This window comes from Sturnira hondurensis, unplaced genomic scaffold (assembly GCF_014824575.4).
Source record: "Sturnira hondurensis isolate 20B ecotype Veracruz unplaced genomic scaffold, ASM1482457v3 Scaffold0021632, whole genome shotgun sequence".
Classification (NCBI taxonomy): domain Eukaryota; kingdom Metazoa; phylum Chordata; class Mammalia; order Chiroptera; family Phyllostomidae; genus Sturnira; species Sturnira hondurensis.
The window spans coordinates 1,524,171-1,799,600 of record NW_028094263.1 but is presented as its reverse complement, the minus strand read 5'-3'; the positions used below and the strand labels follow the sequence as shown (position 1 = coordinate 1,799,600).

At 55.9% G+C, this 275,430-nt stretch overlaps 9 protein-coding genes, 2 long non-coding RNA genes and 2 pseudogenes across 19 annotated transcripts; 6 read left to right on the top strand and 7 right to left on the bottom strand.

Moving 5' to 3' along the window:
* Positions 1–14,155: 14,155 nt before the first annotated feature.
* On the top strand, positions 14,156–47,789 carry LOC118977997 (40S ribosomal protein S3a-like; annotated as a pseudogene).
* Positions 47,790–66,245: 18,456 nt separating this feature from the next.
* Positions 66,246–71,731, top strand: DLX4 (distal-less homeobox 4). Of its 3 annotated transcripts, none has more exons than XM_037033525.1 (4): positions 66,246–66,739; positions 68,088–68,123; positions 70,147–70,343; positions 70,749–71,731. In XM_037033525.1, exons 1-4 carry the CDS (start codon positions 66,475–66,477, stop codon positions 70,989–70,991), a joined length of 741 nt encoding a protein of 246 aa, XP_036889420.1. In that variant the 5' UTR covers positions 66,246–66,474; the 3' UTR covers positions 70,992–71,731. The 3 variants fall into 3 exon arrangements, with proteins under 3 accessions (XP_036889420.1, XP_036889419.1, XP_036889421.1); XM_037033524.1 differs by having other exon boundaries at positions 68,088–68,135; XM_037033526.1 differs by lacking the exon at positions 68,088–68,123.
* A 13,299-nt stretch (positions 71,732–85,030) lies between these two features.
* On the bottom strand, positions 85,031–90,063 carry DLX3 (distal-less homeobox 3). The gene is made up of 3 exons (XM_037033530.1): positions 89,580–90,063; positions 88,347–88,537; positions 85,031–86,802 (listed from the first exon to the last, which is right to left on the bottom strand). The coding sequence occupies exons 1-3, from the start codon at positions 89,902–89,904 to the stop codon at positions 86,455–86,457; spliced, it is 864 nt and encodes a 287-aa protein (XP_036889425.1). The 5' UTR covers positions 89,905–90,063; the 3' UTR covers positions 85,031–86,454.
* An 18,211-nt stretch (positions 90,064–108,274) lies between these two features.
* Positions 108,275–119,632, top strand: LOC118977996 (transmembrane protein 230-like; annotated as a pseudogene).
* Positions 119,633–133,622: 13,990 nt separating this feature from the next.
* ITGA3 (integrin subunit alpha 3) lies at positions 133,623–163,893 on the top strand. Its single transcript, XM_037033189.1, has 26 exons — positions 133,623–134,292; positions 141,375–141,502; positions 141,821–141,900; positions 144,062–144,311; positions 145,603–145,689; positions 146,048–146,255; positions 146,713–146,909; positions 148,564–148,652; positions 148,789–148,925; positions 149,092–149,178; positions 150,297–150,364; positions 150,441–150,577; positions 151,150–151,299; positions 151,396–151,493; positions 151,842–151,989; positions 152,222–152,290; positions 152,875–152,954; positions 153,068–153,145; positions 153,892–153,994; positions 154,150–154,332; positions 154,518–154,640; positions 155,363–155,476; positions 156,710–156,808; positions 161,154–161,279; positions 161,664–161,805; positions 162,513–163,893. The coding sequence occupies exons 1-25, from the start codon at positions 134,087–134,089 to the stop codon at positions 161,772–161,774; spliced, it is 3,156 nt and encodes a 1,051-aa protein (XP_036889084.1). The 5' UTR covers positions 133,623–134,086; the 3' UTR covers positions 161,775–161,805; positions 162,513–163,893.
* Positions 163,894–168,577: 4,684 nt separating this feature from the next.
* PDK2 (pyruvate dehydrogenase kinase 2) lies at positions 168,578–185,543 on the top strand. The gene is made up of 11 exons (XM_037033398.1): positions 168,578–168,815; positions 170,623–170,764; positions 180,199–180,270; positions 180,589–180,773; positions 181,012–181,101; positions 181,266–181,343; positions 182,599–182,675; positions 182,778–182,876; positions 183,026–183,133; positions 183,750–183,863; positions 184,438–185,543. The coding sequence occupies exons 1-11, from the start codon at positions 168,698–168,700 to the stop codon at positions 184,576–184,578; spliced, it is 1,224 nt and encodes a 407-aa protein (XP_036889293.1). The 5' UTR covers positions 168,578–168,697; the 3' UTR covers positions 184,579–185,543.
* Positions 185,544–185,808: 265 nt separating this feature from the next.
* Positions 185,809–201,188, bottom strand: SAMD14 (sterile alpha motif domain containing 14). Of its 5 annotated transcripts, none has more exons than XM_037033393.1 (10): positions 200,846–201,188; positions 197,556–197,610; positions 191,671–191,837; positions 190,900–191,188; positions 190,055–190,142; positions 189,875–189,949; positions 189,607–189,766; positions 188,510–188,629; positions 188,268–188,423; positions 185,809–187,473 (listed from the first exon to the last, which is right to left on the bottom strand). In XM_037033393.1, exons 2-10 carry the CDS (start codon positions 197,596–197,598, stop codon positions 187,318–187,320), a joined length of 1,254 nt encoding a protein of 417 aa, XP_036889288.1. In that variant the 5' UTR covers positions 197,599–197,610; positions 200,846–201,188; the 3' UTR covers positions 185,809–187,317. The 5 variants fall into 5 exon arrangements, with proteins under 5 accessions (XP_036889288.1, XP_036889289.1, XP_036889291.1 ...); XM_037033394.1 differs by lacking the exon at positions 200,846–201,188 and adding an exon at positions 198,228–199,972; XM_037033396.1 differs by lacking the exon at positions 191,671–191,837.
* Positions 185,809–201,657, bottom strand: LOC118978116 (uncharacterized). Its single transcript, XR_005064652.1, has 3 exons — positions 201,647–201,657; positions 197,830–197,833; positions 185,809–187,038 (listed from the first exon to the last, which is right to left on the bottom strand). It is a non-coding gene; the product is annotated as an uncharacterized LOC118978116 (long non-coding RNA).
* A 2,776-nt stretch (positions 201,658–204,433) lies between these two features.
* PPP1R9B (protein phosphatase 1 regulatory subunit 9B) lies at positions 204,434–220,885 on the bottom strand. The gene is made up of 10 exons (XM_037033392.1): positions 219,008–220,885; positions 214,840–214,972; positions 213,466–213,586; positions 211,500–211,604; positions 210,309–210,444; positions 209,665–209,817; positions 209,503–209,556; positions 206,634–206,863; positions 206,223–206,319; positions 204,434–206,047 (listed from the first exon to the last, which is right to left on the bottom strand). The coding sequence occupies exons 1-10, from the start codon at positions 220,379–220,381 to the stop codon at positions 205,994–205,996; spliced, it is 2,457 nt and encodes an 818-aa protein (XP_036889287.1). The 5' UTR covers positions 220,382–220,885; the 3' UTR covers positions 204,434–205,993.
* Positions 220,886–233,163: 12,278 nt separating this feature from the next.
* On the top strand, positions 233,164–243,575 carry SGCA (sarcoglycan alpha). Of its 2 annotated transcripts, none has more exons than XM_037033401.1 (10): positions 233,164–233,391; positions 234,180–234,299; positions 234,403–234,557; positions 234,711–234,783; positions 235,107–235,305; positions 236,577–236,739; positions 237,523–237,731; positions 237,952–237,978; positions 242,910–243,102; positions 243,416–243,575. In XM_037033401.1, the coding sequence occupies exons 1-9, from the start codon at positions 233,355–233,357 to the stop codon at positions 243,088–243,090; spliced, it is 1,164 nt and encodes a 387-aa protein (XP_036889296.1). In that variant the 5' UTR covers positions 233,164–233,354; the 3' UTR covers positions 243,091–243,102; positions 243,416–243,575. The 2 variants fall into 2 exon arrangements, with proteins under 2 accessions (XP_036889296.1, XP_036889295.1); XM_037033400.1 differs by having other exon boundaries at positions 243,375–243,575.
* Positions 238,693–239,306, bottom strand: LOC118978118 (spermatid-specific linker histone H1-like protein). The gene has a single exon (XM_037033402.1). The coding sequence runs from the start codon at positions 239,237–239,239 to the stop codon at positions 238,697–238,699; it is 543 nt and encodes a 180-aa protein (XP_036889297.1). The 5' UTR covers positions 239,240–239,306; the 3' UTR covers positions 238,693–238,696.
* Positions 243,576–243,626: 51 nt separating the features above from the next.
* LOC118978119 (uncharacterized) lies at positions 243,627–247,914 on the bottom strand. Its single transcript, XR_005064653.1, has 3 exons — positions 247,335–247,914; positions 244,470–244,591; positions 243,627–243,934 (listed from the first exon to the last, which is right to left on the bottom strand). It is a non-coding gene; the product is annotated as an uncharacterized LOC118978119 (long non-coding RNA).
* A 3,174-nt stretch (positions 247,915–251,088) lies between these two features.
* Positions 251,089–268,253, bottom strand: COL1A1 (collagen type I alpha 1 chain). 2 transcript variants are annotated; one of them, XM_037033370.1, is made up of 51 exons: positions 268,034–268,253; positions 266,342–266,536; positions 266,175–266,209; positions 266,041–266,076; positions 265,853–265,954; positions 264,967–265,035; positions 264,673–264,717; positions 264,469–264,522; positions 264,261–264,314; positions 263,664–263,717; positions 263,493–263,546; positions 263,162–263,215; positions 263,030–263,074; positions 262,858–262,911; positions 262,698–262,742; positions 262,469–262,522; positions 262,132–262,230; positions 261,999–262,043; positions 261,802–261,900; positions 261,633–261,686; positions 261,361–261,468; positions 261,229–261,282; positions 260,882–260,980; positions 260,647–260,700; positions 260,451–260,549; positions 259,838–259,891; positions 259,619–259,672; positions 259,448–259,501; positions 259,285–259,338; positions 258,805–258,849; positions 258,614–258,712; positions 258,237–258,344; positions 257,724–257,831; positions 257,489–257,542; positions 257,218–257,271; positions 256,894–257,001; positions 256,752–256,805; positions 256,572–256,625; positions 256,270–256,431; positions 256,077–256,184; positions 255,805–255,912; positions 255,641–255,694; positions 255,427–255,534; positions 254,954–255,007; positions 254,731–254,838; positions 254,357–254,410; positions 253,924–254,031; positions 253,549–253,831; positions 253,228–253,418; positions 252,693–252,935; positions 251,089–252,573 (listed from the first exon to the last, which is right to left on the bottom strand). In XM_037033370.1, exons 1-51 carry the CDS (start codon positions 268,119–268,121, stop codon positions 252,427–252,429), a joined length of 4,377 nt encoding a protein of 1,458 aa, XP_036889265.1. In that variant the 5' UTR covers positions 268,122–268,253; the 3' UTR covers positions 251,089–252,426. The 2 variants fall into 2 exon arrangements, with proteins under 2 accessions (XP_036889265.1, XP_036889267.1); XM_037033372.1 differs by lacking the exons at positions 256,077–256,184; positions 256,270–256,431.
* Positions 268,254–275,430: the final 7,177 nt, after the last annotated feature.

The following is a 275,430-nucleotide window of genomic DNA, read 5'->3' as shown; positions in this document are numbered from 1 at the left end:
CTCCCCAGTGGCCGCTCTCCTTCCTAGCCCTGTGAATTTCTCTTCCTCTTGGAGGCCTGCCCTGAGGGCCGCACCTCTCCTCCTGGTGGCCCACGTTACTGCCCACCGTGATGGTTCCAGGGTGCCAGGTCCCAGGTTTGCGTTCTAACCTTGGGCCTGGAGCCACTTGACCTCTGAGAGGCTGTTTGCCCCGCTGTCAATAAATAGGGCTATTAACCCCACCTGCGGGTTAGGGCATTCGAGCAGCCTGGCCCAGTGTTTGGAGATCTTATGGTGTGGCCACTGAGGGCAGGGACTGTCGCCTGCCAGCTTGTGCCCACCCGGTCCTGTCCGGAGAGAGAGACAGTGGGACAGGGACGTCTGTGCTTCACAGGTGATGCTAGACACCAGAAGCAGGTGTTTCCCCTTCGGTCCTCACTGGCCAGGAAAAGAAAAGACAAGGTACAGGAAGGGAGTTCGGGGGCCTCTCTTAGCATGGAGGGTGGGGAGGTGGGGTGACATGTTCTCCTCCCCTTGATAGGACTCAAGATTGGGGGGCTGCCAGTGAGAGGCAGGGGGCCCCTCAGGAAGATTTCTTCTCGTCCTTCCTCTCTTTATTCAGGGCTCCTCCGGTGAAGAGGAGAATCGTTGTGGGGGGGGGTGGTCAGTCTCAGCCACTGCTGTCACTGATTAGCAGCTTTGGGGGGCATCCCCCTACAGGCCCAGAGGGCCATGGAAGTGCCACGTCACTGCATTCTTCCAAACAGCTCGCTCAGCGATGGGACAAAGGGCGCTTAAAGAAAACGGAGAGCTGGCGGCTGCCGAGGAGGCTGAACTGTTGGAGCAAATACGAGGGGGGGGGGGGTCAAGCACCTTCTAATCAAGAAGGATGGCAGAAACAGCGAGAGAAATGTGTATTGCATGAAGCAATAGATGTGCGATTTTGGCTGAATTTTGTTTTCCTCCTCATGAAATTCCAATCTGTTTCAGCCAGGCTCCTTGGTGTGTGCTGCAGAATAAAAGTTTCCATGTATTGTTGCTGAGCATGTGCCAACAGGGGCTTCAGCGTGTTTCGTTTCCACGTTTCCACTACTTATTTACTCAAGATTAGTTGAAGAAAGTATTTATGGAGCATCTACTATGTGCCAGGCGTTATTCTGTGCCAGACTGGGGCAATAATAATAATAATAATAATAAAGTCAGACAAAAATCTCTGCCCTCTTGGAGCTTACTTTCTGGTGAGGGAGGGAGAAAAAAATCAGGTGGGAAAATTGATACATAACGTCAGGTAAGTGATAGGCGCTCCGAAGAAAACTGGAGTGGAAGGGGCCGAGAGTGGGGCGGGATGGGCCTTCTGGAGGTGGGACCTTTGAGCAGAGCCCTGCGTGAAATGAGAGTCCGCCACCTGAGTTTTGGGGGAGGGCCTAGCAGTTGGAGCACGAGGCACAGCAAGTTCAATGGCCCTGACAATGGGCACTGGCTCTGCTCTTGCCAGGCTAGACAGCAAGAAAGCCGGTGCGTGGGAGCAGAAAGAGCTCCAGGGATCGGGGTGGCTGGAGGCTAGGTGTGGTGGGGGAAGCAGTAGGAGAGGAGTCTAGGAGGAAGGTACTGTTAGTCCAGGTTACATGGGTAAACTGGGGCATGGTTCAGTGATCAGTGCAGAGACTGGGGATGAACCGGGCCTCCAGTGTTTCAGCCTGAGTGCTTAATCGTGGTGCTCTTCTGCACCCACCTGTGGGCTTTGCTAGGCCCAGGGGCAGTGGCGGGGCTGGGTCACCTCGCCAGGCCTCTGTAGGCTCCGCTACTTTAAGCATATGTGGTGAAAAAAGAAAGGCCGACTTCCAGTACAATCCTCATGCCCGCATTTGAGTTAGGTGGGGCAGGAACCAGGCTTTACCTGCAGCCCTATCGCCTTGTGTAGAGGAGGGCATGCAACTGCTCAGTAAATGTTTGTGAAATGAATGAAGAATAGCAGTTTGAAGTAAGGGGGCCTACAGTTTCCATAAGCAGGCTAAGGGTCTTGCTGTGGGAGGGATCCTTAGAGACCTAATGTCCACCTATAGGTTTACAGATGAGGAAACTGAGGCACAGAGTGATGGAAGATGGAGAACGCTGCTGTGCGGGCAGGAGTCGGGGTGTGCCAGGTTCTGTTTTGGTGCTCTTGTCACTCAGCAGAATTGGAACTGCCAAAGGCTCTGCTTTGGATCGGCTGGAATTGGGAATGATGTACCCAGAGGGAAACCCCACTGGGGAGAAATCTGAGGAAAATGGGGCATATTTGGGAATGAGGGCTGGAGAAGTTGATCTCAGACCAAGTCAGGTTAGCAAGGGAAGGGAAGAAATGATGCTCTGGTCAGTCCCAAGGAACAGTGACCAGAATTTTCCCCAATATTTCCTGACACCTGTTTGTGCCCTGCACCCCCAACCTTCCCCTCCTCGCTGTTCTCTCTGCCGAAGCTTCTCCAAAAGAGGCACCGATGTGTCCCCGGCCACATAGGGTGTGCTAGGAGATACCCAAAGCCATTGCGTGTTTTTCTGACATCTATTCAGCCCAAAGATTTTTGGAGAAAAAAATAATTTAACTAGAATATGCTTTGGAGCTTGCTTTTTCCATTAAAGCGAACTTAAGCTAATGCGGAGTGAAGTGTGCGTGTCTGTGCAAGGTGAAACAGAAGCCTGAAACACAAGTGTTTATGAGCAAGCTGCTTTGAGTGGCGTCCCCCCACCCAGCTCCTGCTCTTACGGGTACCCCAGGGAGAACATGGAGAAATCCTGCTAGCCAAGAGGTACCCTGTTTCCTCTCCCACCGTTTGGGACAGGGCCCACTCGAAAACGGGGGCAGGTCAGCCATGGGGAGGAAGGACTGTCTAGAGAGGGCCAGGCAGAGACCACAGGCCCCATCCTCAGTGACAAGCTGGCGGAGCCCTTCCAGGACAGGAGCGAGGAGGTAGGGAGTGTCGGTTTCTAGGTAAAGGATTCCTGGCGGCAGAGGAAGGGAAGGGGATGAGTGTGTGTCCACAGGGCCTGGGTGGTGGCAGGTTTTAGCAAGAGGAGGCCTGAGCCACCGGCCCGGGCTGGTCCTGGCACTCAGCACTCCTCCCAAGGTCTGCTGTAGACTCAGTCTGCGTGGCACCGCCACCCGGGAGAGCTTGGCCCAGGTGCCAGCCAGAGGGTGGTGGGGGAGGAGGTCTGAGAAGGAAGTCACTGGTTACTGCAGGGCAGGGACACAGGAAGGGTCAGTCCTGGAGATGGGGTGGAGGGGAGGGCGGGGCGCACACCCTGGGGCCTGGGTGGGGGGCAGTGGGCTCTGAGGAACCTGTCTCAGTCTCTCCAGCCTTGGAGAGAGTATACCTGAGAGGAGTTTACTGAGCAAAGGACTTTCTGATCCCCTGGGTGGGAGGACTGGGCCTGTAAGGCAATAAGATTAGGGAATGAGGAAGGGCCAGGGACATCTCCTTCCTTGTCATTTGGAGACAGTGTGGTGTGGGCTGGAGGAAACGGTCCGGGGATGGACAAAATGGCTTTAGTCTAATGACACCAATGTCCCTGGACTCTTACCGAGTACCAGACACTGCTCCAAGATCTCCGCCTAGACTAACTCCATGGTCCTCACAACCACCCCATGGGGCAGGTGTTTTTATCGCTTCCCATTTGATGGACGAGGACACTGAGACACGGAGCAGTGAAGGCCCTGGTCTGTTCGAATTCCAGATGGTGTCTGGAAGCCTGTAAGGAGATCAGGCCAAAGACAAACGCGGAGAGCCCTTCAGAGTCATTCATTCAGTGGGTAGTGAGTCAGCCAGCTCTGTGTGCCAGGTGCCACTACACAGAAGGCTTATGTGACCCGCTCCCAGTGATCCTGTGCTGGGTTTCCCACCTTCCTGAGGAGGAAGCGGAGGCTCCCCGAGATTACCGAATAGCTCAATGTTACATAATGATAAATCTCGGTCACAGAACAAGTAGGCAGCAGGACTAGAATCCGAACCCGTCCGTGTGGCTCTTTGGGTCAGAGGCAGAGCTCTTGTTCTCGGGGGAAGGCAAGCCCCCAAATCAGCTGGGAGCTGTGCAAGGAAACGGAAGGTAAAGGGCGTAGCTGAAAGAAACAAGGTCCTGCCTTCCTCCCTATCTATGCTCAGCTCTCTGGAAGCCAGGTCTATAACCCTGTCAGGAGGAGGCGCTCTGCCTATTCAGGAAAAACTAAGGAGACAGGTGAGGTAGGGAGGAGCAGAAATTATTCAAAAACAAAATCTAGCTGTGGATGGAACAGGGTGGGTCTGTTCAGCACTTCGCTCCTTCCCCACCATGCCCTTTCTCTCCCAGGGTGCCTCTGAGTTTGCCTGCAGGGTTCGGCTGCCTCTGTGGTCTCTGTCCATCTGCTGAGCCTCCTGCTTCCAGCTCAGTCCTGCTCCTCCCTCCAGGAGCAGGAGCAGGCCATACCTGGTCCCACAGGTTATTGCACCAGGTGACTTCCCAGCCTAGGGAGAAACTGGTGGCCCATCTGCCCCTCAGGGCTGGCCCCACCCTCCCCGGTTTCCGGAAGTGGAATTCCCCCCTGGGGAGTAATACCGATTACAATGGATTGGACCACAGAAAGGTTTGGGGCTTGGGGTGAAAGCCGACCTGGGAAAGTTATTAAGGGCCACCCCCAGGGGCAGGAACAGCTCAGCTCCTCGGTGGTGGGGGCAAGAGTAGAAAGCAGGACATGATTAGAAGAGGTGTTCTCTCTCCCAGAGCTGGGCAGACTGGGGCACCTGGAAGTCCTTCACCTTCTCCCAGGCAGGAAGTAAGGGCCTGCCTTGGGCCCCAGGGTTAATAGCCCCCTTTCTGGCCCTCTTCCGGCCAGACGCCCCCTCTCCAAAAGTGACTACTCCGTGTGAAGCTACGGGGGATTTGGCACAACCCCCCTTCTAGACCCCAGGCCCCCAGAACTCCCTGCCTAAAGAGTGCCCAGCCTGTGTCGGGGCCTAACAGGTTTTCCCGTTTGCTGACTCGTCCCAGGTTGGACGCACTAAAACCTCTGGGGCCCAGGGTGGCTGTTGGGGTGCAGGGTGAGGTGGGCACCTGGGGGACGCTGGACTTTGGGTGGTGGGCCAGGACATCCAACCCCATGTGCACGTGCTCCCTTCCCCAGAACAGGACAGAAACGAGAGTGTTCCAGAGGTCAGGGCCCCCGTTCACCTCCTGCCCTACCTCCTGGACCCCTCAAGGGAGATGTCCATCTCCTTATCGCCTTTTGCTCTTTGCTGGAGAGAGAGCCACCCAAGGGAAGTGGAAGGTGAGGAAGTTCTCAAAATCCCCTGGCAGCCCCGCTGCTGTAGTCCCACCTTCAGTGCACGGGTTTGGGTGTTTTTGTTTGTTTTTTGGTACAAGGTAAGCATCCAGGGGTCAGTTTGGCCCCGTGCTGGGGCGAGGGGACAAGGGCCCTCTTTTGCCTCTCCTACCAGCATGCTCAGAGTTTGTGGCCCTAGTGGGACCTGCTGAACTCGGCTGCTTCTAACAGATAACATCTTGTCTTAAACGATCCCCTAGCTTCTTCCAAGACCCCTCCCTGAGCTTCTCACGAATGTCCCCAGTACCCTAGTTCCTGCCTATGCCCGCCATTGCCAAGGACGCAGATGTCCTAGACACCTTCTCTTCCTCACCCCCCTCCCCAGGGTCTTTAGAGTGCGTGGCCCTCGGTGCCCAGGGCTCAGGGGGCTGGCTGAGATGGAAGGGAGGCAAGCCCAAGGCAGCTCCTTTGCTCCTGCAGGGAGGGGTGTGAGTAAATCTGGCCTCACCCCTTCCCCCCCCGGCCTGCTGTCAGCTGGCCAGCCTCAGCCCTAGAGCAAAAGTGCTTCCATGCGGGAGGGGGGGAAGCCTGCTTGGTGAGAGAAAGATGAAGCTGGTCCCCCCGCGTGTCAGTGAACAAATTGGGCCAATTTGGTGTGATTAGTGAAGAATTCACATCTGGCCAGCAGAGTCCTCCCCCCAGCCCAGCCCAGCCTGGCTCCTGCTCCCCATTAGAAGCTATTTTCTCTGACGGCTCCATTTGTCTCTGTAGTGGGGGATTTGACAGCTCCCTGGCCAGCCTGGGGGGCCTGGCTCTGAGTGAGAGGCCCAAGGCCAGGCAGCCTGCCCACCCCCCTGACCTGATGCCATGAGGGTGCCCAGACACCTGTGTGCTCCCTCTCTCTGTGGGTGTGTGTGTGGGGGGGAGTGTGTCTCCACAGCGGGTGGGGCCTGGGGAGCAGCATCCTCTGCGCTTCCCCACCAGGTCCCCTTCAAACCCTGAGTTCTCGTCTTGCACCACGATGGCTGCACTTAGAGGGTAACAGAGGCTCGAGTGTGTGAGTGGTGGTGGGGGAGGCATGGGTCTGGTGTTTCCTAAAAGAAAACAGTTAGGCATGTGAAAGGGGGGGCCTGCTGCCACTTACTTCACCCCTTTGCTTCCCCTCCCAGAGATCCACTGCGGCAGCCACCCTAGGAATGCCTGTGGATGGCTGTTGCCAGCAGGAGGGCTCAGCCCCAGTAGCGGCTTCAAGGTAGTGAGTGCCACTGGGGAGTGTGTCCTTCAAAGCCTTGGGTCTTCCACCCCCAGGAGTGACCCCAGGTTGCCTGTGTCAAAGGCAATTTGGGGCTATTTACAGGAGCTTGACCTGGAGGTTCCCTGGGTGAATCTCTTCCCTAAGGAATCACCACCAGACGGCAACCTGGGGCTCGTCTCCTGGGAGGTTCTCCCCAGCTGCCCAAGAGCATCAGGGCTCTGCTGTTGCCTGAGGTGTGTGATGGGGTCCAGGACCTCAGCCCTTGGATGAGCATTCTCCAGGGAGAGGGGTGACTAGGGGAACGGGGCTGCTTTTCATTGTGATGTCATATAGTTTCGGGGGCAGGAAGTGGAAACTTCTCAGGCCTTCAGCATTTTCCCATGGCCATGTGGATACCTAAAGAAAAGTGGCAAAGAGAAGGGAATCAGACACCTGTGATCGTCCTCATCTCCCAACATGCCCTGAGAAAGGGCAACCCGCTGTCCCAGGTTGACCCAGAGTAAGAGGCCTGCAGAGCTGAGGGACTCCCAGTGCTGAAGCCAACATGGTCCTGGGCACACTGGGATGCCAGTCACCTGACCTAAATGTGAGCCCCAGAGACCAGGCGAAGGGGTGAGGGGAAACCAGTTCCTTGACGTCTGCTGCCTGATTCTTTATTTGATTTTACTTTGTTTTCTAATTTTAGCCTGATGGCACACTATCCTTTGTAGGTTCGTCAGCCTTCTTTTCAAGGCAATGCCAAGGATGGCCTGACTTGGAGGGCCAGTGGGGCAGGGAGAGTGGTAGCTTGGTTCTTTGTCTCATTCGTGCTGAGGACTGTGGGCTTCGGGTGTGGTCGCAGCAGCCCTGCTGGCTGGCTGGCTGGCTCTCAGGGGTGGGGTGGGGTGGGGGCACTGACTGTCCAGCACCCAATCTCTATTTAACACCTGAGCCTTCAGAATATGCCCTGTGTGTGGTGTCTGGAGTTATTAACCCATTTCAGAGATGGGAGAACTGAGACAGAGTCATCGCCCCCAGGCTTGAGTTAGTGGAGAGTAAGGCAGGGTCTCCTGGCTCTTACCACCGGCCCCCACTGCCTCACCCCATCTCCTGTTTGGGCAAAGATGGCTGTTTTCTGGAGGTCAGGGGTAAGGCCTCGGCCCCACGTTGGGGAGACTCTGCTGCTCCTCCCCCGAAAGTGGCCTGAACCCCACTCACCAGACAGTAATTACATAATTAACTAAGGATGGAGGAGCAGGAGGAGCAACACTCCCAAGGCAGAGAAGGGCTAGATATCAGACCAAACCTGCTCTCACTGGCGTCAAAGAAATGGAACCTCAAGAAGCCAAGGAGTAAAGGAGATGCGGCCTTGTGAAGGGATTGAGGGACAACAGGAGGCAGGGACAGTGGCAGGCAGAGCTTTGCTCCCACTGTCCCCCACAGTGGGCTGCTCTGGGGCTGGCCCCCCTCTGCCCCTGCCTTCACTGCCTCTCCTCCACAAGCCTGTTCCCACTCTATCTCTNTGCTCTCACTGGCGTCAAAGAAATGGAACCTCAAGAAGCCAAGGAGTAAAGGAGATGCGGCCTTGTGAAGGGATTGAGGGACAACAGGAGGCAGGGACAGTGGCAGGCAGAGCTTTGCTCCCACTGTCCCCCACGGTGGGCTGCTCTGGGGCTGGCCCCCCTCTGCCCCTGCCTTCACTGCCTCTCCTCCACAAGCCTGTTCCCACTCTATCTCTCCCCTCTCTCCTCCTCCACATACCTGACCAGGGCCCTTAGAACCCGAACAGAGAGCAGCAGGGAGCAAGAGCTTGCACTTTTTTTAAAAGATTTTATTTATTTATCTTTACAGGGGAAGGGAAGGAGAGAAGGAGAGAAATATCAAAGTATGGTTGCCTCTCATGAGTCCCCTGCTGGGAACTGGCCTGCAACACAGGCATGTGCCCTGACTGGGAATCGAACCCTGATACTCTGGTTCGCAGGCCCGCGCTCAATCCACTGAGCTACACCAAACCAGGGCGAGCTTGTGCTTTTAATTCGCTCCAAAGGAAGTCTGAAGGGGGACTGGAACTTTTTCAGGAGGATTCTCTGCTGGTTTCCTACGGGGTCTGATGACTCCGGGTCTATAGAGGCACTTGGGAGGCTGTGGAATTTAGAGACAGGCTGCCCAGCTCCCTTTTCTGTGCTGCCCTAAGCGGCCCCTTAGCAGAGGGCCCGGTGGACAGGCTGACGCTGGGGCATCCCCCAGGAGGCGATGCCTGGTACACTGGTTTTGGCTGAGCGGTGCTGGAGCTTGGGCAGAGCCCCTCTTTGGGAGCAGGCTCTTCTTTAGGACCAGCATCCCTCTAGGAAGCCCCTCTCTAGTCCTGTTGGCCTTTTCGGAGTGCTCCCAGGCTCAGGGGTGGAGGGAATGCAATCCCACGACTGTGTCAGAGAGCAGGACACGCCCCACAGTCCTGACACTCTCGGTCTCTATCTTGGGGAAGCCTAAGGTGGAGTGCTGGCCAGTGTACACCCTGTTTGAATTTGCTTCAAGCCAAAGGTGACTTCCTGTTTCCACCGCCAGGCTTCAGGAAAGATCAAAGGCAAGCACTGGTGAGTTCAGGGAAGAGGAATTGAGGAGGGCTGGTAATGGGAGGGTTGAAATTTACGTGGAGAGCTGCAGCAGGGGAGAACACAAGGGACAGAGGCAGAAGTCCCAGAACCCCAGCCTAGGACTGGCTGTGCCTATTCTGTCCTGACCCTTCCTCCAGGAAGCCCAGGTCACCTCTCCATCCCTGAATCCTGACCTGGTGACAGGGTGTATTTGTGCATCCTCTGTTTCCTGGTTCCTCTCTTAGCAGGGGTCTGGCTCCAGAGCAAGGGCCTCGGCCAAAGGAGAGGAGACTCGAGCGCCTGGCCACTCCCCTCCCGGCATACGCCCCAACCTGTGCGCGGGGCTGGGCGGGAGGACCCGGGACTCAGGCAGGCAGCAGCCGTCACTCACGCACTCACGCGGGAGGAATGCAGACGGCAGGGCTGCCCTGTGGTCACGTCTCCGCCCCACCGACGGAGGTAGGCGCCCAGGTACCCAGCCTGTGGGCCTTGGGAGCTCGCCAAGCTGCTGATGAAAGGCGCTGCAGATTAACCCTTTCTTGACCACACCCTTCGCTGCCGCCGCCGCCGCCGCTGCCGCAGCAGGCTGCTGGGTGGTCGTTGACTGAGAGGGGCCAGAGGTTGGAGAGGAGGCTGAGCCTGCAGGCTAATGAGTGGGCGGCCTCTAGCCTGGGGCAAGGCGGGCATCCTCCCCCCACCCCCACTGGCCTTAGCCCCTGCGATTCCAGGGCTGACACTTCGAAGGAACAGGACTCTCCATAACAGATGACACCACCTCCTCTCCCTGCGCCTCCCCCCCTCCCCCGCCCCCAGATTCTCCACTGAGTGCTAGTCACCTTCCCATTTTGATGGGTTCTCTTCTGGAAATTTCCTGGAGTTCAAGAGCACTGGACAGAGAGCCCAGAAGTTCATGTGTTCATCCAACACACACATAAAAGAGCTGAGAGGGTCAGCTCAGCCATCACACTCAGGGAAAGCAGGCTCCGAGTCCTGTTTTCTCCAGACTGAAAAAACAGCATCAGGATTTCAAAATGGGTGGTTACTTATTTGTTTCTGTTTTAGCAACAACCCACATTTCCCCCCCCCAAGGCCGAATCTCAGGCGGATGCCCAGTATACAAATCAAACAAAGTGGAGAGTTTCCGATTGGAATTGGGGGTGAGGTCCCCTTTCCCTCTGACCAACCTCATGCGGTGACCTAGGGAGGGTCCCAGGACACACAGTTTGGAGAGCTCTGAGATCTAGGGACCGTGTGAGATGTTTTTTTTTTTTTCTCTCTGACCCTTTCTCTTCCTTTGGTCCAGGTAATTCAAAGCAGCATCTCTGTTCAGTGGGGGCTTTGCCAGAAAGGTGTTTGCCTGTATGGCGGCCCCACTGCGGGGCTCTCTGCGATGCCTGGAGAGGCATGGGCTCCACTTCCAGGGTCTGGGGCTGTGTTGACCTCTTGATTACCTACGGTTCAGGATGTGTGTCCTGAGGAGGCCTGTGCTCCCTATCTGTACTCTGGAGCCAGTGTGTCCCCACTGACCCTGTGTGTCACTTGCCCTCCTCTCTTTTGGTTCTGCTAAGAGTTCCAAAGACCCCGGTGTGCAGAGGGTATCCCCCGGGTGGGTAGGCAGGGTGAGGAGGGCAAAGCGCTGGGACCTGCAGCTGCCTCTGAGTTCAGCTCTTTCCAGGCTCCTCACCCTGCTCCACTCCTGTCTGCCAGTGAATGCCCCAGAGATCGAAGCACTGTATTGGGCCTCACTGAACTGGGCCACCGTCTGGGAGGGCCCCCATGTCTCCCCCATCTTACCCAGCCTCCCTGGGGAGAGGTGGGGGCTCCAAGAGAGGCAGGAAGACAGAGGTCCAGTGAGAGGCAGTGCCAAGAGGGGGCAGGACGCCAGGAGGCCTGGCGCCCAACTCTACCCCCACCAGAGGTCTCCGTGAGCCTGCCCACCCCCGGTGGGGGGTAGGGGGGCAGCTGTGCCACCCTGAAGCTGGGCTTCTGAAGGGACAGACAACATAGGCTTTGGCTGTAGTAGGAGATTGGAGAGTGGACATCAGGAAGGACTCCATGCCTGACCTGGATGTCCAAATATAACCCATCTCCCTCGATAACTGGGGCCTCAGGCATGCCTTACCCTTGAAGGTGCCACCCTCTCCAAGACAGCATGACTGGACATCGGAAGTCATCCTTAATGTCCACTTCCTTCATCATCCAGCCAGTCACCATGCCCCACTCCTTCCGCAGCGTTAGCCTGCTTTCCTCTCCACTTTGCTTGCTCTGGACTCATTTAAAATTTTTTTACTGATTGATTTGAGAGACAGAGAGAGACACTCATTTGTGTTCCACGTATTCATGCAGTCATTGGTTGTTTCTTGTTTGTGCCCTGCTGGGGGAATATCAGGGACGACTCTCTAACCAACTAAGCTACCCAGCCAGGGCCAATTGAGGCCCTTTTTAACAAGTCCCTGAAACTATTGCAACAATGGCTGGTTCCCCTGGCTCCAGGGGAGCACACCCCTTACCCCCCCAACCCTCCTCCGCACCTCACTAAGCGGGATCTCAGAATACAGGTTGGAACATGCAACTCCCATGCTCAAAAACCTTTGATGGCTCCCCATTGCCAGCAGGATAAAGTCCCAGTGCTGCCTGCCGTTGACAGTCTGCCCTGATCTAGTGCCAACACACCTCGCCAGCCTGGGCCCCCAGTATGTACTCCGCCCCCTTCAACTCCAGCCCGTGGCTCGTTTCACCCTTGTCCTGCCATGCACTTTAATGGCCGACCACCTTGGCCCACAGACCAGCTCGTTCCTGGCACTTAGGGTGTTGTAGGGGAGAAGGATTAATCGTATAATCTCATAAATAAATATATTCTTGCAGGCTGTGATAAGTTCAGGGTGTCTTTAGGAACTCAAGGAGAAGTTATAATGGCGTGGGACAGATGCAGATTGGAGACTCAGAGAAGGCTTCCAGGAGAAGAGGCATTTTGGGGTGTTTTTGGTCACCCCTTTGATATTTAGTCAGGACGAATTTCCCTGTCTGCACACCCAGATTTTTTTGGTGTCTCTGCTAGCTTGTCATTCTCTCTTGAACTGGAATCCGTCTTGTGTGTTGTCGCCCCTAGACCCTGAGAACTGAGGGAGCACTGCTCCCTCACACTTAGAACACTACTGTGCTGCACACAGTAGGTCTGAAACACAGAAGGCCTTTAGTCAAAGTGCTTCTATTTTCGAGCTGAGGATGTGAAGACTTCTGCATTGAATGTGCCTTGAAGTAGACCTGAGAACAGGAGAAGCTCTCCGACAGGGATTCAGCGCGGTCTGGCACAACAGTGAGGGGTGGGAGAGATGGTCTTTCAGTCATTCCCTCTCTCCAAAGCCCTGTCCCCTCCCTGTCTAAACGACTCCAAGTCCTCCCAGTTCTGGCCTAGGAAACAGCATTCCATTCGGCTCAGCTCCTCTCCCACCTAATCCCCTAGCTCTCCAAACCCCAGTGATCCATATTTGGATACAGTGGGGAAGAAACGGAGGGGGCTCTCTTTCCTGCTGGAAGACTTGCTGTTGGCGGTGTCGGGAGCCATGGGTGTCATTAGCTCCAAATCTGATGTCTTCCAACGCCATCTCCTTATGTGACCAACCCCTGGGCAGTGCCCCCTGCAGGCTGCTCTGCTGGTCTCACTGCAGGTCTGGGAGAGGTCTCAGAAGGTGCTCTTCTGTCCCTCGGTAGCACCCCTGCCTCTAAATGCCAAGCAGTTCCTTCCCCCTCCAGCTCCTTGGGCGCAGAAGGAGAGAGGAACTAGGCTGCCTGGCTTTGAGGAGGGATGGGAGAAGGAGGGAGGTTGCTTTGGGAATGACCCTAATCTAGAACCCGCTTCTCCGCACATACTGCCTTTCCCCAGCCCCAGCCATTTCTAGATCCCAGGGCAGCAGGCAGTTTCCCAGGTTTTCCCGCCCCCTCTAGCTCCCCCCCGGGACTTTCCCATCAGTGGTGAATTTTGGATCTGCGCAAGGAGTGGGTTGAGGCTGTGAAACCCATGAAGGTGCCAGGCTCCCCCCTCGTGAATCCTCTGGTCTGATGGCGAGGGTCCCACCTCAGTCTCAGGGAGCTTCCCCATCTGGGGATGGAGACGCACCCTCTGCTGTGATGTGGCTCCCAGGGTGCTGAGGGTCCCAGGATGACACGGGGACACAGAGGCCTAGCCTGTCCATGTGGGCTGACAACTAAGGTGCCCCAGCAGGCTGCCCAGATGGGGCCGCTCCTGCAGTTCATTCCTTTCCTCCAAAGAGCTATGTCTGGTAGTCTCACTACAGTCTCACCACAGAGGCCAGGGGACCACTGATGTGGGCAGTACAGGTGGCAGGTGGGGAGGGCAGGGAGGAGGGATGTGCCCCAGGCCAGGATGAGCCCAGGATGCCACTGAACAGTCCCAGCAACTACCCCCCAGTGACCTCTTTACCCCACTGCCTGTCTGCCATAGTCCTGGACCCTATGCGAGGGATCACAGCCAGGTCCTGGGTTCAGGTAGCCATGCTAGGGAGGAGACCGGCCTCCATGCAGGAGGGGCAACTTGAGGGCTGTTAGTCACTGCCGGAACAGACATTTCAGAAACGCTGATCCTTGGCTGGCTTGTTTCAGCCTTACTGTTAAATATTGTGTTTCCCCCTTTTCACAGGTAGGAAAACCAAGGCTCGGGATGATGAAGTCATTGGTACAATTGACCATCAGACGCAGTGGATGGGGGATCCTGAGGGTCAGAGGAAGGGGTTGTCTTAAGGATCCACAGCTCCTTCGGGGCAGGGGCAGGGATTCAATCAAAGGGTCCTTCATAGCCCAAGAGGAAACTTCCCCTGCAGTGAGGACTGGACCTGAGCTTCAAGTGGAGACCAAGGGGCAGAAGGGACCACAGTGTACCAGGGACCCTGCACTGAACCACCTCTGCCCACCTCCTCTCACTGCCATTCCTGAAGCTGAGAGAGAAGGTGGGGAGATGGTAGCCCCTGATTATCACCAGAGAGCTTGCCCCGCCCCCCATGTGTGTGACTGCCCATGTGTACCATTGTCACAGACCCAGGGCAGCATCCCCGAGACCCCCCCATGTGCCTCATGGTCCTCTCCATGGTGATGCCTGAGAACATGGCCTGGGGCCCAGACCAGTGAGTCTGGGTACAGACTCCCCAGCTTTGCTTTCTGATCCCGCTGGCTGTTCCCTGCCTCCCTCTGCTCCCTCCCCACCAGCTTCCCTCCCAAACACTCAGTCATTCATTCCCCAGACCACCTACAAACCACCCATTTGCCTGGACCACACAGCTCCTCTGCCCAACTCAGCTCCTGGGGATAATGGCCGCTCCCCCACCCCCATCCTTCTAGGACCCACCCCCAAGCCTAATTACCACCTTGGCACCTCCGGGCCGGGTAGGGGGTTGGGGGTAGGGGGCGGGCAGCACTGACCTCCGTTTATGCTTCCCAATCTTTGGGGCACAGGAGGCCTGTTTTCCTCTAGACATTAAGGGGCAGAAGCAAATTAGAGACCCTCAACTGAGCCCCCTGTGGGCCCTCCCACTGCCCAGTGTCCGGGCCCAGGCAGGAAGGTGAGACAGTGGAGACAGACCCTATCTGTTCCTCTGTCTTCCTGGGCACAGTGAGAGGGTCTAGGAGGAGCAGACGCAGACTGTCCTCAGGACAGGGTTGGGGAAGACTCCCCAGAAGGAGCACTGGACCAGGAGTTGCGCTCTCCCCATCCCTCTGCCCATTTGAACCTCAGTCTTCTAGTGCATGAAGGAGAGGAGACAGCTGACCACTGTGGTCTCTAAGGGCTCTCCCAACCCAGGGCCTTGAACCCCAGGGCGGTGACTGTGCGGTGCAGACTGAGGTCTCTGCACTGCTGAGGGCCCCCCACCTTTCCAAGCAAGGAAGCAGGGAGAACTGACACAGATTCAGGAGTCTGATGGAGGAGGGCAGTGGTCAGGGCAGGGAGACAGAGCAGGGGCGGCCTGACACCCGTCTACACTGGGTGGGAGGCGGTATCCGTGCCACCATGCCAGGTAAGGAATGCAGGAGGCAGGAAATCCTCACAGGTTTCTGGAGCTGGTGTGCTCTGTTCCCCCGTCCTTCCCCCGAGTCGGCAAGGTGGTGGCAAGGGAGGGCCTCCCAGGAGTGGCTTGTGATCCTGAAGCCCCCCTCCCCCCGCCCCACGCCCACCCCGTCTGGGCGCCCACTGTGCCTTTCTTTCTGCAATGTCTACACTGACCCAAGTCCAAAGACAGCTCCATGAAGGCAGGGACCAGTCTAGGCCAGTGCCCAGTGTGGCCCCCAGAGGAGGCCCCCAATAGATTTGGGATGAAGGAGTGGGGTGGGAACAGCTGGGGGGAGATTAAGGCAAATCCAGATGTGGGAGCTTACCTGCGGCTCCTGGGTAGGGGTTGGCAGGGAGAGCGGTGGGCTGGGGTGGTGGTGATAGGTTCACCCTTACCAGGCCTAGGCCCTGGGGGCCAGGGCCACCAGGGCCGGGCCAGGGCGGATGAGGTGGTCTCTGTGGGGTCTCTCTAAGGATCTCTCCTTCCCCCATAATTATTTCTGATTAGCTTCACCACAACAGTCAGACTGGAGAGAGGGGGCTGTTCGGGACATGGTGGGGAGGGAACAAGGTGGAGCACAGCATTCAGGACAAGCCAGGCTCCCCAGCTGAGCTCCGTCCACACACACACACACACACACACACACACCCTGCTCTGGAAAATTCCAATGGAGCCCCATTTACACAGGCCCGAGAGCAGTGGCGCTTCAGGGAAAGCAGGCCCTGCAGACAACACACCCACATGCACTCACTGGAAACACCCTTTCCAAGATTCCTGGGAGGGAGGGTGGCAGGGGGTGCATAACTTTCGGACAGAGGGGAGCAGGGGATGGAATAAGTGCTTCAGGCCAGAGGAAGCGTTGGCAGGCATGCCCACCATCATAACTCAGGGTCCAACCTGGAGCGGTCCCAGCGGTCACTCATCCCCCGGAGCAATTCCGGGTGTGTAGGGGCCCTTTCCTGACTGTGCTAAGTGACAGGATCTGTGGATGGAGGAGCAGTGTCCGAGGCCCTCGCCAACGGGTTCCTCCTGTGACAATCCAGTGAGGGACTTCTCTGGAGGCCAGGAGGCTGGAGTCCCCTCTTCTCTAGGATGGGGGGAGTGAAGGGGAGCAGGACCCTCCTCCACTTCCTCAGCAGGCCAAGCAGGAGCCAAAGCTCAGGTCGCCCATATTCTTCCAGAGTCACTTTCCAAGGAGGTGGAGGGAGCGGGCAGCACAGGGAAAGCGTCCGCTCCTTTCCCGACGGTTCTGGGGTAGGGTGCTGGGAGCCAGGTGCTTGTGGACTGGAGGGCAGAGAAGAAAGGTGGGACAAGCCTGCTCCCTCTGGAGCCTCATCTTTGGGGAAACTATTATTCTGTAATCAGTAGTAATATTAGTTTATAATTAAAAAGACAAAAGAAACTTACCCTAGCTTTGAGCACCAGGCTTCCTTGCTCTACAGTGTTTCATTGGCTTTTATGGAGACCCCAACCTCTGCAGCCAGAGATCTCCCCAGCCTGATGCGGGAAGCGCTGCCCAGTCCCTCCCCTCGGGCCCCCTAGTCTGAACAGAGCCAACTCCTGCCCTTAGGGAGCCTCTAGTCTGATGTGGAGACACAGTCTTCAAACCGAACGGACGCTCCTGAACCGATCTCCTCGAGTTTCCCCGCTCTTCAAAAGGGAGCCAGGTTTTTAGAGAGGCTAGGGACCTCAGGGAAACAGCGGTTTGGGGAAGACACGCAGGCTTTCTGGGACAGTTGCTCCCTGGTGGCAGTGGGCTGCCTGGAAGAGGCAGGCCAGCCCGGCTGGGAGCGCAGGGGAGGCCGCCCCAGCGGCGCTCCCACGACCCGGGCAAGACCGTCTGGGCGCCGTCTCCGGTCTCGGGGCCTGCGGTCGGGGCACCGCGGGGCCGTGTTTGAGCCGGTCAGCTCCCCACGGAAATTACAGGGGCGCTCGGCGCTGCGGTCGCGCCCCCCGGGGCAGCACCCGCTGGTTGGAGGCGTTTAAATTGAAAGCAGCTTTGGGGAGAGGGGGCGGACGCGGGCCGCCCAGCGGTGGGAGGGGGCGCCGGGTACAGCGACCCCATTGTCTGCGCCCGCGGAGGGGTGGAACCTTGCGGTGAGCGTGGCGCCCCCTCCCCGCGCTGCGGCCCGGCGCACTCCCAGCCGGTTCCCACGCTGCCCACCGGCCGTGGCCCCCAGCTTCTTCTTCACCTGAGCCTCTCCCTTCCCCGCTCTGGTTGCGCACGCGCACGGAGACACCAGGAGGCCCTCCCAGACTGATGAGCCCTAAGAGTCTGATAACCCGACGTCAGGGAAGGTCAAGAAGGCTGGAGTGATTGAATCCCCTAATAGGCTCCGTGACCTTGGACACATCTCCTCCTTTACTCTGGGCCCTAGTGTCCTCTATAAAAATGTAGATACTTAAACCTCCCTGCCTACCCCTCTTAGTTATAGTAAAGATTATTCGTGCCAGTGTAAGGGAAAGTGTTATAAAAACCGTGAAGTGCTACAAACCCCTGGGGAAGAATATATGCCAACGGTAACTCCCTTAAGCCCCATTCCTCACCCTGTGGTTCCTTTGTACGCAGTGCAGGTGCTGGAAATCTAGCTCGCTGTGAATGGGGCAAGGGGCGGGGGAGGTGAGCAGGCAACAACCTAAAGCAGGGAAACCACAGTGAACTTCTTGGAGGGGGGAATATGGAACAGAGCTAGGAAGGAGGGGAGGAAGCCCTACTGGAGAAAGGAGCGAGATGGCCCTGCCTCTTGGGGAAAGACAAGGAGGAGAGGCTCTGTGAGGTGAGCGGGTCCTGCCTGGGGGCTGCGGCTGCAGCAGTGAGCTGGGGATAACTGGCCATGTGCCCAGTTGGTAGGTGGCATGTCTCCTGGGAAGGCAGATTGGTGGCAGAGCCCTGTGCAGCTCGGGGAGGTGGTTGGGGGTCATGCCTGTTACCCCTGGGGAGCATGGGGAGCCTGCTTCAACCCTTTCCTGGTTCTTTTCCCCCATGGCTTTGGGCACCCGGAGACAGACCCCTGGGCTCTGGGCACCAGGTGCAGGAGCTTGGCTTGTTGTTTCCTCTGCTCCCAGCAGCAGGAGGTTGTTTGTTAGGCCTAGTGCCCGGGGACATGCCCACTTGCTCCACACCTGGCAGAGCCGCGTGTTTCTGCTCTTCTTCCTGGAGGTCCCTAGTGGGCAGCCAGGCATGAGGGCAAAGCCCATGGCACCGGGTCTCTGGTATGGGCACCCAACACCTATATACTTGGGGGTCTGCCAGAGGGAAGAGGAACCTGTAAGGGCTCAGGGAAGGGGAGATGGAGGAGCAATCCCGAAAGGAAGGAAAGGGAGAGGGTGAGGCCCAGGAAGGGCCAAGGGCTTGGGCCAGGTGTTTGCACCAGAGGAGTGAGGCTGTCAGATAGAGTTCCTTCCTCACCCTGGCCAACCGGCTCTGGCCCGCCCCGCCCCCCAGGGCTCAGAGGCCTGCAGCAGAGAGGGCTTTGATCTGGCAAGTGGAATGAGATCCACAAGTGGGCTTTGGGGCACAGGCAAGGGGGCTGCTCATCGGGCTCTGCCCGTCCTCTGTCACCTTCTCCCCAGGGGCCCAAGCAGCTGCTGAGCCCACCCACCTAGGCGAACTCACGCATCCCTGGGCTGTGCCGTACAGCCGGACATGCAGGACAGGAGTGCCATGGGAAAAGAATGAAGGAGCTTAGGAAGGGGCAGTGACTGCCTAGAGTGACCTGACTGGTGAGGGCTGGGCCATCCCTAGCCAGAGAGTTGGGAAGCTCAAGGAATCCCCTGAACTCAGAGACCAAATGCAACCTCATCTGGATGTAGGATCCCAAATGCTTCCTAGACACCAAAACAGCATCAGCAGCCAAATATTAACAGTTTGTACTCCCCATTCGGACCTAGAGCAAGCCTTCTGAGGGTCTCTCCTTCCCCCTTACCTCCCCACCCCTCCAGCCCTCTCATCTTCATGCCCCTACTTCCTCAGAGCCCCAGGCTGACTTCTACACATACCGCACACTTCTTGGACCGTAAATGAGCCTTTCCCAAGCCCATCTCTTGCGGGCAGCCCACTAGATTGAGCAGGAATGGAGAAGTGAGGAGCCAGACACCCACAGGCCTTGGTCTCCAGACCCCACAATGGGCCAGGCCTGAAAGAGAAGGTGTCCAGCTTTACCCTTGCCCGCTCTGCCCAGCCCCAGGGTCCTCAGAGTCAGGGCTTTGAGCGGTAGAGAGAGGGGACAGAGGCTGAGGCCTCTTGAGGCCTGAGTTTCCAGCAAACAGCTCAGCATGGGATGGGGAGTGACTTCTGGTCCCAACACTTCCTTGGGGTCAGGGATGGAACTCTTAGGAGTGGAAGTGGGACAGGAAGAGGCTTAGTCTCTCATCTGGATCACCCCTGTCATCAAAATGCCCACGGGCAGCAACTATCCCAGAGGAGTCCTTGCTCTCAGGAACACAGAGGTCTGATGCTTCCAGAAAGGGCAGCTGGAGGAGGGGGGCAAGGAGGGGAACCAGAAGGGGAGAAGGTAAGTCACCCCAGATGACTCTTGAGGCTCCTTCCGAGCCAAGACTCTGTGGCCCTATGAGCCCGAGAATCCCGGAGCCCAAGCTGTTGTGGTCCTGAGACACCAGGGCTGTACCCATTGTCATCACAGTAATGGCTCCAGGCTCTGCTACCAAACTATCCACAAGCAATCTCGCTGGGACAGAGAGCCTGCTCCACTCTTCTCATCTTCAGAGCCTGCTGGCCACACTGCTTCATGGAGGCCTTCGTGCCCTCAACACTGCTCTCCATGGGGTACACAGTGCAGTAAACCACCAAGTCCAACATCAAGTCCTGACTAGTGCCTTTGGTGGAAAAGCCACAGGTGGCAGGGTAGATCCTAGCAAGAGAGAGATGACGACTGTCTTCTGGGTCCTAGAAAGCTTCCTGGAGGAGAAGAATGGGCAGGAGAAGGGAGAAGAGGGGGAGGAGAAGAAGAGGGTACTTCAAAAGGGTTAGGAGGCACGGTCATTTCGGTCATTCCACATAGTGGGCGCTCCGAGGGAAATGGCCTTGTTTGAGAATCGAGGAGCGGAGGGGCCAGAGAAGGCTGGAAGGAGGAAGGAAATTCTGGCTGTGTTCCCTTCCTCCACCAGCCGCGGGCCCAGAGTCTGAGGACTCAGACCCCAAGGGCCAAGGAGGGCTGTGCCCTGAAAGCCTCATGTTTCCCACCCCCAGCTGCTCAGCCCTCTGCTCCAGGCTGGAGGCCACTTTCAGCCACGCTTAGGCTGAATCCCTAGGGGAGGGGTCCCGCTGATCTCCCCCAGGGCTGATTAACAGCACACAGCTGGAGAGAGACATCTGCTCCTCCCCTAGGGGAGGCCTGACCTTGTTTCCCCAAAGGGATGGAGCCTGCAGACATCTTCCTCTAAGGAGACAGGGCTGCCTTTGCGGCATCCGAGGAGGCTGGACAGAGAGAATAGAGAAGGTAAACACTTACCTAGGGCTAGCCTTCTGGCTGGTGGGAACGTCTTTATTTTGCAGAAGGGAAACTGATCTGAGCAAGTGCAGACACTTGACCAAAGTCCCACGTGGGTAAAAGACTGCATGCCAGTTGGCCTGACCCCAAAGCCAGTTCTTTTCTGGCTTCGAGGAGGTCCGTGCCCTGCTGCTGTGTTCTGCCCCTATCTTTACTGCATCACCCCACCCCCACCCCCACCAACAGATCTGCCCCCAAAGGAGCTGCAGTGTTGCCTGGGTCTCTTCCTGGAGGCAGGGCAGATAGCAAGGTTGTCCCCAGTGCAGGGCCACTTCCCATTTCTTGTCGATACTGCAACTTTTCTGCTGGCTGGTGGTCACGGCTCACCTTCACTGAGGGCCTTCTGCGTGTCAGCCACCGGGCCAAGCATTTTACAGGTTCACAGGTTAATCCTCTCAACTGCTCTGGGAGGAGGTCCCATTACTCCTTCCATTTTACAAATAAAGAGAGAGGGGCTCAGAAAGCTGAAGGAACGCTCAAGATCGCACAACGGTGAGCAGCAGAGGCGAGGCTGACATCCAGAACCCTCTCGGGTAAGCACTCTGTACGTCTTGGTGATACAGTTGCTGGGGGCATGACTGCCCATCTCCCCTAACTGGGGTCAGCTGGATTGGAAGAGCAAACCCTCTTGTGCCTGCCCTTTCCACGGGCCTGGAGCTCTGCAGCGAAGAGAGAAGGCCGCCTCTCCCAGCCCAGGGTGCTGGCGCGCAGGACTGTACTCACTCTGGTCACAAATTGGGGATCAGCTCCCTCCAAGGTCAGAAAGAAATGACTTGTGAGCGTTTGGAAAGCAGATAAAGGTGCAGGCTCACATCCTGCTACTTATTTGCTGTAAGACCTTGGGCGAATTACCTACCTTCTCTGTGCCTCAGTTGTGTTGCCATCTGTGAAATGAGGAAATGAGAGTGGCAGGCTCTCGGGGATAATGAGAGGGTTGAGTTGGAGAGACTTAGCAGAGTGTGGAACAGCGCCTGGCACACGGGAAATTGATTGATTTATTATTAGCTGGAGAATCAGGAGGGGACTGTTTAAAAGGAGAGGGTGAGAAATATAGACAAAAAGGACGTGGTTGAGTTTGGGGAGGGGCATCTAGGTTACCCCTCCCCAAGGGAAGGGAAGGGAAGGAAAGGGCGGATGGTTTCCAGGTGACATTCCTCCCTTCCCACCCCCATCCCCAGGAGGATAAAAATTCCTCACAGGTTTCTGTGCTTTCATGTGGAGCCTGCCAAGCCCTGGCCAGCATTCCTTGGCTCCTCCTGCTGATTGGGGGGCCGGTGGAGGGGGTCATCAGCCCCTTTTACAGCTGTGTAAATTGTGAGGGTGGAGGCCAGTACCTGAGGTCCCAGCTGGGAGCTTCGTGAAGCCAGAGGCCCACCCCCCCAGTGGAGGGGCTTTGAGGCTGAGGACAAGGGGAGGAAGCCCATCTGGGTGGATGTTCAAGGGCACACCCTTAAACCAGTAGCTTCGATGTGCACTGATGCCTATGTTGGGGACCAGGAGGACCATGCCCATCCTGCTGCCATCCCTATCATGACAGCCCCTGCAGACAGTGTTCCACGTGGACACTGGGAGACATGCAGTTTTGTCCCAAGGGACACAGACCATGACCTGTCTCTGCAGCTCCCAAGCCACTAAGGGACAGGCAGGACAGAGAGAGACATCTATCCCAACTGATCAGAGCTAGGGAGCCAGGGGAAATGGTGGAGAATATTGCGTGGGTGGAGAATGAAGGGCAGGCTTCCTGGAGGAGAGGGTAGGAAAGATCAAGGCCTGGAAGGGGAGGACCAGGGTTAGAGCCGCAAGGCTGGGTGTACTTTCACATGGAGGCCTGTTCTTTTATCCTTGTGCGTACGTGTTCTTCTGCATCCATCTATCCATCCAGACATTGACCCACTTTATATTTGTCTGAACAGGACCTGCAAAAGCCCTTTCCCCATCAGCTGGAGCTACCCAACCTCAGGACGGGTTAAATGAGACGAAGTGAGCCTCACAGAAGTTTCACAAGCAGCTATGCAGGAAGGAGCCCTGAACAGGGTGGGAGCTCCTTTAAGTATCCGCCAAGGTGTCCTTCCTGCTCCGGAATGCTGGCAGGTCCTCTGCCTTTAGTTCTGCCCTCTGACAACCTGGAGCTTGTGGCCTCAAGCCAGCTGCTGTTCCCATTTCTCCCATTTGCCTCCCTGCCATCTCCAACTCGCCCCTCCTCCCTGCTGGAGCCTGGCCCCACCGAGACCCATATGGACTTGCACATCCTTCCTCCGCAGCCTCCCTGCTCCAGTCTGGCCTCTTTGTTACAGCCAGGGTTATCTCTGAAGGACTTTGCTATGAGTGTGGACATCCCTTGCTCAGAAACCTACCATGGCTCCCCATTGCCTATAGCAAGACAACCAATGGCCCTACTCCAAGTGGATCCCGGGCTTTCACTCACTTTTACACAAGACACTTGCCCCACCTGCAGTGCACTCCTGATCCCCTGCCGACAACTTGCTTGAAGTGCAACTACTGCTTCCGGTCCAGGCTCAGGAAGTGCCTCCCCGAGGAGGGCCCTGGCCGGTGCCCCCCGCCCAGGCTGGGACTGAGTTGCAGGGAAGGTTTCCAGGAGGGCAGGTCCACGTCTTTTCGTATTTGTATCCGCAGCACCCCGCAGGCTCTCCACAAATGTAACCCAACAGTCACGCGAGTCCACGAGTGACTGAATGCCTGTCCTTGAGCTTGGAGGACACTCATCTTCCCATCGCTGCTCGTCAGGACACTTCTCATCCGTTGAGGGCATCGCAGAGCCTCCCCATCTGGAATGCTGCCCCAGGGGCCCCCGCCTGGGATGCCCCACTCTTTTCTTTGCGTGACCCCCCCAGGGGGATTGTGCTCATCATCTTTGTGTCCAGTGAGGGCTCCTGTGAACAGAGTCCTCCTTCATGGTGTTGGTTTGTTATTCATGTTGACAGAAGCTTAATGCTCTAGAAATTGCCAACACCCTCTTCAAAATTACTTTGGCAGAGTTGCTGAGCGCCTGTGGCTACAGGGGCTGGGCCTCACCGTCCCAAGGGGAGGCGGCTATGAACAAGCCCACTGAGGTTAGGCCACTATGGCCTCTGCCCCCACTTCAGAGCTGAGTCACTGAGCCCAGCGAGGTTGAATGTCCTCGGGGTCACCCGGCCAGGAAGTGGAAGCCTGGGCTAGTCCTCAGACTATTCTTTTTTCCCTCGTGGCGGGGCAGGAGTCCTGTCACCCAGCCCAGGACCACCCAGCGCAGATGGGTGCTCAATAAAGGGAGACATCTGTGGTACAGAATTTCTTTTTAAAAATGACACCAAATATAGCTTCATATTCTGAGTTTTGTTGATTGAGAATCCAGTAGTGTCCCAACCAGGTGATGAGTCATTTCTGTTTCTGATGTGAGAAGACATTTCAAGGACAAGTCATTACTCCTGGGATGAAAGTGAAGTCGGCCTCTTTGGCTCTCCAGGCAGCTCCCTGGCCGCGGGCAGGAGCAGGCACCGAGGAAAGGCTGTGGAAAGGGGGCCAAGAAGAAAGTGGTGGGTCCACTTTCTAAGAAAGATCGGTGTGATGGGAAGGCACCAGCTACATCAGTATAAGGAATATTGGAAAAACATGAGTCATGAGAACGTAAGGAGCCAAAATCGCATCTGATGGTCTCAAGGATCATGTTGTTGAAGTGAGCCCGCTGGTCCGCAGAAATGATGAAGCTGCATTTAGAAAACTCAAGCTAATTACTGGGGATGGTCAGGGCAAAAGCTGCCTGACTAACTTCCACGGTGCGGACCTTACCCAGGACAGAATGTGCTCGTTTGTGGTGAAAAGTGGGCGGACCATGACCGAAGCTAATGTTGGTGCCAACACTCCCTGATGGGTATTTGCTTCGTCCGTTCTGTGTTGGTTGTATCAAAAAACACAACGATCAGATCTGAAAGACCTCCTATGCCGAGCATCAACAGGTCCGCCAAGTCCAGAAGATGATGGAAATCATGACCTGAGAGGTGCAGGCAAATGTCTGGAAAGAAGTAGCCAAGACATTGATTCCAGGTAGCATTGGAAGAGACGTAGACAAGACTTGCCAATTGATTTATCTGCTCCATGGTGTCTTCATCAGAAAAGTCCAAACACTGAAGAAGCCCAGGTCTGGATGGGGAACACTCACTGAGCTTCACGGTGACGGTCGCAGTTCTGGAAAAGCGACCGAAGAGGAGTCAGGTGCTAAAATTGAATGAGCTGATGGTTATGAGTCCAAGAATCTGTTTAAAATTCAGACATTTAATGGTGACAAATAAAAAATCCTCTTTATGATTAAAAAAAAAAAAGACAAAGTCAGGCCACTCTTGGTCTTCCCCCTGCCTCCTCTGTTGCGCCTCTTCTAAAGGAGAGGGTTAGGCCGCATCTCCGGGGGCCTTCTTCCCACCCTGGCAGCTCCTGTGATTGGTCGGTCAGAGGTTGAGGCCTGGGTACCCCGAGCTCCATCCAAACCGGAAAGTGAATCCCCTGCCCTACCGGGGAGTCTGGCTCCGTATCCCTGCTGTGGCCGCTGCCATCTGTCCCTTCTCTGGCCCCAGAGGGAACAAGTCTCCTCTGCCCCCTGGACCCCTTGCTCCATCCCTGGGGTCTTTCCTCTCTTGTTGTAGAATAGGCTCCCAGCCCCCACCAGGCTCACCTGCTTGGCTCCTTTCCCCGGGGGACACTGAGATGTTATCCCTGGGGTTATGGGTCTCAATTGGAGCATTGTTCCCACCCGGTCCAGAGCAGGATAAGGGAGGGACAGGGCAGACACTGGGAATGTCCAGGTGCTGCACAGGCCGGCTTTGTCCTCCTCCTCCTCCTTCTCCACTTCCCTCCCCGCCCCTCTACCTGTCCAGGCCCTCTCCCTCTCACCCCCACCTAGATCACTGACCCTCCCCTGGCCTCTCCCGGGCTCCTCCACAGCCAGGGGCAAGGCAGCTGTCACAGGGGTGGGGTTCGGGATGGCCTCCAGCAGTTCCGCAGGAGCTAGGTGTCCCCTCGGCATGACAGTGCTCCACAGAGCTGGGTCATTGCTCAGGTAGGCCCAGCCCTGCCTGCCCGACTTGTCCGGTGGTGGCACCCCTGTCCGGGAAGCACCCTGTCTGGCCCTGGCCCTAGACCTGCCCCCTCTTCTCCTGTGCCACCCAGATCCAGGCCAGCCTTAGCTGCCTCATGGGGACTTCTCCCAGGAGACAGAACAGGCTGAATACAAAAATTAGTTCCCAAGAGCTGACCCCAGAACCAGGGCTCCTGGAAGCTGTGTGGCCTTTGTGAGTTACTATGTCCCGAAGGCTCCACTGGGTTAATCTATAAAATGCCGCTGTTGCACCATCTTCTCTGAGCTTCCCTGGGCCTGTGTGGCTGCCTCCTGGGAAGTGGAGACACAGCTGGGGACTGACCTGCAGAGAAAAGAGCCCCCACCCCCAGACTTCTGCCTCTCCTTAACCTCCAGCCTGAGCTTTGTCCCCAAAGCGTGAGTGACAGCCAAAGAAAGCGCAAGGAAACCTGCACCAATGCAAGTGAAACTGATCCCCAGCTCCAGATCCAGTTTCTCCTCTCAGCAGCCCCCAGGCCCCCCTCACACCTGCTCTGGGCCCCTTTGTACGCCAGGCCAGGAGCGCTAGCTGTCTTTCATCCACCTCCTGCCCCATTCACGCCTTAAGCCTGGGGTACCGCCTCCCACCTCCTAGATGGGGCGTGATTGCTGTCGGTTGGCCAAGGGGGCGCCCAGGAGCCTGGCTTTCCTCCCCCCTTCTCTCACCTGGAGAGAGAAGTCACAGAGGAGGGAGATGGGGTGAAGAGGGTGAGGGCAGGAGGGAAGCAGCGTGTCCTAGTGGATGCAACAAAGAGGTTCAAGACTGGGGGGTTTGGTCAGAAGGGCTTCTTGGAGGAGGAGCAGTTTCTCACCTGGATTGAGGACACGTGGAAGCCCAGCAGTGCCTAAGAGCAGGTCCTCCACTTCAGGTCAGGGCTGATGGGAGCCGTCCACTGAGCTAGTAACTGATATTCATTGACGCTGATTCCATAGGAGGCGCCGTTTTAGGTGTCGGGAATATGGCTGCAGACAAAGCAAAGGCCCAGCTTTAATTCCCGGCCCAGGGTTTATATTCCTGAGTGAGGTTGAAGAGGACAGACACACACAGATGAGATGTTAGTTGGTTATCACCGTTTAAGAGAAAAACTAAAATGGATAAGGGAACAGGGAGTGACCAGGGGACAGTTTAGACGAGGAGCTCGGCAGGCCTCTCCGAGAAGGGGACATCTGAGAAAAGAGCTGGGTGGACAGCTGAGGGAACAGTAAGTGCAAAGGCCCTGAGGTGGAGACAGCGTGCCATATTGAGAAAATAGCAAAAAGTGGAGTGAATGGAGGGGAGGGTGGTAGGAGATGAGCCTAGAATCAGAACACATAGGGTTTTGCAGACAGTGGCAATGAATTTTATTGAGTGAGGTGGGGTAAGAAAGACAGCCAGGGTGCCTCTCCTTTGGGGCCCCTGGAAGGCCCTAGCAACCTCCTCCTCCTCACTGCCTCCCAGGCTTAGGAAGTGAAGAGCTAAACTTGGGCGTCAGACAAAGACCCGGTTGACTCATCCATTCACGCATCCATCTGTCCATCCATCCCACCATCTATCCATTTATTCGACAATATTTATTGCACACCTGCTCTGTGCTCAGTGCTGCCACTTACTAGCTGAGTGGCCTTGAGCAAATGGCTTATCTCCTGTAGCTGTAAAGTGGGATCAGCAATAATTCTTTCTGTTGCTTCAGAAATTTGTGAAGACTAAGCAGAAAAAAAAAGTGCCTAAATTCCTTCGCACAGCACCAGACACATAGTGAGCACTCGTACATGGTCACTACATGACTAGTTGCCAGCGTTCACACGCTCCCCCACACCAGCCTTCTCTGATCCACCGGAGGGAGTTGGACCGAATGCACCCTAGTCTGGGGAGCTCTCCCAGAGAGGGCGTCCCTGCTCTGTGTTCCCAGAGCTTCCCTGTGCGGGTTTCCCTTTGCAAACTGCCCCACCCCTGCTCCCTGCCCTCTGCCCTCTGCCCTCTGCTCCTGCCCCTGTGTGCTCAACCGAGCATCTGCTTAGGCCTCACATTCTAATTGGCCTCCTCAGTCGTCAGCCCACGTCTGCCTGCCGCACCTCGTGAGCCGCCCACTCACCCTCTCCAGAAAGGGGCTGCGCTGTCTTATGTTGGCCCAACGGGGGGCTCAAAGCCCAGAAACAGAAACTTAAGTTCTCCGGAGCAAAACCTGGAAAAAGCCCAGGCTTTGAAGCCCTTTGGAGTCAGACACATTGAGCAAACGCTGGCTCCAGCACATCCTTGCTGTTGAGCCCTGCAAGTCACTTCATGTCTCTGAGCCTCAGTTTCTTCACCTGCCCAAGGGAGCAACGGCACCTGCAGGTGGGTGGAGGGCTGTCGGGGGTCGGAGGCCCAACACGTGCAGCTCCTGCGTGAGGAGCGCCTTTCCCAAGTTCCTGTGAACAGTGGGAGAGTCGGGCTGCGCACACCCCCTCCTTGAAAAGGAGGTTCTGGGCCCAGGCCCGGGGAGTGAATCCCAGAAATCGCATTCGCGTGTGTGTGTGTGTGTGTGTGTACTTTTGTCTGGGGTGAGGATCTGTAGCTTGTATCAGGTTCTCCAGGGGGTCCTGAGCCAAAAAGATAAGGACGGGAGGATGACGTGGCCACAAACTTAAAAGGAATTGAAGGAGTCTAGAATTCCTTTGTTCGTTTTTTAAAAAATGCAACATTCGGCCCTGGCTGGTGTAGCTCAGTGGATTGAGCACGGGCCTGTGAAGCAAAGGGTTGCTGGTTCGATTCCCAGTCAGGGTACATGCTTGGGTTTCGGGACAGGTCCCTAGTAGGGGACACATGAGAGGCAACCATTGATGTTTCTCTCCCACTCTTTCTCCTTCCCTTCCCCTCTCTCTAAAAATAAATAAATACAATATTTTTAAAAATGCAACATTCGGTCAGCATGGTTTTGGTGACCTCTCTGTGCCAGGTCCTGTGGGGGAGTCAAAGATACATGTCAAGGTGCCCCCCTAGTGGTGGGGACTAACCCCCTGGGGACACTGTGCTTCTAGTACATGGAGCTCCTCACCGGGGTCACCTTCACTGACCCTTTCTGCTGCCCTGTGGGGGGCCGTTTAACAGATGGTAAACTGAGGCTCAGGGATGCTAAGCGACTGGTCCAAGGGCACACAACAGAGAAGCCAGGACCGCGAGCCCTGCACCCATGCCTTCCTCAGGCATGTCCACCAGCCCACCGGGAGTGGAAAGCTGCTTCCTCGGCACAGGGAGGCCTGCACGGGGCACATACAGGATTGTCCGTTTGCCTCCTCCTTCTCCTGGCCTCAGACGCTGGATGCAGCCCACCCACTGCCCTTGGCCATGGGACCTGTAGGGCCCCGGCCCAGCCATGGGCTCCCCTCCATAACTCCTATCACCCCTTGTGTTTCCCCGCCTCCCCACCTCCCATGGAGGGATGTAATCAGGACTTGCTGGAAGAGGCAGGCTGGCTTTGGAGCTGAAGGTTTTGAAGGAGGGGGGTGGCTTGTGTGTTAGATGCAACGGGTGGGGTTGTGAGAGGTGGGGGACACCTGCTGCGGGACCTTCCCTCCCCACACAGCTTCCCCTGCGCTTCTCCAACACCATCTTTTTGATGCTACTGAGGATAAGCAAGGCCTCAGCCCACGCGAAACTCTTTGCACACACCTCCAGCTCCAGGCGGTCCCCAAGACCTTGTCAGGGGCTGGCCTCCTGCCTAGGTCCCAGCCCTGGGCAGCAGGGAGCAGTGGGGGGCAGGAGGCCCAGCGTGCTCCAGTATTTATTTATTTATTTGAAGGCACAGCATTTACACAAACTGGCTAGTATTCCCCGGGGGCCTGGGGGAGGGAGACGCTGCTGCCTGGGCCTTTGATGTGTGAGAGAGGAGATGGTGAGATGGTGCTGGGAGTTGCTGCCACTGTGGGGTGTGTGGGGGGGGTGGGGGGATGGCTGGTGGCGGGGGAGGAACGCTGGTGACGTCACCCCAGGAGGCCAAGGATGGCAGGCACTGTGGCCCGGCGGCCTAAGGATGAGTAGAAGGGATTGGAAGGTGGGAAAGAGAGTGGAGGGCATTCCTGACCTGGACTCCTTGGTCCAAAGCCCGGCTGTGACTCCCCCCACAGGGCTACAGCCATTGCCTTGGGTGTAGGAGGTCAAACACCCTCCATAGGAGAAGGGGAGAAGGGAGGCAGGATGACGGAGGCCAGAGGCAGGAGCCGCCACAGCCCTGTAGGCAGCGGCCAGCCTCTGAACAACTCCATCAGTACCTCCCCCCAGCTACCCCACAGAGAGGCCTGGACGATGGTGACACAGCTCCTGAAAGGTCAACGTTCAGGGGTCAAGGGCATCGAAATATAGGCCAGAGAGTCCCACTCGGGACCATCAGGACTCACCAAGAAGGGCTCTGTGACTGGGTCCTCCTGTCTCTCCATATGTCTAGGGTGATCAAGGGGATGAGTGCTGAGTGACGAGGGGTGCTTACTTATGAGCAAATGAATGAATGGCTGGATGAATGAATGAAAATGATACAGATGCACAGACTGAAAGACAGGAACACACCTACACCTGTATTTACTTCTGAGTGTCTTCCACAGGCCAGGCACTGTTCTAGGGAAGAATGAGTGAGACCCAGGGCACCCAGGGTGACAGGGGCAGAGTGCAGGGTGAGGAGGGGAAGCCAGGGCTGGGGAGACAGTGAGCCATCCTTGTTAGCCCTGTCCTTGGAAATAATTTCAAACGTAGAAAAAGTTTCAGAACTAAGAATAGGGCAAAGAGCATACCTTTAATATATTTCACTTAGATTAACCTATTGTTAATTTTTCACCCCAGTTGCTTTATCATTCTCTCTGCTGTTTTTCCTGAACAATTTAAGGGTAAGGTGTGTATATCATAGCCCTTTACCCCGAAATAGTTCACGTATTTTCTGAGAATACAGATGTTCTCAGTCACCAATTTCATAGATTGGCATTGACACAATATTTTATTCAATCTTTTATTAATTCAATATTTTATTCAATTCAATATTTTATTCAATTCAGTCATAATGGACTATCCATATGTCCATTTTTCATTTTTTTTACAGATTTTATTTATTCATCTTTAGAGGGGAAGGGAAGGAGAGAGGGAGTCCATTTTTCAACTTCGATTACACTTAATTCTATTGACCCAATAATTTCCTTTCCAGGGCTTTTTTTCTTCCAGTTCACAGGAACCCAGGAGGTCACAGAGCTATGGGGAGGGAGACAAGCAGCGACGGATCCATCCAGAGACCGCAGGCCGCAAGCGTGAGCTACTGAGTGGGATGGAGGTGAGCCTGTGGGGTGTCCCGAGCAGGTCGGGATGTCCTGGTGCTGCACTCAGCAGACCTTGAGAGGGCAAGAGGGCAACCCAGCCCCAGATCCCTAGTTCTCCAAGGACAAGGTGTCCCCACCTTCTCAGGTGGGAAGCCCCATTTTGAAGGTATTTTGAGGCCAGATTCCCAGGTGTCAGGAGCTCTTGAGCAAGCTCCCAGTACCTGAAGAAGCTTCCTTTTGTCCTGCACACCTGGGGGCTGTGAACTCAGAAAAAAGAAAAACTCCCAATTTCAAGAACGTTCACAGAGGAGCACAGCCAGCATGCCATCCGTCTGGCCCGCCACCCTCCCCAGCACACTCACTCCAGCGGTGGAGACCAGTGGGCGGACCCACGTCAGTTCTTGCAAATGTTCCAGCCGGCAAGTCCCAGGCCCAGACAGGGCCAGGGGTGGCCAGTGGGAGAGTGGTGTCCCAACCCCAGGGAGCCTCTGGGATTTATGAGCCCCTAGGATTTATGGCGGGTGGAGTCTCTACCCACGGGCAGCTGAAATCCTCCTGTCCCTCTGAGCCTCTTCTGGAAAGTCCCCTCACCCCGTGATAATACTCTGGTCCCTTTCCCATACTTCTGATTTTGCTAGAGCTGGACTACCCAGGGCAGGGTCCCTACCTACCTTCTTCTCCACCATATCCCCATGCCTTGAACAGTTCCTGGTACCCAGTAGAGGTGTCAATAAATATTTTTATTTCTATCCAGGAGACCACATTAGCACTTGTGTTTTATGGTTCTAAGGCTCTGCCAGACAGATCATTGGTCCACTAATCCTGGGGACCTTAAGCTTTGCATGGCAGTGGGTGGGAGCGTGCTACTCCACCCATTGGCTGAATCCAACGACCCCTGTGCACCTCCTGGAAAATATAAAAGGACTCAGAGAGAGAAAGCATGGCGGGGCCGAGGGGTGTCTCAGGAAGAGCCGTGACCACCTGGTGTTTACCCACGCTGAAGGCCAATGGGTGGAGCCTGCAGCCAGAAGACTCTTGGTTTGACATCAAGAAGGCCTTCTTGGTATATTTTAGTGTATCTTGGATGGTATCATTGTCAATCTATCCAGAGACATGGGGATGTCAGAGATGACTTCTTGACCCTTCCAGATGGGGTCTGCACCCTCTGGGGGCCTTCCAAGCCCATCCATCGCTCTGCCCACCAGGCGTGGGAGGCTGGACTGCGGATGGTTGGCTTAAGACTGTATCCTCAGACTGCGCCAATGGGGCCAAAGGTGCCCCACACACTGCCTGGCCTGGGATGGAATCCAAACTTGGTCCCCAGGGTCCTCCCACCCCTGCTGGACAGCAGCCTCTCCCAGTGACTCAGCCCTGACGTCGTGGGGCAAGCGGAAAGGCAGAGGGTGTGGGAGGTGGTGTACCCTCCCTCCTGTCCTCACCTCCCTGGGCTCAGTCCCTATAACCTCCTTCTCTTCCACCATTCCTATCCTCTCTAAACTCTCCGTGAGTTGCCCATGAGCCCATGAGCCCAGAGCTGTTGCCCTTGCCCGTGGAGACACATCCTGTGTGTGCCTAGGCGTCAGCCAGACCATGGTGGGTGGCTTGTGGGATAGAAGAAGCACTGTGTGAGAGGGTCCTCGTCTGGATCCCACTCCCTCCCTCCTCACCAAGGCAGCCTCCCCCCTTAGGGAGTGGTGGGGCACCAGCTCCTTTCTTTGGTGGCTGGGCTCTTCTTGATTCACACCTGACCTCTCTGTGTCCCCAGGCCTTGGGTCTGTCTATCCACCTACTTTCTAGGGGATCCCTTATGGATGTGGTCTCAGTTTCTTTTCCCCAGATGGAAGAGGGTCTCTAAGACTCAAACTTTTCCCCTCGCAGGCCAGTGAACTTGGGCCTCCAAATCTGTCCTGCCTGCACCTGGCTCAGCAGGCCCCCTCCTCTGCCCCACTTCAAAGCTCGGAGCCAGCAGGAGCTAATTACATGCCCCCCACCCCCCTCACTCGTTAAGTGTCATTAGCCCCAGTTTACAGATGAGGAAACTGAGACTGGGGAGGTGGAGGACGTCACCCCCTTCATCCCCGCCCTGGCCCTTGAGCCAGGGCTGGCACAGGGTCTGGGGACCCTGCCAAGACTCCCTTTCCTTGGAGAAACCCGGCCCCCCAGTTTCCATTCCAGCTCCTGATTCCTGCCTCTCCCCAGTTCTTCTCTCCTTCCCCCAGAGCCAGCTATGGGTCCCGGCAGACCGCTGTGGAGCCCCTGGGATGGGGTGGGCAGGGAGCCTCTCCGAAATCGCACAGAGGCAAAATGTAAATGAGCCCCCCAATTACTACAGAGTCAGGGCGGTGGCACTTTAGGTAATAAGACTTGGGGAGTGGAGGGACCCCCACCCTCCTGCTCATCAGTTTGCCAGAGGCCTCCCCTGTGGGAAGAGGTCTTGGTGATGCTGTCATGCTGAGTGGAGCTGGGCTGGGTGGGGCTGGGTGGGATGAGGTGGGGCGGGGCTGGGGAGGGTGCTGACACGGGCAGCACTTGGGAGGGCACTGAGCAGATGCTGTCAGCCAGGAGGGCCCTGCCCTCTGGGACAAGAGAGAAACTGCATCTCAGCCCCTCCTGGGGCAGGCAGGGCCTCCCTCTGCAGTCTGGGAGCACGGCCAGCTCCGAGACCCTGTCTGACTCAGCCAACAGGGCTGTGAGATCAAGATGCCCCTCAACGAAGGGGGACAGGCCCTCATTTTTACAGACAGGGAGACGGAGGTCCAGTCGGGACTCACAGCACAGAGGGAAAAGCAGAGTGTGGAGAGTACAGTCAGTGGAACTGGGGCTCCCGAGGGAAAAGTAAAGGCTGGGAGTGGGCAGGGGATGAGACCCAAGGGGCCTGGGTGGGGAAATGCATTGCTCACAGCGGGGTGGCCTTCCCATGTCCTGAGATCTTATGGCAAATTTCTTTCATGGCTCCTATGCACAGATGTCTTGCCAGGTCCATGGCAGAAGGTAAATACTTATCTACTTGCTAGTTGAGTTTTTCGGTGCTAAGCACTTTGTGAATGTGCAAGGGTTTAAATTGCAGCAAGAGAGACGGAGGACCGACTATAGGAAGAACTTTGCACTTCAGTGGATGAGGGCGTCCAAGATAAGCGCCTGACACAGGAGCAGACTTTCGGCCCTGTCTGGGACCCTAGATCCTTCTCTGGGGTGGAAGGAGGCACCCACCCTACAGCCTTCCACCCTCCACCCAGTTCTCAGCTTGGGATGAAAATCCCGTGGACTTCTTCTTTCATCTTGGAAAGATCCCACATCCGGGAAAAATGGAGGTGACATCACTGCAGCTTTGGACCAGGTGTGCAGCTGGCTGCCCCTTGCTGAGCCTTCACCCCTGCAGCTGCAAGGGTCTCAGCTGAGGTCTGGTGGGGGAGCTCTGGGGAGAGGAGGAGTCAGGAAGCAGAGGGAAATGGAATCGAAGAGCCTGGGTCCCCGCTCCTCCCTGTCCCCACCCTGTCTCTTTCCAGCACTGGATGTATCTCTTCAGGGTCCTTTTGACCTGGTGACTCCTCATGAGTGGCCACAGCCAGATGAAGTGACTTGGAGAGCAGAGCAGGCAGGGGACCCGGCTGTTTGACTCAGTGGGGTTGTTGCCGCTCTACCCTGAGCCTTAGTCTCCTCTATTTTCAAACGAGAGGCTCAGGCTCTTTGACAGTGGGTTTCCCAGTGGTGAAGGGTTCCACATTGTCGCAACCTGCGTAGAAGGACAATCTGGGGACAGATCTAGGCCGACTTCCTGTGGGTAAATTGAGGGTGGGGTCCAGAATGTCGCTCCCTGCCAATATTCATGGCTGCAGACTCTGTGTCCTCTTTCCCTGGACAAGGCCTCCCCTTCCTCCCTCTTCAGCCTTCATCAGCAGACACCCAAGCTTTCCCTGGGACAGGACTCCTGTGCCTTGTATTCCTCTCAGTGGGCTACTGCCCACCTTCCCTTAGAGAATGTAAGATCTTTAAGTCAGGGGCTGGCTTCTCCAGGACTGACTGGCTGGCTCAAGCATGAACATGGCACCGTGGCAGAGGCTGAGTCCCATTCAGCTTGGGCTACTACAACTCTCCCGCTGTCTCCACCCTGGGGAGCACGACCCTGCGCCTCTGCCCCACTGCCAAAGCCCAGCTTCTTTCATTTGGCCTGGTGGACAGAACTCTGTCCCTGGTCTGGATGCCAACCTACACACTACAGACCTTTGGCGAAGTGTTTCTGCACCCTGGGCCTCGCTCATCTCCAGATCTTCTCCAAAATCCCTTCCAGTTTGGATGTTACATCAACTCTATGCTTAGAAACTTATTTGGCCCCACAAAGTATCCTATCTTTCTTTTGTTCACTTGCATTCTATTTGCATTAATCTGCATGGAGCGTCAAGAGTCTGTTTCTCTGCTGAGCTGCCTTTGCTCCCATTTCTGGTCTCATCTCTCCCCTAAATGACATGAACGAGGAGCAGGTGCCATGGACCATGTCTCGTCTCTATCACTTGGCGCAGGGCCTGTGATGTAGTATGTGCCCTGTAAACACTTGTTGAAACGAAATGGCTGAGAAGAGGTGCTGGGTGTGGGGAGGGGGGTGGTCAGCAAAATCAGGGAGGTAGGCGAGTCAATGTCTGCATTCATAGATCCACCGAGATGCTGAGACAGGGTCCCGGGGGGAGTGACAGCCACCCAAAGCCATTTGGCCAGTTGGTGGCAGAGCTCCAGCTTGATCCCTTGACTTCTAGGCTGATGCTAGAGAGGAGGAGGAGGACCTGGAGGGAGGAGGCTGGGTGGAGGGTGGATAGGGGGCTCTCCCTTCCTATGTTACCTCCCCTCAGACTGAAAGAGGAGCTGAGCTTGGTTCTCCAGCTACAAGGAGAGAGCTGCAGGGAGGGGCAGCCTCTCTGGACGGTGAGGGGGTCCCAGATTCTGGATGGGAAGGTCGCAGAGCAGCGTGCCCTGGTCCTGACCTTCCTTTGGGTTCCAAGGGGGCTTCTGGAGGGAGTGTAACCCTCTGCCCTGGAGCTCTCAGAGCATCAGAGGGAGCCTGGTGAAACCAGCCTGGTGTGGTGACAGTGGACCAGGCCCTGGGACTGCTCAGAATGTCCCCAGCCTTGTGACCCAAGAGGACAGAGAGGGACACACAGGGCTAGCCCACCTCCAGCAGCCCACCTCTATTCAGGCCATTCTTAACGCCTCACCCACCACCCACACACCCAGGGCAGGCACCCCTGGGAGGGGATTAGAGTATCCACTCCATCAGGGGCCCAAGGGGGAGAGCTGAGGGGCAGGGTCTGAAACTGGGGGTGTGGGTCTAGAAAGATATTGCGAAGCATTCTTTAGAGAGTGAGGCCAGGCCCAGCTTGCTTCTCCATCCTACACCTCCATACCGCCCCTTATTTCATTGGCTCTGCTTCTGGAGCTCAGAAGGTATTGGTGGGGAACCCCTAGGTCCAGGCCCCTCTCCTCATGCCCAGGACTCTATTGCTTTGACTGGACACCAGGGCCCTCTGGAGGGAGCCCCTGAGGGGAGACCCATCAATCCCCGAGCTCATGGAACATCCAGGGTTTGCATTGTGCTTGCAGGGACCCTCCAGGGTGATGGGGCTGACAGTCATCAATCTGATGGGGGAGGCAAGACACCCATGTACTCAGGGTATAGACGAGCGAAGCAAACATGGAAGGGCTGAGGTGCAGAGAAAAGGGTAAACAGAATCTGGCAGACTGTATCTTCTTTGGAAAGGAAGAACCTGAAACCTAAGGAGGGGAGGAGAAAGGGATGCTTCTCGGAGGCTTAGGGGAAGCCTAAGAGCTCCAGAGCTCCAGGGGGGTGACAACCCTGAGCTGAGGATGGGAGCTGAGGGAAGACAGAGAGCTGATGAGGGAGCATGGGAAGCCAGGAAGACGGTGCCTCGGTCCAGGCCTGAGGGGCTGACGGGGAGAGGGAGGATGCTGAATCCTCACAGGGCAGAGTGGAAGATGGAAGGGATGAGGGGGCCCAGAGGCAGGCCTGGCTCAGCGCCTGCCCGCACTCCCCAACCCCGTGCCCATCCTGGCCCACCCCGGCTCTGCCCAAGGCCAGCGTATCCTGGCCCCCAGCTCTCTCCCAGCAGAGCCAGCCCCAAGCCAGTGCCCGGGGAGCAGGGTGCCACAGCTGCTGTTCGGGTTCGGCGTGGAGCCTCGGTGGGGGTTAATGGGAGACTGCCAGGCGCCGCTTAATAGGATTTTAATTATACAGCTCCAGCAAGAATTTTTCCCCCCTGGGCTTGGGCCCTCACAGATACCTCCATCTCCACCTCAGCATCTTCCCAGCCCTGCAGCCTGCTCTCCCAGGCCCCCTCGCCTGCCCCCACCCACTGTGGGGGACTCTGGCCTATCTCCTGGGGGCCCGGGGAGGGCCTGGCATCTGCCCCCAGCAATCAGAGGGAGAACAACACCAGCTCTTGGGGAGAGCCCTGCTGCTGTAGGCAGCTCCTCTGAGGTCTGCATCCGGGGCTGTGCAAGGGCAGCCCTGACTTTGGTGCTGGGCAGGGAGGGCGTGCCCACCCTCCCACTCAGGATGGACTCCGTGCTCGTTTTTCCAGGGTGATCGTGCCCCATGCCAGGCCTGTTCACCATGAGTCTCTCATGTGACGCTTGCAACAGCTCCGGGAGGCAGGCAGGGCAGATAGAATGATAATGCCCATTTTATGGATGAGGAAACTGAGGCCCCAAGAGTTTAAGTGACTTGCTCAAGGACAGGATGAGTAAGGAGTCTGGACTCCAAACTAGACTCCAGGTCCTGACCATGACCCTGAACTCTATTCTCCTCTACATCTCACACCAACCAGAAGGAACAAGTATAGGCCCTCTGTTTTGAAAGCTCTCCTCCCTTCTCCCCTTGTCTATCTCCCACTTACCCCTCAGGCATGAGACGTTAGCTCCCTCTGAGTCTGGATTAGGGTCCCTGTCTTCATGCTCGCATAGCTCCCGCATTTTGCCACCAGAACCCCAACCCACTATATTGGATTGCCGCATTATCTGTCTGGCTTGCCATTAAGTGAGGGGTTCCCTGATCCGTGGAGACAAACCTTCTTAATGCCGCTGGTCATGCACCGAGAGCCTCCCCATCCAGCTGTTCTCTGGGAAGTGCCCAGAGCCCCTGACCTGGGGTTGCCTGCTCACCCCTCCCTAAGCCCCCCTGTCGAGCCAATGTTAGTCACCAGTGTGGCAGGGCCACCAAATGGACTTCACTAGTGGCAACCCTTTGTCTGAGCGAGGCATCTTCCTTTTGGTCTTTAGTATATTTTTAACACCTAGGTTTTTTGTTTTAGAATAATTTAGATGTACAGAAACGTGACAAAGATAGAATGGAGATGTCCCATACACCCCTCTCCCAGCTCCCTGCTTTGGTACTAACAGCCTATATCACCGAGGAAGCTTTGTCCCAGCGAAAAATCAAACCTCAGTATGTTACTCTTAACTAAGCCCGACACTGTGTTTGGATTTCACCATTTATATTATTTATTATTTAAAAAATTTTATGTATTAATTTGAGTGAGATGGAGAGAGAGAGAGGAAGAGAGAGAGAGAGAGACATTGATTTGTTGTTCCACTCATTCACGCATTTATTGATTCATTGTTGTATGTGCCCTCACTGGGGATCGAACCCACAACCTTGGCATGATGAGACGACCCTCTAATCAACTGAGCTACCTGGCCAGGGCACCATTTGTATTTTTTAATTCCATGAGTAATAGATGAATCCACTCTTGCATGAGTTTTCAACCACGTTAGAAAATAAATAGCAAAATAAGGATACTCTTTCACCCCCTCCCTCTACCCTAAGGGCAATTCTCCTGCCCCCTTAGGCACATACAACTTTTCCTGCCCCTGTTCACCAGACAGTGAGTCTTGGACTCTGGGGGTCAGCCCATCGCTTGCCCTCGTCCTCTGAGCCGTGTGACCACCCTCCCCTGCTCTCCTGCCCGACTCCCACCCATCTCTCTAGGCCCTGCACCAGCCATGCTTCCTCTGGGCAGCTTCAAGGTGCTCCCAGCCCCTCAGAGCGCCCCTTCCTCTCACTGTGCACTTGAAGTCTTTGTGTCCCTCCCCTTGGCTGCCAGCAGCAGGGGGTGATGACAGCGCTTACCTGGTGCTCCCTGGGCAGCTCCCGGAATGGAATGCAGGGGTTGCTTGATAATGAGGCTGTGAGTGACGAGTGAATCAGGCCTTCGTAATATCACAGGTTGCAGTCAGCCGTGGGCAGTGGTCCCCCATCCTGTGGTGGAGCAGGTAGGAAGATACAGAAGACCCAATGTCTGCCCTCATGGGTCCCCTGCAGCTGTTCAGGAAGTACCCGTACATCCTGGCCTGGCTCCTGGGTGACTGTGGCCCCCAGAGCTCCGGCCAGGCCCACCTGTCTGTGCCCAGCCGGTGCCCGAGGCTGGGGCCCGGGGCCCTGGACAAAACCTCTTCCCTGGCCCATCTGCCAGGTGTGGATTCTGTTCTCTCCTGCTGGAGGCAGGGGGATGGCTGAAGTGTGCCTTGACCTCAACTCACCCCTGCCAGCGGAGAAGGTTACATCTCAGCCTTTCTTCTCGTCCACACCTCGGGCCTCAGCGAGCCCTGGAGGGCAACTTGGCACTACAGCCTCAGCTTACCTGCCCCCATCAAAGCACCCTCCGCTTTCCTCCCAGTAGGCTGCTGCCACCCACCAGTGTCACAGAGAACTCATCTTGTCCCCACCTGTGCCGGTGGGCCTCCCCCACACCTTCCCCCAAGGCCCTGGGCAGGGGGCTGGGGCTGGAAGGGAGCCAATTCCCGTGGTGGCAACTGTCCACCTAAGGAGCTGGCCATCTGACCTGCTGCTGCTCAGTTCATTCCCTCCCCCGCCTCAGCACTGCGCTCATTTCTGCCAATCCCAGGAAAAGAAAACGCTGGTGAAGAAAATGGAGGCTTTATGCCCAGAATCTGATCCTTCGATTGTGGAGCCCCTTCCACTGCCCCTAACTGCCTGGGCCTTCAAGTCAGAGAAGATGGGCAGGAAAAGGGCTCTGGAGATGAGAGGGGCCCTGGGCACGAGGAGCAGTAGTGATGGTGATGGCAGGGAGATTGCCGGGGAGGAAAGGACAGTGGGGGTGTGGCTTGGGGGTGCACTCACGTTTAAGGGGACAGTGTTTGCAGCAGGGAGCCAGAACCCTGGGCAACCCAGGCCTCCAGCCCAGGAGAAATCGTGGGCAGCCCAGGGGGTGGGGGATTGCAGCATCAGCGGCCGGCTGCTGTGGCACGAGATGAAAGGCCTGGAGTGGGGCTGTTGGCAGACGGACAGGCGGGGTGGGTGGAGGCGTGGGGTGGGGGGGAGGGGAGATAACCATCTGCCTGGGCTGCCAGGTGTAGACATGGTGGAGTGTGTTGGACGCGGGTGGAGTTTTAGCCCTTGGGATCGGGGCCTGAAGTTGGAAAGGTTCCCTGTGAGGTCATCTAATCCAAGCTGATGCCTCCAAGCACTCGGTCCCAAACCAAGCAGGCCCTGCCTGGGGACGGCTCCCGGGGCTGCGAGCTGCTCCCTGGCCCCCAGCTGTCCCCCACCTCGCACCGGTCGCAAGTTCTTCTCCCTGAAGTCTGACTCGGGTCACTCTCTATCCTGAAGACACTGCCCTCTGTGGGGAGGGTGGGCCAGTGCTGGTTGCTGGTGAGTTGCTTGCTAATACTGGGGTACATCAAAGAGCTGGGGGCTGGATCTGTCTCAGTCACCTTTTGTCCTTGACTCTGAGTATCTCTGAGACTTTAGCTATATGACATTTTGTGATGTCCCCTCTCCCTACCTTGGAGAGAAGGCTCTAGAGACCATGGAGAAAAGAGGAAGGAACTTTTTGGTTTCCTAAACATCTCTCTTAAGTTCTCTTCACTGTTCTCTACCACACCTACTTCTCTGTCCAGGCTTCCATCTTTTCTTACCCGAAAATCACTTCAACAGTTCCCGCCCTCGTAAATCCTCCAAACTCCTCACTCCCCCTAATCCATGCCCCAGAGCTTCCACAGTGGTCTTGCTAACGTTAGAATCTACCCCCATCACGTGTCTGCTCAATATCCTTCACTGCAGTTCTGCCCTCGGAGCCAGCAAGAGGCCCCTGCTCCAGGCCCCTGAACACTCAGGTACACACAGACGCTGCCCTTGCCGGAGAACTCTGGATGCCTGGGCCACGTGGGACTGGTACTGAGTGCACAGCCCACAGCTTTAAATCTCTGCTCTTGTAATGAAACCGATTAGACCTGGATCAGGGAAACGCTTCTCACTCTAAGTTCTTGAAACAAAAAGCAACTCTGTGTGCCGACAGCGCATCCCTCTGCCAGTGACAGGGATGGATGTGGAACAGGCGCTTGGGTGATGTAAAAAATAAATGGATAGACTTGTAAATCCTTCCTTCCAGATAGCATATATGCAATAGGTTATTTTTTAAAAAAATTCAAGAATAGCCCTGGCGGGTGTAGCTCAGTAAATTGAACACGGGCCTGCGAACCACACGATCGTGGTTCGATTCCCAGTCAGGGCACATGCCTGGGTTGCAGGCCAGTTCCCAGCAGGGGTTGCACAAAAAGCAACCATACATTGATGTTTCTCTCCCTCTCTCCTTCCCTCCCCCTCTAAAGATAAATAAATAAAATATTTTTAAAAAATCAAGAATAATACAATGCATTCTTTTTTAAAAAAATATTTTACTTATTTAGTTTTAGAGAGAGGGGAAGGGAGGGAGAAAGAGGAAGAGAAACATTGATGTGAAAGAGAAACATCTATTGGTTGCCTCTTGCATGCACCTCAACCAGGAACCAAATCTGAAACCCAGGCATGTGCTCTGACTGGGGATTGAACCGGCGAACTTTCAGTTTATAGGACAGTGCCCAACCGACTGAGCCACACTGGTCAGGGCCACAGTGAATTCTTGCAGAATACGACCTCCTAGTACTATCAAGCTTCCACGTTCTTGCTTCTCTTTGAGATCCAGAAGTACATGCAAATTAACATATTCAAATAGATGCACACTGAAGGTAAGAAACACTTTATTCTACTACATAACTCATATAACTCTCAATTTTGTATAAATGTAGGTCCAGATGTAACAGACATGAAACTTGATAGTTTCGTGAAACAGATAGAATCTTTATATTGGCAATTACAAAGCATTCATTACATTTTATAAACATATCTCATCATATTTAATCATATTTACAAAATTTTAAATAAAAAATGTAGATTTACTCCAGTAATATTAATTTACTATTTTGATATTCTTAATTATTATTTGTATTTTGCCTTTTAATTATAATAGTTACATTAGAATATTTTAGTCATCTGAATAGCCATATAAAAACCACAGCTTTATGAAAATTTTTTATTTTGTTGTTATGAAGACTTATTGTCTAAGAAGTCACAGAGGACATATTTTATGTCACAATGTGGCATCTCATTTTGTGGGTCTCTGTACCCTTGTCCTGGACCCCACACATCTTCGGGGTGGCCAGCTTCATCACTCCGCGTTTCCCGCTGGGTTCCTCGGCAGGGCCCGCGGAAGCCCCCAAGGCCCGCGGAAGCCCCCACGGCCCAGCCGCTCTGCCTGCTACTCCGGCCCCGTCCGCTGGGTGTCTTCGTGCAGCCCTGGATGGTGGGGGTTCCCAGAACATTCTGTGTCTGCCCCGTGCCTGAGAAAAACTCTTTTTCCCTTGCCATCGTTTGATGGGCAAATCCCAACTCATACTTCTAGTCTCAGCCTGTGAGTGCCCTCCCCTGCCCCCAGCAGATGGGTGCTTGTCCGGATGCCCCACTCTGTCTGGAAGACGTCTGTGAAAGCAGAGCTTCAACCATAAGGTGAGGCTTATAGGCCGCCTCCCCCTCAGATCAGGATGTTCTTGTGGGCAGAGGCGGACAGGGGCTCCGGGAGGGGTCAGGGGCTCTGTGTGGTGACTGGAGATCAGTGCTATCCCTCAGGGCTGGGACCAGAGAGGTGCTGACACCTCTGAAGTCTGTGGGCCTTGGGCGCTAAAGAAACTGAACATCTTAGAGAAAACCAGCTGAGGCCTTGGTCTCTGCCTGGGTCTACACTGACTGAGTGGGCCCCCAGAGAGCCGAGGTCTGTCTGTGAGGAGGTTGGCAGGAACCCATTGGCCTCCCTTCGAGCTGCCCTGTAGCTCTGATGTGGGGAGGAAAAGGGGAGGCAGGATGCTGGCAGGAAGCCAGAGAGGGGCGGGGGCACATAGGGTGGAGATGGCAGGAAGGCAGCAGGGGCCAGTGGAGGAGGCCAACCAACCCCTTCATTATGGCCTCTGGTTCCCTGCAGGGGGGGTTCTCCGAGGGGCAGCTGGAATACGAGGGGAGCCCAGCCTTCTAACTCCTCAGAGGACTTCAAATATGTTGGAACCCCATGGTTTATTGAGCACCTATTATGTGCCAGGCACTATGCTGATGTGCTTCACCTCACTTTCCCTGCAGAAGCACAGCCTGCCCATCAGGCTGGCATTAGAGACCATCTAGTTCAATTCCCCCATTTGGCAGAAGGGGAAATTGAGGATCAGAGAGAGGGAGTGACTGGCCCCAAGGTGAGTGAGAGACAGAGCCTGCGCTGGTGTTTGCCTCTTCTGACTCCTCTTCCAGGGTGCTGTCTCCCCATCCCTGGGGCCTCCAGGATAAGGGTACTCTCTGCTGAGAGCCGGAGGGGCCCACGACGACGAGCACACACTCGAGTCCCCAGAATGGTAGCAGCCCAAGGGGAGAGTTTCCTCTGCACTGCTCGCCCCTGCATGCCATTATGCAGAGTGGTAAGGGGACTGGGAGGTGGCTCAGTTCAACCTCAGTTTCCCCTTTCCTTTCACAACCACCAGCTCCTCCTGACCCTCCCGGGACACCTGAGAAACCCTCCAGGACCCCTGCCCTCCTGTCCTACCCTCGCCTCAAGGCTGCAGCCTGGTCAGCAGATGGGCCGTTATGCGCTGGGGGTGTGTGCAGACCCACCAAGGAGATGCTGGGTTTCCTCCTCTCTCCCTCTGCCCTCTTGCCCATCCTGCCCGTGGTTGTCCCTTCAGGTGGCTCTGCATGTGCCATGAATGAATGGCCAGAAACTCTGCTGATGGCTCCTGTTCATTCGACCAACAGTCATGGACTTGAGCTCTGCTTATGTGCCTCACATCACACCGGGCACAGTGCAGACAGGTCCAGGCATGGACTCCACCCTCCTGGAGCTCACTGTCCAGTAGTGGTGATGGAGAGGAAATCTATTACCTCCATTCATTCAACAGATGATGACTCCTGGGTGCCAGATGCTATTCCAGGCACAGGGGATACAAAAATGAACAGAAAGTAGTTTAAGAAATAAACAAGTGATACAGCCTGTAGATGGGGGTGTGTGTCATGGAGAAAAATAGTGCAGGGAGGGGTTCAGGGAGTGGGAGCATGGCTGCAATTACGGCACAAAACTAATTGGTGCCATGACAGTTTGGGGTTCCTGGAGAGTAGAGAAGGGACTTCTGATTCCTGCTTCAGCTGTGCCTGTTGCCCTGGAGGGGGCTGGGAGCGGAACTGGGCATTGGAGTGCCCAGAGAGCGTGGCACGCCTGGCTGCTGTGGCTCAGCGGATGGAGCACCAGCCTGAGAACCAAAGGGTCCTGGTTCCATTCCCGATCGGGGCACATGCCTGGGTGGTGGGCCAGGTCCCCACTTGGGGGCATGCGAGAGGCAATCAATAGCACATAGCTGCTTCTCTCCCTCTCTTTCTCCCTTCCTTCCCATCTCTCTAAAAATCAATGAATAAAATCTAAAAAAAATAAAACAGCGTGGCATAGAGGGAGCACAGTGGGGCATCCTGGAATGATCTCTGTGAGACCACCTATGATCTCTGGTGACCACCTATGTATTCTCTGTGCATACCCAGCATGCATGGAGACAGGTCCGCACACACGGGCACATGCTCACCTGGACATGGACGTGCAAGTGAGTGCATGCCATCAAACGGACACCTGGTCACTGAGCACCTGTGCTACATCAAGCACCCCACCCCCAAGAGGCTCAGAGCCTCACGGCCAAGGATAGATGGCATGAAACGAGAGCCTGCGTGAAGGTGGAACCACGGGGCTAAGGATTACAGAGAACTTCCAGGAGGCAGTGGACGCTGAACCAGGCTGGGCTGCCTGCACTAGATTAAGCTCAAATAACTATAGCTTTTCTGTGTCGAAATGGAATGGGCTAGCTCCAAAGGTAATGAGTTCTCATGCCTGGAACCTCACAGGAATGCATGACAGCTTGAGAAGGGGGTTCCCAGTCTCTCCCGGGAGAGAGTACTGATGTCTCCTGAAGTCACCAGGGTCCTGTGAAGTGGGGAAAGCCGCTGAAGAACTGGAGGAAGGAACAGCAGGGTGAAGCACTTGGACTTGATCTTAGAGGGTGGTGGGGAGCGATGCAGGGCGTGGGAGCAGCAGAGAGGCCTGGGGAAAGCGGAGTCTCGGGAAGATGGATCAGACAGCAGCACTAGGCTGGATCAGAATGGAGTAAGGAGGGATGTGGAGGGGAGACCCACTGCTACCAGCCAAGCGCCCCTGTGAACACCTGCACACTGGGTGTGAGCGGAAACCGCCTGGGGCTATACAACCATCAGTTGTGAGAGCATTGAATGGTCCCAAGTCTTGAAGCAGGGGGCAACCTAGATGATCTCCCAGCCCCATTTCCCAAGTTGTAGGCACCTGTACAGGTATCCATGGCTGTGTGTGCACACTGGGGCACATATGAGTACATATGTAGTTCGGTGCTCTTTATTCATGGTGGGGCTCTGTACAGTTAGTGGGCACGCACCCTGCCCTGGCATTGGTGTTGGGGTGGCTTGGAGGGCCTCTGCCTGGGGGTGCAGCTGGGGAGCGAATGTAGAAGACAGGCACACCCCTGTGGGCACCTATGGGAAGGGGAGTTCAGGGAGCCTGCTGTCACAGGTGTGACACACAGGTGTGTGTGGGTGTGCACGTGTAGGAGGAAGGACTGAGGAGGTGTGAATGTATGAAGCTTTGTGAGTAAGTGTCGCTCGGGCGGGCTCAGGTAGAGGACTAGCCTGGTACGCGACTCCTGGAGAGTCTGACTCCGTCCGGGCTGGGGCCGCCTGCGTTGAACGATGCTGCAGCGCCAGAGGCTTTCCTGCCCACAGGCCCGTGACCCACCCTGCTCCCCGGCTTGGTACATAGTAACGTTTCCCTTCCAATGGGAGAGGAAGCCCAGGGTCCAAGAGCCTGGCTCGGGTCCCACCACCACCCACAGCAGAACCAGAGCCCGGGCTTCCTGACTCTGGGCCCCTCACTCTCGCCTCGGAGGCCGCCTCCCGCATCTGGAAAGGGGAGTCACGATTGTGGATTCAGCACTCCCTTTAAGCCTGTCCTCCCAGGCACCCACATGCCTCCAGGATCCCAGGCGAATGTACCTCCCTGAGCTCTCTGCCCCATCCCTGCCCTCACCCTCACCCCCTCCTGCCACCCCCAGGCTCCTTGGCTCCCCCTTCTCCCCGAAGATCCACATCCCCGAAACCACCTCATTCCAGCGTCCGCCCGGAACAGCATGCCTGTGTATTATCCATATGTTTTCACCCCCAGCTGGGTGCTCAGTTATTGTTCTGGCGCAGGAGGGCGAGGGGGCGGCTTGTGGGTGCAGCGACGCCGGGCTGTCTGCTCAGCTCTCTGCTTGTTATTACCTCTCCTCCAGGCTCCCATTAGCCAGCCTGCCCCAGAGGCCTGCGCAGGCTCCCTGCTCCTCGGCACCTTTGTTCCTTAATTATCACTGGGGAGCCCCGCTCACCTGCCTGCCACTTTCTAAGAAGCTGTCTGGCTCCCCTTCCCCACCCTGCACCCCCAGGACCTAAGCCCCTACACCCCTCGAGAGGGTGGGGGCTGTGTCTAGCAGCAGCTTGCCCCAGGCTACTCCCTGCTCCAGAGCCTCAGGCCTGGCCCCTGCCTGTGCCTCCCAGAGGCCCTTTCTTCTTGTCCCGGCCGCCTTCTCTTAGAACTCGGCCCAGGATGATGCTATCTTAGGTCTCGGGGCTGGAAGGGGCTTCACACTGTCCTGTGGTTCGACACCCAGCTCCCTACTCACTGCCTGGATTGGGCCACGGGCAGTAGGTGCTCAGTAAACAGTCAACAAGAGGTTGATTGACTTCTGTCTGAATGCCTCCGAGACGGGGAGCCCCCTCCCTCCCCAGGCAGCCAGTGCTAGACCTGGGGATCCCTAGGACTGTTATAGAACCACTCACCCTCCTCTCTCCCCAGGGTCCTTTAATTTTCCTAGCCTTAAATGTCCACCTTGCCGTGCGTGAGTCTGGGGCTCCGTCCTGGTTTTCCTGCTGGGGGCTCACTGAGGCCCACCTCATGCAGGAAACCTCCTAGCGTGAGGTTCTGTCCCATCCCTCATTCTCCTCTCGGGCTTGGGGACTCAGCCAACTCTAGCCCCTGGCCCTCCTCCTGTCTCAGGCCTCTGGCTGCAGTTCTTCGGCTGGAAGGCGATGTGGAGGAGGCCCTGGGGTGAGAACCCTCAGGCCAGACAAGCTCTGATGGCAGAGGACAAGGGCTCTGGCGGCTGCACCCATACTGGCTGGGGCTGCTCGAAGGCTCCCCCTCCCCTCCCTGCCTGCCCACAGGCTGCCCTGCCTCCTGGCCCTTACACAACTCCCTGCTTCCCTGCACTGTGGGTATCCGGTGTCTGAGGCTGAGCTTCTGGATGGATCCAGCAGCGAGCTGACCCATGGGGGCCTCAGGGGCACCCCCATGTCAGGACATCGGCTGCCCTAATGCTCCTCAGGCGCAGTGCTTCTCTCCAAGGGGATGGAAGGCAGTGGTCGCCAGAGCTTATTGCTGCGTTTGCATCGACCTCCGCACCCACAGCAGCGCGGAGGAAGGAGGCACGTGGGGCAGAGGAACCCTGGGTCTCAGAGCCTGGGCCCGGGCACATCCCCGCTGCTCTCCTTGGGGGCCGGTCCACTCAGTGTTCCCACTGGCTCCTATCCCTCCCCGATCCCTACCCCTTATCCACTCCCAGTCTGGGTCCAGTTTCCTTTTGATTTCCATCTTTGTATTCTTTTTTAATGAATATTTTGTTTATTTATATTTAGAGAGGAGAAGGGAGGTAGAAAAAGAGGGAGAGAAACATCGATGTGTAAGATGTTTCATTGATGTAAAACATTGATTGGTTGCTTCTTGTTTGCCCCCAACTGGGGACCTGGGCCCAAACCCTGGCACGTGCCCTGACATGGAATCGAACAGGCAACATTGTGGTTCACAGGCCAGCACTCAATCCTCTGAGCCACACCAGCCAGGGCCATGTTTGTGTTCTATAAGGATGTCTCAGTCTGGGGGCTCCTTGAGGGCAAGGTCGTGCTTCTCTGTCGATTTGGGCACACGCGAAGGGTGGATGTGGAGCCTAGCCAAGGCCCGGTCTTGGCTCTGAGCGTCTGGTGTCCCAGGAGTGCCACAGTGAGATCAGGAAGGCGCCTGGTGCATGTCAGAAGGCCCTCTGGACAAACACCAGCTGGGGGCGGAGGCCTCGGGTCAGGAGGCCACCTCCAGCCACCAGACCGTGAGCTCAGCTGGGCCGCCCTGTGCTGCTCTCCGGATCTGACTCAGTCCCTTCCCAACGCTCCTGGGCGTCCATCCCCCGGCTCAGCCCTCAGGAGGTCCACCATATTCCACAGGCCCCACCCAGAGAGAGGCCACCCCCCACCGCTCCCTGCTTGAACAGCCAGGGGCTCATGCAGGATTTAAGGGGTAAGCAGATGGCAAAGGTCTCCTGCTGGGCCACTTCCTCCCCTAGCCCCACCCCTTCCCTGCTCCTTCAGTTTCTCCAGGCCTGAGGTTTCTGTCCAGGTGTTGATGTGCATCTTGCTCAGGAACCCCTGACACAGATGTACCCCCACACTGGGCTAGGGACAAAGGGAAAGCCAAAGGGTAAACAGGGTGGTTCTTCTGTGACAGTCACCCTCTGGGGAGTCTCCCAAAGTCACCCCCAAAATCAGCACTCAGCCCCTCAGCCAAAGAGATCTTTCTTTTTTATTTTATTTTATTTTATTTTTTTAAAGATTTTATTTATTTATCTTTAGAGAGGAAGGGGAGGAGGGAAGGAGAGAAATACCAAGGTATGGTTGCCTCTCGTGAGTCCCCTGCTGGGAACTGGCCTGCAACCCAGGCATGTGCCCTGACTGGGAATCGAACCGCGATCGTGTGGTTCGCAGGCCCGTGCTCAATTCACTGAGCTACACCAGCCAGGGGGATCTTTCTTTATAAATGTGAATCAGAAGATGTCCTCCCTTGCTTCAAACCCTCCAAGAGGCTCTGATTTCACTCAAAAGAACCTGAAAACTCTACCAGCCCTACACCAGCTGGACCCTGTCCACCTCTGGAGCCTCATCTTCCCTTACGTTCTCCCTCATTTATTCCACTGAAGGATGACCAGCCTTTTTGCCGTTTCTCACGCACATCAGGCCTGTGCCACCCCAGGGCCTTTGCACTGGCCATTCCTTCCAACTAGAATGCTCTGCCCTACACTTTTCCTAGAGCTCTACCTAGAGCCCGTTCTAGATGGCCTGGTCTAAAATAGTGCCCCCATATCTTTCATCAGCTCTGTCCCTTGTCCCCACCACTGCATGCTTCCTCTCAGCACTATCACTACCCAAAATGAGTTTCTCTTTAATTGGTCAGTTATTGTCTATTTCCTCCACTGAAATATGAGGACATGGCTATATCCTCAGGGCCTAGCACAAGGCCTGGCTTAGTGGGTGCTCCAGAGATATTGAATAAATGAGTGACCTGGGGAGGGAGAGAGGCACACACAGAGAAACCAATGGCTGGTGGGCTGGTGAGAAGCAGGGGAGCAGCCCTTGTAGGGACACAGTGGAGGGAGCTGGTCCTTTGGCTCCTAGACCTCAAAGCACATGCCAGAGGCTGGGGGCAGAGGAAGAGGGAGGGAAAGTAGCAAGGGGCTGCCAGTCATGCCTTCCTAGGATACGCTGTCAGGCCCCGCTCTGAAGGCCAGTAGGGAGGTCAGGGAAGGAGGTACCCCAGTCCCCATTCTCTGGGCATCACCAGTTTGAAGGGGACAGGAAAGAGTGCCCAGAAAGTCCTCCAGATCTGGTCTCTCCAGAGCTCAGAGCGTGCGTTTCCAAAGCTGGGGCTGCTTCTGCTTGGCCGCTGTGTCAGGCTTGGTGTGCTCCAAACCCAAAGCCTTGTCCTTCCGGCTGGCGCTCCGGCTTCCCCAGTTTCGTCAACAGCCTCCTGCTCCTCCAGGGCAGGCGGCTTAAGTGCCGGAGTCACCTCTGAGTGCCCCTCTCACACTCAGACCCTCCAGACTTCTTCTCCCTCCCTGTGCAGTGTTGGGACACAAGTGGTCCTCCGTCTGGTCCCTGTCCTCTCTTTCCCATAAACAGCTGCTGAGGCAGCTTGGCCTCTGTTGGCCCCGATACCCTCAGCTCCTATAACCAACTCCACCAAGGGGCTAGCTGGGGAAGGGAGGGGAGGGAAAGAAGGGTCCTGCCTGAGTCTGACCCCATTTTCTTCGGGGGAAATCGGCTTGTGCTGGTAAGTACGTGGACTCTGGAGGAAGGCAGACTTTGATCACCTTACTTTCTGCTTGATTGTATGACCTTAGTGAAGTTACCTCACTTCTCCAAGCCTCAGTTTTCCCATCTGTCAGATGGAGATAACTATGCATACCACCAGGTTGCTTGGGGATTAAGCGGGAAAGCACACAGTAAACACTCAGCAAAATCCGAAGTACAGTGGATGCTTAGTAAATGGGAGGCCCATCCCTTCCCTAACTCCCCTGCTTGAGAACTTGCCGTGGTTCCCCCTTTCCTACCGTGTCTGACTTACGTTCCTCTACGTGGCTCTCAGCAGTCTCCAATGTCGGGCCTGACCTTCTCAAGACAGTCCTCACTCCCAAGACTTCCCATGCTCTTCCTCTACGCCTGTGTCCCCAGTGAGCCTACCCTGGCTGTTCTTCGGCTGTGCCCTCTGTCCACCCTGCTGTTCTTGTTCCCTCTGCCTATCCTACGTGTCCTGCAAGGCCTCCTTCTCCAGAAAGTCCCCCTGAACCGCTCCTGCCCTGACCATTCTGTCTCCTCCAAACCAGCTACTCACTTGTCCTGGCCTCATAGTTGTGCTATTGGAGTGAGGATATTCCATGTCCGTGGATGTCACCTGCCCACGCAGGCTGGCAGCTGTTCCCGGGTTGGCAGAGAACCCTTCCTGGACCTCCTCAGAGCTGCTACAGTGCTAAAAATATACCAAGTGCTCAGTAATATCAGACTTTTGATTTGTGACAAAGCCATAAATGAGGCAAATCAGTAGAAGGCAAAGTGGGGCTTTGGGAAGGATCCTGGGGATGGGCGAAGGTGTTGGGCCTCTCAACTGGGGCAGGGAGCAGGCTCGCTACTTTACATGTTATCTCTTCATTCTCACCATCCTGGGAGGGAGGACTAGCCCCACTTCACTGATGGAAAGACTGAGGTTCCCAAAGGTTTAGGGACTCGGCCAGGGTCACTTGGCTAGCAATTGGCAGGGGCAGGACTCGAGCGGAGGCTGAGAGGGTATGTGAGAGAGAGGAGGCCGGGATGAACATGCAGAGGGAAAGAATGGGCAGGTGGCCTGGAGGAGATGAGGGGCACATGGGAAGGCCCCGGCTCGCCCATCGGCAGAGGCGAACTGTCTGCCAGGCTAGAGAAGGGTACAGCAAGACCTTGCCAGGGACCTGGTTGCAGGTCCAGAATTGTCCTTGCCAGAAAAAGTCTCAGCATAGCCTCTGAGTCTACACCAGCTAATGTGCCAGCCTCCAGTTCTCAGCAATTAGGGACAGAGGGGCAGAAAAGACTGAGTCTCTGCCCCGTCCCTGCAGAGGCAGGGATGCCAGAGAGGCTGAGAGTGACGTCACTGCTAACCTCAGGTTTCTCATCCATCTTCCTCACAGCGCTTTCTTTAGTCACTTGTCTGTGGATCGCCCGGAGCCCTCACACCACAGTCCCCGCTGCGGCTGCCTCAGCTCTTGTCCCTGGTGTGGCCTCTGCAGAGCCTTACCCCCCACCCCCACCCCTGGCTCTCACCGGGGTGCCAGTCTCAACTTCTCCGGTCACCAGAAGTTGGCACAGAGACCCTCACCATTCCCCAGCCTCACACTGGCCAAGCCCTCCATGCGGGCAGCCAGGCCCAGCTGGAATAACATAGCTTCCCTCCCTCCCACGAGCCCTGGACTATTTACAGCTCACCAGAGCCTTCACACCCATGAGCTCACGGAACCGTCCCGACCCGCCTTGGAAACCTAGCGGGGCAGGCACCATTACCCCCATTTTGCAGATGGAGACACTGAGGCTAAATGCCTCAGCTGGTGAATTTCCCAAAGCCTGGCCTCCTGACTCCTTAGTCTGAGGCTCTTCTCAATTCTTCCAAGGGGCGGGGGGTGGTGGTGGTCCAAAACACCCCTGAATGTGAAGCGAGGGAGTTCCGGGCCAGGGCTAGGTAGGTGAAGGGGTAGACTGTAATGAGACAGACAGTCCCAGGCATTAGCAGAAGCCCCCAGGGCAGCAGGCCAGGAGGGCAGCAGTGGAGGGGCGTTTCATGGGTGGTAAGGGTCTGGAAGGGGTGTTTTTAGGGTGGACACGGGGGCAGGCAGGGCAGGCCGGCTGGGAGTGTGACTGGGTGTTAACTCTCCAGACTGTGACAGGGGAAACATGAGACCCCAGCCTCAGACCCCCCCTGCCCCTCCCCACCCCCCCGCCAACAACCAGCCTCCGTGGCTGCGTGCTGGCTGCAGTTGGAGGGATGCGAGGTAAACACCAGACTCTGTTTAGCGAACTTCCTAACCACTTCCTCTGCCACGTGGACAGAGTCCAGCCCAAGCCCTCCCTGGTCACTTCACGTCCTTCCCACCTGTCCGCCTATATTTGTTCCCACCTCCTATATTTGTTCCGTCCTTAAGTCCTCCTTGTTGTACACTCTGCCGGACGCACTCTCCCTCCCAGTCCACACCAAGTCCCCACAGGCCCTTCCAGAAACTTTCTTTGATTCCTCCTCAGTCTCGGGTTATGACTTTTCTCCCAGTCCAGGAGCCCTGGTTTGAACTCTCCGTGTTCTCTGCGTCAGAGCCTGGGTGCTGGAGGTCCTGACTCCCTCACCAAACGGGAGTCTGGGAAGGCAGGGCCTGTGCCTCCCAGGAACTTGCCCAGACTTCTTTTTTTTCCTTGTTCCACCTCCCTCAGCCTGGCAGCCTCTGCCCACAGGGGGCGCCCAAACAGTGTCCTTGGGTCCAGGCTTCCTCCCTACTGCGGAGCAGGCCCAGGTGTGAACTGCCTGCAGGGACATGGATCCCAGTGAGATGATCAAGTCCCCTCCAAAGCCCTGGCTCACTTTTCACCTGACCTTGTGACTAAAGAGAGGGAAGACTTTTCAGATGAAAAGAGAGGCTTCTCAGTCCGGGTGGCACGTGTGGGACTAGACAACAACCTCTAAAGAAGACTCCTGGGCCTTCCAGGCTCGGGGAGGGCGAAGGACTCGGGGTGTTCGCACAGCCCACAGTGAACCCAGATGTCTTCCCTGGCCCTGCCCTGAAGGCCCCGGGCTAGTGGGCAGAGGCCCCGACCAAGCAACCCCTGTGTCCTTCCTCAAGTCTCTTGGAAAGAGTGGTGAGTCAGTTGCGGCCATGAACTCATCCTAGGCAGTAAAAACAGAAAAATAAACAGGCCCCTCCTCCAGGCAGGAGGAGACGGTAAGGGTGAGGGGGAAATGGGCTTCCCCCGCTGGGCAGGAAGGACGGCCATCTTTTGAAGTCTTCAGGAGTGAGGCAGGCGTCCTCATGGCCCCTAGAAACTCAACCACATCAAAGCCACCTAAGACAGGTAGTTTGAGGGGCATGCTGTCTCACATACAGTCACAGTCACACACAGTGACACAACCGAGTCCCTGAGGGACACACCATGACACATACAGTTGAGGGCATGACACCGAGCTACACACACACCATGTGAAGCCAGGGAGCCATCAGGCCATCGCACGGATGCGCACACTCACGAAGCCAGGCTCGCAGGCGCACCCGGAGACAACGTCACAGAGCCCTGCCGCCCCACACATCCAAGACGGCAGTCTCCTCGCAAAGATGCACAGATCGCACGGAGCCACACACAGCCTCACTGATGCCACATGTACACACCCAACAGAATCCGTCTCTGAGAGCCATGCACAAGCGGTGCCCATTTCTACACACATAGTCACACAAACACACAGCCACACTCACAGTCACAAAGGCAGTACCCCTCTGTTATAAACACCATCACGGAGACCCATTCTGTGCATGGAACGCTGGGGCTAAGACCCGATGGGAGTTGGCCCCTGGGGTGGAAATGGGGAGGTGTCTCATTCCGGCTGCCGCCAGCTTAACTCCCTCCTTCTCTTGGCTGCACCCCCAGGGCCATTCTCTGCTCTGAACGCCCACTGTTTGGTGATGTTTGCCAGGCTTTGCTGAATCTCCACAGCCCTGCCACTGAAGGGAGGAGCATGTTGCCTCGGAGACGACAGAGTCCAATCAACATTAAGCATCATCCCTCTATTCAATATGCCCTCATTTTTGCCCCTGTGTGCCAGGGGCTGTGCTAGATGCCGATGAACAGAGAGATTATTCTAAATCAGACCAATTTTTTTTTCCACCAGCGCAACGCTATTTCCAAATGTGTGCCTGGGTAATCCTCTGTGGATCTAGCCCCAACCACCAACTTGTCCCCACACCTTGGCCTTGCGGAGGCTCCCCGGCAGGTGCAAGATTCTTCCGTCTCATTTTTCTTCCCAGTGGAAATTTTAGGAGGGTGAATGGTTCTCCTTCAGGAGTGACAGCACTCCTGAAGGAGGCTTGGGGACAGCTCGGGAGAGACTTCCAGGTGGACTTCCTTCCCCCTTCTCTGCGGGATGGAGCCTTGACAGGCAGCTGGGGTTGAAACCACCCTGCACTCGGGACCAGAGAGCCAAGCTTCCATCCGGCTCCAGCACGCCCTCTCGGGACAGTCACATTCCCTCTTGGGCCCAGCTTCTCCACAAGGTCAAGGGAACTGGGCCAAATAGATTTCGGCGGGGGGGTGGGGGTGGGGTTAATTAGTATGCAGATTTCCAGGCCCACTCCAGACCTACTTGATTCCAGAATTTGAGACCTGCTGGCTCTGGAGACCTCAGAGGCACTTTCCAGCTCTGAGGAGGACCAAGAAACGCTGAAGGGCAGCGGCGTGGGAGGCCAAGGGCTGCTCCGAGGGCTCAGCCCAGCCTGGGAGGCCTGGAATGCAGGAACCGAGGCCTGCCCCCACGAGGTGCCGCATCGTCTGGCTGGTTTAGAGGCTTGGGCTTGTGGTGAGGGCAGGTGATGGCCAAATCGGAGCTTTCAGGCCCGGTTCTTGGCTGAGGCTGGGCTTCCAGGATGGGCTGGGCTGTTTAGGGACACCTTTTCTCAGGCTAAGGATGCCCAGGTTCTGCAGGAACTGGGTCCCAACCCCAGGCCTGGGAGGCTTGCCTAAGAGGAGGGTGGGCAGGGCAAAATGGGAAAAGTCATGGACAGTTTTGGGTCCCCGGGGACTCCGGGGGTTCTTCTTTCTTTGAACCCAGTTTTCCTCCATTTCTGCTTCCTGCTTTCCACTTACCTCCTTTCCTGATGCTTAGGAATTGAGTCATTTGCTGTCTGAACTGGAGGGATATTCGTGGGCCTGAGTCCAACCACATACATCAGCAAAAAAGCTGCATTATTACCTTTCCATGTGCTCTGAATTTTGCTAGGCACACACAGTGGGTCATTTGATCCGCACAACAATTTTATGTCATAGGTACTATTAACCCCATTTTACAGAGGAGAAAAGTGAGGCTCTGGAGTTCTAAGCCACCTCTCCAAGCAGCAGAACTGGGGTTCAAACCTGCTGCCGCCCGCTCTGGAGCCCAGGCTCTCAACCACCAGCAGTGTCCCCGAACGCCTCCAGCAGTGGGAACTCTCAGAACCCCCGAAGTGAAGCTCAGAGAGAGGTAAGCCTGCCCTCCAGAATGCCTTAGCCCAACAGAGGAAGCAAGATGTGAAATAGCCACTCCATACGAGGCAAGAGCTGGTGTCCAAAACAGGGGAGGATGTGCCGCTTTTGGAAAGCTCCACCACACATGTCTTCCTCCCGTCAGCCCCAAACCTACATCTCTCTGACTTCCATTTGGTTCTCGGCATTCTGGCTTTGAACGTCTCACAGAATTAGTCTAAAGCAACTTCACACATTTGCAGGCAAGTCTCACGTTCCCACAATGAATTAAGGCCACTGGCCCCGTGGAAAACAGGTTTCTTGACTCCTGTCATCATACAGACACTTTATTCAGACTGCCTTCCCATACATGGCCAGAGACTGCCCCAGGTCCATGAAAGAGCCAGTTACGGTCAGCTCCATCTCTCTCTCCTCTGTGTCCCGCTCAAAGACAGTTGGGTTGCTCTGGAAAAACCCCAGAGCACTGCGGAGTCAGGAGGCGGGAGCTCCAATCCCAGCTCTGCCCTTCATGAGTTGTGCAATATTGATTGGGCGAGGCCCAGAGCCGTCTGACCATCGGTTTCTTCATCTGTCAAATGGGGACAGCAATACTTGCCCCACCTGACCGGGTGGTGAGGGCTAGCTGAGATCCTCAGTGTGAGAGTAGTCCGCATGCCGCTGAGAGGCCAGACCCTCACAAGCATCCCTGTACTTAGGAGGAGCTGACGGAGGCTTCAGGAGTAGCTGGAAGGCTACTCTGAAGGCTGCCCTGAGCATGTCGGTATGCAGGGCACGGGGAGGATGAGGACCTGAGCAAGGCAGGGTCTCTGCCCAGCAGGAGGTTTCTGTCCTGAGAGGGACACCTCCAGCTACCACCCAGTCCTCTTCCAGTAAAAGCTCTGGTACCCTCCAGGGAGATGGAGCGATGGGGACAGGCACATTCCTTGTGGGTAAGCCAAAAGAGCCTACAAAAAGAGAAAGGGAAGCTAACAGAAGTGAAACACCTACTTTGCCCTAGTCGCCGAATCTTCACAGCCTTCTGAGGTTGGGCTCATTATTACGCCCATTGCACAGATGAGGAAGCTCAGGCATGGGGACTTTTATTTGCCCACTTCAGTGAGGTGTGGAGGCAGGATTAGAACTCAGATCTACCTGGCCCCCCAGTTGGTGTGCTTCTGCTGGCACCCGGCTGCGCTGGGCGAAGGGCCAGGATCTAGGGAGACACTCCCGTTTATAGCCTCTCAGCGCTGAGGAGCAGCAGAAGGGCAGGGAGGGAGAAGGGACCCTGTGACAGGAGCATGCCTCCTGACTGCCACGTTATGGCCTCCTATATCACCCCTGCCCCTGGGACTTCTCCTCAATGTAAAGAGTGGGACACCATTTCACTCACCCGCATTCATTCGTTCAGGGCCTGGCCCTGTGCTGGGTACTCTGTGTGCTCACCCAGGCAGAAGACCCCACCCCTGCCCCCGTGCAGCGGACCCACGGAGAGTATCCGAGAGGGAGAATGCAGCGGAGTACACACTCCAGAGAAACCGGAGGGGTGGCTACAGTTCCACAGAGGGGTGTCAGGGGAGCGTGTCTTAGAATCAACGAACCATCCAGTTAGGGAAGCAGGAATCCTGTGTACAGCCTGGTTCTATTCACCTAAAGTTCTTGAACAGTGAAAGTAAGCAGGTGTAGGAGATGAACAATAAGGAAAAGCAGGGGAACGATTAACACAAGCTGAGGTGCTGAGGTGCTGAGGTGCAGGAGCCAGGTATGATCCCGCCTTGGGGCGGGGGTCCTGGGGGGCCAGCAGAGTCTTTTTCTTTTACCTGAGCATCTAGTTTATAAGTGTTTCTTAACTCTGGATTTATGCATTTTAACTTACTCTTCTTTATACATTTTCTGCCTACTTTTACTTATTTTATTATTTATTTACTTCCTTTTAGACAGAAGGGAAGGGAGGGAGAGAGGGAGAAAAACATCAGTGTAGGGTTGCCTCTCGTGGACGCCCTACTGGGGACCTGGCCTGGAACCCAGGCATGTGCCCTGACGGGGAATTGAACCAGTGACCCTTGGTTCACAGGCCCACACTCAACCCACTGAGCTACACCAGTCAGGGCCATTTCCTCCACAGGTTTAGTACATAGAAATTGCCAAATTCACTATTGGGTGGGACCTAGGCGGATCTCCCACAGTGCCCTGCACAGACAGTGCCCTGTACCCAGCAGGTGCTGAAAAGGAGAATATTGAATGCGGTGAATCTTGAAGAAGCTGGAAGTGGGGTGTGTGGTCCAACCAGATGGGAATGTGTGGCCTCAGGTTTAGAAACAAGAGGCCACTTATGTGATCAGCTTATTGAGGAGAGGATTAGAGTCCTCTTTCCCAAGACCATCTGGATACCTGAGGGTCAGTAATTCCCCAAATGAAGCCCCAGTTTCCAGAATACGTTTTCCCTTCCCTCAGCCCAGCACCAACCATAGGTCAGTACAAAGGGCACTGAGGCACAAGGCCTTGGTGGACAGCCAGCTCTGTGCACACAGCACTTCATGACATGGGTCTCAGTGTCTTCATCTGTGAAATGGAGCTAATAATGCACCTACTTCACAAGTTACTACGAGGCCCCAATTAAGTTGTATATGTGAAAAATGCTTTAGGGAATGACATGTATGTTGTATACTTCTGCATGTCATGTTACCTAGGTACTCTTTCTACTTCACCCCCCTCCCCAATCTGCTGTTGTTTTGCAGTAAGGGCTCAGAATAGAGCCTTACTCTGATTTAGAAAGTTCCCAAACCCTCAGGTCCTCTGGGCTTGTGATCTCCTAGGCCTGAACTTCAGGGTGATTCCAGGAGCAAGTTCCCCAAGTTGGAGGAAGCTCAGCTGGGGAGGTGGCATTCCAGGCGGCATGTCAGAGGGTGAGTCAGGGCTAGGGCAGCACTCCCCTGCTCCCCATCTCCTGGCTTTTGGCCCAGGGCCCAGGCTGGGTTCGTCTCATTTGCATATATCTGCATATATGCAAGTTTCACCTGTGCACTCTGGCAGGGACCCTGGGAAGACACCTGTGCAGGGGCACCCAAGGGAAACCAGAGTGGCTGGCTGCCTGCTGGAGCATCCAAGCCTAGAATCTTGGTCCGCCCGTCAAATGCCTGAACCAAACATATGGCTTCTTCCCCGGGCTCTTGTGGTTTCCCTGGCCAGGAACTTCAGACTCATTCTTGCCTCTACTCTTCTCCTGGACCGTCACCACGCCCAGTAGTTTGTCTCTGGGCCACCCTTTTCATGCTTCCTCTCCTTTCTATTGCCCCTGCCACCAACCTGCTGGGCCTTCCCTCCTCACTTCACACTTGACCTATCTGCAACAGACTCTGGCCTAGGCTCTCTGCCACCGGGCTTTGGCCTTCCTAGACCCCTGCAGGCCCAAGATGCTCCCGGGAAGTCTCTCAGCTCCCACCCTAGTCCTCCCACTGCCCCTGGGCCCCATCCTAGGTTTTTGGTTGGCGTCTGAGACCCTCCACAGTGTGGGACCTCCTGACTCTCGGTCTCAGCACTCTCCTCACTTTCTGACCTTCCTACCAGGCAGGGCACACACATTTTCTGTGCCTCAGTCCCCTCTTCTGTAAACAAGGGGTGATAGGACTCCCTTGCAGGGCTTTTTGACAATTCCAATGAGGAGATGCATATGAAGCACAGTACACAAGCCCACAGTGAATACTGGCCATTATTGATATTATTACTTCTCCTACCCCCATTCTACCGAGGGCATGCCTCTCCCGGGGTGCCCTCTCCCTCTTCAGCCCTCCTCTGCCCTTGTGCAGTGGTGCTTTGCCAGGTGAGACAACACTGTGGTAATTAAGAGGACAAGCTGACCGGGGTTCCAATTCTAGCTTTTAGGCACGTTGCTCAATCTTTTTATGCCTCTATTTCCTCACCTGTAAAGTGGGGATATATAGATACTTTACCTCTTAGAACTGGTGTGATAGTGAAATGATGCATGTAAGGGCTTAGCACAGTGCTCCAGAAGGTTCCTTAGAGATATGTATCTGCAGGAACAACTACATCTTCAGTACCTCCATCTGGATCCTTCTGTGCCTCAGACGGCCCCAGAACCACCACCTGGGCCCCCACCCTAACTGCACTTCCTGTGGGCGGCAACTGAGGTAGCCAGTGTCCCCGGGGGTTGGTTGGTGGTGGAGGCTGAGCTTCCTCTGTCCCACCAGTCCTGGCGCACATCCCACCCAGAATTTGGGCTGGGGTAGAATTTATCACACCCCCGCCCCCAGGCTGGGAACCACCGCTCTGCCACTATTGGGCCTAGACACTTACTCGCAGGCCAGCTCACAGGCGAGAGCCTTGCTCAGGGGAGGAGAGAGGCAAACTGGTTTGGGAAGATGGGAATGGGAGTAACTCAGCTCGGCTCAGCTCCCGTGGGAGGCCGTGACCGGCGTAACGCCCCCACGTCACCCCGCAAGGCACACTCTTCCCCCTGTGTCCCCTCCAATTCGGTGTCCTCCAGCCTTTTCCAGGCGGCCGTTGATGACTTTCTAGTGTGTGTGGTCCTCCTCCATCGGGAATCAGTGAGGGTGACTGATGACCGAGGACGGCTAGATGCAGGCAGAGGAGGTGGGCGAGCCACCTTCTGCTCCGCACACCGTCCGACCGCCACAGTGGCCGGGCCCCACCTCCCACCTCGGCGCCCCCCCCCCCCCCCCCCCGCAGCCGAGCTGGGTGGGAGAAGGTTCCCTACAGCCGGAGCCGGGCAGAGCGGGGTGGGACTGAGTCGCCGCTGCTCGCCCGTCCGCATCCGCCCTCCCCCCAACATCCATCCTGACGGCTTGGAGCCCGGCACGGCGGGGTCACAGAGGGAAAGGCTGCGGGCTCTATATATTTATTTATTTTTCCTGTACGTGTGATTATTTTTCTTGCTTTGGGGATAAGGGGTTATGGGTGCGGGTGTGTTTGCGGCGCCCACGTGCTCGGCTCGCTCTCCTCCTCCCCAAGGCGACATCCCCCTCATTCTCCCAGGCGCGGCCCCGCAGGGACAAAGCTGTGCCCTTTCCCCTGACCCCACAGCCCAGATCAGAATGCGGGGCCAGAACCACCTTTTTCTTATTAAAACAAACCAACACAGAACAAAAAAGCCCGGATCCCTGAAGGGTCGAGGATTCAGAAAGTGAAACCAATAAGCCGGCCCCACAGCCCTTCCGCGGACCGGGGGATCCCAGAGGGGCGGGTGTGAGTAAATGCGTGTGCGTACCTGTGCAGTGGGCGTGCGCTGCACGTCGTGTCTGGGCGACGCGGCTGTGGATGCGCTCCGGGTGTTGCGTAGTTGCCTGTGGAGTGTGCGCTGGCTGCTGGGTTATGAGCGTCTGCGTCTGAGTGTGGGTTTACGGTGTGCGTGTGTTCTGTACGAGGTCGCGTGTGCCCGCGCACACACCCGCTTCGTCGGTGCCCGCTAAATGAACGTCCTCACTCCCGCTACGTCCTACCCAAGGCTTCCACCCGGGACCGGGCGATGGAGACCTCGGCGGAACGCCCCAGTTTCGGTGCCAGGGTCTGCAAAACCTGGCGGAGCTGCCTTCGTTCGGGGCGCGCTGAGTTCGTTGCAGCCGGGTTGCCCTTCGGGCCTCCCGCCAGCGCTCGGCGTGCCCCCCACCCCCACCCCGTCCCAGGACTTCTGGCTCCGAGTCCTCGAAGTATGTCCTGCCGGGCTCAAGGCGCTACTCCTCCCCAGGCGCTCCGGGTCCATCGCCCGGACACCCTCCCAGAAGCCCCACTCCCTGCCAGGGAACCCCGCGCGCACATGCTCCCCCACCCCGGGCCTTTCCTGGCTCCCTCGTTCAGCGAGTCCAGCTCCCTCGAGCAGGGCAGCGCCTCCACCGCACCTTCGAAACCACCCCATTTTTGGTGAATCATTTTCTTTTGGGAGGGGGTATACTTGATCCAAGAGTGGTTCGTAGTTTTGTTTTGTCTCGACCGCGCTCGGTGATTTCGTGTGTGTTCGTACTTGAAACCTCCCGGTCAATCCCAAATTGAAGGCTTCCTAGCGTGGAGGCCGATATTTGGAAGAAAAGCAGAGATGACACAGGACGTGTTGCTGAAGGCGGTGCCCGAGACCCTCGTGGGGAGCCCTCCTGCCCAGCAGTGCCGGGATCTCGCCGTGGTGGTGACCCCAAGGACCCTCCCCTCTTCTTCCCCCGGAGACTCTCCAAGGTCCGGCGCCCGTGGCGGAGAGGGCTCTCGGGGGAACGCGGAGGTGAACGCCGCACCGAGGGAGCGCAGGCCGGCCTTGAGGCAACCTCAGTAACCAGCCCGCCGCCCCGTGTGCGCTCGTTAACTGCTCCATCGGAAAGCAGAAAAGGGACGCGATAATTCGAAACTTCAGGAAAAGCGAAATCGGAGAGTGGGGAAACGCGGGCCTCTGCCGACTGCCTGCCCCTTCCCCGGGCCTCGCCGAATGTGGGGGCTTGAACTACAGCGCACCCGGCCGGAGAGGAAAGAGGATTCCTTCCATTACACCCACAATCCGAATTGTTCACCAAGTTTCTCCAAACCGAGGTACTACGAAAGGCCCGCCAAATCGGGCTTAAATTCCACTGAGAACAGACAAAACTTAAGGTCAAATTTCGTTTGGCGACTGTGGGCGGGTGGAAGAAGAAAGGGCGCGGATAAGCCCGGCCTGGCCACGGAGCGCCGAGGGCGCGGGTCCTGGTAGAGTCTCTGTTCACCTGGGCGGACCCACACAGGCGGCGGTGTGGGTGGTGGGCATGTGTTACAGACCCCGGCGCCCGGCTCCAGCAGTAAACGCCGAGCCTTTGCTCAGGAGCGTGCGGCCCGCGCGGTGCCGGTATGGCGCCCAGGGGCGGTGAGGAGGACCCTGAGCACCCACGACGTGCTCAGGGTGTCCGGAAGGGACACTGATTCGGATGTAGTTCCCCGCTTCAAGGGGGAATTCGCATTTGGGGTGACTTGGAGCAAAACATACATCCCACCGCTGCGGGTGCTCAATCTGCCAAGGGGATTGTATTTGCCCGGTTATCTGCGAAGAACCCGCAAACCGCCGTGCACCACGCGGACCTCTCAGGTCCAGTCGCCGCTCGGAGGGACTCCCAAGACCGCCGAAGCGCGGCGTCCCCCTCTCAGGACTCTGCCGTCGTCTCCTGGGAACCCTCACTTCAGTGCTGGGGTTCTCCAGGCCAGGTTCTTTCGCTACCAGAGAGGACCTGCGGAAGACAGCTGGGAGAGCCACTCTGGCTTTGTGACAAGCTGGAGGCTGAGACAGTGGTAGTGATGAAAAAGAGTTCGTTTTGTTTTTCCTCCCTCCCCCTTCTTCTCAGTTTCATTATGTTTGGGGATTTTTTTGTTTTGTTTTGTTTTTGCAGTTCATTCTAAAGCAAATGACAAAAGCTTGGAGTTCTTAAGTGCAGCTCCTTCCTTTTATACCTTTTGGAGAAAATGAGTTTCAGAAATGACCCATTGGTCCAGCCTATCCCAGCCGGCAAACTGGAGATTGAGCTGGAATGGGAACCCAGGCCTCAGGCCTCTCAGGGGCCTCTCAGGTCAGCCCTCTCTCCCCTCTGATCCAACACATACTCACAGTCCTTCTTAGTCCCCAGCTCTATCCCTTCCACCTTTCCTGACCACCTCCCCTCCCACCCCCACCCCAGGTCCTTCTCCAGGATGGTGAGATGTGTCACCTGAGACAGGGGACTCCTCCCTGAGGAGGTTTCCCAATCAGGTACCCACCCCACCCCCAGCCCTGCACCCTCCAGCATTTGGGAAGAGGGAGCCCTGAAAAGGGAGGTGATGCTGGAGAGAGAGAGAGGTTTCCTCATTTGAAAACCAGGGATAACAACAGTACCGACTTCACAGGGTTTTTTGATAAAGATATACAAAGATTGGAAGTCCTGAGTGTTTCATAAATTCAAAAGGGCTGCAGGGGGTTCCCTACTACTGAGTAGGGGGTGAAGATCCTGCATAAGTTCAGTAAAGACCCCTGAGAATTTAAAGAGGCTCTCAATAGGGGTGTCCTGGCTTTGGAGGTGGCCCAGGACAGAGGCCTGCTGGAAGACCCACCCTGCCCTTTCCTGCTGGGTCCAGCAAGAAAAGACCCCGGATTCATAGCCCCAGGAGGAAGCGTGCTTCTATTCACCCTTTCCGTTCCACCTCAAAGGCACCTCCTTTGTGAAGCCTTCCCTGCCAGCCAGCCCTACTCCAAAGAGCATTCTCTTCCTTGGATGCACCCTGAGCCGCTGTCCTTGGAACCCGCATAGCTTCAGGCACCACTGTGTGGCTTCCTCCCTCCAGAGGACGATAATGGTGGCAGAAAGAAAGCTTTGAAAGAATAAATCCTTGTAAGTTCATAGACCCAATTATAAGGAGGTGGTAGAACAGCAGAGTTGGCTAAGAAAGGGGGAAAGGTTGTCCTGTGTGGAAATTGCATTTTTCAGTTGAGCAAACCTTGCACACCCTGTTGGATGGAAGGGGGTGGGTTCCCCAGCTGCCCACAGGAAGAGCTACCACACGGCTTCTTTTTCTGAAGCTCCAAGACTTCAGGGTGGACACCTTAAATCCAGGAGCCACAGATGTGTTTTCTTGGAAAAACTCCTCTCTATCCATCCTAACAGCGAGTCCAGACTGAAACCGACTTGCTTTCCCTGCCCCTCTCCAAGGACACGTGACCCAGGGGTTCAACCACCTGGGAACACTCCTTTGTTCTTTCTGTCTCTCCAAGGAGATCTGAGCCTGGCCACCCCCAGTGTCCTCCCTTACTCTTCTAAGCGTCCCTCTTTCTCTGACCACTGTACTCCCCTACCCAGTTCTAAGATTGCTGGCTTCACTCTGAGCCCTGAGAACGAGTGTATGTGAATATGCCTGCTGGAGTCACATGCTCAAGTGAGAGGCGTGTGTGCAGGTACGGTGAGGACCCGTGGCTTTGGTGATGCACCCGTCTGTCCTCTACTGTGAAGTAGCTTAGGTGCATGTGGACAGGGTGGGTGCATGTGCCTATGTGTTTATATGCTTGGACTTTCTGTGTTCTCAAGTGTATGTACCAGCAAGTCAACACGTACAGTCCTGCATCTGTTCAAGAGACAAATACAGTGGTTTTATTCGGTGATGTTACTATTCATCTTTGGGTATACATCACAGTCTATACTCTGTATTTGCAGATCCATAAGGGAAACAGACATCTGTTTTATTGGTACACGCGAGTGCACGTGTTGAATTTGGATGGAGTCTCTAAGAAGTTGTGTATTTGTGGTTATAGATGCTTGCACAGGTGGACAGCTGTCCACCAAGGTCTTGGGCACTAACGTTTAGAGGCGGGTCCTGCGCGGCCACCGAGCCGGGCCTTCTGTATTTCCTGCGCCCTCGGAGGAGCCAGCAAACTGGACTAGCCTCCCACTCCCGGACTTTGTTCCAGTTTGTGAACGGCTTCAGCCGGATGCAAGGCCAGAGGAAAGGCAGGACGTCACAGGGGCAGAAGCCCAGTCTGCGGATCCCTCCAGCGGCCTCGGGGGCCAGCAGGAGCTGCGGTGACAGGCCACTGCCGGAAGCGGAAGCCAGGATTGGGGTGGGGGAGAGGCGAGGCGCCGTCGCTGCGGTCGCGGCCGGCTCGGCCCCGGGCACCCCGCGGGGGCGTGCGCTCCGCGCGCGTGCGGGGCCGGGCTGGGCGCCAGCCGGTCCCTCCCCCGACCCGGCGTCTGTTTACCAACAAACTGCGGGCGCTCAGCAGCGACGCATTCCGACGCGTTGAATAAGCTGCCGGCGCTGGCGGTCTGGTCTCTACTCCCTTGCAGGTTCGTGACGGCGGAGTAGGAACCGCGGGTCAGATTCCGAGGGTGGGAGAGCATGCTGCAGGTTCCCTGCGCCCCCGCCGACGCAGCGCTCCGCCACTGAGCTGCTTCCCTTGCCCCTCGGGCATCACAGTCCCGCCAACACCCTCCGTTTCTGCCATCAAGACCGAGGAGTTCCCAGACTGCCCCAATCGCCCTGCAACCCCAGCACCCCTCTCGGAGAGGACCCCGAGAGAGCTGGGCCGAGAGCTTGAGCCCCGCCCCCGCCGCATCTCCCAGTTCTGCACTTTCCTACCTTGGGCTGCCCCGGTGGGGCGGGCCCTGGCTGCAGGCCTCCGTGAGGTTACTGCGTGCGGTGGCCAATCCCCGGCGCCTAAGTGGGCGGGGCACCCCCGTCGGGTCCCGGGAGCCATACCCAAAAGCTAGAAGAGGGAGCCCCCATGGATTTAGGGGGGAGGGGGAAAGCCATGGGGGCACCCCCCGGAACCCCTTTCCCGGGCGTGCTTTTCGCTGGAAAAGGCGCAGAGAGACACCCTCCCCGGGATCTTAAGTGTGGGGGAGGCTAGGTGGGGGAATCTTTCGGCCCCAGCGCCCGAGGCTTGGAAAAGAGAGAGTTGGCAGAGAGAGCGGACTACGTGCCGTGCCGGGCCATGGCCTAGGTCCTCCTGCCCGGCCCCGGCCGCAATGTCCTCTTTGCCGTGCCCCCTCCTTGGCAGGGACGCTTCCAAAGCCGTCTTCCCGGACATCGCCCCCGTCCCATCTGTAGTGGCTCCCTACCCTCTAGGCCTGTCCCCCGCAACCGCAGCCGCCTCCGATTTGCCCTACTCTGGGCAATACGGCCACCTCCTGCCCTATCCCTACACCGGGCCGGCGACGCCCTCAGACGCTTACCTACCTTGCCAGCAACCTACGGAGCCCTCTCAGCCCTCTCAGCAGGAGCGGGAAGCAGGTACGTACGGCCACCGCGGCTTTTCCCACCTCGGGGACTCATGCTCCTGTGCGCCCCTAAACTTCGCCCTCGCCTGGTTGGGCACAGCTAGCGGGATTCAGACCTTACTCAGATTCCACGGGATCTGGGGGTGGGGGGAGGGCAAATGGATGGGGCGGGAGACAGGGGGGAGGGGCGGGAGACAGGGGGGAGGGGCGGGGGCCAGTTCCTCTAGGTCTCGTTTGGAGACCGACCTGGTTTTGATTTTCGGTTGTGTGAAGCCGGGCAGCAAGGCTCCCTATCCAACCCCCTGGAGCACCAGGGTTGTGTCCCTACGGGTAACGGAAAACTGAAAGAACCCAGATGTGGATGTGGGTGCCTACCCCTTCCCCAGGATTCTCTCCGTCGTGCTCATCCCTTCCCCGTGGCGCCTCTCTCCGCTGCTTTCGTTTTGTCTCAGCAAACAGTGCTCAAGCCAGAGACTGAAAACTAGAAATCAGGTCCCAGGTGGAGGACAGCAGACACGGGGGCGGGGGGCGGAGGTTACTGGGGCCCCCTTCCCCTCTCCTCATCCCACCCCTACAGTGTCCAAAGTGGCTGCGACTGGAAGCTGGCTTGAGAGAATCCGGGGCTAGGACTTCATCATCTATTGTTCTAAGGATGTAGCCACCTGTGGGCCAATCGCATTGTGGACACCAACCATTCCTGTCATCTCTGCCCCTTGACTTTGGGGGACGTTAGGCCACAGTTCCCACTGCCTGGGGCCACACTGAGCTCCTGAGAAAGTGCCCACTGGAGGTCACCCAAGAAGCCAGGGAGCAAGCCTGTCCCCCTGGCTCTGGGCCTGCATGGGCAGAACCCACGCAGCACTCCACATATGCCACCTGTATTAGCTCCGGCTTAGAACGCAGGTCCCCTGCACTCCCTGCCCCCACCTAATGGCCCCTGAAGTTGTCTTTGGCAGTTTCCTCCAAGGTTGCACATCCACTGAGTGACTTCCCTGGGGTCAGTCCAGGACCAAGACATCTCCCTGCCTTCTGTCACTTGGCCGAGACTCAGGAGTTCATTCACATCTGAGTCAGGGGTGACCCTAGACATTTGGGAGCTCAGCCTCCTTGATGTCCAGGTGAGCACACTGAGGCCCAAAGAAGAAGTGTGCAGGGGCAAAGGAGACAGCCTGCTTTCCAGGCTCTGGGCCCTTGCAAACGGACTCTTCACCACATAAGGCCAGAAAAGAGGACGTTGAGGGAACTTCCTCAGAGCCCCTGCAGAGCTGCCTCCTGTGCCAGAACTGGGGCTGCCCCTCCCAGGCTGCCGAGCCTGTTGCTGGGGGAGGAACAGTCTTCTACACCTGATCTCATTTCTACAGACAGTTCCTGGGACCCTTCCGGTGCATGCCGACGTGGTACGTTTGCATGTGAGTGTGGGGCGAGGAGGGGCGGGGAGTAAGATAACCCTGTCCTTAAGGTAACTGGTGGAAATGGGGTGGTGCTTTCAGCCGTGCCCGCCACACTCCCTGCTTCCCTTTGCTTTGTTTAGGGATGAGAGAGTGGAGGGTTCCTTTTCTTTATGGAATTTCCCGGACGCTACGAAAACCACATACATCCTTAAACTAGATTGTTGCATTTTCCTACTGAAACTGGTGGCTTTGGCTTTCTCTGTTTAGATGGAATGGTTGGGGTGTGAGACAGGGCTTGGGGATCCTCCTTTTGCCCCTACTCCATGTCCCCCCACCCTCACCCCCCGCCTCAGGGGAAGGTTTGGTTCCAAGTAAGCTAACTATGGGCCATCACCCTGTTGAGCAGGCAGGGACCAGCGCCTTCGGGGAGGCCGTCCGGTTTCCTAGTGGGGACCCGAGGGCAGGGCAGATCCTGCCTGTGACTTGCTGCAGCTAGTGTGGAAAAAGGCAGCTGTCAGTGAAGGCTTTGGCAGGGGTCTGCTGGGAGAGTTAGAGCTCAGAACTGTGAAAGTCAGGAGCCCCGGCTGCCTCCCAGGCTCTCTCTGCGTCCGTCACCCTTCGAAATGACCGGTCCACACAGACAGAGAGACTCGGGTGGTTGCTCAGCCGCCAGCCCAAGGCTTGGAGCAGTAGTGTGGGAGCAGGGAAGGCTGGACAGGTGCGGGCGGAGCGGAAACCCAGGGTTTTTCTGGGAATTGGCTGAGGTGGGGGTCGAGGAGGGTGGATTTGAGAAGCCCTAAGCGCCTCTTGCCAGGAGGGTGAGTGATGCGGGGGAGGTCACCACCACTGCGGGCCAGGGAACCTGACATGTGGGATGAACCAGAGGGATGAAGGCCTAGGGGGACAAGGATGGACCCCAGCTATCTGGGCACTGGGGCCAAGCACCCTTTTTGCTAGGATGGCCAGCAGACCTGCATGGAATACAACAAACATGGCCCGAAGTTCAGAGGCATCTGCTCCACCCCAGCCCTACTGTCTGCATGGAATGGTCTCCTTGTCCCCATGCAGCAGCACAGGTTGAGGCTGCCCGGATGGGAAGTGGAGAAACTCTCACCCTCCTCCTTCTACGGCCGGTCAGCTGCCAGCCCGAGATTGCTTGGGAGGCTGAACCCAAGGGCAGGAGGTGACCAGATCTACCGCGCACCCCGGGAGTGGCCGGGAGGGCCTGCGTTGCTTTCAGCTGCTCGCTCTCAGTAACTGGGTCACCTTCCTTACCAGGCGAGAACCCGTTTGTGAGTTCGGCGGGGCGTCCCTGAAATCCTCGACTCCTAGCCAGCCGGCCAAGGGGGAGGGAAGAGATGGTTACTTTTCCTGCAGTGCGTTCCTCAGGAGGCGCGCGGCCCCTTCTTACAGCAGGGGAGGCATGGCCAACCCTGGGGGCACTTTCGACACTCAGATCCTGGGAGGGGTGTTCATCCTGGCGTTCAAGGCCAGCGAGGTGGAGCCCCTCCGACCCACACTCCTCTTCTGGCAGTGGGGAGGCTGCCACGCATACGCTGTTACGTGCCTAAAAGCCTTGCTTGTGTGTTCCCTCTGGCTGTAACACCCTCCCCCCCCCACCCCCGTCCGCTCCAGGTCTCGGCCCAGCCCACGACTGAGCCTCTCGGCCCCACCCCACCCTGTCCGGCCCCATCCCGAGCTGGCGCCACCGCACCCGGCTGAACTTTGACCTTCCGCCGCTTTTTGTTGCCTTTTTTTTTTTTTTTCACCTAGGGCTCTGGCCCTAGCAGCTTTCTTCCTAGGGTCACAGGGCCCATAGGAGTGGGAGCTCCCTGAGGGCAAGAACTGTGTCTTTTCCCACCTAGAGTACAGTGGACTTGAGGTTTGAAACGGCCCTGGAGCAGAAGGTAGAGAGTGTCGGCCTGGTCTTGGCGCTTTTTGCTAATCCGAGGCCAGCATGTAAATGAGATGCAGATGAGCCTATAAAATAGCAAGCCCCGACCACCTTCCATCCTATGCTGTCCCCCAGATGCAGAGAAGCCCTCGCTATCCCCGGAGCCCTCGGAGCGGCTTCCGCAGGCCCCGACCAAAAAGCTGCGCAAGCCTAGGACCATCTACTCGAGCCTGCAGCTGCAGCACCTAAACCAGCGTTTCCAGCACACGCAGTACCTGGCGCTGCCTGAGAGGGCCCAGTTGGCTGCACAGCTCGGCCTCACCCAGACCCAGGTGGGGCCAGTCCCGCTCCTCCTGCATGCTAACCGCTCCCCACCCCCCCCCCGCCCCCGCCGCCCTCCGAGGCCGGCCCCCAGATGGGAATGACAGCTGAGGCCTCCAGCCCGGTTGTCATAGTTCTTCAGGGTGTGCTCATTGCTGGCCCTCAGTAAGTTGGGAGAATGCATTTTTGAGAGGTGTTGTGGAGGGTAGGTTTAGGTAGAGGAGGGTACCCACACTGGGAGAGCTCCGAGGCGGGAACTCAGGGGCTTCCAGGGCTGTGGGGGACCTGAGCAAGGGCTCCTAACTTCCTCTCTTCTCCCAGGGCTGGCTCCTACTGCTGGGCTCCTTCACTTTGGCCACATCTTCCACACGTGCTCCACCTGATCTTCCTTTCTTTTTCCCCTTTTCTCTCCGAAGGTAAAGATCTGGTTTCAGAACAAACGTTCCAAATACAAGAAGCTCCTGAAGCAGAACTCTGGGGGGCAGGAAGGGGAGTTGCTTAGTAGGCCCCCCTCCCTGTCTCCCTGCTCCCCACCCCTGCCATCCCTCTGGGATCTGTCCAAGGCAGGGGCCCTGCCCACTGGGGGCTATGGCAACAGCTTTGGAGCCTGGTATCAGTATCACTCCCCAGACGTTCTGGTTCCACCTCAGATGATGTGAGCCTGGGCATGGGTAGGTCAGTCCCCCAACCCTCCTACAAAGCCCAGGACCCAGCCCACCTGCACCCCTTCTGGGCCTGGAGGAAACCAGCTCCAGATGAGTTTTCTCAGGATGATGGGGAGAAAAAGGGTAGTATGGAGCCCTGTCCCCTTTGCCCCATAACCCAGACAGCCTAATACAAAACTGTGTTGTTAGCTGCTGCCCCCCACCACTACCATGGATGGTACACCTTCCCTCCAGCTGGTCGAAGGCTCTGGAGAGAGTCATTGGCTGGAGTTTAGGCTGTTGCCAGGACCCCTGGTCTTGCCACCCCTTCCTCCAAAGGATAACAGTTCCATCATAGCCTGGGGCCCAAACCAGCAAGAAACACTGAATGTTTTTCCTCTGTGTGCCTTGGGCCTTGCCCAACCCATTTGCGAGGCAAGAACAGAAGTGAAGTATGTATCCAGTCTTCAAATGGACCACCATCAGGCCCCACCCACCAATTTTTCCTGGAGGTCAGTCCACCCCATAACTGATACACCTACTTACCCTCCTGTGAGGGAGGGGAATGCTGAAAATGTGGAGTTTGTAGACCTATGAGTAATTTATATTCTCTTCTTTAAAAAGCCCTCTTTTTCCCATCTACCATTTTGAGTAGGCAATGGATCCAATTATACTTATAATTCAATGGCTATTTATTAATCCCCCCAATACATAACAACCCACATATACATACTCTTGGGAAACACAGTAGGGTACATTTTGGGCAAAAAGGAGACAACTAGGCTCTCTAGATGAGTGTAAGTAGAGACACCCCAAATAAGTGGGGCGAGCCCAACAATTTGGCTTTTTACGGTTGTGTCTCTCTAAATGAAATACTCCCATATTTAACCAATCTGATTAGCATCCCCAAGCTCTTACCATCCCTCATGCTGTGAGCTTCCAGAGATTAAAGTTTGTACAAAAACCTGGGCCCTGGCTCGGAGGTGTGTTTGTTTCCTGATTTCTGGGGCTGGCCGCTCATGCCCCTTCTCCGCCATCTGACTCTTCCAGCCCTGAACTACAGGCGCTAGAGCCTAGAGTTGTGCCTTACCCACTAACTAGCTCTGTGGTTCTAGCTCTAGAATGTTTTAACAATGCCCGTATTTTCAAAGTGCTCTAGTGTGAAACCAGAAGATGCTAATGCTGGCAACGACTGAAGTCTGAATGGCCCTCACCAGCAAAGTCTCTCCTGGTCCAGTTCTGGAAGGAGTGGGGCACCACAGGGCCTCCGGCGCCCCACCTATAGCCCAGGGAGGGTGCCTGCTCACCTTGGGAGAGGATGTGCCCACTGAGCCAGCCCGGTCCGCCCCTGAGAGAAGTGTGTTTCTTGAGGAAGGAAAGGCCCCAGCCCACCTAGGGGAAGGGGTAGGATGAGGCAGAGGAGAAGAAAGCCCTGGAAGGAACTAGACTTCTCTGTCCAGCAAACATTTATAGAGCCTCTGCTCTGTTAGCTCTCCAGATACCAAGGTGACTTAGGCAGACCCTGCAGGCTAACAGGAGCCAGACGAGTGGTGAGCCACTGTGTGGTGCCAGACTCAGGGAAGTAGAGAGGGCAGTGCGGGCAGACTTAAGGGATTCCAAGTAGGCCTTAGGGCCCCCCACCCTACTGCTCACACAGTGCCCAGTCACAGGGGGGCTGAGGACAGAGGCAGACTATAATTCAGGGAATCCAACCCAGCTTGACTGGAGGGTTTAGGGGAGGGGCCTCCAAGTCCAGGTAAAAAGCTCCAAAGCCAGCTTTCCTCTTACTGCTTAAACCTGTTCCCAGGCACTCCTGGCCCACCCTGTCTGGATAGACCACTCAGGCCCCTGAGCCAACCCGGCTGGCACAGAAAGGGCCAGATTGGCGTTGTGTGGAGAGTAAGGGAGTATGCAATTCAGTGGAAGCCTCCCCCGCCCCTGCCAGCTCAGGAGAGGGCCTGCGATTAGTCCCTCCAAGACCCTGTTCTGGGTCAGCGGCCACCCCCACTTCTGTAAACACACATGGAGGGTTCTCCTGGGGAGGGCAGGTGGCACGGGGCCAGCCAAAGCCAAGATCCGGGAGCCGCGAAGAGTGCGGGAGCCAAGAGGAGAAACCTCCTCCCCTTCCCCTTCCTCTTCCTCCCCACCAAGGCCTTCCCCCACCCCTGGCTACCCTCTCTCTACTGGCTGTCAGTGGCCCCGGCCCCAGAACCCTCCTCTGGGTCTTCTGTGAGGCCACAGGCCCGCAGGGCTGCTGTTCCCTCCCACTCCAGGTTGCACACTCCTCCTCTTTCCACAGACCCGTGATAAGATCTACCACCCCATCTCGGAAAGCCTCCAAAGGCGAGATTAATTGGACAGCCCAACACGAGTCGCATGGTTAAAACAACAGCCCAGGTTGTAAAGTTAAGTAGCAGGAGTGTAATTGCTCTCCTAGCCAGAGGCCAGCTGAGCTGACAGCATCTCCCCCTTTTCTACCCCATCCATCCGCTGCTTCCAGGGGGAATGCGATTCCTTTTCTGCCTGGGAGCTGGTTCAGTTTCCTTGAGCTCCTGGGTGATGATGGGACTGGAGCCCCGGTGGAGCCAGAGCTGCATTCCCCTTCCCTCAAGCCATGTGAGCTGTAGAAGAGGAGCCTTTGGTTTCTTCCCAGGAGGACACCCCTCTGGGACAATTGGGGCAATAAGGGAGGGAGAACGAGAGTGGTTAAGAATGGGGGCTTTGGCCTCCAAAGAGTCCCAGCCTACGGTGTGACTTTTGCCAAGTGATTTCACCTCCTGAGCCTCATTTCTCTCCCCCTAAGATGGGACGACTAGTGGGACCTGCTTCACAGTGCATCTGTGATGATTAAATGAGATAGTACTGTAACGCTGTGTGCCTGGAATACAGTAAGCACTTAAATAGATGCCATTTATAGCTGCTGTGTGATTATCAGGGAGGAGGGGTCGCAGTGTGAGTCCATACTGCCACTGCCATGGATTCGCCTTTCCCCTCTGGCCTGTCTGCCTCCCGAGGGGAGGGAGGAGGGAGGAGGTTGGAGGCTGGAGAACTCCACACATCCCTGGTCCCCACCATTTGGGAGCAGGCCCCAGGCAAGGCCTTGAAGGCACTGGGCATGGAGAGTCATCTGAGACCGGAAAATGGAAACAGGGGGAGACCAGGGCACATTCTTGGGGTCTCAGCCGCAGGAAAGCTGACTCCGGGCTTCCCTTCCCTCTCCCCCTATGCTATTTTAAGACATGCCCCCCATTCTCTCCCCCAACAAAATGAGATTCAATTAATTCAATTAAAGCAATTTTGGGAGCAGCTCCTGAAGGCTTTCAATGTGAGATAATTACAAGTAATTTGCTGCTGCGAAGAGGAAAGGGCACCCGGGGTCTGGGGGGGAAAGGAGGTAGCCCCTCTGACCAAACGCACACAGATCTAGAGGGATTCCACACTGCAGTCTTAACTGCCTTCCCATTGGCCAAATTACTTGCAGGTGGGAAGAGGGAGATTGTGGTGGTGGGAGGGGGCTGGGAAGACACTGAGTGACAGACCGCCCCTCCCCCACCCCCCAATCCTCTGTGCACAGTGGGGGTGGGGAGCTGGTTGTTTCCCACAAAATGCCTGCACAGCCCTAGCAGCTGATTACTCAGCTCCAAACCTCACTGGAGCTTGGATGCCTGAACTTGCCTCTGGGATTGTATCCAGAGTCAATGGAATGTTATCCGGGTAGCTGAGGCCTGTGTAGACGGGGCCTCTCGGAGATCAAGGACTAACCCCGAAACTGGTAAGGGATGTGGGTCAGGAGGGGAAAGGCCAGAAGACGAAGACACTGACTTCCTGCTCTCACGGAGGCGGTGATACACCCGCTCTCTCCCCTCCCCGGATCTGGTGCTTTCTAGTTCTGCCTGGTGTCTAATCTCAACTCTTGCCATTATCCTGGTGGCAAATCTCCTCTCAGCTTTCTGTCCCCAGGGCCACTGAAGCCTCTTCTTCAGAAAAGTGTCCTGCAGGCGTTGCTAGCCACCAGCTCTCCTGGGGTAACCCTTTCCTTGCCAGGGCTCTTGTGACCTGGGAGGCGGTGAAGGGGGTGACTGATGATGCTGAGAGGGAACTCCAGGTAGAAGCTAGAAGACAGAGCCTCATATGGGTATGGGCATAGAGATGGGCATCAGGCCCCTGCAGAGACCCTCTGAACCCAGTCCCCAAAGTAGCTGGTTTTCAGGGGACTGGGGTCTCCCTTTACCTGTTCCAGGAGGTGAGTAATGTTTTAACAATTACGGTGGGAAAGAAAAGGTCACCAACCCCAAAGTATTTCTGTTTCTGTCTTCCCTCCTATCACTCTCCTTGCTTCTCCCATTCCAAGGAGAGGTGGAGAAGCCGGGTTCCTTCAGCTCTGGTCTCCCCGGCTCCAGTCCTGGCCCCTCTGAGTCGCATGCATGGCTGTTGGACCCGGGGGAGCCAGGGAAAGATTCTGTCAGCGAGTCCTTGGGCGACTGCTGTCTCTCCCCTCCCGCGATGACAAAACTGAGAGAGGGAAAAGTGGCCCCCTCTTCAGGCCTCTCCTTCCCCCATCCTGGCCAGCCCACACTGATTAAGGGAGGGATTAAAGACCCTTCCACCCCAAACCTCAAAGTACAAAGGCCCCAGGCAAATGCATGGAGGCAGGTGATAGATGCAGGGATCAGGCGCAGGGACACGGTAAATGCACACACAGGCAGGCAGATGCACGCTGACATCTATGGAGTGGGCATGACCACACACAGAGACATGGGTGAGCATGTGTTCATGAAGCCTTCCCGTGGTCACATATGGGACCATATGAAAGAAATACACACACAGGTTGTATGCTCACAGAGAGAAGCCCAACACAGAGGGATGGACCAAGAAGGAGATACACAGGAGCTTAGACATGTGCAGAGACAGGCTGAAACCACCCAGAAATGCACAGACCAGCCTCCCTCCGCATGAGCGTGTGTGGGCAGGGGGAGCAGTGGGTCTCTCTCCTCTGTCTCTAGCTCTCTTCCCACCCCTTCTCTTCTTGTTCCAGTCCCTTTCCTCGACCTCCAGCTCCTGTTTCCTGGGACTATATCCCCTGTGAGCAGTTGGGGAGGGAGACTGAATGGCCACAGAAACCAGATGATTTTATTATGACTTTTTTCTTCATTCCTGGAAGGCTTGCCTCCTTCTTTTCCTGAGTCCTAGCAAGAGATCCTATCCTGGCCCTCTCTGGAACATCTCATCGTGTCCAGAATGGCCATGGATTCCTTCTCCTCACAGGGACCCAGAGCCTCTCCCCTCAGATGTCCCCGCTGAACCCTCTATTGCCCTGCCCCAACCGGAGGGCAGGAGGGGGGCCTGGGATCACAGGGTGGTGGGAAAAGCACTGCTCTGCTACTGCTTACTGTGTGACCTTGGACCAGTTACATACCTTCTCTGATGTTCAGATCATTTCTTTTGCCAAATCCTCTGTGTATGTGTACGTGTGGGGGCTGATGTGTGTCCACCGCCACTTCCCACTTCAGGCTGGGGCTTTGCAAGGCAGAGCTTGTTTTTCACCAGGTTGGAAGCTCCCCGAATGCAGGGCTTTGCTTCCCCCATCAGATTGGCTGCATTCGCAGCTCTTGCCAACCCTACAGCTTGCTGGCTGTAAGGTACTCAGCCCCATCCTGGGTACTGTAAGGTACCCTTGCTGGCTGTAGGGTACTTGGCATCCTGGGGGACGGGTCTGGCCAGCCCAGAAAGGAGAAAGGAGTTGGCCCCAAGCTTCCTTCAGGCATCAAGCTCTCTAGTTCAGCTTCTCACAGTGCCAGGCTTTCAGCCTCTCTGGTCCAAAAATGGAGAGCTCACTTCATTTCCAGGGGAGGGGTGCCACTCTCTGTGGAACTTATTTGGAGTATATTCCCCTCAGCTTCGTCTCTGCCATCCCCATGCAGTTGAATTCTGGGTCAGAAAGAAGGAGAACCTTTTGGCCAGCGTGACCCTGTAGCCCCCTCTCTCTTACCCTCCCCCACTTCAAGCTGATGAAGAACACGCAGGGCAAGTGGGAGGCCGGAAATGGCTTCTGGGTTATTCCACTTAGGTCAGAGGCTCTGCTCAGGAATCCCCTTGACCCAGAAGTCCACCCCATGATCACCTTCGCTGTCTTGCTTTGCCTGACCCCACAGGACTTGTGCTCCTCCCTCAGACGGAAGGAGCCTGAGACCTCCCCTCTAGTTTGTGGGCTGCCCCCATCAGTGGCTCCTTCCTCTGTCTGATCACCCCTCCCCCAACCCTGGTGCTCCCACTCTCTGAGGGGTGAAGGGCCCCAGTGCGTGGGGTTGGGTAGAGGAGTAAAAACGGATGGGGTCATGTGACCCTGCCCAGGCCCCACCCCTCCCACCGTGCATGGAGCCTGCTGCAGCACCGTCCTCTCAGGCCGGACCCAGGAGCTGCTTTCTCAGTCTCCGCATGCCAAGGCCTGTTGAAAACTCCTCCTCCCAGCCCTGGAGCCACCACCGGGGATTCTTTGCTCCAACAGATCCTGGGGGAAGCCAGACGGAGCGGAGGCTCCTGACATGCCTCTGCTGGGCTCCTGTCACATTCCCCAAGCCCAGGGGAATCAGCTGGATGCAAACGAGGCAGGCTTCTTCCACCCCCTGTGACCTCCTCCTTAGGTCCTCCTACCTCTCCCTTTAAAACCTGCATCTGCGCTGGGACTCATCCCTGGCTTTGGATGCCTGCTGCTCCCAGCCCCTTGCCAGCCTCATCTGAACAACAAGAATTATTTTCCCTGGCCTCTTGAGAAATAAAATTCGTCTCTTCCCCCAGAGAGGCTTCATGGAGTCTCTGGAATGCAGATACTTAGCTAAAAGGCCTCGGGCAAGTCACTTTGTCTTTCCGGGTCTTGATTTTCTCACCTGTGCAGTGGGGAAGTGATAGATATATGTTGGAAGGCCATGGAGACCGGGGAAGTGCACTCTCGGTCCGTTCTGAAATATACCAGGTATGCGAGGAGATACGGTGACGTACTCCTTCACCTTGTCCACTGACAATTTGATGCTGAAAGTGCCCCTCTTCCCCCATCCCTCTCAATTCTCCTCTAACCCATCAGCTTACCGCATAATGGTGAAGAGTACAGTTCCATCCCCAGGAACCAAGATAATAAGGAGTCGAATGCCCGAGCTCAAGTCCAACTCTATGACCTTGGGCAAGTTTCCTAATCTTTCCGTCCCTTACCTAACTCACCTGGGAAATGAAGATAATGATAGCATAGGCTTCAGAGAGTTGTTGTGAGGACTGACGGAGTTAAAATACAAAAGGCACTACAATACAGAAAGGATTCAGCAAGGATCAGTTATTATTATTATTATTATTATTATTATTATCATCATCATTATAATATCCAATGACCAAGCAGGGGAAACGCTCTCTGTCCACGAGGGACCTGGCCCAGGTACCCCTGTTCCTCTGTTGCCCAGCACCTGAGAGCAGAGCCCTCGTCTGGCTGTCTTTCCCCAGACACCCGATGCCATGGGTGGTGGACGGGGCAGGAACCGCTCTGCGAAAAGGGAAAAAGTTCTGCAGGAGGCTGGCTACCGCATGAGGATGTCTGACTGTGCTTCCAGAACAGCCTTTTGGGCCCCCCCCCCCGCCCCGGTGAAAAGGTGTCTGAACAGGCGAGACCATCCGGCACCTGCCGGGGCCAGAGCTAATACAGAGGCAGCCCGGGTCCCCGACTTCTCTCCTGAAATGTTACCCCTCCTGTAACCCCTAGGCGAAACTCAGAGATAAAACAATTTCTTCTTTACTGATGTTTGATTGTCCACCCAGAAAACTCAAGAGACCCTGGGTGGGGAACAAAACTTCCAGGCTTAAGAAAACTTTGGTATAGAGGCTGGATACCAGAGAGGTATAAGACAGTAGCTATTCTTTAATCCAGCGATAAATACGAAAAAGTATTCCTATAATAAGGGAAACACAAAACAACGAAACGCTGTGTTAGGGAGGCAAAGCAGCTCATCAGCTGCGGAGCACTGACCTAGCCAGGCAATGGAGAGGCCTGACTGGAAGTGCCTGCGAATACTCTCGGCATAGGGTTTGGCACACAGTAGGTCCAGGTCCTGTCTTCTGACAGCCTGTTGTGTCCTCCTTGGTTGTGTAGAATTGGCCCAAATGTGGGTCTCCACCCCCTCAGTGAGCACCCTCCCTGCTCAGGTCTTGGGAGGATCGGAGTCTAAGCTCGGGAGCAATTTTCTCCTGCTTCGCTTCCTTCCCAGCTGGCCTCCTGCTCCCTCTGGCCTCGGCTTCCCCCACCCTCCCTTAGCCAAGGGCACGTCACCCCCTCTCCCTCACTGGTGATTTCTGAGCTCAGGGCAGGCCTTGCTGGCTCCAGGGGAGGGCGTGGGGCAGCACCACACGCGTCGCATGACGTGGCCAGGCACCCTCAGTGCGCAGGGAAGGGCACGCTGCCACGCTGCCAGGCCTGCCACCGCGGCTGCCTCTGCTCTGCTGCCGCAGGTTTGCCAGGTGCAAGGTGAACTGCCGGAGGTGGGGGGACATCCCCTTCCCCACCCCAGCTAATCCTCCAGGGTGTGGAGTCTCTCTTCCCTGCTTACTCAGCAGACATTTCCAATCCTGCTCCATTTGCCCCGGTGGGGGGGGGACAACCTAGGAATTTGGGCCTCCAGGCCCCACCTGTCAGCCGCATCCCCAGGTTTCCTTCCTTCCAGGGCGCCTATGCCCGGCCCCTGAGCCCTTCCTTCTCTCAGACAGCACACCTTGGGGCTCAACAGGCCAATCCCATACTGTACCCCTCAAACCTCCCGAAGTCACCAGCCAGTGAGCTGGGCCAGTTGAAGAACAGCCGTGTGGGGGACCCTCTCAGTAGCACCTGTCCAGACATAACCTGGTGTGAGCAGAGGAGAACTGGCCCTTCTTTGCTGTGTGACCTTGGGCAAGTCACGCAGTCTCTCTGTGCTGCTTCCCACTGCCTCCATGAGACAATGTGCAGGGAGGGCACAGTCACTGTTAGTTCCTGCCACTGCTCAGGAGCAGCAACTGTGTGCTGGGTGCCGCTCTTGTCCTCTCACTTAACCGCCAGCAGCAGAGAGAGAGGGAGCAGCTGTCTCCTGCCCCTCATCGGATGGGAGTGGGAGCCCATGCTGACAGAAGCTGTGTGTGGGGTCCCAAGGGCTCTCTGTCACTTCTCTCATTCATTCAGTCATTCAGTATTCACTGCTGCTCCAGCCNAAGTCACCAGCCAGTGAGCTGGGCCAGTTGAAGAACAGCCGTGTGGGGGACCCTCTCAGTAGCACCTGTCCAGACATAACCTGGTGTGAGCAGAGGAGAACTGGCCCTTCTTTGCTGTGTGACCTTGGGCAAGTCACGCAGTCTCTCTGTGCTGCTTCCCACTGCCTCCATGAGACAATGTGCAGGGAGGGCACAGTCACTGTTAGTTCCTGCCACTGCTCAGGAGCAGCAACTGTGTGCTGGGTGCCGCTCTTGTCCTCTCACTTAACCGCCAGCAGCAGAGAGAGAGGGAGCAGCTGTCTCCTGCCCCTCATCGGATGGGAGTGGGAGCCCATGCTGACAGAAGCTGTGTGTGGGGTCCCAAGGGCTCTCTGTCACTTCTCTCATTCACTCGGTCATTCAGTATTCACTGCTGCTCCAGCCTGTGTCAGGCTGGTGGGTGGGAAGGTGACCCTCACATGCCCAAGTCCCTGCCCTCATCCCTCCGGTTCAGGTTGTCCCTAGCTCTCTCCCCAGAGACCTTGGTATAAAGACACCCCCCCCCCTTGCCTTCCAGCCCCGCAAACCTCCCCAGGGTGAACAAAAATACTTCAGTGGCCCATGCCCAGTGCTGTGAGCAGGGAGACCCAGGCTCTGCCTCCACAATGCTGTGACTGGGGACCTATAAATAGTCACCTAGTTAGTAGTAACCAGCAGGGCAAGTGGCAAATGAAGATTGGGGAGGGGTGCACTGGGGATCCTGGCTGGAGGTCCTAAAGGTCCTCCTCTAAGAACTGGAGTGGCCTTCCCCACTCTCCCTCTGCCCCAAGCCTCCCCCCCCCCAACCTGAGCATGCCCTCCCCCAGCACTGTTTCCCAGGGCTGCCAGGAAACTCATCTCCAAGCACATTTTGGCTACTCAGTCTCCCAGTCTCAGGCTGCCCCGTGGTTGGTAAACAGCTTATTAAGTTGATTAACACTGCAATTAAAGCTGAAAAAACAGAGGCCAGGGTGCTGGGTGAAGGCTCTCCCCTCTCCTCCCCTATGACCTCCCCTTCTCTCCCTCCCCTCCTCTTTCATCTCCTCAGGGATTGGCTGATGCAGCTCAGCCTCACTTAGCCAACCAGAGCCCTCGCCTGGGGGGTGGGGGGCTGGGCCTCAGGGGTCTGTCTCAGCTGCAGGGAAACCCCTTCCCCCGGAAGATCTGCGGGCTCTGCTGCACTGGGGAGTTGAGTGGTGGTGATGGTGTGGGGCTGTGGCAGATGGTCTACGAAGGCTGAACTGGGGTGAGGTCTCTAAGATCTCCTGGTGCCTTAAAGGGAGGGGCCTCAGAGCCTGACACAGAGACCACCCTTCTCCTCCACTTCGTCCAGGGAGAGCGGCAGGGGCTGTCTCCTCCCCGACATGGGGCAAGTGATGCCAGGGACTCTGAGCCCAGCGCTCAGGGAAGGATTTAGGGATGCTGTGGACCCATGCCTTCCCTTCATGCCGGTCCAGGAGGCTGCCCTCTCAGGTTCTGCCCCAGCCTCCTGCCTCTCTACCCCTTGATTCCTGGAAGGGGAGTTATTCTGTATGTAGGGCCCCCAGGAATTAGGTCCCCAGACCTCCAACTCTGCCTGTTATGGCTGCCATCTTCTTTCAGGGCATAATTCAAATACCTCCTTTTCCATAAAGGCTTTCCAGGTTTCCTTCTTATTTGCCGCCAGCTGCCCCTGTCCTGTCCTCCCTGACTGTGTTGGGTTTGCCCAATGGGGAGTCTCTCCAGGGTGGCCCTGCCTGCCCCTGGCCCTGGAGCACCTAGGACAGGTCTGTGCCTTCCTTTCCCAGGCTTCAGTCGCCTGTGGCTCCAGCCCCTAGAACTGCCTGGCATATAGCTGGTGCTCAATAAATATTCGTTGATCATTGACTTACTCTCTTTTGGAGTTTTCCTAGAGATGGGTGAATCAACCAAGGTGGCAAGTGCAGCCAGGGCCCTGGGTCTGAATCAAGGGGTATGGGAGGGGAGGGTGGGGCAACAGGTGAGGGCAGGAGGTGAGGTGGGCAGTGAGCTCCATCTCCCTTGCCACCACTGTCAACAGCAACTTTCATTAGCTGAGCTGTACTCACCGTGTGCTGGGCATCTTGTTAAGCATTTTACTCGCATTATCCTATTTAATCCTCTCAACAACCCGGCCAGGTAGGTAGCATTATCCCTGTGTTACAGATGAGGAAACTGAGGCTTAGAAAGGTTAAGTGACTTGCCCAAGATCACACAGTCACTGCGGGGGGTGTAGGCAGGCTTGGGTCTGGGTCAGCTGACAGCAGCGTGCACATTCCTGACCACTGCATTAAGCTTTCCTAGGACCAGCCCAGGGGAAGAAAGCCCAGCCCCTCCCCCCTCCACTTCTCCCAGAGTTCTGCCCTGGGAGGAGGGCTGGCGGCTGGGGTGGGCGGAGCTTCGGTGGCTTCAGCTCACCGACTCTCTGCCCTGGGGCGTATCTTAGTAAACCAAGTAGCAGAAAAGCCCATTAAGAAGCCTTGGCTGGGTAGCTCAGTCGGTTAGAGCATCCTCCTGATACACCACGGCTGTGGGTTCGTTCTATCAGAGCACAGACATGAAGCAATCAAGGAACTCATAAATAAGTGGAACGACAGTTCGATGCTTCTCTCCCTCTCTCTCAAATCAATAAGTTAAAAGAAAATTAAAGCCCATTCAGAGAATCCATTTTTTCAAACAGACCTGGGTTCCAATCTCAATGTACTAGTTATATGACCTTGACCAAATCTCTTCTGAGCCTCAGTTTCCCGATCTGAAAAATGGGCACTAATCCACCCATTTCAGGGGTCCCACCCAGGTTGTTGGGGGGAGGCACATGCAAAGCACCTGGCACAGAATAGGAGTTTAGCAAATGCCAGCTGTTACTAAGGGTTGGAGAACAGTGACCCTCCAGGTGGACTGGGGTTTTCCGGCCCCCACTGTCCCCCAAAGGTCTCCACGAGGTAATGATAGGGGCAGTCAAGGAGCACCTGGCAGAGGTGGGCCCAGGTCCCCCACCCAAGCCCCTGTCCTTGTGTCTCACCAGCGCTGGTGAAGAGGTGACCTGACCAGCCTGGAGGTGAGGAGAGGAGGAAGGAGAGGTCAGGGGCGGGGCTGACCCCGAGGGAGGTCACCCGGGCAGTTAATCCAGCCTGACGGAGTAGGGATGAGCAGGGTGGCATTAGGGAGCTTACGACACCCTTTCATCCCGGAGCAGCCGCCCACCAGCCTGCCCGCCTAGCCTCCCTCCTTCCTTCCTCTCTCTTTCTGCCCTTTTTTTCCCCCTCTCCCTCCCTTTGCTGGCAGCCCAGCCCTAATAAAATGCAGTGTCTCCAGCAAGTCTGCCCGGCTGCCGCCTCGCTGCTCCTGCCTGCACGCAGCCCTCAAACCAAACTGCTCGGCTCAGCCCCGCCTGGCAGCTGCCACTTAACCCTTGCCAACCCGGCTGGCGTCCTCCCTTCCGTCTCCCTAGGGCATGTGGGGAGAGGCAGGCCTGCTTTCTGAGAGGAAGAAGGGGGAAGTGAGGGGGAGAGGGTCCCCACTGTTCCCGAGCCCCTGCCTGTGAACCCCTCAGCTGCATGTTTCTGATTGCTGGCTAACAAGGACCTTCAGTGAGACCAGCTCCTTCTGCCTTCTCAGGCTTACTCTGCTTTCTGCCTCACAGCAGCCCCAGAAGCCAGCAGGGTGGGGGCCGTTGTCCCCATTTGACAGATGAGGAAACCGAGGGCCTGACAGGCTGCGCTGGGTCACCTTGGCTGCCGGGTGGTGTTGCTGATTCTCCATCCAAGACTTTTTCCAGTGTAAGGAGCTGCCTCCACCACCCTGCGTGTGTGCAGGGGTGGGGTGACTGGGGCAATGTGTGACGGTGCCTCCCGGGGTGCTGTGGCTTTGGCTTTGTACTTGTGTGTGATGCAAAGGGGTCGCAGGTGTGTGTGTGTGTGTGTGTGTGTGGCTGCATACGTGCCTGAAGATGACACGTTTGCCTCAAATGTCAGTGCATGCATGTGGGATGATGTAGAGATATCATGTGTCTGGGTACATGTGTGTATATAAGAGAGAGAGGTAGCTTCACAAGCGTGTGCATAAATTCACATCGTCTCCCACCTGCACCAAGATGCGTCGCTCACACACACCTGCATTCGTTTGACCACCTCCAACTCTGTCTCCAAAGTTGTGGGATTGGGCAGCTAGAAGAGGCGGTGGCGGCAGCGAGAAGGCTCCGAGTCAGGGCCCAGCTCTCCCTGGGAAGCACGCCAGAGGCCCCACTTTGTTGCCTCCATCATCTAGCCGGGGTCCCACCGGCTCCAGGGCCCTGCCAGCTGTTGGAGCAGAGGCATTCCCCTTGCCTGAGGCCTACACCTCACCCCAAGCTGGAAAGGATAGACGGATAGACGGGAGGGTGAAGGGGGGGAGTGCCTGGGCGTGGAGGCAGGGGGTGTACATGCGTGTGTAAGCATGTCTGCATGTGAGCCCAAGATCAAAGAACAGCCCTGAGGTGACCCAGCGCCGGCAGTGGCAGAGGGCATCTGGCTGGCAGGGAACGCCAAGCCACCAAGCAGAGTGGAGTCAGGGCCAGAGGCCACCACCCACCAGACCTGCCCATGTTGGGGGCAGCCACTGGGTCATGAGCACCTGCCACCTGGGGCTGGGCCCAGCCCAGCCCTCAACGCCAGAGCTCCAGCAGGGCCCTTGGAGTTTCAGGGCCCTCTCTCCCCGCCCCCCAGCACCTTCCCCAGCCGCCAGGCCTCCTCCAAGAGCCCCGTCCGCCTCCAGCCTCCGGTTCAAAGAGCTCAGTAGTTATTTTCTTCATTTTTTATTAACATTATATATAAAGATGGGTCCAGTAAGAAAGCGGAAATGAGAAGGCTGGGAGGGAGTGGGAGCTGGCTCAGTTCCTGACCCCCTGGTTGGTACTCCTGGAGACCCACCAGGACTCTTCCCACATCTGTGCCTCCCACCGAACCCCAGTCCAGCCAGAGCCCACACCCCTGTTTCTCTCAGCGCGCAGCGCACAGGCGGGCACATCCAAGAGGAAAGGGCCACATAAATAGGAAACCACACAGGGAGGAGGCTGCTTCTTTCTGTTGCTCTTAAAAAAAAAACACACAGACCATATATATATTTATATATATAGCGCCACAGTCTTCTACCTCTCCTTTTCTCCAATGTTTGACCACATCGGGGGTGGAGGAAAGTTAGCCCTGAGGAGGTGTCTAGCCACCCCCGTCCCCCTGAAGGCACAGAGCTTCCACCCTCCCCTCTTGCCTGGTGCACCTCACGGGTGTCCGAGGCAATCGGTTGAGGGGGTGTTTTCCAATCGGTTTTCAAGGCCACCGGAAAGGGGGTACTCTGGGGTTTGTTTTGCCTGGTATGTCTTCTTGGAGATTTGGGGTTTGGTGCCAGAACTGCCAGCTTACTGGAGGAGAGGGAGAGGTGGGGTGGGGGAGATCGATCCTATTTGTCAACAATGCCCTTTGTTTTCCTATTTTTCAACAGCTTTCAAAACCAAAGTTGTGCAAAGTCCTGTACACGGAAGAAGAAATGGGTCCTTAAGAGAGACGTCTGAGACCACCCCACCCCTCCTCTCCGACCACAGCGGGGAGAGGACAGAGATGACTCCTCGAGTTCTTCCCTTTAAAGCCGCAAATATTAAAAGAGTTCCCCACTTTCTTTGGTTTAACCCTCAAATCTTAAATGAGGGCTAGAAGGGCAGGGCTGGGGCTGGTCGAGGTCCCCACCCTGAGTCCCAGTCATGATGTCCAAAGTCTTTTTGGCAGCAGGGATGCTCAGGAAGAGGGGAGCCACAGGTGGCTTAGGAGGAACCAGGCCTGGCAGGTCTCCGCATCCACAGGGCCTGGAGTCCAGACCAGACCTGCCCTGCAAACACTCCACTGGCCTCCGGTCCTCCAGGTGTCCAGTCTGGGAGACAAGTACTCAGTGTTAGAGGCTGGAAGGTGACGAGCCATTTAAAGCCAATCCAGGCTTCTGGAACAGAAGGGAAGCGGCTGTCCCAGCTGGAGTGGAGCGCCCCAACATCTGGAAGGGTGCCCCAGCATCCAGGCAGCAGGAGAGAGGTTCAGAGAACATCCTTGGTCCATGCAAATGTCACCTGGAGCTCTTGGGTCCCTGGAGGAAGGGACAAGGGGAGAGGAAAGGGGGCTTCCCTTTCCCCTGTGCTCTTCGATGATTCCTGAGTGTTGGCTAGGACAGAGATGCCTTCTGTCTGGCCCCGGGGATCCTTCGTGGGAGATTCAGGCCAGGGGGGTGCTCAGTACACAGCCCCGGGGTTGGGCGGGGGCCCCGGGGAGGCATGGTGCAGGGTGGCCGGCTGAGGTGGCTGCTGCTGTAAGTGGGGTCCACTCAGGTTCTGTGCATGGTACCAGGAGTTGGTGGGGTCGTCCAGATAGCTGGGGGAGGTACTGTATGGGAGCGGCGGGGGCAGCTGACTGCGCGCAGGGGCCGGAGTGGAGTGGGAGGAGGTGTCCCAGAGGGCGGGTGAGGGCGGCGAGTTGCAGGCCATGGAATCGCTGTTGTTGGGACTGTGTTCCAGGGGCACCTCCCCGTTCTTGTAGAGCTTCTTGAACTTGGAGCGGCGGTTCTGAAACCAGATTTTCACCTGCGCCCGGGGAGAAAGGGGGAGCTAGTTAATCTCTGGGAATGCTGAGTGAAACCCCCGTGGGGCATGCAGCCTAGAGAGGGCAAGGCCAGCCCCCCACGTCACATCACGTGTCAAGACACAGACGAAACCCCGGCATCCTGACTCCCAGGCCAGCATCTTTCTTCCGTCTGGGACAGAGCAAGGAACTTTCAGCTGCCTGGGTCCGCATTCCACTCTGCCATTTACTAAGTGTGCGACTTGGGAAGTTACTTACCTCTCTGGTTCTTTCCTTCCTCACCTGCAAAACGGGATGGTGGCAGCACTATTACTCACTTTATGGGGTCGTTATGCCGCTCAAAAAGTTAAGTCTGGTAAAAACTAAGAGCAGCCTGGTATGTAGTAAGCACCCAACAGAAGGCAGCCCAGGTGGGCGATGGGCAGTTTGTGGCCTTTTGCTCACATTAGAAACTCAGAGGCACACAGATACACAGATAAACACACACCCACACAAGCATCTCCATGTGCAGAATGTACCCACTCACTGCTCTACACACACACACCAGACTATAAAGATACACACACGCAGGCACTACTCCCAGATAAACACCCACAAGTGTGAGCACCCATGCTCACACACCCAGGCACCAAGGGACCTCCAGGGCTGTCTAATGAGGGTGACCTGGGGTCTCAGGAGCAGGTGAGCCTCGATTTCCCAGTCTCCCTGGGGTACCTCCCCCTCCCCCTGCTGCTCCCCACCCCATGACTGGTACAAACAATGAATCAGCTTCTCACCGGGTGACCCAGATTCCCGGCGGACCTGGCCCCACGCACGCAGCCGCAACCCAGGCCCGCCTGTCAACACCTGCAGGGAGCCAGGCAGCCACCACTCCTCCCCTGAGCAGTGACAGGCTGCTGGGGGCTTTAGGGACAGGCTGAGGTGAGTCCCTACCCACCTTGGGTGGGAATCTCTCCCCTCCACTCAGGGCCAAGGAAAGGGTGGAGCGCTGAGCTACTGAGCAGCAATGCAGCATTTTGAAGCCAGAACACGTTTTGAACACGAATTCACCCAGTTCCTCAGTGTGCAGTCATGTCCATGTGTCTCTCTATCCACAAACACAGTGACCCTTGAAAGGTCACACTCATGGGAACATTCTCACATGTACACAGATACATTCGCATGTGTGCAAATATTGTACACACATATGAGCGTGTATGTCCACTTCCGCACATGCATGCCTAGTCTGAGGGGAAGCCACATGTGTGGACTCCTTTCGAGTGAGTGACCAGTACTGCGGGGACTGGGGGTCTGAGCCAGAGGGAGGAGGACACCTCTCCTGCTGACAGACATATGCGGTTGCACAGGTTCACAAATATGCATGCCTGTACACGCGCTAGTGCAGAAACTTCTGACAGAAGTTGAGATTTGGGGGCCCCTCTACCCACAGGCATGGGTTTCAAGGGCCTACTGGGAATTTAAAAGGCCATTCAGGCTGGAGAGTGACTGGGGAGGCCCCGGGGTCCCGCGCGGCGCGCCCCCCCAAACTCGATCACCCCGAACTGACCTGTGTTTGCGTGAGGCCCAGCTGCGCCGCCAGCTCGGCGCGCTCGGGCAGTGCCAGGTACTGGGCCTTCTGGAAGCGGCGCTGCAGGGCGGCCAGCTGGTAGCTGGAGTAGATGGTGCGCGGCTTTCGGACCTTTTTGGGCTTCCCGTTCACCATCCGCACCTCGGCTTCCGGCTCCTCCTTCACCGAAACTGCGTGCAACACACCCGGCGCGGGGTGGCTCAGTCTCCGCCTGCGACCCCGGCGTCCTCCAGGGCCGTGCAGGACGCCCCACCCTCCTGCCCATTGACTCCCCCGGGATTTCCCGGCTGCGCGCCCCGCCGCCGCCGCCGCCGCAGCCGCCGGAGCCCGGGAGGGAGCGGCGGCCACAGACCGACGGGCGGCCGCCCACGACGCGGCGCTCCCAGCTCCGCGCCCGGCCCCGGAGCGCAGTCCCCGGCGCCAGCACCGCCCGGGCCAGGCCGGCCGAGGCTTCGCCCAGGACGCCTTCCCGGCTTGCCTTCCAGCTCGCAGCCCCTCGCTACCCGCACGCTGGCCAGACCCTTCTCTCCCCATCTTGCTGTCACTCCTTCCCTCTTTCCCGTTCCTTCTTTCTTCTTTTTAAAAAAACTTTTAGGTTAATTTTCAATTTTCATTAAGTTACAGCAAAGTACAGACTCCTTCCTCCCTCCTTTCTACTTCCTTCCTTCCTTCCTCCTTCGTTCCTTCTCTTTTTTTCCGCCCTTTTCTCCCTTCCTTTTTTCTGTCTTTTCCCTCACTTTGTCTTCACCCTTCTCTTTCGCAGCTCTTCCACTTCTCAGTCGCTGTTTCCTTGTTGTTCTGGGACCCCCCTCACCTTTCTCCCTCTCCCCAGCTCAAATCCAGAGGGTCCCTGGAGTTCCCAGTCCCCGATGCCCACCCACAAGCCCTCTGCAGCCAGATGGAGGACCTTCTGCTGAGATTCTCCGCGAAAGCACCTCAATTAGGAGGCTCCCTGACAACCCACGGCCCCCCTAACTCTCCCCGATCCTCACCGGAGACCGCAGCGCACAGCGAGCAACGCGGCGCCTGGTGGTCTCAGGACGGGAAGGTAGTCTGTGCCCGCCTGGGGCCCTGTAGCCCAGGTTCCCTAACTCCAGACAGTACGTGTCTTTTCCTCGACGCTCCCCTGGATTTCTGTTTCAAGCCCCCGCCTTTCTCTCCCAGGAGAGCCTTCCAGCGTCGCCCACTCTCCCGCGACCCCGCGGTCCTCACCTGGGTCCTGGGCGGGCAGCGGCTGCTCGCGGTAGGCTCCGTACTGGCGGTAGGAGGTTCCGTAGGTGTATTCCGACTTGGGCGAGTAGGCGCCCGTGCCCGCGAGCCCGTTGAGATTGAACTGGTGGTGGTAGGTGTAGGGGTTCACGGTCTGGCCGTAGGGCTGGCCCGAGTAGTAGTCGTGCTGCGGGGCGCTGTAGTAGCCCAGGTCAGTGACGGACGACTCGGGCAGGGTGGGCGAGTCCTTGGAGCCCGCATGGCAGCTGAGCGAGCTGGAGATGTCGGTGAGGATGCTGCTGAGCTTGCGATCGAAGGAGCCACTCATCCTGGCGGGAGCCGCGCCACCACCGGGCTGGCCTGGGCCGCGGGCTGGAGCGCGGAAGTGGCGGAGGGGCCGAGCGGGGCGTGTGCGTGAGTCCGCAGGGCGGGAGGAGGGTCCCGCAGCGTTTCGGGGGAGGGGAGGCCGAGGGGCGCGGAGACGAGCGCCGGCCTTCGGACGGTCGCTGCGCGCCTCTGGTCGCGTCCCAAGCCACAGTCAAATGCCGCCAGCTCCGCCCGGCCGGCCGGTTATAGACTCCGCGGAGTCGCGGAGGGAGGCTCCAGCGCTCTGATTGGCTGCAAGTCTTGCCTTCGAGGCAAAACACGCTCCGGCGTTCGCTCGCTCTCCGCTCTCCTCCATTCTTTGTTGTAACCAAAACACACACACACACAAGCACACGCACACACCTCTCGCTCCTTCTCTGGTGGCTTCCCCCGCCCCCCAGCCCCGAAAAACCCTGTCTCTGAAGGAAGGAGTAGGGTCGGGGGAGGTGATTGTATAGATCTTCCAGGATGTGTCAGTCCGTCTGCCTCCCTGGCTGGGGGGTGGAAGGTGGGCTCAGGTGCAAGGAGGAAGGAGGGGAATTTGCCGATTGGGTATTTTTGTGGAGGGAGGGGTTACAAGGGATGTGTGTAACTGTGTGTGCACGCGCAAAGTGCAAATGATAGGCACACGAACGTGCCCGAATGCGAAAGATCCAGGGCTCATGAAAAGATTTTAATTTCTTTTAAAAATCAAAAGAAAGGGGAAAATTTGGGTTGAAGAAAATGTTTGAATATATGCTATTAAAATATTGTCTTAACAACAATGCAGTAATACAATGTAATTTTAAAACATTTTCTCTTAACGGAGGAAGGGATCCATCAAGCCATTGTGCCTTGGGCTTACAAAAGTGGTAATCCAGCGCTCCTTTGGAGAGGACCTGGGAGGGGGGGGTGGCGTGTGTGGATTTAGGGGCTTATGGGGAGGTTGGGGGGTGCACAGTCTGTCTGTAGTGATGTAGAGCTATCTCTGAAACTATGTGTGCAGTTTCAGAGGTCACCCAGGAGCAGAGGATCTGGGGTCCGCGTGAAGTTGGGTGGAACACAGGCTGGCTTCTGTGTGTTTCAATGAATTTGGGGGCGATTCTGAGCATTTGTGACAGCGCTGGCCTCAGGTGTATGGGACGGGTGTACTTGGGGTGTGTGATGTGAGATTTCCTGTATTCTGCAGTATTCGAAGGTGTATATGAGTGCAAGAAAGTGTGAGAATGAGTGTGCGGTGTGTGTAAGCCCTGGGAAGCTGTGTCTGTGCGGTCGTATGCACAGGTGTATAAAACTCTCAGTCCCTTCCCAGGCCTCAGCGCCTGGTGACCCTGTCCCCACCTACCAAAGGCCCTGAAGAAGAGGCTCCCCTCCCTGGGGACTCCGGGCCAAGATCCTAATCTTGTTTGGCCCATAGGGCCAGGCGTTTAGATCATCCGAGTTATTCCCAACACCTAGCCCATTTCTCCATTCCACTCATCAGACTTTGGGAGGAGAAGGAGCTCCCCCCAAACTCAATTCCTAGCCACATGCTACCTTCACACAAGGCTGCCGTGTCCCCTTTTCCCTGCTTGACCTATCCTAGGACAAACAATGCCAGTGCGCCACCTTGTGGTCTCCTCTGGGCTCGACAGCCTTCCAGACTTCTCCAAGGCGCGGGGGGGTGGGGGGTGGAGGGGGTCTCCCTGGTAGACAGTCAGGCGGGCTCTGCGCTCTTCTCCAAAGTCAGACTCCGGGGGCAGCCTGCCAGGGGTTCCAAAGGCTTTGAGAGCTGCAGTTGGTGGAGACTGAGGGTCACCGTCTGTGTGCCGAGGGGCAGGAGTGCCCGCCAGGTCTGCGCGGCTCCGGGGAGGCCACGGCATGGGAAAGGTGGGGGCGGGGGCCAGGCGAAAGGAGTGCTATCTGTCTGTCTATCTCCGCGTCCCCCCAGCGCCTATCGTCCGCCGCTCCGAGCCCTTGGCGGGGCGAGTTGCCACCCGCTCTGGATGCCCTCTGTTCTGTTGCCAAGAGGGCGCCAAGAGAGCCCGCGGCGTCGGGGGCAGGAAGGGCACTGGGCAGGCCGGTTCCCCTCCCAAGATGGGAGCGGGGGAGGCGAGTAGGGCCTGTTTTGGAGCCCCAGCTCCCCACAGAGAAGGGGCAGCATCGGACAAGGCCTTTCTCTGGCGCTCATTCATTCTTTCTCTCAGCAGCCTTCTCAATTCGGAGATGGCAGAGGGTCTACTCCTGAGGTCCTCACCGACGCCGCACTTCTCCCTTTCGTTCCCACCCGTCTCTGTGGCTCTCGAGTGAAGTGAATGAATGAGCACTGGACTGGGCGTCCAGGAATCATGAAAAAATCATCATGTTGGTGGTGGGTTACATTAGAATAATTTCTATGCTCCATTTTGCTCTGAAAGTCTGAGTTCTAGACACGGACCAAAAACACAGCATTAGTGACTTAAGTGAGCAGTTAGTAACGGGAGGTTAACCTCGGGTCCCCCGTTGCACTGTGTGTTCTGCGACACGGGGGACTGTATCCTTCCAGTTCACTGCTACCATCGAGATAGGGCAGGCCCTGGCACACACCGCCTCAGTGCTAACTGGTGTTTGAAGAATGAATAAGTGAGACTCCCTAATGCCGGAGAGCAGCTGAATCATCTCAGCTGGGTTGGCTTTGCAGGGTCAGCAAAAGGGGAGGCATGGCGCAGGCACTGCTCTCCAGCGGCCCCACTTTGGGGTACGAGCAGGAGCAGATTCCCAGAGGAGGGCCACCACGGCCTGAAAGGGGCCTGTCAGGGCGCGGTACTGGAGCGCCAGCCGCTGGGCGGGCACATGGCAGCTCAGGGTGGCTGAGGTTGCTGGGGCCACCGCCACCCACCGCGCCTTGTCTGGGCCAACAAGATGAGCAGGTGTCGGCCTGACCGGAGTCCTGCCCCTGGTGGCGGGGTGATGCAGGGCAGTCTGCAAGGGCCTCTGGGAGGCTGGCAGAAGGAAGTAGGGGCAGTGTCCGTCAATGCCCCCGTAAGGGTCCTTTACCCACCCTCTGCCTGGCATAAGAAAAGGCACATTGTTGAAGTGAGCTGTTTCTTGGAGTCCGAGTATCATGCCACCCGGGCACGGCTGCGGTAACTGGGTTCACAGAATGTCAGGTCTAGGGAGAAAGTCAGGACAAGGATGGAATTAGAGGGTGAACCGGCCAGCCCTTGCTCTCTCTGTTTCCTGGGGATCTGGCGCCACCTAGTGGTCATTGTAAGGAGGCCAGAGTCCAGCCTCCCTAGATAGACCTGGGCAGGAGAGCACATGCAGGGGCCCTGCTATCCTACCCAGAAAGAATGTTATCTTCACTTATTTTAGGAGCCCTAGCAGCGCTCAAGATTCACTTGTAGTCAGTACCTCGCTTTACCCTGCAGCTGCTGCCTCTCCCTTCTCACTCATCCCTCATCCTTGTCCAGCCAGGAGCTCCTTCCTTGAGGCTTCTCGTTTGTAAGTCAACGAGTGTCCTCTGAGGCCCCTTCAAGCTCTGATGCTCTGTGATTTTAAATTCTAGGGCTTTTGGTGGGAGAAGGTACGGCCCAGGCCTCCAGCACTTTGCAGCCTGGACCTCCCTAATTCAACAAGTGTTTTCTGAGCTTCTGCTATGCTAACTGCTGAGGATGAGTGATGGACAGATTTGATGTCCCCTCTATGGAGTTTGAGGCCCCGTGGGGTATGGGCTGAGGGGGGTGGCAAGCACACACCGCTGTGAGAGCCCTTGATGCAGGCGGGGCGGGGGCGGGGCTGAAGAACATGTGGGGCTTGGTCAGGAAAAGCAGGGAGGAGCCGGAGGAGAGGGTTCCCAGCCACAGGGAAAGCCTGTGCAGAGGCTCCTGGGACGGCCCAGGACAGAGCATCGGGGGAAGGGCATGCAGGGGTAGAGCAGGAGTGGACCTGGGACCCACAAGCAGAAGAATGGACTTTATCTGGGGTGTGTGGGGAAAAGCCGAAAGCCTTCAACCAAGGGGGAGACATGACTGTTTTTTGATTCTTGAGGGGTCCCCCTAGCTGCTGCGTGGGGGTGAGTCAGAGCGGATGAATCTGGAGGCTGAGAAGCTGCTGCAGAGAAGGCCAGGCAGGAGGGGAGGTGGGGCTGGGTTGAGGAAGAGGCAGTGGAGGTGGAGAGAAGTGGGTGGGTCTGAGAGACGGAAGGAGGCCCGGTGATGGAGAGGGGGGCAGCTGGGAATAACCCCAACTTCTGACGTGGGCACCTGAGTGGGAAGTTGGGAACCTACCTGAGAGAGAACACTAGGCTGGGGTGGGGGTGCCTGATGGGGAAGAAGATGTATCTTTTATTTTTTTTTTGCTTTTCATTTGAATATGACACTGAGAAGTGCAGAAATCATACTCAGCGAGTTCGCACACACCAAGCCCAGCTGTGTAACTGGCTGCAGATCCTTCCCGGTCGGCACCGGATGTGGGTGCTCCATCCTGTGAATACATCACCACTTCTCAATCCGCTCTCCTGTCCATGGGCGTTGGGGTAGCTTTCTGTTTGGGGCTATTGCGAGTAGTGTTGCTGTGAGCATCCTTGGTGCACACACATACACGGCTGTTAGGTGTCTGAGGGTGTGATTGTGGGCCACGGGGCGTGCGTGTGTTCAGCTTTAGAAGGTGGTGCCGATTAATTCTCCAAAGTGGCTGTGTCATGAGCTCAGTGTCGATCATGTTTGAGTTTGCGCGTCTTTGGAACAACTAGGAGGAGCTGTCCAGCAGCAGCAGCTGGCTACGTGGACTGAAAAATCAATAAAAGAAGCTGGGGCTGGAGATGTAACTTGGGGATCATTAACTTCTTGTGGTAAGCAAAGCCACAGGCGTGGGTGAGATGGCCCAGGAGGGGAGGGAGAGAACAGGGGGCCAAGGAGGGTCCCAGGGCAGCACCTGTGAGACAGGAGAGGGAGCTGGGAGGGCATTGCAAGGAGGAGGAGGTCAAATCCTGGAGTGGATGTGTGGTCCAGACAGAATGAAGATGGCGATATGCTCACTGGACAGAACCTCAAGGAAGCATGTGGTGCTATCAGGAAGAGCGGGTCTCGTGGAGGGGAAGCTGAAAGCTGTTTACATGGCTGAGGGGCGAGTGGGAGGGGAGGGAATGGAGAGAACAAGTGCAGGCAAGGCAGCAGGGAGCAGAGAGGGCGGTGGCTGGAGGGCATTTGGCATCTCCAGAGGGGTGTGTGTGAGTGTGTTTTAAATGGGAGCAAGCCTGTTTAGATATCAGTTACAGCAGCCAGGAGAGAGAGGTTAATCAAGAGTGCCATCCCGGAGTAGGTGGGAGGGGAAGGAGCTGGAACTCCGCCTAAGAGGTTAGCCTTGCAACGGACTCTTTCTTCCGTTGACTCAGGACGGAAGATGAAACAATAAACGCTGGCTTTCCTTCTTTTTAAAAAATGTTTTATTTATTTACTTTTCAGAGAAGGGGGGAGGGAAGGAGAAGGAGAGAGAGGTAGAGAAACATCCATGTGCGAGAGATACGTCGATCAGTTGCCCCTCGCATGCCCCCAACTGGGCACCTGCCCTGCAACCCAGGCATGTGACTGGGAATTGAACTGGTGACCTTCCGGTTCACTCAATCTACTGATCCATACCAGCCAGGGCTAAATGTTGGCTTTCATTGAGCGTTCACTATGGGCCAGGCTCTATTCAAAACGTTCTACACATATGAACGAATTCCGTCCCAACACCACCCTAGGAGGTAAACATGCTCATTTCTGTCTTTTGACAAAGGGAGAAACTGAGGCACAGAGAAATTAAGTAAGTGCTAGGTTTAAGATCTGAACCCAAGCAGTCTGACTGTTACCCTCTATGAGGTGAGCAGGTTTGTTTGCAGGTTTGGGCGTCCGAAGATAATTTGATAGAGTTGGGTACTGGACACATGGCTGTTTGCTATGCCATTCGCTGGATATTTGAAACATTTCAGAGTAAACAGAATTGTTCAAGATGTTTGGGGGTTCCCGTATGGGTGTGTATGCAAAGGAGGTGTGACCCTAATAGCTGAGGAGAGGGGCGGTGGTGGGACCAGAGGTTTAAGGAGAATGGGGGGATTTCCAGCCAACATGCTGGCATAGCTAAACAGGGCTTGTCTCCCCACACCACATCAAAATTACAACTAAAATATAGAACAACCCTCACTCTGAACTGTCAGAAATCCAGTTGAATGGAAGTCTGACAACTACAAACTGAAAGAAACCACATCCACATCCATCCAGACTGGTAAGAGGAGCACAGATGAGGAGTGGGCTGGTCCCACATCCACATGTGGTGGATAAAATTTGGGAGGAGGAGTCCCAGCCCCACACCAGGACCCCCAGCCCAGGGTTCCAGTGCCGGGAAGATAAGTCCCCACAACTTCTGGCTGCAAAAAACCAGTGGGTATTGAGTTGGTGGAAAGAACTTCTGGAGTCCGAGCACTTCCCCTTAAAGAACCCACACGTGGATGTACTCAGACTCACTCCCTCTGAGTTTCAGCATTGGGGTAGCAGCTTGAAAGGCACCAGTGGCAAACAGGGGGAACTGGAGTGTCTGGCATTAAGGTCGGAGCAGGGGGACAGCTTTCTCCCAGACAGAAAGGCAGGCAGACGCCATTGTCCCTTTTCTGGGCCTTCTCCCCACATAGCCACAGATCTGGCAGGTGGGTGCCGTATCTTAGACTTCATCAACCTGGCTAACACTGTTTGTCCCACCTTGGAGATCTCCTGAGACTCTGTCCCACCCAAATTAAGAGCCCACCCAAACTGTTAACCATGACTTTTCCACATGAATGGCTGGTCTTGGCCCCTGCTTCACAACTTCCTAAATCCTCTCAAACAAGCAACACCTGGCCTCAGTGAGCCCCCAGTATCTGTACCACCTGCTAAGTGGCCCCAGGCACTGCATTAGTAGCAGCCAGCCTAGATTCACAGCTTGGCTTCACCGGGGAATCTCCAAGCCCAGCCCAAGTAGCAGCCAACTCAGATTGCTTTATAGTTCAGACATGGTGGCCCCCAGCAGAAGACAGGTGGGGGCTGACCTTGCCCTGCACCACCCGGGAAACCCCAGGGCCACTGCACAGAGTAGACAGCTACAGACCACATCGGAGCACCACCACCCTGCCCCTGTACAGCTGATCCTCCACAGAGGGTGGAGGTTGGTGGTCAGTGGTCACAGTCAGTCCTTGCAGCTGAATGACCTGGGTAAATACTTCCATTGATCTGCCATGGTAGTCAAGGCTCAAGTGTAAGAGGAGAGTGTACTCAGTCCACACGAAGGGCGCACCTTGAGTGCCCAGCTTGGGAGATATGGGAGGCTGTGCCACTGGACCCTACAGGACATCTACCACATTAGTCTACACTATCAAGACAGGGAGTCAAAGCAGCTCTACCTAATACATAGACACAAACACAGAGAGGCTGCCAAAATGAGGAGACAAAGAAGCATGGCCCAAATGAAAGAACAGATCAAAACTCCAGGAAAAAACTAAACAAAAGGGAGATAATTAATTTATCAGACACAGAGCGCAAAACACTGGTTATAAGGATGCTCAAGGAACTCAGTGAGTACCTCGAAAGCATAAAAAAGATTCAGTCAGAAGTGAAGGATACATTAACTAAAATAAAGATTAATTTAGCCCTGACTGGTGTGGCTCAGTGGATTGAGTGCCGGCTTGCAAACCAGAGGATCTCTGGTTCAATTTCCAGTCAGGGCGCATGCCTGGGTTGCAGGCCAGTCCCCAGCAGGGGATGCACAAGAGGGAACCATACATTGATATTTCTCTCCTTCTCCCCTTCCCTTCCCCTCTAAAGATAAATAAATAAAATCTTAAAAAAATAATTTACAGGGAAACAACAGTAGAATGGATGAAAACAAGAATCAAATCAATGATTTGAAACATAAAGGAACAAAAAACAGCCAATCAACAAGAAAAAGGAAGAATTTTAAAAAAGGAATAGAGAAAGCAGCTGGGACAACTTCAAGTGTCCCAACAACTTCAAGTTGGGACAACTTCAAGCGTTCCAACAATTGTATAATAGGGGTGCCAGAAGGAGAAGAGAAAGAGCAAGAAATCAGAACTCTATTTGAAAAAATAATGAAAGAAAACTGCCATAATTTGGCGAAGGAAATAGACATGTGAATCCAGGAAGCACAGAGAGTCCCAAATAAGATGGATACAAAGAGGCTCACTCCAAGACACGTCATAATTAAAATGACAGAGTTTAAAGATAAGGAGAGAATCTTAAAAACTGGAAGAGAAAAGCAGTTAGTTATCTACAGGGAAGTTCTCTTAAGACTGTCAGCTGATTTTTCAAAAGAAACTTTGCAGGCTAGAAGGGATTGTCAAGAAATATTCAGAGTCACAAAAAGCAGGGACCTATAGCCAAAATTGCTCTACCCAGCAAAGATATCATTTAGAATTGAAGGGCAGATAAAGAGCTTCCTAGGCAAGAAAAAAGCTAAAGAAGTTCATCATAACCAAACCATTGTTATAAAACATGTTAAAGGAACTTATTTAAGGAAAAAAAGATCAAAACTATGACCAATAAAATGGCAATAAATACATATCTATCAAAAAACTAAGCAAACAAGAAGAACAGGGGCAGAATCATGGATACAGAGAGCATTTTGATGGTTGCTATCGGGAGGGGGTTATGGGGGAATGACTGAAGAGGTGAGGGGATTAAGCAGTACAAATAGGTAGTCAGAGAACAGCCATGGGGATGTAAAATACAGTATAGGAAATGGAGTAGCCAAGGAACTTATGTGCATGACTCATGGACATGAACAATGGTGGGGGGATTGCCTGAAGGAGGGTGGGGTGCTGGGTGGAGGGGGACAAAGCGGGAAAATCAGGGCAAATGGAATAGCATAATCAATAAAATATAATGAAGAATATAATTTAAAAAATAAAAAGGGGAACACTTTTGCACTGTTGGTGGGAATGCACATTGGTGCAGCCCCTGTGGAAAACAGAATGGAAGTACCTCAGAATTAAAAGGGTACCTGCCTTTTGACCCAGTGATCCCACCTCTGAGAATATATCCAAAGGGACCCGAAACACTAATTCAGAAGAACATAAGCACCCTATGTTCATCGCAGCATTATTTACGATTGTCAAGATATGGAAGCAGCCCAAGTGTCCATCAGTAGATGAGTGGATAAAACAACTATGGGACATTTACACAGTGGAATACGGCTCAGCCATAACAAAGAAGAAAGTCTTACCCTTTGTGACAGTATGGATGGAACTGGAGAACATTAGGCCACATGAAATAAACAGTCAGACAAAGACAAATACCATATGATTTCCCTCATATGAGGACGCTAATGGACAAACTGAACTAACAAGCAAAATAGAGACCGACTCATAGATGGAGAGCAGGCTGACAGCTAAGTCATCTTGCTAGGTGACGGGGCAAGGGGGTGGAGGGACTGAGCAAAAAGAAAAAAGGACTCATGGACATGGACCACAGTGTGGCGACTGCGGAGGGTGTGGGGTATAAGGGGACTAAATGGTAATGGAAAATATACAATAAAAACTTTTAAAAATAAAAAAAACATAATGTTTGTCTTTTAAAAAAAGAAATACAAAGACAAATACCATATAACGTCACTTATATATGGAATGTAAAAGACAAAGCCCTGGCTGATGTAGCTCAGTGGATTGAACGTGGGCTGCCAACCAAAGGGTCACGGTTTGATTCCCAGTCAGGGCACATGTCTGGGTTGCAGGCCAGGTCCCAGGTGGGGGGCATGTGAGAGGCAACCACACATTGATGTTTCTTTCCCTTTCTCCTTTCCTTCCCTTCTCTCTAAAAATATATAAATAAAATCTTTAAAAAAATAGCCCAAATGAAAGAACAGATCAAAGCTCCAGAAAAAATACAACTAAGTGACAAAAAGATAGCTAACCTATCAGATGCACAGTTCAAAATACTGGTGATCAGAATACTCACAGAACTGGTCAATTTTGGTCGCAAATTAGATGAAAAAATGAAGTCAACACTAAGTGAAATGAAGGAAAATGCACAGGGAACCAAGAGTGATGGAAAGAAAACTGGGACTCAAATCAATGGAGTGGACCAGAAGGAAGAAAGAAACAATCAAACAAACAGAAAACAATGAAGAAACAAGAATTCAAAAAAAAATGAGGAGAGACTTAGGAACCTCCAGGACATCTTTAAACATTCCAACATCCGAATTATAGGGGTACCAGAAGGGGAAGAGGAACAGCCATGAGTGGAAAACTTATTTGAACAAATAATAAAGGAGAACTTCCCCAGTCTGGCAAAGGGAATAGACTTCCAGGAAATCCAGGAAGCTCAGAGAGTCCCAAAAAAGGTGGACCCAGGGAGGAACACACCAAGGCACATCATAATTACATTAGCCAAGATTAAAATGAGGGAGAGAATCCTAGAAGCAGCAAGAGATAAGGGGGCAGTCACCTACAAAGGAGTGCCCAAGAGACTGTCAGCTGATTTCTCAGAAGAAAACTTTCAGGCAAGAAGGGGCTGGAAAGAAGTATTCCAAGTCATGAAATTCAAAGACCTACATCCAAGATTGTTCTATCCAGCAAAACTTTCATTTAGAATGGAAGGACAGATAAAGTGCTTCTCAGATAAGGTAAAAGTCATCATCACCAAGCCTTATTATGTGAAACCTTATTATGTGAAATGTTAAAGGGACTTATCTAAGAAAAAGAAGATAAAAAATATGAACAGTAAAAGGACAGCAAGCTCAAAGTTATTAACAACCACACCTAAAACAAAAGCAAACCAAAAGGACAGCTAGATCAGGAGCAGAGCCATAGAAATGGAGATCACATGGAGGGTTAGCAACAGGGGAGTGGGAGGGGGAGAAGGGGGGAGAAGGTACAGAGAATAAGTACATAGATGGTAGGTAGAAAATAGATAGGGGGAGGGCAAGAGTAGTGTGGGAAATGTAGAAGCTAAAGAACTTGTAACACATGGACATAAACTAAAGGGGGGAAGCGGGGAGGGGGTGTGCAAGGTGAAGGGGAATGAAGGGGGGGAAATGGGACAACTCTAATAGCATAATCAATAAAATATATTTTAAAAATAATAAATAAATAATGGGGGGGGAAAACCCACTTTCCCTGAGAAAGAAGTTAAATTTCCAATGACATTCCAGTGTTTAAAGACGAAGGGCGTTTTAGACATTGACAGTGTATGTGAGGAAATTCCTAGATGCAAAAGGACCTGGCGGATGAGCAGCTGGTCTGTAGCTCCCGAGTGGCCAGACATTCGGAAGAAGAGCCGCAATGGCCACGAGGTCGAAGACCTGCTGTTGCCATAAGTGAGCTCCCAAGCGTTCGGTGCCCGGCTGCCTCGTGGAGAGGCCGTTCAGTCTGATGTCATTGCACTGGACCGGCACACGGAACCAGCATCACCTGGGCTTCATAAGAGCAGAGCTGTAGGTCACAGTGAATGCTAAGTTTGACAGTCTGCGTAAAAGGAAAGGAGGCTGCCCTAAGTAAAGGCTGGGGGCAGGGCTGAGAGCGTTATTGGGATAGAAAACGTGAGGAGTCAAACTATCCCGCCACGTCATGGGACAGAAAGAAATGGGTCATTGCTGTTTTGAAAAATTAAGTATGGGTACTATCTGTTTGATTTGTCCTATTACCTCTATATTCTCTCTAGAAATTTTTTTATTGATTGATTTTAGAGAGGCAGGGAGAAGGGGGAGAGAGAGAGAGAGAGAGAGAGATCGATTTATTGTTCCACTTATTTATTCATTCATTGGTTGCTTCTTGTATGTGTCCTGACTGGGAATCAAACCTGCCTGGGACTTTATGTTCTTTTTCTTAACAGTCTTACATTCATGTACCTTAAGAATACAAAATAATGTAGCTAACAGGATTTAAATATCCAATACAGAATTTTAAGGAGTTAAAATATGTTGAATCAATATGAAGTACATCTGAAACTGATAAAATATTGTATGGCAACACTAATTAGAGATAAATTTTAAAAGAGAGTTGAAATAGATTTTTAAAATTGTCTCAGAGGACAAAAAGAGATGTCACAATGATACAGTTATATCTTTCTCCCACATATATTTTTAATTACTCCTGCTACCCATTAGTACTAATTGCTTCTTTTAACTAATCCTATTGTCCTTTTGTTTAAATAGCAGCATTTAAGGACCAGAAAAACAATAGAGAATAGCATATAACTTCAAATAAGTACCTATTTTCATATTTTTGTGTTAAAGTCATAAAACAGCTACAGGTTATATATTATATTGTTTGTGTGTGCGTGTGTGTCTGCTACGGCTCTGTCCCAGACTGGCCTCTGAAAAGTTCACCGCAGTGGGGGAGGGGTTTTGCTGCCTAAAGAAATCCAGGCCCTAGCCCTGGCTGGCGTAGCTCAGTGGATTGAGCGCGGGCCTGCGAACCAGACGATCGTGGTTCGATTCCCAGTCAGGGCACATGCCTGGGTTGCAGGCCGGTTCCTTGCAGGCTAACTACCAGCAGGGGACGCACAAAAGGCAACCGTACATTGATGTTTCTCTCCCTCTCTCCTTCCCCTCCGAAGATAAATAAATAAAATCTTTAAGAAAAAAAAGAAATCCAGGCCCTGGATGTACTTCACAGAATTCAAATGATGTCACCATGTCCACCCCGCCTCTGTCAGCTTCCTGTGGCCCCCCCTCCCCGCCTGAGCTGACATGATCCTCTCCCAGCAGTCTTAGCTGGAAAACACTTCCCCAGACACAGGCCTGGATGTGAGTCTTAGCCGGTGCCCTTGGGTCACATGCTCACCCTTGAACGACTTGCTGTGTTTAAAGGGAATGGCTCAGCCCGGGTCCTGCACTCACCCCAGAGTGGAAGGGAGCGCTGGAGGGAGCCAGCTCCCTCAAACACACGTTGGGAGAGTGGAGAAGTGGATCCCTAAAGAGGGGCTTTTACCAGAAGAGGGAATAGACGCTGTGCAGGCAAAAGCGTTCTCAGCTGTCCATTACCCCTTCGGCGGGGAGCCAAAGTGCTTTCCGCTAAATTGTTTTTGGCCAGATCCCTGGAGCCAAGCAAACATGCATCCACTTTATCACTTCCCATATTATACGAGATGATCTATTAACATGTCTCACTTATCGTTGGACAGGGAGTTTCTCAAGGACGGAGACTGTGTCTGATTCCTGCTCCTTCCCAGCACTTGGACTCAGCCAGGGCATCCCAGGATGCCCTGCGACCCTGCTCCTGCCCTCAGTTCGCGTGCTCCCTGCACCCTTATGGCCTTTAGAGCTATAGTTCGGGCACAGGCCTTCCCCTGAGTCCAGAGCTGGCAGTCCTGGCGTTTTCTGGATGCTCCAACTCGGATGTCCCGCAGGCAGCTGAACCGCCGTCTGTTGGAAATCGAACTTGCTGTCTTCATCCCTAAACACTCTCTTTTGCTGCTCCTCCTCTTGGCCACAGCTCTGCCAGTTACTCAGTTTACTGCCCTCCCATGGACCACAATCAGTCAGTCCCCCAGTGTGACTGCTCCAGCCTCCCAAATACCCCTCCACCCCACTTCCTTCCCCACCTCACTGCCCTACCCCGCCCAGGCCTCAGCATCCCTCTCTGGGCCAGTTACTTCCTTGTTTTATTTAGAGCTGGTGGGCTCTTGGGTGTCCCCACCGGGCCCTGCTCTGTGTGGTGAATGGCAGGGTGTGGCTCCAGGCCCCTGGTAGCGCCTGGGGCTGTCCAGGCCCCTCAGAGAAGCCTGGAATCTGTCTTTCTTCCTCGTAGGAGGAAGAGGTCCAGTTTCCCCACATTAATTGAGAAGCAGATGGGAACGACCCATCCTGGCACAAACCAACCAACTTAATGTATTTGTTTGTAAGTGGGGGAAGAGGCAGGCAGACAGACGAACAGACAGACAGAATTCTTGCTAGGCCAGGCTGACCTCCTCTGTCCACCCCCCCCACCCCCGTCTGAGTGAGGGGAGGGGGTCTCATTCTCTTTCTGCCTCGAGGACAAGAAAGGACAGGACGAAAACATAAAGGGGACACCACAGGTGAGACTGAACAACGAGCAAAGTCGAGGGAGGAATCTCTTTCCTTGGAGGCTTTGAAAAGTGAAAGAAAACGGCCAGGAGTGTGCTGGGAAATAAGGCGGTGTGGGCTGGGGCAGGGAGGGGGCCGAGGGGGCCTGGGGTCAGTTTCCTCTCCTTCTCCTTCTAACATCCGATATTATTTTGCATTCGTGTCAGATGTACAATGTCGTGGTTCGACAATTACACACTTCACCAAGGGACTCCGCCTTGTTTCTAGTCCTGTGTTGTTTAGAAGGCTTTGGGGAACTTTCTCCAGATAAGGACTCAGACCATCAGCCTGGAAGGGTCCCCACCTGGCACCACACACGGTTACCACAAATGTCACTACTGTATTCCCTGTGCTGCACTTGACATCCCCATGCCTGCTCTGTAACTCCCCATCTCTGCTGCACCCCCCTTCACCAGCACCCCGACACCCATCCCCTCTGGCAACCAGCAGTCTGTCCTCTGTATCCATGAGTGTGTTTCTGGGGTTTTTTTTCGGTTATTTTGTTCTTTAGGTTCCACATATCAGCGAAATCCTATGGTATTTGTCTTCCTCTGTCCAACTTCCTTCACTTAGCATAATACCCTCTGGGTTCATCCCCGCTGCCACAAATGGTAAGATTTGTTTTCCTTTTTATCAAATGTAGCAGGCTAACCAAATTATCCAGGTTTCAGGTGCACAAGTCCACAACACATCGTGGGAACGCCGTGTGGCGTGCCCGCCACCCCGAGCCAAGTCTCCGCCCACCCCCATTTATTCCCCCACCCCCACCCCGCGAACCTCCTCGACCTCCCTCCCCCACTCCCCCACCCCATAATCACCACACTGTTGTTTGTGTCCGTGAGTTTCTCTCTTTTTGTCTTTTTTGTTCCATCCCTCACACCTCCCACCCAGCCCCCACCGCCAGCTGTCAGCCTGCTCTCCATCTACGGGTCTGTCTCTGTGTTGCTTGTTGGCTCATTCCGTTCATTAGATTCTACATATGAGTGAAATCATATGGTGCTTGTCTCTTTCTGACTGTCTTATTTCCCACTTAACATAACGCTCCAGGTCCATCCATGCTGTCGCAAAGGGTAGTATTTCATTCTTTTTTAGGGCCAAGTAACAGCCCATTGTATATATGTACTACTACTCTGTTCAGGTCAGTGTGAATGGTTGCGGTTCGGGGGGGTTAGCCCTGGGGAGAAGGGCGATGCTGGGCGCGGACCATGGGCTGCAGTTATCTCAATCGCCACCAGGTGGCAGGCCTGCCTATTTCTAACTGATGGGAACTCTGGCTGCTTGGGAACTCAGATTGGCTGATGAATTTGTTTATCCATCCATCATTTATTCATTCATGGTTTTTACTCCCGAAGCACTTTGGGCTCCTTATATGAGCCAGCAGGCATTGTGCTGGGTGTGAGGTAGAAACAAAAGTGGCCAATACGAGGCCTCTGTTCTACAGCCTTAGCACAGCTCCTCTCTACTCAGCAGCGGGTCATGTGCCCGGGGCAGGGTCCGAACAGCTGAATGGTGTCTCTGGGGCAGGCTGCTGCCTGGGTCCGTTCCCACTGCAACCGTGCGGGGTGGTGCCTCCGCCCGCTGTTCTGCATCGAGAGCCAACGGGCAGTGGGCCCTGGGCAAGGTTTGGGTCTCCTCCAACCGGCTCTCAGGGAGATAGGCAGCGGGTCACAGGTGTAGCCACAAGGTGATTACTGGGGCTGAGGTTTTCTCTTCCTCTGTCCTTCCTCCCAACAGGTCGACCCTCAAACCACCAGCACCCCCGCCCTCCTGTGCTCCTCCCACACTCCTTTCCCTTTGCTCTGTTCTGGCAAACTTCCTCAGAAATGTCCATTCAAGGAGAGGAAAGCGGGTACCTGGAGCAAGCCCAGGTCCCAGGGGCCTTGAGGCTGCACCCTTCCCACCTTTCTCAAGCCTTGTTCTCTCTCTCCTCCCCTTCCTCTCGGCTCCCAGCACCGGTGTTTCCTGCTGGAATCATCCATGCCTTGGCTATTTACTCCATCCCCTGAGGTACAGCCTCAGGAGGGCAGGAAGAGCCACCTCACTCACCATCAAAGCCTCAGGACCTGGCACGGTGCCTGGTATGTAGTAGGGCTCAGTAAGCATGGGCTGAAGCTCTCAGCGGAGTTGAGGAAACCCATGGAGCCTCAGGAAGGCGGGGTGGGCAGGGGTCAGCTTGGATGCTAAGGACACAACTGAGAGTGTCTGTGTGCCCACGTAACTGCCTTGGATGGAACTGGAGGACCCCACCTCCATGAGGACCCCAGGAGCCCTACTCTGCTTCTTAGGGACTGGAACTCCAGACCCAGCGGGGGTGGGACAGCACCCACTGGGGTCACTCTGGACAGGGCTTCAGATGGTTTCCTTGCCCAGCAGCCGTGGAGACCTGTCCTCTGGGAGAGTGCCAGCCATGGCTTTACCTCCCTCCACTCTCCCCTCTGCCCCAGCTGCCCTGGCAGTCAGGAACCCCTTCCTTTGCCCAGGCCCTGAGTCACAGTGCAGCTCAGCTGGAAAGCATCTGGCCATGCCCATGGCCCTGGCAGCTGGCCCGTTAGCCCTGCAAGCGGAGCACCCCACCCTCAGAACTTCTGTGAACTTCTCCTTTAGGATATGGCCTTTGAAAACTTCCTCACTGCCTCCCGAAATCCCCTCCAATAAGTGGGGGTGGAAAGCACCCCACCCAAAGTGCTCCGTGCCAGGTGGAATGGGAGTCCCAATCTTATCAGCTCATCACATTCCGCACATTCCCCGTGGGTGGGGGAGGGGCGGCTGGAGAGGAGAATGCTGCCCCTCTGGGATATTCTGTGTCTCCGTTTGCTTGTCTCTCCCCAGCCCTGAGCCAGGCCACAGGCTCAGGTCACTCCAGGGGCCTCCCAGGCCCTTGCACCTTGGACTCATGTCTAAATCCTCACTCTTTCTTTTTCTGGTCTGTTCTGTTCTTCTTCTCCCTCCATTTTCTCTTTCCCTTCGGAACCCTCTTCTCTCTGTCACCCTACAGTCTGAGGGTAGGAGTAGGGTCGGGGGTGGGGGTGGGGGGACCAGGCCAGGGTTGTCTGCCGGGACTTTGTCTGTATTCCAGGCATCCAAGAACTCTGGGTTTGGTCTGCCCCCAGTTCCACACCACTGCCAGGAATGTGGAACTGGGGGCAGGTGTGTGTCTTCAGTCTAAGAATCACCCTCTCTGGCCATTGGCTCTTCCCACTCAGCAGAGCCCTGAGGTCCTGATGTCCAAGTGCTTGGCCTCGAAGACCCTTCCAGGCTGATGGTCTGAGTCCTACCTGGAGAAAGTTCCCCAAAGTCTTCTAAACAACACAGGACTAGAAATAAGGGCCAGCGTTTCCATCTGCCCCCCACCTCCACGAGCCCTGAGCCCCCTGCCCCTCTGGCTGAAGGAGGAGCCGCTGGCTCACCTTCTTTACACAGAAACTGTGGGTCTTGGGCCCAGTGCTTGGACCAAGTTGCCCAGTTCCTGGAACTTACATGCACGTTAATTTTGCCCTCTGGCCATCTCCCAAATCCCAAAACCACAGAGCAGTGGCTGAAGAGGGCCTGGCTCTTCATTCTTATTCTGACTCTGTCACTAACTTGCTGTGTGACCTAAGATTATTCATTACCCTGATGTAAGTTTCAGTTTCCCTGAGGAGCGACAGAAATAGATTGCTGGCCTCATGTTCCAGAGCTGAAGGGACGTGCCCACTGGCGCCCTCTACTGGACTGACGTTTTGGCCAAGTTCTGATGGAGGATATGGAGCAGAGTCGTCATGGAGTTGTTCTCCCTTCAGAGACAAGTCTGTTCAGTTTTCTGAGTGAGGAGCAGGGCCCTCTCAGGGGGCCCCCTACCCCCTGCCCCTGCCCCGTGCTCCTCAGACCATTCTCTTAGAAAAGTGTGTCCGAAAAAGTGGTACTATGAAAAGGATCTCCAAACAGCGCATACACACAGAGTCAACATGAACCTTAGTAGTGAAACGCGGAAAGCTTTTCTGCTGAGATCAGAGACTAGACCGGGCTATCCCTATCACCACATCTGCGCGGCACTACCATGAAAGTCCCAGGCAGAGCAATAAGACAAGAAAAAAAAAAGGTAAGAGAATTCTACAGGAAGAAATAAAACTGTCAATATATAGATGGCATAACGGTACCCAGAGAGAATCCCCCAAACATAAAACTAGTAGAGTCAATAAGTGGATTTCTGGCGCTGGGCTGGCCTGGGTGGGGTGGGGTGGCAGCAGGTAGGTGAGTCAGGAGCATCTCTGTTTCCGACAGTGAGCAAGCTGTTGGCTCGCCGGGGACTTGGCAGGGTGCTCCAACTCTAGCTGTGTCAGCGCATTATGACGCCATCTCGTACCAACCTGGCCGATGGAACTCCCGTTAGGAAAGTGAAATACCCAAGGCTCTCCAGCGCTGATAATGGCTACATCGACCTTCAGTTTAAGAAAAGCCGTCCTCCTAAGGTCCCATATAAGGCCACTGTGCTTGGTACAGTGCTGTTTTTGATTGGTGCCTTTCGCATCACCTCAGGCCCCCTCCTGCTGGCAGGCTATATCAGCAGGGGCGGGGGGGGGGGGGGGGGCGGCCCCGCAGACTGCCATCCCCATCTTGATGATTGGCGTCCTGGTGTTCTTGCCAGGAGTCTACCACCTGCGCAGGCATCGCTGGCTGTGCCTCCAAAGGCTACTGGGGTTACTCCTACGACCACATTCCAGACTTTGATGACGCGCACCCGCTTCAGCCCCGAGCAGCAGAGACTGAGCTCAGTTTTAAGATATTGAGCAGAAACTCTGGCTCAGGGCTAAGGAATTCTGCGGTTTGCAGATGTTTAACAAAACAATGGCCAGGTTTTATGGGTCCATCCTGAAGATGTTAACAGCTTACAATTAGCTAAGTAGGGCATGCTCTGTTTTTCACCTCCTGGCCCAGGCAAAAAGCTGACAAGTTTTTCCGCATGAACCTGTATCGTAGAAGAATAGCAACGTTAATCGTATGGAAAAGCAGGGGTTACTCTGTAGGGGGGAGTGTTGCTGCCACCATTCTTTTTAGGATTGAACAATTTCTTTTTTAAATTAATTTATTATTCTTAGGGAGAGGGAAGGGAGAAAGAGAGGGAGAGAAACATCAATGTGTAGTTGCTTTTCGCACCCCCAACTGGAGACCTGGCCTGCAACCCAGGCATGTGCCCTGACTGGGAATTGAACCAGCAACCCTTTGGTGTGCAGACCAGCATTCAATCCACTGAGCCACACCAGCGGGGGCAGCATTTCTTTCAAATTGTCAGTTTGTTCTTGTGGCAAAGGGAAGAATGCAGTGTATCAGATTTCTTATTACTGAGTAATTTATTTTGAAAATATCTAAGTATCTTGTCCCCTCTGCTGTAACTTCATGTTCTAGTGGAAGACCTTGGCAAAATCAAATAGTGGTGTGGATGCATCTGTAATGTCTTCTACTTGCTTTCCTATTAGGAGCTGTCAGGAATTTTAAAGCCTCAGAGCATGTTTTGAAAATGTCAACACTTTCTCGGTTCATCACTCCTTGGGTCAGCTCTGATCTGGTTCACCAAGTAATTTGGGAAATTCTATTCATTATAGACTAAGGTGTTTTGTATATCACATTCTTAAGGACTGGATTTTGGGCTGTTTTCTAAGGGAAATGTAGGTAACTGGTTGTTATTTAGAGTTTACAGCCCTTTTGTTAGTGCCTTGTATTATGAAGTCATTCTGCTGAAGATCACAAGATTTGGCCTGGATCCCTAGAGAACTAGACTACCATGGTTTGTTTCTGTTGCCTAGCTTGCAAAAAGCAACTTATGTTAAAAAAATTAAGATATCAAAATCTAAAAAAAAAAAAGAATGGAGAAGTAAATTTAGTAAGGCCACTAAATACAAGGATACAGGATCAATATAAGAAATTTGCATCCTGGCTGGCATAGCTCAGTTGATTGAGGCGGACTGCAAACCGAAGGGTTGCAGGTTCGATTCCCAGTCAGGGCACATTCCTGGGTTGTGGGCCAAGTCCCCAGTGGGGGCCATGTAAGAAGCAACCACACATTGATGTTTCTCTCTCTCTCTCTCTCTTCCTCCCTTCTCCTCTAAAAAATAAATAAATCTTTAAAAAAAAAGAAATTTGCCCCTGCCTGTGTGGCTCGGCCAGTGTGGCTCAGTTGGTTGAGCATCATCTCTTGTCCTTTGAACCAAAAGCTCAGCAGGTTTAATCTCCCGATTCCCCAACATGCCTGAGTGGCAGGTTCAGTCCCCCAGGGCATGTACAGAAGTCAACCAACCCATGTTTTTCACCCTCTCTTTCTCCATCTTTCCCCCCCCTTCTAAAATAAAACATAAAATATTTTTGAAAAAGAAACCAAATGTTATTCAATATACTACCAATGCATACTTATGGAAAGGGATTACAAAGACAGTACCATTTACACACTATAAAAATATCATATACCTACCTACAAATAACTTAGACCAAAAAAAGGGCAAGATCATACAATACGCAGAAAACGACAAAACATTATTGAGAGATCATTTAAAATGCCTAAGTCATAAAGGGAATATACGATGTTCATGGATTGGAAGACTCAATGTTGTAAATGGGTCAATCCTTCCCAAATCAATCTATAGATTCAATGCAACCCCAGTCAGAATCCTGGCAGATTGTGTGTGTGTGTATACATGCACGTGTGTGCACTGACAAGCTGACACATTTACAAACGTGTCAACATTTGTAGTGACAATTTATAGATTCTAAAATTGATATGGAGATGCAAAAGACTAAGAATAGCCAAGGCACTCTTAAAGAAGAGCAGAGCTGGAGGATTTCTAGCATTAGGTATTAAGACAGTGTTGTATTAATACAAGGATAGGCCAACCAGTAGAACGAAATAGAAAGCCCTGAAACAGACCCACACATATATGGGCACTTGATTTCTGACACCGATGATACTGCCATGTATATTGGGAAAAGAATGTTTGTTTCAATAGACGATGATGGGTCAACTGGATATTCTTATGGAAAAAAGTTACCTTGCTCCCTACTTCATACCATGCCAAAAAAAATTTCAGATTAATAAAGATTTAAATAAAAATGATAAAACCGCTAGATGAAAAATATAGACGATCTTTATGGCTTTGACGTAAGCAAAGATTTCTTAAACAGAACACAAAAAAAATACTAAGCATAAGGGAAAAAATGTGATGAATTAGTCTTCATTAAAATGAAGAACTTCTGCTTTTCAAAAGTCATCACTAAGAAAGTAAAAGGGGAGGTTGACTTCCGGCCAAGATGAAGGTGTAGGTAGACACAATGTGCCTCCTCGCATAACCAAAAGAAGGACAAAAACAAATTTAAAAACAAAAAAACAACCAGAACTGCCAGAAAATTGAACTGTATGCAAGTCTGACAACCAAGGAGTTAAAGAAGAAACATCTACCCTGGCTGGCGTAGCTCAGTGGATTGAGCACGGGCCTGCGAACCAGAGGATCGCAGTTCGATTCCCAGTCAGGGCACATGCCTGGGTGGCAGGCCAGTTCCCGGCAGGGGACACATGATACATTGTGTGTCCTCGGCAGATGCAACCATACATTGATATTTCTCTCCCTTTCTCCTTCCCTTCCCCTCTAAAGATAAATAAATAAAATATTTTTTTAAAAAAGAAGAAACATCTGTCCAGACTGCTAGGAGGAGCAGAGATGGGCAGCTAGGGCCAGAGAGGCCATGCGGCAAGGCAGTGGACCGGGCAGGTAAGGTGGCAGCTGGCGGTCTCATATTCACCTACGGATAAGCCAGGGAGCGAGACAGATTGCACGGCCTAGAGTTCCAGCATGGGAAACTAAAGTCTCAAAAACTCTGGCTGTAAAAAACTGTGGGGGTTGCGGTGGTGGGAGAAACTCCCAGCCTCACAGGAGAGTTTGTTGGAGACCCCCCACAGGGTCCTAGAAGGTACACAAACCCACCCACTGGGGAATCAGCACCAAAAGGGCCCAACTCACTTGTGGGTAGCAGGGGGAGTGACTGAAAGTGGGGCAAGAGCCCAGTAAGTGTCAGTGTTCCCTTTTAGACCCCTCCCCCCCACAGCACCACAATGCAGCGATGTGGGTTGCCCGTCCCTGGTGAATATCGAAGGCTCTGCCCCTTACAACACAACAGGTGCCCCGAGACAAAAAAAAATATGGCCCAAAGGAAAGAACAGAATAAAACTCCAGAAAAAGAACTAAGTGACAAGGGGATAGATAATCTATCAGATGCAGAGTTCAAAACACTGGTAATCAGGATGCTCACAGAAATGATTGAGTATGGACACAAAATAGAGGAAGAAGTGAAGGCTGTGCAAATTGAAATAAAGAAAACTATACAGGGAACCAACAGTTCGAATCAATGATTTGAAACACAATGAAGATACAAGAATTCAAAAATAATGAGGAGAGGCTTAGGAGGCTCTGGGATGACTTTAAACGTTCCAACATCTGAATCATAGGGGTGCCAGAAGGAGAAGAGGAAGAGCAAGAAGTGGAAAACTTATTTGAAAAAATAATGAAGGAAAAATTCCCCAATCTCATGAAGGAAATAGATTTCTAGAAGTCCAGGAAGCTCAGAGAATCCCCAAAAATTGGATCCAAGGAGAAACACACCAAGACAATCATGATTACATTAGTCAAAATTAAAGATAAAGAGAGAATCTTAAAAGCAGCAAGAGAAAAGGAAATGGTTACCTACAAAGGAGTTCCCATAAGACTATCAGCTGATTTCTCAGAAGAAAACTTTCAGGCGAGAAGGGGCTGGAAAGAAGTATTCAAAGTCATGAAAAGCTAATATCCAAGATTGCTCTATCCAGCAAAGCTCTCATTTAGAATGGGAGGGCAAATAAAGTGCTTTCCAAATAAGGTCAAGTTAAAGAGTTGATCATCACCGAGTCCTTATTATATGAAATGTAAAAGGGACTTATCTAAGAAAAAGGTCAAAATTATGAACAGTAAAATGGCAACAAACTCACAACTATCAACAGCTGAACCTAAAAAACAAAAATGAAGACAAACTAAGCAAACGACTAGAACAGGAACAGAATCACAGAAATGGACATCACATGGAGAGTTATCAGTGGGGTGGGGGCAGGGGGGAAATGGGAGGAAAGGTACAGGGAACAAGAAGCATAAATGGGAGGTACAAAATAGACAAGGGGAGGTTAAGAATAGTATGGGAAATGGAGAAGCCACAGAACTTATATGTACAACCCATGGACATGAACTAAGGGGTTAAATGCTGGTGGGAGGAGTGGTGCAAGGGGGAAGGGGAGAAAGGGGAGAAAAAAAAGGGACAACTGTAATAGCATAATCAATAAAATATACTTTAAAAGATTTTTAAAAAACTAAACCAAAAAAAAAAGCAGGAAAAAGAAAGTGAAAGGTGCCCCCACCTGCTGTGGCTTCATTCATTGGCTGTTGTCTCTGCAAAGTGAAAGAATGTCCGTTCGATTCCTGGTCAGGGAACATATCTAGGTTGTGGGTTTGGGGACAAGAGGCAACCAATCGATGTTTCTTTCCCTCTCTTCGTTCCTCTCTTCCCCTCTCCCAAAGGAGTAAATAAATAAATGAATAAATATTTTTTTAAAAAAAAGCAAAAGGCAAGATACAGAGTTGGTGATATTAGAAATACAAAGAGGTTGTGTCTGGAATATATAAATAACCCTTACGGATCAATAGGAACACAATGGACCATCCAACAGAAAACAGGGGAGAGACCTGAACAGACATTTCACAAGTAAGGCTTTCCAAACAACCTGCCAACCTATGGGAAGGTATGTGATAGCATCAGTCGCCAAGGAAATGTAAAACCCGCGTGAGCTGAAATGAAAAAGACGGGCGCTACTCAATATCGGCCGGAGGGTGAAGCTCGTCCGGAGGGTGAAGCTTGTAGCGGTCTTGGACCCAGCTGGTGGGAGTGTAAGTTGGCGCGCAACCGACTGCGGAAAACTTGATGAGGACATCACCTACAGCTGAGCGTGTTCGGTAGCCGGGCCCCCAAAATTCTACGTCATCTGGGCGTGCAGCCAACAGGAAGGCAGACATTGCGCTCCAACGGCACGCACGACGACACTCGCCACAGCATTGTGGTCAGCAGCCCCTAACTGAAGGAAATCAGGTGTCCATCGTCAGTAGAACGGATAAGTAAGGGGAGGCCCAGTTGTGTGTCGATATGCTGTACGGCGTTAGGGAGCAGCGGGCAGCAGCTGCGGGCACAGCTCAGATGGATCTCGAAAGCCTCATGAGAATACGGAAGAACACATATTATATGACTCTGTGGATAGAAAGGTCAGAAACAGGCAAAACTACTGTATGGCAGGAGAAGTCAGAATGGTAGTTAACCTTCGGGGAAAGCAGAGATTGGGAGGAGGCCCGAGGGAGTTTGGGGGGCCCTGGAAATAGTCTGTTTTTCTATCTGGATCTGGTTATGCGAATGTGTGTGTTTTGTGAAAACCCATCCACTCCTCTGTCTGTACGTGACACTTCAATAAAACCTTCACAGCACAATAAAATAAAATAAAATAGTGGTCCAGAGAGACTCATTAACTTGCCTAGAGTCTGACACAGCTCTTAGGCGGTTAAGAGTCCCAGATTCTTGTTCCTGCTTTGTTCCTCACTCTGCAAAGCCCTTGGCAAGTCGTTTTCTCTTTGGGGGCTCAGTTTTCCCATCTAAGTGGAGTGGGCAGAATCAAAAAGCGCATTTGCTGTTGTAAGAGCTGGAGGCAGAATTCCTCCGAGGGAGTGAGCTCGGCCTGGGAAAATACTTTGCTGGGCTCTCTCCGGATTTGAAATGAAGAGAAGTGTGGCTCCGGCTAATAGCCTGGGAGGGCTCTGGGTTTCAGGAGAGAGTTCTTGACGGAAGATGTGGGGCGATGGGAAGTGGAGTGTGGAGAAGAGACAGAAAGAGAGACAGACAGATAGACAGAGAGAGAGAGAGGAGTGGCTGAGAATCTACAAGATGGTGGCAACCTGGCTGAGATGAAAGTGTGGCCCTGAGAGGACAGGGCGCTGCGGTTCTTGAAGATCAGTGGTATCTCATATTCAGTAGGCCTCCTCTCTCCTCCATCGCCCCCACCCCTCGGGAATGATCCTCTAACCTCACCACCTTGGGTGAACAGTATTTAGGGAGGAATTAAAGGGGGGGTTGCATTCCACACCTGGGCTGGCAAAGCACAGAGCCAACATCCCACAGGTGAGAGGCAGAGACTTGGAGAGCTCAGCCAAAGCCAAAATCAGAGGGAGAGGGGAGCACCCAGGGCCCTTAGGGTGGCAGGGGGAGGGGGCTCAAGCTTAAAACCACAATATGGTTTGGAGATGAGAGGGGAAGGGTAAGCCTGGAAGTTTGGAGAATTCATGGTTCTGGGTGACTGACCCTTGGATTTCATGTAAAGTGAGCCGAGCAGATTAGACCGAGTGGAGGGCCAGTCCCTGTCAGCGAACTTCCCCCAAGCTCCTTCCTGCGCTGGTGCAGGCTGCAGAAGCTCAGCCCCTCCCAGCCAGACGGACACAGACTTGTGGCCAAAGGCCAGTGTCATTGGAGGAGGCGACAGAGATTCACTTCACTGATATCCAAAGGCTGGAAGGAGAGACTGTTTCGGTGGTGGGTGACAGGGGCTATGAACGAATTCACAAGGAGAAGAAAGTGCAGAGAGCAGAGTTCTTTCATTTTTACCTTCCCCAGGGAGGGAAAGGGCTGCGTGTGGAGACCCACACCTGCACCAGCCCTGAGGGGTCAGGGCTTTGCATTTTCATCGGGTTATGGGGTGGAACAGGATGTCCCCATTAGGCTGCAGCTTGTTTCGATGCTGTCTTTGCGTGCAGGGTTCGGGGGTTGTTGCGGTCTGATGTGTCCTATTTCAGGGGTTCCCAGAGCCTCAGCACCTTCCGCGCACTTCCAGCCAATCTCTAGTCCTGACCATAAAGGCCCATAAAACAATTAGGATCAGTCACGCTTTGTGGGGTTCAGCCAGCTCTGGAAAAGAGGGCCCGAAAAGGGGGCTTATGGCCTCTTCTTCCCCGCTCTGGTTTTTGAGATGAATTTATTTTTAATGACCTAGACCTGTTCCGGTTCTGGGGAGCAGGGATGAAAGTCCTTTCTTCTAGAACTACTTCCTGTAGATTATGAACGTAGAGTTGTCCCTGCCTGTGGATCCAGGTACGTGTGGGTCATGAAGAGGGAGAGGGTGTTAAAGAGTCAGGCGAAGGGGCAGAAAAGCAACTTGAGTTTAACAGGCCACTGTTTTCTCTGCACTGGGAGGCAGGCCCAGTTGTTCCCAGGACCGAGCAGCACCCTGGTCTCCAGAGAGGGAACACAGAGTGTTTTACAGTCTGGGAGGGGGAGGGTCAGAAGGAAGCAAATTTGAAGGAGAGGCATGGTCAGGAGAAAGAGGCCTGGAATCCCTGGAATCCCTGCTGAAGGTCAGAATCGTGTCTGCTCTTGAGAACAAAACCTAAGTACGGGATCAAGACAGCGATGGTAAAGGTCAACGTGGAGGATAGCACTAGAGTGAAGACACCCGTTCCTGGGCCAGGCTTCCTGGTCACCCGGTTGGCGTGGAGGCCAGGCAGTGCTGCAAGAGAAAATCAAGTGCTTGGGCTTCAGGTTGGTAAGTCCCAGAGCCTTCAAGTTCTTAAGCAGACATCCGAATGGGAGTCCCTGGGCGGGGCCGACTGAGTGTTGCCCATGGTGGGAACCACAGAAAAGAGAAGAGGAGGACATCTTAGGCATGAGAACAACCAAGTGCAGGGGGAAAGGTTTGAGAAGGGCATCCCCAACTCGAATGACCTAGAGGTCTGCAGCCAGAGCTGAGCGTCTTCCAGCCTGAGGGCAGATGGAACATGAGGTTCTGCCACAGAGCCGGGTGTCCCTGGGCCCCAAGAGCAGACAGAGCCTGCAGGGAGATGGTTGGAGGTGTCCCTCCCAGCCAAAAGCCTATGAAAGTGATCGTCCCAGCTCCAGAGTTTACGACAAGACAAGGGGATAAGCCATCCATTCCTCTGATAGGATGTTTTCATCCTGAGATTCAGAGAGACTTACCGATCACTGGCTGTGAAGATGGGTGAGGAGGAGGCCATCCTGAGAGTCCGGAGAGATGGAGAAGGGTTAAAATCCTCTCTCCAAACCTCACAGAGACTGAGTTAGGGGGTGATGTCTTATTAAAAACCCCTTTCTCAAACCCCTCCCCAGGCCTGTCTTTTGGGGGAAGGATTCAAATCCCAAAGAAACAAGGAGTTAAATGCTGATTCCAGGAGAGAGTCAGCCCTGATGAGTTGGCAACAGTGACCTTGACCTTGGGGTCAGCTGGGGATGGGGAGCTGAAGGCCGGGGGTCCTCAGCTCCCCTACGGCGAGCGGGGGAGAAGGACATTTGCCCGTAGCATCTCATTTTCCTCTCACGAGTTGGAATTCCCAACCCTCTGCTGTCTTTCCTCCCCCCCAGGGGCCCAGTATGTCCAGAGGGGTTACATCAAGGGGGCCTCCCCTCTCACAGAGCTGTCAGCAGCACGCCCCCCGAGCATCAGTACGAAGACCGTGAGAGGCAATGTTTTACTCCATCTCACAGATGAGGCTCCAGAGGTTCCATCACGTAGTCCAGGTGCAGGCTGGGAGGCATGGTGGAGGAGGTAGGGGCTGCGGAGATGAGGCGGTGCCTGGGTGAGCTGGCAGGAGGGCGTGGAGCACGCTTTTCTCCCAGGGGTTAAGGAGGCTTCAGGTCGGTACGGGAGCGCGGGGCCCCAAGAGGTGGACCTGGACACCAAGCGAGAGGTTCCTCCTCATCAAGGCCCATCTCCAAAAGCCACCTCCTCCAGCAAGCCATCCCAGATGTCTTCCTCCAAGAGGCTGTCCCCTCCTTCATCCCCACCCCTCAACCTCCCAGAGCGTAGGCCACACCAGCCCCCACCTGGAGGGGGGACCTGTTCTGCCTTGTCTCCTCACTTAATACTGACCGACATCCAAGCTACAGAGGGGGGGGCCCTCGGGGTTTCCTCCGAGGGGCCCAGTGTAGGCTTACCCAGGAGAGGTGGTCACCGGCACTTGGTGAGTCAACCAGAGAGAGGTCTGCTCCTCCTGGAAGACTTCCTGAGGGGCTGGGGGCCTCTGAGTTCAGGAGAGGTGGGAGGAACTTCTAGAGGTTGGAGAAAAAGAAAGGAGAAAAGAGGGGGCTTAGCCCAGGCCACAGTGGCTCAGCTGAGTGTCATCCAGTAAACCAAAAGGTCTCGGGTTTGATTCCCTGTTGGGGAACATGCCTAGGTTGCAGGTTCATTCAGTTGCTGGCTGGTCAGGGCGCCTGAAGGAGGCAAATGATCGGTAGCTCCCTCTCTCTCTCCCTCTCTTCCCCTCTCTCTAAAATCAATAAGCAGGTCCTCAGGTGAGAATAAAAACATAGAAATAACTTTAAAAAATTTTTAAATAAAGGAAAAGAGGCCGCTTGGTGCTGGGAAGAAATGCTCTGCTCTCCCATGGGAGCCCCCCACACCCTGTTTCTAAGGTGGACCTGCCCTTGCTAGCCTGGCTGGGAGCCCCAAAAGGTGTGGAAGGACCAGCCCACTCTGCTGATCAGTTCCAGCCAGGGAAGCCCAGGTCCAGAGGGGTGAGGCCAGGATGGGGCAGAGGGTCCATCTTTTATTGGAGACCTTCACACCACCCTCCACCTCCACCCCGGGGGTCCGGAGTCTCTCCAGCCAACAGCCCCTCCTCCCACTGGCTGTGAGCAGAAAGCAGTCTCTGCCAGAGGCGGGTGGGGCAGCCTCCCTCCCAGTCCTCAGGGGCGTTTGTTGGGGAGTGTGGCCTTGGGAGAGAGGGGAACAGATGTTTACCTGGTTGGGAGAGGCTTGGCTGAAGTTCAAGCTTAGCTGCTTGAACCACACCAAGAGGGAGAGAAATGCAGTTTGTTCCTACGTTGCCTCCCCAAACCTTTCAGGGTGCGGGCGAGGACTGGAAGGGAGACAGAAGGCTGATGATCTGGGCTCTGGGTACTGCAGGAGGACCACAACCACTTCTCCTGGCCTAGACTCCCTCCTCCCACCAAACCCCTTCTAGGTGGGCAGCCCCTGGATTCCTTCCTGTCCTAGCCTGTCTGTTCAGAGATGAAAGATAAGGAGAGGACAGAGAGACAGAGGGGGGGGGCGCGGGGGGGGGCGCAAGGGCAGAGGCTCCAGAAGGGCCCTGGGAGCGGGGCAGGCTGCCTGTGTCCTGGTGCAGAGGGAGGGAGCCACACAAGGTGTCCCCCTGTACTTGGCCCAGACGGTATCTTAACTCTATACCCGAGGGCAGCCCTGGGTGTGTGCCTAAGAGCTACTGTGTGTGTGTGTGTGTGTGTGTGTGTGTGTGTGTGTGTGTGTGTGTGTGTGACGTGACGGTGTGCTCTGGGAGGTGGCTGCTTGTCAAGCCAGGGAGTGACAGGCCCAGGGAAGAACCCCCACCCCTGTCATGCTCCTTGATTATTTTTTCCTGTCGGCTCTGCCTCCAGGGACTGCTTCCCGCCCAGGATGTCAGGCAGGCCGCAGCTTGTCTGACCCAGCCTGGACCCAGGGCAGTCCAGCTCTTGGGGGGCTGGATAATCTGAACCAGGGGAGGAAAGAGGAGCCACTGCTCCCACCCCCATCCTGGGCGCCTGGGAGGGCTCCTCCCTGCCTCCAGTTTGTCAGCCTCTCCCCCCCAGAGCAGGCTTGAGCCTTTGGGATGCAGCCAGATTCCTGCCAGGCGGGTGGGCTGTGGGAGGGACCAGCAGGCAAGGCTACTGTTCTGCATCTCCCATCCCCCAGGGCAGGGAGAGCCAGGCTCCTGCCTCCTCCCACCTACCCTCCCTGTGTCCAGAGCCTGCTTGACTGAGTGAGACAAGAGTAATGGACGCAGCCAGGGCCTGACCCGAGGGCCTTGGCTGTAGGCCCAGCACTAGGAACACAGTCCGTAAATATTTGGGGAGTGAATGGTGCCCACCCCTCCACACACAGCCGACTCTTTCCTGTAGGCGCAGAAGGCTCGCAGGGGGTGGAGGGGGGAAGGAGGCCATGAGTCCATCCTTCTTCGCCACTGAGCTGGGATCAGCATCAAAGACCCTGGGTTGCAGCTTGCTGGGCCCTCAGCCAGGTCCGGCCACCGACCGGAACACCGTTTCTTCATTGCCCAGGGCAGTTCCGCTCCAGCCACCCCCCTACCTCGAGTGTCAGCTGCAGCCCGGGGACCCCAAGCCTTGTCTTTCGGGCACAGAACCCATCCTCAGGGAAGTTCTTTCTGCAACATAGCTTCTGTCCTGGCGGGATCTCTGTATTTGGCATTGGGACGGAAACAAACCCTATCTAGCTTTTGGAAAGTTAACAGTGGCCCTCACCGTGCTCTTCTGGGGCGCTGTCCAAGGCTGTCACGGGTTCTGAAAGGGCTCAGCTTGGAGGTTCACTTCCCTGGAGGGGTCTTAATCTTAACCTTCCCTGATTTTCCCACTCTCCTGCAAGCTCAGATTGAGGCAAGGGTGTCTTTTGAGGAAGTCTGAACAGCCCGCTCACCAGGAAGCTGGGAATCTGAGGGAACCACCAGCCGTCTGCTGCCCCCACTCCCAGGGCCTGGAGAGAGTCCATGGAGCTGGGAAGCCAGGGTTGGGGCTGGGAAGAAAGCAGGCAGCCGCTTTTCCGACCCTGTTCCCTGGTCTACAACCGGATATCCAATCTCTTTTCATGAGAGTCCCGTGGTTTGTTGTGTAATATCAGGGCAAGTTATTGCAATCCTCTGGGGCTCAGTTTCCTCATCTGTAAAGTGGGGATAATAATGGCACCTACTGCACAGGATTATTTGAAGGATCGGATGAGATGATGCACGCAGGGCACTTAGAATGGGAGAAAGCAGAGAATAAGTAAGTGCTCAATAAATGTTAGCCTTATGATGGAGGCTTTTAAGACTTAAAGGTCAAGTTGTCCAAGTTCTCTCGGTCCTGAACTCTGAGTGTGTTTCTCAATGCCTGGGGAAGGAAGGAATTGTGGGAAATAATGTGCTTTGGGACCAGAAAGATCCTGCTTCAACCTGCCTAGCCCTGATCAGGCCAACCTGCTCCAATCCTCTGTTACCCTGCCCACTGGGTTCTCATGGGCCCACCTCCCTTCCTCCAGCCTGGCCAGGCTGGTGCCCATCCCACTTCCAGGAAGAGGGATGTAAACACAGCTCACACAGCTCGGGTGGACGAGAGCCCCCCAGCATCCTCTCCTCTCCGGAAGCAGCGGGGTGGTCAGGGCTGGTGGTCAGGGAGAGAGGCTGGATGTTCCTGGGTCCTAGGTCATGGAGCCCAGAGATGGGGGGCAGCCTTTTAGAAGCTATGGAGGGAGTGGGCAGGGTGGTAACCCCAACGTTCATGCCCAGACCCCTGCCATCCTCGCCTGCATACCTAGTGTGTATGAAGCGATCTCACTATGGTTTTGGTTTGCATTTCCCTGATGACTAAAGATGTTGACCAACTTTTTAAGCACTTTTAAGTGCTATTGGCCATTTATATACCTTCTCTAGAGAAACATCTATTCAAATACTTTTTAACCACCTCGCTGAAATCGAGCCACTGGGTCATCTTCCCCCCTTCGTTCTTCCCACCGCAGCCCCTCTTCCCTCCGGGTGCCACTGTAGCCAGGCCCTTAAACCCCTGTTCAAGCTCCCAGTGACTCCCTACGGCTTGCAGCCGAACCTGACAAATTGGGCTCCATGGACAATGTTTTGTGAGAGGCTGGGAGAAATTCTCCTGAGGATGGTTCCATGGTCAAACAACATTCAAGATTTTTGGAAATACTGCATATTCTAATCCAATCCAGGAGTCCGGCAATGCGTGTTGGCCCAGAGAAGCCCCCCCCGCCCCCCCGCAAAACAATCCCCTCTATAACCCAGCACTTTCCAAGTGAATATGTTGATAAAGACATACCCCCTCCCCTTGTATCTGCTTTTTCACAGCTTTACTGAGATATAAATCACGTATCAATAATAGACTCATTTATGTGTACAATTCAGTGGTCTGCAGTATATTGGGAGTTAGGCAACCATTGCTGCAAGCAATTTTAGAACATTTTCATCACCCCCCACCCCAAACTCCACACGGGTGGGAAGTAGCTATCACTTCCCACCTGCACCCCCACCTGTCTCCCTTTCAGCCCTAGGCAACTACTAACCTGCTTTCTGTTTATATTTGTTTGTCCTGGACATTTCTCATCAGTGGAATCACACTATAGGCAGCCTTTTGTGAATGGCTTCTTTCACTCAGCAAAATGTGTTCATAGTTCATCCGTATCATAATGTGTATCAGAGTTTCATCCCTTGTTCATGGCCAAATAATAGTCCATTGTGGGAATCGACTACATTTTGTTCCTCCGCTCATCAGTTGGTGGACATTTGGGTTGGTTTTACTTTTGGACTACTGTGAAGAATGTTGCCATAAATATTCATGTGCAAGTGTCTGTGTGGACATGTTTTCATCCTTTTGGGTGTAGACCTGGGAGTGGAATTGCTGGGTCAAACAGTAACTCCGTGTTTAGCTATCTGAGGAAATTCCAGGCTATTTTTTTTTTAAGTCATTGCATCAATTTACATTCCCACCCGCAGTGAATGAGGGCTTCCGTTTCGCCCTGTCTTCACGTATCTGACTGCTTGGTTCTAGCCACCAAGCAGAACGGAACAATATGGCGGGTGTGAGGGGCATCTCACTGTGGTTTTGAGATTTGCACTGCCCTAAAGATCAGTGATGTCGAGCATTTTTTATGTGCTTTTTGGCCATTTGTATGTCTTCTTTGGAGAAATCTCTGTTCAGATCCTTGGCCCATTTTTAAACTGGGTTTTGTCTTTTTGTTAATGAGTTGTAAGAGTTCTTTGTGTATTTTAGACACAAATCCTGTATCAGAGGTACGATCTATAAATGTTTCACTCCTTTCTATGGGTTATCTTGGAGCTTTTTTGAAGGTGTCCTTTGAAGCACAATTTTTTTTAAGCACAATAATTTTAAATTTTGATGAAGTTCAGTGTCTTAATTCATTTGGGCTGCAATAAAAATTATAGCTTATAAACAAAAGAAATTTATATTTCACAGTTCTGGAGGCTGGAAGTGCAAGGTCAGGGCTGGGTGAGAGCCTTCTGGGCCTCAGACTTGAAATATATATATAATTGTTTATAATAATTGTTTATAACAATTATATAATTGTTTATATAATTGTTTATATATATAATTGTTTTGCTTAATCCTTTCACCTTTCAACCAGTCTCCCAATGCCCCTCCCCTCTGACAGCTGTCAGTCTGTTCCACGTACTCATGCCTCTGCTTCTATTTTGCTCGTTAGATTCCACAGTATTAATCTCAGTCCTGAGGGCCTTGCTCTCATGATCGAATAACCTCCCAAAGGCCCCATCCCTTAAAACCATTACCTTGGGGATTAGGGGCTAACCTTGGGGGTTAGCCCAACATGTGAATTTGGAGGGGACACAAACATTCAGACCATAGCATTCAGTTTCTCTATTTTTTTCTTTTGTTGCTTATGCTTTTGGTATCATGTCTATGAGTCCATTGCAAATCCCAAACCACAAAGATCTAGCCCTATTCCTGGCTGGGTAGCTCAGTTGGTTAGAACATCAGCCCCATACACCAAGGTTGTAGGTTCGATCCCCAGTCAGGGCACATATAAGAATTAAGCAATGAATGCATAAATACATGGAACAACAAATTGATGTTTCTCTTTCTCTCTCAAATCAATAAGTGAAAATTTAAAAAAATTAGCCCTATGTTTTCTTCTAAGAGTTTCACAGGTCCAGTTCTTGTATTTAGATCCATTTTGAGTTCAATCTTGTATATGATCTGAGGCAGAGAACCCAGTTTATTCTTCTGCATGTGGATAGGCAGTCCTCCCCACCCCTCCCTGGTATGTTTACAAAACCTCCAGTAGTATCTCATAGAACGCCCGCTGGAAAATGCCAACCAACAAGATCAGGCCCACGTTTTCAGTCTAGGCATGGCCTCTCAAGATCTGCCCCCAGCTCGCCTTCTCCCAGTTTCTCTGGACCGGCTTCTTGGTGTTCCGTGGACTTGCCTCGTTCCCGCGCTCTTTACCCCCACCCCTCCACACACCGCCCACCCTTGCTGGATGAAATCCACTATCCTCCAAGGAATACTCATAGTTTCCTACGTGTCGGACATTTTCATGAGCTCTGTATTTGTAGTATACTGACCCAGGTGGCATATATTCCTACTACCCCCATTTTACAGGTGAGGAAATTGAAGTTCAACACAGTTAAGTAGCTCACTCAAGGTCACACAGTTAGCAATGGAGGGAGCATTTGACGCCAGTGTGTCCCTGCTCTCAAAAAATCCCTACCCTGCTGTCAACATTTGCTTTTCACCACCACCCCGCTCACCACTTCATTGGTACCAAAATATATTTACTGAGCTCTACTGCGTGTTTCGCTGAAATAACAAGCTAGCAAGTGAGTAAAAGAATTAACAGAACTGCATTGTTGGGGCTGGAAAGGGCCCAAGTGGAGGCACATTCCAGGGTAACAGCTCGATCTGATGCAAGGGGAGGCTCTGTGGCGTCTCCAGGGTCGCAAGGTGGTGCAGGGACCAGGTCAGGGTCAGGTCTCTCCTCCTGCCTGGCGGTCCTGACACCCTGCCCTGCTGCATCTCCATTCAGCTCACGTTTATTAAGTCTCTTCTCTGTGCCCGGCCCCAATCTAAGCTCCTTCTGAGGCAAACAGAACAGGAACCCTGGAACCCTGCCCTGTCTCTCTCTTCAGGGACAGCAGACTTAAGCCTGGGGGGGGTCCTCCTGGCCTACACAACCTTCCTGATTTGTCCCCCATGCAGGGCCATCCTCTGTACTCCGGGGAGGTCACTGTCCCCTTGGAGGGAGCACTGGGAATGGGAGGCAGCCAGCAGCCAGCCAGGGGCACAGGGCGGGCCGGGAGGAAGGGCCCTGGGTAGGGTTCATTTCCTGGCACCCTTGTTTGCCGCGTGCCCCTGGCTTCTGGTGGCTGTTTCCGCCCCTCCCACAGCCTCCCTGGCTGAGTGGGCAGCTGGCCTAGGACTGGAATTCCCCACCATCCTCAGTTTTAGCTCCCTCTCAGCTGGGCCCTCTCCCTGGAGCCCAACAGACCTGGGTGAGAATCCTCTCCCCCCCAGCAGCTGTGTGACCTTGGGCATGTCTCTTTGACAGTGTGGGCCTTTCTTTCCTCTTTAGAAAAGTGGATAATAGACTGACCTCCCAGGCATAGCATGAAGAGTAAAGGACATAATTTACATAAAAGGCTTAGCACAATGAGACTCCCAGTATAAACCATTATCCCCTTTCTCAGCCTAGCTCTCCCCATTTTCCTCCTTCAGGAAGTCTTCCAGGATGCCCACTTTCCCCTGTCTCCCCATTCCTGTGTTATTCCTGTGATGGGGGTGAGATGATGGGATTCCCCAGGTGCTGACACCTCCCGTAGCTCTTGGGTGTCCATTTCCCTGACATAGACACGCCCATGTCCCATGGTGAATGGGACTGAAGGGGGCCCTCAGGGAGCCTCATTGGTTTTCCAATGGACCAGCTTCAATTTGATGCATAACACTGCCCTCCACTCCAAGCAGAGCACTGTCATGGGAGCTGTTGGCAGAGCGGAGACGGGGGGGTCTGGGCTTGCTCTTCCTGGAGAACAGGCCCATGAAAGCTGCCTCTGCAGCCACTGCCACCCGCCCTCCAATAAAAATAACGTTGATTGAGCCATCGCTACGTGGCGGACACTGTGCAGCTTCACCTTTACTCTCCACAATGACTCTATGATTAGGGTACCATATCCAAGGATATGTTCATTGATTCTAGAGAGAGAAGAAAGGGGGGAGAGAGGGGGAGAGAGTGGAACATCGATGTGAGAGAGATGCATCCATTGGTTTCCTCTCATACGTGCCCCGACTGGGCAGTGAGCCCACAACCTGGGTCTGTGCCCTGATCAGGAATCACACCCGTGATCTTGGGTGTACGGGGTGACGCTCCAGCCAGGTGAACCACCTGGCCAGGGCTAGGGTACAATTTTAACTCACTTTTAAGTATAAAGAAACAGAAGCACCGAGAGCTTGAGCAACTTTGCTGGAGCTAAAAAGTGGCCTCTGGCCAAATGGGACGAATGTTCTGTCAGAGGGAGACACGGGGTTATGTTGGAACAAAAAGCACCGGTTGAGACTCGGGCGCCTGGGAAGAGGGAAGGGGGGCTGTCAATGGACAGGAAGAAGCTGGGGCGCTGTTTGCAGGCAAAGGCCTCAAGAAAGGGGCCAGCAGACATCTGGGGGATGAGGCCCATCCTGTGGCTGTGGGGGGAGGATGCGGGTGTGGAGGGCAAGGACTGAAGGTAAGCAAGCAGTCATGGAGGACCTCAAGCCCTGCACTAAGGAGCTGGCCAAGGCATACAAGGTCGGGTTTTGGGTGGAGTCAGACCAGAGGCAGGTAGAAGAGTCTCCTGGGGCCAGGTGATGATCATCTCAGGGAAGAGAGGGAAGGGCACAGTGTGCAGCCGGTGCCTGCTGCTTCCTTATGCTTCCTTATACAGTCTCAGTTAACTTTCCAATAGTTCTCAGCGTTGGGCACCATTATCACTGCCTCGCAAATAAAGAAACTGGGCCTCAGATCTTACCAGAGGTGAGTCAGAGTCATTGAGGTGGGGGGACCCCACTGTCTGGAGTGAGGTCAGGGCCCAAGCTGTGTTTGCATGCTGGCACTGAAGGTGGACGTGCAGTGCTGTGAGGTCCTCTCAGTGGGTCTGTGGCTGCAGAGAGGAGGGTAGGCATGAGATGAGTGAAGTGGGGTCCCTGGGACTGTATCCAGGTCACAAAAAAACTAGGGCAACATTGGTGCTGGAAGGAAGGAAGGAAGGAAGGAAGGAGGGAGGGAAGGGCACAGCTGAGGGGCTGGAGCCCAGGTCCAGGTGGTGGGCAGCCCATGGGAGTTGGGGCCCCGAGGGCAATCTTGGGTGAGCCAGCTGTGGGTCCAGCTGGATCTGGAGTCAGGCTGGTATGTTCTGGTCAACATCAAAGCCAAGGCTGGTGCTCCCGCTGGTGGGTTTGGGGGGCACCACCTTGGGACTCCTCCTGGGCTCTGGCCTCCTTATCTATCGACACCCTTGTCCTGGGGCCTCAGGCAGTTTACCAGCCACACCTGCACCTCCACCCTGGAGGCCCTAGAGGTGCCAAGACTCACCAGCTGTCCTCGATGCTGACCTGTCCCCTGCATCCCACAGCCACCAGCTCCTGTCCCCACCCCTCTCCCACATACCTCTCAAGTCCATCTGTAGCTCTACCACAGGACAGACCTCCCTCCTGCTCATCTGCATCCCTGCATTAGTCCCCAGATGGGTCTCCTTGACTCCAACCAGAGAAAGCTTTTGAACCCACAAAGCCTATCTACTCACTCTTGGGTGTGAACCCATCAGTCCCCTCTTCCCAGGCCAGCAGGCTGAAGCCCTAACTCCTGGCCCTAGGGATTTCCTGAGCCGTTCTGCACAGCCAGCCGGCTGCTCTGGGATTGCTGCCCCACTGCCCTTGCATCTACCTCACTGCCCCCTTGTCCCCTCAGCGTATCTGGCCGTCCCCTCTCCCCCCAGAATTCCCTTCGCAGCAGCAGAGAGGTGCTGCACCCTCACTGCTTCACTGCCATGCCTGTCCTGGGCTGCCCAGAGCAGTTAGTTCTGCCACTGAATGAGTGGTGTGACACCTCCCAAACCCCCTGATTCCTTCCCTTAGAGGAACCCCTAATGTACAGGACAGGTTGGGGGGAGGGGACCCCCAGAGGGAACAGGCCAAGACCCTGGGGGTTCGTTTCGCAGGAAAGCGGAATGTCCTTCATGTCACACCTATCACGTTCACAGTGAACGGGGCAGGGCCAGAGGCCTGTCTGGACCCCTGCCCGCCCCACCCACCTGCACTAAATCATTCTTTGTCCAGCTCTTCCCTCAGCACCCTTTCCTTCCCTGCCCCCACCTCCACATCTGCCTGAGTCATTTATACCCCAGGGCCCTGGTTTCAACGGGTGATGCTGTTACAGTCTTCCCACCCCTGCCAGGTAGGGCTGCCTGCATTTCAATAGGAGCATTCTGGGGAGGAAGCCTTAAACTTTGGCGGGCTGGCCCACCGTGAGAATTTCTGTGATCCCCGGCAGGAAAGGAAGGGGTAACTACCACTGTCCCCTGGCCCCCGCCCCGGCCCAGATCAAATTCCACAAGGGTGCCCTGCTTGCTCATCAGAGAGTGGAGCTGGCACCTCCCCACTGGCCCTATAAACGGCTTCTCAGCTCACCAGCAGGTTTCTGGCTTTACTCCCCTCCTGCTGCTGCTCCCTCGGAGGGGACATCTGCAGTGAAGGGCTGGGGGTGGGGGGGCCAGGATGAGGGGCGAGGGTAGAGAGGAAGCTGCAACCTGTGTTACTCAGGGCCCTGGCCCGTCTGTCCGTCCGGAGCGGGTGGGGCGGAGGAAGTGAGTCAGTGGGCACAGCGATTCACGCCTTGGAACCCTGACTTTCCTTTTCAACCCACTGAGCCAAGACATTTGTCCCAACAGGATCCCATGTGGTGGGGGGATGGGAGCAATTCACAAGGCAGAGGTGGCCTCCCACTCACCCACCTCGTTCCCGTTTTTAGGAGCATAAAGGGTATGTGGCGAGCTGAATTCCGCTGGACGCATAGTGGTGCAGACCTACTGTGCAGGAGGGCATGTCATGGCTGCCAGAAATACAGGTGTAATCAACACTGAGCGTAACTACCGGGTCCCAGGTCTCTTTCTCAACATACCTGTAGCCTGCCATCTTTAGGCCCAATTTGCAGTGAGGAAACGGAGGCTAAGAGAGGTGAAGGGACTTGTCCAAGGTCACAGCCCTGCCAGTCTATAAGCACACTAAAATTTAGTCCAGGTTACAAGTCAGTGCAAGGCCTGGAATCTTCCGAAGGCACTCTGTGCAAGGGGCGGGGTGGGGAGTGCAGGTGATGTGGGGGTCAGGAGTGCAGGAGGAATATGAAAACTCACGGAAGTTGTCAAAGAAGTGGATATTTTCCAAGTACACAAGGGGGTAAAGAGCACTCCAGGCAGAGGGACCAGCATGTGCAAAGATCATGTGACATGACTGGCCCTGGTGCGTTGGTGGAATCCTGCTGGAGACGAAGTGCTGCTGTTGGAAAGGAAGCTGTGGGGCAAGGAGGAGATGCTGAACCTCTTCTGGACACTCAGAATCTGAGGAGCCTGAGGGTGGCCAGCCAAGGGGCTGGTGAAAGCTGAATCAAGGCTGGAGCCTGGCTCTGGCTCGGTAGCTCAGTTGATTAGATCATTGCCCCGATATGCCAAAGTCACAGGTTCGATCCTCGGTGAGGGCGCTTACAAGAATCAACCAATGAATGTATGAATTCACAATCGGAACAACTCAGCTATTGGCTGGCAGGGAAGTTTACTGATATTTGAGACCTGTACACCAGGTCCCTCTGGGGGGGGGGGGTCACTGCCTATTTACTCCCAGAACCCCTCTGTTCTTTCTCTCTCCCATCCCCCACATGCCCTACCACACCTGTACTTGAAGTCCAAGTCAAATCTGACCTGGGGCCTTCTTACCCACACTCTCTCCCTCCATCCCTTATCCAACTTATTACAGCAGCCCCTCCCTGCTGGCTGGGTCTCTCTTAGCAAAGCTAACTCCGTGCTGTAGTCAACATGTTCTTTCTAACACCATCCATTGCCCCACCAGCACCAGCCCTAAAATACAATGTAACGTGGGTTTAGCCTCTTTAAATTTCAGAGTTTTCAGGATGATACCCTGGCCTCTGGAACATGCTCTGGTTCATCTCTGACGTCCCTGGGGGTCCCCAGCTCCGTGCTGGTAGATAGTAGCTTGTCAGTGAGTGTTTGGGGTTGACAGCTTCTGAGCAGGGAAGTTGCCAGCACGCAGCACCTGCCCCACCCACCCTGGGCCTGTATCTGGGTCACTGGAAAGAGGAAATCTGATAAACCCATTCAAGCTTCACAGCTCCTCCTTATCTCCTCCGTTATTTGCATTTTCAATTCAAGTCAGAGATAGAGACCTGAGTCTTAGTTCAATAGAAGCTATTTGGTCCACTTAGTTCAACAAATACTAGGGGACTTGGGACACAAGGGATACCGTTAGAGAAATAATAAAACAATTTCTCCAGCCCTTTTCTTTCACTGATGAGAAAATCGAGGCATGGAGGAGGAAGGTAACCTGCCCGAGGTGGGAGGGCAGAAGGTAGCCCTCATTCGACCCCCGTGGCGCCGAAATTCCACGATCTGTTCACTAACTGCCTGTGTACATCACATCCACGCCCCGGCCTTCCCGTGAGACGTGAGTGAGCAAGTGGCGTGGTCTCAGCTCTGGGAGAGCGGGATGGGATGGTGTGGGGAGGCAGGCAGAGGCAGGCTGGCGTGGACACGGCAAACGCTGAAGAAAGAAAGGTGCCTTCCAGGGATTTTGATGTCCTTGTTGCAACTGGGAAACTTCACCCCCAACAAGGCCCCAGATCTCCTGCTTCCTTCTTTCCTGTGGCCCCCTCTTGCTGGTCCTTTCCTTCTCCCTTGTCCAGATACTCCTCCTCCAGGAAGCCTCCCTGACCCCACAGCAGAATCCACAGTTGTGTGTTGTCATGGTCACCTGTAGAGGTAGATAGACCCCATCCAAGATCTGGTCCAATGTCAAGACTGATGATGCCACATACATACCAAGAGTGTGTGACGAGTTTTATTTACATGACTGAGGTCTCTGGGGGAGCAGGGCCGGCCTCTCCTGTAGGTCTTAAATGGCTGGAGAGAGCCAAGAAAGGAGATCTGCCCAGGATTTTTATTGTGGTTAGAGAATGAGGTCAGGGTGAGCATTTGTGTGGGAAGGGCTTGCGTGGTTCAAACCTCCCATGGATACCAAAGGAGGGAGCACAGCACCCAGGCCTCATCAGCTTTGCCAGGCACAAGGGGAAGAGGGAAAGCCGTCAGCTTAAAAGCCGTCAGCAGTCAGACATCAAAAACTAGATTGAGACTCCTCATTACACGTTTTATTCATGTGCCTTTATTTCTCTCTCTCTCTCTCTCTCTCTTTCTGTTTACATTTCTAGGTGAGTCCCCTCTCCGTAGGGAAGAGTTGACAGGATGAAGCCACCGGGGGATGAGACAAGGAATGAGATTCAGGGTGATGCCACTGGAACCAGAGCATTTTAGGTGTTTGGCACGGACTCCCCAGCCCAGAGGCCTTTCCAGTCTCGAAGTCTCCCTCCGCCATCCCACCTCCCTCAGATCTGTCCCATGCTCCCCCGCATTCCTCAGCTCCGCGCCCCCACACCAGGCGCCCGAGCTCCGCTCCCACATTCCCCCTGGACACTCCCCTGGAGTGGAAAAACCATCCCTCATCCCTTTCCTGCTCCCGGCGCTGGGATCGGACATACTGGCCATTCCTGTTGGGGATGGCCGAAGAGATAAGGTTTGGCATGGAGCCTGCGGTGCCATCACAGGGCTCTCAAAGCTGTTTCAGGCAGGACCCTTGCCCACACTGAGTGTCCGTCCTGTCCCCTGAGCTCCTGGCCCTGGCTGGCTCCCTTTCTCCTGGGACAAGGTGGAGGACCCAGCAGCCAGCCAGAAGGAGAGCAAATTAGTTGTTCAACTTCCAGCCAAGTCAGCTTCCTGTTCCTTGACCCTCAATATCTCCTAACTCCTGGAGGGCCGGACACAGGTGGACCATGGAGAAAGGCTGGGTGCTTCTGGGGGTCATCGCTTGGGAACAAAAGTTCTCTTAAGGGCAGAAAAGGACCTCAAAACCGAGAACACTATTATCTCAGCTGCTTTAATTTAGGCATATCTGGCTGTTGGATCAACATCTGCCTGGAGTTTGTCTCTCGAAGACACAGCTGTGGGAAGTGGCTTCCCGTCCTTACTGCCTCCCATGAGCCTCGTGATCTTGTACATCCAGGTTCCCTCGTAAATCACATGAAGATGATAACCCTGACTTCACAGGGAGGCCGGGAAGATGAAACAAGAGTCTGCGTGTGAAATGAGTCATCGCATTGGGCCCTAGCCCTTCCCGAGCTCTGAATCTAATTTTGTACTCTTAATTCTTCATTCTTTTCTTTAAAGAGGGCTCCAAATTGTACAAGCCCTGAGTATTATACAAAAACGTTAATTATTAGCTTAAGTGCTTGAGAAAAGCTCCGGGGTCAGATGACACAGGATTAAAATCTGGGCTGGCCATGTGGCCTTCACCAAGTTGCTTAATCTCCCCGAGCCTCAGTGCGCTTCCCTGACAACAGCGATAACACCTACTCAGTGGTTGTGAGGATCTGATTTGGTAAAACAGCTGGCATAGTTCTGGCTGCATAAGGACACCACATGCGAGTGTCTCTCTTTTTTGATTTTTAAAATATTTCTTTAAAGATTTATTTACTTATTTTCAGAGAGAGGGGAAGAGAGGGAGGAAAACATTGACGTGTGAGAGAAACCTCAGTCAGTTGCCTCTTGCAACCTCCCAGATGGGGATGTGGCCCTGCAACCCAGTCATGTGTCCTCACAGGGAATTGAACCAGAGACCCTTCAGTCTGCTGGCCAGCGCTCAATCCACTGAGCCACACCAGCCAGGGCGTCATTTTTCTTATGATTACAAACTGTCAGAGATAGGGATACTAAACTGAATTTGAAGGGAGTGAGCGCGGAGGGCTGGACTCCTGGACCAAAATAAGAAAACTCCTTTAGTGTAGTGAAAAGAGTGCTCTCAGGGACATAGGTCTTCGTGTTGCAATAAAGGACATCTGAATTAGACCGCACAGTGACCGTTTCAAGTTCCCTTTCAGATGACTCTTCTGAGAATAACCTTTAGGCCCCGCCCATCTAACTCCAACTGGCACCACCCTCCACACACCTGTCGGTGCTGGCATCCCCGCCTAGTCTCCACTCAGTCTGAGCCCTGGTGGGAAAAGGGCAGCTTTGGGATTCTGCTGGGCTAGTTCCTGGAGGCAGGGGTGGTTGAGAAATGGCTGCAGTCTGGGTCCAGCTCCCTGGCCACGCAGGGCATTCTGAGGAGAAGGGATTCATTTCCACATTGATAGGCTTACAAGGAATGCCAGAAAGCGGGGTGCTTTGGGGGGAAACGCTGTCTTGTTGCTAAGACTAAGAATGCTTGGTTACTTACTACTGCTAAATATCAGTCTGGCTTTGCGGAGGGACCATTCCCAGCTGGGATCAGGGTGGATGGGGGCGGGTGGACAACAGAAAAAAAATCTCGACGAGGACGGAGAAAGAGCTGCGTGCTAGAAGGAATGCCCAGAGACCGCCAGCAGCCTCTCAGGGACTCACAGCACCGCAGAGACCAGTAGGACATTCCAGGCAGCGGTGCGCGGAGCTCAGTTCGCTCGCGCTCTCCGGCCAGGAGGGCAGAGGTGGCCGCGCTTTGAACAGCCTTTGCAGCAGCAGTAGCTGCCGCAGCAAACCGTCTGGACAAATACCAATCCCGGCCCCGCCCGTCCAATCCATCTTGTTCAAAAAATGCGACGCTTCTCAGGAGACGTAAGGGGCGGGGAGGGGAAACCCTAGCCTTTGGGGGCCCTGGACAGGTGTTTGGGGGAGAGGGCGGAGCCATTTCGGGGAGGATGAGGAGGGCGGGGCGGTGCTGCCCCTTTAAGAGGCGGTGGCGGAGCCGGGACCTTTTCTCTTTCCCCGGAAGGAGAGCGGAGCCGCGGCTGAGCGCGCAAGGTGGGGAGGTGCGGAGCTGGGCGTGGAAAGGCGGGGCGCGAGCGGGGGTACCCCTCCCTCCCGCCCTCCTTGCGGTCTACCGGTCTGCCTGCCCAGCCAGATCCGCCACCGAGCCAGGATCGAAGGCGCCTGTGCAGCCAAGGGGGCGCGGCCGCGACGGCTGTGGGGCAGGGTGTCCGGGGAGGGGGCGCGGTGACCCAACGCAGAGCTGGCGGGAGAATAGATCCGCGGATCTCGGAGGGGAATCTGAGCGCGCAGACCTTGAGCAGACGTGAAAGCAACCGGGGCTGGAAGCCAGAAACTATCAGCGTTACGGGGCTTAACGACGCGGCGGACCAGAGTGTTTCCAGTGGTGGCGAGAGCAGGTGAACAGGTCCTCACTCCAGCTGCACGTCCTCACTCTCTCTTGCCGCGGCTCTGCTCCTGCTCGCAGCCATGGGCCCCAGTCCCCGCCGCACCATCCGCGTCCTGCGGGCGCTGCTCTGCGCGCTCGCCTTGACGGTGGCCCCTGGCGGTCACTTCGCCTCCGCCTTCAACCTGGACACCCGATTCCTGGTGGTGAAGGAGGCCGGGAACCCGGGCAGCCTCTTCGGCTACTCGGTCGCCCTCCATCGGCAGACGGAGCAGAAGCTGCGCTACCTGTGAGTGAGGCTGGCGGGGGTGGGGTGACAGAGCGAGAGAGAGCGAGAGAGAGCGAGAGAGAGCGAGAGAGAGCGAGCGCGCTGGGTGCGGATCCGGAGGTGAGTCTCCGGCCGAGGGCTACTGTGAGCGAGGATTAAAGGGGCGGGAATATGAGCGCCCTCCTGTTGCCTACCTTTGGCGGGAAGTGGAGTGATTAGGTGTGGGCGGAGGGGGGGGGCGCAGTAATCATTGGCAAGTGCTGACCCAGCCAGAACCTGCCTAGACTCACCCCCTCTGGAGAGCAGCACTGGGGTCCCGCTTTCCCGAGCTGCCTTCCATTCTCTGAATTGAGTACCTCTTCTCTCCGGGGACGGGAGCTGGGGGAAACTGTAGGATAAACACATAGTGCCCCCCCCCCCTTACCCGTTTCCCGGGAAAAACCTATGGGTACATGCATTTAAGCTCTCTCCCTTTACACCTCGCATTTAGTCTGCGGCCACGTCAGCCACACCCTTTGCAGCGCCAGACTGGAGGGGTTCTCAGCCCTTGGTGGTTGGAGGGTGAGGTGATGAGTCTGGGTGTTTGGAGCTGTCCAGGGGCTCCCTCTGATCCCGGAGGCAGGAGAGTAGAAGAGAGAGGAGGGGCTGTTTTAAATCCTGCTCATCTCCTGCCCCTCCAACCCAGCAGTGACACCCTCCCACCAGATAGCTTTCCTGCATTCCACAGATTCATGTTGGATCTTCAACCCTGAGTGTGTTTGTTTGGTTTGAAGAGGGAAATGGTGTTTTTCTCTTTCTTCTCTTCCCCTTCCCCAACAGCTGCAAGAAGGAGGGGAAGAGCTAGGCATAGGGGAGTGAGGGGAAGGTTACTGCATCCAGCTGCTTGTGTCCCCCGCCCCCCACTGCCATCATGCACACTTACGCCCAGAGGGGTATGTCCAGGTGTCAGATGTTTCTCTGCAGTAGACTCATGAGATCAGCAGTTCGGGGAAAGGACAGCTGGGGGAGGTGAGGCTGTCCCTGGAGGGAAGGTAGTTAGGACAGGTCAAGCAGGCCCTATCACTTTGAGCTGAGTGACCTGCTAGCTGTCTGCCCCTAACTGGTGTCTGACCCCCTCGGAGCAAGAGGATACGGTCAAACGGTGTGTTGAAACCTCTTCCAACTCTGGCCGGAGCCTGCAGAAACTTGAGGAAGGTTGGAATGCCCAAAGTCCAAACTTGGCTCCTTCCCTGCTGGCCCAGCCCTGCCCACTCTACCTACCTGAACTTGGCCTCAATTCCGTCTAGCTTCTGCAGAGGCTAGGGCCACCACACCCTTCCCAGCCTGGCCCCACGAGCTTGACCAAGCCTCCATCTTTTGGAGGCTCTAAGTAACCATCAACACAAGTCCCTATGTTAGTGCTCTTTCTGCCCCCTTCCAGAAAAAGGTGCTCCATTCTAAGGCAACATCGTGTTAAGAGAAGACGAAGAAAGAAAGAGGAAGGTGGTGGGGGGTTGGTTTTGCTATGTGACCTTGAGCAAGGTACTTCTCTTCTCTGGGCTGGTTTTCCCCAAAAAGGGGTTGGACCTGAATCTGAGGCTCCTTTCTGTCTCAGTTGCCCTATAAGAGGCAACTTGGCATTGTGGAGCGAGAAGAAGCTTCAGTGTTCCTTTGCCAATTGTCACAATACCTGAGCCTTGATTTCCTCACATGCCAGGGCAAGGGGAACAACACGCCTTCTGCATGGGGCGATAGTGGGGCTTCAGTGTAATAATGTGTATAAAACGCTCTGCTTGTGCCAAGGCACATCGGAGGGCTCTTGTACCAAAGCCAGGACTTGGATATACCCTAACTACCCATGGGCCTCACCCAAGATGGCTGAGCAGAGAAGTCCTCCTTTTCTTCGTGGGCAGCTAGAGATGGCATTAGGCCTGATTAGAACCTAGAGGTTCTGCAACTGAGGAACCTCAGAGAGGCAGGCAGTTCTAGACAGACTTCTGGGTCACTCTCTCCGGTACCCTCAGTCTTTCTCCCAGGGGCGGTTCTAGACCTTGGCTCATCTCCTCATCTCACTGAATTCTGCTCCAGGGTCCTTTGGGAGAGCCAACTGGCCCAGCTGGGCTTAGCTGCAGCCAGCTGCATAGCCAGATGTGAACAGCTGCCTGAGCGCACAGCTCAGGGGAACCAGCAATTCAGGTCGCAGTCGGATACCTCTTAGCCTCAGAGTCCCTTTGGGAAAAAGGGCGAGGATTCATGGCCCTGAACAAACTCAGCCTGGGGTTCACAGGAGGTTTTCTGGAGGTGTAGGGACCCATGAAAATCACTTGTGTCTGTGCATGTTCCAGGGGCGGGAGCAAAGGGGAGCATAGCTTTCAACATGTTCTCAAAGAAGGCCTCATTCCAGAAATGCTTAAAAGCCCAGGTGTGGGCCTCCTTTGTTCCCCATCGCCCCCATCTCTGGACTGGGGTTCCCCACCCACGACATCAGAGGTTTACGCCACCCCAGGCTACAGTTTCTCTGTCTCTTGACATCAGGGATGGCGAGTAGGCAGGGGACCAAGGTGCACTGGGCTTCTCAGTGAGATGTACAAGGACCTCTCGGGAAGCAGAGGGACTGTTCCCCAGGGAGATAGCTACTCACTGACTCCCACGCCCCTAGGACCTGTTCTTTAGTCCCCCTGGGAATCCAGGTGCCCTGGTCTGGCCTCACCTTCGGGGTATGGGAGAAACCTCTGGGGCCCTCTCTCCCTTTCACCCTGGCCTGGCCATGAGGGTTTCTGGGAAGTCTGCAGTGGGGGTGGCTGGGGCTCCTGGAAGATGAGGTCATACCCAAGGGAGACAGGAACAAGGATTACCTGCTCTGCTCTCCTAAAACATCTTTCCCTGGGCGGACTAGCCACCTGGCAGCCTCTGGGGCTCGTGCCTGAGGAAATGGGCAGAGCGGCTGTGGCTGTAGGCAGAAGGCCTGCATTCACAGTGGCCTTTTCCTCTGACACTCGCCAATGAGCTCATCCAGGCCAAGGAGCTTTAAATTGGGTGGGAGGCAGGGGAAGCCTGATCTTGTAGGAAAAGAAAGGGGCTTGGTCACAGCTAAACAAAGGAGGAAGAGGGTGTCTATTGCAGCAAGAGGAATTGAGGTTAGATGACATGAAGAATGCCCTAAGGGATCAAATATGGAAAAAATACTAAGGAGCAAGGGAGAGGGAGAAGCAATGAGAAAAACAGCCTTGTTCTTTTTTATCTGAGGCTTCGGCCAAGGCCTCTTTCTCCTGTTCTCTCTCATTCTATCGCTTTCTCCAGCTTGTTGCTCTGACTCTAGGTCTGAGTCACCAGAGGGGAAAGGGGGCTGGGTGGGCAGCATGAGAAGTAGGGGGAGGGCTGTAGTTTCAGCTACCACAGGAGCAGCCTCTGGGGAGACGTCTAATTTGGGCAGCAGGGTTGGCACAGAGCTGGGATCCAGGCATCTGAGAAGTACCACCACCCCACCCCCCGGGCTCTGAGCTGGGGCAGCCCCTTCCCCAACCTGCTCCCTGTCCTGAGATGGAAGGGATCTCTGAAGAGTAAGGCACGGGGGCCCGTTGACTTGAGTGCTGGACCCTCTGGGCCTCTCCAGGTTAGCTGGGGCTACACCAGTGGCTCCCTGAGGTTAAGAGTCTGGGAGGTTAACTCTTACAGGCTGTTTCTCTGAGCATCACCCCACTCCTGTGCCCTCAGGGGGCCGCCTTCTCTTTGGGGTGAGCCAGTCTGCTGCCCTGACCCCCATGGGCCTCGTACCCCAACCCCTTCCCCTTCTACTGCTTTCTACTTGGCTGTTTTATTAGCCTTGAACTGAGTGATGGGGCCGGTGAGGAAGTGCCTTTCCAGACCCTGGAGTTCAGTGGGCCCCCCGAGAGGCCAGGAGGGGCTGTCTGGCTGGAGTCAAAGGGGAGGGTGAAGAGGCAGCTGGCTGTTTGAAAGCCCTTAAGATGTCGTTTTACCTATCCACCTACCTCCCACAGGGGCTCCCTGCCCACCTCCCCACCCCTGCAGCTCAACCTGATTCCAGGAGAGGTTTGGTCTGATCTTTCCTCCTGGCTCCAAGAGCTGGGCAAAGCCTCCCACCTAGCCTTCTTCCTTGGAGGCTGCTGGGAGGCTGGGCTCAGTCGTGGTCTAGAACAGATCAGCTTTTGGATTCTCGGATCTGGACCAGATCCGACAGTGCGCAGCCTCGTTTGCATATTAATTTTCATGTCCGTAAGGTCTCTCCCACCCTCTGGGTTCTCCCCACACCTGGCTGTGGCTGGAGGCAGCTGGACCTGACCCTCCGCACACCCATCTCCCCCCATCCCCTCCTAGCCCTCTGGCTGTAGATCCATTGGATCCTGGGCTGGGAGCCAGAGGGCCTTACAGGGCCTCTGAACAGGCCAAGTTGGAGCTAAAAATACTCTAGGGGGGTGGAGGGGGCTGCTCCCTGTGGAATCTCTGGGGAGGGAAGTGCTTAGGATGTGGGCCTGGGATTAGGGCACCGGCCCTGCCCACCGCCCATCAGTAGGCACAAGGCAGAGGCAGGGTGGGTTGTAGACGGTAAGGGGATTTATTTCAATCCAGCTGCCATTTGTGCCCAGCTCTGCCTGCTCGGTTCCCCAGGAGGCTAAGAGGAGGGGTCCCTCAGCCGACACCCTCGGACGTCTTGGGCAGGGGCAGTGGGAGCATTTCCATTTCATTGCACGCCCTGGGAAGCAGCCTGAGCGCCTCTTGCCCACTGAGGCCTGGACCCACCCCTTCACGGTCATTGTAGCAAGCCTCTAGCCTCTACTCCCAGCCAATTCAAAGCTCCCACCGTAGAATGCGCCCTGGAAAGCAGCCTGGGCGCCTCTTGCCCACTGAGGCCTTTCACGGTCATTGTAGCAAGCCTCTAGCCTCTACTTCCAGCCAACTCGAAGCTCCCACCGTAGAATGACTCTAGCTGCCAGGGCCCCACGCCCACCTTAGTGACTGCCTGGCTTCCTCTTCTTAGGCATTGGGAGTGCTACTGTGTCCCATCCTCTGCTCCGTCTAAATGACCAGAATAGTCTGCTGTTCACCCTCTGCTTCAGGCCTCCTAACCTGGGGGAGCAGGAATCCCTGAGTTCCCAGCGGGAGACCTAGGGCTGTGCTTAGGGCCGGTCCTGGTGTCTCAGGAATCAGAATGACAGTGTTCACGTTGACCATAGCTTTGTGGTCAGACAGCCCTTTCAGAGAAAGAACCCATGCCCACCCCCACCCCCCTCAACAGCCCTGGAGATCATAGGGACAGCCTCTAGTCCTCTGTTACAAATGAGGCACTCAGGGCTCGGGGAGGGAAAGGAAAGGGCCTCTTGAGGCAGAACAAACCTTACAACCAGGCCCTTAGGCTTCTAGGCTGAGGTATTTCTTTCCTAGGTCTTCCCTCTCTCACCTGTCAGGCTCCCCAGGGGTGGCTGCCCATGGGTGGTCAGGCAGCCACTCACCAGACAGCCTCCCGAGCCTCAAGGAGGGTGACCACCCGGGCCTGGCTGCCACACTGGCCCCCCTGCCAGCCTTTCTGCCTAGCAATGCCTAGCACTTCCCCAGGCCAGAGTGAGGTGTGAGCAGAGGTGTAAGGTACAGGCAGAGGTCCCACCCCCTTCCCTGCACCCCCAGGACGTGCATTCCTGACACCCAGTGGGCGGAGGCACCCAGGCCCTGGCATGCCTGGGCCCCTGCCCTGCCCACTCCCTGCAACCCTCACCCTCAGGTCCCAGGCAGGAGCGGCAGGCGGGGTACAGCTCGGCACTCCCAGACCTGGCAGGAGGCCTGGAGCCCGAGTTCTGAGCTGGGAGCCTCACGGTGATAGCGTTGCTGGGGCCAGATGGAGGGGTTCTTAGGAGGTGCCTGCCACCAGGAGGCTGGGCACTGCAGGATCAAGGAGGCGATCCTGGCAGAAGGTCCACAGGCTGCCAAGAGAGGACGTGATGCTGGGAGAGCAAGGAGTGGTAGACCTGGGTTCTCAAACTGGGTGTGCCTGCTAAAAATGCAGGTGCCAGAGCTCCACCCATTTTCGGTTCAGATGGCCCGTGGTGGGCGGAAGACTGTGCCCTTTTAACACGTATCCCGGGATTTCTGGTGCTGGTGGTCTGAGGACTCGCTAGAGGTATCATTCCAGGGCTGGTCCCCTTTCTGTCCTCTGGTCACCTCTCCGGTATGGGTTGGGTTGTCAGGACCCGAAGCAACCTTGTAGGAACTTGTAGCCAATGTCTCTAAAGGTGGACAGGCTGGGAACAGGTGATAGTCCTCACCCATCCCCACTCTCGCGCCCACCTTCTGAGAACACTGCCCTGGGGCCACATTGTCCAAAATGTCGAGCACCCAGTCCCACCCAATACCTGTGTGCCTGTCTTAAGGGGGAAGTGGGGGAGGGGGTAAACATCACCCAGATCACTCAGGGGTCCATGTCTCCTAGATCTGAGTCCTCAGATGGCTGAGAGTGGAAGGACCCAGGGTCCCAAGAACACACACCACTCTGCCCCACCCCTCGTATGTTGTCCCCTCGGGTCGCCTAGAAGTTGAACCCTGTGCCAGGATCCTTCCAGTCTTACTCTCTTTTAGTCTGCCTTCATCTCAGAGGCCGAAGCATTCCTTCCAAAACTCAGATCTGACCACGTCATGTCCTTGCATAGCGTCCCTCCACAGCTCCCCCGCGGCCCTTCCCAGCCTGCCCTCTTGTCCCACTCCATGTTCCTGGAGTCTCAGGGCCCTGCGGATCCCTCGTCACCCTGCTTACTCACGCCTTCTGGCCCTTGCACATGCCATCCATGTGCCTGAAGTGCCCTCCCTCCCCTTCTTCCCCGGGAGACCCTGGTCGTCAGGCTCAGGCCAGGTCCCTTCTCCCTGGCTGCTCCTCACGCAGAGTCTGGGCTGGTTGGTTCTCTGCTCCCCTCTCATGAGGCGCCGACAGCGGAGGGCTGCTTCCTTGCCGGCCTTCCCCCACCCAGGTGCCTTCAGAGAGCCAGGGCTAGAGTCTACTCACCTCCCAATCCCAGAGCCTGGCTCAGAGCAGGTGCTCAGCGAGTGCATGTTGAACAGCAAGTTGTTTGGAATGGGCTCCAGGAAGTCTTAGCCCTGCCCCCTACTTCCTTGCCCCCCAGGCTCCTGGTTGGTGCCCCCCGGGATCTCGCCGTGCCTGATGGCTATACCAACCGGACGGGTGCTGTGTACCTGTGCCCACTCACTGCCTCCAAGGACGACTGTGAGAGGATGGACATCACAGAGAAAAGTGAGGGGAAGGGGCTGGGGATCGCTGCTGGATTGGGAGCCTGGGGGGTGTGGGTAGTCGAGAGAAAAAGGACCTGGGGGAGATAAAAGGCCCACCTGGGCAGTTTTTAGTCACTTCTTGAACAAATGGGAAGAGGGGGTCCTAGAGGAGAGTGGGACCCTATGGGGTTTGTGGCGCTCAGACTATGGGGGGCTGGAGAAGAAGAGTGGGGATGGCTGCAGTGCTGGAGGGGAGGACCTGAGAGGGAACAGCCCCTGCCCTCTGGAGGCCCTAGGCACTGGGGTGATGGGGTGCCCTGGCTCATGATCCCTCCCACAGGTGACCCTGACCATCACATAATTGAGGACATGTGGCTTGGGGTGACTGTGGCCAGCCAGGGCCCTGCAGGCAGAGTCCTGGTAAGTGGGCACTCAAGTCATCTCCCCGCCCTGCTCCAGCCCTCTCCTTCATCTCCCTGGGGCTGAAGGAGAAGCAGAGGACAGGGGTTCCGTGGTACCCCTGCACGAGTTGGGGGTTTGCAAGCGTCCATTTCTGTGGCTATCTGTGTCCCTCAATCCTGTCTTTATGGTGGTGGGAGGGTGGGCCAGCACACTGCCAAGACCCAGCATGGCCTGGGTCGTGGCTGAATCACACTTCCTCCCTGCCCCACCCCTGCTACCCGTTGAGTTGCTCACCCTTCGTGGGAGGGAGCTGAGCTGAGGGGCAGGATCTGCAAGAGTAAAGGGCAGATGGGGCCCCGGGCGGTGTGGCCTGATTTCACCCCTCCCTGGGAGGCTGGCTGGCTGGAAGAGGCACAGTCCTCCTGACCCCAGCTCACTTAGATTTGATTTGAGGGCCACTTCGTGTCATCAGTTGTCACCTCCTGCCCACATTTTCCAGTGCTGGCCCCTGGGGCGGAGAGTCTCCATTTCTGAGTCTCAAGATAGAAAATTTTTTTAAAAATTGACATAAAATTTACATACAGCAAAATGTACAGATTTTAGGTTTCAATGAGTTTTGAAAAGTATACACCTGTGTAACCAAGATCCATGGAGAAAAAAGCATATTTACATCACTCTGGAGAGCACTCCCCCTTTCGATCAGCCCTCGCTCCTGCAGCCCGAGCCCAGCCCTCGCTGCTGTGCCGTCACATCTGAACACTTTTAAGTTCCGGGTTTGCATCGGTTCACTCAGATACCTTTTCAGGCCACAGTGATGGATGGTGTGCGTCCAGGACCCATCAAAGGCAGTTCTAGACCCTGGGGCTTTCAGCATTGTCAGCTCATTCCTTCAACAACTTTTTTTTAAGATTGATTGATTTATTTTTACAGAGGAAAGGAGAGAGGGAGAGAACCATCAATGTGTGGTTGCCTCTCGAGTGCCCCCTACTGGGGACCTGGCCCGCAACCCAGTCATGTGCCCCGACTGGGAATCAAAGTGGCAACCTTTCAGTTTTCAGGCTGGCACTCAGTCCACTGAGCCACACCAGCCAGGGCCCTTTAACAAGTTTTTAGTGAGCATCTACTGTGTGCTGTGCACCCTGCCAGCACTAGGAACTTAGTGGCGGCGGTTCAGGCTTGGCTGGTGGGAGTGAAGCTCACAGTTGGAAGGGGCAGAAGAAATGAGCCAGCAAGAACTGGGCCTGGTTCTTGATTTCTGCCTGGCCCTTGACTGTTTCCAAACACCCTATTCGGACTGATTTGCCCGAAAACTATTTGCCGAGCTCCTCCAGCATGCAGGGAAAAGTGCGCAATGGGCAGCCCAGCCCAGTGCTCACTGCTTAGACTTCAGAGCCAGGCGGCCTTGGCTTGAACATTCTCTGCCTCTTTCTAGACACGAGACCTTAGGCAGAGACTTATTCTCTGTGCCTCAGTCTCCCTGTTTAAAAGGGAGAAAGCTGTTGTTCCTACCCCACAGTGCTGTTAGGAGGCTTGACAAGGTTAATATGTGAAGAGCTGAGAGTTGTGCCTGGCGTGTAGTAAGCACTCAGTTTTAGCTGTTGTTTTTGTTAGCGGTCCTTTCATTCAGAGGGCAGGGTTAAGCCCTAGCTGGTGTGGCTCAGTGGGTTGAGCGCTGGCCTGCGAACTGAAAGGTTGCTGGTTCAATTCCTGGTCAGGGCATAGGCCTGGGTTGCTGACCAGGTCCTCAGAAGCAACTGATTTCTTTCCCTCTTTCCCCCTCTCTCTGAAAAATAAAATCTTAAAAAAAAAAAGAGGGCAAGGTTATGGGGAGATAGCAGAGAATCAAGTTCCTTAATTCGCTCAGTGTCCAGCTCCTTTTGGACCAGAGAGCCTGAGCCTGCGCTCCTCATCTGTTCCCATTTTGTTTTGCCAAGATTTCCGAGCCCCTCTCCAGTCCAGTAGCTTATGTCCTTCCAAAAGGTGTTTCCAACTCTCAGAGCAGATTTCTAAGTTCTGGAAAGGAGATGCAGGTCCAGGCATCGCTGGGGGAAGACAGAAAAGCTAGGAGGCGCCTTTCAGCGCCTCTCCCACAAAGCCAGAGGTGCCCAGGGCCCAGGAGACCGCTGGCCCTGGGTCCCTGCTGCGGGCTCAGGCTGCCTCTTGGGGGTGGGGCCCCCAGGTCTGCGCCCACCGCTACACCCAGGTGCTGTGGTCGGGGTTGGAGGACCAGCGGCGCATGGTGGGCAAGTGCTACGTGCGGGGCAACGACCTGGAGCTGGACGCCACCGACGACTGGCAGAGCTACCACAACGAGATGTGCAACAGCAACACGGACTACCTGGAGACCGGCATGTGCCAGCTGGGCACCAGTGGCGGCTTCACACAGAACACCGTGTACTTCGGTGCGCCTGGGGCCTACAACTGGAAAGGTGAGGACCGTGGGGGAAGAAGAGGAGCAGAGGCTGCCCACCCAGGTAGCCGTTGGAGCAGCTGGCCGAGACTGTCCACATCGGGAGGGCGGGGCAGGGCAGAAGCGACAGGACCCTCTTGCCCACGTCAGCGACCACCATGACTTCTGCTACGTGAAAGCACTTCATAGGTGCTGGAGGCTTTACACGTATATCATCTTATTAATCTTAAAATACTCTATGAGGCAGGTATCATTATACCCATTTTGCAGACAACTGAGCCTCAGAGAAGTGAAGTAAATTGCTCAAGCCAAGAGCAAGTTAATGAAACGTGAATTAGAATGCAAGTCCATCTGACACCAGTTTAACCACTAAAAACTGAGGTAGCGAGTCAAACACGCTCCTGGTGTCACTACTAAATGGTCCAGTGGGACGTGGCAAAATAAAGAGGAGAAGCGTCTGTTCTCCCACCCCTGCCTCCCCTCCCGTCTCCATTGTCCCATCTTCCAGTGTATATTGTGTCCTGTGCCTCATTCGGGACTTCTTTTAGAATACACAGGTACTTTTAAACACACACACACACACACACGCTGAACATGCTGTTCTACTTTCTCTTTTCAATACACCGTGAACGTTTTTTTTCCACGTCCATGCTTGTAGGGCAGTCCTTTGGGAGCTGCGAGGTGTTTCCTTGTATCGAGGCCCGTGCTTTTTGTAACAACCACAGCACTCGCCCCTCCATCTCTGCCTCTCTCCGCCACACAGGTTGTAACAACCGTGATACCTTAACTTCAGTCTGTTGTAGAATCAACAGGTAGAGGGAGCCCAGGGCCTCGCCCTCTTGACGAAGGTGTAATCACAGCTCTGCGCCCACTGGAGGCTGAGGCCTCTGCTCGCTGCAGTGTCCTGCCTTCCCATCCGGGTCCTTTAGAACCTTGGCGGAATGGCAGGTACTCTACAGCAGCCGCCCCGGGGAGAGGGGCCAGGAGGCAGCCCGACTGTGAGGCAGGTCCAGGGGGCAGGTCCAGGAGAAGTCTGGCCTCAGTGTGTAGAGTGCGGGAGGTGTCATCTCGCCGCCAGGAGCCTGGATGAGCAGATGCCCCATCCCTAAGCCTCACTTTTCTCATCCGCAAACTAAGGGCCATGATTCTACCTCACGAAATTGTTAAAGGGAAGAGGAAGCGATTTGCACATGACAAAGTGCTCACTAATATTTAAAAAGATCATGAATACCCTCTTCTGGGGAGGGGCCTGGACATGGTGGAGGAAAGGGGTGGCAACTTACACTCCCTCTCCCCAAATCCTTGTGAAGGAAACAGCTACATGATTCAGCGGAAGGACTGGGATTTATCTGAATACAGTTACAAGGACCTTGAGGACCAAGGAAACCGCTATATTGGTGAGTCCAGGTGTGGTGGCCCCATGGGTGGAAGAGGGGGGGTGTTGCTCAGTCCCTGGCATGCTGGCCCTCTCACCGTCGGTGCCTGGAGGGTAGTGAGGCCAGGGTGCAAGTGTCAATAGTGGTATTTAGTTCAGCTGGCACTTCATGAGCACCAAGATGGAAAGTCCCTGCTCTCATGGAGCTCACAGTCCAGTGTGCAGAGAGGACTGGTGACGAGCATCCAGAAGTCACTTTTTTGCCCAACTTAGAATAGAGGAGAAGAGGATAAGGGGCTGGTGCCCTCCGGAGTGGGTCCAGAGTAGAAAGCAACAACATCTACTGAGGCCTTGATTGACCACCTTCTCCCCCATCCTAGGCTACACGGTGCAGGTGGGAAGCGCCATCCTGCACCCTACGGACATCACCATTGTGACGGGTGCCCCGCGGCACCAGCATGTAGGTGCAGTCTTCTTGCTGAGCCAGGACGTAGGCGGAGACCTGCGGAGGAGGCAGGTGCTGGAGGGCACACAGGTGGGCGCCTATTTTGGCAGCGCCATTGCCCTGGCAGACCTGAACAATGATGGGTGAGAATCCAGGCACATTCTCTGGGGCCAGGGAGAATGGTGACGGGGGCAGGCTTGCCAAGGCAGCGCTATGGAGGCTTGCATTTGTGCATTTGTTTGCGTGCTATTGCAGGGATTTGCAAATCAGTCGTGCTGGTTGATTTGCCGTCGGACCCTGTGGGATTCTGGATATTTGCATGTCAGTTGCATGACACCTGCATCTCTGTCTTTGTCCTTCATTTCTATGGCCCAAGTGGATGTGGGGTGTTTGGGTGTGACCTGTACCTGCGTGGCTTCCCCCCTGTGTTTTCTATTAGATGGTCGTGCCGGCATTTCCTTGGCTTTCCCAGGACCGTGGCCAGAGGTGCCGTCTGTACAGTCATGAGCCCTGGCACACTGTGCCTGCTAAACAGGAGTTGCGCTGCCTGCTGCAAGCTCGGCTCATGCTCCCATTTCCCTCTCCTTCTCTCTTCTGCAGGTGGCAGGACCTCCTGGTGGGTGCCCCCTACTACTTTGAGCGGAAGAAGGAGGTGGGGGGCGCCATCTATGTCTTCATGAACCAGGCAGGCACCTCCTTTCCTGCCCACCCCAACCTCCTTCTTCACGGCCCCAGTCGCTCCGCCTTTGGCTTCTCTGTGGCCAGCATTGGTGACATCAACCAGGATGGATTCCAGGGTATGAGCTAGCACTCCCTCCCACACCCATCCCCCCACTGAGTGCCCACTGCATACCAGGCTTAACAGGGCTCCCAGAGGGGATGGAAGGGGGCCCAGGCCCTGAGGCAGGTGCTCACAGCACTCTAGAGAGAGGAGGATGCGTAGAGGGACCCCCGTGGCGAGGAGCAAACCTACTGCTGGGCATCAAAGGCTGGGCTGAGTGTGCACAATGGAAGCGAGCAGAAGGGGCACAATATGAAGGTGGGGTCCTTGCCGGGTGTGCCCGAATCTAGCGGGTGTGGGGTGTTCACTTCAGAGATGAGGCTAGAGAGGTAGTGTGGGGGTGGGGTGGATGTTTTGGAAAGCCAGGCAGGGGAACTGGGGCTTTCCATTTGGGTGATGGTAGAGGGGTGCCCAGAGAAGGTTTGGGGGCAAGGATATGATATGATAGCTTGGTAGCTTGGTGCCTCGTTACACTGAAAGATCATTCCGGAAAGAGTAGTGGGATGGATGGGGGAGCAAGGCTGGGGTGTTAACATCGAGGATGTAGTGCATCAGTGCGGGGAGGTACGAGCTGGGACGAGGTGGGAGCCCTGGGTATAGAGGAAACCATCAGAACTCTGCAGCACTTCGGGACCAATCAGACCTGGGTGTCAGGGAGAGGGACAGATCGAGGGGCTGGACCTGGTTGCCATTTGAGCGCCTGGCTTATGGGGAAGTCACTTCTCTGGCGTCCTCAGTTGCCCTGAAGGTAGCGGGAAACCAAAGGGAGGCAGTGGAGCCGCTAAAGAGTCAAAACAGGGGCAGAGTTCAGTTAATGAAGTGCCTTCTGACACAGCGTCGTCCAGTCTCCGCTCAGGACCGACTTACTCTTCCCGAACGTACTCTTCCAACAAGCTTGGCATTCTGGTTACTTTTAGGCCTCATCAGATCAAAAGCAGCCGACGGAGAGTTGAGTCAAGTTTAAGAAAGCTAAAACGTTTTGGATTTACGTGTGGAAGTAATGGTTAGAATTTTAGAAGTCTGGACATTTTAACAAGTGAAGTTCCCTATAGTGTCCCTATGGTGTTCTGATTAAAATCGCGGCCCCCCATGTCAGACAGCCAGGGGCTTCCATCGCCTGTCCTGTACTCACTAGCTGTGTGACTTCGGGATTTCCGAGTTCGTTTCCTCATTCATAAAGTGGGGACACCAGTGCTTACAACCAGCACTCTTGGGAGGATTAAATGAGAAGAGTACTTGACAACCACCTGGCAAAGTCACCAAGGGGGACGCCTGCTTTTGTGCCCCCGCTGGTATAGGGCACTAGGAGCGTCAGGTGTTTGGAGGGGATACTGGTCGGGGGGGGGGGGGTGGCAGGCGCTGTAATAAGGGAAAACGCACACCAGCCAGTGGTTAGGAACCTGGAGTGTGGGCTGCCTGAGACACTACCCTGCTGTGTGACTGGGTCACTTCCCTCTCCGAGACCTACTTTCCCACATACAAAAGGAGGCATTTGAGGACCCAATGGTCCCAGTTTTAATCTGAGCCATGAGCTCCGTTCCCTGATGGTGTGAGTACTGCCTGGCAGGGTGAAGTCAAGGGCATGCTGGGCTCTGTGGCTGGAGCACAGGGTTGGGGAGACAGGGGGCCCATGGTCCCCGTGGTGACCTCCTTCTGCCTCTCCTCCCCAGACGTCGCTGTGGGAGCCCCATTTGAGGGCTTGGGCACAGTGTACATCTACCACAGCAGCTCCAGGGGTCTCCTCCGACAGCCCCAGCAGGTATGAATGGACAGGGACTGGGGGCCTCCCCTCTTTTGGCTCACTCATCAGGGAACAGAGCCCCTCCTTCCCCATGGGCCTTCCTCCCCAGAGCTGCCCTAGAGCCTGTCTTCAGTGCTTCCCCCTGCCCCCCCAGGTAATCCACGGAGAGGACCTGAGACTGCCTGGCTTAGCCTCCTTTGGCTACTCCCTGAGCGGAAAGATGGATGTGGATGAGAACTTCTACCCAGACCTGCTAGTGGGGAGCCTGTCAGACCGCATCGTGCTGCTGCGGTGAGCCAAGGCGATGGTGAATAGGGACCATTCTCTCTTCCAGCCCTGCCTGCGTGGAGCCCCATCTCTGTCCACCTTCATCACCAGGTCCATGCAAGCTTGAGCCCTAGCCTTGCCTGGCCTGGGGTGGGCAGGAGATGCTGATATCTATGTGTCTTCTCTGCAGGGCCAGGCCTGTCATCAACATCCTGCACAGGACCTTGGAGGCCAGGCCATCTGTGCTGGACCCTGCGCTCTGCACGGCCACCTCCTGGTGAGACCCTCAGTCCTTCCTCTGCCCACCCATTCCTCCTTATGTATGGACAAGCCAGGAGGGGCCCTGGCTCCCAAACCTCTCTCCTGGCAACTCCTGGTATCCCACCGTGAGGGGGTTGGTTCTTGGGGTAAGCATTGTCCAGCCTACCCAACCTCATTAAAAAGCAAAATTCCTTACAGGAGGTAATGGATGAATGTGGGGAGGACATGGTGGTGAGCAGTGGGAGCTCTGGACCTCCTGCTTCAAATTGCAGCTATGCCCACTGTAGGGGTACAGGTGGGCTCTGGGGGGTGAGGTCCCAGGGGAGGAGGAACAAGGGAGACACTTAGGATGTAGGGAAGAAGAGAGCCACTTTAGCAAACGATTAATCTTTCTGAGTTTCAGATTCTTTTTTTAAAAAAATATTTTATTTATTTATTTTTAGAGAGAGAGGAAGAGAGGGAGAGAAACATCAATGTGTGGTTGCCTCTCATGCGCCCCCTACTGGGGACCTGGCCTGGAACCCAGGCCTGTGCCTTGACTGGGAATCCAACCGGTGACCCTTTGCTTCACAGGCCGGTACTCAATCCACTGAGCCGCACCAGTCAGGGCAGATACTATGCCTATAAAACAAAGTTAATAATAACCAGTTCGAAGGATTGTTTTGGTAATTAAGTGAGCTAATGTACAAAAAGCCCTTAGCATGGCACTCTGTATACTTTAAATGCTCAAAATACGTTAGTTGCTAAGGTGGTGACTCAGAGTCTTCGTGTGAATGAGGATGTTGGATCAGAAGGCGGAGGGAGGCAGAGCAGAGAGCGGTGGGGCCGCGAGAGGAGAGCTGGACTGGAGACTGGGCTGGGCCACAACTTCAGGCAGCTCCTTCTGCTCTCAGGGCCTTGGTTTCCCCACTGGTGACCTCTATCCCTACTTCCTATGGCTCTAATGGGAGTGGGGAGGGAAGAAGCCAGGGACACCCCAGACCAGTTCTGTGGACTCCCTAGTTTAGCCCCGGCCTTTCCCCTGAAGGTTCCTGTTTCCCCTTGCCCAGGAAAGGGGGTGAGTTAGGGCCTGGATATGTGGGTCCCACTGTGACCAGGGCCTACTGTATGTCCCCTGCCCCCCCACCCCAACAGTGTGCAGGTGGAGCTGTGCTTTGCTTACAAACAGAGCGCCGGGAACCCCAACTACAGGCGAAACATCAGTGAGTACCGGGGTGCAGGGTGAGGGGGGGCATGCTCACCTGCTCACTTGCTGACCACCCTGTCCTCCACCTGCAGCCCTGGCTTACACTCTGGAGGCCGACCGGGACCGCCGCCCACCCCGGCTTCGCTTTGTGCAGAGCCAGTCAGCTGTTTTCCACGGCTTCTTCTCCATGCCTGAGATGCACTGCCAGAAGCTAGAGCTGCTCCTGATGGTGAGCGAGCCGTCCCTTCAAGACATAGCCAGCACCACACCCCCAGGTCAAGGGCGAGGGACTGGAGTCTCCCCAGTGGCAGAGATGGGGGAGGGTGCCTGGAAGGCCATAGCTGTCGAGGGGGAACAGTGCACGGCATGCAGCATGTGGCAGAGGAGAGACCCTTGGAGTGGGGATGGGGCCAAAGGGCTCCTCGCCGCCCAGAAGAGTGAGGGTTGTGAGACTCAGCTCAGCTCCGGGGAAAAGGGCCCGTGAGTGGGGGGCAAGCCTAGCTGCTCTGTGGGACATCAGAGTGGAAAGGGAGGGTCAACCTGGGGATCCCTGGGATGAAGGGAGACTCAAACCTCTCCAGAAAGATCTCTGGGGAGGATGAGCTCCATCTCCTCATTTGTAGATCAAGGTGGTAGGAAGGGGGTTAATTTGTTATAGGACAAGAGGAGGTTCAGCTATAGTGGGGGGCTTTCAAGGTGGAGGGGGGCCTAAGCTTTTCCCTGGGGGCTCAGGATGGTGTGAGGTTTCAACTGGGCAGGGAGTGCAGGGCAGAGGTTGGTTCAACTTGCTGTCTTCCCCAGGACAACATCCGCGACAAACTCCATCCCATCGTTATCTCCATGAACTACTCTTTACCTCTGCATTTGCCGGAGCGCCCCCGGCTGGGGCCGCGGTCCCTGGACGCTTACCCTGTCCTCAACCAGGCACAGTCTCTGGAGAACCACACCGAGGTGGGTGGGGCCAGGACCAGCAGGGCCGGGCTGGAAGGCCTGTGGGAGGAGAAGGTGCTGTAGGTGGTGCGCTCCTCACACCTCTGCCCACCCCAGGTCCAGTTCCAGAAGGAGTGCGGGCAGGACAACAAGTGCGACAGCAACTTGCAGATGCAGGCGGCCTTCGTGTCGGAGCAGGGGCAGCAGATGAGCAGGTGCACTCTGGGCCGCACCGATTGGCCAAGGGTGGGACGGCCTTCATTGGCTAATGGGAATTGAGGGGCGGAGATCTGAGGGGTGGGGCTTCATTGGCCAGGGGCGGGGCCTCAGAAAGAGGCTAATCTAAGAGGTTGGGCTTTAATTGACTAGGTAGAATGTGTAAGGCTGACCTTCACTGACTACAAAAAGGTTTTTTTTTTTCACCTGTTGAGACTAGAGAGTGAGGCCTGGGTGTCCAGAGAAGGGGCTTTCCTGACCCAGTAGACTCGAGGGGTGGGACCTAACTGATCCCAGTGAGCCCGGGGTGGGGCTTTGGTCTCAGTCCTTGGCTCCTCTCTTTCCAGGCTCCAGTACAGTAAAGACCTGAGGAGACTGCTCCTGAGTATCAATGTGACCAACACCCCAAGCAGGGAGCGGGCTGGGGAAGATGCCCACGAGGCGCTGCTCACCCTGGCAGTTCCTCCGGCCCTGTTGCTGTCCTCAGTGCGCCCTGTGAGTGCCCAACCTGGGCTCCACTGCATATTTGCATCCTTGTATGCATATCATTTACCTGCAGTGTGTCTTCTCTTCTCTGGCCTGGGCCCCTCAGATGCCTACAGCATCTCTGTTGCTAGGGAAGTCCTGTTCTCAAGCCTCTGGGGCTTCAGACAGACCCTAAGCCAAAGGGAAGGGGAGGGTCAAGCTCTACTCTGACCACCCAGACCTGATCATCTTCTTTCCTCAGGCTGGAACTTGCCAAGCCAACGAGACCATCCTTTGTGAGCTAGGGAACCCCTTCAAACAGAACCAGAGGGTAAGCCCTGGCCACACCCACCCAGACTACTTATTCTTGCTTCTGCCTGCTTACTTCCTGGCTTTCCTTGAAACAAAGAGTCAGAGTGGGTGGTAGAGGAGGAGGAGGTAAACTAAGGGGCGGGGAGAGATCCAGAGAGTGAGAAAAATGCAGCCACTAGGAAGCGATACACGAAGTGAGAGGAGGTGGAGGTGAGGAACCAATTTTGCTGAGCACCTAGTATATGCCAGGCTCCAAGCCCAGCACTTTGCTTCTTCTGTATGATGTAATTCTCACAACCTTCTGAGGTGGTAGATGCTGTTTTGCAGAAAGGAAACACAGGCTTAGAAAGTTTTAGTAACTTGCTTAAGGTCACACATCTCAAAACTAGGAGAGATGTTATTGACAGAGAAGGGGGAGAGGGAAGCAAAGACGATACTGGGGAGGTAAAATAGTGGAGGTGGGTGGGGAGGTGGAGACCCCTCACGCAGAAGAGGAGGCCAGAGAACCAACCCTCTAGCATTGTATTCAGCACCCCCCCCCCCATGGCATCACCCCTGCCTGGCCCCAAACACCCCTCCCAACCTCACTGGCCCTCATGGCAGATGGAGCTGCTCATCGCCTTTGAGGTCATAGGGGTGACCCTGCACACAAGGGAACTCCAGGCGCAGCTGCAGCTCTCCACGTAAGTGACTTTGCAAAGCCAGTCTGTGTTGGGGCTAAGGTGTTCTGGGGCCTCCCCCAGTCCCAGCCTTAGCTGCCACATCTCCTTACCTACTCCCTGCACTTCCTTCCCAGGTCAAGTCACCAGGACAACCTGTGGCCCATGACCCTGACTCTGCTGGTGGACTACACGCTCCAAGCCTCTCTCAGCATGTGGGTACCCCCCTCCCCCCCGCCCCCGCCCCTTCAGTCTGTGCTTCCTGAGCTAGGGCCTCCCTGTCCTCAAGGTACCTCCCAAGCGTCTCTGACACACCTCTCTTGGCCTGGTATCCTTAGGCCTCCACTCCCCCTGGGTCATCCCTCCCCCGAACGACAACCATCGCTGTCGTGATTGTTCCCCCTGTAAGCTGGCAGCAGTGGAGGAATCGGTTGCTCTGGGGAATGAGGGGTTAGTGTGGATCTACTGTCTCTTGGCAGCTCATTGGGCTAAGGATTTTACATACATCCTCTCCTTGACTTTTTACAATAGTCCATGTTATATCATTATTAAATCACTTTTTTAAAGATTTTATTTATTTATTTTTAGAGGGGGGAAGGGAAGGAGAAAGAGAGGGAGAGAAACACCAATGTATGGTTGTTTCCCATGCGCCCCCTACTGGGGACCTGGCCTGCAACCCAGGCACCTGCCCCTATTTGGGAACTGAACTGGCAAGCAACCCTTTGGTTCACAGGTCCGCGCTCAATCCACTGAACTACGCTAGCCAGGGCTAAATCTATTTTACAGAGAGGAAGCTGAGGCTCAAAATAGATAAATAGCCTGCTTGGGGCCGCACAGCTCTGGCGGGACTGGGATTTATCTCAGGGCTGCCTGATGTCAGAGGTAGTTAACCAGCCGTGGTGCCCACCCCTTTGCCAGAGCCTTCCTGTTTCCTGTGACTCCCGAATCTTTGTTACTGTAGGGTGAGTCACCGGCTACAAAGCTACTTTGGGGGAACAGTGATGGGTGAGTCTGGCATGAAAACTGTGGAGGACGTGGGAAGCCCTCTCAAGTATGAGTTCCAGGTAAGGGGACCTCTGGAAGCCTGGGCCGGAGACTCCTGGGAAGGGTGGTAGGGCGTTCTTTCTGGGTCTGGGGCCTCGGGTTGTGAGGTTGGGGGTTGGTGAGATGGAGGTGGTTTCTATGAGACAGTAGCCTTGACAACCCCTTGTGCCCACAGGTGGGCCCAATGGGAGATGGGCTGGCATCCCTGGGGACCCTGGTCCTAGGGCTGGAGTGGCCCTATGAAGTCGCCAATGGCAAGTGGCTGCTGTACCCCACGGAGATCACCATCCAAGGCAATGGGTCCTGGCCCTGCCGGCCACCAGGAGACCTTATTAACCCTCTCAACCTCACTCTCTCTGTAAGGACACCACAGGATCTTTCATTTGTATCTCATTTGCATTGCATCTCATTTGCATGCTACAGGGCAGAAAGGCCAGTGTCTTCCATCCCTCCCCGCACATCCTTAGGGAGCCTGCCCTTTCTTTCTCTCCCCACCTCTGCTCTCGTTCCAGCCTCCAAGCAAAGCTCCTCTTCTCTCTTCAGGTCCCTGGGGACAGACGGTCATCTCCACAGCGCAGGCGGCGACAGCTGGACCCAGGGGGAGGCCAGGGCCCCCCACCTGTCACTCTGGCTGCTGCCAAAAAAGCCAAGTCTGAGACCCAGTTGGTGAGTGGCCAGGTTGAAGAGGATTATGTCCACACACTCAGGAGGCACACGAAGCAAGGGGGTTAGGGGCTACTCACCAGAAAACCCCAATCTGATGAGGGGGTGTGCTTCCTGCCCTGGGGAACCCCCAGTCAGAGTGGGCAGGCTCATCTCCTGCCCTCAGAGGGCACCTCCGTGCCCTTGCCCTTGCGAAGCAGCCAATACAGTGGACCAAAGGAAGAGACACAGGCTCTGCTCCCAACAGGAGCCCCAACCTGTTGGGGTGATACAGCTGTTCAAAGCCTTGGATATTAGGGCTGGGGAATAGGGGAGAGCAGGACAAGGCAAGACAGGAAGAGGCCTGGGAAGTAAGTTGAGGCCTAGTTGGGTGGAGAGGTAGCAGTCAGTCAGTGTCCTAGGTGGAAGGAGCTGGCATGAACATGGGCCCAGCAGGGGAGGGGGCTGGGAAGAGGATGTTGCAGATCGAGCCCCATTTCATGAGCAGGGGTCAGATTTTATGTTACACATGTCCCTGGCATCTGTATGTATTTGGCCCAAAGACTGTGCCTCACATGTATAAGTATGGGGCAGTGGGGGGAACATGTGGCTGAGCCGAAGGGATGAGGTCAGGCTCCCTGGAGTCAGCCATAGGTGAGACAAAGCCAGGGGAGGAATCTAAGGCAAGGGGTGAAGAATCTGGAGGCCCAGCCTGTCTTACATGCTGTGTTCCTTGCCTGCCTCAGAGCTGCGGCAGTGTCCACGCCCGCTGCGTGTGGCTGGAGTGCCCCATCCCCGATGCCCCCGTCATCACCAACGTGACCGTGCAGGCTCGAGTGTGGAACAGCACCTTCATTGAGGTCAGTGTCTGGGTCGGGAGGTCTCCACTGCCACCACCCAGGTGGAGAGAAGAACGGTGGCGAGAGGGTGAGGCCGGGGTCACAGCAAGGTCTCGTGTGTGTGTGTGTGTGTGTGTGTGTGTGTGTGTGTGTGGCAGCATTGTGTTTTATGTGTGAGAAGTTACACACCTGTCACTTGTGCTGTGTTAGTTTGTGTGCCTGTGTGCAGACATGACATGTTTGTCTCCAGCCAAAATGACCTTCTCCCATGTGTCTGTTGTTCTACATGTGTCCATGACTTTCCCACTTCCGTGCCTTTGACACACTGCTCCTTCCCCCTAGAATGCCAGATCCCCCTCTCTTATCTCTCCATGTAAAACTCCTATTCCATTTTTTTTAAAGATATTTGTTTATTTTTAGACAGAGGGGAAGGGAGGGAGAAAGAGAAGGAGAGAAACATCAGTGCATCAGTGTGTGGTTACCTCTCACACACTCCCAACTGGGGACCTGACCCACAACGCAGGCATGTGCCCTGACTAGGGACTGAGCCCGCAACACTTTGGTTTGCAGGCTAGCACTCAAACCACTGGTCCACACCAGCCGAGGCTCCTATTCAGCTTTAAATGTCCCCCTAAGGTGCTTTACCACCAGTGAGGTCTTTCCTAGCTGAAAATGATCTCTCCTCCTAGATTTTAAATCTTTTCAGCTTTGTGGGCCGTACAGTTGCTGTTGCAACTGCTCTGTTCTGCCATTGTAGCACAAAGCGGCCCTCGACCATAGTCAATGATTGGGCAAGGCTGTGTGCCCAAAATACTTTATTTGCAAAAGGAGGTGGACCCTGGCCTGGTATCTCAGTTGGTTAGAGCATTGTACCGACATGCCAAGGTTTCGGGTTCAGTCCCTCATGGAGCACATGTAAGTATCAACCAATGAATGTATACATAAGTGGAACAGTGAATCACTGTTTCTCTCTCTAATTAAATTTTTTTAAAAAGCAGGTGGTAGGCCAGATTTAGCCCACAAACCTGACCTAGACTGTGACCTTCGTTGTCTCTGTTGTCCTCAGCATGCAACACAGGATCCAATGTGCAAATGAATGAATGTTGTGCATTTGTGTGTGGGGAGGTCTGGCTGTCAAATCTTTGGGATGCTGCTTAAGGATGCGGTGTGGTGGGAGGGTACCCTAGGGATGGAAAGCTGAGGGTCAGGAGGGAGGCTCAGCTGCTTCTTTTGACCCACCCCTTTTCCCTGAAGGATTACAGAGACTTTGACCGAGTCAGGGTAGCCAGCTGGGCCACCCTGTTCCTCCAAACCAGCATCCCCACCATCAACATGGAGAACAAGACGGTGCCGGTGAGTGAGCGTGTTAACTGGCCAGGGCAAGGGAGCGCAGGCCACCTGTTCAGAGCACTTTCACACACTTCAGGTATGTGGTTCTCAGTCTCGGCAGCACATTGGACTCCTCTGGAGGATTCTGGTGTCTGGACCACAACCCTGAGCAGTGCAATCTGAGTCCGTGGAGCTGGGATCCAGTACCGTTGGCTTGTTCCAAAGTTTCCCTTACTCCGATTCTAATGGGCAGCCGTGGTTGAGAACCTCTGCTTGAGCCTATGTGGTCCACACGACATCTTCATGAAGATGTCCCGTCTCCAAGGCAACGTGAGAAAAAACTTCCCACACTTGATTCTGAGTTATATCTGGAAGAATAAATATGAAAAGGTTGCTAATGGGCGGATATGGGAGGGAGGTGGGGAGCATTGGGCGGGGGTGGGGTGGGTGGGCAGGGCTGGGAATATAAGACAGAAAACTGTACTTGAATGAGAATTAAATTTAAAAAAAGAAAAAAAAAGAAAAAGAAAAAGTTGCTAATAATTTGCTGTGAAAAGGATGTAAATGTAGATATATAGGTGATACATATAGAAGATGAATGGCAGGTTGGTTAAATATGTTATGGTACATTTCCTAAAATAAGGTACCAGAGGAAGGGCCAGAAAGATTGATGGAACAGCATATAAATTACTTTTATTATACAGATGGCATTTTTTTAAAAAATATTTATTTTTAGAGAGAGGGGAAGGGAGGGAGAAATACAGGGAGAGAAACATTGATGTGCAGTCGCCTCTCATACGTGCCCCCAACCCAGGACCTGGCCTGCAGCCAGGCATGTGCCCTGACTGAGAATAGGACCAGAGATCCTTTAGTTCACAGGCCAGCACTTAATCCACTGAGCCACACCAGCCAGGGCTACAGCTGGCATTTTTAATCAGCAGAGAAAGCTAGACTATCAAGTCGTGTTAGGGGAGCACATTTGGAAGGTAAAGACAAACCCCTGCCTCACACCATAAACAAAAGTACATTTGAATTAGATTAAATATTTAAAATAGGAAATAAAGCCTAATCTAGCAGAAGAAAATTCTGAAAACAATTTAATGATAATCTTTCATTATGTGGAGAGGGAGTTCTTTTACTAAACCCAGAAGTCCCAGAGGAAAAATGTGAAAAACGAGACTAGATGAAATTTTAGAGCGATACACAGACATACCTTGGAGATACTGCAGGTGCGGCCCCAGACCACCTCCATAAAGCAAACGAAGTGAGATAAATGAAGCACGNCCTGCCGCCACGGCCCTCACCGGTGCCGCAGTTGCTGCCGTCACCGGGCCCACGCGTTTCGTCCCACTGCATGCGAGTGTGCCACCGCCGTCAGCCCTCGCCCCCTGGGGCCTGCGTGGTTTGTCTCACTGTGCGCGAATATGCACTCGAGGTCTGCCCCGCACCCCAACTGGTTCCCGTCTGCCTGCGCACCTGGGTCGGGGGCCCTGTCCTGCCCGACCCTGCTCGCTGCTGGCTCCGCCCCTCTTACCGTCCCCGTTGAACGGTTAGATGTAGTCGGACTTCCGTATAATTCAATTTTCTGTCCTTTGGTTGTGTCTTTGTTTCTCCAAACCTTTGTTGTATTCAAACTTGGTTGTGGGAGAAGGCACAGTGTTTCCATCTATGCCTCCATCTTGGCGGAAGTCCACAGGCCAGCTCTTAATCCACTGAGCCACACCAGCCAGGGCTACAGCTGGCATTTTTAATCAGCAGAGAAAGCTAGACTATCAAGTCGTGTTAGGGGAGCACATTTGGAAGGTAAAGACAAACCCCTGCCTCACACCATAAACCAAAGTACATTTGAATTAGATTAAATATTTAAAATAGGAAATAAAGCCTAATCTATCAGAAGAAAATTCTGAAAACAATTTAATGATAATCTTTCATTATGTGGAGAGGGAGTTCTTTTACTAAACCCAGAAATCCCAGAGGAAAAATTTGAAAAACGAGACTAGATGAAATTTTAGAGCGATACACAGACATACCTTGGAGATACTGCAGGTGCGGCCCCAGACCACCTCCATAAAGCAAACGAAGTGAGATAAATGAAGCACGATAAAGTGAGCCACATGAATATTTTGGCTTCCCAGTGCAGGGCGAAGTTATGTTTACACCATTCTGCAATCCATTCAGGGTGCAGTAGCATTGGGTCTAAAAACACAGTGTACCTACCTTAACTAAAAACTACATTATTGCTAAACATACTGGCTGTCCTCTGAGCCTGTTGGAAAAATGGTGCTGAGGGACTTCTTGAGGATTGCCATATACCTTCAATTTGTAAAAACCTTAATAATAAATACCCGCAAAGTCCAATAACATGAAGCCCAAGCAAACGAAGCATGCCTGCGCAGCACAGAGGTAGTGAGGAGACTCACGGGCAAGTGATACACTGCTTTTGACAACATCTGCAGCCCCTATGACAAAGTGGTGGTATATATTTAACACATAAAGGGCAACATAAAAATGAACAGGCATTGCACACATTGCACAACACAAACGTCTAACTCGATAGTAGAGAAATAGAAATGACAGCAACAAGATGTTTTTATCCTGTTGGGCTGGCAGATCTGACAGAGGGTGACGCTGTCTGGTCCTGACGAGGCACAAAGAAATGCTTTTGATTGGAGTGTACATTGATGGATTCTTTTTGGAGACGCATTTGTTAATATCTGTTAAAATTTCGATGCCCATTTCCTTTAACCAGCACATGACAATGTATCTTAAGGAGCTAATAGGACAAGTATGTGAACATAAATATAAATATATGAGGATATTTATAGTGGCATAAAATTGGAAATAATATAAGTGTTTTTCGGTGGATTGGTTCAGTAGATTATGGTACGTATCTAAATGACTATACAGATATCAGAAGAGATTAGATTGATCTTTATTAATTGGCATCAAAAGATAATGATATTCAGCGAAAGTGGAAGCAGGTCACAGAACAGTGCATAGAGTACACATAGATCCCATTTATGTGGGAGAAAAAAGTATGTATTTAACATATGCATTAAAAATAGAGAGAGCCCTGGTGGTGTGGCTCAGTGGATTGATCTCGGGCCTGTGAACCAAAGGGTCGTTGGTTCGATTCCCAGTCAGGGCATGTGCCTGGGTTGCAGGCCAGGTCCCCAGTTGGGGGCATGTGAGAGGGAACCAATTGGTTCGATGTTTCTCTCCCTCTCTTTCTCCCTCCCTTCCCCTGTCTAAAAATAAAATAAATAAAATCTTTTAAAAAATATGGAGAGAGTCACTAATATGTTGAAGATAGTTATTTCTCAGGAATAAAATTACTAGCAATCTGATTTTCTTCATGCATCTGTATTTTAGCGCTGGCTAGTGTGGGTCAGTGGATTGAGTGCCAGCCTGCAAACCAAAGGGTCTATGATTCAATTCCAAAGGGCCTCTCACACCCCACCTATTGGGGACCTGGCCCACAACCCAGGCACGTGCCCTGACTGGGAACTGAACCAGTGACCCTTTGTTCGCAGGCCAGCGCTCAATCCATTTAGTCACACCAGCCAGGGCAAACTTCTGTATTTTACAAAATAGCAATCAAAATAATCTTAACAAAATGATCATGAATAGTCAGGAAAAACTTTCTATTTTTATATAAAGTACATCACAATACATGTAACATATAAACATATTTCATATATATATCTCCATTGTAGAGGAAGAAAAAAAAGTAGCACTATATACTATGCGTTTTTTATTTTCTTGTAAATATTAATGGACTGCTTGCTCTGCACCAGGCATTGCTCAAAGCAGTTTACTCATGTTAAATGTGTTTAATCCTCCCAGCAGCATGTTAGGTAGATATTATTATTCAAATCCCCCTTTTACAGATGAACAGAGAGGTTAAGCAGTTTACCAAGAAAACACAGCTAGTGAATAGCACAGCTGGGACTTGAACACAGATAGTCTGGCTCCAGAACACATGCTTTTGGCCACTCGGTTATATATTATGAAGCAGGCATTATGATGCCCTTATCAGACACCACGAAGTGGAGATTCAGAGAGGTGAAATTACTTGTTCAAGGTCACACAGCTGGTCAGGGGTGAAGCTGGTACCCAATCCTGGATGGTGGCTCACAAACCCAGGCTCCAGGCTGCCTCTCAGGTCTGAGGCTGCCCCTTCGGAGAAACAAGAGGATGGCTTAATCTACTGCTGTCCGGGGTCTGACAGGAGCTTTCCCCAGTCCCTGAGTACTGCCTGCTGGCAGCAGGTCAAATGGCAGTGTTGGGGACCAGTCTGGGAGGGGAAGGAAGAGCCTGGGGTCGACAGTGGCAGACACAGGGCTGAGCCCCTTCTCACCCACTCCAGTTCTCGGTGGACATTGACTCGGAGCTGGTGGAGGAGCTGCCGGCTGAGATCGAGCTGTGGCTGGTGCTTGTGTCTGTGGGGGCCGGGCTGCTGCTGCTGGGGATCATCATCCTCCTGCTGTGGAAGGTCAGGCCCCAGCTCCCCGCCCCGCCACTCCTGCTTTGGGACCTCCTGCCCGCAGCCCCTTAGCACCTCGCCCTTCATCCCAGTCCTCACATCCATCCCACCCCACCCTTCTCCCATGTCCTTCCACCTTCTCCCCAGCTTTCAGTCTCGCCCCCTGCCCATCCTCCCCTCACCCACTGGGACGCTTCCACCTGGGTTGATGGGGGACCTGCAAGCTGGCAAGGGGAACCCAGGAACTCTGGCTCCTGGCCACACCGCCCAGCTGGGGCTGGGACCCAGGCCTCCAGGCTCCCCAGCCCTCAGCCCCATTCCAAGAGTGTTGCTGGCAAGGACCCCCACAGCAGCGCCCCCTGATGGCCCCTCCCCACCTCCTCCCCTCCATAGTGCGGCTTCTTCAAGCGAGCCCGCACTCGCGCCCTGTATGAAGCTAAGAGGCAGAAGGCGGAGATGAAGAGCCAGCCGTCAGAGACAGAAAGGCTGACCGAAGACTACTGAGGGGGGCAGCCCCTGCCCCCACCCCACCTGGGTAACTTGGCCTCTGGGCCCACTTTCCGGAGCCCCCCAGCTGCCTGGGGCCTCTGACTGTCCTGTCTGCTCCTCCTCCGTTATGGAACCTCTCTGTACCTCGCTGTCCCCAGTACCACCCCAAAGAGCAGGCCGCTCTGTCTGTTTCCCCTTCGCACCCTAAGAGCTCGGGGTGTCTTCTCTGACCAGCCTCCCCACTGAGCTCCTCAAGGACTTAGGAGGTAGCCATAAAACCCTCTCCATGCTTTCTGGGAATTGGAAAAGTGTCAGGACCAAGGCTAGACCCCGTCTCTTTTGCCTTGTGAGCTATCAAGGCAAATTTCCAGAGTGCTTCTACACCCCCATTCCCACCTCCAGAGAAGGAGGGCACTCATAGAATTCTTCCTTCTGGGAACCTCCACCGGCGTGAAACTGACCCTCCCCACACTGGTCAGGATAGATCACCACCCATCCTAGCCATCCCATCAGCAACCGCAGCGGCTGCCCCCTACCTCCATCTACCTCTCCCTCTCCTCTCGGCCTTCCTCAACCCCTCCTTCCTCTGGGGACTGGGGTGCGGAACCTCACCCTCCCTGTCTCAGGCATGTGTCTGCACTAGGGGTCCTGGCTTTGAGGACATCTGGGAGGGGGAGGAAGGAGCTGCGCATATCCTCCCACTGGCTCCGGAGCTAGATGCTGATGCCTTTCCTCTTCTCCCCCCACCTCCAGTGTGACTTCTTTAAGCGGACCCGCTATTACCAGATCATGCCCAAGTACCATGCGGTGCGGATCCGGGAGGAGGAACGCTACCCACCTCCAGGGGGGACCCTGCCCCCCAAGAAGCACTGGGTGACCAGCTGGCAGACATGGGATCAATACTACTGATGTCCCCCCAGATCCCACCCCTGCACCCCCAGTGTCCCCTTCTTCTGTTTATCATAAGTTATGCCCCGACAGCCCACAGGGGCCACTGCCTATGGCTGGCGCCGGTAGGTTCCGGCATACACACCTCTTTGAGTACATGCACACGCCCCTTGGCCACAGGCTTCCCCTGCAGGAGAGCTGGGGCCGTGGCCCTCGCTATGCCGAGCACATTGCAGCCCTGTGTGCTGGACACGTGTGGACAAATGTGGGTCCCAGTCTTTGTGGACTGCACCTGTGCACCACAGATGGTGTGTGGACATGCGTGTTCCCACCGTCACCTATGCCAAAACCAAGCCAAAGGGCCTCTGCCAGAGCCAGGAGGAAAAGGCCTCCAAAGTGGTGACACCTCCCCCATTTACACTGGCCCCGTCTTGAGCCACAGTCACTGGATGGACTCTGCTCTCGGGATGAAACTACTGACACGGAAGAGCCCTCGGGCCTCCAGCTGCAGTTCCCGGCACCCGCGCCGGAGGCCAGGCGTAGGGGTCCGCCTGAGTTTGCCCAGGACCTGGCCTGCTCAGACTCGAGAGCGGAATGAACTACAAAGAAGGCCCCCAGGGTGACTTTGGGTCACGGATGGCTGTGAAGCCTCTGTCCTCAGCCACAGTGCGCACCAGTGGGGAATGCAGCCTAAAGGAACGAAGAGGGACAAACCGCAAGACAGCCGGGACATGCTGCCTGGGACCGCCCTAGGAGCACAGTGGAACCCTCAACAGAGGAGGGGACTGGTCCTGGGCCAAGGAGATGTTGGAAGGATACAGAGGAAATACCACTGCTCACCTAGCACTATCATCCCGGCCTCTGTAGGGCCTGGAGAGACCCCCAGGAGATCACAGAGGGAGCGACACTTGAATGTAGGACAGGGAGGGAGCCCTGTCCCTGCCCTGTTGGCCAAACTCCACTCTTTCCCCACCAACCATGGGTTAGAAGCCTGGAAGTGGGATTCTTGGCTGTCCTTGGCTTTCATCACCAACTAGCTCTGCCTTCTCCCCAATGGGCAGAGTCCAGAGGCCCATTCTAGAAGTTGAAGCTGGTTCCAGAAACCCTCTCCTGCCCGCTCGCTGCCTGCTGGCGGGCCTCCCATCCCTTCCATGGTACTGTAGCAGGGGGGCTCCCTCCCCCTCCTTGTGCCTTTGTATATAGGCTTCTCACATCAACCAATAAACAGCTCCCAGTTTGTACACACGGACTGCATCTGCCTCCACCCCTGCACCCCTCACCAACCTCATTCATTCTGACAGATAATGACATCGGCTGAGCCCCAGGTGGACAAAGCCTGATGCAGGGGGCTTAGAGGCTGGGACGGTGGAGATCTATGGAGGAGATACCGGCCCCTGCCCTTGGGGATGCCCCAGTCTAAGGGCTGGTCACAGGGAACTGAAATGCAGAACATAGGATGAGGGGAGAGGCCTCAGTAGACTGGATGGAATCAGAAGTGGCTTCTTGGTGGCCAGTGAGCTGGCTCTGGGGAAGGAGGAGGGGAGAGGGTGATATCAGGGTCAGGAAGAGGCAGGGAGCTGCTTGCTGTAGAATCAGAGTTCTGCACGGTGGTGCAGGAAGACTGGGTGCAGGGTGGGGAGCCAAGAGTCCCAGCCTGGTGGCTGAATTCTGGTAAGAACTGGCTTTTCTGCCTCATTTTCCACCACCCACCTGCACGTATCTTGGTGAGTAGATAGTTAATCATAAGGTGACTGAGTGACTCTAGCTGGAAGGTCCAAAAGGTCACAGTTCCATTCCCTAGCCTCCAGGCGGGAGTGCCTGGAACCTTAGTCCCTGGGAAACTCCTGCCAAGAAGCTTCAGTTCTGAGCCCACGGAGCCCCCCCACATCATTGGAGCAAGCCTCTCCATTTCCTCCTCTGTGCTAAGGTTGTTCCCTCCAGGCCTAGGGAATGGGGCAAGGCCACTGTTCCCATGACTTCATCCTAAATAGTAGCAGGTCCTTCTGTTAATTTTCCCCAAGGCTGTGACCTTTGGCAAGATTTTATTACCCAGAGATGTCTAGAGACAGGTCTTCAATTAAGCTCCTCCAAGAGAGCCCACAAACCAAGACCAGTCTCCCGGGAGCTGCTCCTGATGTCTGCCTGGGTATCTCCCAGACTGCCTTGACGTGGCAGCTGCCTGCACTCTGCCCCCTCCAAAGAGCCCACCTCACAGAGTCATGGGCCCAGCCGCCTACTCCTCTTGCTGTGCCTTGCTGTGCCTTGCTGTGCAGGGGTCTGCTCCTTCCCAGGTTGGCTAACAGTGGAACGCCCTGTTCCTCTAGGAAAGGAAAACCTCAGCCCCCACCCAGAGCTCTCAGAACCAGCGTCAGTCTGTTTTCCTGAGTCTGCTTTACTCGGTCAGCAACAACACTATATGTAGGTCATCAAAGTCCAGCTCTGGCTGCGCTGGCTCAGTCCAGTTCTTCCCAGCCACCTTCTCTTAAGAAAAAGGTGAGATCTATATACATCCCTCTGGACAGCCTCAGAGGCCCAGCCCCAGTCTCCTGTGAGCAGCTGTTTGGATGAGAACACTGTCACAAGCACACGTACACATACTCTCATGAAAATAACTACTCACTTTTGGATTTGGTGCCGCTAGGCTTTTATGAAAAAAAAAAAAAAAAAAAAAAAAAAGGCAGACACATAAGGACGCCCACTTCCTACAGCAGGACCCTCTGTGACGCCAAGCTGGTTGAGCTCCCTGGAGCTGCGACACCTCCCGGCTGTCCCAGAAGAGGGTCTCTGGCTCTCACATTGCCAAAAGGCCTGCGCTGAGACAAAGCTTCTGTCGGTCTGAGTCCCAACCCGTGTTGTACGCAGAGTTGGGAATTTGGGGTTGCGGAGTTGGCGCTGGCTACCTGGGCACCGCCTAACCTAGCTGGCCCATCCAGTACACCACACCATTCCCGATACCACCCTGCAGTGGTCTCCGCAGAAGGAGTTATAATCGAGGCGCAGGGCCACATCACGGAAGTCTACCTCTGAGGGGAGGATCACGGGAAACCTCTGTCCCTCTCCCACACCTGGCCTCTGAGATGACTGCCTTTTCCTTATCACTTTAGTTTTGACAGTGATAGTAAGAACTGCCATTTATTGGTTGTTTACTATGAGCCAGGCACAGGGCTGGGCTTTTTATATATAGTATCCCATCTACTCTTCTGGGCAACTTCAAGACTGTTGGTTCGGTCACCAACATCATCGATGACCGAATTGCTAGCTGGAGGCGTGTTTGGTGGTTCTTCCCATACCTCTGTGACATGTCTCCCTGGTGACCCCTTTTTTTTCACCTTCTTTGCCCTTCTCTGTGCTAGATGCAGTGCCTGGTGCTGGAGACAGCGCAGTGAAGAAGACAGCACAGCCCGGCCCTCCTGGAGCTCAAAGTCTAGTGGGGCAGAGTTAAAAGGGTGCCAAGTTCAAGAAGTCTAAGGAACCCTTGGAGGGAGCCCATAACCCAGGCCAGTAGGGTCAGGGACCTGAAGAATGGGAAGCTGAAGGTGAGAAAAAAAAGGATCCAGAAAGAAGAGACAGCATTTTGCAATAGCTCGGAGGTTGAAGGCTGACTCAAGGCAGTAGAGAAATACGGCCTGGAGTCGAGCTGGGGAATGCGGAGAAATGAAGCTGGAGAGTGAAGCCAAAGCAGATCACGTGAGAACTTGAAAGGCTCCAAGTAAAAAGTGGACAGTCGGAGAGAGGGTTGGGGGTGGTGGGCCGGAGAGGATGGGAGAGAGGAGTCATTGAAAGGCTGTCAGCAAGGGAAGTTAACAAGTTCCGATTTGCTGTTTACTGAACCTCATTCCCCTCATCCATAAAATGGAGCTACTAATAGCACAGTAAAGCTGTCTGGAGAATTAAATGAGAAATTCACCAGTGCCTGGCACATAGGTTATTATTCATTCAGTTAAAGTCTCTTCCATGTGAAGCCTTGAACATAGCTCAGTGTTGTCTATAATCACATTCTGTTATAACGATTCATCTAATTACTTACTTATGAAGCTATTTCCAAATGACAGGATCGAAGGAAGAGATCGTGTCCTAATCCTGTATGTGTTTCCTGCTCCCAGCACAAAGCCTAGCACGCATTAGCATCTTGGCAAGTGCCCGCCCCCCGGAGGACTCCACAGTGAAACAGCAAAACCAGCAAAAACAGCAAAAGGGCGNTGGTTCGGTCACCAACATCATCGATGACCGAATTGCTAGCTGGAGGCGTGTTTGGTGGTTCTTCCCATACCTCTGTGACATGTCTCCCTGGTGACCCCTTTTTTTTCACCTTCTTTGCCCTTCTCTGTGCTAGATGCAGTGCCTGGTGCTGGAGACAGCGCAGTGAAGAAGACAGCACAGCCCGGCCCTCCTGGAGCTCAAAGTCTAGTGGGGCAGAGTTAAAAGGGTGCCAAGTTCAAGAAGTCTAAGGAACCCTTGGAGGGAGCCCATAACCCAGGCCAGTAGGGTCAGGGACCTGAAGAATGGGAAGCTGAAGGTGAGAAAAAAAAGGATCCAGAAAGAAGAGACAGCACTTTGCAATAGCTCGGAGGTTGAAGGCTGACTCAAGGCAGTAGAGAAATACGGCCTGGAGTCGAGCTGGGGAATGCGGAGAAATGAAGCTGGAGAGTGAAGCCAAAGCAGATCACGTGAGAACTTGAAAGGCTCCAAGTAAAAAGTGGACAGTCGGAGAGAGGGTTGGGGGTGGTGGGCCGGAGAGGACGGGAGAGAGGAGTCATTGAAAGGCTGTCAGCAAGGGAAGTTAACAAGTTCCGATTTGCTGTTTACTGAACCTCATTCCCCTCATCCATAAAATGGAGCTACTAATAGCACAGTAAAGCTGTCTGGAGAATTAAATGAGAAATTTACCAGTGCCTGGCACATAGGTTATTATTCATTCAGTTAAAGTCTCTTCCATGTGAAGCCTTGAACATAGCTCAGTGTTGTCTATAATCACATTCTGTTATAAATGACAGGATCGAAGGAAGAGATCGTGTCCTAATCCTGTATGTGTTTCCTGCTCCCAGCACAAAGCCTAGCACGCATTAGCATCTTGGCAAGTGCCCGCCCCGCGGAGGACTCCACAGTGAAACAGCAAAAACAGCAAAAACAGCAAAAGGGCGAGTCAGAGGATGAGACATACCACGTTGGACCGCAAGAGGGCGCACTACGTTCCTACCAGAGAGCAGGTGTGGCTGGGGAAAGGGGGAGTCCCAGGCCCTCAGCTCAAATGCCCTCTTAGGACCTTTCTCCAAGGGAGCCCAGTGAGGATAAGGTTGCTTTCTCAGGTCAAATGAGCTAGGGAAAATAAAAGGTGTTTTGAAAACTGCACTCATAGCACTGATGGTAGAGGTTCGCTCCACCTTCCTTTGTGAGGGATCTTGTGGAATGAGTGGGCTGAGTCTATATGAGAGAGTTACATGGGCCTGCATCCTGATCCTGAAGTTAGAAACATTCATAGTCACTGTCATCGTACTGGGAACCCACTAAAGCAGAGCAGGTAGGGGACGGGGACAGGTGACACAGGACCCTCGAGGAGCACAGGGATTCTTTGAAAGCAACCAGGACAATTGAAGGGAAGGCAAGTGATGGAGATTCGGGGAGGGAGAGAGGAAAAGAAGAAGTGTAAAAGCAGGAGTAATAATAGGCTTCTGGAAAGGAGGGGTTAACTCGGTTGGACCCCAAGCTGGAGGTGAAGAGGGCGGAGTGAGCCGAGGGGGGCGGGGTTCTCCGCCCGGTCTCAGGAAAACAACAGGCCTCCTGGAGCCAACCCGGGTTAAGGAGGTGGGCCCGGGGAAGCCACGTGCCGGAGCAGGAGACGATAGGCTGTCCCAGAGTTGTTTGTGAGCGGCCATTGGCGGCGTCGGGGAGCCGCCTCCAGCCGATTGGCCAGGTCTTGGAGGACGGCCAGGGTCGGCAGGGGAGGAGGCGGTGATACCGCTAGGCCGGGCGAGGCTGGGCCGAGCCGAGCCGAGCGCCAGAGCCACCTGCGGGGGCACCGGAGCCCGAACTCGTGCCCCGGTTCCGCGGCCATGCGCTGGATCCGCGCGCTGTTGAAGAATGCGTCCCTGGCAGGGGCGCCCAAGTACATCGAGCATTTCAGCAAGTTCTCCCCCTCCCCGCTGTCCATGAAGCAGTTTCTGGACTTCGGTAAGGAGTGGGCAGGGGGCGGCTGGGCCCCGTGGGGACCTGAGTGGAGCGAATGTAGGGATCCCGGCCGGGAAGCATGAACGGGGAAGTCACAAGGAACGGTTGCTTGGAGGGGAACAGGCAGGAAAGGGTTAACGGGGAGGCAAGAATCCCCGGGCCTGAAACGTTTGGGGTACCCTGGCTGTAGAAACTCTCCACTTAACTATTAATGGGAAGTGAGGGGCATTGCATAGGAGCGTTCCGAGGTGTCTTCCTGGGCATCGTAAGGCGTCTTGGAGAGTGAGGGGCATCGAAGTGGTGTTTCTAAGGGCAGGAAGGGAGTAGGATGTGCCCAGGCATAACGGGTCCTGTGGGCTCTAAGAGTGAGAGACCGAGGAAGTAGGGGGATTGCTGGTGGGAGTAACAAAGCAGCTTTGGAGGTGCAGCCACCCGGAAGGAGACCTGGGCTGAGCCCCCAAGGGGTCAGTTGGGGAAAATGCACCCAGGAGAGAGGCCCTGACCAGGACACCCCCACCCATTGAAGGAGCCAGCCCCCAGCTGTCACAGTGGGCAAGGACACTTGAAGATCAAATTCCCTCAGTCCCGAATGCTTGTCCTCAGCTGGGCAGGGGCCCAGGGCATCATGAGATGGAGTCAGGTGGCTTGTACCCACCCTTGACTGCCCCTGGGTGGGTACAAGGATCACCCACCTTCAGCATCTTGGGGTGGCTCTGAGGCAGGAGCAAGGATGTGCCAGTGTGGTGACTGAAAGAGACATTGTGTGGGCCCTGTCTGTCCACATGCTATTTTCATAATGCCACCTGGGGATTAGGAGGGGATGCCCAGGACTCTCCAGAGTTGAGGAGACAGTGTCTGGCTCAGGTTACAGCTGCGTCACTGATGAGAGTGAAGGGAGGCAGCAGCCGGGACACAGAGTACCCATTTCCCTGCACTTGGCCTCCTGCCCTCTGCCCTCTTTGAGCTGCCCCCAGGTAGGAAAGCCTCTTGTGCCCACTCGCAGCTGCTGATTGGTCCAGATTGGATGGACCCCAATTACAGAAATGTCACTGCCGGGAGGGGCTCACAGTGCAGTTTGGTCCACTTACAGTACAGTGGGGGATACTGAGACCTTTAGAAGGATAGTGACATGTCCTGGGTGACAGAGTTGGAAGCAAAACCTGGACCAGAACCTAAGTGTCCTGGCCCTGGCCTGCGGCCTGACTCAATCCATCACCCTCTTCATCTTGAGGCCAGGCTGAGGTCCAAGGTATATGGGTTACCATCCTTTGGCCCTGTCTGTCTCACAGGTGGGAGGGTATTAATACAGGGCGGGCAGCTCTACCATGGACATCAAGACCAGCCTGGATAAAGATGGGCTGGGCCAGAGATGATGCTGAGAGCCTGCAGCTGCAGTGGTCCAGGGCTTAGCTCCCCTCAACCAGCACCCAGCTCTGGGGAGGGATGGATTTTCCAGGCTCCTCTCCGTTCCTGGATCAACTCCCCCAAAGGGGGTGTCTGCTAGGTGGGAAACAAAGAGAAGAAGTGAGGTGACTTAGGGGCTGGGAGTAGCCCTGCCCCCTAGGCCTGCAGGAAAGCAGGGTTCAGCTGGGAGTAAGGAGAGGGTGCAACTCCCCAAAGGGTTAGACTGGGTGATTGAGAGGTCAGAACACTGCAGGGCCTAGCTGCCTGCTCTGTGCCCTGGTCACTTCTCCGAACCCTCAGGAAATGAAGGATTTAATCAACCTGAACCCTGAGATGTCCTCTGGCTTTGATGGTTTGCAGCTACGTGGGCTCACCCCTCACCCTTCTCCCGCCTCCCCCCGACCAGGGTCCAGTAATGCCTGTGAGAAAACCTCATTCACCTTCCTCCGACAAGAGCTGCCGGTGCGCCTGGCCAACATCATGAAAGAGATCAACCTGCTTCCTGACCGGGTGCTGAGCACGCCCTCGGTGCAGCTGGTGCAGAGCTGGTGAGACCCCCTGGCTAGGTCCCCACACCTCCCACTCCATCGCCAGGTGCCCTGGGCTCAGAGATGGAGTCTCCGTGTTCCCAGCAGCCTTGACGGAGGCAGGGACAGAGGGGAGGCACAGCACTTGCTTGACTCGAAGTCACGCAAAATGCTAGGCCAGAGCAGGGACGAAGATCACGCTTAGCCCTGTGTCTGGGGGACGGGCCCACACTCACCACCCTCCTTTCTGTGGCAACCCCAGGTCCACCTAGAAAATCATTCTCACAGCCAAAACCCCAAAGCAGGCTCATGACACCATGTTCACCCTGGGCCCTGGGCCCAAAAACCCAGCTTCTGAAGGGTAGTATTTACTTGAGGCAACTTTGTAGGAAACAGAGAACCAGGAAGAAGCAAATCTTCAAATGTTACAATGTAACCTATGAGTCAGACTGTTTTTGGACCTCAGAAAGCACTCAGATAGACAGAGGACCCACGCCCGAAGAGTTTCCGAGGGCAAAGATCAGAAGTTTATTGCACACAGTGGCTGGAAAATTCTTTGTAAAGCTCACTCCAGAACTCTGTCCAGGGTTAAGTAACTGGATGACATGAACCCGTGCCAGTCATATGAAAAACAAACACGTTTGCTCTATAACCAGGCATGCTCGTGGCTAATCGTGGTCAGCCCTTAGTGGCACCTGTGCAGAAGTCGTTTCCTGGTTCTGGCTGTGGTGGGTGTGGCCTGGCTGGGCTTCCTTCTGGACTCAGGACACCTCACACCGCCTCTGAGCCCAAGGGTAGACTGGGGGAGCCCGTGATCTCGAGGGAGAGTAAGAGAAGGCGGATTAAGTGCTGCGTGGACGGTGGTAGGAGCGGCGAGCTGCCAAAGAGTTAGTTTTATTTAAATTAAGAATAAAAGTATTATTTAAAAGTAACATTGATTGGGGTTTTTCCTCCTCATTGAGGAAGCATAACACGTTCACTCTGACATTTGGAAAACAAAGAAAAGCAGATAGAAGGGAATGCCAGCCACTACCAGCCAAACACTGCTCCGTAAGGTCTGTTGGTGCCCTTCCAGCATTTTTCTATGCGCGGATCTGTACACGCACAGCTAATTAAATGAGGTATGGGAAGGAGAGCGTTTTGCGTGCAGTGGGTGTCAGTTGAAGCAGAAAGTTGTGGGGAAGCTGAAACGGATATGAAATGCGTGGGGGAGGCCATGTGTCCCTGGGCCTGACAGGGCGCCTCGGTGAGCCCAGACCGAGCAGGAAGGGAAGGGCATTTCAGGCCCAAGGCACTGCTTGTGCACAGGTGTGGAGGCAGGAAAGCGCCCAGCCAGGGCTTCGGAGAACTTGCTTTGTGGATGTGGTGCTGTAAGTGAAAGCTGTGGAGGTGGGGTGGGGGGCAGAGGTGATCTCCATGTGGCCCAACCCCGTCACCCCTTGCTGAGCCCTGTCCCTCACAGGTGCAAGGCCTCTGCACTGACCAGCTTTCCCCACCGTGGGGCGGTGTGGCAGTCGTGGGAAGGAGACAGAAGGTGCCCTCTGTTCTCCCTGCCCCTTCTCTGGCTTTGTCTGGCTGATTGACGTGGCTGCCTCTCCAGCTGGTCCCTGACTCCAGGACATGGCTTTTCAGGCTCCTCTTCGGACACAGTGTTCCTTGGGAGAACCAGGGGACTGTGGGGAGGGTGGGGCAGGGAGCTGCCGAACCACCCGTGATGTCCCTCAACCCCCACAAAGTCCCTTCCTGACAATGTTATGCATGTGGGTGCTCGGCCTGACTTCCTCCTGTCTCAGTAATGTTAGCCAGCAGCAGGAGGGAGTGAAGTTAGACAAGAGAGGACACTTCCCAGTGGGAGACTCCCCTAAGAGGAGAACAGGCGAAGGGATTGCTGGAGTGTCTGACCCACTGAAGAAACAGCAGCTGATGTTGTTTCCAGAATGGGCCTCAGCTGCAGCCAGAGAGACTGAGGTGTGAGGGAAGGAGGGACTGCCTGACAGGGATGAGGCGGCTGCCCTGAGAGAGTGCAGACCTCCTTCTCCAGGAGAACGCCGTGCTGGCTTGGGTGGTGCAGGCGGTAGAGGTGGGCAGAGTGTGCACGCGAGGAGGGGGATGACCTGCTCAGAGTCTGGTGACCAGGGAACAAAACCTCCCCTTTGGAGAACGGGGAAGTCCTATACGACTGCCCGTAGTGGTAGTTAATAGGCAGTATGGGGTAATAGCTGATGCATTTTCTGCTCAGCTGCAGAGGGGCGCTGGGCAGGAGCCAGGTGAGCAATTGGAGAATTCCTGGTTGTAAGTGACCCTGATAAGTTATCTCAACTGGACAAACTTGGTGTAAGAGACCCTCTTTTAGGAGTGACTGGAAGGTGGTGGAAAGCCCTGGGTGTGATGTCGGCATGTTTGACTTTGAGGCTTGGCTTTGCTGCTTGGACCCTGAATCCTTGGCCAACCGTGTGGCCTCTGTGAGCCTCGGTCTCCTCGTCTGTAAAATGGGGATCCAGGCTCTTTCCAAGGGCCAAATGCCACAGCTCGGTGTGAAAGTGTCGGGAGGTCTCTAAACACAAGTGATGTCCCCAGCGTCACTTCTGGGCCGAAGCACCTCCAGGCCAGAGATGATGTGGCCGAGCAGAAGTTCTCTTGGACGATGTAGTAATAACGATGGTGAAGACAGCACAAGCAAACGTGCCTGGAGGGCCTGCTGTGCCTCAGAAACTGTCCTGAGTGTGGCCACGTAGTAACTATTTCGCCTTCACAACAGCCTGATGGAGCAGGCCGCACTGTTATCCCTGTTTTATAGATGAGTGACCGAGGTTCGGAGAGATTCAGAGCCTTGTCTGAGATCACTCAGAGAGCCAGCGGGGGCTGGAATGCCAACCCAGGCTGTGCGACCGGAGGGCAAGGCAGAGCGGTGCCTGCTGGGGCAGTGGCCTGGAGTCAGAGGTCCCACGTCACAGGTCCGTGGGAAAGTAGGACTCACATTACAGAATTTCGTGTAATGGCTGGTGTCGCTGGGGCATGAAAAGGGTGACTTTGACTCCTCCTGGGAGCAAGAGACAGCTGAGGGAGGCCTGGACTCGGTGGGAAAGCGCTTCTCGAAGGGGGTTGGCTGAGGGAGAGTTGCGGAGTAGAACTTAGTGACCGCGAGTCACTCCTGTCACTAATAAGAGTGTTTGTAGGGGTCGCAGGGAGAGGGTGGGGGGCCATATCACACGGTCGGCACCTTCTTAGGAACCTTCTTCGCCTGCCAGCAAGATGTATGGACCCCAAGCCCCGGCGAGGGAGGACCCGCCCCACCCTGCAGGAATGAGACCTTGCCCTTAGGAATAATAACCACCATCAGCACACAGGCTCCCTGCGTCCAGAGCCTGCTCTGCCAGGCACAGAGCTGGGGTTTCAGCCAAACCCTCCCATTGGCTCCCTCAGCCGCTCCTTACATAATCGGAGTGGAGACTAGCAACGTGCATCGCCTCCGCCAAGTGCCGACTGCTGTGGACCCCATTTTACACGTGGGGACCCAAGTGGCTCAGTGGCCTCTTCAGGGCCCAGTCAGCTGTGGGACACAAGTGTGCCTGGCTCAGGGTCCCCTTCTTCCCTTCTACACCACCCTTCTACAGAGCGGCTTCCAGATACAGGACATATCTGTCACCTCTCCCCTTCTTTCGACGCCATCGCCTTGTCCACGTCCTTGTCCCAGTGGCCGTGGACACTAGTGTGTGGTGCACACACACTCACAGACACCTGTGAGCACACAGATTACGCACATGCCCCCGGTTACTCAGCGCTCCTTCCTGCTTTCATACAAACCTCTGCATACCCCCTCCCTGCACTGCATACTCATTCCAACATTCCTACACACACACATGCGCGCGCACGCGCACACACACCCATGCTCCCTCCTCTTCTGTCCCGGAATTCCACACCCCCCGCCTCCCCAGTGCAGGGCTCTGGACTGGCTCGAAAGCCTCAAAAGGCAGGGTTTAGGGGGTGGGGTGGGAGGAAGCTCCAGATCTCACCAAGGGAGCCTTGGGAGGCCTTGCTTACTGCGAGGTTGGCTGGCCCAGGCCTTCCCCACGCACGCATGCACGCATGGTGTCAGGGCCCCACTGCCTTGCTCTGCCTGCCCGGGGCGAGTAAACCTGAAGTGACTCATCTGTCACTGCACCACTGCTCTCAGGCCTCCCATGTCCAAGTGGTGCTGTTCTTTCTCTGGCCCTCAGCGGGCCATGTCGCCCTATCAGTATGGCTCCAGCCCCAGAGGCCCTCCCCTTACGACCAAGATCTAGCCCTTAGCCTTAGGTGTGCTAGGCCTATGGCGGGGCTTCAGGCCAGGACTGAAGGGGTCCCCTGGGAAAATCCTTCTCATCCTCTGCTCCCCCTTCCGAGAGGACACCTAGTACTACTCCCCTGCAGGAATGGCCATGTGAGGGAGGGAGGCCAGGATCCTAAACCCTGCTTCACAGCCCAGGAGCCTGAGGCGGAGGCTGGCACCTCTCCCCATACCTGCACTGGTAGGCACTGCCTGTTGCCAGTCAACCCTTGTGCCCTTTGCTGTACTTCCCTGGCCACGTGACCAGGCCCTGTTTCTGTCCTCTTGGGTTCATTAGGCAGACACAGAGGGGCGGTGCTGGCAGCTAGAGCAGTTACACACACACACCCTTGGGTGCTGGGACTTTGACCCCGCCCTGCTCCCTGCGGCTGGCCAGGCATCACCAAGCTGGTCAGGGCCTCCTAGCTCCCACCCCTCTCTCTCTTCCTGCCTTCTGGGTCTTGGGAAGGGGTTCCAGGACCCCCACTCCCCAGCTGGTCTGCTCCCCTTTCTCTCTCTACTTGCCCCCAGCATTGCACACCTGTAGGTCCTCTCCCCAAATCCCCTCTTCCTCCAAGAATCACGTGAGCACACGCTTTATCCTGGGCATGATTAGGGAACAAGACATCAGAGTCACACATGCCTGAGAGAGAGAATCCTCACTTTACAGGGTAACTTCCTCAGCTGTAAACTGGGGCTACCAGCAGTACCCATCTTACAGAGTAATGGTGAAGGTGGAAGTCGGGGAGCAGAGGCCATGGAGCAGAGCCCTGGCGCAAGGCTGGTGCCCAGTAAATGCCGCCTGCCCTGACATCAGCGTCACTGTTCGGACCAGCGCAGATGGCGAACAGCTGGCCATGTGGTTGTGGACTTGCCATCAGGCAGACCGGGGTTTGAATTCCAGCACAGCTGCTGACTGTGTGGCCTGGGGCCTATCACCTCCCCTCTCTGGGCTGGTTTCCTTATCTGCAGAAAGGGGGACATACTGCAGGTCCTTGAAAACCATTGCTTCATTCTATGTCGTTTCATTATGACATTGATGAGATGCTGTAGGAATGTAACTCTTGTGTACATCAGTTAGCCTGTGGTAAGTTGGTTTTGCTGTCACGTTTTGCTTAAAGCCACAGACAACGTAACCACGTTAAGTGAAGACGTACTGGGCCATACGCTCATCAAGACTACCCGGAGATGAGCGGCCCAGGGTAGATTCTGAGACAGGTGGGCACTAATGGACACTGTGTAAGTATTGGCTGTTAGTATTCTCCAGGGACACAAGGTGAGGTGCTAGGGGTGCTACTCCGTCCATGGGGCTGCAGGGAAGGTGGGGGGTGCCGAGGGGAACCCGGTCTCGCCTGCTCTCTGGGCTTCCCCCATCAGTGACAGTGCTGCCCCCGTCAGGCACAGGGCACACCAGGACGGGGACAGCGCCGTTCCTGACATCAGTGGCTGTCCAGAACATGATAGATCAAAACACGGTATGATTCACTGGTCACGACGGAGGCGGAGGTAGACACGTGCTTCGCCTCCTTGCACAACCATAGAAAGAATTACAGCTAGATCTCAAAACAAATAACACCCAAAGCCGTCAGAATATGGAGCTGTATGGAAGTCCAAACACAGCCAAGGATTTAAAGAAGACACATTCCCACCGATGGGTAGAAGGGGTGGAGTCACAGAGATGGGCAGAGAGGTGTGGAGGCTCTGTGTGGTATGGAGAGGCAGAGGCAGAATGGATGATCCCACGGTCACGCAGGGTGGGTGAATTATCAGGAGAGATACTTTGGGAACGAGCAATCCCAGCCCCAAGCTAGAAGGAACTGATGGATTTTCAGGAGACTCAGCTTCAAGGGCCCGCACAGGCTCGGAATATATGCAGACCCACCCACTGTGGGATTCACCACCAGGGCAACAGCTGGAAGGGTGCCGGCCGCATATGGAAAGTGGGCGACGTGACTAGAAACGGTGTGAGTGCTGGGCAAACCTCCAGAAGCCAGGCGGCTGCACTGCCCCCTCTCCAAGTCCTTCCCACACACACAGCCATGAGGTGGTGAAGCAGGTGTTGCTGCACCCTGGCAATTACCTAAGGCTCTGCCCCACACAATTTGCAGGTACCTTTTCTACAATAGGCCATACTACTGTGACCGGGAGTCAAAGCAGCTCTACCTAGTACATGGAAACAAACACAGGGAGGCTGCCAAATTGAGAACACAAAGACATATGGCCCAGATGAAAGAAGAGAACAAAGCCTCAGGAAAAAGAACTGAACAAAATGGAGGTAACCAACCTTCAGATGCAGAGTTCAAAACACTGGTGATCAGGATGCTCAAAGAACTCACTGAGTACAGCAACAACTAGAGGAAAAATGAAGGTTAAACTAGGTGAAATAAAGAAAAATCCACAGGGAACCATCAGTGGAGGGGAGGAAGCTGGGATTCAAATCAGTGATTTGGAACATGAGGAAGAAATAAGCATTCAACCAGAACAGCAAGGAGAAAAAAGATTTTTTTTTAAAAATTAGATTTAAAAAATTTTAAATTAATTTTAAAATTAATTTAGAAAAACCTTTTTAAAAAAAGTACTTATACTTTTTTATAAAGTACTTATAAAAAAGTATAAGTAACTTCTGGGACAATTTCCAAACATACCAACTTCTGAATCGTAGAGGTGCCAGAAGGAGAAGAGGAAGAGCAAGAAATTAAAAACTTATTTGAAAAAATAATGAAAGAAAACTTCCCTAATTTGGTGAATGAAATAAACATATAAGTCCAGAAGTTACAGAAAGTCCCAAACAAATTGGACCCAAAGAGGAACACACCAAGACATATCGTAATGAAAATGCCAAAGGTTAAAGATAAAGAGAGAATCTTGAGCGCAGCAAGAGGAAAGCAGAAAGTCCCCTACATAGGAGTTCCCATAAGACAATCAGCTGATTTCTTGAAAGAAACTTTGCAGGCAAGAAAGGACTGGCAAGAAGTATTCAAAGTGATGAAAAGCAAGGACCTACAACCTAGATTACTCTGTCCAGCAAAGCTGTCGTTTAGAATGGAAGGGCAGATAAAGTTCTTCCAGGACAAAGTATAGCTAGCTGAAGGAGTTCATCATCACCAAGACCTTATTATATGAAATGTTAAAGGGACTTATTTAAGAAAAAAAAGAAGATCAGCCCTGGCTGGTGTAGCTCAGTGGATTGAGGGGTTGCTGGTTCGATTCGCAGTCAGGCCACATGCCTGGGTTGTGGGCCAGGTCCCCAGTGGGGGCCACGTAAGAGGCAACCACACATTGATGTTTCCCTATCTCCCTCCCTCCCTTCTCTCTAAAAATAAATAAATAAATATTTAAAAATAAAAAAATCAAAACTGTGAACATTAAAATGGCAACAAATTCATGACTATTAGCAACTAAATCTAAAAAAACAAACAAACCAAGCAACCAGAACAGGAACAGAATCACAGAAATGGAGAGCATTTGGAGGGTTAACAGCTGGGTGGGGGGGGAAGGGGGAGAATGGGAGAAAAGGTGCAGGGATTAAGAAGCATAAATGGTAGATACAAAATAGAAACAGGATGTTGAGAACAGTATAGGAAATGGAGAAGCCAAAAAACTTATATGCATGACCCATGGACATGAACTAAGGGGGCGAGGATTGCTGGAGGGAAAGACAGGTACCAGGTGGAGGGAGGCAAAGGTTAAAAAGTTGGGACAACCGTAATAGCGTCATTGATAAACACATTAGAAAAGAATAAAGCATGGTATGATTCAGAGCCTATACCTAGTACAACCAGGAGGAGGGTGTCACATGCCACCTAGGAACTTGGGGGATGCACTCAGCTGTTGACAGTGTTTGAACCAGCCTTCATAACAAGAGCAGACTTTTTAGACGGTGTTCACTGTGTGCTGGGCACAGTGCTGCTGATCACATTCCATCCTCACCAGAAAGCAGGGAGAGCAGTAAGTCTAAAACCCTCTCTTTTCCTGATGAGGCAGCTCAGACCCAGAGAGGTTGCCTGACTTGCCCCGGGCCACACAGCTCAAGGTGGAAGAGCGAGGACTGGCACCCAGCAGAGCCAGCTCCAAAAGGAGCCCTCTCACCCTCTTCTCTCCTGTCTTAAGCCGAGAGAGGTAGAGCCTCTTCTAGAGAGACTGGTAAGCCCCAGGGGCCCTCCCTGCTCAGGGCGGCAGGCGGCCTCTCCTTCCTATTGTCTGGAAGTGTCTGCCCGAGGGGCTCAGCTCTCCCACCTTCTGCAGTAGGACAAGCTGCAAGCTGGGCATGTTAGCAGGGAAGAGGGGGTCTCCTGGCTCAGGGGGCCAGGGGACAATGGCTCCAGGTTGTTACCACCAGCTGCCATGGGTAGGCCTGACTCCCTTGCAGAACATAGCCTCCTGCTGTCCACGAGTCAGGGCTTTCCCAGCATTCCCTTTGGTTGGCCAGCTCTTTTCTAGACCCTGGGGAAACTGGCCTCCTGACCAGGCCTCCCGAAGGAGGGGTGCAAGGAGCATGCCTATTCCGGCTGGTAGAGTGAGCCCTCAGGCCTGTCGGAGCTGGGCCTGCCCACCCCACCCTGGGTCCATCCTGCCTACCATTTAATCCAGTGCCCTAGGCAGATGGCACAACTCCAGTGTCCAGCCCAAACCCGCCCTGTCCGGAGTCAGGGGTGTGGTCTGCCATCCTCATCCCTGAGCCTTCGCTCTCGGGGAGCCCCGGGCTGGCCATGCTGCCCCCTGTGCCCACGGCCTGCAGCAGCCTGTGGGACAGATAGTGAGATCTGTCTCCCTGATGGGGCTCAGGGAGATGGAATGACTCGCCTCAGCCTTCTGTCACTGCTGGCCCTCGGTCAAGTGTCCCCTGCCCCATCTGGGCCTGTCTGCTGCTCCCTGAGACCCCATGGAAGGGATGATCTGCAAGGCCCTTCTAAGACTCCCATTCTGGGGTTCCAAAGCAAGGAGATGAACACATTGGAGGCTTTCTTGCCTTCCTCTCTGTACCGTCAGGGAGACCCACATTCAGGTCACTGAGAGAGAGAGGATTTGTGATCAGTCGGTGCAGCTCTGGGTGGTGCCCACAGGAGGGCCACAGCCAGAGCAAGGGCAGCTGAGTCAGGTGGGCAGGGGGCCCACTCAGAGCTGAGGTGATGTCTCCCTCTGCCCCTAGGTACGTCCAGAGTCTCCTGGACATCATGGAGTTCTTGGACAAGGACCCAGAGGACCATCATACCCTGAACCAGTGAGTGAGGGCCCTGGCTGGGGACAGGAGGGCAGGTGCAAGCAAGTGGCATCTGCGATCACGGTCCCAGGGACACAAGTGTCAGTGGGATGAAAGAAATGACCCCTGCCCCCGGGGAGCCCCCAGGCTTTCAGGCAGGCAGTGGGAGAGTCAAGGTGGCCTTGGCGGGGAATGGGGTGGGAGCTTCATGATCGCCTTCGGGTTGGAAGGGTTGAGCGGGTGAAGACACTGTGTAGAGGGGGTCAGAAGTGGAAGAGAGTTTGAGGGGCGTCCCCAGGACTGGGCCTGGGTAGGGGCCAACATCTACGCTCCCCTTAGGTTCACTGAGGCCCTGGTTACCATCCGGAACCGCCACAATGACGTGGTGCCCACCATGGCGCAGGGCGTGCTGGAGTACAAGGAGGCCTACGGCGACGACCCCGTGTCCAACCAGAACATCCAGTACTTCCTGGACCGCTTCTACCTCAGCCGCATCTCCATCCGCATGCTCATCAACCAGCACAGTGAGTGGGCGGTCCTGCAAGTCTCCGCTTTCACTGTGGACAGAATGCAAAACCGTGTCCCCTCTTTACAGAGTGTTCCGTGTGGTGGTCTCAGAGCTCTCATTGGAGGGGTCAGGGTTTGAGCAGAGAGTGGGAGGGTGGGGGGTGCCACTCAGGGTCAGAGGCGTTGGAAATAGAGGTGGAGAGGCCCCGGGGTGGAGGGAGAGCCCTGGCCGCAGCACCCGCCTTCCCGCCGTAGCCCTGATCTTCGAAGGCAGCACCAACCCAGCCCACCCCAAGCACATCGGCAGCATTGACCCCAACTGCAACATCTCGGAGGTGGTGAAAGGTAAGCCGTCCCACGTGTGCCCGGCCGGAAGGTGGCCCATGCTTCAGCGGGTGGGGGCCTTGTCCCCATGGGCTTACCCTTGGTGATGCCTAGTGGTGCTGCCGAGAGGACTGCGTGCTGGGTGGGCCACCCCATTCCCTGAGTGGCCTCTCTCTCCTCCTTAGATGCCTATGACATGGCCAAGCTCCTGTGTGACAAGTATTACATGGCCTCACCTGACCTGGAGATCCAGGAGATCAGTGGTGAGCGGCGAGCAAGGCTGTGTGTGTGTGTGTGTGTGTGTGTGTCTGTCTGTCTGTCTGTCTGTCTGTCTGTCTGACACAGACAGTTGGGTTCCCTCCTATCCCAGGTGCACTTCCCTGTTGCACTGTTTCAAGGGACCAAAACTGAAGGGCAGAGTCAGGCCACTTTCTAGACTTGAACTTCTGAGAGGGTCGGGCTGAATTTTGTTTCTCTTTACATCCCCNCTGAGTGGCCTCTCTCTCCTCCTTAGATGCCTATGACATGGCCAAGCTCCTGTGTGACAAGTATTACATGGCCTCACCTGACCTGGAGATCCAGGAGATCAGTGGTGAGCGTCGAGCAAGGCTGTGTGTGTGTGTGTGTGTGTGTGTGTGTGTGTGTCTGTCTGTCTGTCTGTCTGTCTGACACAGACAGTCGGGTTCCCTCCTATCCCAGGTGCACTTCCCTGTTGCACTGTTTCAAGGGACCAAAACTGAAGGGCAGAGTCAGGCTACTTTCTAGACTTGAACTTCTGAGAGGGTCGGGCTGAATTTTGTTTCTCTTTACATCCCCACCGCCCAGCACAAGGCTTGAGACTCCTTCCCTCACTGACCTGTGGCATAGTTATTGGGCTCCTGCTGCCTACAAAGCTCTGTGCCAGACACCAGGAAGAAACAGTCCCTAACACGAAGGAACTCCAGGCTAGAGGGGTCCTGGGGAGCAGGAGCCTGGGGTCGGAATCCCCTGCACAGTACCCCTGCCCTCTCCCCCCCAGGGTGCAGAAGCTCTTCAGGGGATTCTAGTGTCCAGGTGAATGCTAGTAGGCTGGACAGAGTATAGATAGGTTCTTTTGGAATGTGTATAAATGGTGAATAGATGAGTAGATAAACAGTAGATGGATGGACGCATGGGTATGGACTCTGAATGAATGGATAGGTGGTAAGGGTAGATGTCTGAACAGATGCTCAGACTGAAGGACCATTGGATGGTTGAATGGACACTGGATAGGTAGATAGAGGAGTTAATGGATGTTGAATGGACATGATGGGTGGAAAGATGGATGCACAGATGGACATTGTGTAATGGGTAGATGGTTGATGGACCCTGAGTGAGTGCATAAGTGGGTGAGTGAATGCTGGGTGGACGGCTGAGCAGATGGATAGCTAGTAGATGGTGGCTGAGTGCTGGGTGCCAGGTGCTGCGTGAGTGAATGCTGATGGGTGGCCTCTTGGCCTCTTGACAATGTCCTGATCGTTGGTCTTGACTTCCTGGCAGCATCCAACTCCGAACAGCCAATTCACATGGTTTATGTCCCTTCCCACCTCTACCACATGCTTTTTGAACTCTTCAAGGTGAGGAGGCCGGGGGACGGGGCTTTGGGGAGGGGGCAGGGTAGGGTCGGGGCGGTCGGGGCTGGGCTTGTCTCACTCCTCTCGTACCCCTTCCCTCCCCAGAATGCCATGCGAGCGACTGTGGAAAGCCATGAGTCCAGCCTCGTTCTCCCACCCATCAAGGTCATGGTGGCCTTGGGCGAGGAGGATCTGTCCATCAAAGTATGTGGCCCTTGACTTCGGAAGCCAGAGAGCAGTGGCGGGGTGGGGGGCGGCCTTCCTTCCTGCCAGGAGATGGACTCAGGAGGACCCTGGGGGTGGGAAACCCAGGAGAAGGTCTGGAGAGCCCCTGACGCGTCCATCTCCCCCAGATGAGTGACCGTGGCGGGGGTGTCCCCTTGAGGAAGATCGAACAACTCTTCAGCTACATGTACTCCACAGCACCCACCCCCCAGCCTGGCACCGGGGGAACCCCGCTGGTGAGGTGGCTTCCTTCCCGCTCCCTTCCTGCCTCCTACAGGGTGCCCGCCTGTCTCTTCATTTCTTTTCAAATTGTCACTCTTCCCTGTCTCTTGCTTCCTATCTCTTGTGGTCTCTCCATTCTCATGTGGCTGTGCGATGTCGGTCCCCTCTCCCGGGCTGGGCCTCCCTGCTCCTCCTACCCTCTGCCCAGCCTTCCCCACCTGTCTTGGGGGTCTGTCCGTGACCTTGCCTTAGCTCTCCCCCTCTCCCCACAAAGTCACTGATCATTGTTCATTAACATTTCCCTGTCCATTCACCACGGAATAGAGCTGGGTCTGGGAGATGGTGACTCGGAGGAGCCTGTGACCTGCCTGGTTGCCCTCTCCCTGACCTGCTAACGCCCCCCACCCCCACTGTGCCTCCTCAGCTTGCCTCCCTCTCCACACTGACCTCCCTCCTCCCACGGCTCCTGCCTTGCCTCAGAGCCTTCCCTTCTTGTGCTCCCCCCCCCCCNCCCCCCCCCCCCCCCCCCCCCCCCCCGCCCTGTTCTGGGAATCCCCCTGCATTCCATCTGGTGTACCCATCACTGCAACACCAGCCTCCTCATCACACTCCCTTCCTGTCCCCCTGCAGGCTGGCTTCGGGTACGGGCTCCCCATCTCCCGCCTCTATGCCAAGTACTTCCAGGGGGACCTGCAGCTCTTCTCCATGGAGGGCTTTGGGACGGACGCTGTCATCTATCTCAAGGTGAGGGGCCTTGCCTGCGGCCGGCGGGGTTTGCTGACAGGTCAGGCAAGGTCAGCCTGCTGGCAGATTTCTTTTCCATCCCTGCGGCCCTTTCCCAATTCCAGACTGAGCCTCCGAGTAGAGCTATAGTCCCCAACCACCTTAGGGTACAGAGCGCTACAGGCGCTCCCGGCTTGTCAGGCAATGTCAAAGTTCACGGTCTATGACGAAGACCCCCGTTCTGGGAACCCAGAAGGAAGGGGGAACCGTAGAGAATTTGTCACACTGCTCAGGAGGAGATGGAGGCCCAGAGTTGGTGACCTTCAGGAACACGCCACCCAGCCTCCTCGCTCTCCCTCCTTGACCCTTTAAGTGAGCAGCCGCCGAGAGTGGGTGGGAGCAAGACTCAGAGGGACAGACCCTCTTGAGCGCCTTCCTGGGTCAGGGTTGGTAGTCTCAGCCAGGGTCTCGCCCTTGGTTGGGCTGCCCTAGAGGCCGTAGTCAGTGGCTGCCGCACCCCGTCCAGGGGCCAGGGTGGCATGCTGAGGGTGGGCAGCACAGGGCCGTGGGAGAGGCTGAGCCTGCTGCTCCCCAGGCCCTGTCCACGGACTCGGTGGAGCGCCTGCCTGTCTACAACAAGTCAGCCTGGCGCCACTACCAGACCATCCAGGAGGCGGGCGACTGGTGTGTGCCCAGCACGGAGCCCAAGAACACGTCCACGTACCGTGTCAGTTAGGAGTCGCCCCTCTCTTCGGCAGCGGCGAGGATGGACTGTTTGCCTTCTCTGGGACAGGCCACCACGGTTACCCTCCCCACCCCACCCCAGGTTGGGGACACTCCCCCTGGTGACCAGCTTCTGTCTCTATGGAAACCACTGCAGTGGCCAGTCCGTGGTGGCCCCTAAGTGCCAATCAGTGTCTCTGTGGAGATCCTTAGGTGGCCTCCCCAGTGCCCAGTCTCTGTGAGCAGTCCCCGAGGGTTGGGTGGTATCTCCACCCTGCGGGGGCGTCCCAAAGGTACGTGTCCATGGCAGTCCTCCTCTCTGAGACCAGTGCTGCCACTTTTCTGCCAGGGGTCCTGGGTCCCCTCACTGCCCTCCACAGCCTGGCCTTCCAAACAGATGCCCCTCCTTGCCTTACTCCCTTAGTGTGCCCAGGCACCCCAGCCCTGGTCCCGTGTCAGTGTTAGTTAGGGAGGCGCTCGGCCGGTGGGGAAAGGCATTGCACCCTTGGACCCCAGGCAGGGACCTGGTGCGCCGGCCTCTCCCTCCACTCTGAGCTTCAGGTCAAGATTAGGGAGGGAGTTCTTAGCAGGAGCTCACCCTTCCAGTGGAGGAACCTGGGAGGACCAGGAGGTATGCGCCCAGCCAGGCTGCTTGCAGCCCGGCAGGGGGCCCCAGCAGTGTTTCCGCAGCCCCCCAAGCCCTTCCACAAACGTCCTAACGTGCATATACCCACCTGCCCACCTCACATCCCCACCGTCCGCCTGAGCACCACACCCCAACTCCCACTGTGCCCGGACACATGCGTGCATGGGGTGGGAGGGCCCTCTCCCTAGAATGCTCTGTGTACATAGCTAGTTTTATAGCCCCCAGTGCCCCCATCCTTCCCCTCAGCACACAGGGGGTTGACGTTGTGTGCCCCTCCCAGTGGCTGTGATGGTGACAGTGACATCCACAGTAAAGAGGAGAGCCAATGAGCATTTGGCCTGGCTGCCTTCCTGGGGCAGGGGAACCCGCAACAAAAGACCAGCGTAAGCAGACCGTAGTCCCTGTGACCAGCATGTAACCCGTGCGCGCTCAGGACACCTGGAGCAGCTCAGGGCCCCACTAGGAGTACCAGGAGTGCGGTGGCAGCAGCAGCACAGCCGCCCATTCGGGACACCCGACAGCACAGTCACCCCGCCACACTCAGGGTGCAGCGTAGCCCCGACCCAGGCCAGCCCCTGCCTAGGACAGACAGACAGATCACTGGCACGTCGTAAGTGTTTATTGAAGTAAACTCAGTACTGCCTCCCCCCTTCACATGCACGTGGGCACCCACTGGCTCCCGGGAGTTTCAAGAACCTGGGTGCCCTCCAACCTTCCCTCCAGCCCCTCCACCGGGCCTGGGTCATGCCGGTGGCCCCATATCTCGGTTTCCCTCTATCTTAGTTCCCCTCGAAAGCCCCTCTCCCAGCCCAGAAGGCAAAGAAGAGGAAAGGGCTGGGTCTCAGGGACGGGTGGCCCTCAAGCCACAGGCCCTGGGCAGGAACCAGGGGAGTCAGCATGCACTGGGTCCGGTCTACTGCTCCGGGCCGATGGGAGGATATGGAGGGGGGCTTCTAATCAGAGGCCCCATTGGTAACTCTGGCCAACGCTCCAGAAGCTGGGCTAGCTGCTGGCCAGCACCATACCTGATTCGCCCTCCCTACAAGGACAGATGCCACCCACAGGCTGCTGGGATACACTCCATGCCCACAGGGGTGGGGGCTGGCCCCACCCCTCCTTGTAGTCAGAGCTTGCAAATTCCAGTTCTGGAGCTCACCGAGACCCCGCTGGGCGCAGGGCAGGTGGGGGAGGGCTGGCACACCTTTCCTGGATTTGCCTCTGCCTGACTCCCGTGAGGATTCCTCAGTTCAGTCCCACATAGGCATCGGTGCATTGGTAGGGGGTGCCTTCATCTCTACTAGCTCCTAAGTTCTGTGCCCAGAGAGGGCTCAGGTACCTTCTGAGGGCAGCAGGAGGAGAAGCGGACCTGCCTTAGTGGGCCAAGGCGCAGGCCTGATGGGGCTCCAGGAAGAGCAGACCTGTGGGGATGTCATCTCACTGTTGGGACCACAGGATAAGGGAGGGGAAAAGGAGGAGGGTTTCACTCTCCCTCCTGAAGTCCTACAAAGGCCGCGTGGGATAATCATGCTGCTTCCTCTGCTCCTGTTGAGGCAGACCGGGTGTCTACTCTGAGTGCAGCTTGCTGCCATGCCCACCAGCCTCCCTGGGAACAGAGCAGAGCTCTCCGCACACACAGCCACCTTGGAGAGCTGGAGAGGAACAGCTCCATCCACCCACTCCTGCTGAGATGCTCAGCCACCTCTCTGAGCCCTGGGTCCCTGGCCCCAGGTCAGGGCCTCTGGAAGGCAGACAGGCAGGCATCCCAGCTCACTGCCCGCCCCGCACCACCGTGACCCCAGGACAGAGCGTCAGAGACTGGCTTCAGCCCTAGCCTCTCTACCCTCTTCCCAAAATCTGCTACCTCCCCCAGGAACTCTGTGCCAAATGAGTCCCCGAAATCGATTTATTACTGGGCCCTCTTCCTGGGGTCTCCCTTTCTGGGGGATCTTGGTCCAGAGGGACAAGGTGAGAGAGGGCAAGTACCCCTGAGAGCGTAGGGCCAGGCCAGCCCAAGCTGGGCGCCCAGGCCCTGCTTCCCTGGGGAGGCCTGTGCCCGCTGAGCCGGAAGCTGCCTGTGCCTGGGCGCCGTGCCCGCCTCACTCTCCTCTAGCTCTTCTTGGCCTCCTGCTCCCTGCGCCGGAGCTTCTCGCGCTGCCGCGCAGCCTTCTCCTGGGCCTTGCGCTCCTTCTCAGCAGCTGCTGCCAGTTCCTTCACCTTCCGCTTCACCAGCGCCCGGTCATGCGAGCTGCTGAGCCCCAGGCTCTACGGGAGGGAACTGAGGGTGAGGGGAAGCACCCCAGAAGCACCTGGGTCCTTTGTGCCCCAGCTGTATCCTCTCTGGAGCTCTACCTGCCCTCTCCTCCCAGACTTGCCAATGGATCAGAACCCTCAGAGCAAGACTTTTGAATGGGAGGAGTTGGGGGAGGTAAGAGTGGAGAGTACCATCCCCCACTTCCCATGACCCTTGGCTCCCATTCCTGAACTCACTTCAGTTTGGGCATATCCAGCCAACCCCCGATGCCCAGGGATGGGGAGCAACTTGCCCAAAGTCACAGGGCTGGTCAGCTAGTGAGGCCCCTCCCCACTCCGGAGACTTCTGGGGGGGGAGGGGACTGTCCTCTCTACTCCTTCTGGCAGAGGGCGGAAACAGGCCAGAAACCTTCTAGCACAGAGGCCAGGAGCCCCTCCTGACCTCCCTCCACTGCCACCCACCTCCAAGACTGAGAATCAGATAAGGTGATCGGGGAGGGGGGGGGGCCTGCTTCCCGGGATCCCTCTCATGATGAGAGGGGTCATCAGAGTCAAGAGTCAGATTATACGAAGTCCTAGAGGTCAAGGTCTGGAGCTTGAAGGTCAAACTGAAGACTTGGGCTTGAGTTTTAAGTCAGACTGAGGACCCATGCCAGAGGATAAAGATTAGGCCAAGGACCTTGCCCAGAGGTCAGAGGTTAGGGGCAGTGGCCTCAGACGAGTGACAAGGTCAGGCTGAGGGGATCCCAATCCTTGAAGGCTGCCCCAGGCTCTGGCCTGGCTGGGGCGTTCTTACTCTGACCCACCTTCAGTTTGCTTCCATCCAGCTGCAGCAGCTGCGGCCCGTCCACCTGCCGCGCGGCAAACTCGGCGGCGTACTGCTCCAGGTTGAGGCTGTGCAGCCACTGGCCCACCTGCTGGCTGGTCCAGTGGTGGATGGTGGGGAGGGGCTCATCCAGGAACTGGGAAGGAAACCGAGGAGGGTGAGGGGGACGATGCAGCCTGTGGCCCGCACACCAGGCAGAGCCAGAGGCCAGAGCTTGCTCACCTCGTCCGAAGACTGGGACAGAGTGTGGTAGGGGTAGGAGCACTTGGCCTCCTGCCGGGGACCGCTCGGCATCTTGGGGCTGCTGCTGGGGGGTGTGGAGTCATCACTCAGGGTGGATTCCTAGACAGGAGGCAGTGCGTGCTGCTGAGGAGAAAGCTCGCCCCCAGCCTAAGGGGGGACCCCCAATCTGCCCACCCCCATCTGGATGGAGATGAGGTCCTAGATTAGGACCAGGAGTTGCTCAGTGCACCGTGTGCATGAGCCAGGAGCTGGGCGGGCACATATGACAGGGTGACTCCTGTAAACCATCAGGATCTGAGGCCTCTGGGAGAACAAGGGGCTAGAACTGAGCCAGGCACACCCGTTAGCAGGAAGGAAGGAGGTCTCAGACCAGGCGTCAGTTCCTACAGGGAGTCAGCCAGGCTTCCCCCAGGCTGAGTCAGATGAGTCTGCCTTACGCTTCCCCACCACGGCCTCTGGCGCCTTGGCTGTGAGTGCCCGCTCGGAGATCCCTGCCCTCAGTAGACTGGAGCTCTCTGAGGGCCTGGGCTGTGTCCATTCCCTCTGGTACCCCCAGGGCCCCACACAAGGGAAGGAAGAAAGGGAGGGCATGCTGGGAAGGAGGAAAGAAGGCAATCTCAGCTGAAAAGGGATCCCTTCTCCCCTGAATTCCTAGCATCCGGATCTCTGCCCCAGCTGCACATGGGAAACAGAACCAAAGGCCCAGCACTGGGCTGGGGGTCCATGTGTGTGTGGGGACAAGTCCCTTCTCAGACAGGAGCTAGAACTAAGACATGGGGCTAGAACTGAGCCAGGCAGAAAAGTTAGCAGGAATGCAGGAGACCTCGGGCCGGGTAAATGCTAGGGGAATTGCAGTGTCCAGTGATATGTGTTCAGTGGACAGAGCCATGAATGAGTCAACAAATTAACTACTCAGAATATGGACATGTGAACAAGTGAATGCACAAACTCAGAGATGGATCAGTGAATGAATCACTGAATGGCTCAGGGGACAGACTGTCGGAATGCCTGGGTGCCAGCCCTCATGTCACCTGAGCCTAAGGGCCACTACAGGGGCAAGAAGGCCATGGACTTACCTGAGAAGCTGACTTCTTAGGGCTGAAGCTCTCATGTTTAGGCGAACAGGCAGGGGGGGTGGTGCTGCCAGAGGATGCCGAGCCCTTGCCGCCGTCCGTGAACCAGGAAAAGGGCAGGAACGGGGAGCCCCCTGACCTGCCGGACCCCTCCATAGACTCCCTGTGGAGAGCACACCCTGCATGGGTGCGGGCACTGAGGGGAGGGCCAGGCCCGCGGGGACTCAAGGGCGGAAGCTGGGCTGAGGCGCTCGCTGCGTGCGCCTCTTACCTGCTGCCCATGGACAGGCGGTTGCTGCCCTTCTCCTTCCGGCTCTTACTAGTGGATGCTCGGCGTAAGGTGACCCTGTAGGGAGGGGATGGGGTAGTGGGACAGTGCTGCCCACTGTACTACCCTGTACGCCTCCCCCTACAGCTCCAAGCCTTTGGTTCTGGCCTCTCTGGCACTCACCCCAGGTCCAGGAACTTCCGGCGAGTCTTCTTATCCAGGCCAATGGTGGGGCTGGCAGGCTCAGGTGGGCTGGCATCTCGGCTGTCATCTTTTGGGGAAGAGGGAAGGAAATAGCCTGTGAAATAGCCTCCTTCAGTTGCCAGTGTGGGGTGGGAGAAATTCTCTTCCCTTAGAGTCATGCAACCTGGCTCTAGTGCCCTTCACCAGCTGTGTGACCTAGGGAAAGTCACCTAAACTCTCTGAGCTGCCTTCATCTCAAATACGGGGACAATGACATCTGCCTCTTTCACGGGACCTAATGGGATGTTGATGAAAGCCTTGAACAAACCATAAACCACTCTGAAAAAGTAGGGACCACTGCTATTGAGTGCTAATTTTATCTTGGCCAACCTCTAACCAGCCTTCCAATCTTTTGTCACATGTCACTTCCTCGGAGAAGCCTTCCAGGACGCTCTCAACTAGGTCTTTTCACTCTTATATGCGCTCCCACCACCGTGCTCTTTTCTCACGTAGCATTTATTACAGCTTGTAACTATACATTTAATTAAGGGATGATCTGATTGCTTCCTCCCCCCTCCACCCCCGTCCCCCACTGTAAGGAATTATTTCATTGTTTCTCCCGGGAACGACAAGCCCCCCGCGAATGAGAACTACATCTGTTTGCTCGCTTATGTGCCGAGTGCCAGCAGTGCCTGGCACATCGTAGGCGCTCAGTAGATGAATGAATGAAGCGCGGTGTTAACTCCCCTACAAGCCACCACGTTCTACTTGGTCCCGCCCTGCACTTCGGTGCCGCTGCAGTCCCCGCGCGCACCAGCAGGGGGCACCGGGCGGGCTGCGCTCACCTTCGCTGTGAGGCTCAGCACGCAGGTGGCGCCGCACAAAGCTGGGCGAGCTGTCGGAGGAGGGCGCGGAGCGAGGCGGTGAGCTGGAGGCGGCGGCCAGGCCCTCGTGCGAAGCGGCGTTGTGCAGGGGCCGGTAGCGGGTGAGTGGCGAGGGTGGTGGTTCATCTTCGTCCAGGCTGCGCCGCAGCCCCGGAGGCTCCAGGCAGAACGAGCCCACAGCCGGAGACCCCGGACTCGAGTGCAAAGGCGAGCGCAGCCGGTGCAGGGGGCTCCCGCAGCCGTCGGTCACCTGTGGGAGCGGGCAGCTGCTTACTGCCATTCCTCCTCCCCGCTTCCCGGAGGGGCTGGGAGCCCGGTTCACCCAGTAAACTGCAAGGGAGCCTCCGGAGGCATGGAGCCCAGACTCCCGGGTCTTTCTGGGAACTGGAGGGAGGGTTTCCCCATGTGGGGGAGAGTGTTGGCCGGGCAGTGAAAGGTGGGAAAACCGGGGGCTTTCTGCCACAGAGGCTGGGATTGAATCCCACCCCTTTTACTGCTTGGCTTTGTTTACAGAACCCCTAAGCCTCAGTTTTCTCATCTGTAAAATGGGGATGATAATCCCTTCCACGAGAGGATGAAATGAGCCAGAACTGAAGGCAGCTCCAGTTTGTGAGCATTATCATGTCAGAAGCTTGGGGGGTGGGGTGGTTTCCCTAGAAGAGCAGTTTGGAGGGACTCCCCAGGGGCAAGAAGAGTGCATGGGAAATGTGTGACTGTGTGGGTTGCCCCAACCTTGCCTCCAGGCCCGTCGGAGCCTTCGCCATCCTCCGCAGAGCTGGCACTGTCCCGAAGCCTGGAGCGGGAAGGCCGATGTCTACGGCCCTTGGCCAGCAGTTGGGCCCGGGCTTTGTGTAAACTGCTGTCCAGTCTGACGGTCTCTGGCACAGCCAAGTCCAGGTCTACGAACCGGGTGAAGGGGGCAGAGAACAGACACATGAGGTCAGCAAGCCCAGAGGCCCAGCAGCCACCTGCACTCACACCCCAGACAGTCCCCAAATGTTTCCGGGTGCCGGGCACTGGGAGTGCGGCTGAAATGGGAAGCAGGGTCTCTTGGTCTCCCGGGAGCCAGACATGTCAACACTTAGATACAGCAGTGCGATGGGGCCTCTCACAGGCCCGGAGGGGGACAGGCCCAGAGGGGGACAGGATCTAGAGGGCTAGATCCTGGATAAGGATATGGAGGAAGGGTGGGCAAACCCAAAGGATCATGCACAAACCCCTCTGCTCCTACCTAGTTTCCTAAGCCCTCACTGTGCACGGCGGGGGGGGGGGGGGTTCCAGGCAGAAAAGTTTCTTCCCAGACTTCAGCTTGGGTTAAGACCTTCCTTCCCCACCCCCTCCAGCGATCTCGGGACCCCCACCCCATCACCCATGCCCGTTCTGTGTTGCCTGCTCCTCCTCTGGTCCGCACATACCCCCTAAGCCACCCCAGTGGCTCTCCTGGTTTAACTACTATCCATGTCTATTTCCAGCCCTGACCCCTCCCTCCCCTGAATTCCAAGCCTGGCACCTCAACACCTGCCAGGGAACTTGTCATATCAAGGCACCCAGAGCCTAAAACTCAACCGATCAAAATGAACCCACCGCCTTGCCTCAAACGGACTTCTCTGTTCTCTGCTTCAGTGAAAGGCCCCATCCTCCACCCAGCCACCCCACCCAGTCACCCCATTCAGCCAGCTCTAAACTGCCCTGCCCCAGTAGCCCCAGACCTCGCTGGTCATTCGTGTGTCCAGCTGCCTACTTGACATCTCCACTTAGATGTCCAACCGGCGTCTTCAACGTGCATGCCAAAGCTGGACTCCCCACCCCCAGCTGCGCTCCCAGTCTGCCCAGCTCAGCAAATGGCAGCTTCATCCTTGCAGCTGCCCAGACCAAACCCCTGGAGTCACTGCTGGCTCCTCTTTTTCCCTTCCACCCGACAGACCGATCCATCCACAGTTCCTGTTAGCGCTACTTCTGAAATGTATCTAGATGTACTGAAATATTTATGGTGAGATGACAAGATGTTTTGGACTAGGTTCAAAATAATCCAGGGGAAAAGAGGTGAGCGTGCAAGGGAATGGAGATGGAAGGAGACTGTCCATGAGCTGACGACGGTTGAGGCTGAGTGATGAGGGCACGTGTATGATGAGGGGCAAGCACTGCTCTCCCCACTTTTGGATTCCCCACCAGAAAATACTGTTTGTAGATCTCTGTGTTACAGTCACACACGACTATGTGTGGGGAGGAAGAAGAGAGAGTGCCCAGGAGAGTAGGGGAGAAGGAGGAGAGGAGAGAAGCAAGGCGGGGAGAAGAGTGGAGAGGAGGGGAGGGGAGGGCACATGAGGAAGAACTCACAGCCTGTCCAGGTCACCGGCACCTCTTGCCTCGCAGCTGGTATTCCCTCCTCCTCCTCCTCCCATTTACAGTCTATTTTCAACACAATGGCCAGAGTGATTCTGATAAAACCTGTCAGCCGGGGTCACTCTGCAGTGCAGAACCCCCCAGTGACTTCCCTCTCACTCAGAGAACCCCAGTCTCCTGGTGGCCTCCAGACTGAGTCTGGGCCCTGTCGGCTGCCCTTCCAACGCCTCCCTCCACTCCAGCCACCCCGGCCTCCTGGCTCTTCCTCCTGGGAGCCTGACCTGCACCTCGGGGCCTTTGCACTTCCTCCCCGTCCGGCAAGACTCAAGCCACAGATTTCTGTGTGGTTCTCCTCCCACCTCCTTCAGGTCTTGGCTGAAATACGTTCACTGATGACTTTCCTGACCAGCCAACTTACAGTACTCCCAGAACCTCCACGCCTATTTTTCCTCTGTCAGTTATCATTCCTTAGCTCATTAGCTGTTCCACTTACTCAGTTTATTGTCTCTCTGCCACCCTTTAGAGTGTCAGCTCCACTAGGGCAGACGGTTCGAGTTTGTTCACTGCTCTAACACAGGCATAGGGTAGTGCCCGGTGCACAGTGGTTAGTAAACGTTATTTTAATGAAAGAACAGATGTGCCCCCTCACATCCCTGGAACCTGGCCTCTGCTCCCCAGTAGGACTGAATTGCCTCAGCTCGCGCCTTCACCAGCCGCCCACTCCCACCTCGCCCTCCCCCATCCCCACCGCCACAGAGCATGGCCTCAGCATCAGTCCATTCTTAGTTCTGGGCTCCCAGTGTGTGCCAGGGAGCCTCCCTACCCACTTTCCTCAAGCGAGAAGAAACTTCCTAAAGCACATTTCTGACCGGCTCATACTCTCCAGCTTTTAAACCACCCCCAGCAGAGGGTCAGGGGTCAGGGGTGGGGAGCAGTCCATCCCAATATCAAGTTGGAGCCCCTCAGCCCTCCATTCAAGCCCTGAGGGGCCCACACCCTCACGTGTTGCCCGAGTCCCCTCCTCTGGGCAACACACTCTTACGTCTGCACCTCCGTTAAGAGCAGAAGCCCTGGAGCCAGACGGCCTGGGCTGAATCCGCTGCTGCCACTTGCTGGCTGGGCGGCCCTGAACGAGTGACTTGCATTTAGCTAACAGCTTCCTTATCTGTAAAGTGGGGTCATAATGGCAGTATCGTCCTAAGGGGGTTGTTGCGAGCACTAAAAAAGATAATCTACAAAAAGTGCTTCGCAGTAATGCCGGTGACTTGGGAAGTGCGCCCAGGCACTGGCTGCTCGTGGCGATGGTGGAAATAGCAGGAAACTGCCTGTACCAATGCCCGGATACCCGCCTCTACCTTCGTTTCCTGCCTCTTCCCCCCGTGTCCCCGCGGCTCCCTCTGCTCCATCACTCTCCACCCCTCGTCTGGCCCTCAGCCCCAACATGTCACCTTGTCACCTGCCCCCACTCCGCACTGCCACACCTCTTCGGGCTTGCCCCTCTGATCTGGGGAATGAGTGTCCCATGCCAGTCTGCACAGCAGAGGGTGACACCCTCGACTGTCCACCGTGTACCCTGAGAGCCTGGCACGGGGCCCAGCAGAGGGTGGGTGCTCAGCAGGTGCTTGGCAAAGTGAAGCAGAGCCGCACTTTCGTGGACTCCAGACACGCACGCGTGCCTGGTGAGGGTCATGAGGGGCCCGTGCCTGTGTCCCGTCCCATGCCACATTCCTGTCCTCGGGGCAGCACTCCTCCCATCTGATACTTTGCTTGCTTAGTCACAACTGCTGTGGTACTGCCCCCTGCTGGCCCCTGTGCTAGAATTCAAGCTCCATGAGGGCAGTGACTTTGCCTGGCTCGTTCCAAGCTATCTCCCCAGGGCCTAGAACAGAGGGGTGCACGTCAGAAGCTCCGATGTTTGTTGAACAGATGAAGACAGGGAGTGACTAGGGGGAGCTGCTGTTTCAGATGAGGTAGTCAGGCTGAGGTTTGGGTGACAAGAAGGAGCCAAGGATGTAGACAGAACAAGAGGGGACCGTGTGGTCATGGGCTGGGAGTGTGGAGGGTCAGCAGGGACCAGTGCAGCCAGCAAGGAGAGGGGGCCGGCCTGGCTGAAGGGGAGGGCGGCCAGACAGGCAGTTGTCCAGGGGAAGCTGGCAGTGGCGTGGAGAGGGGAGTGGTCCTGTCAAAGGCCTGCTCTCTTGGACTCCCAGTTTGATACCACTGCTGTGGCCCCCTCAGCCACCCCTGCTTCCTTCCCTTCTGCTGTTTCCAGGCCTTGGGGCCGAGCCTGGGAGGGGAGCCTTCTGTCCCCTGACACAGAATCTCCAGGCACTGCCTGGAAGCAGCGAGGAGGGAGGACTGAGGGCTGACGACAGAACAACAGCTATCACTTCTTCAGCTGTCACTGTGCCAGGCACCAGTTTTCACAAGTGCCAGCTCACGCAAACCTGCCCACAGCCCTGTGAGGAGGAGACCCTGGGACTCCCCGGGCGGCCTTGACGTGGCTGGTGGAGACTGGGCCAGGGTTGCAGGCAGCCTGGCTGCAGAGGCTCAGCTTGGAACTACCAAGCCCCCTCCACCTCCTCTGAGTCCCAGGTAGGGGTGACCGCTGAGAAATCCTCATTTTACAGGTGTGGAAACTGAGGCTGGGAGAGGAAGGGTTTGACCCAGGGTGCAGAGGTCACCGAGGCAGTGCTCTCGCCGCTCTGGGGGAGGTGCTAGGACTAAGCTGGTGCCTGGCCACCCTCAGTTACATGGTGGCTGCACTGCGGGAGTCTCTCTACTCTTGCCTTCCCACAATAAAATATCGCTCCTATGTGTCTGTGTTACACAGACTCACACATGTGCATACGTATGGGGCGAAGGAGGAGGGCCAGGGAGAAGGGCCTTGTTCTCCTGACTCTGGGCCACATCGGGACCCTGGTCATCTTACCTTGGAGCATCTAGGGAGCAAGGTGGGGCCAGTCTCTCTCCAGTCCCTTGGTCTGCCAGGTCCCCCTCACCTACTTCCGTCCTTCCCTGCGGACCTCTCCTTCCCACTCCCACCGGGAGTTACTCTGTCCCAGAGCAGCGGGAAATCTTGAATACTTAATTGCCTCTCTCATCGGGAAGCAGGCAGGGCTGGCGCTACCTCAGCAGGTCAGGGAGAAGGAAAACAGGAAGGGTTGGGTTAGGAGGAGCGGGGAATGGAGGCCGAAAAGCCCCACGAAGTGGAGCTCATTTCTGTCAGGCCAGAGGTCAGGCTGGACCTGAGTGGAGATAGAGCGGCTCAGAGCCTGAGAGGCCCAGGGGCGGTTCAAGACTGGGGGAGTCCCAGGGGCCAGCCCTGCACTCCACAGGCCCCAGGGAGGGGGAGTGGAAAGCAGTGATCCCCAGGAGCCGGGAGGCAGCAGTTCCTAGCATTACCAGAGCATGCGGTGGTGCCAGGGGAGAATGAGGTGAGCAGGGGAGGGGGAGGAGGAAAGGGGAAGAAAAGTGGGAGTGAATAGGGAAGGAGAAGCTGGGAGGCCCTGTGACTTCTACATCTAGGAGCCCCTCAAGGTCATGCACACACATGTAAGTTCTGAAAGCTGCACACACGTTACAGGCTTTAGGCGCTTCTTCCTGTCTCCTCCAGGTCCCTCCATGTTGCTTTGCTCACTGACTCCTCCACCAAATCCAGCTGGGAAACAGCCTCTCTACCCCACTGCATGCTGGGAACTGTGCCCGGCCTGGAGTTTTTTCCCTAATCCACGGTGAAGGCAGGTGTGTGCCTGCACCTCTGTGTGTGCTAAGGCTGAGTGCGTGTTATGTATTTGATTTCTGTGCGTGTCCATGCCAAGGCAGGGGTTCTTATTTATGCAACTTAAAAGTAACTGTCGCGTGTGCTGGGGGACACAGGTGGACAGCACAGAGGCTGAGCACAGAGGCTGAGCACAGGGAGTCGGGCAGTCTGGAGTCCCAGCTCCGCCTCTCACTCGCCGTGTGGTCTTTGAATCAAGTCACGCCAGCACCCAGTGCCCTCAGCTCCTCGCCTATGAAGCGAGCACGCTTCTTCGCACAGCTGTGGGGACTTGGTGAGACCGTGCCTGTGAGGTGGGGCTGCAGCCTAGTACCTGGCACGAGACGAGGGCCTAATATAATAAATGGGGATTCTTCCTAACATTGCTGCTGTTGTCACTGTCCTGTCAGTCAGACAGTTGTGACAAAGAATCAGGCTGTAAGACCCCAACACACACACTGAAGTCCCCAAGGGACTCCTGCCTCCCCCACCTGCGGCACCAAATAGAACTTACCAAAAACCTCATCGGCGGGTTCTCGGAGCTTTGAAGAAGCCATGACTCAAGAGAGCTGGGAAGGATAAGGTGGAGAGAAAGAGAAAGAGAGAGCGAGTGAGAGGTTCAGGTGGGTGGGGGCCAGGAGCGGGGCCTGGCCTCTAGCCCCGCACCTTCCCTCAGAACTCTTCCTGGGGCCCTGGGAGAGGCAGTCTCTGAACTGTGCCCAGATCGAGGTGGCTACCGCAGGAGGGGATGCACAGGGCAGGGGCAGAGGCAGGTCCAGGGTGTAGACCAGGCTGAGTCCTGCAGCCTTGTCCCATCTGACGTGCTGTGTGCCTCCACGCGGGTCACTGACCTGTCCCCATCACTCTCCTGGGCCTTTTGGTTCCGGAAGAACTTTTAATCACGGTAAATTGTCCCAAAGAAAAAGTGGGAGAATTCTTGGAATTTAGTAAATCCAATCCTCTTGTTTTACAAATAAAGAAACATGGGAATGACTGGCTCAAGATCACATAACAAGTTAATGGCCATATCAGGACCAGGACTCAGGTTCTTACATCCATCCATCTACTTGGGCATTCATCCATCTATCCATCTTTGCATCCATCAGTTCATACCATCCACCCACCCATCTCTTGGTCCATCACCCACTCCTGCTCCCCCCCCCATGCCCATCACTGGTGTGCTCACCATTTGCCTTCCTGAGCACCGAGCTGTTCAGGAAGCTGGCGCCATCAGCAACGGAGACACTGTTCCTGGCAAACTCACTGTTCTAGACACACTCACACTCACAGATGCCGGAGGGTATGCGGTGTGCTCACAGCACAACAGTGGACAGCCAAATCCTTGTGATGCATCAAAGATGTTCTCGGAAGAAGTGTGGGTGGGTAGGAGGGTTGGTTTTGTGTTTTTGGTGGGAAGCAAGAAGGAGGGCAGGTGGGGAAGCGGGGTGCATGCAGCTGAAACAGTTGGGGGCAGGCTTCCTAGCAGATATAGGGTTGTACCAGCCAAAACCAAGGCCTGGTTGTCAGAGGGTCGGGGGACACCTGGTGAAGAGAGAGTGAGGAAGCTCAGGGGCAGGGACACACTGCATTGCTGGGACACGATCTTCTGTTAGTCCTGCCACTCAAGTCTGCAGGCAAAGGGCAGGGCACTGGGCTGAACCATGCAATTGCCTGGCCATGTAGGAAAGCCACGTGCCTGCTGGGGTCTTTTCCAACCCCCCTATTATTACACAGGCATCATTTCACTGGTTCTAAGGATTCTCAGTATCCCCACTTTACAGAAGGAACCAAGATGCAAGAGACAAGTGGCAGACCTCAATGGTGACCCCGGTCTCCTGCCCTGAGGGGAGGAAGGGAGAGGGCAAGGAGCTGGTAGGTGATGGCTAGACCTGGGAGAAGCAGGCTGCAAGGATGCTTAGGGCTGAAAACAGGAAATGAGGTGTCAGAAGGGCCCAGAGATGAGGGAAGGCTCTTCAAGAAGCCTGCTGCCATGTTTTAACTCTGGGTGTGAGTAGCAAAGAAGTTTTAGGGTCTCTCTTCCTGTCCTGCAGGGCCAGATGGGAAAGGAGCCTGCCCCTAAGAATAAACCAAATTGCCTCATTCAATCTCAAAGGCTTCATCTGACCAGGACACAGCTGCCGCCACCTCCAGAAAGCTGTCCTAGATAGCCCTCCTGCTCTCATTTGTCTCCATAATTTCTAAACCCACCCTTCCCCAGCCACTGGGAAATGAGGGATTTTTCGTGCTTTATCAATTCCCTAACTGGGTCAGGTCTCTCCCACAGCAATGGGAGCTCCCTGAGGAGGGGAAGGGCAGTGTCCCCACCAGATTGGGGACTCTCTGAAGATAAGGGTGGAGGCTCCCTGAGGGCAGCTGTGGTGTCTCCTCTCTTAAGCAACTTGGAGAACCTGCGTGTCCTTTACTCAAGGTCCCGTCCAGGGTGGAGACCCTCTTGTGAAAGGGGAGTCCTCTTTCAGGTGCCCTCTGGGCTGGGCTGGGGCCTCCAGCTCACACCTGAGCCTAGTCCACTCTGATTCAGCACAAACTGCTTTCTTTCCCTCCCTGCAACAAGTACCTGCCTGGGGTGTGTGGGGGACCCTCCTTACTCACTCTGGGAAGCAGGACTTCCAGGAGATCCCCAGACCCCTCCCACCAAACCCCCTTATTCCCAAACTGAGCCATCACACTCCTGCACACACACCTATGCACACACGCACATTCAACCAGGTAGCTGCCATGGGGTGGAAGTGAACCTGTCCCTCTGCACAAAGTCTGGACTCAGATTCTACTGGGCTACTCCTTCCAATTCTACCAGTGACCTTTGACCCTTCTCTAGGAGAAAGGGAGACAGGGGAGCCTGAAGCTTCCTGGAACCCAGGGGAAGGAGAGAGAAAGGGGCACAGCCCTGGAGAGAGAATGGGTAGTAGAAACAGAGACAGACAGGTTTGGGGGGGGAGGTGTCAATTCACAATTCACAGAGAAAAGGAAGAAAGGGCACGCAAGAAATGAGACGGGGAGTGGGGCCTGGGAAAACGGAGTGGAGAGGGCCACCGGCAGCGCTGAGTGAGGCCCGAGGGAGGGCGCGAAGAGAGAGAGAGAGAGAGAGAGAGAGAGAGAGAGAGAGAGAGAGATTGCTGCCTGGAGAGGGGCGGCCCCCAGAGAGGCAGACTAGAGGGAAGGAGCTCTGAGAGAGCAGAAAGGGACCAAGAGAGAAGCGACGCTGGGAAAGGCTGGGAAAGAATGGCCGAGAGCGGAGGCTGGGGGGGAGGCGGCGGCTGTGCAGCTACAGAAAGCGGAGCCCCTCTCCCATAGGCCCAGGCTGGGTCGGGGCTTCCGGCCAGCGTCGGTTTCCCCGCCCCCACCTCACCCTTCGGCCCAGCGCCGCCCGACCTGGGGTGGGGGTGGAGAGCAGGGCACCGACTGCACTCTCAGGGCCCCCGGGCCGCCACCCCCCACACCATCAGAGCTTCACGGCCAGTTTCTTTCCAATCCATCAGTCCAACTCCAAGCTGGGCAAGAAAGAGTTAAGCCCTCTCCCCCTTCCTCCCACACCAGTTTTTTAAATTAATTTATCCGGGTGGCGGGCGGGAGGGAAAGGATTAGGGACACAAATCCTATCTCCGCCCCCTCCCCTGACTGCCCAGCACCCTAGCTCCCCGCAGCCCCCTAAGGGATGGGGGGAGAAAGGCCCTGGTCGCTTCACTCCGTTCACCCTGACTCGGGGTCCCAGAGCGAGCCCGAGTAAGCAAGCTCCCGGCTCCGCTTCCCCGTCACCTCGGGGTCCTTGAGGTCCCGGCCCCTCACCTCCAGCATCAGTCATCTTCAGCGTCCGGCACCTAAGGAAGCCCTCGGGCCCATGGTGCTCCGGGCGGGGGCCGGGCGGGAGAGGGGCGGGGGCCGTCACCCCGGCCGCGGGGGACTCCGGGCTGGCTCCATCCGCTCCATCCTGGGACTGGGGTGGGGGTGGGCGAGGAGGGTCCGGGAGCTGGAGGGAGGGGGACGTTGGGTGGGAGAGATGGAGGTTTGTAGGAAGCAGGAGGCGCGGGTGGGGCTGGACCAGAAGACCTGAGGGGAGGATGCTCCGTGCGTGTGCGTGAGTGTTGTGTGCGTGTGTTGTGTGCGCGCGTGTGTGTGAGAGAGGGAGAGAGGAGAGGGAGGGGAGGGAGAGCGCGCGCCACCTCCCCGCCCCGCCCCCTAGGCCCCGCCGGACGCGGGTCCCCGCCCCGCAGGCCGCGGTGCGTCGTGTCCCTCCGGCGGGGGTCCTCGGGGGTCCCCCGGAACGGGCGGAACAGGCGATGCGGGGGCGCGTGGCAGGGAGGCCGGGAGCCCGGAGACAAAGAGAGGGAGGAGGGGGAGCGCAGGGGGCGAGCGGAGGGGCGGGAGAGGCCCGCGTTGCGGCCGGGCAAGGGGATTCCGAGTTGTTGCTACTTCTCAGCCCGCGGGAGTTGGGGCCGGGGGAGCGGCCCCTCCCTGGAACCCGCGGGGCTTCCACCTCTTCTGCCAGGCCCGTGAGGGCTCCTGGTTCAACCACGCAACAGACATTCACCGAGCGGTGGTTTGCACTGAGACCCGAGGGGGGTTCCCCCAGCGGGGAACAGAACCCACTGGGTCTGGGCCATCGGGGCTCCCGGAGTCGTCACAGAGTCATCACGGGGAAAGACGGGGGGTGGGGGGGCAGGTCCTCACAAGCTTGGGGGCTACGAGGCCTAGTTCACCGAGGAAACCTCAGCGCTGGGGGAGCGCACGGGATGGGGTGCGGTGGGGGCAGGGGGGGCACTGGGCCTGACCAGGGGGCAGGGAGTGGGGGGGCGGTGGTCCGGAAGGATATTCCTGGAGGAGATGATGTGGGGCTACACCTGCAGGCCAGCGCAGGGTGGAAGTGCAAGTGGGGCGTGGGGGGTAGGGGGAGACACGATGCGTGAGACCGCAGAGGTGGGGGTGAAGGGGTGGACAGAGGGCTTGCGCTTTATCCTCAGCCTTAGGGAAAAAAGTAACAGAGGGAGGGGCTCAGACTTGCGTTTCGGCAGGGACGCTGGGCTCCTCTGTGGAGACGGGACCGGAGAGGGTAGCCCGAAGGCAAGGGCATCCCTCATGAGGCTGTTGAGGGAGGATGACGGTGCCATTCAGGATGCAGAAGTGAAGAGACGGACAGCACCTGGGGACTGGCTGGCCACTGAGGGAGGAGGAGGGGTCTGGGACGACCGCGGGGCTGGCCCTGGCGTGGAACCGACAGGGGTGAGGGGATGAGAGGGATGAGGTCAGACTTGGACCTGGTGAGCTGGAGGTGGAGGCGGGCCAGCTGGGAGAATGTAAAATCAACAACTAGCTACCCTACTGTGATGGCTTGGGGGGTGCTCGCCAGCACTTTCCTCAGATTAAAGATGACACAGGTGTTCCTATCACCCCCGCGTGGAAGGGGGAAACAGAGACTTAGTAGTGGTGAGGCTGGACTGGGGTTCGCAGCTCGGGGAGAAGGGTGTGGCCCATAGGAAGAGTCCCCCAGCAGCCAGTGTCTCTGTGGTCTCGGGTCTCCGAGGGGCTGTGAGAGATGGCACGCTGAACCAGGGTGGTCTTGGGACTATAAGGACAGAATTAGTAACTTTAGGGGCTGAAGGTGTCTAAGGAGATCTGTGGGAGCTTGTGTGTGTTGGGGGGGGGGCTAGTCTCTGGGGATCTTCAGAATCTGCGGGCAGCCTTGGGGTGCTGGTTAGATTGTGGAGATCTGGGGAGGGGGTGGTGACTCTGGTGACAGCCTACAGAGCTATGCCTGGGCTCTTGTAGAGGGCGTGGCTTGCGGGGATCTGGTGAGATCTGGGTGCTAGGCTGGAGTGGGGAGATCGATTATACCGGCCCTGTGGGGAGCCGGGAGATGATGAGTATGTAATGTCAGTACCGGGGTGGGGCAGGTTGTGTGGGAAGGGGTCTTCCAGGCCGCCGGACCTGGGAGGACCCCCTATTCCTAGTAACGCCTGAGCTCTGGGAGCTAAGAAAACCCTTATCTGATTTCCCTCCCCTATGGCAAGTGTTGGATTGTGGCAAACCTGCCCTATCTCCTAAGAACTAGGAAAGTGGCAGGGTGGGCAGGTGACAGTGCCCATAGCTGCTTGACACACAGCCCTGAGCATGGACATATCTCATGAGCAAGTGACATCTGAGGCCTGAGAAACTCAGCAAAGTCACACACAGCACCCTTGGCCACACACCACACATAGGTTCAGACATTGGTTGGGGGGCTCCTTGGCCCACCTTTTAGAACACAGAACACACAGGCCCTCTCCTAATACACAGGACAGGGCAGGGCAGCAGGATCTCAGCGTTATCCCAGATCCTAGCAGGATGCTCAGCCCCAGTTAGACCAGCAGGCCTCACCACTACCCCCAGATCTGCCCCCCCACCCAGGGAGGTCCAGCCACTTCACATCTTGAGACTTCTTGGTTTCCTGAGCAGGGTCCCAGTGGCCTCTAATTCTGGAGCCAACAACACCTGCAACCTTGTGGTTTGGTGGCCTCTGATCCTGGGATTCAGTCACCTGAATCTGTCTTCCCAGAAGTGTTCCGAGGATGATCCACTTGGAGAAGATACCTTGAGAGGTGTGGTCATCCACCTCAGGTTCCCAGGTGCCCTCTGGTGGGTGACAGGACTGGGTGGGTCCTATGGCCCTGAGGTGCCGAACTGGGATGTTTGAGAGGACGCTATGGGAAACCAGAATTTGGTGACATGAGGGAGACGTGTGTGACAGGGCTATCCACAATGGTGCTTCAGGAGCTGTCACTGGGAGTTACGGTGGAGGCCACTCATCTCGGGTGTTGTTAGGGACCCACCAAGGTGGCCCTGAAGGGTCCTGATGTTGGGACTTCCATCAGGGCAAAGGGGAACATGAGTATGTCCTTGGGGGTCAGGCCACTGAACACAAGTGCCTTAGGCTTTAGTTCACACACGTGTGCACACCGGCGTGCAAAGGAGAGGCTTGTGCTGGGAATGGCCATGCTTGCCCTCGCTCTCACCTCTTTGGGGCTTCACCAAGGCTTGTCCCCCAGCTGCCACCTCCTAGAAACCTTAGGTTCTTCAGGCTGGGCTTCCCCAACAGGTTAGAGGATTTCTCCATGGACGGACTTGGGGTTCATCTTACCACATCCAGCCCATCCTGGAATCCCATCAGAGGCCTTGTACAAGGAGGAAGGCAGCGCACCTAAGGAACTCGCTAGAAACCCCAGCGTTGCCCAGTTGGAATGGATAAAGCATGGGTGCTGATGGAGACAATGGTAGTAGAGGGTGTGTGCGGGAACCAGGATCTGAGAATCACTGAAGGTGGGAGGGGACCACTGGGCACAGACAGGCACCGGCCCCTCCCTCCCCCCCACCTCCCGGGAATCAAGAAACCAGGCAGCAAGGCTCTGGGGGCTGCTTTTATGGGGACGACCTGACAGAGGGCATGGTCCGTACAAAACCGGGAACAATACATACATATATATATATTATATACAGAGACGCAGTCCTGCGGAGGGTGGGACAGGGATAGCCACCAGCCCGAGAAACGGGGAGCGCCCGCGGCCCCACCCACCCGGCCCCGCCCCCTCCATCTGCCTGGGCGTAGAAGTGCACGGGGCGGGCGAGGCACCGAGACAGCCAGCTCTTTCAGGGGGTAGGGAGAGGGCTGGGGACGGGAAGGGGAGAGGGAAGAAATACTGATCGGTGGCATGGTCTATTTATAGGGGACGAGGAGGAGCGAAACGGATGGGACAGGGGTTGTCTACTTAAAAAATGAACAAAAACCCAGGCTGGGGCGAGGGCATCGGAAAGGGGCAAAACTAGAGACGGATTCTGAAAGGGGAGGGGACCTGGGCAGGGGTCTCACCTCCCTTGGTCCAAGCCCCAATTTGGGGTTAAAGTGAGGAAACGAGTCAATTCCACTTCGAAAGCAGGCTGTCAGCAGGGCAGCCCTGGTCTCCAAAAAGTTTAGTAGTAAAATGTTGCCCTCCAGTCAGCACGTCGGAAGGGTGTGGTTGTGGGTGGGGTGAGGCTGAACCTCAGTGGTGTTAGTACAAGGCTTTCCCGTGTGGCCTGAGGCAAGGCAGGGCAGGGCTGGGCAGGGCCAGTCCTGGCTCTAAGTAAGAAATGCTCCTTTGCCTAAGACCAGGTTCTCTGCAGCCAGGCCCTCTAAGCTGACCACCTCTCCTCCCTGGCATTCCCAGGCTTAGCCAGGAAACTGGATGCCAGAGAGGCCACAGAACAGTTCCAGGAAGAGGTTATGGCTATTTGGCACCAGGGAAGGGCAAGGGGGAGGCACAAGGAGAAACTGAGGGCTGCCGCCCCGCTTTTTCTACTTACTCCCCTTTCCCCGAAGGATGTATGAGAAATCAGTGCAGGGCCGGGCCCAGCCTCCAGGCTCTGGGGTGAACTCCACCCCTCCTGGGAGGGGAGACAGGGATGGGAGGAGGTGTGGAGGCAACCCCTCCCAGCAGGAGGATCAGAATGAAACAGAGACAGCACAATGAGGGGGAGCAAGAAGGGCCAGGAAGGTAGAATCTCAAGTCAAGGAGCCCTGTGGGCAGGGAGCAGCCTCCAGGTGGTGAAATGCTGGGAGAGCCCCCAGCCCCATTCCAGTCCAGAGACAAAGGCTGGAGGTTGTAAAGTCTGGCAGTTTGGTCTGCAGGTCCTTGTGTCTGTCCATCCACCACCCAGGCCAGCCCTTGGCATCCCTCGACCTCTGTGCCTCAGCCCCATAGGGTAAGAAGGAGGCCATCCTCCCAGCCACCTGTCTGCCTGGGGCCACCATAATGGGGCCTGTGATACGGGCCCTCTGGTCCCTGAAGCTGGGGGAGGTGGGGCAGAGGGGTGGGGGAGTTGGGGCACCTGTCCCCAGGCTGGTTAGGGGTGGGGTGGAATATTGAGGGCGGGGTGGGAGGACAATGGGAGGGGATTAATTATTGTCTGGTCAAGGAAAGATTCCTGTTAAGTAGAATTGGAATTCCTCAGTGTTTGCAGGTTTCCTTCCAGTTCTGAGATCTAGAAAACAAAGGGGAGAGGGGGTCAGGCCTAGGCGCTAGGCTTGGGCCCTGCCCCTTCTGTCCCATAAGGCCCTGAGCTCTTGGCCAGCAGCATGACCCCCCTGCTACCCTCCAGGACCCAGAGTGGGCGGCGCTTCCCCCACAGCCCTGCCCTCAGGCATCCCTGGGCCCACCTTGTCCAGGAGCTTGTCCATCTCCTCCTTCCTTGCCAGCTCTGACTCCTCCAGAACCCGGCGCTGTGCAGTCTCCTTTTTCAGGAACTCAATCTCCCTGGTGACCAGTAGGGGACAGACGACAGAGGGTGGGTAAGGGGGTGTGGCCTGGCCTCCATCCAGGAAGTATCAGGGTCCTCACCTCTAACTGGACAGCCCTGTCCTCTCCCTGTTCCCAGGTCAGGGGTGCCCAGGTGTTCCCAATGCCCCTGGGGCCTGGTCATGCTGGGCCCAGGTACCTCCACCACGGGGCTCTCCAGCCTCTGTGTTTTCACCTCCCTGCTCTGCTGGGGGTGGGGAGGGACTGCCACCACAGGCCCCTCAGCCTCCCTGGGTCCAGCCCCACCAGCCCCCAACCCCATGGCCACATACTTCTGCTGGTAGTCCTTGATGAGGCGCTTGGCCTTGCTGTACTTGCGCTCCAGGGCCTGGTACTGGGCCTGCGTCTCCCGCAGGTGCTCATCCACAGCTTGGCACAGGCTCTGGGCCTCACCCCAGTAGCCCTCCAGCTTCTCCATGCGTTCCTTGTTCTCCTCCACACTCTGCTCCAGCTGGGCCTTCTCCACCCGCCACCGGCCCTTCTCCTGCTCCAGGCTCTGCAGCTGAGAGAGGAGGAGGGGCCCCCAGTTGGTGGGGGCCCCCGGGGAGCCTAGGTGTACCCTCATCCTGCACTGGTGCCAGAGCCTCTGGATGTTTCCCCAGACACGGAACCCACTGCTCCCCAACTACTCACTCCTACTTGGCTGAGCCTGAGGCCTGAAACCGGAGAGGGAAGAGGTGGGACCTCAGCTTCACAGCTCCCAGCCCACGTCCCTGACACTGCAGCGCACTCCCGGGAGGTAGGAGGCCTGGGTTAGTCGCTGACTGGCTCTGTGACTTGGGGGCAAGGCAACTTCTGTTCAGTCTCGGTTCTCCAATCTGTAGAACAGGTGTGACTCCTGCCTTGCCAGGCTTACAAGGGCCTCAGTGAGGAGGCAGATGTGAAAGAGCTGGGCAGGTGAAGGTCACCACGCCCTCCGTCCCCTCCCTGCACCTCTGGCCCTACCGACCAGTCCCTGCTTCCGCAGCGTCTCCAATAATCAGCCTGGCTCCTCTCCCAGCTCCCTGGCTACCCCAGTGCCGCTGCAACAGCTCAGTCCTGGAGGCCTGTTCTCTCTCTCACCTCCCACACCCCATTGTGCAGTTAGAGCCCTGAGTCCTGAGCTCCAGCCCAACATCACTTCCAACTCCTCATGAGTCCCGTGCCCCGACCCCAACCCCACCCACAGAAGCCCATTCCCCCTTTCCTGTCCAGCCCACCTCTGCTCAAAGGTGCCATCATCTCACCTCCGTCCCTCAAGCCCCTACCCTCCAACCCTGTTGGCTGCAAACGCCACTCGCTCCCTAAACTCCAGCCACACAAGCTTTCCTACAGACCCTCAGGCTGCCAGGTTTCCTCCTGGCACATAGCGTTTGCCCATGTTTCCCCCCCCGCCTGGAGTGCTCCCATCCCCCCTCCCTCTTGCCTCATCATTTCCCACCAACTCACCCTTGGGTGGTCTGCTCAGTCTCACTTCCCCGGAGAAGCCTCCAGTGAGTACCTCCAACCACACAGTCCCCCGCCCCCTGCCCCCACCCCCAGCAGGACCAGGAGCTCCAGGAGCTCAGTAACCCAGTCCTCTCCTACACAGCCTCATGTCAGTCTGTAACGACACAGCCGTCAGCGTGCAGACGCTCAGCTGCGTGAGGGCAAGCATCTGCTTTTGCCCGTCATCTAGAAGGCACCCGACAGGTGTTTACTGATGGAAACAGGGACAGACCTTTGACACCCTGTCCCCTTCACGCTCTGCATCCACCCAGGACCCTGGCCAGTCATCGCTACCTCAGCCATGAAGCTCCAACCCACCCTTCCCTTCCGTACTCTCTGCCATACTCTGGGCAGCCCTGGCTCACACATGCCTCCAAGTTTCCTGGCCTCCAAGTCCTTCCCACCTAGTTTCATGACCTCTCACTTCCAAGGCAGTGACGTTCCCCCTTATGGCCCTCAGATGGCCACAGGTCCAAGGCTAGAGTCCTTAGGAGGAAGCCAGGACACCGCAGCGACAGCCCACCCTGGCAACCCAGTTCTGCTCCCACCTCTCCCCCAGCGGAAGGGCTGCACCAGCCCACGGGCCTCCTCCGAAGGCAGCCTCCAAGCTCGAGCTTGTCTCCTTCCAGCGATGCCTTTCCTCTGCCTCAGTCATCTAAACCCTGCCCCGCCCCCAAGGCTTAGCCCTGTGTTCCCCTCTCCCCATGCACAGTGGGTGTAAGCCTGCATGTGGGCATGCACACACACGTGTACCTGGTCCACTGTGTTCACATGGCTCTGCGCACCCCTGCCTCTCCCCACCACCCTGGAAGCCCCACAGGAGCTCGGCCTCCTAATGTCCAGGCCCAGCAGTGGCCCAACACAGATTTTTAATACGAATCCTGTGCATCTCCATGCTGACAGGTGTTAGCTTCCAACGCGCTTGTGTGGGTGGGTGTGCATGGTGCATGTGTGTGATTGTGCATGTTGTGTGTGTGTCACCATCTGGGAGCATCAGCGTCTCTGTGAGAAGGCACACGTCCTGTGACAATCTTCCTGCACGATGGCCATACCTTGTGCCTCTTACATCAGAGCAGAGCGTCTACACATCCAGGCCGATGCGCCTGGGTGTGAGGTCGTGTGAGGTCATGTGAAGCAAGGGTCTGCCATCTCCGTGTCCTGCCTGTGTAGAGCGGGTGCCTGTCTGCAGATGGCTCAGGGCGTGCTATGTGCCAGGGGCCCAGGCTGGTGTGTGCCTGTGTGTGTCTCTGGGCAGTCTGCATGTACCCTGGCCCTATAGGTAGAAAAAACGTGTGGACCAACACAAACATGAAGACATCTAGTGTGTAAGTTCACACGCTTCAGTATAATACTGTAGCCAACTGCACAACCTTTGATTGAGCACCTGTGATGTATCAGATGCTGTACTAAGGACTCCCCATGTATTATCTCATTTAATCGTCATAACCATCCCATGGTGTTGGCGGTATTATTACCCCATTTTATAGGTGAGGGGACTGAGACACAGAGCAGCAAGTGACTAGTAGGGCCGATGGACCCAGAGCTCAAGCTCCTATTGCTGCCCCCCCGCCTCAGAATAGCTTGCCCTGTAGTGCTTGTGGGGGGCAGGGATGGCAGGCACGTGTCAGTGTGTGCAGGTGTGAGGGCAGGGGTCATCCCTCCACACCCCCTCACCTTCCTCTTCAGCTGCTGGATCTCCGCCTCTGTCACAGCATGCTTGATCTGGAGCTGCGGGGACAGGGGCAGGTGCTCAGCGCTCACTGGGGTAGGTGGCGCCGTAGAAGGGGTGCTGGCCTACCTTTACCCTCCACCACCCTGGGGACCCTCTCCTCCCACCTCCTTGAACTTGTGCACCAGCTTCTCGGGCTCCATGTCGACAGGGGACAAGGCATCCTCATTCTCCGCCAACTCAAACACCTCGATGGCCATCTCGCCACCTGGGAACGTGGGGCTCAGCTCCTCATCCTCGTCAGTGGCATACTCTCCCGTCTGCGAAGGAGAGAGGAGGCCGTGCACCCTGCCTGTCCCAGCCTCCCTCGGCCTGACGACCAGGGCCTAGGCTGGCAGCATTCTGCCCACGTCATCCTGGGAGCTACTTAGTGGGGGTCTCAAGCCTCCCCCGTCAGACTGGGGGCCATACCAGGAGCCTGTGTCTGAAGGCATGGGTAATTCCCCCCTAAGACTGAGACCCCTGAAGAAACGGCCTATGCCTTCCCCTCAGAGTGTGGGCTCTTTGAAGAACTGTACTTCCATTGTAGGACAAGGAAGGCTCTTTGAAAAAAGAGGGTGTGCCTCCTCTACTACACTGGAGAGAAGGGACTACATCACCTCTCTGAGACCAGGGGCTCCCCTAGGATAGGGAGTGGTGCTCTGGGCTTCCTCACAAGGCCTGGGGAAGGGGTAGAGGCAGAAGATGGCTGTAAACCTCCATGCAGCCACCAGGGGGCGATGAGGCTGGCAGCCAGGATAGGACTCCCTACCTCCTCATCATCCTCCCCATACTGGGCGTATCTCTGCTCCATCATCTCCCGCTGCCATCGCTCCTGTTCCAGGGTCTGCTGTATCAGCTGAGCCACCTCGCTCTGCTCGCCAGGTCGCTCCCGGCCAATCATAAACCTGTGGGGGCACCAGTGTCATCCCCTTTGCTTCTGTCCTCAGCCGGGTTCTGCCACCATCCTCCGGGCTGGGGCTCCTCTCTCCACACCCAGGCCCTCCCAGGGGAGGTGAAATGAGAGGGCTGAGTCCAGAGGCTGCAGAATGTTAATAATAAATGGAGGAGCTGGGGGCCCTTATTGGGTTTCCTTCCCAGGAGAGGCAAAGGCCCACTAGCCCTCCTGGCCAGTTTTGGGGGAGGGGCGATGTCAGCTCAAATTCCGTCTGGGCTGTAGGGGCCATGAGTTCAGGAGCTACCAGCGCAGGGGTTCTGACCCCACCATGTGGGAGGAGACGAGGCAGGGGGTGCAAAGCTGACCGCCCCCTGACAGAGGGCAGAGGCTGTAGAGGGGTGTCTTGTATAGGCTCCAAGGCCCTGAGCTCCAGGAAGGGGCGGGATGATGGTGACCAGAGATTAGGATGGAAAGGAAATAGTGGAACTTCCAGGCACCAGCCCCTCCTCTCCGTGGCCACCCACATCCTGTTTCCCTCCACCACCCTTTCCTGGGGGCAGTGCCCCTCTTGCCGGGGGGCAGGGAATGGTCCCTAAATGTTTTTCCAGAGACGGACATGGGGAGCTTCTAACACAACCCCCTTAATTGACAGGCCTGGGGAGGAAAGTGCTCCCAGGATTACACGGGGTAGACGAGGAGGAAGGGGTGAAATGCCCAGGGGAGGGACCCCCGTTTGCATGGCATTCTTCCTGTCCATCTCGGTTCTTCAATGAATGGGTCAGGACAGGCAGGGGGAAGAATGAGCCCAGGAGGCCAGTTCGGAGGTGCAGTGGACAGCAGGCCTTGGTGGCCACAGCGATCAAGGGCTCAGGATGGGAAGGCAGGCTTGAGGCAGGGGATGTGGGCCCAGCAATTCCTTCGGGCAGGGAGGCAGTGGGGCCTCCTCTATAGGTTGGACCACCCAGAAACTTAACTGTGCTTGTTGGGCAAGTAGGCAGAGTGGACGGAGGAGGGCTGAGCCTCCTGCTGCTCCCACAGCCACCCACCCCGTGCTTCCGGCCTCACCGCACGCGGCCCTTGGTGTTCCGGAGCACGGAGGCCGCGAAGCTCTGGGTCACTCCCACCAGACTGGTTCCATCTACCTCCACCAGGAGGTCGTTCACCTGGATCCTAGGGGAGGTGACATGGTTAGGAGGGTCAGGAGGGGAGCTGTGCTGTTAGGGTAGAGGGGCCCCCTTCCCATCAGAAACTCAAGGCTCAGTCCTCACAGGGACCTGGTACTTTGTCTACCTGCACAAAATGTATGAGGCCTGAGGATCAGGCACCAGCCAGACTCACCTGTGGGCAGTGAGACCTGGGTAAGCAAAGCACACCTAGGTGTCCAGGACCAGGAGTAGCGGCAAGCTCCTTTCCCGTGACAATCACACTCTCGTCCCCCCCTCCATCACACCTGACAGAGCAGTGACGGCCACAGAGCTCATTGCCACCATGCACACCCGCAAGAGCCCATAGCCCTCTTACACACACACATCTGCTCAGACCTGAGTCTAAAGATTTCCTTCCTTGAAAACGTACACAACACACTCGTGTTCACATTCTGTCCCACAGGGTCGCCTCGCCCTGACACAGGTGCACAGCCCCCAGTGCGCTCCAGCTGTGGTGCTGGAAGCCCTTGTTCTCCACACAAGGAGGAGAGGGATGGGGGTGGCCCAGCCTGGCCTGCTGGGGGGCGGGGAGGAGAGAAGGGACCCCTGACCCCTCTCCCTCCTCCACTCCCGCCTACCCTGGAGCTCCAGGCCTTCTCTCAGGGCTCCCATGTGGAAACGGAGGAAACAGCTTACTGTAAACACTTCGTCGCCATATGCCCCATGAGTGAGCGTGAGCTCGTGGACACACTCTGTACTTGCACACACAGTCCCCAAACTGCCAATCAGAGGGCCGGGGGAAAGGCTCTGGAAAGCCCAAATGAGGTGGGGGTAAGGGGAAGAGCAGGGGCCCTCACCTTCCTTTTCACTGTCCCTGCCCCATGCTTCTGCACGAGGCAACCCCACCTCCAGCAACATGACCCCAAAGTCACCCGGCCCCCACAGGGATACTCCCTCACCTCTGTCACATGGAAGGGCCTGGGTTGGAGGTGCCATCACAAGGCCCCCGATGTCGACCTCTAACTTTTAACAACCGTGAGGTGCCCTAAAGCCCTTCCCACTTCCCTGGTGCAATACACACACAGAGGGGTCCCCAGGCTTTCCAGGATGCCAGCAGGGTCCCCAGAACCTTATAGCCCAGACACCCCCCTCCACCTCCTATGCCAAAACACAGGCGCACATCACACATGCAAGCAGCAGTTTCCTCTCCAGGCACACGCCCGCCAGTCTTTCTAGCCAGGCCGTACCCTGGGGTCCCCTTGCTCTCCAGGCTCCAGCCATAACTGCCTGCAACCTCCTGCACATAATACTCCTTTAGGCTAGCTAACTTCTGTTCTCCTTCAGGTCTCAGCTCCTATGTCACTTCCTCCAAGAAGCCTTCCCTGATACCCAGAGAAGTCAAGCCCTCCTTTTTATGCCTTCATGGCACCCTGTATTTTTCCTCCATTTCCCCGTTTTCTGGGTGTCCACTTGAATGTCTGTCTCACCACACGACATGCTTCACAAGGGCAAGGTCCTCATTGCTGGTTCCCCAGGGCCTGGCACCAGCCCCAGGGCACAGTCAGAGACTGGATGTTTGCCGAATTCGGGGAAGAATGCTCAGATGCACTCCACCAAGCCCAGCGCCTCCACGCTCATGCTCTCGCGACCATAGCCCAACACACACCCCAAACCCCAAAACAGCCCCCATCTCCAGCCCCCCAAGAACGCCAGCACCGTGAGACTGGGGCTTCCACCTGGGCCATTCACTGCTGCAGCCTCAGGCCAAGGCCAGCACCGGGCACAGGACCCCTCCACGAACATCCGAGCCCCGCACAGGGAGTGGCTCGTCCTGGACCAGCGGCCCACCCTACAGATGGCAGCTGCCGGGAAAGGGAGAGGCGTACCTGCCGTCCCGATGGGCTGCGCCGCCCTCAGTGACGGTCTTGACGAAGATGCCCAGCTTCTCCAGGCCCATGTCTGCCCCGGCCCCCATGCCGATGATGCTGATGCCCAGGCCCTCAGAGTCTGTGGAGCAGAGCGGGGTGAGAAGGTGGGGGGGGGGCATGGAGAAGGGAGGGACAAGGAACTCTAGCTCCGGGCTTGTAGGAGACAGAGTGAGAGAGATCCCCTGACCCTCAACCCTCACTCTGGGACGTGGCCCCAACCTCAGGAACAGTTCCCCATGCTCTCGAGTGTCCTGACACTGCGTCAGGGTGCGGTTTTGTCTACCCCCTCTGCCAAGTCAGCTAGGATGCTCTTGGGTCCCTCTCACCCTTTGTCCACCCAGAGAACTGACGGGCAGCAGGGCCTGCCGAGGGAGGGAGACCGACATGGGAGGGCCAGAGACTGCCCTGTGCATGTGTGCAGCTGAGTATGTGGAGGAGGGGGTGGGGCGGGGGTGGCGGCAGGCTCTCCTCTTCTCCAAGCTCTCAACCACACTCACAGCCTCGGGGGGGGGGGGGGCGGGGGGGAAGCTTCTGCTCTTCTCACCTTCAAGGCCCACTCCCCTCTCCACAGCCGCCCCAACCCTGGTCCCATGGGCTGCTGACATCCAAACTCATGATCTTCGCCCCCAGACAGGCTCTTCCCATCTGCCACTCCCTCACGGGGCCTGGGAGTCACCTAGATTCCTCTCTCCCCCACGCAGCCTTTGCCCAAGCCAAGTCACCGCCAGATCCTCCCATTCTGCCTCTCCAGGGCCTCACAGGTCTGCTCGCTTCCCGCACACACGGCCATCATCTCGTCCACACCACAGTGCTCTCGGCACCTTTCTCCCACATCACAGTCTGGAATGGTCTTTCTAGAATACCTCTCCCACACCTCGCAAAGGCTTCCAGTCCATCTTGGAAAAAAGCACCCTTTTGGGTCTCCGAGGCCTTGTTTGCATTCCCTTCCTCCCCCCTCTCCACTATCCAAACCCAGCCAGCCTGTCCTCTCTTTCCTGCAGACTCCCCTGAACACCTCCTCTTCAGAGCTCAACTTGAGCATCCCTTCCTTGGGGAACCCCCCCTCCCCGAGTTGGGTCAGGTCTCCCGACTGCTGTCACTGTGGTCCCTTCATGCCTCCCCAGGACCCGTTACAGCACAGAAGGCCGCATAGTCGCACATGACTGTTGCACCCATGTCTGCCGCCCCTACAGGACGCCCCTCATGTCTGGCCAACACACAGCCCAGGAGAGACCACGGTGCCTCGGGAACCTGGCGACTGTGGGAGCACAGAGGCCCGAGGCAGCAGCTGGAACGAGAGGGAAACCTGTGGGGTCCGGCCCAGCCTCTCACCCTTCTCCAGCTCCACGGGGAACAGCTCCAGCCTCTCCACCCGCTTCTCCAGTTCGTACTCTGCAGAGGCCGCCATGGGATCCACATCCTCATTTCGACGATCGTAGTCCTCATTGGAGTAGGTGCTGAACACCTGGGGAAGGGTCACTGGTCAGAGGGGGAGGGTGGGATGGGCCTGGGGAGGCCAAGAGGGCAGGTCGTGCTGCCTGCCGATACTCCCCTGCTACCACAGGCTGCCTCCACCCCCGGACGGGTGGAGGTACGGCCTCCCCCAGCCCCACCATAGCTCCAGCTGGGAGTGAAGGTCCTTCTAGTCCTGGTGCCCACGGGGCAAGACAGAAAGAGATGCGGCCTTGTCCAATCCGGTTATTCTCTTCTGCAGCCCAGACGGTATGAGCAGGCCCACAGGAGGGGGGCAGGAAGGGCTGTGCTGGAGGAAGTGTCAGACTCAGGGACCCAGGTCTCCAGGTCAGAGAAAGACACATGGACAGGGGCAAACAGGAAGTGAGAGATGAGGCCCTGGCCAGGCAGCTCGGTTGGTTAGAGCGCCATCCAGATACACCCAGGTTGCAAGCTTGACCTCTGGTCAGGGCACATGCAAGAATCAACCAATGAATGCATACATAAGGGAACAACAAATCAATGTCTCTCTCTCTAAAATCAATACATTAAAAAAAAAAAAGACAGTGAGAGATGAGGGAAGACCAGGCCAAGGCGAGGGTGGACAAAGACAGAGACGGACACAGACGGCAGAAGAGTGGAAGGGACAGGCTGAGCAGGAGGAGAGGGAAGAGGAGGAGGGGAGAAAGAACAGAGATGCTGAGGATGCCAGATGGGAGGGAGGAGGGAGCGGGTGTGAGACACAGGGAGGGGGCGGGGAGCAGGAGAGACAGGGATGGGGAGGCAGAAGGGCACCCAGGACCCAGCTGACATGACCCTGAAGTTGAGGCCAGAGTTGGGGAGGCAGGAAGAACCACCTCCACCCTCACGGAGAAAGAGCAGGCCTTCCCCTGAGGTGCCCCTCAGTGGCAGGAGCGGGAGAGAACCCCATGGCCTTGCTGGCCCTGCAGGGCCTCGGTCTCCCTCCAGGCCTGGCTCAGCCCTCAGAGGTTGGCCCCTACCCCCAAGTGCACTGGGTTCTGGTGAAACAAGGACATGCGGGAGGTGGCAGCCTCTCTGACACTGTCCACAGGAAACCCAGCCTTCATGGTGGCCCCAAGGCCAGCTCTCCCTAGTTGTCCCCTGCCGTGCCCCTGTGCTGTCACCCGCTTCCCATGTCTCTCAGCAAAAAGGGGCTTCCCCAACCCAACCCTCCTCCTCCAAAGAACAGAAAAGACAGAGCAGGGCTCTGTGGGAGTGCCTGATTCTGGGCCCGGGGAAGGGGGCCCCCAGTGGGAGGTTAATGAGCACTATTTGGGGTGCCATGCTTCATCGCCTGCAGGATGACAGTCAGCTAAGTGGGGGTGAGGAGCAACTCTGTCAGGCGGCTGGACCCGAGGCCTGAGGAGCTGCAGTGGGCACTGTCTGCACCGAGGCCCCTACTGGGGCCCCCTCTAGTCCCAGGTCCATGGCAGGCAGCAGTACTCCTATGTCCCAGCTTCAGTGTGGACTCCTCTGTGTCCTTTCCCCGCACCCTGGAGGCTCCCTCCCAGGAGATGTTCACAGGCCTAGGGGTGCAGCTGGGGGTGGGGGTTATGTGGCCACTAAACTCACTCTCCTCCATTTCACAGCTTCAGAATGACTCAAGCTCAGACCCTGAAAGCTCATCACCAGCTGTGCAGTGGCAGCTGGACAGCCCTCCTGACACCTGGCCCTGGGGGAGGGCTGCCCGTGTGACACAGTGCAAGATGCCAGGCCCTTGGCCCTGGGGTAGCCAGTGGGAGGGCAGGATGAGACTGCGTCCAGCTAGGCCCTGGCAGTTGGGTGACCTATGACTTTGTCCCCATTGCACATGTGCCCCAGGCCCTAGGACAAGAGCTGGTGTGAGCCTGGATGTCCGCTGGTGTCCGCCTCAGTCTCTGTGGTGGCCTGGGTCACCCTCCTCCACAACACACGTGTACACGTGTGCACATACAAACACACAGTGACCTCTAAAACACCCCCCCAGCCTGTCCTGGGTTTTGCCCTCATCCTTTTTTAAATCCTGTTGCTTCGCAGGAAACCCAGGCCTCAGGCTGAGGCCCAGGCTGTGGGCCTCACATTGCCCATACCGCCGTTCACATTGCCCACCATGATGCACCCGGCCTATCAGAGGGCCCTGAGCCCAGTCCCCTGCCCCCACACCCCATATGACAATCTGGAATTGGGCTCTCTGTCCTCAGAAGCCTCCATAAAGGCAATAACTGGGTCATCAGCAGGACACATGGCCCAGGACTTAGTATCTGTGCAGGGTGGGGGCAGGGAGCGGGAAAAGTGGGGATTGCTGCTGGGGCTGGAGAGGAAGAACTCCCAGCAAGGTCAAAAGTCAGACACAATAGGGTGGCACCACTTGCCACTGCTCCCACACTCGGGCCAGTGACAGTCACCGGGGAGTCGGGAGCACTGCTCCAAATCGTGTACTATTTTTACCCAAAAATCAGGGTAAGGTGTCAAATATAGACAGTCAGAGGCCCAGGACTGACGGACCAAATGCCACCTCTGCGGGGGTCAGGGGGCTCAGAGAACTAGTGGTGGAGTTGGTGACAGGGTCCCCACTTCCTCAGGGTCCTACCCCCTTCCTTAGGTCCCAGAAACCACCATAATCCTCCATTCCCTCCAGGATCTGGTGGCCTCAGGGGGAGGGAAGGGCTGAGAAAGGACTTGTAGGGTCCTATAGGGGAAGAGGCTGGCCAGGACTCTTGCCTAGAGGGGCAGGTTACAACACTCTGGCCAGTGAGTGGAAGCTGGGACAGCTTCAGTGTCAGGAGCAGTTATGGAAACTGCGAGCAAACAGCTGAGGGTTTGACCAAGGAGGGTGAAGGCAGGATTCAGGCCCAGGCAAGTCCAGGGGCCTGCAGACCTGGCCACTGAACCAGGGGAGGTAACAACAAGCCATCTGGGCTGAGTGTGCCAGTCAAAAATGGGAGGTTGAAAGGAAGTAGGGGGTCAGGCCTGGGGTTCTTCAGTCTCCCCAGGGGATGCCTCCACCCCTCCCCCCACCCAGCACTGTCCTGAGGAACTCCGGGCACCTGCACGCTCTACAAAGCAATCACCAAGTGTGGTGGTGGGGACAGAAGAGAGCAAACTGAGACTTCCCAAAAGGGGGCAGCCTCCATCCCTGTCCAGAGAATGTGACAAGGGCACTCGGGCCTGCCCAGGCCATGGAGTCTGTCCTAGTGAGCAGACGAGAGCAAAGGCATGCAGGCTGGGGCCAGGTTCCCTGGGGGTTCCCAGCCCCACCCTCTCCTCCCTGACCTGCCCAAGGCTTGGCCCCCTGGAGGGCCACACAGAGTGCCTACTCCCCCTAGAACCCAACACTTCCCCTCCTTCGACCCACACAGACCCCAAGAAATGCCGCAGTCCTGGCCTTCCCCCACCCCCAGTCACAAGGCCCCAGGCCAGCTCATCTTCAAAGAACTGCTTCCCTGTTTCACTTCTGCAAAGTTGGAGTAGGGGCTACAGGCAGGATGGCGGAAGGACTACCTGAACCTCGGTTTCGGGAAGTTCCTGGCTCCTCCCTCCCACATCCTTTACAAGCCTTATCCAGGGAGTCACAGGGAACGATCCCGGGCTCCCCACCGCCCTCCCGCCCGGAGCGGGGTCAAGACCATTGTGGAGAGCTCTCCACACGCATACGGACGACACACAGGGACACACGCACACGCACACCTTCCCACCGCCCAAGCCTCTGCCTCTGGCACCTCTGGAGGAAGAATGTCTGGGAGAGAAAGGGAAAGCAGGTGTCTCAGGACCCTAGGGGGCGGGCAGGGCTTGTGCGGCGTGAGCGCTGGGCGGGGCTGCAGGCAGCCGAGCCTAAGGGCAGGTCCGAGCAGGCCGCCCCCGTGTCGGGCATGAAAATTATCCCTTTCTGACAAACAGCTGGAGCTCCCCCACGCCCCCCTCGGGGTGGTAACTCGTGGGAAGGGGGCTGAGTGGCAGAGGCTGACTCAGCCTGCCGAACGCCGCCGGCGAGGTGGGGGTGGCAGCGCGCGCTGGGCGGGGGCGGCGCGGGGGCGGGGGGCTCACTCACTTGGATCGGCGCCGTGCTGAAATGGATCTTCCGGCTCGGGGCCGGGTCCTCTTCTTCGGACAGCCCCGGGATCTCCACGCAGCCCGACTCGGGCTCATAGGGAGGCTCCGCATCCTCGTCGTCGTCGTCCTCGTCCTCCTCCAGGGCGCTGCCCCCAGAGTCCTCCCCCAGCCCACTGTAGGCGCTCACGTCCACCAAGTCTGCCTCCGAGAAGTCCTCCTTCTTGGACTCATCCGCCTCCTCCCGGGCCACATCCGGGGCCCGGCCATTGCCCACCCCTCTTTCAGGCGCCGCCACGGTCGCCGCCTCTTTCTCGGGGGCCGCTTGGGCCTTCTGCTCCTCGAGCGCGGGGCTGGCTGTGGTTGCCAAGGCGCTGCCATTCTCCAGGGCCGCGTGGACCGTCACCTCCGCCTGGATCACTTCCCCGGGCGCCGCCTCGGCCTCCGACTCCCCGCTCTCCTCCACCTCCACCGGCTTAATCTTGCGCACCTCCCGGGGCTTGGGGGGCGGCCGAGTGGGAGCCACTCGGTGCTGCGGGGGCTGCTGCCCTCCGGGGCCGCGCTCTTTCTCGGCCGGACCATCCCCCGACGGGGCGGGCGGTGGAGGAGGCGGCTGGAACACCCGGGACCGCTTACTGACCAGCTTCGAGTTGACCTGGGGAGCCCCGGGCGCCACGGCCCTGGGGAGCCCGGGCCCGCGGTGGAGGCCGGGTCTCGAGTCGGCCTTCTCAAAGACGGCGCTGAGCTGGCTGACCGTCGGCGACACGGCGTCGGCGTCCAGCTTGTCCAGAGCCTCGGTGCTCCCGTTGAAGCGCACCACGACGTCCAGCTTCCGGTCCTGCAGGCCCGCGCGCTCCTGCCTCAGCAGCCGCCGCGCCGCCGCCTCCTTGTCGCCGCCCGCGGCCGCCGGGACGCTCCGCTCGAACAGCTTCCGCGTCTCCTGCAGCCGGGACGGCGGGTGCGGCGGCGGCGCGGGCTGCGCGGAGGGCGCGGGCTTGGAGTCGAAGCGGCTCACGCGCTCGGACACGCTGGTGCCCAGCTTGAGCAGGGCGCTGTGGTCCACGTTCTCGTTCAGGCTGCTGGCCCGGGGCAGCGACAGGCGCACGCCGCGCTCGGACGCCCGCGGGGCCTCGGTGGGGCCCGCGCCGCCGCCCGCCTCGCCTGGCGGCCCGGCCGGGGTGCCCATCTGCAGGAACATACTTTTGATGCGGTGGACGTTGGAGCCATATTTCTTGTGGTGGGCTGCCTTGGGTGCATCGTCGGGCCCGGGCGCGTCGGGCGGCTTGAGCGCCTGGATGCCCGCCTCGTAGGCGCTGCGGTGCGGCGAGGCGCTCCGGAGGGGACCCCCGGGCCCCCGCGGCTCCGTCTTCATCATGGTGGGGGGAGCCGGGTTCGCATGCCCCCGCTGCCCGCTCCCCCCCTCCGACAGGCGGCCGGCCAAGTCGGGACCACCGCCCCCTCCCCCCGAGAAAAGAAACCCCGAAAGGCCTTTTATAGGCTCCCCCCCAAAGCGAGCTGCCAAAGACAGTTAAGGCCGCTTAAAAAAAAAAAAGGTAAAAACCCTCCGAGCGCCCTGTGTGGGTCGCCTCCCCCAATCAAGCTGCCAAAGACAGCCAGCGCCTCTTCCGAAGCCCCAGCCGCCTGGCCCGGTCGCCCCCAACCCAACGAGAAAAGCGGCGGCGGGGCCGGTGGCACCGCGCGCCCTGCCCGCGAAGCAGCGGCAGAGGCGCCGGCTCACATCGTCCGCGGCGGTGTCAGCGGGGCTGGCAGCGCGGGCGCCCCCCACCCCGGCCGGGGACCTTGGCTCTCGGGGGGCCCGGCACCCCGGCACCCATGGCTGCTCGGCCGTCCCGGGCCGTTCCGCCGCCGCTCCACCCTCCCTCCCTCCCTCCCCCCCGCGCCCCGAGCCTCGGTCTTTTCTCTGGCTCTGCCCGAGCGGCGGCAGCCGGAGACCGAGCGGCTGCCCTTCTCGCCGCCGCCGCTGGGGAACTGGCACCTCTGGGTCCTAGAGGGATCGGATTTCCGGGGCCGGCGTTCGTGAGCCCTCCCCTTCCCCTCCACCCGACCGTACCCCCTCCCGGTCTCTCGCTCGTCGCTCGCCGACAGCCTTCCGCTGACCCCAGACCCTGGCCAGTCCTTTTCAGCGCATCCATCCCCACCTCTGACTGTGGCTCTTCGCAGACCACATAACCGCACCCCTACTGTATATTGAGGAGGGGCAGTCCAACCGAGGGGTCTCAGTGCCGCCCCCCTTTCACCCCAAAAGTGAAGGCAGATTAGTGGGGAGGGGCAAAGGATTATTTCCTTGAAGGTCTTAGAGTCCCTAGCATGGTTCAAAGCCATCAGCGTCAAAATCGCTCCAGGATTTTAAATTTAAAAAAAAAATTCTGTTATGTGGGCCCTCCCCAAACTTTGGGAAGCAGCATCTCAGGGGTCTGGCCCAGGAATCTGCACTTTAGCAGTTTCCCACAGGGAACCTTTTGCACCCACCCTCTAAGGTGTGAAACCTTGGCGCCCCCCTCCCCCCAGCGTTGCTGGCCTTGTGGTGGAGGAGGAAGGGGCCTGGAGGACGAAATGGTCCTGGTCTCCCGAGCTGCCCTTTTTCCCTTCGGGAGTCTGAAGGGGGTGTACTGCCAACTTGCCGGCTTTGCACCTGGGCTAACGGGGAGGGGGCAGATCCCTGACTTCATGCCCCTCCTAGCATCTTGCCTCTCGAACAGGAGGAAGGAATTTTGGAGGCCTGGGGCCAAAGTTTTACCAGGGAGAGCTCGAGGTTAGGTCTCTGATGGAAAGGATCCTGGCCACTCTGCAAGTGTGGGGCGGGGGGCGGGGGCAGGGTGGCAGTGACCTACACATCCTCTGTCTTGGGAACCCAGAAAGCTGTTTTGAGGCTCCCCCAGCCCCACGTGCACAGGGGCCTGGGACTCTCCCCAGCCCCCTCCAGGGAGTGGAAGTCCGCCCTCTGACCACGCGTGACAGGTCCAAATGCACTGCTTCACTCCACACATCCTAGAAAATGGTGAACATTGTGGACCCTAGGACCCAGAGAATAACTCAGGCACAAAGCCTCCCCCCACCCCACTCCCAGCTGCTTCCTGCATTTTAGGCCTTCCTGCGGCCTCTGCCTCCTCCCCCGCCCTCTTCCCTTCCATCCTCTTCCTCTTCTTCCCGATCTCCCAGTCTCTCCACCCCTTGCCTAGAAGGGCTGTCAAAGAGAGTCCTCCCACCCCTCCACTGTAGGAGTGTGTGTGGGTTTTGTGGGATATAAACCAGTCGGCACGTGTAAAAGAGCGTGGGGGATGGTGTGGGAAGCCGCCTGGGAACCCTGAATATTGGGACAGGGAGGGGCCGGGAATCACAGGACTGAATCTTGAGGCTGACGAGCCTGAGGCTAAGTGAGAGGGAAGATTTGGGTTCTGAGCTGGCGCTGGAAACGAACCCAGAGGCTTTCCAAGGCCACCTGCTTCTTCGCCCAGCTGCTCAAGAAACTTCCCCCTCCCTATTTTACCCTCTGGCCTTGGGGAGATTGAAGGAGGAAGCCAGCTTCAATCTCCCCCTCCCTCCTAATCTGTCTTGAAAGACTGCTTTCAGGAACAAATTTTGGGACTTGTGATTCCAAGCTCAAGTCTGGGGCTTGACTGGTCCCCCACAGTCCCCAACCCAACTATGAATGTGGGTGAGATGGAAATCTCACCTCGCTGGGGATTGGGGGTTTGGGCCCAGTGTCCTCAGAAGCTCTGTGTGTATTGGAGGAGGGTGCAGGGCCTTGGGTGTTCTGCCCAGAATCTCCCACACCCTCCCGTGAGTCATCTTAACTGGTCCCAGTCCAAGGGGTCTGTGCCCACGCTTCTGGCCAGGTGGGAAAGACGGTTCCTGAGGGTGGGGGGAGGAGCTGAGCACCAGCTCTCAGGCCCAGGGACCCTAGGATCCTCAACAACATCTTCAGCAGCACCTCGGATCAAACTAGAATCCTTTGGATGTGTGGGTCTCCTTTGCCCTGAGACTTCCAAAAGTGAAGCCCCTTTAAGGGCTCTGGGATACGGGAGGGTGGAGCCAGCTCAGAACTTGGATGGCTGGGGCCAATGAGTGGGATTATTTTTTTCATGGGCTCCTGGTTAGCTCAATGACACTCCCAGCCAAAATTCCTGAAGAAGCTTTTATGGAGCAATAAGTGCTTTACCGTCACTTCTTCCCTGGAGTCAGGCACCAAGCCGGCTGGCCTGGGAGATGGGTGGGGGATGGCATTGTCTCCATCACCTCCTGGCCTGCCTTAAGCAGCACATCACCTCCCACACATGTGATGAGGGGGAGGACTATTATTTTAGGGAGGATTACCATCCAAATTGGATGGTTTAAATCTAATTTTTACTCCTCAAGCTGTGATCCTCACCTGATTCCTCTAGTTGAGTACCCCAGGGTAATTTAACTATCCTTTTCCATTGTCCTTTGTGGAGGAGGCATTGATGGCCAAATTGCCTTGTGGTCTTTGAATGAAATTCCTTCCTTATCTTTGCCCTGGCGTGGAGACTGGAGTGGTTCCCCAAGCTGACCCAGGAGCTAGGCTGTCAGAGTTCAAATCCTGGTTTCACCGTTTACTAGCTGTGTGACCTTGGGCAAGTCACTTAGCCTCTCTGTGCTCTGAGAAGATACACTGAGCTGAAAGTGACTAGAACACAGATGACCACCTGTGTGGGGAAGGAGATGCCTTTCATAGTCCTTGCTAAAAAGCCTGGAGCCTTAAATAAGGACAGGTCGTCTACCCCCCCCCCCTTGATAAAGCCCCTTCCTAGTTTCCCACCTACCCCCAAATCTGATGAGGACCCTTTGACCTGTTCCTTGAGGCTTGCTCGTTTTAAACACTAGGCATTACTGTAAAGACGGGTGATGATGCCAGGGAGAGATCTGATTTGTGTTAAGTCCCAAATGCTCAGCACCCCGGGCTCAGGCCCCAGCTGGATGCCAAGGCCAGCTTCTCCTCCGAGCCCTGGGGCCTTTGAGAGTCAGCCTCAGAAAGTGATGGTTCCCTTCCCCAGTCACTCTCCTGTGTCTGTCCTACTCTGCTAGGGACTTGAAAACTAGAAAGGTGTGTCTAGTGCATGCATTATATACCGAACTCGAATCCCAGAAGTCAGTGTTGGAGAGCCTTTAGTGGCCCTTGGCTGACCCCTTCCCAGGGAGCATGAGGAAGGCTGAGATGTGGAGAGAAAAGTGACTGACCCAGGTTTGGAGGAAAGAGCCCAGGCAAGGGTTCAGAGGGCTGAACTGAGTCCCAGCTCCACCCATTTGCTGGGTGACCTGGGACTAGTCATTTCTGTTCTCAAAGCCCCTATTTCCTCAAAAGGCCTAATCTGGATGTCAGTGTGTGTCTCCCGATCGTGGGCGAAGCTGGGCCTTCCCCTCTCGCTGTGGAGCAGAGCAGAACAAGGGCTTTGAAGCCAGATCATCTTAATTAGAATCCCCAACCTGCCACTTCCCAGTTGAAGGACTTCAAACTCCCCACTTTCAAATTGAGATGATATACTGACCTCATGGGGTTATGAGGATGAAGTGAGTTCAAAGTGCATAAGGTATTTAGGAAAGCTCCTGGCACAAAGCGGGGACTTGGTGTTGGCTGTCATTGATTGCACATGTATCTGAACATGTATGAGTGTGTGCACACATGTGCTCACGTATGGGGCGGAGTGGCTGGAAGTGGATCAGAGTGTGTCTCTTCTGTGTCTTCCTTGGGCCTCGTTTCCTTTTAAGCCACAGGTGGCAAACACAAGTCCCCTGGATCAAATCCGGCCCAGCACCTTGTTTTTACCAGGCAGCAGTGCCGAGCTCCTTGCTCCTAGTTAAGGGGTAGTTACATTTATACAGTCCTAAAGTTACATTCGGCACTTTGAAGGCAACTGCGAGACTGGCCCCCGGTGAAAATGAGTTTGACACTCCCATTTCAAGATCTGTTATAGGAGATTTTGCAACATAAGCACCCCCTGCCTGCAGCACTTCCAAGTCTTTTGGAATCATCTTTTGGAGTGAGGGTGACCTCCTTCTCTACCTTCCAAAGGGTTTGACATTCCTGCTTCTTGGTTCCTCAGTGCTCCATTGCGCCTGCAGGGAGAGGGATCCCTCAGGGTTGTCCCACAGCTGGGAGACTGCCTTGCTCCCTAGGACCCTCCTCCATCCTGCCCCACCCCCTTCCTTCCACTCACCCTCCACACTTCAGTGCCACTAGGAAAGTTGCGATGCCTCTTGGAGATCTAGGAAGGAGACCAGGAAGGAGGAGTGTGTGTGTGTGTTGGGGGGCAAGGGAGGGGTGGGGCGGAGGAAAGATTTCTCTAAATCATCAGTTGCCTTAAAAGAAAGCCTATATTTAGCCAGACTTAGAAGGCCTGCAAATATGTATTTTGCAACCCAGACAGTCAGAGCTGTGGAAGCTCCAGAGATATGCAGGGAGGTCAAAGGAAAAAACCAACCGGAAAGATTGGGCAATACATTTTGTGTTCAGCAGATTTGAAGAATTCTTCCTACTGCTTGCTCCTGCCGTCAATAACACACATTCCTTGAGTTTTGATGGTGGCCTCTCTTTTTCATCTGCTCTCTGGGTCTCTGGCAGTGGGTGCAGAGGAGGAAGCTGGCTCTCAAAGTCACCTTCCTCCGCCAGCCTTCGCCTCACTGCCCTGGGTCAAGGGAAAGAGCATCCTGCCCCTGCCCCTGCCAGCTCCCCTCCTGCCAGGCTCTGCCGGGCGGGGGGTGGCACCTGGCACGGGGGTAGCCTCCGAAAGTCCAGCTCTCCGGTCTCTCATACTCACCTCCTTGCACTTCACGTGGTCTTGGGGATGAGGGATGGGAGGACAAATCCTGCCACCTCAGGGCAGTGTTTCTTCTCAGAACTCTCAAGAAAAATTATTCATCCTTTTTTTTTTTTTGCTTTTAATTTGGAAAGTTTCTTTAAAACGAAGAAAATTCGTTTCGGAACTGAAAAGTTCCGAGAATCACATCACAAATCGAATTTACAAATCCAGCATTGTGTCACTTTTGCTTCGGGGTCTTTCATATAAAAGAAACAGAACGTGAGAGTTTGAGCTGAAGACCCCCCTCTCTCCCCAGCCCCGCGGCCTGCCCTGCCCACTTCCACAAATTGGGAATGCATCCGTTACAGCCCATGCTTGCAAAAGTATTATTATTCGTGGTAAAATATACATAACATGGCATTTACCGTTTTCACTTAAAGTGTATGGTTCAGTGGCATGAAGCACATTCACATGGTTGTGCAACCGCCTACCGCCTCCAGAACGGTTTCCATCTTCCCAGATGAAACTCCGTGTCCATTAAATGGTAACTCTCTGTCTCCCCCTCCGAGCTCCTGCCAACCACCGTCCTGCTTCCTGTCCCTGTGAACTGGACTGCTCTAGGCACCCCACGTAAGTGGAACCACAGTATTTGTCCTTTTGCATTTGACTTATTTCGCTTAGCATAGTGCCTCCTAGGTTGCATCTAGGTTGTAGCACGTGTCTGAATTTCCTTCCTCCTTATGTCTAGCTACAATGTCGTGTTTTCCCCACATAAGTAAGTATCCAGAAAGCAACACATTGTTATGTTTTCTGTATTATTACGATGTCCTCGTAGATAACAACCATCGTACTGTGTGTATGCTGTGTGTGTCATTTGCGGGTTTCTTTTCCCACTTGACACTTTTTTCGAAGTGTAGCCACGCGGATATGTGTCTTTGGTTCCTTCATTTCAACTCGTGTGTTTTATTTCATCATGCGAATACACCACACTTTGTCACTTCCTCCACTGTACTTGTCCGAACCATCTTTAGAATATATATATCTAGGAGCAGAAAGCCAGGGCTGTAGGGTGGGCACGCATTCAACTTGACTGTGAAATTGCTGTCCACAGCGACCGAACCGATTTATATTCTCACCACTAGCGTTTGTCCAAGACGTCTGTCTGACTAGATTCTGGCCAACATCTGCTCTTGTTAGACTTTATTTTTGCCAGTCTGATGGGCGTGAAGTGGCATCTCATTTGCATCTGCATTTCTTGCCTATGAGGTCAAGCATCTTATGCTTGTGGGCCATCTGGGTTTCCTTGGGGCAAATTGCTCATGTCCGTATCCTTGGGTATCTCTGCAGCCTTTGCTACCAGAAAGCCCGACTAGATGTGATTTAAGCCAAAAAGGAATTTTACTATCTCATGTCACAAGAACCTCTAGGGTCAGTTTGTTCAGAGGCTCATGGACCAGGTTCTTTCCATCCTCCTATCATACCCTCCTCATTTGTGGGCTAGCCTCTTAGATGGGCCCCTCCATGGTCTGGGATGGCAGGCTCAGCTCCCTGTGTCTCGTGAGGACAGCAATGTCCAGAGGCAGAAGACTGGACATTGGAACATAGTGAATGGTTCCCTAGTGCCTCTTCCCAAAGGCCCCACAGGAGACCTCCCTTCCAGTCTTCATGAACACAGTTGCACGCATGTCCACACCTAAACCGATCATTAATCAGAGGAACTGAATCATCGTGCTATTTAAACCAATCACTGTCTACCTGATGGGGATGGGACAGGCCCACCCTCCAGCAAAACCTAGACCCCTGACTCCCACCACACTGGGGTTTTATCAGGGAGGAAGAGAAGAAAGAATGCCATTGGGTGGCACCCAAAAGGTCTGCGCTTCCCTTATTGATTTGCAGGAGGTCTTTGTATCCTGGACACTAACCGTTACTTGTTTTGTGTGCCGCCAATATTACCGCCCAGGCTGTCGCTGTCTTTTAACTTTGTTTATCATGGCATTTTCATAGCAGAAAGTTTGTTTTTATTTTTATTTTTGGTACTGTCATAACATTGATCAGTTTTTTTGTGAATTATGTTTTCTTTTGTCTAAGAAATCTTTTCTTAGCCTGAAATCTCTTACATTTTTTTTCTAATTGTTTTAAAGTTTTATTTCTTTGCTTGTAGGTCTTTCATCCCTCTGGAATGAATCTTTCTGGATGGTGAGGATTTTTCCTATGAAAAGCCAAGTGTCACTCACTTTCTTACTGAATAGCTTATTCCTTCTCACTGAACTGCAGTACCACTGCTCTCATAAATCAAATCCCCACACACACTTGGAACTGTTTCTGGGCACTCTGTTCTATTGCTCTCTTTGTCTAGCCCCGCACGGGTTAGACATTGTTTTAATTACTATCACTTTCAAATACATCTTGGTCTCCGATAGGGACTTACTCCTTTTCAGGACTGTCTAGTCTCATCCTGGTCCTTTGCTTATCCAGAGAAATTTTAGACTCAGTTGGCTCCGCTCTCTGAAAAAGTCCTCTAGGGCTGTTTAGCAGATTTGCGTTAAATCAGGAGATTAATATGGAGAAATTGTCTTTACAACGTGGAGGCTTCTCATCCCTCAAGTTAAGACATCTCTCCAACTCTCAATTTATTCCTTTTATAACCTGTAGTTTTTCTTCACAGATATCTTTAAATGTCTTTTCCAAGACATTTCTGGGTTCTGTACAATTTTGATTTTATTGTGAATGTCTTTTTGAAGAGACATTGGAGTTTCAAATAAATTATTGCTCACGTATATAAACACTGTTGAATTTTGTGTCTTATTGGATGTTAATCTTTGTCCAGCAGCCTTGCTGATCTCTCTTAATAACTCAACAACATGCCTGCAGAATCTTACATTTTCTATATAAATAATCACACCATCTGCAAAAATATGTCAGAGATTTTCTTTCTTTTACTTTCCTAATCCTTCTATTACTGAGTGGTGGCTTCTAATCTGACTTTTCCCTGCTCTCAGGCTGTACCAGTGGGCTGGCCCTGGGCAGATCGCCTTGCACTCTCCGTTATAAATAAGTAAGAGGCCCCTTACTTTCTCCAGAGCTTGACGGTCCACAAAGCACTTTTGCTTCCGTTATTTCATCGACCCTTATTGGTCCCTTTTTACAGAGAGAAAGTGTCGGTGGAAAGGGGCTCTGGGCTTTCGGCCCACAGCCCTGGTTGTGCAGGATACTGGCCTGTAGGGCCTCGGGCGGTCCCTCCCCTCCTCTGAGAGTTAACGGGTTTGGCCAGGGAGGGTCTCGGCGGTCTCAGACTCACGACGGGCCACGTCGGGCGGCCACCGGGCTCAAAGAACACCTTTGAGGGCTGAAGTTCACCAATATGAAAGGAGGAGACTGGATACACTTTGGTCCGCAGGCAGGTGCGCCCAAATGCCGTGGGTGGGCGGGGGGTGGCTGGGGAAACGCAGAGATGCCCTTGGAAGTCCGAGGGTTGCCACAAATGATGGGGAGGGTGGGGAAGGGGGCATCGTGTCCAGCCTCCTGACTCCACGCGGGCCCTCTTCCCCGTTTGGAAGAACATCCTCTGGACCCGGAAGGGGAGGAAGAGGTACAGCTGGAGGCGTGGGTCCCCTCCTCCGTCACTCCCTCTAGTCGCCGCGTTCTGACGCGCATCCCCCACCCGGGGCCGGGCGCTCGGCAACCACCCAGTCTCTCCCCTCCCTGCCCGCTCGCCAGCCCCGAGATCCGTCCTCGAGTCGCGCAGGCGCAAGTCCGGCCTGGAGCCGGCGGATGCGCCCTCTCGTGGCGAGCTGGCAAATTGCACCCCTTTGTTGTTTCGCTGGGAGCGGCGAAGAGGCTGGCTGAGAAGGATGTGGGTGGAGTCTGGGAAGCAGCTGCGACTATCAGATCACAATGACGGGAATCTCTTCCCTTTGTCCCTCATGACAACATATAATCCCCCGTTTTAGACACAGACGAAGAAAACATGGCCCTCAGAGAGCAAGAGACATGTTCGTAGAGACGGAAGTGGGATGTGACAAAACCGGGGAGAAGATGCCTTCGTTCATTCAATCACCATTCATGCAGCAAATATTCACCGGGATGGGGAGAGGGGGGTACGAGGGACCAGAGAGAACCACTGAGACACTGGGGGGCCAAGATCCAGCAGCAATCTGGGGAAACAGGTGCAGGTGGCAAAGTAGCTGGGACAGGGACTCAGCTAGCTGAGGGCAGGACGAGCTTATGGGGACAAGGCTGAGAGAGAGGTGGAGACCTGACCCTCCAGTACCCGGGACCGATGCTGCAACTGGTGAGGACCAAATCGGCATCTGAAGACGGGACACCTTAGCACCAAGGGAGACACTAGTCACAACGGATTGAAGCAATCAAATACTTTTAAACCCATACATTCATAATTATACTACTAATTTTAAAAAGCTAATTGGTCATAGTTGAGAGGATGCCAGGGAAACAACTCATTATTTGGAAATTGGTGGACACAGGAAGAGAGTCAAGCATTTATCCTGTCTTTCCTATATGAGCTGCGTGTCATTTCCACAACCAACTAGTAAGTGAGGGACAGTTTTTCCCATCTGGAATTGTTCCAGCTAATAAAGGAAAGAGTGATTGAATTTAAATATCACCATTTTGTTTAAAAAAATGAGAAGGTGGATGAGGCACCGAGATCAATGGCTGCTGTGCTTCTGGGTGGGAGACACCGTCTCACCAAAGGAAAGGGAACCTACACCTGACGGGGACTCTTGACCCAATTACAGTTTATGAAAAGTAACAATGTGCAGGAAATACAATTTACAAGAAGTACAGAGGTCAGAGGAACATGTGAAAGATGCCATCAGCAAAACTCAGACTGTGGAAAATTACACAACAAATAACCTGGTTCCCTCAAGGAAAGAGAGAGAGAGGAGAAGAGAGAGATGGAGCAGGAATCCATAAAGAGATTTAAAAAGTCCTGTCAATTAGTCATAGTGCGTGCACTTTGTTTAAATCCTGATCCAAATACATCATAAAAAAAAAGACATGATAAATTGGGCATTTCAACTCTATAGATCCGATATTAAGGAATGATTAACTTTGAGGTCTACTCATGTGACCAGATATAATAATTGTGATTGTGTTAAAAATTACTCTCTTCCAAAGATACATACCGATATATCGACAGAGGCGATTAAACGGGAGGGGGGAATCGGGAGGGGTGTAGGTGAAACCAGATGGGCTGAGAATTGACTGTTGAAGCCGGGTGATGGCTCTATGGGGGGCTCATTATATGACTCTATGTATCTGTTTAATTTAAACATTTCTAAAATATGTTGATAGACGTAGTGACTCTTCTCCCTTCCTGCAGGCCCCGATGAAGAGAAGGGGCTGAGTGTCACAGCTGCAGACTGCTGTGAGGAGGAGTGGTCCCCTCCTGGGCCAGGGGAGACTTTCAGGGGACGTCCAGCTGGGCCCCGACACCGTCCCTGGTTCCCTGGTCTTGGGGACGGGGAGAAGCATCAGTAAGGAAGGCTGGCTTCTCCGGGCCAGGTGGCACTGAGTTCAGGCACTGCCACCTTAAGACAACTGAGGGTATGAGTGGGTGACTCCAAAAATAGCACAAGAGGCAGCAGGGGGAGGGAGGGAGTCACATGGTGCTGCTGAGGGGCTGGGGCCTGGGCAGCTGGCCCGGCTCTGGCACCTCCGCCTGGTCCCCGGTGCCCTCGGACTCTCCCTCTGCCTCCAGAATGCTCTGCCTCTTGCCCTGCACTCTGAGCGGGCAGAGAGGTGCCGAGGTGACTCTGGGTCAAACATCTTCCTGCTGGAGAGCCCGAGTGGACGCTGACTCTGGAGTTTGCTGGCTCTCCAGAGACCGGCGGGACAGTCCGATGAAGAGAGAGCAAAGGAAAAGGACTAAGTCACCTGCTCACCAGGCACCTGAGTCTGCAGGCCACCCCCCCCCCCCCCCCCCCCCCGCCTCTTCAGGCCCTACCCAGGGCAGAGCCTAGTATCCTTGCCCAGGCCTTCGGTCATGGGGGTGAGGTGGTGATGCCCTTTTCCCAAGGTCAGCAGGGATGCTCCAATAGGCACCAAGAAATTGGGAACCTTGGCATCTGTGAGCCTTTGCCTCCTTCTGAGGGCAGCTGGGGGGTCGTTCCTCACCTACTCTGAGTGGGGAGCCCCCAGAAGGAAGGCACGCCCCCCTTCACACCCACACTGGGGTCTTTCAGCAGATGCAGAAAGAAAGGGAAGAAGTGCCATAGACTGAGTCAGTCCTGGGCTGAGCACTTTACACGCACTCAGCTGGTGGGCAGTGTGGCCTTGGGGAAGTTATACACTCCTTGTGCCTCAGTTTTCTCATCTGTCAATGGGGGCAATAACAACTCCTACTACTCGTGGAGCTGCTATGAGGTGGAGTGAGTTACTCCACGTAAATATATGTCAAGCCAGCAGCACGTAGCAGGCAGGGGTTGGCTGTCACTGTCCACCAGCACGCAAGCCCCACACGGCCAGGGTCTGCTCACCTCTGCCTCCTTGGGCACCTGCTCCATAGTAGGTGCTCTGTGAACTCGTGCTGAATTCGTGATTGTGTGGATTCTTCCGAAGGACACCGAGAGTCAAGCACTATTCATGCCGGTTTGTCGGTTTGTCATTGTGGAAACAATGTCCAGGGAGAGTGACCTCTTTCAAGGCCCCGTCTCCAGGAAGCAGCCAAGGTGATTCACGTCCAGGCCCCCGGGGCCTCTCAGCCTGGGTCCCGCTCCCCTGCCTCTTTCTGGTTGGTCCTGTCTAGGCACCTCTCTCTTCTCAGACCTGGGGGACACGTCAGAGGTGCTTGGACTGGGGCTGAGAGCCGGGTGGGCAGGCACCCACCTCGCGTGCTGTGGAGGAAGCTGTCACCAGGTCCCTGGCACCTGCTAGTTGCCAGGACCTGGACCAGGATCCAAAGAAAATAAGATCCTATTTCACCCCAAAAAGCTGTGTGGTTGGACTGTCCCAGGGGTTAAGGGGCCCTCTGGCTGGGCCTAGGGGAGAACGGAAAGGTTCAGAGAGGAGAGGATGCTGGTGCCGAGTCCTCAAAGGTGAGTGGAGGTGTGCCTGATGGACGAGGGCAGGAAGGGAACCCAGCAGAGTCCACAGCATGGGCAAAGTGTGCAGACCAAGGGCAGCGTCTCCGGTTGGAGGGTGGTGGAGTGAGGCTGGGCAGAAGCCTGGGGTGGGGTGGGCCGTGGGTTGTGGGGAGTAGAGGAGGGGATTCTAGACAGGATGGCCAGGGACAGGAAGGGCCTGAAGGCCACCAGTGACTAGGGAACTCTGGGCAAGGGGAGCCATCAAGGTTTTAAGGTGGGGCTGTGGGTAGGAAAAACTCTCAGCACCGGGAGGGGTGATTCAGGGAGCCTGTCACGCCAGGAGGGTGTCCACCCTAGATTCAGCTCTGCATGGGGGGGGGGGCGGGGAGGGCTCCGCTGGCTAAACCACGGCCCAGCTGCTCTGCTCTGGGACACCTCCCGGCCCTCCCCTGGCCCTGGTCCAGGCTGCTGTCTCCGTCACTCACAGGGTGCCTGTCTCCGGCACTCCGGCACTCCGGCAGCCATGCCCGCAGCGCCCATCTGGACTCCTCTCCTTGTGGGCAAGTTGGGGCCTCCTTCAGGGAGAGGCCCAGGGTGACGGGGTGGGATTTAGTCGTGATGACAGGGAAACAGGGAAGTTCCTTGGAGGAGGCTTCTCGGGGTGAGGCAAGGGTCAGGAGGACTGTGAGGGGGAGGGTGCTGGTAGGAGGCCCAGGGAACTGGAGCTAGGAGCTGGGATGTGGGGGCTGGCAGCTCCGAGGGGTCAGCCTGGGAGCAGGAGAGTTGTGGGCCCTTTAACCTACCGCCTGGCCAGCTTCCCTCGTGGTGCAGGCTAAATTTGGCCCTGGGAGGGTGTGGGGCCTGGTGAACACCTTTCCCTCAGCTCCTATCTGCCTCCAGTGGGGGCCTGCTCCCCTGTATGTGAAGGAAGGGGAGTGAGGGTCCAAGAATGACTGCCCTCCTCCCCCGAAGGCCCCTTCCCTTTCCTGTACCCCCAGACTCTCAGACACTCACCATGGGGCTCTTTTCCCAGTGCCCTAACCACACACACACACACACACACACACCACCCCCAGCCACACATCCGTCTCCGTTCACTGTGACCCCCAACAGGCGCCTCAGATTAGAATCGGGGGGTCCATGAATTCGAATCACACTGAGCTCTGGTCTCATCACTGGTTAAGTGTGTGGCACCTCCAGGGCCCTACACTGTCCTTTCCCGGGAGCCAGCAAAGGAGCCCTCTCTTCTTACACGCTTCTGGTCCCTTAGGGGTGCCAGGGTCATAGTGGGGAAGGGGAGCCTCAGGCTGAGGCCGAGACCAGTTGGGGGGCTGTGGGGTCCCCACAGGTCTCCTGTCAGGGCTGGGGGGCGCCAAGGCCCAGCAAACCACCCTACACCCAGTTGTGGGCCGTATCTTCGTGCACACCCTGGACCACGGGACCTTCTTCCACCTTCCCGAGCACGGTGGTGAGTGGGGCCTTGTGGGCACTGGGGTGGGTTGGGCATGCCTGGCTCGTGGCTGGTGAAGGCTCACGTCATGTCTCCAATGCCCTCTCCTCCCTTCCACCAGCTGTCCCACCCACTGTCTCTGTCACCTACCACGCCCACCTCCAGGGTCACCCAGACCTGCCACGGTGGCTTCGCTATACGCAGCGCAGCCCCCGCCACCCTGGCTTCCTCTACGGTAGCCCCACCCCAGAAGATCGAGGACACCAGGTCATTGAGGTATCAGCAGGGACCCCAGAGGACTGTGTCACATGTGGTGGTTCATTGGTGTTCATTCACATTATTTACATGCTTCTAACTTGGGAGTGGCTCAGCCCTGTCCTGCCAGGCCCTCTAACCCCACCCCTTGGGCCTCTTCCCCGTCCCCTGCAGGTTGTAGCCTACAACAGGGACAGCTTTGACACCACCCAGCAGAGGCTGGTGCTGTTGATTGGGGACCCAGAAGGTACTACCTACCCTGCCCCACCCACACCCCACCAGCAACAATCTTCAAGCATCTCCCCTGGAGGGGGTGTGTGGAAGGGAATCCTTGGAGAGGAGTGGGGAGCAGGGCATCTTGGAAAGCCTCTGGAGTTATAATCTTTCTTGGCTGCTCTGCTGTCAGCCTGTGGGTGCTGGGGAAGGGCGTTTGGGGTCTGTAGTCCATGGGGTGTCAGGGAGGAAGGAAGGAGTCTGAGGGGACATAGGGAGGAGCTTGGGTGCGGGGAGACTTGGGAAAGATCTACGCAGGGCTGGGTGCAGCCTGAGGTGTAGACCTGACACTTCCAGGCCCCCCGCTGCCGTACCAGGCTGAGTTCTTGGTGCGCAGCCATGACGTGGAGGAGGTGCTGCCCTCGACGCCTGCCAGCCGCTTCCTCACAGTTTTGGGGGGGCTCTGGGAGCCAGGAGAGCTCCAGCTGCTCAACATCACCTCTGCCTTGGACCGTGGGGGTCGTGTTCCCCTTCCCATCGAGGGACGCAAGGAAGGGTAGGCATGCAACCTAGGAGGGCTTCCTGAAGAAGGAGGCAGTTTGCCTTCTGTCTGGGTGCTAGGCATAGAACATGGATCCCCTGAATTTCCAGGTGGGGCTTTACCCACCTTCGAGCCCCCTCGCCATGGTTCTATGTACTTTCCCGTAAACATCTTTGCCGAAAGCATTTCGGCCACGAGCATTTTCACTGCAAACATTTTCTCTGCATGACTAATTGGCCACGAGGCAATTTTGCTGTAAAAGATATAAGAACAAAAAATAAAAGAAGGACGTTAAAAAAGACTTGATGAAACATGAAAAATTAATAATAAAATAAGACTTCATTTCAAAAAATGAAAATGCATTGTTTTGGGGGTCTTTCTTGCATAGTATCATACATTTTTTATTGTGGGTTACTCTCATTTGGCATTGCATTTTTTTCTGTTCTGCTAAAACTTCTTCCTTAATTAAGAGAGGCCTCAGCCCTGGCTGGTGTAGCACAGTGGATTGAGCACAAGCCTGCAAACCAAAGGGTCCCCAGTTCGATTCCCTGTCAGGGCACATGCCTGGATTGTGGGCCAGGTCCCCAGTAAAGGACGTGTGAGAGGCAACCACACATTGATGTTTCTTTCTCTTCTTTTTCCTTCCCTTCCCCTCTAAAAATAAATAAAATCTTTTAAAGAGAGAGAGAGAGAGTCATCAGTTTCCAACTAAAGAATCGATCATGCTCTCGAAGACTTGTGAGCTATCAGTGCCTCTTTCATACCTGCATAGCTGGGTAAACTGGTTTTGAGAGGTACCCACCGAAGGATTTGCAAACTGGGATGTGTTCACTTCCTAGCAGAGGACGCAATCTGGCTTTATGCGAGCCTTTGCAGCCTGGCTCCACGGGTGGTTGTGATTGCCCACTGTCTTCAGACCACCACATCTGCGTGGCACAGTGGGGAGGACTAGGATGTACATCCCGATGGGAGCTCTGGGAGAACTTTGTCAACGGAGAAATGAAACCAAAATGACAAACTGCACTGAGTCTGCTGGAGTAATCCAAACTGCCCAACCGTCCGCTTGCCTTAGTCAATTAGTTCGCAGAGAATATGCTCGTGACAGAGATGCTTCCTAGGAAACTTTCGGACATGCCTCCCTAGGCCCATCTACACCTCCCGGTTCCACTGCACTGTCCACCCCCTCATCTCCCTCTTTCCCTTCCTGCGCCCAAGCCCGGGTTACTCTGAACTCCACCTTCCTGCGCCCTCCCCATTTGCTAACAGCGGCTTCTCTCTGGGCCCAGGGTATACATCAAGGTGGGCTCTGCCTCTCCATTTTCCACCTGCCTGAAGATGGTGGCGTCTCCCGACAGCCATGCTCGCTGTGCCCAGGGCCAGCCTCCACTTCTGTCCTGCTACGACACCTTGGCCTCTCATTTCCGAGTTGACTGGTGCAATGTGTCCCTGGTGAGGAGAGACCGTGGCTCTGGGTGGGGATTCCACATGGCTCCCTTCACCGTCTGATCCCTCCCCCTTCCAATCTCTGATTATTCTTCCCTCACTTCCACCATCTACCACAAGAGGGCGACAGAGTCCACAACCCAGGGCTCTCTGGCTCCGGAAGTCCCATAATAATCACTCCCACAAAGCGGTTGCAAAACCCTTACCCGACCAAAGGCCTCCGTGTGGGACGGCTCTGCCTGCTTCCTTCTAGGGGTCACTGAGCAAATCTGCCTGCGGCCCACGTTATAAATCAGAGACGCTCACCACTGCTCTTTGGTTGTTGAGCGGAGGTATCTGAGGTCCCCAGGGCTCTGTCTTCCTGGGAACTGACGAATAGCGCAGCCAGGGGCTGGTAACCAGCAACATGCTGGAGCGCTGGCTAGGGGCTGGGCTCTAGCACCCCAGCCCTTTTATTCTTACAAGCACCGCAGGAGACAGGCACCAGTAGCGTTCCAACTGCCCGGGTTAGGACGCTGAGGCATCTAGGGGTAAGCACTTATCTGAGTTGGGATTCTACCCCAGATGGCCGGGAGCTGTGCTCCCGCCTCTGAAAATCTCTCTCCTGGCTCCCAGTCCAGTGCTCGTTTTGCTGGGTCACCTGAGCTGGGAGAGGCAGGCAGGAAACCTGTCCCATGGGGCAGTAGGTAGTGGCACCCCGAATCTCTGCCCTGTCCCCGCCCCCGGCTGGGGGGGGGGTCTGTGTGTCCAGTCAGCTGCTCCTGGGTCAGCCCTGGGCTCTCTGAGCAGGTGGATAAGTCGGTGCCAGAGCCTGCAGATGAGGTGCCCACCCCGGGCGATGGGATCCTGGAACGTGACCCCTTCTTCTGCCCACCCACTGAGGCCACAGCCAGAGACTTCCTGACAGACGCCCTGGTCACCCTCCTGGTCCCTCTTCTGGTGGCCCTACTGCTCACCCTGCTGCTGGCCTATGTCATGTGCTGCCGACGGGAGGGACGGTGAGTGCCGGAGACAGAGGGTAGGGAGAGCACCGAGGCTGGTGCTCAGTCGTGGAGTCCTGGTGGCACTTGTGGGGACCCAGACTGCCCAGGGAGTGGGGTACTCAACCAGAAAAGGAGGGGGGTCCTTTCTAGGTGACTCGGGGCTAGGGTCCTGCCAGGCACCAGGAGGGGTTGTGGAGGGCAACTGTTGTTCATCCCTTTCCCTGCTTTTCCACAGGCTGAAGAGAGACCTGGCCACCTCTGAGTGAGTAAAGGGGGAAGCTGGGGACTGGGTGGGAGCCTCTGCCCCCACGGGGGGGGCACCCTCGAGCCTCCATAAGCAGCACAGACAGACCAGATTATTTGGAAGAGATGGGGGCCACCCTTGGCCTCTGAAATCCAGTCCTGGGCTGGCTGGATGCTGGGTTGGTCTTCTTATCCTGGCTTGGTCTTCCCATGTTTTCAGTTTCCATGGAAGAGTCTAACAGGGCATGGGGCAGGGGAGGGGACCTGGTCAGACTTGGGGGGACTCCTGCCACCCTGGGGAAGAAGGTTGGAGAAGCAGCTTGAGGGACTTTCAGCACACTCATATTCACACTCACATTCACACTCACACCCACTTGGCTGTGGGTTCAACGCTTGGGCTCCAGCCTGGGTTCTGCCACGCACTTACTCTGACCCTTTCTGGCCTCAGTTGCTTTGCCTGTGGTGTGGTGAGACCAGCTCATGCCTCTGGCTGTTTCCTATTCACGAAGCCCTTCCCAAATCCATCTTGCCCTTAGTTTGCCCAGGTTTCCTATACCCATGGCCTCACTCCCCCCCGCGCCCCCCCGCCCCGTGCCCCAGCACTCTTCCTTCCCCACTCCCCGGAACCCCAAAGACTCCAGGAGGCAGGAGTTAAAGAAGTTAGGCTCCTTTTATTGCCACTGCTCTGAGCCTGCGGTGGGCTTGGCCCCTCTGCGCGTTTCTCTGGGCCCGCCTCATTAATGGCGGCCACATTTGGCCACCCTGTGAGCCCTCTTGATTAGCCGCCTGCGTCCCTGTTTGGAGCTCAGTAGCAGCCTTCGCTGCCCAGAGCGTCGCTGCCCAGAGCGGCGCTGCCCAGACCGGCGCTGCTTCTGCTGCCCCGGTCTTTTGGCCTCGAGCTTGACCTTGGAGGCCTGCTTCTTGTTCATGCGGAAGGAGCCTGAGGTCCCCTTGCTGGTCACCCGCTTGAGTATACCCTTGTCCACCAGCCTCTTGAGCACTTTCTTGAAGCGCCAGGCGTTGCGGGTCATGTTGTAGCCCCTGGTGATGAGAGCCTTCCTCAGGGTGGCCAGCGACACACGGCTGCGTCCCGCCTTGTCCGCCATTACCTCCAGGATCACCCTGCATATGCTGGGCTTTCTGCAGGCTTTGGGGCAGGCGAGGCGCCCGCTCTGGCTCTTGCTAGGGACTCCCGACACGCTGGCCTGTGGGCCTGCGTTGAGGGCACTTTTCGAGGCTGAGGGCGCAGAGGAGGGTGGCATCAGAGTGTCTTTCTGCATCTCTTCCTCAGGCGGCGGAAGGGGACTGGGGGCCAGGACCTCCAGGGTGGCGGTTGGGTATCTGCAATAGCGGTTGCGTCCCAGTTTGCGTTGCCCTCAGAGGCTTCCTCCCAGGGCTGCGGCTCAAGCCTTCCTCTGAGTGGCCAGGAGGAGGGCCAAGGGTGAGCACCCACAGCCGGCCTCAGCAGCCTTGTGCCTCCGGAGCAGGGGGTGGGAGGCTTATCTCTGTGGTGACCTCAGGGGGACATTATGAGGCTACCAGAATCCTGTGAGGGTCACAATGGCCCCGCTGTTCCCTCCTGGGGGGGGGAGGACAGGAGATGCCAGGTGCCCTGGGTGGAGGGCTGTGGACCCCCCCCCCCCGCCTGTGCGCATGTATGTGCACAGTTTTAGGGTGTTCAGAGACCCCAGTTTTAAACCCATTATTTCCAGCCACTCTCTTGCCCCACTGCGTTGAGAAATACAAACATTTTATTTTTTATTTTATTTTTAAAATAGTTTATTTATTTATTTTTTAGGGAGAAGGGAAGGGAAGGAGAAAGAGTGGGAGACAAACATCAATGTGTGGTTGCCTCTCATGTGTCCCCCACTGGGGACCTGGCCTGCAACCCAGGCATGTGCCCTGACTGGGAATCAAACCGGCGATCCTTTGCCGCACAGGCCTGCGCTCAATCCACTGAGCTACACCAGCCAGGGCGAGAAATACAAACATTTTTAGTTTGGAATTATATGGACATTTGTGGGTTTTTATGGGAAATAAAGTTCCAGAGTGAGTTGATCTGAAAATCAATTAAATCTATTGATCTACCTCGGTTGATTTAATTCCTTAATCAACTTTCTGTACAAAAGAATGAACAGGTTATTTTTTCTGCTTTCATTTTTAATTGATAGAATTTTTTTCTCCCATGGCGATCAGTGATTTTTCTATGTCAATTTTACAAGGGAGATTCTGATCCTCGATTTTTTTTTTTTTTTGCCAAATTTCATTGATCACATCTTCTGCCACTGTGATCATGGGTGTTCTCTTCTGACCAGTTACTTCCATCACATTCAGCTTTTCTGGGTCAGTGTTTTAAAAATTAATGTTTTAATTTTTAAGTTATTTGCCCATTTGAGAGAGAGAGGGACATCGACTTGTCGGACTTGCTGTCCCACCTGTTCACGCATTCATCGGTCGGTTCTGGTACATGCCCTGCCTGGGGATTGAACCCGCAACCTCGGCCCATGGGGACAACGCTCCAACCAACTGAACTCCCTGGCCGGGGCCTGGGTCAGTTTTGTGGCCCTGATGGCATCCAGATCTGTTTCTTCCTCGGATTTCAAATCGATAACCAATTTTACCTCGTGCAATCTTAGCCCTTGTTGGTATGGATTTTCTGGTTTATTTCTACGAAATCGTTTTTTTTTTTCTTGAACAATGACTATCATTTTCTGAGTTATCCACAAAGTGTAATTCTGCTGCTTGCTTTTCATCCATGTCAGATGTCCTGGTTGGAAAGTCCTGAGGTCTCGGCAGCCCTCTGCTGCGGCCCATGGGGCATAGCGGGGCGGAGTGGGGCAAGGCGAGGCTCGAGGTGTGCGGGCAGTGTGCTGGGGGTGGCCGTGTGTGTGTGTGTGTGTGTGTGTGTGTGTGCGCGCGCGCATGTAGGAAGTCTGCCCCTTTGTTTCTTCTGCCCAAATGCTGATGCAGGAGGACTGTGGGGAAAGGCACCTCAGCTCTGGCTTCTGGAAAAACATCCCCAGAACGTTTTTCCACCTGTGCGTGTTGCCAAAGTAATGAGACCCAGATGTGGGGCTGGGCGTGGGGAGGCGGCCATTCACTGCAGCCCTTCCCCCACCGGGGCATTGCCTGCCTGGCTGCCTCCAGCCCTCAGCATCCATGAATGTCTTGCTCCCTTCCCCGCCCCCCCACCCCCGTCCCCCCAAGCCTTCCCTTGCCTGGGAATGGAAAATTGTGTTTTGAATGACTCCACTTGCCAAATTCCAGACTCAAGAGCTCATTTGGACCCTCCCCTAGCCCTACAGAGTGACTCCGCCTCCTCCCTCCGCCAGACAGGACTGTGCCTTCCTCCTTCCAGGAGTGTGGCTCTTCAGCAGGAAGCTGGAAAGTCCTTCCTGGAATCTAACCTGTCAGGCTCTAACCTGGAGTCTGTGTCCACTCACTCAGGCTTGGACATGAGAGGGCATCCCTTGTCCTCCCTGGTGGGTCAGTCATTCAGTAGCAGGCAGGACTGCTTCTGCCTTGCCTGGGGCCCCACCCCTTTAAGAAAACGAAAACTTATTGCCTGTAATGAAGAGCTCAGGCTGCCTGTCTGTCTGTCCTGGCAATGAGGTAGTCAAGGAAAATCTCTCCAGGCTGGGGCCCACAAATGAGGGTGGGTTTGTGTAGAAGGGATTGGAATCATTCCTCCACTGAAGGCCAAGTGTATCAGGCCTGCTTGCACTGGAGGGCAAGTGGGTTTGCCTTGATAAAATAACGCCAATGATCATGGTAGCAATCAAAGATTTCCTGTAATAATAGCCACCACCTGATGCATGCTGAAAACAGGAGACATTCTGTTTTCCTGTGTTAACTCATTTAATTGCATTACAGTTGTGGAAACTGGCACAGAGAGGTTAGCTAACTTGCACAAGGTCACACAGCCAGTAAGCAGTGGAACTCACGTTCAAACCCAAAGCAAGTCTTTATGCTTGACCATGGTGCCACCCTGCTTGTCAGAATGAAGGAAAGCTTGCCCCAGACAGCAGGAAGTGAGCCCGTGAGAGCGTCAAGCCTGTCAGCCAGTGACAATGAGGCTGAGTCTTCTGAGAAGAAATTGGGCCCAGGGCTCAGGGAGGACTTTCCAAGGGGTGTGGCCATCAGCCCTCTCAGGCCTGTGGGGGAGTGGGTGGAGCTTGGCTCAGGCCTCAAGAAGCCTTGGTTTGAAACAAGGACAGGGAGACAAGACTCAGTGTCTGGAGCTGGTCAGTGCTGGGGGCTGACCTGGGAGAGGCCCGAGGAGCCAAAAGGACATGGTCAAGGCTTGGCAGGACTTGGGGGGCCAGCTTGGACAGAAGCTAGGAGGTGGGGAAAGGTGGAGGGTGTAGGTTCAGTCTGTAGGTGCAGACTCAGGCAGGGGTGGGGGAGGGCCGGAGGACTGGATGTTGAGTGGTGGAAGAGAGAATTAGGCGAGGGAGCTGCATGCTGGAAGGGACCTCGAGCATCGTCAGAATATGAAGACAGAAAAATAGGGCTCAGTGCATGCCGGCCCTGGGGGAACGCAGATCCACCTTGGGCACCCATGTCTCTGTGTCCTGGGAGCTCTGACCACACGCCAGGCAGCTTCCCAAACACTCACTGAGTCCCACAACCAGACCTGGGGAGGGGGTGGGGGGGCTGTATTGTTAGACCCATTTTACAGGTGAGGAAACTGAGATACAGAGCAGTGAAGTGTCTTGTGAAGGATGCATAGCTTTGAATGCAGGCTGCTACATCCAGAGCCCGTACCATGGCCACCAGCACTGAGCTGGCACCATAGAACTTCCTGTTTGTCCCCTGTACCACATGCATCGCTCTCTCCCCACGGAGCGTGTAGGGAGGCTGTAGGGGGCTCCGAGGCAGGGCCAGGCTGGGCCCCAAGTTCAGGGGCTGATCCCCAGAGCCAACGAGCTGCCGGTCCTGCGCCCACAGCATCCAGATGGTGCACCACTGCAGCATCCGCGGGAACACGGAGGAGCTGCGCCAGATGGCGGCCAGCCGAGACGTGCCCAGGCCCCTCTCTACCCTGCCCATGTTCAACGTGCGCACGGGCGAGCGGCTGCCTCCCCGTGTGGACAGCGCCCAGGTGCCCCTCATCCTGGCTCAGCACTGAGGGCCTGCCCAGGTGAGTGCAGCGGGTCAGCGGCAGCCTTATTTCTGGGAACAAGGTGGCCTCTGCCTCAAGGCTGGGGCAAGCGGTGGGAGGTGTGGGAGGTCCGGGGCGGGCACTCAGGCCTCCCGCCCCACCGAGGCAGCAGCGAGGGGCTGCTCAGCAGCACCAGGACTGTGCTCCACAATGCCATGTCCTGGGGGCCAGTGTCAGGGTGGGCAAGGCAGGAGAACCAGGGCCTGGGCCTCACAGCTCCCGCTTTGAGGAGCTCTCCCCTCTTGTTCCAGCTCCAGCTTTGGCCTCATCCTCCCTTCTCCTCCGTCTGCACAGCACCCATGGCCCAGGGCGGCATCCTTCCTCCTGATTCTGGCGCCTGGCCCGATGCACTCCGTGCTTGGAACAAGGAGAGACATGGGAGTGTGTGTGGGGGGGCGGGTAAGGGTGTCTGGGCCCAGGATCCCCAGAATAAATACCTGCAGCTCTGCTCATCTGCTGCCGCTGCGGTTTCTCCTCAGCAGCCTCCCCTCAGCCCTTACTGCCATTCCCCTCTCTTTCCCTGGGAGCCCCCGGAGGGAGCCAGGGGCTGCCAGCCTGCCCTCTGGACTCGGCATGTGGCTGTTTTCTCCGATTCTCTGGCTCTGGTCTTAATCCTCACAGAACTTCACAATGAGGGATTACTGGGTCGTTTATAGACAAGGAGGCCCAGGGAGAGTGAGTGACTTACCCAAGGTCATGGAACAAGCAAGCACCAGAGCTTGGATTCAAACCGGGTGTGTCTGTCCTTCCCCGGAGGGAGGGCTGAGAGGTGCCGGAAGCAGGGGATCCAGGCTCTCACCTGTCCGGATCCCTGGAGGGAGAGCCCTTGGTAAGTCCTGTAGGGAAAGAACCCTGTAGGGAAAGAGGTGTCGGGATGCAGGACCCTGGCTGCCCAGACTCAGTGTCCCCTGCCTGGGGAGCTTCATGATGCATGATGCAAGCCCAGGGGCTTGGCGTGGTCCCCGCGTGCACCCTGGGGGGTTCAGCTGGCCAGGAGGGAACCTTGTTTTCCCAGGTGGCTACAACCAAAACAGGCTGCCGCCCCGGCCACCAGCCGCAACTGTGGCCGCTGCCTTGGAAGGACACACCCGAGAGGGCTCAGAGAAAGGGTGTGGCCCAGGCTCAAGAGAACCCAAACTAGGGCAGGACGTCAGCCCGGTGCCCCTTGCCTCCAAATCCCCCTTTTAGTTCTGTGTGCCGCTCTGGTGGATCCGGGGGTCCACCACTGCTCTGGAGCCGACTCTCGATCATTCCTCTCCACCCGCTCTCTGCCCACCCTCCACCCTCCCCCCTCCCCCCAGGGGTGGTGAGCAGGGCCATGGAGATGCACCAGGAGTTCCTCTCACCTGGGACTGGCCCAGGCTTGGGTTGGTGGGCTGGATGGCTCATGTGGGGCAGTCTGAAATCTAACGGAGGTGGCCCCCAGCTCAGGATTCCTGAGGAGGGTTGCATCTCTGTATGCTGCATCCTGGTGTTCAGAAATGTATAGACAGGGGGTTGCAACAGCCCCATAACTGTCCTTGGACCCCCTCTCCTTTCTCTCCCCAGAATCTCTATCTTCAGAATATGTCCCAAATCCATCCCCCGCCAGGCCTCCACTCTAACCATCCCAGTCCCACACCAGGGTCTCACTCCTGAACCCCACACAACAGCCCCCTGCCTTGTCCTCCCCACCTCCTAGGAAGGTCTCCTCTCCAACAGCAGCTGGACCCGTCCTCTAAAAGAGAAAATCACGGGGTCTTACCTTGTGCTCTCAACTCTGACCTGGTGCACAGGCCTGTTCACCTCCCTGACCTCAGCACCCCACTGTCCCTCCACTCTCCAGCTCCAGCCGCACTGACCTGCCTGCGAACACACACGTTTCAGGCCTTGGCCTCTGCTCTGCCCGCTGGCAGGAACCCAGGTCCCCTCCAGCCCATGCAATGCACGACCTCCTCATTGCAAATTCAGATTCTCAGAGAGGCCGTGCCCCCACCTCAGAGGGCCCCCGCTAGCCCAGCCTCGGGGTGCCAAGCATTCCTCACTCTCTGAGAAGGTCTGTTCTGTTTGGTGCCTTGTGGGGGTCTTAAGCACCAGGAGGGCAGGATTCTGTGTGCCCCCTAGGGGCGCAGTGTCTGCACCCAGCAGGCACTCTGGAAAGATGCTCTGAAGGAAGGAGGTCTGGGTTGCTCAGAGCTCGGTTGCCCCTCACTGGACAAAGAGGGTGAGCAAAGCCATTGCTAATGCTTCCATCACTACGGTCTGTGGGACGCCTCCCCTGCCCTGCCCCACTGGGCACCCATGCCCAGTAGTTAGTTAATCCCATAGGCATCGGCAGAGGCTGGCAGTGGCTCAGTGAGTGGGCACTGAGGGGGCTCCACAGACATTTGTTGCAGAAACCGGTCTTTGGGTGTCCGCCCCCAAGCACATGGGTTCTCTGGCAAGCAGGTGCCTCTGACTTCTCATTTGCAATTTCCTCCTTTCTCTGGGGGCCTCTCCTCTGGCCGAAAACCAGGAGGTGCACAGAACCTGATCAGATTGGACTCTCGAGCAGCCGGCCTGCAGTCTGGGGCAGAGGCTCCTCCTTGAATTCTGCCCCCTTGAATAGGGGCCAGCCCTCTGTGCTCCCACCTTGGTTGGGCCTCTGCCTTCTCCCTGTGCCAGCCAGGTCTGGAAGAGTTCAAGGCCAGCCCCTCGCTTCCCTCTGCTTCCCTGCTCTGCCTTGGGATCTTGGCAGCGCCTTCCCCTGCCCCCCCTCCTTCTCCAGCTCCACACAGCACACGGAAGCCTGGCTGCCGGTCTGGGAGGAAGTGGCCCAGACAAGTAGCAGGGAGGATGGTGTGACTGCAGAGGACACAAGCTGTGCTGGTCACACATGCAGCCATGCACGCACACACGCCCGCATGCATGCCCAGCCACCCTGGGCAGCATGGGGCAGGGCATGGGCACTCAGCACCTCTCTCCCCTCTGAAGGGTAAGATTCCACTGGCAACCACCCCCCGCCCCTCCCCCCATACAGCCAAGGACAAAAAGCCACAGAGTGCCCCCCACCTCCACCCTGAGGCTGAACCTCCCCCCATGCTTGACCTTACACCTTGCTCCACCCTCAGCACCTCACAATCCCTCAGCCGGCACCACCCATGTGGCTTGGTGAACAGCCTCCATCTTCACCCTGAATGGCCCCCAAGCTCAGCCTGACTCTAGACGTCCTCTCACCACCTCTCAGTCAGCAAGGAGGATCCCTGCCAGCTGTGGGGACATGGGGCACCGCCTGCATTCAGTCCCAGCCCTCTCCTGCGTGATTCTCCTTGATTTGTGAAGCGCGCGTGCGCACACGCTGCCCTTCATGGAGGAGAGCGTCCTTGCTGTAGCTGCTAGGGGTGGGGGTCCGACCGAGCAGGGCTCAAACTCCAGCCCAACTCACAGACATTCATGGGACCCGCCTCGGGCCCTCGTGAGAATTTGTGAGGGCCTGGGGAGTGCCTGGCATGGGATGGCTTCCAAGCTCGGAAACATGATTATGTACAAGGGCTCCCACAATCACCCCCAAACCAGGGGCCCGTGGGACTTCCCTGCCCCCTGAGATCCAGGTTAAATGGGTTCATGTTCTGTTCCATGCCCTGTGAAGAGTCCAAGCTCTCCCTGTGAGCCTGGGGCGGAGCTGAAACCCGCAGGCTCCTGGGCACGGATCTGCTGCCCAGTGCCACGCCATCTGCCGTGGCGGTGGCTGCTGGCCGCCTCTGGCCGCCGAGCACCGCACACGTGATCAGCCCAAACCGAGAAGGGCTGCCAGTGCCGTGAGAATGATAATCTTGGGGGATAGATTGGGTTAAATAGAATAAATTATTACAATTAATTTCACCTGTTTCCTTTCATAATTTTATTATGGCTCCTGGAAAATTAAAATTTCTCATGTGGCTTGTGTTATATTCTTATTGGGCAGCGTGGGTTTCGTGGCTCTCCCTTTATCTCCGCTCCAGATTCCCCCAAATCCAGAACTCAGCTCCCTCCCCTGTTCCTCCAGGCCGCCGTGCCTGTGTCAGTTTTGCCGAAGACTTGAGGACCAGGATGGGGTTCCCCACAGCAGTGAAGTCACCTAATTCTTGATTATGTGGCCTCCTTGTTCTAAAATGTGTTTGGGGGCAACAAAAACATCCCATCCTCCTCTTCCTCCTACTGCCTCAGGCGGAGAAAACTCCACTTTCTCCAGCGCCTGTGGACCCCAAACTCACCTCCGCCTGGGCCTTGCCGGGTGCCTCCCCTGCAAAGTCCTGAAGTCTCTGCGTGTAAGGTTCAATTACCCTCCTTGACAATGGCCAGCCTTCTTCCAGGGTCTTGCCTCCCTGTGGGTCTCAGGACATCGCTCTGCTTTACTTGGCATCCTTGGGGCACACCCCAGGAAGGGGACCCGGGGACACAGAGACACAGCCGCTCCCCAGCACTTGCCCCGGGGCCCGCAGAACAGTGGTCTTCCTCTACACCCAGCCTCTCCTAACTTTCCCCACATTCTCTCCCTTTTCCACCTGCCCCCATTCAGTCATCCTCATCACCCGGCCAGACCCTCCTGTGCCCCCTGCTGTACCTGCGCACACCTGTCCTAAATGCTAGACCCCTGTGTCCTCAGTTCACACAGGGTCTCTTCTGCCGCTGTGTGCATGGGGAAGCTGTCCCCACCTATGCAGACCCCTCACTCATTCCCAACACACATGCAGGGCCTCTGTGAACAGAGGCTCATCTGCTCACAGGCGGGTGGGCACCCAGAGAGAGAGAGACACATCCCCATCCACACGGGCACATGGGGCAGGTTGGACTTCTCACAGGCTCCCTTCCCTCGCCCTGCAGGGGGGTCCTGGCCCCTGCAAGCGTCTCACCCCAAGTGCCTGCACTCCAGCCAGGAAACCCCCTCCCAAGCCCTCTTCTCCCAGACCTCACCCAGCTCCGCCCAGGAGAGTCCCAAAGGCACCCGGGAAGCTGAGGGTTAAGGAGACGGGGGGGGGGGGGGGGGGGGGGGGGGGGGGGGGGGGGGAGAAGGAAGGAAAATCCATCATATTTCTGTCTTAGAAAATCCTGCCAGGAGGTAGGCTCACCTCACAAAAGGGACCCAGGGTTTTGCAAGAGCAGGAAAAAAAATTAAAAATCCAAACAAAGCCTTTTTTTCCTTCCTAGAATTTCCCATCTGCATCTGGCTGAAGAGTCATCCACAGGATCGTGGCCCATCTCCGCACAGAGCAGCGAAGGGGAGCCCCTCTGAGCAGCGCTGGGAACGGGCTCGGGGGGCGCAGTGCCACCATGAAGGGGCAGCAGGGTCTGGGGGAGCAGGCCGGCGCCGCTGTATTTAGGGCAGCTGTGATGTCAGCGGAAAGGAGGGCTTCAGCTAGGAATGCGGCACAATGGCCCCTTTGTCCCCTTCCTCTCGCACGCTGCACACACGCTGCCCTCGCACCACGTGGTACAGGCACTGCCACCGCCACAGCCCTGGCCTTGGGCGTCGCCCCTGGTAGGGACATGCATGGGCCCGCTCGTGCACCCGTGGGCAGGTTGGCATTCACACACGTGTCGTGAGAGGCGCATTCACTCCTCCGCCCAGGGCTGCACTGTTTCCACGGTAGCCGCTGGCCACAGGTAGCTCTTAAAATGAATTACAGGGAAATGTAATTTAAAACCGAGTCCCTCGGTCGTATTATCCACCAGTCCGGTGCTCCACAGCCAGGTGGGGCTATGCCACTGTGTGGACAGCACAGTGGGACCCACTGCCATGGCCGCAGAAGCACTGGCCCGGCCCCTCCACCGCGAAGGGCTCCCACTCGGGCTCCCACTCGGGCTGCCCGCACTTGCTCATCTCGCACTTGCTCACTCCAGTGTTGGGAGGCGCACACAGCTCCGTGCTCTCACCCAGAAGGCTTGCCTCACTCTCATCTCCTCTCTAGTCTTCCAGTGTCTATGCGCCGCCCTGGTGCCAGGCTGGCACCTCAGCACCTGGCCTCTGGCCTCGGTCCCCTCTGCTTGGCCTGGAGAGAATAACAGGGTGAACGAACACGTGATAGCAGACAGAGACCACGCCCTCGGCTCAGGCCCAGGTGGAGTTTGTAGACTCGGAGGGCTTTGGGAAGTCAGCAGGGGCGAGCTTGCCTGGGTGGGGCAGGAGCACAAGGGGGCACGAGACTCGTGAGTGTGGCCTGGACAGTGGAGGGTGAGCCAGAGCAGAGAGGAAGGGGACCACTTCCAGAGAGGGAGAGAAACAAGAGCCTGGCGGTGGGAAGTGTGGTGCACTTGCGGGAATTTCGATCACCCTTTTTTGGCTGGTGTGCAGGTACGCATTGGGGAAGGGACAGGGAGAATAGACAGGTGGGTAGTGGCCAGAAAGGGCCTTGGATGCCAGGCTCGGGAGGCTTCTGGATCCCCCAGAGGGCAGGTGGGGATGGGGTGAGGCAGCCAAGGGCCCTGGGGGTCCAGGAAAACGGGATCACCTAGGCAAGGGCCAGGCAGGATCACCGATGGACCAACCCATCACCACACCACCAGGTAGGTAATTTGCCTATGAATAAATCTTCCTTTAGTTGCTGTGATTTCTTACCCTCTTTAAACCAATTTCTTTTCAACACTGTCCTCATTGTGGTGAAGTACTAATGATGAATTATTCAAGGCCATAATGAATAGCTCACCGTGACTGCTTAATGACAGCCTGGTATAAGCCTTGAAGGACATGCTCTCTGCCACCTTTTGTGTCTCTGGATTCCTGGGGGAAGAACATGGGCCAGTCCTGCCTCTGAGCTTCAGGCCCTAGAGCGTGGGGTGGAGACAAATGTCACCTTCTCCCTGTCTCCCGGTCTCTGGGCACCTGGTCAGCTGCAGGCTTCTGAGCCTCTGGATCCTATGTCCCCATTGACTGCACCCTGCTGTCCCCCTTCCCTGAGATTGGGGAGCTGACCAGCCACCCCCCATATCCCCTTTGGAGCCTCAGGGTCTCAGGCAGGCAGGGAGGAGGCCAGCTGAGGGGAAGGGGAATGGTAGGGGGGGAGAAGCAGGAAGAAGAGGCCAGAAGTTTAAAGAGGATAAGGAATAGGCAGGGGGCAGGGGCCGGGCGAAATGACCTCAACAAGCCACCCCACACCCAAGGGGGGGTCATGTTCTGGGGACTTAGAAGGCAAAGAGGGACCGAGCACAGGCTCAGCAGGGCAGGGACTGCCACCTTCCAGGTAGCGTTGCCTGCAAGAACCTTGGTTGTAGCTCTTCCAGGTGGCTGGGCGGAGCCCTCTCTCCTCCCCCTGGGAGCCCAGGAGAGTGAACAAACAGGAGGTGGTTTTCCCTCCTAGTCTCACAGCTCTAGGCTCCGCTCGGGCAGGACCTGCCTGTGCGGTCCTACTTGGTGCTCCTTTGGGGGAGCTCAGAGAGGGCAGGGAGGGCAGAGGAGAGATGAGCCTCCATGCTGGCCCAGGGACAGGCCTTGCGGAGAGCTTCCGGGGACCCTCTGCGGTCCCAGCTCCCCCACCCCAGCGTGGGGCTCCCAGCGCCCTATGGGCAGTGCCTCCCCAGGTCCCCTGACCCTGCAGAGTGCCCACAGCAGTGGGGAGGGCAGCAGAGTCGATGGCTTTGATGGGAGAGTGGGCCTGAGGTTTGGGCAGCCCGGGGTCTGGAGGGAGGCTGTGTGTGTGTGTCTCCGTGTGTGTGTGTGTGTGTGCGTGTGTGCGCGCTGCTGCTGCATAAGTGCCTTGCCTGTGCGCCCTGTAAGGGAGAGGAGGGGCTCCGGGGGACGTGTAACAAAGGTTGCATGAGGAAGGGAAGAAAACGGTCGAAGGCAAAAGAAAGGCAAGAGTAGACTGAGAGGGACCATGGAGGGTGCTGGATGGGGAGGAAGAGGAGGAGAGGGGTAAGAAAAGGAGGGAGAGCCCGCCCCCTCCCACTCCAGTGCTCCCTCCCCAGGCCTCTCCTCCCCATTCCCCCACCCCCCACTCCAGGGAAGGAAATTAGGAGGCCACTGCGGATACATTTGGGTCATTTCCACATGCTTTATTCCGGCAATCAAAATAATTAAAAACATCTCAAATTATTATACACATACAAAATAGGTACAGAGTCTCTTGGTTCCTCCCACCCCAGGGGGAAAACTGCTTTGTGCTTTGGGAAATTTGTGCTCTGAAACCCGGGAGAGAGGAGAAGGACAGACGGAGGGGTGTGAGGGTGGGAGGCAGCCGAGGAGGAGGAGGGGGTGGTTTCAGAAGAGAGAGAGGTCTGGAGAGAGGCCTGAGCAGGCGAGGGAGTGGGGAGAGGGGCCGAGGCGTGAGTGGCACGCTCTCCCCTGTGTTAAATAGCACCTTAAGAAAATTCACATGAGTCCCCATCCACCAGAGAAAAAAAAAGCCAAAGAATTAAAGACTTTGAACAAAAAGGAACATTTGCTGGCCTGGTGGGGGGTGGGGGGTGGCATCCCGACTTCTATAGCACCAGTGGTTCCCTGGCCACCCCACCCCACCCCATCACAGAGATGTAGCACCTTTGATATAAACGGGGAGCCCCTCCCCCACCCCCATCCCGCCCCCACGCAGTTGCCCGGTGACAAAGAGAGGTAGTCTTTCAGCAACACAGTTACACAAGGAACAGAGCGCCGCTCCCACCCAGCCCTGCCGCGTTGTTTCCACTCTGCCTGGCCCCTCTTGACTTTCCTCCGAACCCTGCGTCAGGGGGGCCAGTGGTTCCCCTCAGCGGGCCCTCCTCCAAAACGAAGAGGGGTGCGTTGCCGGGGCCAGAGGATGCCGATGGTAAAGCTTCTTTGGCAGTCTGAGAACCCTAGGCCCCCCCAGGGTTTGGGGGTCCTGGGCGAGGGGAGCGGGCTGGGAGTGGAGGGTCATTTGGGTGTTTTAGCATTGCCTTTGGTTGCTGGGCAGGCAATGCATGGTTTCCTGTGACTTTAGGGGAGACTTAGATTTGGGGAGCAGTGGAGGGGCAGCCCCAAGAAGGCATGGAGAAAGGAGCAGGAAGGGTGGTGTTGGGGTGTCATAGCCCAACAGGCAGGAAGGGACTTATCCCCACGTGGGTCTTCAAGCAAGTGGACCAAGCTTCCTTTTTTAAAAAGTTATTTATTTATTCTTTTTTTTGTTTTTGGTGAGGTTGAGTGCGTTTTTGGTTTTTGGTCATGTTCAGCTGGTCAGAGATAAAAACTAAGTTCAAGAGATGAATGCAAAGGAAAAAAAATTTTTCCAAAGTCCATGTGAAATTGTTTCCCATTTTTTTGGCTTTTTGGGGAGTTCAGTTTGGGTGGTTTGTCTGTTTCCACGGTCAGGGGCAAGTGGGTCGGGTGGGAGGGAGCCAGGTTGGGGCGGAGAGAGTTTACAGGAAGCAGACGGGGCCGATGTCGATACCGAATTCCTGGTCTGGGGCGCCAATGTCCAAGGGGGCCACATCGATGATGGGCAGGCGGGAGGTCTTGGTGGTTTTGTATTCGATCACTGTCTTGCCCCAGGTTCCGGTGTGACTCTGGGGTGGAGGGGAGACAACGGGAGAGGGGCGTCACCGAGTGGGGATGACAAGGTGTGGAGAGCTGTGGCCTGTCTAAAAAGCCGAAGCCCGGGGAGGGGCCCCGCGGGGACACTCACCGTGCAGCCGTCGTGGGTGACAGTGTAGGTGAAGCGGCTGTTGCCCTCGGACCGGAGCTCGATCTCGTTGGAGCCCTGGAGGAGCAGGGACTTCTTGAGGTTGCCTGTCTGCTGGTCCATGTAGGCCACGCTGTTCTTGCAGTGGTAGGTGAGGTTCTGGGAGGCCTCGGTGGACATCAGGCGCAGGAAGGTCAGCTGGATGGCCACGTCGGCAGGGTCGGAGTCCTGGCCGCCGTACTCGAACTACAAAGGGCACGGAGAGCGAAGGGTGAGTGTCCGTGCTGGAGGCTCTGGTCCCGGCCTCCCTCCCTGGAATCCTCGGAGAGCACCCACATCTAGGCGTGGCCTCACTTGCCCACGGACACCCTCTGTCTGAGCCAGGATCTCGGGCCCAGGACCCCTGCTGCCCAGCCCGGCTCTGTCCGGCACACCCAGCAGAGGCCGAGAGCACCCAGGACCGCCGCCCCTCACACCCCCTCACGCCCCTCAGCCAGCCCATCTTGTGTGAGGGGCTCCGGGGTCCCAGCTCACACACCTGGGATCCGCCGGTCATGCTCTCGCCGAACCAGACGTGCTTCTTCTCCTTGGGGTTCTTGCTGATGTACCAGTTCTTCTGGGCCACTCTGGGCTGAGTCGGGTACACGCAGGTCTCACCTGTCTCCATGTTGCAGAAGACCTTGATGGCGTCCAGGTTGCAGCCTTGGTTGGGGTCGATCCAGTATTCTCCTGCGACGGGGCAGGGCAAGATGGAGTCAGGGGAGGTCTGGGAGGGGGCGCACGTGGGCATCGAAGCCCCTCGGGGTGAGGCCCTGTGGTGGCAGGAGCGGGGACAGGCCCTGGGCTGGCATGGCCTCACCATTCTTCCAGTCAGAATGGCACATCTTGAGGTCGCGGCAGGTGCGGGCCGGGTTCTTGCGGCTGCCTTCAGGGCTCCGGATGTTCTCGATCTGCTGGCTCAGGCTCTTGAGGGTGGTGTCCACCTCGAGGTCACGGTCACGGACCACGTTGGCATCATCGGCCCGGTAGTAGCGGCCACCATCGTGAGCCTTCTCCTGAGGTGGCTGGGGCAGGAAGCTGAAGTCGAAACCGCCGCTGGGAGGGCCGGGAGGACCAGGAGGGCCGGGAGGGCCGGGGGGACCCTGCACAGAAAGGGAGGAGGGTGTGGTTTGTCCGGAGTTGAGCCTTCTCAGGGCCAGAGGGCCACGGGCAGACAGCGTGGGGAGCTACGTACAACTGGACCAGCGTCACCAGTGCGGCCGCGGGGACCAGGGGGGCCAATGGGGCCTGCAAGGCCGTTGAGTCCATCTTTGCCAGGAGCACCAGGAGAGCCGGGGGGACCCTGCAGAGGGGAAGATAGTTAAAGAAAGTCGGCCAGATAGCACAGGACCACCCCAATTCTGGTGCAGAAGGCCACCCTCACTGCCTGCCGCTCCTCATTGCTCATTCCCACAGCTGGGTCAAGGAACATTTTGTGGGGGGTGTTAGTGGGAGGGGGATGCCAAGGGCTGGGTGAGATGGTCTAGGACCCTTCCTCCCTTCCTCCAACCCCTGTCCCTGGGCCCATCTCCAAAGAAGCGAGGAACACCAGTCCCAGGCAAAGGGCCATGGAGCAAGTTTGGGTTTGGGTTTGGGGCCCCAGAGAGGAGACAGAAGGCATGACTTACACGGGGACCAGCGGGACCAGAAGCTCCGGAGGGACCTTGTTCACCAGGAGAGCCCTGAAGGACAGATACAAAGGCAGTTTAGGCCCCATGTGGATCAAATGAGGCCAACACCTTGCCCTTCACCCCCCATTATTCAGGGTGTCTATAGTCTGAGACCCCTCCCACAATCTCTCCCTGTGCTCCCCTCACCCTCTCAAAAACTGCTTGGAAATGCCCATAAATCTTCAGATCCCAGTCATCACCAGGGAAGAGTGAGCATGACTACCCAGAGGGGGAAACTGAGTCAAAATACCCCCTGCCATCGCACAGCAAGGCACAGGGAATGATAAGAGAAGACTCAATGGCCACTGGGAGGCGCTGCTGAGCATACTTACGGGAGGGCCAGGGGGACCCTGGAGACCAGAGAAACCACGGTGACCCTTTATGCCTCTGTCGCCCTGTTCGCCTGCCTCACCCTTGTCACCACGGGGGCCTTGGGGTCCCTAGAAGAGCAGAGGAGACAGTTTGTCAGGGGGAAGGTCCATTAGCACTGAGTGGGGTGCTGTCCACACTTGGACAGGGGTTCCGAGGATGTGAGGGCCAGGGCAGGGCACTTACAGCGGGGCCGCGGGCACCAGCAGGGCCGATGGGACCAGCAGGACCAGAAGGACCCTGAAAAGAGCAGAGGGCATCAGATCATGGCCGGGGAGGCCCCAGCCGAGGGCTGGCAGGGCATGGGCTGCAGGACGGGGCCGCCCCTCGGCTGGATCCTCTTTCCTCACATCCCTCCCCACTGTGTCCATCTCCCCTCAGCCCCAGATGAAACTTCATGTGAATTCAGGCTTCACATGAACTGGTGCAATTACCTGGACACAACCCCACCCCTTGGGGGAGGTGGGGCACTACTGGGAGAGGGGCTGAGCTGTGGCTTGCTGTTTTCAGGGGGGGCCAGGACCCAGCCACCTAGCAAGACCTCCTCTCCACCCCCTCCCCAACCTGGGTGAAGTCAGGCGTCCATCTGAAGGACATGATGCATGCCTGGAGGGTCCCTGGCCTGATAAGAAGCAGGCAACGGGAGTCCAGCTACTTACAGTCTCACCACGGTCACCACTCTTGCCAGCAGGGCCAACGGGGCCAGGGGCACCGGGAGCACCAGGAGCACCAGGGGGTCCAGCAGGGCCAGTCTCACCACGGTCACCCTGGGAGGGGTGAGGAGGGAAGTGCAGGTCAGCCCCAGATGAAGGGGCCAGGCTGGGCGAGGGGAGCCGCAGACGCGGCTGTGGCCCTGGGGTGCAGCTGTCTTACTTTGGCACCAGGAGCACCATCTCGTCCGGGGGAGCCTTCAGCACCAGGAGCTCCCTGCAGACAGAGGGTGGCGAGAGGTGAGCATCGGCCAGGAGGAGGGAGGCTCAAGCCAAGGCCAAAACGGCCTTGCTGATGGCATTGGCATGGGGCTGGCGACTGCTTACCTCACGTCCAGACTCGCCAGGGGGTCCAGCCAGTCCAGGGGGGCCCATGGGACCAGGGGGGCCGCGTTCGCCACTTGGTCCAGAGGGACCTTGTTTGCCAGGTTCACCCTTGGGTAGAAGAAAGAGTCAGGCAAGCGATGGGGCTGGGAAGAGCCCAAAAGCACCCTGGTCACCCGGCACATCCGTCTAACTGGCTCCGCCACCCCCATCCTGCGTGCTCCAAGCCCTGTGACGGTTCTTCTCGGGGTGCCCCAAGGTGCGGGAGCACTCACAGAGGGGCCGGGGAGCCCAGGGAAGCCTCTTTCTCCTCGCTGACCAGGCAGGCCGACCACACCACGTTGTCCAGCAATGCCCTGAGGTCCAGGGGTACCGGGAGCACCCTGTGGGAGGCAGACGGCGGTGAGGTGCCTCGCAGTGGCCAGGGACCATGCCCACGCCCCAGGCTCCTCCACAGCTTGTACTTACAGCAGGCCCATCAGCACCAGGGGCTCCTTTCTCGCCAGCAGGGCCAGGGGGACCAGGGGGACCAACTTCACCGGGACGTCCAGCGGGGCCAGTCTCACCACGGGGTCCTTTGCCACCTTCTTTGCCAACAGGGCCAGGAGGGCCAGGGGGTCCAGCATTTCCCTGGATGAGGAGAAGAGGGGCTGTCAGATTCCAGTGGATGGTGGAGCACCACTGAGGCCTCTGTCGGGCCTACTACACCCCTGACAGCCTCCCCCCACCCTTCCTCCCCAAGCAGAGGAGTCTCCCCCTCAGATACTCACAGAGGGGCCGGGGGGACCAACTCGGCCAGCAGCACCAGGGAAACCAGTAGCACCCTGGCAGAAGAGGACAAAGAAGCCGTCAGGGTGAGAACAGCACGCCCACGTGACCCGGCCCTCCTGCCTCCGAACTAGAGCTGGGGAGTCTCAGCAGAGACGCAGGGCGAGATACCAGATACTCACAGGGGGACCGGCACTGCCACGAGCGCCTTTGGGTCCAGGAGCACCAACGTTACCCTGCAGGAGAGCACAGAGGCGTCAAGGCTGGGTCGGTCCTGGGTCCAGGCCTGTTGGCAGCTCGGGGCCCAGAGGGTGAGAAACTCACAATGGGACCAGGGGGTCCAGCGGGTCCAGCAGGGCCAGGAGGACCAGCATCGCCTTTAGCACCAGCATCACCAGGTTCGCCTTTAGCACCAGGCTGGCCATCAGCACCCTGGGGGAGGAGGGGCGTGGTGAGCAGAGACCTCGGTGCCACAGTAACAAGTCAGGTTGTTCCCCCGGGCGGGGCTCGGACGGTAGCCCAGGCAGGAAGATGCTTGAACAGGGGACAATCCCTCCCGACTCGGGTCCAGGCCTCTATCTTCATCAGGTCACCCAAGGCCCCCCGTCCGGGTGGATGATGGGAAATGAAGGCAGTCTTGATACTCACAGGGGGGCCAGCGAAGCCAGCAGGGCCGGGGGGACCAGGCTCACCACGGTCTCCCTAGAAGAAAAGGAGGCAAACTGGAGAGATGCCCTGACGTGGGGGAGGAGGGTGGGGCACACTGGAGGGACAGATGAGAAGGAGGGGCTCTGGAGAGCCTTCTCCAGGGACCGGGGATGGGAGCAAAGGTGTGGAGGACGGATAGAAAGAGGGCTGGGGCAGAATGAGGGGAGAAAAGGGCCAAGGATGGGGCACTAACTGGGTCTTCTGTACTTACGGGGGCACCACGAGCTCCGGTGGGACCAGCAGGGCCGCTAGGACCAGTTTCGCCCTGAGAGGGAGGGAGCAGAGGCACAGGGTCAGGGCCCACCCTGAATACTCCTGGCAGAAGATCCAGGAGAGCTTCCCCTCCCCCACCCCCGGGCTGTCAGCTCAGTGGCAGCGCTGGCCTTCCCCTCAGAGCCATGCCCAGGCTTGCGGGGAAAGCTGCGTTAGGGAGGCAGCGACCTCACCTTGTCACCAGGGGCACCAGCAGGGCCAGGAGGGCCGATGGGGCCAGTCAGACCTCGGGCACCGTCTTTGCCAGGAGCACCGTCAGCACCTTTGGGACCGGCATCGCCCTAAACACATGGGAAAGCCTGAGACTTCCAGCATGACGCAAGGAGGCAGCCTATTGTGTCTGGGAACCCTCCCCAGCTCTGCCCTTCCCCCACCCATGCTGAGAACTTAAGTCTTTGAGGAGGAAAAGATGCCTGCCCCAGGAAGTTAAGAGGCCCTGCCTCGTGCAGAGGAATGAATAAGGGATGGCCCATCCAGGGGGAAGTCCCACCTCTTGTTGCCAAGGTAACTCTTGAGAGAAGGGCCTGGACCACAGGTAGAGAATTCATCAGCAGAAAGGCCAGAGGGGAAGAAGGGAGGATTAAAGAGAGGAGGAAAAGAAGGCAGGGAGGGGAAGAGAGGCTGGGGGATCCAGAGCAGACAGAATGAGAACCATGCAGGGCCCAGGGGAGGATGCTTGAACTCACTCTGTCGCCCTTAGGGCCTGGAAGACCCGCTGCACCTCGTTCACCAGGCATTCCCTGAAGGCCAGGGGCACCCTGGCCACCGGGGGCTCCAGGGGCACCAGCATCACCCTGTGTGACAAAGAGGACTGGAGTGAGGCTTGGGGTTCCAGGACTAGGTCACAGTCCTGAGCCCCCTTTTAGTGTCCCTCAGGGTTGCTTCAAGGGGCAAAGACAGGCCCCTGCAAAGAGGAAAAGCCTACAGCCCAGAACTTCAGGCTGTACCTGACCTCGCCCCAGCCTCGTCCCCTACCCCTCTCGAATATCTAGGTGGCTTTGGTCATAGCCAGGTGTCCCCGGTGAGGGACGGGGGTCAAACCTGGTCCCTGTGCCGTCCTTACCTTAGCACCATCATTGCCAGGGGCACCGTTGGCCCCACGGGGGCCAGCAGGACCGGGGGGACCTTGTACACCGCGCTCACCGGGGAAACCTCTCTCGCCCTAGGAGAGAAGGAAGAAGGACGGAACGGTGACGGGGTCCGGAGACGGCGAGCGAGGGGCGTCTGGGTGGGAGCCGCAGAGGCTCTACTTACTCTTGCTCCAGACGGGCCAGGGGCGCCAAGGTCTCCAGGAACACCCTGAGGGGGAGGAAGGGACGGATGGTGAGCAAAGGCCACCGGGGCCCTCAGCACCACAAAGCACCACTGCCCTCCCGCTGTGGTGGCGGCCTCAGGGTCTGTGATTGGAAACTGGTGCCCCTGCAGCACCCAGCCGGGATCATCCCTCTGCTCTGTACTCCTCCTCGAGATATGTCAGTGATGAACATCCCTAATTTCGGGTTCAGGGCAAGTCACAGAGGATTCTAGCATCTCTGAAAAGAAGTGGTCGGGCTAGCAGCTGAGTGGCTTCTATCACATCACGCACAAATCCTGTGTAGTTCCCTTCATGATGGGAAGTCCTTCCTCGTGTCTAACCACAATCCTGCTGGCGGATGGTGTCTGACTAGCTGGGAGGCTGGCCTCTCCCTCTGTATCCTCTACATTCCTGCCTCGCTGGCTGCTGCTACCTCTTACCTGTTCACCGGGTTTGCCTGATTCACCAGGAGGACCAGCAGGGCCGGGGAGACCCTGGAGGTGGGGGGGAATGGGGGAGAAAAGGGAAGGAGGTTAGGATCCAGAAGAGAACAAAGGCAAACTCACAACCTCCCCCAGCCCCCTGACAGCCCAGAGGCCTCACCTGGAATCCGGGGGAGCCAGCAGGGCCTTGTTCGCCTCTCTCACCAGCAGGGCCCTGTCACGAGAGAATGCTGCGGTCATAGGAAGGCCCAGGAGAGGAGAGGCAGGGGGCGTCATCCCTCTCCTGCTCCACTGTGCCCCCTCCCCAGGCCCCCCTGAGAGGGACACTTACAGCAGGGCCAGGGGGTCCCTGAGCTCCAGCTTCTCCGTCTTTGCCAGCAGCACCCTGTGGGGAGACAGCAAAGGACTCAGGGAGGTGAGGTGGCTGAGGAAGAGGGGCAGGTGGGGGGGCCTGGGGCTGGGGTCCCGGTGCCCAGGGATGGTGATGGGGTGGTGGCTGTGAGCCTCCTGTGCTTCTCCTACAGCTGGGGGGGACCTGTAAGATACTTACCACAGCACCGGGGGGGCCAGGAACACCTCTCTCTCCAGCTTTACCGGGCTCTCCCTGGGGGGAAAGAGTCAATGTTGAGGGGGCTGAAGCGGGAAACTGGGGCCTCCTGGGTCCCTCCTGTTTACTCAGAGTGGAGTTTTTAAAGGGACTTTCTTATCTACCAGTTCTGGGCCCCGGGGGAAATGCCTTTGCTGACTTCCACACTGGTCGCTTCGCCTCTCCTCAGACCACTTGCCTCTTCAGGCTCATCCCTCCCCTCTCCTCTGTGGCTCCCTGAGCTGCCCAGGACTTCCATCTCCTCCAGTCTCTCCTTTTGAAGCTCATAGAACCCCCCAAGATGTGGGGGTGACTATTATCTTAAGGGCCTGTCCCATCTCTACATGTGTGGGGGTGGGGGGCCACCACCAACACTTATCCTCAGGGATGGGGCAGCAGCTGCGGTGCTGGAGGAGGACCCTCATTTTACAAATAGGGAGACTGAGGCCCAGAGAGGGGCAGCGAGTGGCCTGAGGCCACACAGCGAGTCGGTGGCAGAGCTGGGCCTAGAGACCAGGACGCTCCTCTCCCAGCGTGTCTGTCCCTGGCTCAGTGATGCTCCGCGCTGAATACTCACAGCAGCGCCTTTAGGTCCGGGGAATCCCATCACACCAGCCTGCCCACGGGCACCAGGGGGGCCTGGAGGTCCGGGGCGACCATCTTGACCGGCGGGACCCTAAAGATGGAAGTCACAAAAGCAGAGGTGAGAACAAAGGGTGGGTGGTCAGGAGAGTGGAAGGGGGCCTGGGAGCGGGGTGGAGGGTGATACTCACAGGGGGGCCGGTTTTGCCATCAGGACCAGGGCTGCCAGGGCTTCCAGTCAGACCCTGAGGGGGAGCAGAGAGGTGTGAGTGGGCTGGGAAAGAGGGCTGACAGGGGAGGTGAAGGCTGTGGTTGGGGGCACTCCGGAATGCAGACCCTCAGCCCGGCTCCAGAGTGCCTCATCTCAGACCCAACACAGGGCAGGTGGGGTCCTGGGCCAAGCCGGGCAGAGGGCTGGAGTCTCACCTTGGCACCAGGCAGACCAGCTTCACCGGGGCGACCAGCTTCACCAGGAGAGCCTTTGGGGCCGGCAGGGCCAGGAGAACCACGTTCACCAGCGGGACCCTGGTTGGGGGTGGGGGTCACAAGAACAATTAGGGTCTCAAGCCTAGGCCTCTTCCTCCCAGGGGGTTTGAGGGGCATTGTTGGAGGTGGGAAGGTCAAGGTGAGGTGGAGTGTGAAGGGAGAGGTCTGTAGCCCCAGCAGGAGCACTAATGACTGGCAGCAGGGCCAGAGGGGCTGACTATGTCTGAAAGAGGAAAGTGAAGGGCAGGGAGCAGCAGGGTCAGCCTCCAGCCACGAAGAGAGGTTACCTTGGGACCAGCCACACCATCTGCGCCAGGGAAGCCACGACCACCAGGTCCACCCTGCAGGAGGAGAGGAGGTCAGTGAGCTCAGCCATGGAGCACTGGGCTGGCACTGAGGACAGAGAAGGGGGCACTTACACGCTCGCCAGGGGGTCCAGGCAGGCCGGCAGGTCCGGGTTCACCTCGAGCTCCTCGCTTTCCTTCCTCCCCAGCAGGGCCAGGGGGTCCTTGAATACCAGGGGCACCCTAGAGAGGGCAGAGAGGAGGGGATGCCTGTTGTGAGGGGCCATCCTGGTACCAGCTCCTGAGTGGGCTTGAGGCGAAGGCTCCAGCACCGGGGGCTCCCCTTCCTCCCTGGGCCTCCTTCAAGGGGCTCGCAGGCAGACAGGCTGAGCTGCAGGGGCACTTACGGGCTCTCCCTTGGCACCAGCGTCTCCCTTGTTGCCAGGAGCACCAGGTTCACCCTACGTTGGGGGAGGAAAAGAGTATGAGCAGAGAATTGAGGGTCCTCAGTTGGCCCTCGATCCCCAAACAAGGGCCACACTGGAGCCAGCACCAAAGTAAGAGAGTGGCACTTACGCTGTTACCCTTGGGACCAGGGGGACCGCCCGGGCCCTGGGGTCCAGAGGGGCCTCGGGCACCAGGGAAGCCAGGAGCACCAGCAATACCAGGAGCGCCCTGTAGGGGGCAGAACAAAGTTGAGCCTAGGAGTGGAGGGCACCGGGCAGGTGGGAGATGGGCATCAGAGGCAGCTCTGAAGTCTGCAGGACACTTACGTTGGCACCTTTAGCACCAGGCTGTCCATCAGCACCAGGGTTTCCCTGCGGCACAGAAAGAGGTGGGTCAGTGACAGTCAAGGACTGTGACTTGGGGGGAGGGGCACAAGGGCACTGAGGAGGCAACACTTACAGCAGGGCCAGCAGCACCAGCAGGGCCAGGGGGGCCGGGTTCACCACGCACACCCTGGGGACCTTCAGAGCCTCGGGCTCCTTGGGGACCAGCTTCACCCTGCATGGGAAGAAAGGACATGGCAGAGGCCACTCTAGGTGCCCAGCCTCACCTTTGGAAGGTGGGGGGTGAAGGGCAGAGACAGGAGACCAATAATCAGGACTCCAAGGTCAGGGAAAGGGACCTCAGGACAAAGGTGTTGGGGAATGGGCTTCTCTCTTGCCACTCTGGGTCCTTCCGGTCTGGGGAGCGAGGAGACACCTTGCCCGTGGGAGCTGTGCTCAGAGGAGGGCCTCACCTTAGCACCAACAGCACCGGGGAAGCCAGGAGGACCAGCGGGACCAGTGGGACCCTGTGAATGAAAGAGAGATGTTGGCAAGAAAGAAGGCGGCAGCTGCAAGCCACACCCCGGGACAGAAGAGCTCTTGGGGTTCAGACCAGCACGGCCCACCCCAGTGTTACCCCCAAGAGCTGGCACCGAGACCCTGGCTCACTCCCAGGTGCTGGGGTCTAGCGGCCATACTCACAGGGGGGCCAGCAGCACCAGTAGCACCGTCATTTCCACGAGCACCCTGCAGAAGAGAAGGGGAGCCTTGGTCACACCCACTGAGCTTTGACTGGGCCTTGTAGCTCCTGGGGAGCCCCTTCCGGGGCCCAGGGATCCCCCAAGGGGCCAGGAGTACTTACAGCAGGGCCAGGGGCTCCAGGGCGACCTCTTTCACCAGGCAGACCTCGGGGGCCCTGACAACCAAACCAAGAAAAGCCAAGTGAGTTGGGAGGCACACCCCTTTCCCTCAAGCCTCCAGCTTGCCCGCCCCCCATCCTGTTTCCTCTTCCTTCTAGAACAGGACACACTCACCATCTGACCAGGGGCTCCATTTTCACCAGGGCTACCAGGCTCCCCCTAGAGAGCAGAGAGCAGAGTTAGGGATTCGTTCATGGTGGGGCTGGGTAGGAGGTGGACGACCATGACATTCAGACAGCCCCTTACCTTGGGACCAGCAGGACCAGCATCTCCCTTGGCACCATCCAAACCACTGAAACCCTAAGAGAGAAAGGAGGGCTCAGGTAAAACTCTGTGGAGGGGGCAGGCCAGCTTGACACCCACCCAGACCTGAGAAGGAGCCTCAGGGGGCCACTGCAGCCGCCCCCCCATCTCCGAGCTGGGTGGAACTGCAGCTGGTGCAAGGCCTCATGCAATCCCTCTATCTGGACTTCCTTCCCAATGGGGGGACCTTCTTTGGGATGTCTAGTCTCTATCCAGGGCCCCCTGGGGGAGAGACTGGGACTTCCGGAGCTTAGATGACTCAGAAGGGACTCACTCTGTGTCCCTTCATTCCGGGGAGACCAGCTGTTCCAGGCAATCCCCGAGCACCCTGGAGACAAAAGGAAAGAAAGGCAGGGCTGTTAGAAGACACTTCTCTGGACACAGCTTCCAGACGAAGCCCAAACACAGCTGAGCAGGGGGCGGCTGGCCACATCGTCTTGCTCACCTGAGGTCCAGGAGGCCCACGCTCGCCGGGGCGACCAGGCTTTCCAGCTTCACCCTGAGAGGGAGAGAAAAGGCTTCATGCCCATGCCCCTGGGCTGGAAAGGTGGGGAAGGTCTGAATGCTCTTGGGCTTCTTGAAGGTCAGGCTCAGGGGCACAGAATCTTATTTTTGAATTTAGAGTGCAGTTTAAATCTACCATGAAACCCTTTTCAGGTGAATTTGAATTTCCTCCAAAGGAGTTCTGGTTTATTTCTGTCACCAGCATTTTAATCTCACCAGAGGGATAGCAAATCCTAGGTTTTAGAGCAATTAAGTTTAAGGATATCATTTGCCCTGAAGGGTGGGCTGGGAATTACTTTAAGGTGGCTGGGGCGAGTGGGGTGGGGGATAAGAACTCCTGTTGGAGAGAATGGAGAAACATCTCACAAAGGGAGAGAAAAATCCTTGTTTAAGGGAAGTCTCGTGCCTTAAGGAGAAATTCCTTTGCTTTCTCTGGGTATTACTCCCGAAGATGGTGGCATACTGCGTGGAGAATATAGGGCCCTAACTCATACAGCCAGTAAGGGTCAGATGGTATTTCCTCATGAGGGTTACTTACATCATCTCCGTTCTTGCCAGGGGGGCCAGCGGGACCACGGGGACCCATGGGACCCTAGAGGAGAAAGAAAGAGAGGAGGTGAGAATTCCCAGGGTAAGAAAAAAAGAAGGGGAAGGCTGGGACTGGAAGGAGGAGGTAAGGAAGACTCCAGACGGGGATGGAGAATCCGTGTATTTGCACGGAGAGCACAGGTCGGGAGGACACTTGCCGAAGCGCCGGGCTCGCCAGGCTCACCAGGAGGGCCCTGGAAACCTTGGGGACCCTGGAGGACAAGGAGAGAGGGGTGGGGTTAGAAGGGCAGGTCCCTGCCAACCTTTTCCCATCTCACCAAGAGATCCCCGTTTCTCGTCCCAATCCCCCCTCCCAGAGACCAAAGCCCAAGGTGGTGAATAAAGATATGCTGGATACTCACAGGTGCACCGGGGGGGCCAGGGAGACCACGAGGACCAGAAGGACCCTAAGGAAGAAAAAGAAAGGGAGGCCATTAGGACACTTCTGTGGGAGAGTGTAATGTGGGTCGAGCCTTGCCACCTCCTACTGATTCCTGCTGAGACCACCCAGGTGTCTTGCATCCTCGGGACTCCGAGGTCCCAACAGTCATCTCAACCTCCTAGATTATCTGTGTCACCTCCACACGCCATCACTGGCCCATCTTGTCTGGATCCCCGTCAGCTCTCCGTCATCTCTACTCCCCCTGGTGGCTTACCATGGGCCCAGGCACAGAAACTCCGGCTGACTTCTCATCATAACCATAAGACATCTGGGGAGCAAAGTTCTAGAAAGAAAATAAGAGAGAGCACGTGAGAAACTGGGGTCAGGACACCGAGTTGAAAGACAGACAATGACACCACTAGTAATAGGACAAACGGACATCAGGTGCCTCCTCAGGAGATGCCCTCAACAAGCCAGCAACCTCCCCACGAGAGGGTCCTGCTCGAAGATGCCATTGCAACCCGCTCATGAAGACGCACCCACAGAACCCAAATGGAGGGACAGTTTACCAAGCAACTGGCCTCTTCAAAAAAAAAAAAATGTCGGTGTAAAAGACAAAGACAGTCTGAAGGATGTCCCAGGTGATAGAAAATGAAAGAGATGTGATGATTAAATGTAATTCATATCATCGGGGTGCATCCCAGATCAGGAAAAAGAAATACAACAAAGGACACTAAGCGGACATTGGTGAAATCTGAATAAGGACTGTATGTTAGATATAGCATTGTATCAATGTTCCGTTTCTACAACTCGATCATCAGTCACGCAGTCGTCACATAAGAGAATGTTCTTTTTCTCAAGAAAGACCCACTGAAGAACTTGGGAACACGGGGATGGAACACCAGCAACTTGCTCTCAAAGTAGGAAAGAAAAATACTTTACTCTCCAAGTCCAGAAAGAAAAATAACTGGAATTGTACGTACACACAGAGACGGATAAAGCAAATAGGACACCCTGGGAAGGGCAGATGAGAGTTCTTTGCCCTATTCTGGCAATTTTTCTTTAAGGCTGAAATTATTTCAAAACATAAAGAATGCCCTCAGCCAAAAACAAGCAAACGAAAAAGATGAGGGTGGGGAAGAAGGAGGCATTCCACTTACTCCTCCGAGGCCAGGGGGTCCGGGAGGTCCGGGGGGCCCGGGGGGCCCGGGAAGTCCAGGCTGTCCAGGGATGCCATCCCGGCCAGGGGGGCCTGCGGGTCCCTGCAGCGGGAGAGGGCGGGCGGGGTGAGCGCAGGCCAGGGCCACGCCCACCCGCAGCTCTCCGAGGCGCGAAGCGCGACGCTTACCTTTGGGCCTCGGGGGCCCGTGTCTCCCTTGGGTCCCTTTGGGGTTGGGGGAGAAGAAACAAAAGAAGCCGCGTTAGAGGAGGGAGGACTGTGGGGGCTCGTGGGAGGGGCAGCAAACGTCGTCAGAGGATTACCTCGACTCCTGCGGTTTCCAGGTCCGTAGGCGACACTAGGGGGAGAGGAAACGCGGGTTAGAGGCAGGGTTTGCTCTGGTGTCCCCGGAGGCAAAGGCCCCCCGGGCTCAGGCCGAGGGAGCGGCCGGTCCACCCCAGGCCCAGGCCCAGACCCAGAGCACCCGTACCCTCGCCATCGGGGCAGACCGGGCAGCACTCGCCCGGGGGGGCTACGGCGCCGGGGCAGTTCTTGGTGTCCTCGCAGATCACGTCATCACACAACACGTTGCCATTGTCGCAGACACAGATCTGACAGACCTCGGGTTTCCATACTTCTCGGTCATGGTACCTGATGCCGTTCTGTACGCAGGTGACTGGTGGGACTGGGGCAAGAGCGGGGAAGCAGGGCTGTCAGCGGCGCCCGAGCCCCATCTCGGGGCTCCGGGGACACCAGCCCTATTCGCCGGTCCCACTCGTCTTACAGAAATATTTACTTTTTTCCACTCCCCGCCTCCTCCTCTCCCGCCTCCTTGCCCCAAATCCTTAAAAGCCCATAAGCTCATCTGCTCCTCATCAGCGCCAGTGACAGCGCCGAGGCGCCTGGCCAGAGCGCCTATAACTCTTTCCAGTTCTCAGGAATTTAAACAAAGCTTTAAGCGGGGGTTGCTTCCAAATCCAACCTCAGCGAATTGGTGCAGAGGCCAAGTGAAATAAAGCCATTGGGTTGGGGGGTGATGTGTGTGGGGGGGAGGAGAAACAGAACAGGAGGGGCCCCAACGAGAGGGCAGGCTTGTGGGGAGTGGTCTGGGTGGCCAGAGGAGGAGGGGCTGGGAGGAGAGATGGGAGGTCCAGCCCCCACTCCGCCTCATTCCCCAGGCATGTGGGATGGCGGGGGCAGGGCTAGGAGGCTGGGGAGGGGCTGATTGGCGTGGGATCCCACCCAGAGACTTGAAATGTACCCCCAAAGTTGGATACGCCCTAACCTTCAGCGCCCAGGAGTCTTAAAAACCCTCTCTGGGACAACCCCTATTTTTCAAAGCCAGCCAATGCCTCTGGGTCGCTTAGCCAAAGAACCAAAAAGTCCGCAAGTATTAGAGTAATGAAGTTAGTTAACCAGGCCAACCACACGAGCGTCTGCCCAGACAGCCACTAGGTGGCGGGCAAAACTAAGCAATTTCCCTGGATTGGACACTTCTTTTAGAGACAGGGGCCACTCCACCTCCAGCTTTATTTTCTAGGTCTAGAGGTGGGGTCCACACTTGGCCGTGACCCTGGTCTTCCGGCTGCAGCTCCTGCGCGGGGAAGCGCGGGCCCGGAGGAGCGGTTCTCTGTATCGATCAGCAGAGGGCGCAAGGACCCCGCCCTACCCACTCCGCTCCAAAGTTTCTCACCCTCCAACCCGCCCACTCTCCGCGCCCCCTCCCCCCTCAGCCCGGCACCCCCGCGGCCCCAGCAACACTGTCTAGCCTGCAGAGAGAGAGAGCAAACAATCTTTCCTTATGAATCATCCCACAGCCTTCCTGATCGTTTTTACATCTTGGGCTCCAAATTCTTCCTAACTAGGCGCCCCCATCCCATCTTCGACGCACTTTCCCGGGCCCCGCGCTCAGACTCCCCTTTCCCTGGTTGTAATCCACCGGGCACGCTCGGAACGCTCTCCTGTGCTAACTCAAGCCGCGCTCCATCCTCCACTCCCGCTCCTGGGGGCGTTCATCTTCATCCCCTACCCAGGGTGCACTCCCTTCTCTCCCAGAACGCCAAAGAAGCACCCTCATCATTGCCCTTCCATCCCTGAGTCTCCGTTTAAGTCTCGGACTCCCGGGACAGGGCGCAGGGTGCGACACCAAACAGCCCTGGATTCTCCAAAGTTCGGGACTTACTGTCTTCTTGGCCGTCCTCTTGGCCGTGCGTCTGGAGGGCGGTGGCCGCTAAGAGGAGCAGGAGCCGGAGGTCCACAAAGCTGAACATGTCTAGACCCTAGACATGTAGACTCTTTGCGGCTGGGGTGGGGGTTAGCGTCCGCTCATGCGTGGCCTCACAGTCCGCGTGCCTCCTGCTCCGACCCCGAGGAGAAACTCCCGTCTGCTCCGACCCGCGGCCCGGGCCCCTTTTATATCATCCCGAGGGACAGTGGGGAGGAACCCGGCCCCTAGGAGAGGGGGAGCCGGCAGCCCGTCCCCTAGCCAATCAGAGCTGCCTGGCCCGGCCCCCAATTTGGGAGTTGGAATGGAAGGGAGGAGGAGGAGGGAAGGGAAGGGAAAGGAGTCCACCGCACATCTCCCCCCTTGGCCGCCCTGCCTCCCCAGCCCCCAGCCCAGCTTGGGCCAGACATACTGCTGCTGGGGTACGTCTAGGTCCTGAATACAGTGTAGGCTAAAGAGTGGGCAGGGGCCGCCCCTCCACTTTCTTCCTGGGACCCCCAACCTGGAGGAACTGGAATAGGAGAGCTGGGTGGGGCAAGAGGGTCCCTCCTGGGTATGCCTGGTGACCCACCCTCCTGAGCGCCTCTGCAAGAGCTAAGGGAAAGTGTGAAGAGGCTGCTGGGGACCCCTCTAGAACAGGAGACCCAGAGAATTAGAAAGATATGCCTGTGTGGGGTGTCTTCAGGGGTGGCTGGGGCATGGAGCTCAGGAATATTTGGGGAACAAGTTAGAGATGCCTTTATAGACATTAAGACATATAGACAGCCATCTTTTTTAAAGATGTCAATTCTTCTACCATGCATGAAGCTCCAAGACAGAAACCCCAGGCATGATTGAGAGAGATAGGGTGGGGAGCCAGGGCAACGGGTGGGAGGGAAACGGGACTTCATAGTCTCTTTAGAACGAAGCATTGGTGTTGAGTGATGGGGCAACACGGTGATGGTGGGAAATTGCTAGGACCCTTCCACCCCAGGGCGAGTGAGTGTTCATGGAAAAGGCTGTGACAGCTGGTGACTTAATGAAGGATCTGGGGTTAGGGGCTGCTGTGGCGTGGCCAGGGTCCCGCACAGCCACACAGGAGAGAACTCAGGTGGAAGGACATCACCAGAGAGCGGGAGTTCCTTCTGGGAGCCACATAAAGTCCCATCTCTGGTTGTGCCTGGACTCAGGGTTGGGGGCATAGGAGAGAACTTGGCATATGAGAGGGTGTCTCCCACTGCCCAACCTCTTTCCTGAAAACCTAGGGCTTTGCTCTTTGCCTCTGGAACCAGAAGAGAATCATATGTACCCCGATACCATGTGGGGACCCCAAACCAACAAGCTGTATGTGGGGAAGATGCCTCTAGAAGACAACGTCCTTTCTTCCCTGTGTCCCAACCTCCCAACCATGCTCTATCCCAACCCCAGTCTCTCCAGGCCCAGGTCCTGCCAAAACCTGTGGGCCCAAGAGGAAGTAATGGGGGTCCCTTTGCAGTGCCCAGGCAACTCCAATCCTTCCCACACGGCTCCCCCGCCCCCCATCACTCTAGAGCTGCAAACGTGGAAGCGGGGAGTCCCTCCTCCCCCAAACCATCCAAGATTCCATTGCTTCCCCCCGCCCCTCTCCACGCCCTCCCCCAGCTGGTTTTGTGCAACGAAGGCAAAGGGGGAAAAAAAGACCAAGGGAAGAGAAGGGGAGGGAGCCACGTCGGCCGTGGGCAGCCAGGATGAGCAGTGCGGGTGGGGCTGCGGAGGGGACTGCAGGGGCTATAATTAAAGGGAAAATATAGAGTTTCCAGAGAGGCAGGCTGGAGACAGCAGTGGAGGGCTGGGCCTTCATCAATTATCCCCACCATGTGGCAGCGACTTGTGGCCCAGGATCTGCCCCCGCCTGGTGCCAGGGCAGGAACAGGGGGCTGAGGTGCTGAGATGGCAGTTCCTCCAACCTCCAGCACGAGTTGTTGGCAAGGGGTGCCACCCCCAACAGAGGATGGGGGTCTTGCTCTTCAGAGTGGTTGACCCTTTGGACTGGTTGTCTGGGGTGCAGTGTCACAGGCTTGGGGTGATGGTTGGTGTTACCTGGCCACCTCTCTGCTTGCTGAGATTTTGCAGCCAGAAGGACTGCTTTCTATAGCCCCCTCCCCCTCTTAAAAACCAGATTGAGCCTCCTCAGAGGTGTGGGTTGGAAGCTGCTCCATCATCGGCCTGGGGCTCTGAAGGGTGTTTGGGGACCCCTGGGGGTGGGGTGGGGGTGGGCTTTGTGGGTGTGGTATGTGACGGCCACCGCCCCAAGGTCCATTTTCAGACCTCCGTCCCAGGGGCTTCAGGCAGAGGGTTTCTAGGCATCCTTTACACGTGGCACTGAGCTGAGGCCCAGGGCCTCCTCTGCCCCTTTTTGACTTGAAACGCTTGGCGGGTGCCCAGCCCGAAGATGTGTCTTTAATTTCTGCAGCATGACAGTGAGAGGAAGAATGTGCTTGGGGTCTCCTCCCAGCCTGGCTGGGCCTCCTTGGCCAGGGCTGAGGGCTTGAGACTGGGGGGAGGGAAGGGGGAGGGAGCTGGGGCTGGAGAGGGGAGGAGACGCCACCTCATCTTTAGGAAACTCTGAAGCTCTGGCTTCTTGTGGAATGTAAGACTGTCCGGCATTCGGAGTGGGGGGGAGCAAAAGCCAAAAACTCCTTCCCCCCCCACCTCTAAGAAATGGTAAAGTCATCAGCACTTAGGGGGAAAAAAATTCCTCAAGAAGAAAAACAGAAAAGAGGAAAGTGCTGAGCTCTGAGTTCACTCCTCTCCAAATTTCCCCAAGTGCCCTCCCTCCACGAGGTGGGGCAGGCCTGTTCTCCCCAGCTCCCCTCTGCTCTGGAGCCCCTCGAGGCCCCAGCCCCCGCCCCCGCTCCGTGGTGTGGGACAAGGGAGAGGAGACAGCCCAGGTGTTGGTGCACATGGTGAGCAGGTGGGTCAGCCCTTCCAGCTGCTCTGGTTCCCAAGGTTCTGTTGCCCTCCCTCTGATCCGACCCTCCAGAAGGCTCCCCTCTCCCAACCCTGGCCCCAGACTGGTGATGGAGGAATGGTCCCCTGAAGAAAGAAGGGGTGGGTCTAACAGAGAGGCTACCAAGAAGACCTTGGTCTTCCTGCGTGCACCTTGCCTCCTGAGAGAACCTGGGGGCAGTCTGGGGACAGACCCCTGGTGTGGGGGCTCCTCTCTTCCTCCCTTTACATTGTACCACCCAGGCCCTTTGGTCCTTAGCTCTAGGGCTTTTCTCTTTATGCCTCAGCTCAACTCAAGTTCTCTGGCGTCTTGAGATTTCCCTCTGGCTGTCATCCTTTCCAGGTTTAGAGGGAAGGTGATGAATTCAGTTTGTCCGTCTGTGGCTGAGGGTTAGGTGCCTAAGAGGCATCCACCCGTCAATGAGGAAGGAACCCGTGAGTGTCTGGTTCAGGCTCAGAAGAGGAAAATGTGGGCCTTCCAGCGCCATGGTGCGTGGCTCTGACTCCGGAGAAATCCTGGAGGGAGGAGAGAGGGGGCCAGGACAGAGCCTGGAGGACTCTCAGGGCATAGGGTTGGGAAGGGGAGGAGGAGCCTGAGCAGGGGACAAGACAGGGGAGGGAGACAATAGGAGGGCCAGCAGGAGGGGGACGGTGGACATCACGTAGGCAGAGGGAAGGTTGTTCTGGTCGGAGGGACAGTTACATGCTGTGGAGGGAATTTGTAGGATAGGGAGCAAAATGTTCACTGGTTTTAGGAACCCGGCCGCTAAAAGCGAGCTGTGTTGGTGGACTGATGGGCAAGAAAGCCAGACTTTGGAGTAGGTCTGAGGAGCCGGGAGGCCTAGAAATGGGGTCAGGATGCAGGCAACTGGGGGGAAGGATTCTAGCTGTGAAGGGGAGGTGGGTAGCTGCCCCATTCTCCCTCCCTTCCTTCTCTTTTTCTTCCTTTCTGTCATACCTCACCCCTACTCCTGTCTGTCTGTCTGTCTGTCCGTCTGTCCTTCGCCTTCCTCCCCCTCCCCCTCTCTCTCTCTCGGTGGGACTCTACTTCTTTTAAATCCTTCCCCTGTCTGGGTTCCATTTGTGTTTTTCATCCTTCCTTCCTCTTTTCTTCCCAGGTGACCTGGGCCCTCAAATACCTGACCCGGCTCCAGCCCCCACCTCATTGTCTTTTAGAGCCAGCCTTCAGTCTAGGATCTTGAAGAGCGCGCTTCATTTCTGGCCCTGGCACATCCTGCCCCATTTATGGTATTCCCTAGCTTAAGAGGGGGAAACCTGGGGGCGGAGGAACTAGGAAATCACTGGGATGAGCTGGGAGAAAAAGGTCGGGGCACGGTCCATGGGTGATACTCGGACCGTCCTGCTAACGCTGCCCGCCAGCCCCAGCTCCAGCTAGCCCACCAGGTCCCAGCTGGTCTCTGCTGTGAATAATGGGTCCGGATGGGGACATTGTCAGGTCTGGGGACCCAAGTCCTCTCTCCCACTCAGTGCTGATCACAAGTGAGGGGTCAATGCCCATCTTTCCTGCAGGAGCATGAGCTACAGGGCAGGGACCCGTCAGGGTCTTCATCGTCGCATCTCTAGCCCACCACTGGGCCCGGAGGCAGAGCCCGTCCTCATCGTAAGTGTGAGCGAGTTAACTGAAGTATTATCTACCCCTTTCTGGATTGGCTCAACACTGTGCTTGTTTTACTCCGTTCCACACTTCTTTTTATTTTTCTATTTATTTTTTTTATCATCCCCACCCTTAACCTTGTCCCTCTTCAGGTATTTTTCCGTTTTTCCTTAGTTCTTTTCTCACCCTTTCCCACTCTCCTCGGCCTCTGGCCACCTATCCCACTCTTCCACCCCCACCCCCGCAGTTTTCTCTCATATTCTCTCTCTTCCGGCGTCTCTGGTGCTCCATCCGCTCGGTCTCCAGACGCCCAAGCCCCAGCAGCAGAGAGCAAAGAGCGCAGCTGGGAGGGGCGGGGCCGAGGCTTTCGTCACAACCAGATGTCCGTTGAAGTGTGCAGGAGATGGTTGCAGAGGTTCCTTTGAAACTTGGATTTTTTTTTTTTAAGTGAGGGAGCAGAGCAGCCCGTGTGAGGCAGAGGCACCTGTTCAGATCCCGACCTCCTTCCTTCGCCCCCACTCCCACTTCGCTCGTAGATGAGCCTCAGCAGCACGTGTCTGTTGCCTTCCGCTTCTATATCAGCGACCAGTCCCTCCTCCCAGCAAACCTGAAATCCCTGGACTTCTGGGCTGGGGCGGATTGAGTGGGGTGGGGTGGGGGTGGGGCGGAATTCCCACCTTGCTGGCTTGCACCAGCCCTGGGAAGATCGCCCCTTAGGACATAGTTTGGACTGGACACAGAAAGGGTCCAGAATAATCCACAAAACAATTATTTGCTGGGCGCTGGGCGCTGGGCATTCAGTGTCTGCCTTCACGGAGTTTATGTCTGGTAGAGATAGACATGGATGAAATCACATTTATAAACATGTAATTGTCACTGTAACATTTATACAGGGAAGAAACACAGAGCTCTGAGTGGCAGGCATTCCAGAGAGTCCACCTTAGACCTGGGGGCTCAGGTAGGCATCCCCGAATAGGTTGATGGATGGATAGCAATAACTTAGGTAAGGGGTAGGTGGCAGGGTGGGGGATGGAGGTGGGCACAAAGGTACCACATATGCAGGGGCTCTGGGGCAGGAAGGAGCTTGGCAAATTCTAGATGCCCACAGAATCCAGAGGGGGCCAGTGTGGCTGCGGCAGAGGAAGCGAAGGCCAGGCAGGCCCAAGAAACCCACGAGGGGTGTTAGTTTTTGTCCTCAGCGCTTTGGGCCCTAGAGGGTCTCTGAAGCAGAGAAGGTCTCAATCATGTCCATACATGAGAAAGATCGTTGTGGTCCCTCGGTGGAGTAGGTTCTGAAGCAAGGTGGAGTAGGTTCTGAAGCAAGGCCGTAGAGGAAGGTGGATGCTGCGGGTGCCCAGGTGGGAGCCGATGAGAACCTGGGCCAGGTGGGAGAGAATGGAGCCAGAGAGAAGAGGACGAGTTCAAGAGCCCGCTGTACAGCAGAGCTGACAGGCACTGGGGCTGGATTGGACGTGGAGAGTGGTGACGGGGAGCATCGCGCTCCCCGCTCTTCTGACCCGAGAGGCGGGAGGCGCGGGACTCTGGGAGAGAGGAGGCTTGGCGAGGACCCAGGGCGGGGGAGAAGGTCCTGAGTTCGGCATCCATTGCAGACACTGTAGTTGACTCTATTCAACGGATGGTTACTACAGACTTCCTGGGGTCGGCCTGTGCTGAAGAAAGCTCTGCAGACAACAGTGCCCGACCTCAGAGACTGGGGGGGTCAGGCAGGGAAATAAACACAAAAATGTCTCTCACCCAAGGCAGCATGGCTATGTGATTCTGAGTAAGTTGCTTCATCTCTCTGAACCGCATTTCTCCAATCTGTGAAATGGGGTAGTAGTGTGACCACTCTGCTGGCCTGGGTCACGCTCAGTAAGTGGAATTCTCCAGAGAAATGCAGAGTGATGAGAATGCCAGTAAGAGATATGGTGGGTTTTATGGAAGAGGTTGCTGTTGAGCCTGTGAGGACAGGTGCCGGGGTTCGAATGCAGAGTTGGATTGGGATGGTGGGAGGGAAGGCATGCCAGACCTGGGAAGACACACACACACACACACACACACATTCGTGAGGGGTGAAGGGGGAAGGAGGGAGAGAAGATCTTGGGCAGAGAAAACATGGAAATCTGGACAGGTAGACTGGGGGCACCTTCTTAGAGGCTTGAAATTCTAGCAGAGGGATTTATAATCAATTTGGTGACCACAGAGTGCCAGTGACTGCTTTTGAGCAGGGTGTGGCCGTGAGTCTTTTGCCAAGGACTTGCCCAGAGAATGTATAAGTCGATGAAGCAAAAGAAAAGTTAGAAGGCTGTGGCCCTTAAAAGGAGGGGGAGATTTAAGGAAAGTGAGTGGGTTTTGTGGATCTCTAGCAACAAGAAAACATGGCTTGAGAGCTGGCAAAGAGGTAGACCAGATGGCCCCTCCAAAGTTGGGTTTCAACTTCTACTGGATTCTGGAACCTTATAGTCCTGAAGTGGGAATATCACAGATGTTTGATTCAAAGGAAATGTTGAGCCCATTCTACCCTGCCCTCCCCAACTTCCACAGAAGAGAAAACTAAGGTCCAGAGAAGGGGAATAACCTACTTAAAGTCACACAGCTGAGCCCGAGGGGGTCCGAGGTAAGATCCTTGCCTCATTTGAAGATCCTGAGTAGTGGGGGCTGAGGACCTAGAGGGGGTAGGAGGGCAACAGGGGGTGAGGAGTTGACATGACATGGAGATCCCACAGAATACCAGTCCAGGCCTGTGGGGACAGGGTGAGAGAGCTGCTCCGGA

Excerpts from the sequence above, each read along its gene's own strand:
- COL1A1 (XM_037033370.1), bottom strand. The coding sequence starts at position 268,121 with ATGTTCAGCTTTGTGGACCTCCGGCTCCTGCTCCTCTTAGCGGCCACC. Across the intron at positions 262,912-263,029 it reads ATGGAGCCCCTGGTCAGATG|GGCCCCCGAGGTCTGCCTGG; the intron begins GTGAGTGTGTCC and ends TTTGGTTGTCAG. Across the intron at positions 256,185-256,269 it reads CTGGTGCTGATGGGCCTGCT|GGTGCTCCCGGTACCCCTGG; the intron begins GTAAGTACAAGC and ends TGCCTCCCACAG.
- SAMD14 (XM_037033393.1), bottom strand. The coding sequence starts at position 197,598 with ATGGCTTCTTCAAAGCTCCGAGAACCCGCCGATGAGGTTTTTG. Across the intron at positions 191,838-197,555 it reads ACCCGCCGATGAGGTTTTTG|ACCTGGACTTGGCTGTGCCA; the intron begins GTAAGTTCTATT and ends CCCGGTTCGTAG. Across the intron at positions 188,424-188,509 it reads TGTCCCAGTCTTCGGACGAG|TTCCTGGATGAGCCCCTCCC; the intron begins GTGAGCAAGCTC and ends TTTCCTTCCCAG.
- PDK2 (XM_037033398.1), top strand. The coding sequence starts at position 168,698 with ATGCGCTGGATCCGCGCGCTGTTGAAGAATGCGTCCCTGGCAGGGGCG. Across the intron at positions 181,102-181,265 it reads CATCTCGGAGGTGGTGAAAG|ATGCCTATGACATGGCCAAG; the intron begins GTAAGCCGTCCC and ends TCTCCTCCTTAG. Across the intron at positions 182,877-183,025 it reads AGGAGGATCTGTCCATCAAA|ATGAGTGACCGTGGCGGGGG; the intron begins GTATGTGGCCCT and ends CATCTCCCCCAG.
- SGCA (XM_037033401.1), top strand. The coding sequence starts at position 233,355 with ATGCCCGCAGCGCCCATCTGGACTCCTCTCCTTGTGG. Across the intron at positions 233,392-234,179 it reads CTGGACTCCTCTCCTTGTGG|GTCTCCTGTCAGGGCTGGGG; the intron begins GCAAGTTGGGGC and ends GGGTCCCCACAG. Across the intron at positions 237,979-242,909 it reads AGAGACCTGGCCACCTCTGA|CATCCAGATGGTGCACCACT; the intron begins GTGAGTAAAGGG and ends CTGCGCCCACAG.
- PPP1R9B (XM_037033392.1), bottom strand. The coding sequence starts at position 220,381 with ATGATGAAGACGGAGCCGCGGGGGCCCGGGGGTCCCCTCCGGAGCGCC. Across the intron at positions 213,587-214,839 it reads CCCCGTGGAGCTGGAGAAGG|ACTCTGAGGGCCTGGGCATC; the intron begins GTGAGAGGCTGG and ends TCTGCTCCACAG. Across the intron at positions 209,818-210,308 it reads ATGGGGAGGATGATGAGGAG|ACGGGAGAGTATGCCACTGA; the intron begins GTAGGGAGTCCT and ends TCTCCTTCGCAG.
- ITGA3 (XM_037033189.1), top strand. The coding sequence starts at position 134,087 with ATGGGCCCCAGTCCCCGCCGCACCATCCGCGTCCTGCGGGCGCTGCTC. Across the intron at positions 148,926-149,091 it reads GACCGCATCGTGCTGCTGCG|GGCCAGGCCTGTCATCAACA; the intron begins GTGAGCCAAGGC and ends TCTTCTCTGCAG. Across the intron at positions 153,146-153,891 it reads CTCCAAGCCTCTCTCAGCAT|GGTGAGTCACCGGCTACAAA; the intron begins GTGGGTACCCCC and ends TTGTTACTGTAG.
- LOC118978118 (XM_037033402.1), bottom strand. The coding sequence starts at position 239,239 with ATGCAGAAAGACACTCTGATGCCACCCTCCTCTGCGCCCTCAGCCTCG.
- DLX3 (XM_037033530.1), bottom strand. The coding sequence starts at position 89,904 with ATGAGTGGCTCCTTCGATCGCAAGCTCAGCAGCATCCTCACCGACATC. Across the intron at positions 88,538-89,579 it reads GCTGCCCGCCCAGGACCCAG|TTTCGGTGAAGGAGGAGCCG; the intron begins GTGAGGACCGCG and ends TGTTGCACGCAG. Across the intron at positions 86,803-88,346 it reads TGGGCCTCACGCAAACACAG|GTGAAAATCTGGTTTCAGAA; the intron begins GTCAGTTCGGGG and ends CCCCGGGCGCAG.
- DLX4 (XM_037033524.1), top strand. The coding sequence starts at position 66,475 with ATGTCCTCTTTGCCGTGCCCCCTCCTTGGCAGGGACGCTTCCAAAGCC. Across the intron at positions 66,740-68,087 it reads TCAGCAGGAGCGGGAAGCAG|ACAGTTCCTGGGACCCTTCC; the intron begins GTACGTACGGCC and ends TCATTTCTACAG. Across the intron at positions 70,344-70,748 it reads TCGGCCTCACCCAGACCCAG|GTAAAGATCTGGTTTCAGAA; the intron begins GTGGGGCCAGTC and ends TTCTCTCCGAAG.